This window comes from Chiloscyllium punctatum, chromosome 1, assembly GCF_047496795.1.
Source record: "Chiloscyllium punctatum isolate Juve2018m chromosome 1, sChiPun1.3, whole genome shotgun sequence".
Lineage (NCBI taxonomy): Eukaryota > Metazoa > Chordata > Chondrichthyes > Orectolobiformes > Hemiscylliidae > Chiloscyllium > Chiloscyllium punctatum.
The window spans coordinates 33,039,267-33,327,624 of NC_092739.1; the positions used below are offsets into that span (position 1 = coordinate 33,039,267).

Below are 288,358 nucleotides of genomic sequence, written 5' to 3' on the forward strand. Positions count from 1 at the left end.
ATACCATCAACTACTACCCTCTGTCTCCTTCCAGCCAGCCAATTCCTAATCCAAACCTCTAATGCACCCTCAATGCCATACCTCCGTAGTTTTTGCATTAGCCTGCCATGGGGTACCTTATCGAATGCCTTGCTAAAATCCATATACACCACATCTACTGCTTTACCCTCGTCCACTTCCTTGGTCACCTTTTCAAAGAATTCAATAAGGTTTGTAAGGCACGACCTGCCCTTCACAAAACCATGCTGACTATCCTTGATCACATTATTCCTATCCAGATGTTCATAAATCCTATCCCTTACAATTCTCTCTAAGACTTTGCCCACAACAGAAGTGAGACTCACTGGCCTATAGTTACTCGGGCTATCCCTGCTCCCCTTCTTGAACAAGGGGACCACATTTGCTATCCTCCAATCTTCTGGCACTATTCCCGTAGACAACGACGACATAAAAATCAAGGCCAATGGCTCCGCTATCTCCTCCCTAGCTTCCCAGAGGATCCTAGGATAAATGCCATCAGGCCCAGGGGACTTATCTATTTTCATCCTTTCCAGTATTCCCCAGACCTCTTCCCTACGTACCTCAAGGCCATCCATTCTAATCACTTGTGACTCAATATTCACATCAGCAACAGTATTCCTAAGTGAATACTGACGAAAAGTATTGATTTAGTGTCTCACCAATCTCCTCCGCCTCCACACACAACTTCCCACTACTATCCTTGACTGGACCGATACCTACCCTAGTTATCCTTTTATTCCTGACATACCTATAGAAAGCCTTTGGGTTTTCCCTAATCCTACCAACTAAGGACTTTTCATGTCCCCTTCTCGCTGCTCTTAGCTCTCTCTTTAGATCCTTCCTGGCTACCTTATAACTCTCAATCGCCCCAACTGAACCTTCACGCCTCATCTTTACATAGGCCGCCCTCTTCCCTTTCACAAGGGATTCCAATTCCTTATTAAACCACAGCTCCCTCACAAGACCCTTTACTCCCTGCCTGACTGGTACATACTTATCAAGGACACCCATTAGCTGTTCCTTGAACAATCTCCACATATCATTTGTGTTCTTCCCTTGAAGCCTATTTTTCCAATCCACGCATCCTAAGTCATGCCTCACCGCATCATAATTTCCCTGCCCCCAGCTATAACTGTTGCCCTGCAGTGCACACTTATCCCTCTCCATCACTAGAGTAAAAGTCACCGAGTTGTGGTCACTGCCCCCGAAGTGCTCACCTACCTCCAAGTCTAACACCTGGCCTGGTTCATTACCTAGAACCAAATCCAGTATAGCCTCACCTCTTGTTGGCCTGTCTACATATTGTGTCAGGAAACCCTCCTGCACACATTGGACAAACACCGACCCATCTAACGAACTCGAGCTATAGCTTTCCCAGTCAATATCTGGGAAGTTAAAGTCCCCCGTAACAACCACCCTGCTACTTTCACTCTTCTCCTGAATCATCCTCGCAATACTTTCTTCTACTTCTCTTGGACTATTAGGAGGCCTGTAGAAAACTCCTAACAGGGTGACCTCACCTTTCCTATTTCTAACCACCGCCCACACTACCTCAGATGGCAAGTCTTCCTCCATCACCCTTTCTACTGCTGTAATACTATCCATGACAAGCAATGCCACACCTCCCCCTCTTTTACCCCCATCTCTGACCCTACTAAAACATTTAAACCCTGGAATCTGCAACAGCCATTCCTGTCCCTGTTCTACCCACGTCTCTGTAATGGCCACAACATCAAAGTCCCAGGTACCAACCCATGCTGCAAGCTCACCGACCTTATTTCTTATACTTCTGGCATTGAAGTATACACACTTCAAGCCACCTTCCTGTTTACAGGCACCCTCCTTCGAGATCGATGCCATGTTCCTAACCTCCCTACATTCAAGTTACTGTACCCTAAAGCTACAGTCCAGGTTCCCATGCCCCTGCAGAGTTAGTTTAAACCCTCCCAAAGAGCACTAGCAAACCTCCCCCCAAGGATACTGGTGCCCCTCAGGTTCAGGTGTAGACCATCCTGTTTATAGAGGTCCCACCTTCCCCAGAAAGAACCCCAGTTGTCCAGAAACCGGAATCCCTCCCTCCTGCACCATCCCTGTAGCCACACATTTAACTCTTCTCTCTCCCTATTCCTCGACTTTCTATCACGTGGCACGGGTAACAAACCAGAGACAACGACTCTGTTCGTTCTAGCTCTGAGCTTCCAACCTAGCTCCCTGAAAGCCTGTCTAACATCCTCACCCCTCTTCCTACCTATGTCGTTGGTGCCTACGTGGACCACGATCTGGGGCTGCTCCCCTTCCCCCTTGAGGACCCGGAAAACACGATCAGAGACATCACATACCCTTGCACCTGGGAGGCAACATACCAATCGTGAGTCTCTGTCGCCCCCGCAAAACTGCCTATCTGTGCCCCTCACTATTGAGTCCCCAATAACTATCGCTCTACCTTTCTCCACCCTTCCCTTCTGAGCAATGGGGACAGGCTCCGTGCCAGAGGCCTGAACCTCGTTGCTTACCCCTGGTAAGTCATCCCCCCCACAAGTATCCAAAACGGTATACTTGTTCTTGAGGGGAATGACCACAGGGGGTCCCTGCACTGGCTGCTTCCTCCCAGTCCCCCTCACTGTCACCCATCTCTCTATAACTTTCGGAGTAACTACTTCCCTAAAGCTCTGATCTATGACCACCTCTGCCTCCCGAATGCTCCGCAGTTCATCCAACTCTAGCTCCAGTTCCCTAACACGGTCTTGGAGGAGCTGGAGATGGGTGCACTTCTTGCAAGTGTAATCAGGAGGGACGCTAATGGCTTCCCTCACCTCATACATGTTGCAAGAGGAACATTGCACTGCCTTCGCTGCCATCCCTCTAAAAGGTAAACTTTAAAAACTAGATCTAAAGAAACAAACAAGCAAAATGCAGCACTTACCAGCTTATCACAACGGGTCGTATTATTAGGTTAGAGGAGGAGGGCGGGTGGGAGGCTCTACCCCTGTAGTGCCTCGGGTTCCTCGCCTGCGCGCTTTTATAAGAAAAAAAACCTTCCCAGGTAAGCTTGCGCGACACCAGCTTCCGGGTCCGCTGGGCGCTTAAAAAAACTTTAAATTTTAGCCGTTAAAAAAACAATAACTGGGCTATAGCGCGACTTAAAAAAACACCACCACACAGCCGTTACCTATTCCACCGAGAGAGTGAGCCCGCACAATCTGTGTCAATGCATTCTTCTGTAACCCTACTCAGTTCAGATCTTTCCTCCTTTCAAATTCTTGTTGCTCTCCCATGTGGCCCTGTTCTTTGTTCTGTCTCAATAGCCAATAGTGGTGAAATTTCTGTTCCTTTTAATGTATCTGAATCCAATCACCTTTCTCCTTCTTTGCACAGCAATGCCCATGGTTTATGTTCCATGCTCCCAATTTATTGAACAGTGGGGGGGAAAAAAACATTTACCCATAAGACCTGCTGGTATTTGGGTATGATGTCATAGCTCTTCCCTCAAAAACACATCACAAACATATTGCCAACAGCAGCATGTGCAAGTATCAAATAGGAAAGAGGCAACTAGGGAGGACATTGCAGAGTCTACCCACGAGATTATGTTCAATTTTCTTTTGCTACTGGGATGGGATTTGGAGTGGGAAAGAACAAGAAATCCAGCCCAACATTAGATTTGGACTCATTTTCTGTGCATGATCTTTCAACTCTACATGTGCAAATAGCAAAAAGGATCCCAGAACATAAGAACATAGAGTCATAGAGTCAAACATCCTGGGCAAAAATGTTCTAATACAGCTACCTTTTAGACTCAACACAATTTCCTATTTTACACCTGTTAGGCAAAGCTTTACATTGTAGCCTTCCTATTCCAAACTGGCTTGAAAATATTAGAAGTCAATCCATTTAAGACTCCTGCACTTAACAAGGAAAAAAATCTTCACTTAATCAGGTGACTCACAGTGATTTCTGGCTCCAGAAACAAAACACACTGCACTTCCAAGCATTAGTTTAGTTATAGAATTGGTCAGATTTTCTTGAAAGATAAAAGCTCAGACATTTCTATTCTCTGCACCGATTTGTGTGAATTTCTACAGCACGTAAACTGCAGCTGCTCCATCTAAAATACATTGTAACCATCTAGTGATATCTTAAGTAGGAAAACTTCAAGAAGGGGAAATGCAGGAAATGTAGGCTGGAGGCCCATGTGGACACTCTTATGTCTGGTGGGCTTTATCTGGTAAAATAAGGATTGCCAAGTGAAATAAATTGTTGCTGGTGACCTGACAAGTTGCAATGATTTATTGTCTATTGAGCAGAGCAATGGAATTGTCACTCTATCTGATTTTCCAGCTGTTTTCCATCAGGACAGGGTAGACAATGCTCTTGTGATAGAAACAGTCTTTTACCTTTATGCAAAATGGGAGCTGGAACCATTAGTTGCCAAAAATCCAAAGCAAAATGTATTCAATCTAAAATTAGAAATATTGCATCTTACATTCAGTTCCATCTTAGAATGGAGCCAATGTTTCTCTTACCCCATTCTATCACTGGAATTTCATTTAATGTCTGTCGCACCTAAAGTAAAGGATCAGTGCTGGCAGATGTCTGTTCCCTACCTAAAGGTTTACCAGTGGTAAGCCATCACTATCTGGTCACTGCAATTGTGAAAAATCCTCTTTACAGGCATGTTCTAAAAATCATGTGATGTGGATGACAAATTAAGCATTAGAGAACTGTCAACATCTGAAACAGGATGTTGGGATGTGCAATAAATCAGGATTAAGCTACAAAGAGGAGCTGCATGGCATCCTGAGTGTGGCCAATATCTATAGAAGACAGACGGGCATTGGGAGTTATCCCTCTTTGTCACTGCCATCTTCTTCAACTTAGGTGGTTGCTTTTGGGGTTCAATAATTTTGCAGAGACTTTTTCTAAAATTGGCCCAAGGCTATTAATTTGTTTTCTGTTCATTCTCCTGAAAGATAGTACCCCTAGTGGAAATGAGGGCCATGTACCAATGTTGCACCAGTTTGAAGGACCAACCGTATTTTCCCTGAGCGTCATTTGTTATGTTTGTACATTAAACGTCAAGTGGTATGCAAAAAAATTAGGCATGTTATGCCAGTTATAAGCCAGACAATTGGCACAATGTTGACAAATTTGGCAGTGTGCCAAACTGTATGGAAGGACTGATTTTGAATTAATCATGTGCTGTTTTTGGTATCTCTGAGGACTGCAAACTAATTCGCCTGACATCAGTGATTGGCAAAAGGGATCTATTGTGCAAGAAATAGAAACAGGACAGTCAGAAAATCATAATTTGATTAAACAGAAACAACATGGATTCACAAAAAAGAAATTCTGTTTGACAAAGTTGAAGATATAGCTAACAGGATGGATAAAGAGAGATGTAATGTAATTGGATACTCAAAAGGGCATGTGATAAGGAACCCTACAAGAATTTATTATGCAAAATTGATACTTGCAAGATGAAGGGTAGCCACAAGTATAATTTGAGGATTGGTTAATGGACAGAAAGCAGGAAGCAGGAATAAATGGATAATTTTCAAGTTGGAAAACTGCGACCAGCAAGGTGCAACATGGATCAGTATTTGGACCTCAGCTATTTACAATCCACTTTTCTGACTTAGATGATGGGGCTGAATGTAACTTAGTTAAGTTTGCTGAAAATACAGAGTTAAATGGGAAAGTAGAATGTGAGAAGGGTGCAAAGAATGTGAGAAAGATGCAGACAGGTTGGGTAAGTTGACAGGAACATAGTGGATGAAACACAACGTTGTGAAGTGTGAAGTTATCCAGTTTGGCAGAACAAAATAAAAAATTCAACTTGACTTATAGAAACAGAATAATTTTTGGACGGTGAGAGATTGGCAGGGTGTTGAGGAGTATTTGGACAAGATTCACAGAAAAGCATGCAGATACAGCAAGCAATTAGGTAGCAAATGAAGCCAAATTTAGCAAATGATGTTCAGTTTACCTAAGGAAGAATACAGTTGCCCAAGAGGTTGCTGCATAAAGTTTCATGTTTCCGGAAATGCGATGAGTGTCCTCTGAAGAGAGATTGAATAGTCTAAACCTAAATTCCCAGAAGCTGAATAGAATGGTAAGTGATCAAAGTGAGGCATTTTGGCCAGAACCTAAAGGACTTGGAATATGTTCAGACATCAGGCACATTTCACAATCACACCATGCATTCCATTGCTTTGTCCACTGGCACAATCTTAAAAGAGCTGAAAATTAATCCCTTTTGTGGCTGTCTCCAGTTGGGCTAAGCAAGCAGGTTCTGGAATTCGGAGTTCAGGGAATCCCAGCCCACAACAAGGGAGGCCAGCAGCTCCCACTGCGTGACCAGTCAGTGTACAGCTGTTGTTCAAGCTGTAAGAGAAACAGAAAAGCAGTTCAGATACCATTAGGCCAATGCTTATCAGAAAGGTCTACCTCCAAAATTTCCATATTCAGTTGCAAAACTGTGAAATGGGGGAGCAGCATTTCAACCTTCAGCTGGAAACATTTAGATATCCTTCATCTGACACACAGCCTTCACCTTCCATTGTCCATACAGCTACTTTGTCTTTACAGGATGTAATCATGATGTGTGGATGCCAATCTTGGACTGTACTGGAGAAAGTCAGAAGTCACATGACACCAGGTTATAATCCAACAGGTTTATTTGAAATTACATGTTGCTCCTTCTGACTTCGCCTGATGAATCATGTTTCTGCTGTCTTTGTCCTTCAAGATGGAATTAGTTGTAGGTTTAAAAGTGCTGTCTAAGAGCCTTTAGCAAATTTCTGAAATCCATCTTATGCATACTACTGCTTCTGAGTACCTGTGGTGAAGGTATTGGAGGTTTGTGGACACGATGCCAATTAATTAGGTTGTTTTGTCCTCAATAATACCAAGACTCTTGAGTGTTGTTGGATCTGCACACATCCAGGAAAGTGGGAAGTATTCCATCACACTCTGGACTTGTATCTTGCAAATGATGGACAGACTTTGGGTAATCAGGAGGTGAGTTACACGATACAGGATTCCTGACCTGTTCTTGTAGCCACAGCATTTTGATGGCTAGTCCAGTTCAGTTTCTGGTCAATGGTAACACCCCAGGATGTCGAAAGTGGAGGTTTCTGTAATGGTAATGCTATTGAATGTTAAAAGACAGTGGTTAGATTCTTTTTTATTGCATACAGTCATTGCCAGTGGCATGAATGTTACTTGTCACTTGTCAGCCCAAGCTGGATATTGTGCAGGACTTGCTACATTTGGACATAGACTGCTTCATTATCTGAGAATGGTGAATGATGCTGAATATTGCACAATCATTAGTAAATATCAACACTTCTGAATTTTTAATGGACGGAAGGTCATTTATGAAGCAGCTGAAGATAGTTAGGACCACCTGAGGAACTCCAGCAGAGATGTTCTGGAACTGAGAGGACTGGCTTCCAATAATCACAACCATCTTATAAAAGCAAAATACTTTGGATGGTGGCAATATGAAATAAAACATAGAATGTTGGGAAACTCAGCAGGTCTGAAAGCATCTGTGGAGAGAGAAACAGATTTGACTTATCGTCAGAATTGAAAGGGGCTAGAATTTTTTAAATGCTGTTGATGGAGAGGGAGGAAGACCAAGTGGAGCAGATGATGAGGTTGCCCATAGCAAAAGCTAGAGGGGGTTCTATTGGTAGTAAAGGGCAGGTAAAGGTGTAATATAGTTGTTAATGATAGATGGGAAAAGGGTGAAATGCATCCACTCTGCTGAAAAAGATATAAGCTGTAGCTGGTTGTGATGGTGTGTGGTTGTAGTAGCCATCATACTCAGAAGTGGTTGACATCAATTTTGAGTCCTAGAGGATTCATGTGCCTTTGTGAAAAATTAGGTATGTTCTTTCAGCTTGTGCTGAGCTTCTTTGAGACAGTAGCAGATTCAGTATAGAAATGTTAGCTTGGGGAACAAGATTGTTTAATAAAATGGCAGCTACAACTTTCATCCTTTGAGTAACATATGAATCCATCCAGCAAAGAGTTTTCCCCATTATTCCTATTGATTCTAATTTGTTAGGGCTCCTTGATGTCACATTCAATCAAATGTTGCCTTGCTGTCAAAGGCAGTCACTCTTACCTCACCATGAGGTTTTGTGTGTATGTAATGTGGTTATCGCTATTGCTGTTTAATTTATATGTACGTCAGATGTTAATCTTCATGCTGTCCCAGTATTGGACCAAGAATGATCCCTTGGATTAATTACTGTGGTGGATAGAAGAATATGTTCATTCATGGCATTACAGATAGTGCTGGTGATGATAGCCTGTACAGCAACGGTCACCCTTACCAATATCTGAGTTTAGTAAATCAGTAAAGGAAGGTCAATTAGACTTCCATGCATTCTTTCTCTCACCAACTGCCATAGGGCCTCACTGGCAGTTATGTCCTTCAGAGCTTAGGCAATGGTGATTGCTAGCAATGCATTGTTAATCTTGAAGTCCCCCATCTGGACTACATGCTGTGCTCTGTCCATCTGCAGTGTTTGGTGTTCGACATGGAAGAATATTGATTCATGAGCTGAGGGAAGGGGCTAATGGAAGGGGATAGATGGTAATCAATATTTGCCCATTTTTAACATGCATGATGCATGAAAAATCATGGAGTACAGAATTAATGTTCACAGTGCCACTTCCTCTCATTTGTATATGATCACATCTTCTCCAATGTTTGGTTTTCTGTAAAATGAGACATGAAAAGGTTGGTTTATGAGTCTGCTGATCATCCTTCCCATTTTGGGTCCATTTTGATAGTGATAAGGATTTGACAGGGTCAGGAATATTATTTGACATTTCTACAACCGACGCATACATTGATGCCAGGCAATCCACTCAGCTTTATTTTTTCTGAAGTTGACATAGCTGTGTTGTACAACTGAATGGCTTCCTAGACCATTTCAAAGAGCATCAACCTTGTAGCTGAGTATTGAGCCACATGTATCCCCAATGAAGTAAGGAAGGGAGATTTGTTTTGCTGAATAATATTGGTGAATTGAATTATGGCAATCTAGTAATTTGATGATCACAAGAATCAATATTAAATTTTTATCCCTGAATGGAGTGAGGGCAGGGTGCCCTTTGGAGAGTGGGTGCAGACTTGATGGGCAAAGTGGCCTCTTTCTACACTGTCAGGATTCTATGACTTAATTAATTCCATTTAAATTCCCCAACTGCTGTAATTGGGTTTGGAGACTTAGCACAAACATCTGGGTTACTAAATCCAGTAACATAATCACTATCCTTATGTTCCCTGAGCAATGTTTTGAGAACCCGGCTGTGAACAGTTAACATGTTGGAGAATTTAGTTCCATCGCATCAAATTGAAACTTTACGAGTAGCATTTGTCTGTTGGCAATATCTGGATTGATTGCAGGTTTATTTCATCTGTGAAATAATTTAAAAGTGACAAGGACTTAAATGAAATAGCCAGGCAATTACATCAACTAATGTGATCTAGCCCGAGGGCAGCACATGACATCTGTGAGCAGACTGTATTTATCAGTGCTGTAATGTTAAGATGTACTTTTTATGAATTGTAGCCTCCTACTAACTAATTATTAGTCTAAGGCAACCATACAAAAAGAAGGGTAACATTCATAGAAGTGAAAAAGTAATTATTTTGTTGTTTACAGAAAAAGGAGCTACAGCACCATGAACCAGGTAATAGTAAAGCTGCATGAACTTGCATTTACAAACCATCCTTAATGTATTTAAATATGTCAAGGTGTTCATGTATTATCAACAAAATTTGATACCAAGCTATTGAATAGATATTAAGGGAGGCTACCAAAAGCCTGGTCAAAGACATTTATTTTAAATTGTGTTCTAAAAGAGAAAAATAAGATTTTGAGGAGAGATGGATCAATTATTCGGGGAACTACTCCCACAGCTTAAAGCCTAGACAACCGACTACAATGGGGAAAATGTTTCCAAATTTGGTGATCAAGTCCCAATGTTAATGATCAGCAAGACTCTAGGAAAACCTGATATATCGAGTTTTCTGAACAAAAAATGAAACTCTGTCCTCCAGTATACTACTCAATCCCACCTTTCTTGGAGAGGAACATCAATATCTGCACGTTTCCCTCCCTCAAGCTCACTTGCAAGTACATTGCCATTCCTTCAGTGTAGCTGGATCACAATCCTGGAACTCTCTCCTTAACAATATTGTGGGTTTACCTACAGCACATGGACTGCAGCAGTTCAAGGCAGCTCAGCACCACCTTCTCAACAGCAACAAGGGAGGTGCAATAAATGCTGACCCAGTCAGCGACACCAGCTCCTTTTGCGTGATTTTTTAAAAAAATGTTGTTGTGCTATAAATATAATGTTGTTACAGGACCTAGATCTCATATTAAATGACAAATTTCATTTTAAAAATGTGTCATCAGTGATAGGACATACGTTAAATGAAAGGTGCAAGGTCTCTATTTTTAATTCACCAATCACTGGGGCATAGGGTGAAGAGCCATGGTCTTTTTTTTTCCCAGGTTAAGGGATTTCAAAACTAGAGGGCGTAAGTTTAAGGTGAGAGGGGCAAAATTTAAAATGGACCTAAGGGGCAACCTTTTCAGAGAGTGACGAGTGAATGGAATGAGCTGCCAGAGGATGTGGCAAAGGCTGGTACAATTACAACATTTAAAAGGCATCTGGATGGGTATATGAGTAGCAAGAGTTTAGAGGGATATGCACCAAATGCTGGCAAATGGGACTAGATTAATTTGGGATATTTGGTCAGCATGGACAAGTTGTGCTGAAGAGTCTGTTTCTGTGCTACCCAACTCTATGACTCTCTGACTGTAAGACTCTATTTGAAATAGCATCTAAATAAAATATGTTACTTATCAATCAGGGTCTTATTACATTTGTGTTGAAGGTCCTACTTAGTCTAATTTCATCTCCTATCTCCCTGTGCAATTGTTGACTTGCAGCAGAGAACATACGAACAAGCATGCAGAGAATAGTGCAAGTATGGATTGAGCTGCAAGAGGAAGTGGAGGAAGCTGGTACAATTACAACATTTAAAAGGCATCTTCTATATGACCAATACTTAGCTCTGGACTCACCATTAAACAGCAACTTAGTGACATTTAAACTGCACCTTATCTGTCTATCCCACATTCCACAACACCATGAAATGATAGCAAGTATTGTTTGCATCACTTAGGGGTTAGGGGTAGTGTACTGTGGTGCAATGGGTACTGTCCCTATCTCTACTTTTGGAGGTCTGGATTCAAGTGCTTACCAGCTTCAAAGGTGTGTGATAGCATCTCTGAATGTATTGATTAGAAAATATCTTTTGTGTTTGGGGTGGAAATGAATCTCTATCCTTCTATAAAACTTCATTCAACACAGCATCAAAATATGTCAAATCTACTTGAAAATAGATAATCTTAGCAGAGAGTCAATGTCAATTTTAGAATCTATTCAGTTCATTTGATGATAAATATGTTTTTGTTAACATTTTGTTTTCATATTAATGTTAAGTACTTATTAAAGATACTACCTCATCTCCTAATCATAAAATTGCACAATAGCCATGCATTAATTATGAGGATGCACTATGGCTGTTGATGAATAGCTATTGAAAATATTCAAAAGATACATATTGGTGTATAAATGTGAAAATCAGCATGTTTATGTAACAGCATTGATTTGCTGTAATCATCCAACATATTGCCCATCAGCCATGATTGAATGGCGGAGTGGACTCGATGGGCGGAATGGCCTTACTTCTACTCCTATGTCTTATGGTCTTATATTGAAAGCACAATGGTACAAAGATTAAGTATTAGTTTTAAATGGTTAACCAGTGCACTTTATAGATTGCCCACCTTGTCTTCAGAATATAAATTGCTGTGCTCCATTCCTTTGAACTGTCTCTGTTCTGAAATTTAGAAGATAGGTTCCCTTTAATGATCCCTGGTCTTGCTCAAATTAGTTACAGTCAATCACGATTATCACTACTTTAACATGATAGATTTTAACAGGATAAGCTGCACACAGAACTGTGCTGGTGGGATCTTTAATTCCCCAAAATTATACAGAGTGGGTCAGGTGGGAACTAAAGAAGTCTGAAACTTAATTGTACCAATTCCTCACACACACACACACACACTTACATTTTTAATGGAGACAACATAGTGAGGGAAGTGACCAACTCACTCCAGGAGCGGAGTTTGTGCTTTCAGCATTACAATGAGGATGTGTGCCTCAGTTGTATTGATTCAATGAAGTTAAACTATGGCCACTTGGGATTCCCAAACTCACCAGCTTAACCGTCAGGTGAGGGAGTATTGGAACAGGAAGTAAGTACGTTGCAACCTTCCTACTGTATCCAATCATTGCACCCCTCACCAGGTCTTCTATTTTCTTTTCTCTCGCCTCAAATCAAAGCAGATCCTTTCCTTGCAAGTCAGAGCAGAGGTCCTGCAGTCTCCTCCAGACTGTTCCCTGACTGACTTCAAGCTGCAATTAGGCTTGGCTTCTGGACCAGGAAACAGTCAGTGGTATTATGTACATTGTGAGTCATTCTATGGATTGTCGTGGAGGGGCTTGAGTGTTCCATTGATTCCAAGAGTGACGCTGTTAGCAGTTCTCTACTCCGGGCAGGGCTACCCATGATAGGTGGTCAGAGGGGAGGAACAAACAACAAGAGAACAAAGAAAATTTACGCCCAGGAGCAGGCTCTTCAGCCCTCCAAGCCTATGCTAATCCAAATCCACTGTCTAAACCTATCACCGAATTCCTAAGGATCTGTATCCCTCTGCTCCCCACCTACTCATGCATCTGTCCAGACGCACTTTAAATGAATCTACCATACGTGTCTCTACCACCTCTGCTGGCAACACATTCCGGGCACCTACCACCTTCTGTGTAAAGTACTTTATACATGTAGCCCCCTTAAATGTTTGGCCTCTCACCTTGAATGCGTGACATCTCATTATTGAATCCCTCACCTTGGGAAAAAACTTATCTCATTCAACCCTGTCTACACCCTTCATGATTTTGCAGAGCTCAGTCAGGCCTTCCCTCTTTTTATCTCATGGAAATAATCCTAACCTACTCGACCTCTGTTCATAGCTAGCACCTTCCATACCAGGCATCATCCTTTTGGTAATGTGGCAACCAGAACTGTACACAGTACCCTAAATGCAGCCAAACCAATGTCTTGTACAATTTTAACATGGCCTGCCAGCTCTTATACTCAATACCCCATCCGATGAAGGCAAGCATACCATATGCCTTCTTGATCACTCTATCCACCGGTGCAGCCACCTTTAGGGTAAAATGGACCTGAAATCCCAGATCTCTCTGCCCATCAACTTTTCCCAAGACGCTTCCATTTGCAGTATAGTTCGCTCTAGAATTAGGCCTTCCAAAATGCATCACCTCACATTTGCCTGGATTGAACTCCATCTGCCACTTCTCCACCCAACTCTCCACTCTATCTATATTCTCCTGTATTCTCTGACAGTCCTCAATGCTTTCTGCTACTCCACCAATCTTCATGTCATCTGCAAACTTACTGATCAGACCACCAAGGCCCTCTTTCAGATCACTTATGTATATCACAAACAACAGTGGCCCCAGCACAGATCCATGTGGAACACCACTGGTCACCTTTCTCCATTTCGAAAAACTCCCTTCAATTACTACTTTCTATCTCCTGTTGCTCAACCAGTTTTTTTATCCACTTGGTTAGACCACCCTGCATACCATGTGACTTTACTTTCTCCATTAGTTTACCATGGGGAACCTTATCAAACGCTTTACTAAAGTCCATGTATATGACAACTACAGCCCTTCTTTCATCTATCAACTTGGTCACTTCCTCAAAGAACTCTTAAGTTGGTAAGGCACAATCACCCCCGCACAAAACCATGTTGCCTATCACTGATAAGCCCAATCTTTTCCAAATTTAAATAGATCTTATCCCTCAGTACCTTCTCCAGCATCTTTCCCACCACTGACATCAGGCCCACTGATCTGTAGTAACCTGGAGTATCCCTACTACCCTTCTTGAACAGGGGTCAACATTAGCAACTCTCTAGCCCTCTGACACCTCAGCTTTGTTTAAGGATGTCACAAAGATATCTGCCAGGGCCCCAGCTATTGCCTCTCTCGCCTCCCTCAGCAATTTGGGATAGATCCCATCCGGTCATGGGGATTTGTCCACCTTAATATCCTTTAGCCTCCCCAACACATCCTCCCTCCATATGTCAATGTGATCCAGAGCAAACAATCTTCAATCTCTAATCTCAACATTTATCATGTCCCTCTCCTCAGTGAACACTGATGTAAAGTAATCATTGAGAAATCAACCCATTTTCTCAGGTTCGACACACAAACTTTCTTCTTTATCCTTTAGTGGACCAGTCCTTTCTCTAGTTACCCTCTTGCTTCTTATATATGAATAAAAGGCCTTGGGATTCTCCTTAATTCTGCTCACTAAAGTAACTTCATGACCCCTTTTAGCACGCTTAATTCCTCATTTAAGATTGGTCCTACTCCCCTGATATTCCTCCAAATCCTGTTCCGTTCTTGGCTGCCTAGATCTTATGTATGCTTCCCTTTTCGTCTTGGCTAGTCGCACAACTTCTCCTGTCATCCATAGTTCATGAATCTTGCCTTTCCTATCCCTTGTTTCCAAAGGGACATGCCTATTCTGCACTATCTTCAACCTACCTTAGAAAGCCTCCCACATATCACATGTGGTCTTCCCTTCACATAGCTGCCTCCAATACACATTTCCTGAATTTTGATATAATTGGCCTTGGCCCAGTAATAAGAAGGGTGCAGTTACATTGTTGGGGCTATGCTACAGGCCTCCCAACATTGAATGTGAGGTAGAAGAATAAATAGGGTAAACAGATCATGGAAAGATGTGGAGGTAACAGGGTGGTGGTGATGGGAGATTTTAATTTACCCAACATTGACTGGGATACTCTTAGTGTCAGAGGTCTGGATTGGGCAGAATTTGTAAGCAGCATCCAGGAAAGGTTTCTAGAGCAGTATGTCAATAGACCAACTAGGGAAGGGGCCATATTGGACTTGGTGTTGGGGAATAAGCCAGGCCTGGTGGTAGAAGTTGCAGTAGGGGATTTCTTTGAGAATAGTGACCACAATTCTGTAAGTTTTAGAATACTTATAGACAAAGATGAGAGTGGTCCTAAGGGAAGAGTACTAAACTGTGCCAAGACCAATTGTATCAGTGGTTTTACTCTGAGAACAGGAGAATATTTTGAGAACAGGTTTCTTCATGATTGAGAAGCCCTCTTCAGGATCCACTCTGCTCACCACACATGAGCAAAGAATGAGAAAAAGTGCCCTAAAATATATTGTTCCATGACCAATTCGGCTGGAAAACTGCATGCAGTGGGCTTATCTACCTGCGGTCTGAAAACCAAAGTCAGATGCAATCTCGGAACCTAGAATGCACAATTCCTTATTGGCAATGAGCAAAACAATTGTCTGGGATGAAGAATTGCCTTGTTGCTGCTGTTGACCTTCAACATTGATAGTCTAGATTAGAGTGCTGCTGGAAAAGCACAGCAGATCAGGCAGCATCCGAGGAGCAGGAAAATCGATGTTTTGGGCAAAAGCCCTTCATCAGGAATAGAGGAACTCTCATTTGTTTGGCTGAACTGGTCCTCACCCTTAACAATTTCTCCTTCGAATACTCCCACTTCCTCCAGACCAAAGGGGTAGCCATGGGCACCCATATGGGCTCCAGCTATGCCTGTCTCTTTGTTGAGTACGTAGAACAGTCCATCTTCTGCAGTTACATGGGCACCACACCACACCTCTTCCTCTGCTACATTGATGACTGCTTTGGCACCACCACGTGCTCCCGTGAGGAGGTTGAGCAATTCATCAACTTCGCCAACACATTCCACCCTGACCTTAAATTCACCTGGACCATTTCTGACACCTCCCTCCCCTTCCTCGATCTCTCCATCTCCATTAATGACGACCGACTTGACACTGACATTTTTTCCAAGCCCACTGACTCGCACAGCTACCTGGATTACACTTTTTCCCATCCCACCTCCTGCAAAAATGTTATCCCATATTCCCAATTCCTCCGCCTCCACCTCCACCGTATCTGCTCCCAGGAGGACCAGTTCCACCATAGAACACACCAGATGGCTTCCTTCTTTAGAGATCGCAATTTCCCTTCCCACATGGTTAAAGATGCCCTCCGACACATCTCGTCCACATCCCACACCTCCGCCCTCAAACCCCACCCCTCTAACCGTAACAAGGACAGAACGCCCCTGGTCCTCACCTTCCACCCTACCAACCTTCACATAAACCAAATCATCCGCCAACATTTCCACCACCTCCAAACGAACCCCACCACCAGGGATGTATTTCCCTCCTCACCCCTTTCCACTTTCCCCAAAGACCGTTCCCTCCGTGACTACCTGGTCAGATCCACACCCCTCAACAATACACCTTCCCTTCCTGGCACCCTCCCCTGCCACAGCAGGAATTGCAAAACCTGCGACCACACCTCCTCCCTCACCTCCATCCAAGTCCCCAAAGGAGCCTTCCACATCCATCAAAGTTTTACCCTCTATTCCTGATGAAGGGCTTTTGCCCGAAACATAGATTTTCCTGCTCCTCGGATGCTGCCTGACCTGCTATGCTTTTCCAGCACCACTCTAATCTAGACTCTGCTTTCCAGTATTCCTTGTTTTTACCTAGTTGATTTCAACATTGATATCATTGCCCTGCAGGAGAATCAAAGAGCAGGCCAAAGGCAACTGAGGGAGGCAGGTTGTGGTTATGCCTTCTTCTGGAGAGGAAAACCTAAGGGGCAACCCAGGACACATGGAGTTGGATTTGCTATTAAGAATAAATTTGTCAACTGACTCTTGGATCTCCCTGTTAGCATCAACGATCACCTCATGATTCTCCAACTACAACATGCCATGAACCAGCAGGCAATGGTAGTGAGAGCTTGTGCTCCAACCCTTCATGCCACAAATGAGTTCAAAGGTGGTTTCTACTCCACCCTGGATACCATACCTACCAACAGCTCTAAGGAAAACTACATTATTGCGAGTAGTGACTCCAAAAGAATTCCCTGCACACCAAATGTGCACAACACCAGCTGGTCATCTCCAACACACTATTCCCCCAAGTTCAAAATATTGGCTCATGATCAATTATGTCACTGTTCAACCCCGAGACCTAAAGGATGTCCTCATTACCAAAGCAATGACCAGTGCAGACGACTGCTGGGTAGATCACCGGCTCATCTGTTCCTCAATGTCTATCAAAGACTACCAGAAGCAACTGAAGTTGAAGAAATTGTAAAAAGGTCAATATTGAGCAACTTGAAGAGGCAAGCAGTCTGGTAAACTTCCAACAATGTCTTCACCAAACTTTCCAAAGAGTTGATTTTAATGTAGTGGAGGAAATCTGGAAAGAGCAAAGAACAGCTATCATTTCATGCCCTGAAGAAACCATTGGTTACAAGACCAGAAAATACCCAGAATAGTTCAACAAGAATAATCACATCATCAAAGACCTCATTGACAAAGCTCTCTGTTCCTGGCAAAACAACGTCACTAGTGAGGCAAAGAGGGGAACTAATCAAATAGCAAAGGCTGCCACCTTTTACAAAGTTGAACTTGGGAAATCAAAAGTAGACTGAGCAAGCGAAGACACTACAACTTCTTGCTGACAAATACTACACCCTTCAGTGCCGTTAGGGAATGTAATACCCTTGACTTCAAATCGTTGTGGAGCAAGGGTTCCCACCCTGTTGGGAGACAATGAATACATCAACCTCTGATGGACACAGCATTTCAAAGAGCATGGTACAATCTTCAGCACAGATGTATTTGAGGAAATCCCTCAACTCCCCGTCAAAATTGATTTTAGATTCCCACTTGATGTGGCAGAATCTGAAACCTTCATTATGTGCAGAATGAAGACAAAAGCTGCAAAAGATGGGATTCCAATTGAGACTTTCAAACATGGAGAGGCAGAGCTTACCCAGCATCTCCATAAACTGTTCCTGAAAAACTGGGACAAAGAAAAAAATACCTGCCAATCACAGGGATGCTGCCATCACTATCCTCTTCAAGAAAATAGACAAAGTGGACTGTAGAAACTACTGAGGAATCTCCCTACTCCTACCATGTGGAAGAACATTGCCTGAATTCTCACTAGGTGCCTTCTCTCAGTCTCAGAAGAAGTCCTGACAGTTTGGCTCCTGACCTAACTGTGGAACTACAGTCATAACTTTCATTGCTTCGCAACTCCAACAGAAATGCTAGGAACAACCTCAGCCACTCTCTGTGGCCTTTATCGACCTGACCAAAGCTTTTGACTCAGTCATTCAGGAAGTGCTCTGGAAGATCCAGTCAGGTATAGGGGGAGCAGCATTCACAGCATTGTGCCCAATTCCCAGTTTTACACTTATCTTGCAAATGCCTTTTACATCCTCCGCCCTGACCCCTGAGTTAAAATTCAGCCCCATGCAGTCTCCTTGTTGAGAAACACAGCTTCATTTATTCATTATTCTTCTCATCCAAATGCTGCGTGCTTCTTCCTGTGGCAAGACCATATTGGTTCCACAACAATGTCTCCTCCCCGCCACTATTGTACAAGATAATAGACATGAAAGGGTTAATCTGAGATCAACTGAAACTCCACCCATTCTGATATATAATACAGTCATTGGATGGATCATAGGGTAACTGTAGTTGAAGATAGTCATGTCTTCCACTTCCCATGTTTCAATCAGTGCCACGTAACCTCTTATATAGTTAATAAGATGTAAAAAACCTTACTTTTGTTGTGGAGGGTAAGTGCCTCTTCTATCTGGATTTACACTTGGTCCACTTTGCAACAAAGATTACCAGAGAGCCCTTACACAGCACTGAAATTAGGAACAGTGGCAGCATTCCACCAAAGGAATCCAGGCCTCACATCTCATTGTGACATCCTCCATTCTGGCCAAGACTGATCTCTTAAAGAACATCACCAAAAACAGATGATCTGCTCACCAATATATTGCTGGCCATGTCTCCTACATTACAAAAGACTAGATTTCAAGTGTTTCATTGCCCAATTAGCAGTTTTGAGTGTTCTTTTTCTACTTTTTCATTTAAAGTCAATGTAGTTTTTTAATAGCTTTTTATTCCAAATGGAGATCAGACTAAAAATAAATATGTGCTCTTATTTAGCCAATAGCATAAAAGGCATGGTGGTGATTCAGTAGCTCACTTTATAAGTTTCCAAATTTGTTTTCACTGAAGTGAAATTGTCAACCTCTTGTTTTAATAACAAAGCTTCTAAATTGCAATACTGTGCAATAATAAAATTATTTTAAAAACTTTTTAAATTTGGTTTTTATGACAATGTATGACATTGAAATATATGCCTGTGGAGCACAAACATTGGTAGAAGATGCTTTCACAAGGTTGAAATTAGGCCCTAAAGTTGTAGCCAGCAGCAAGGCTCTAATTAAATAAGGGATAAGCGTTGACTACTTTGGATTGGGCAAAGGGAATAGAGCACAAATCATATTAAAAGTGTTCTGACTTTGAAATGTCACATCATATGGATTTTGATGGTGCACCTATGCAGAATTTTCAAGAAATCTGCAGAACAAAACCGATTGAATTTTATATGCTTCAGGGGAAAAAATTAAATTGCTTGAAAAGTGCAGGCCTTATTTTCCTGCTTCAATTGTTCTTTCACTCAGTAGTTAGTAGTACTGAGGAATGAACGATTAACACATTACACCACTTGTTGTCACAGGACACGTAGGTTCATCAAGCACGCAAACCCATTATTTTTGTGTTCGAGCTTTTGTACAACAACTAGCATTGTGCTGCAATGAGAGTGAGGGAATCATCTGCCAAAATTTTTCCACATTCTTCTAACTTTTTGCCATAACTTTTGCGGAAATAGTCAATAGAAACCTTGCCTGAATTGGGGTGAAAATGGTTGGTTTTACCATTTCCCTTGTGTTTTTGCTGAGCTTCCACTGCAATTAAAAATGGAGATTGGAAGAATCTAGGGGAAATTCTCCTGCATCAAACTGCTGACAAAAACTCATGGGGAGTTTGTCCATTTAAGATCATATTTCACAACTCCAGATGCAAAGACATGGGGTGACAGTGCCAAGGATAAGGGATCCCCAAGTGTGTTATTATAGCTTAGTCAGCTAAAATCAGGCAAATTAACCCTACAGAGTGCAAGCTAACTTCCTGCTGCTTGTCCAACCTGGACTGCCCTATGTATTAAAAGGTATTGACTTGCATGGTAATATTCAAGTGGGAAGCATGCTAACCTGTGCAAGCAGTCTCCAACCCCAGATTCTGGTCATGATCCAGTCTGATTAGTCAATAATCAACAGATCACCCTGAAGACTGTGAATATGTCTGAGTCACACACTGTGCCACAGAAACTGGGGTTCTTCTACTATGAGAGGTGTCAGTTTGCAGCTACCTCCCCCCACCCAACCCCCAAAGTGCAAGCCTACCTATCTCATCCCAACAAGACAGTAATCTCCAGGATATGTTAATAGACAATGACATGTTTGAGACTTGCTCAGTTAACCGCTCCTCAAAAGCATTGCAATAGGCAACACAGCTCAAAACGAAATATGAACAGTCATAGTTTCCATCGCCCTGACCATGTCAGACCTTATCAAGCTACAGTGTCATCACCTGGAATTGTAGAGGCTCAGCAGTATCAGTTTGCCTTTTGACAACCCAATTTTAGTTGTCAGCAAATTCTGAATGCATTTCTACACCAAGGGAGCAATTGTGAAACTGGATCTCAATGAGTGGACCAGGAACAGGGCCTCCTCTCAAGTTTCTTCTAATGGTTGTTATGGATCGCATTAGTGACAACCATCAAAGGGCAGGGTTACACATACCAAACAAGTGGTTGAAATGAACAGTATAGAGGTATCTAAGCACTGTTAGATAAGTGCAGAAAAGGACAAATGGTTATGGAGATAAGGTCTGACGAATAAAGGGGTGAGGAGGCTCATTGTCCAACTGGACAATAGAGTGTTACAAATAATTTGTAATCTATCCTATAGGTCCAGGAGGACGAGTAGTGCAGTCCCCATCTAAACGTCCATTGTCAAATCAGTTGGATTTTCATAGCCATCCAACAGTTATCATTGCTGTTTTTATAATCTTATGTATTTATTTAATTGATTTTCACTACCAGTGATAGTATGATACAAACCCAAAATTGTGGGGCTAGTATCTTAAGCTTTATGCTGCCTTACTTAGGCTGCACTGACTGGTTACACAAGACTTGTCATTCTTGAATTCTTTTAGCAGTTTGGCAACACAAAATTTGGATTAACTCATTAAGACAATTGTGTTTGTTTTCTGAAGGCATGTGGCCTTATCTTGTTCACAGCAAAGTTAGCTCCACTACAGTTGAACAAACATCTTTATTTGTAGCTTGCATATGATCGCAAAGTAATATCTTATTTTTCATGCCTAGTAGTTCACAGAAAGGTTTAAACAACTTTTCAAGTAATCAACAGAATCTCAGGGCAAGCAACAATTTGACTGAGATTTCTTGTTCATGCTGGTTTCCAGCTATTTGTTGCTCCTGAAACTTGTATCTTTTTTGTTAAAATGAGTTTTAAAAATCCCATATTACAAAGTAGTGCAATTCTTTCAATTACTTCAGATATAAATACTGTCAACATTAATTGGAGTATTGGCACAAATTTCACTGGTTCATTTATTAACCTAAAAGAATAAGTCTTTCTAACAAGCCAAAGGTCCCATGTTTATTCATTGTCCTGCTCCATGTAGTGCAATGGTGAATGGAGGCAAGGCAGTTTTCTCTTTATTGCACAGAATATAGTCACCCTGATGTACTTTTGAAGCTAACCCGGACATTATACTGAACTTAACACAAAATCCCTCAGACAGTCTGGAATATTATAGCTCCTCTCTGTATTGGGGCATCACTGAGTGACAAAGAATACAAAAAGACTATAAATAAATAAGCACCATGGTTTTGACAATGCATTCCCAGTTCAGGAAAATGCAGAAAACCAGAACAGAAGGAAAACAAAAATAACTATACATTGTACAATACATTTAAACAAAGTAAAAGTCGTCGGTGCAGAGTTCTCCCAAACATGTCTGTCAGCCCTTTGAAGGATAGTTCTTTTGTTGCTTAATTTATATTTGTAGAAGCCCTGTTTTTTTTTGTTTTGCATTTGTCTTTCAGTTATGGAAGTGCTCTTGGCATTGCAATAAAGTAGTTGCAGACAGAATTTGGATGACTCCATTAAGTGCTGAGTCAGCAGTCAGCACAAATCTCCTGGCATGTTCTTGGATTCGAGTTGCTTACAGTTTAGTCACACGTTTAATCCAAGGTATAAAGGTAGAGACTTTTGTGTAGACACCTGGGGTATCCTTTACACCACAGCCATGTCCCCAGGATGTCACACCAAATACAACCCAGTGTCCTCTTGCTTTTTCACACACCAATGGTCCACCACTATCTCCTTGACAACTGTCTACTCGTTTGTGGTCCAGTAAGTTTCCTGCACAGATCATCCTCCCAGTGAACCTCTGCTTGTAGCGCTCCTCACAATGCCTTCTTGGAAGCAACGGGATGGCAGCTTGCTGCAGGGTCTTTGAATAAGCTCTTCCTATAGTAGAGACAGAAAATGATAATTGCTTTTCAGTTGGGTTTTGTATACATCATATCTGCACCAAGCATTTTTTTTTTAAATGGATATTCCAGACTGAGGTAGGCCACAGACTGAGCAAGTCAGAGTACTCCGGAGGATTAAATAGCATTTATTTCAATGCAAGGGTTCTCACAGGTAAGGCTGACAAATGGAACATGGGGCTATAACTATGACAGAAACTTGGCTAAGGGAAGGACAAGAGAAAGTGAGGAGTGCAGACCAGAGTCAAAAAGTATGGTGCTGGAAAAGCACAGCCGGTCAGGCAGCATCCAAGGAGCAGGAGAGTCGACATTTCGAGCATTAGCTCTTCATTAGGGACGTGTGTGTGTGTATAGGAACGTGTGTGTGTGTGTGTGTTTACGCGGGGGCAGCAGACAGGACTGGCCTAACAGGTTTTAGATGCTATAGGAAGGTTAAAAAGGGAGACAAGAGAGGAGGGGGAGTTGTGATTTTGATTAAGGAGAACGTTACAAATGTAATTAGAGAGGATATTTCTGAGGGATCATCCAGTGAAAATTAGAAATTAGAAAATTAGGTTGAAATTAGAAATAAGAGGGGTGTGAACATCTTGATGGGATTGTACTATAACCTCCCCACTTACCCCACCAATAGTCAGAGAGAAATTGGGGGGCAAATATGTAGAGGGGAATTAATATTTCACATTAGTTTTACTGTGGTGAAAAAAATGGAGGCTACAGAAATCAGAGAAATAAATATCAATGTTTTGAAAACAGTCCACATTACAGAAGAGGAAGTGCCAGAGGTCTTTGAAAATATAAAGATGGATAATTCCCCGAGACCTGATCAAGTGTATCCTAAAACATTGTGGGAAGTTAGGTAGAAAATTGCAAGCCTCTAGCAGAGATATTTGTATCATTTCTAACCATGGGTGAGGTGCCAGAGGGCTGGAGGATGGATAACGTTGAGCCTTTATTTAAGAAAAGCTGTAAGGAGAAGCCTGGGAACTAAAGACCTGTGAGTCTGAGATCAGTAGTGGGTAAGTTGTTGGAGGTGTTATGAAAGCATTTAGCATGCTTGCCTTCATTGTTCAGACCTTTGAATATAGAAGTTAGGATGTCATGTTGAGGTTGTACAGGATGTTGGTGAGGCCTCTTCTGGAGCACTGTGTGCAGTTCTGGTTGCCCTGGTATAGGAAGGATATGATTAAACTGGAGACGGTTCAGAAAAGATTTACCTGGATGTTGCTGGGAATGGAGGATTTGAGTTATAAAAATAGACTGCATAGGCTGGGACCTTTTTCACTGGAGCATAGGGGATTGAGGCATGGGCTTATAGAGGTTTATAATATCATAAGGGGCATAGATAAGGTGAATAGCAAAGATCCTTTCCTTCAGGGGGGAGGGATTTCAAAACTAAGGGGCATATTGGGAGGTGAGGAGAGAAAGATTTAAAAAGCATGTAAGGGGCAACATTTTTACCAGAGAGTGTGTGGAATGAACTGCCAGAGGCAGTAATGGATGCAGGTACAATTACAATGCTTAAAAAACATTTGAAAAAGTACATGATTAGAGTCATAGAGATGTACAGCAAAGAAATAGACCCTTCGGTCCAACTCGTCCATGCCGACCAGATATCCTATCTTAATCTTGTCCCATTTGCCAGCACTTAGCCCGTATCCCTCTAAACCCTTCCTATTCATATACCCATCCAGATGCCTTTTAAAGGTGTAATTGTACCAGCCTCCATCACTTCCTTTGGCAGCTCATTCCACTCTCTGCATGAAAAAGTTGCCCCTTGGGTCCCTTTCAAAATTTTTTCCCCTCTCACCTTAAACCTATGCCCTTTAGTTCTGGACTCCACCACCCTCGAGAAAAGACCTTGTCTACTTACCCTATCCATGCATCTCATGATTTTATACACCTCTTGAAGGTCACTCCTCAGCCTCCAACATTAGGGAAAACAGCCCCAGCCTTTTCAGCCTTTTCCTATAGCTCAAACTCTCCAACCCTGGCAACATCCTTGTAAATCTTTTCTGAACCCTTTCAGGTTTCACAAGATCCTTCTAACAGACTAGAATTGCATGCAACATTCCAACAGTAGCCTAATCAATGTCCTGTACAGCCATAGCATGACCTCCCAACTTCTGTACTCAATACTTTGACCAATAAAGGAAAGCATACCAAACATTGCCTTCACTATCCTATCTACCTGCGACTCCATTTTCAAGGAACAATGAACCTGTACGCCAAGGTCTCTTTGTTCAGCAAAACCTCCCAGGACTTTACCATTAAGCGTATAAGTCCTGCTCTGATTTGCCATTCCAAAATACAGAACCTCACATTTATCTAAATTAATCTTCATCTGCCACTCCTCAGCCAATCTGCCCATTTGATCAAGATTCTGTTGTACTCTGAGGTAACCTTCTTCATTATCCACTGCATCTCCAATTTTCATGTCATCTGCAAACTTACTAACTATACCTCCTATGATCACATACAAATCATTTATATAAATGATGAAAAGTAGTGGACCCAGCATCGATCCTTGTGGCACTCCACTGGTCACAGGCCTCCAGTCTGAAAGGCAACTGTCCACCACCATTCTCTGTCTTCTACCTTTGAGCCAGTTCTGTATCCAAATGGCTAATTTTCCCTATATTCCATAAGATCTAACCTTGTTAACCAGGAAATGTTTGGAGGAATATGGGCCAAGTGCATGCAGATGGGACTATCTAGTTTGGGAACATGGTCAGTGTAGACTAGTTGGATTGAAAGGCCTGTTTCCATGCTATATGACTTAATGACTCTATGACAAAAAAAACTCCTTTGCAGCAAAATCTAATGCATAAAATGTTGAGTATTACACACAGACAATATATTTTCAATCCTGGATGGTCTCCTATCAGGGTTGTTGTCTTAGAATTAAACAAATACTGTAAAACTTGCAAATGAGACATACTGCCCTAATTCATCTTGCATATATCAAATTGGAGGACTTGTACTATATTTTCAAGTATTCCTGTTTTGTTACTGCTTTAGGTAGTGGCAAAAGAAAGTTGGTTATCTCAGTTGGCTTGAACTGTAAAGTGATATTAACAGCAAGGGTTCAATTCCCCCACCAGCTGAAGTTGTCATAAAGCATTCTCCTTCTCCACTTTTCCACTCACCTGACCCTCAGATTAAAATCACCATCAGTCATCACTCTCTAATAAGAGAGCAGCTGGTAAGACTAAGGTGAGTTTACAGAAGAGACTTTGGATAACTCCATGACAATCAGGGCAAATTAGACTTTTCAGATATCTACATCATTTCCATGGAAGTTTAATAAGTTTTCCACCATAGTTACAATGGGAGAATTGTAGAGCGTAAAAAACTTCAGTCAATGCTTGTTCACCACTGTTTTGCTGAAAACAAACAGCCACATGAACTGGTGAGAGATTAGGGCACAAAATTTCCATTTTCAAACATAAAACTTCAAATCTGAGAAGTGGAACACCTGTGGTTAATATGGAATGTGAGTGCACCTTTTCAGATTGGGTTAGAAAATAGTTTGGTGTAAATTCAATGATCCTGAATTGAAAGGGATTGCCCGATCTCCTGCCATAACAAAGGGAATTGACAGAATCTTTGGAGGAATAGCATAAACAGCTGCTTTCAAATCATGCACAGTACTTTTCCCAGTGCTTCCACTGATCTCCCTTCAGGGAACCTCTGATGCGGCAAGTGTATTTATGTAAGTTCTGAAGAAAACATAGATATGATTTCGCTCGGGATTGTGGAGGGACAATATCGTCTTGGGCACGTCCACAATGTTGTTTCATTCAGCTGCTAAAGAATTCTAATACTCTTGTCAGGTCAGAGTGGACAAAACTGGGCTCTGATTTGAAGCTGTAGTCTCCCTGACATGGAACTGGTTAATTCTGACACTGGGCAATAAAAACTGGGAAACTACTTCTCTTCCGCAGCATGTTTATCCTCAAAGAAACAACTTTCACTGAGATATGATGTGTTCTCAAATTAGATACTGAACATTTCTCATGGAGTTTGACTGGTTGAGCCTCACCCTGCCATCAGTGTTCTCCCCATGATAACTCTGCCGGAGCATCAGTTGGAAATCCTGAAGAAGTGGCACTGGATTCTTGCCAATTTTCTACTAGGGGTATGGCAGATAATTGGCAGAACACTTTAGGGCGTAATACATTTGAACCATAAATTATTGCTACTAATTTACAAAGTTTAGAAACTAAGGACTGATTTCTGTCTGAAAATAGCTAAGAGTCAATTTTGACAAGTTTGATGGAGGGATTCTCTTCACAAGACCTAACAGGTTTTCTCCAGCTACCATCCCAAACTCGCTATATTACCTCAGTGTCAAGCCTCGAAAGCATCCTACTCATCGTATTCTCCCACCTGCCATTGGCCAAAATATTGGCCACTGCCAAGACCTCTTGGGATTCCTGGCACTGCGCTATCTTTAAAGCCCAACTGTGCATCAGGCAGTGAAGCAGCATGCCCTGCATGCGTCTTCAAATTGCCACCCCCATCTTGCCAATGGATACTTGTGTGGTCCTGGTGGAAAGGGATGCACGCGGTCACCTTGGAACACGCCTCAATGTTGGCAACTTGGAGTGCAGGTTCATAGCTGCTTGAAAGTAGAGTCACAGGTAGATAGGATAGTGAAAAAGGCATTTGGTATGCTTTCTTTTATTGGTCAGAGCAATGAGTATAGGAGTTGGGAGGTCATGTTGCCGCTGTACAGGACGTTGGTTAGGCCACTTTATAGGAATATTGCGTGCAATTCTGGTCTCCTTCCTAGGATGTTGTGAAACTTGAAAGGGTTCAGAAAAGATTTACAAGGATGTTGCCAAGGTTGGAGGATTTAATCTACAGGGAGTGGCTGAATAGGCTGGGGCTATTTTTCCTGGAGCGTTGAAGGTTGAGGGGTGACCTTATAAAGGTTTATAAAATCATGAGGGACATGGACAGGATAAATAGACAAAGTCTTTTCCCTGGGGTTGGGGAGTCCAGAACTAGAGGGCATAGGTTTAGCGTGAGAGGGGAAAGATATTAAAGAGATTTAAGGGACACCATTTTCACGCAGAGGGTGGTGCATGTATGGAATGAGCTGGCAGAGGAAGTGGAGGAGGCTGGTACAATTGCAACATTTAAAAGGCATTTGGATGGGTACATGATTAGGAAGGGTTTAGAGGTATATGGGCCAAGTGCTGGAAAATGGGACTAAGTTAGGTTGGCATCTGGTCGGCATGGACGAGTTGGACCGAAGAGTCTGTTTCCATGATGTACATCTCTATGACTCTATGACCAGGTATCTAATATGGACGGCCAGAGGAGCAAACTGGAGTTGCTAGATTACTGGTCTCGCTTTCACCTTGGGAATTCTTGTCATCTCATTTCCATCCAGCGGGTGGGAGAATGGGAAATGGCATACCAGTGAGGTGAGATCACATAATAATGATAATAATGCATGTCACTCACGAGTGAGATGTCACCAAAAAGACATTTTCTCAAAAAGGGTATTTATCTAAATATGAGCCTAGAGAAGTAATAATGCTTCCCTTCTCTCCACTGCTCGTCCCGAAATCAGTTTGGTTCTCTTTTGATTGGCTCTCATTTTCTTCAATTGTCTCCCCCTCCCTCCCCTACATTCTTCCCTGCCAGTTGCCTCCTACCTCCTACAAGGATTTAGATGAGGGCTGCTGTCTGTGACGCAGAAGTCCAATATTTAAATCCAATTCCTGAGGCAGCTACGTATGGACAAATATGAGTCATTCACATCTTTCTAGTTCAGTATAAAATGTGGACCAGTCCTAAACTATTGCTGCACAGGTGTTGTTGCCTCTATCCAGTCTGCAACAGGATTTAATTTCATTCCCAAAACATTATAAAGTGTAGTTTATACAATAAAGCAATTGAACATCAACACATCTAGAAAGAAATAAAACAATTAGATCAATCCTTGATCCATCTCACCTCAACTTTCTAACTTTCTCCATTTATTCCTATCAGTTCCTTTACAGAAATATGTCTGCTTGCTTTTAAATCTATTTACATTAACTGTTCAGTACTGGTTTTCAACTAATCCCTTGCTGACTGTGGTTGATAAACATTCCAATTATAAATGGAATTGAACCTATTGTCCCATACTCATTGAAAAGTTAAACTATTGTGATTCATAGAGTTTACATTGTATGGAGTCTAAACAAGAGCTGGTTAGAAAGATGTCTTCATTTCAAAGAATCTTTGTACATTGCAGTGTAAACCTGCATTAATACAAGAGCTGGTGTACATTTCACTGCCAGAATGATAAGAAGCTCTGGTATATACAAAAGCACAAATCACCAAGTGACAAGAAGCCTCCCAGCTTACTTCATAAATAACATACGCATATACATGTGTCTTTAAGGCCCAATCATTTTGTCCCAAGGTTGTCAGAGATGCGATGTAAGTTTGAAGCTGTGCATCAGGAACTTGTGAAAATCCTAATGTGCAGACATGCTGAAACTGTACAAGAGGTTTACATTTCCAATGAATTGATCCCCGCTCTCTGGGACACTCTTAAAAAGTCTAAAGCCCCACGCTGAGATATGCAAGCTATTCCCCCAACCAACGCCCTCTAATACCCCTTGATTTTTGTCTGTAAGATACTTCATTTTGCCCTGGACCCATGGATCTCATTGTAGGAAATGTTAAATGTGAAAATTGAATTTATATGTTTAAAATTTCCTGATATAAAAGGCATATGATTTTGAACTAGGATGATATACACTATTGAGGTAAAAACAATAACTGCAGATGCTGGAAACCAGATTCTGGATTAGTGGTGCTGGAAGAGCACAGCAGTTCAGGCAGCATCCAAGGAGCAGCGAAATCGACGTTTCGGGCAAAAGCCCTTCATCAGGAATAAAGGCAGTAAGCCTGAAGCATGGAGAGATAAGCTAGAGGAGGGTGGGGGTGTGGAGAGAGTAGCATAGAGTACAATGGGTGAGTGGGGGAGGAGATGTGGTACTAAGTTTGTTTCACGACATGGTTGAAGAGAAGCTTATCTCTCCATGCTTCAGGCTCACTGCCTTTATTCCTGATGAAGGGCTTTTGCCCGAAACGCCGATTTCGCTGCTCCTTGGATGCTGCCTGAACTGCTGTGCTCTTCCAGCATCACTAATCCAGAATCTGGTTTCCAGCATCTGCAGTTATTGTTTTTACCTCATTGATTTTAACCCTACTGCGAATCCTCTTGCTAAGGATGCCTGCCTTGAAGAAGTTTTCTTCCTCTCTCTACAAGAATCTCAGGAAGTCCCTCTCCCACTGCAACTCCCAGGTCATTTCCTCTCCTCTGAAGCTCTTCAACCATGTTGTGAAACAAACCCGGTACCACATCTCCTCCCCCACTCACCCATTGTACTCTATGCTACTCTCTCCCCACCCCCACCCTCCTCTAGCTTATCTCTCCATGCTTCAGGCTCACTGCCTTTATTCCTGATGAAGGGCTTTTGCCCGAAACGTCAATCTCGCTGCTCCTTGGATGCTGCCTGAACTGATATACACTATTATTTAAATCTTTGTTCATGAATATCAGAAAGTTCTTTAATTCTGGAAAAAGGCATAAACCTTTGGAAATCACATGACAGTGTTTACGGTTCCATCTCTGTATTTATTTAAGATGGCCTTTCAGATCCTAGTATGTACATTCAGCTTTTATTGTCTAAAAGATGTCAAACTCTTGAATAGGGAAATTTACAGATTGTGATATCTTACCAAATTGTAAAGCTCAGATGGCAATGATTCTTGCGAAATAATTTATAAAATAATTTATTTACCTTTTATTAGTCTATTTGGCAGCAACCTCCAGCAACTTCTTCCAAGACTGCAGGAGTGTAGGCTGTTCTGTGCCTAACAAAACCAAGCAATTTTTGAAATGGGCCTTGAAATAGAAAGTCAGCCCCTTATCTGTATGGTGATTGCTTCATGTGTGTTTCAAGCATGTTCTTTGGACAACTGCAATGTCGCGAATACCATGGAATAATGCTGTATTGGATGCTGTCAATGCCCTTTTTTTACTTTAATAAATACAACACGATCAAATTGCCAGGTGAAGTTGTCGAACTCTAGTTTTAACATTTGTCTGCTTTACTGGGGTATGGTACAGTGTTTTTTTTCATTCATTCATGGGGTGTGGACGTCAATGGCTGAGCTAGCTCATTCCTATAAAAATTGATTGGCACCCTTACTATGTACTTAGGAAGAGAACCACCAGCTCCACAGTACTTAAAGAAATAGCTGGAAATTTTTGCCAAGGATAAAATAGACAAATAAAAATAAAATAAAATCCTGAAGACTCATTGTGAACAAGAATCATACCAGACTCTGTTTCTCTCTCTACAGATGCTTCCAGACCTGTGTATCTCCAGCATTCTCTGTGTTTCATGTTTCATCATCTGCTTTTATTGCACATTCCTAACTGTCCTTGAGAGGGTGCTGTTGAGCTGCCTTCTGGAACGACTGCAGTCCTTGTGATGTAGGGAGTCCCACAGAACTGTTAAGAAATGATTTTGACTCAGCAATAGTGAAGGACTGTTGATATAGTTTCAAGTCAGGATGCCTTGGAGAGGAACCTACACGTGTTGATGTTCTCCTGCATCTTCTGCCCTTTTCCTTCTAGTTGAGAGAGGTTACAGGTTTTCTATCAAAGGAGACTCGATGAATTACTGCAGTGCATCCTGTGGATGTCACACACTGCTGCCAATGTGCATTGGTGGTAAAGAGAGTGAATGTAGAAGCTAGCGGATAGAGTGGCAGTCAAGTGGGCTGGTTTATCCTGGATGGTGTCAAGTTTCTTTGGGCAGCACAATGACTCAGTGGCTAGCACTGCTGCCTCCAGTGCCAGTGATCTGGGTTTGATTTCCAGCCTTGGGTGACTGTCTGTGTGGAGTTGCATGTCCTTCCCATGTCTGCTGAGTGCTCCGGTTTCCTCCAACAGTCCAAACATGTGCAGGTTAGATGGATTGGCCATACTAAATTACCCATAGTGTACAGTGCTGTGTAGGTTAGGTGGGTTGGTTATGGCAGCTACAGGGAGGGGCTGAGTGGGATACTTTTCAGAGGTGTCTGTGCAGACACCAGGATATTGATGGTGTGGAGTTAGGAATGGTCGTGTTGTTTACTATCAAGGGCCGATGGTTAGATTCACTATCTTATGTGGATTGGACATTGCCCGGCACTTATGTAATGTGAATGCCATTTCTGTTAGTGGAAACATTGAGGCCAGATTGCAGATATTCTGATGCAGCGTTTCCATCATTTGCTGACTGATAGATAGAAAATGATGGACAACCTTCAGATATCTACTCATGGCATTCAATGTTCCAGAACAGCTGTGAGAATGATTCTTTCTATCTCCAGTTTAATTTGATGGTATTCTATCGACTATCGAGTACCTGCTTAATTACAAACACATAAAAATACTCAGTAAATAAAACTGATATGTTTTTGAATTTTTGAATCCTATTTGGCCAGTAACAGTTAAGCAAGGTTTTAAAGTACCCAAGTTCAATGCTTATACTTTGAGTTATGCTTCTCAGCTGTGGATAATATATAGATGCACAATGTTCATTTGATACCTGTGTCACCCCATCCAGTGATGTAGCAGTTTGAACCTCTTTTTTGTATCTGCTCTCTCCTGTGTGGTAGACATACTGGCAGAACATGGGCACTGAATTTGGCGCAATGTTCCTGATGTCCTTCAAGCTTGACCAATGCAATGTCATAATCATTAGCATCAGGCCTGTAGCCCTTATGGATGATAATCCTCTTCACTTCAAAACGTTCCTCATATTCTTCAGGTACTAATGTATGGTAATCACCAACACGCACAATGTAATTTTTTGTGCTGTTGCCATACCTGTCAAAGAGAAAGTACAAATTTAAGAAGAAAGTTTCACTTGATAGAATGCCCATCAATGGATGCATTCCAGCTTAATGAACTGCAATTCGATAAGCTAAAACAGTAATATTGTTGAACGATAGGCAAATAAAATATTGTGTTTGCGGAGAGGATCAGATTGGAAAACCTCACTGAATCATAACAGGAGAAATAAAAACCCTGTGGCAAGGAAAGGTCAGTTGGCTGTAATAAATTGATATTATTACTCAGTCAAGACGGTTTTCTCTTTGGTGTTTTGTAGGTCACAGGAGACTGAAGTTCATGCAGCAATTCCAAACTTTCACATTGCTGTAACCAAATCCTTAAAATTATAGCCTCATTTATTTTGTTATCAAGATGGGAGCACTTATGACATGTGAAGCATTGAGGGAAACCAGGATGTCCATCCATTCAACTGCAGCAACAGAATGACAAAGTGTCTTTCCATCTAATTATCTGCATTGGACCTCTGAACTCCATTTGAACTTCCCTGAACAACAGGAGAATTAAGGAGGTAGATCCCACTCCTGTAAAGAATCAATGTAAGGTTAAAAAAAAGGGCGAATTTTGAGCAAGGACTGGATTTCAGATACACTTCAAAAAAAAAGTTTCCCAGCCTCTACTTGACAATTTATTACACCTTTGCAGGAGTCTATTTGAGAACCCATTTTTCTTTCACATTTGTAATCACACTGAATATTTTGCTCAATCCCTCAATTTACAAAGAGGAATAGGTTGTGAATCAGAACCCAGTGGACTTTAAATTAGACAAAGTAGACACTATATAACAGTGAGCAGAGAGGACAGCACATGAAATATCACAGTTTGAAAATTGTATTTTTTTTCAAAATGTTCTAATTTGATTCTAATTCAATGCTGGCTGGAGCTAGAATAAATTTAAAAGGCTGTCAGTGTACAACTTAAATTGGACTAAATCCAACACAATGGAATTATCAAAAATTTATTCTACTTCAATTTCAAAAGAAGGACTCTTGTCTTAAGTTATGTTTCAATATGAAATTATTGCCAAAAAAAGGCTAGCAATGTTTTCACTGAGGAAAAATAACAAGTATCTTAAAATATCAGTATACTCATCAATAACCTTTTTATAGCTATAATTTGAATAATGAGGGAAAGCATCATCTGCAAGTATAAAAATAAATGTGTTTAGTTATCTGAATTACGCTAGCAAAAGGGCAATGTAACAGATGGTCAGAATCTAAAGTATAGCTGATAATAATACAAAGAAGACATTAAATACTTTTGAGACAATGCCTCTAGATGAAACATTTAGGACTGAAAACTGGAAATAGAATTAGCATCTGTCTTGTATCTAGTGTATGTAAGAGTTTTATTAGTAAAATCCCTAATAATTATTCGTTTCTTACAAAATACAAAGTTTCCAAGTAACTGGGGTATTTCATCAGAAAGCGTAAATGATTTTGAGAGTGGACAGCCAGTTTAAAGGGTTGGTAAAGTCACCATACTCCCAATGGACCATAGGGCTACTCTGTCATTAGCAGTAGCTAAAGGCAGTGGTTTAACCTGACAGTCACTTCCCCTTGGGGCAAGGGGAGAAATTGAAAAAGAGAGTTATTTACAGTTACCTCGACCAGGCAGGAACTAAACCACAAAAAAACCAAAAGAACTTGGGTGCTGGAAATCGCAAACAAAAACAGAAATTGCTGGAGAAACTCATCAGCTCTGGCAGCAACCGTGGAGAGAAAGCAAAATTAATGTTTCAGGTCCAGCAGGCTTCCTCAGAACAGAGTTAGGTCTTGAACTAATAACTATTAGCATCACTCTGCATAACAAATCAACTATCCAGTTAACTGAGCTATTGATGGGAATCAGCAAAGGCCTATTGAATTCCTCTCTAGTTTGAGGGAAGCTGCTCTGGGAGAAGTAGGTTGGCAGTTATCATGAGTTAAAAAGTTCAATTGCAGTTTTTTTTTATTGTGGATTTCAAGTGTAACTACTTGTATATGGTTTTCCATGGTTTTGTGGAACTTGCCAGGGAAACTAAGGCAAGAGAACAACGGGATTTAAGGGTTGAACAACTGACAGGCAAAATCAAAACCTTTAAGTGCTATGATCTCACTCCTAACATTTTTACTTAGTTCTGACAGTGTGTTTTCAATGTTTTAGAGATAATTTGCACCACTATAGGTGGAGGCCATTTCTCATGGCGTTCTTATTATTTAATCTATAATTTCTGTAAAAGCACCAGCAGCCTTCTCATCGCCGACCTGCTATTCCACAGCAGACTGTGGGTACACAGGTATAAGTCACAGTGTTCCCAAGGTGGCCTTTATAGGCAGAAGGTAAGCTTCCTGGACATGACCATGCAGCAACACCTCAAGAAGCTTATGGTGTTGCATCAGGCGATCACTAACATCTGCAGAATCCCGGAAGAAGACACATAGGTGCTCTTTACCAGGGACTGTAAAAGTTATCACCATCCTTAGTTGCTTCACTACTGACTCCACATTTTTTTTTATTCATTCTCCAAATTCTTTGTTTGAGATATTAGTTATTCTGATTGTTCCCTTGTTTCCAGTTTCAAATAATCACATAACACAGAGTGATAATATTCTGTCCATTGTGGCTGTGTTATCTCTTTGAAAGAACTGTCTGATTATTTAGTACAACTCTCTTGTTCTTTCCTTATATTCCTGTAAATGTTTCCTTATGAAGTATATATTCAATTCCCTTTGAGAGTTGTTATTGGGCCCACTTCCACCATTCTTTCGAGGAGTGCATTTTCAATCACAACTCTATGCATAAGAGAATTCTCTCCTTTCCTCTGATTCCTTTGCTAATTAACTCAAATGCGTATCCTTTGTTTACGGAGTCACTTTTTAATGAAAACAATGCTTCCTTACTTATGCAACAATGTGCCTCCTATTTCATTAGCATTGAGTTAAGTCTTCCTTTCATCTTCAATGCACTGAACAGAACACTTGCAGTTTCTCTGATCTCTTTACATAATTCATGGGCAAGTTCATGTTTCAAGATCTATATTTTATAGATTCCCTACAGTGTGGAAACAGGCCATTTGGCCCAACAAGTACACACTGACCCTTCAAAGAGTAACCCACCCAGACCCGTTTCCCCCTGACTAATGCACCGAACCCTATGGGCAATTTAGCAAGGCCAATGCACTTGGCCCACACATCTTTGGATTGTGGCAGGAAACCCACGCAGACACAGGGAGAATGTGCAAAGTCCACACAGACAGTTGCCTGAGGTTGGAATCAAACCCAGTCCCTGGCACTGTGAGGCAGCAGTGCCAACCACTGAGCCATCATGCCACTTGACAGATCACAAATCTGAGACTAGCCATGTTGCACAGAATGTGAGTTTCTATTTGCTTTTGATATTGATTATAACTTCCATTGTCTCAGTCTGTGACTTGAGACTCAAATAAAATATGGTGTAATTTATGTATTCTGCTTCACAGTGATCATACAACTCTTTTTTATATACAATAAATATCCAAATGATATATATTTGTACATCAGGAGAGAAAAAAAGAGAAAAATTACTTGATTATAAAGTTCAGAGCCAAGACTCTTATCCAACCACAATCATACTTTGGCAGATGAGTATGTTCTTGTACTAAGTATGATGACCACATTGGAATTTTTGGGCTTAGGTTATTTAAACAAAGGAGTTGAGTTGGACGTGAAAGTAAATTGCCTCACTCCACAATGGGGGGTAGAGTCACACTGCGCAGCCAGCAACTGAGAGTCAGCGCTGGTAGGTTCAGTTGAAGTCATAACAATTCTACATTCTGAAGCTGGAATCATTAATGCTGCTATTCAAGCCAAAAGCCCTCAATGGGTGCTTGCTAAGCTCTGGTGTATCATTGTGGTGTTCCATCACTGAAAAGTGCTGGAGTGGGCATCCTCTGCATGCTCTAGAAGCAAGTGAACTCATTCTAGCCTGACATCACATAGCCAGCTAATTTGGTGCGTATTTTGCACCACACACGTACAGCTGACAAGTTTCACATCACTCACAAAAGAACAGAAACATTCAGCTGCATATTGGGCTCGGACTGCTATCACTTTATAGGTCTGACACCCAAGTTGGGGGCAAGGTTTGATGAACCTGTGCCAAAGCAAAATCTCTGGAAGTACTTTGTGGTCTGTTTCTACATTTGGAAAGGAGTGTTGCTACAACTTATAAGATTGGCAGATCTCTCCAGATTAAGACTGCAACAGTTTGGGACAGCAATGGCAGTGCCTAGAGGTAAAAACAATGACTGCAGATGCTGGAAAGCAAATACCGGATTAGTGGTGCTGGAAGAGCACAGCAGTTCAGGCAGCATCCAACGAGCAGCGAAATCGACGTTTCGGGCAAAAGCCCTTCATCAGGAATAAAGGCAGTGAGCCTGAAGCATGGAGAGATAAGCAAGAGGACGGTGGGGGTGGGGAGAGAGTAGCATAGAGTACAATGGGTGAGTGGGGGAGGAGATGAAGGTGATAGGTCAAGGAGGAGAGGGTGGAGTTGATAGGTGGAAAAGGAGATAGGCAGGTTCAACAAGTCCGGACCAGTCAAGGAGACAGTGCTGAGCTGGAAGTTTGAAACTAGGATGAGGTGGGGGAAGGGGAAATGAGGAAGTTGTTGAAGTCCACATTGATGCCCTGGGGTTGAAGTGTTCCGAGGTGGAAGATGAGGCGTTCTTCCTCCAGGCGTCTGGTGGTGAGGGAGCGGCGGTGAAGGAGGCCCAGGACCTCCATGTCCTCGGCAGAGTGGGAGGGGGAGTTGAAATGTTGGGCCACGGGGCGGTTTGGTTGATTGGTGCGGGTGTCTCGGAGATGTTCCCTAAAGCGCTCTGCTAAGAGGCGCCCAGTCTCCCCAATGTAGAGGAGACCACATCGGGAGCAACGGATACAATAAATGATATTAGTGGATGTGCAGGTAAAACTTTGATGGATGTGGAAGGCTCCTTTAGGGCCTTGGATAGAGGTGAGGGAGGAGGTGTGGGCACAGGTTTTACAGTTCCTGCGGTGGCAGGGGAAAGTGCCAGAATGGGAGGGTGGGTCGTAGGGGGGTGTGGACCTGACCAGGTAGTCACGGAGGGAACGGTCTTTGCGGAAGGCGGAAAGGGGTGGGGAGGGAAATATATTCCTGGTGGTGGGGTCTTTTTGGAGGTGACGGAAATGTCGCCGGATGATTTGGTTTATGCGAAGGTTTGTAGGGTGGAAGGTGAGCACCAGGGGTGTTCTGTCCTTGTTACGGTTGGAGGGGTGGGGTTTGAGGGCAGATGTGCGGGATGTGGACGAGATGCGTTGGAGGGCATCTTTAACCACGTGGGAAGGGAAATTGCGGGCTCTAAAGAAGGAGGCCATCTGGTGTGTTCTATTGTGGAACTGGTCCTCCTGGGAGCAGATACGGCGGAGGTGGAGAAATTGGGAATACGGGATGGCATTTTTGCAAGAGATAGGGTGGGAAGAGGTGTAATCCAGGTAGCTGTGGGAGTCGGTGGGTTTGTAAAAAATGTCAGTGTCAAGTCGGTCATCACTAATGGAGATGGAGAGGTCCAGGAAGGGGAGCGAGGTGTCAGAGATGGTCCAGGTAAATTTAAGGTCAGGGTGGAATGTGTTGGTGAAGTTGATGAATTGCTCAACCTCCTCGTGGGAGCACGAGGTGGCGCCAATGCAGTCATCAATGTAGCGGAGGAAGAGGTGGGGAGTGGTGCCGGTGTAATTACGGAAGATCAACTGTTCTACATAGCCAACAAAGAGACAGGCATAGCTGGGGCCCATACATGTGCCCATGGCTACGCCTTTGGTTTGGAGGAAGTGAGAGGATTCAAAGGTGAAATTGTTAAGGGTGAGGACCAGTTCGGCCAAATGAATGAGCGTGTCAGTGGAAGGGTACTGTTGGGGACGTCTGGAGAGGAAAAAACGGAGGGCTTGTAGGCCCTGGTCATGGCGGATGGAGGTGTAGAGGGATTGGATATCCATGGTGAAGATGAGGCGTTGGGGCCGGGGAAACGGAAGTCTTGGAGGAGGTGGAGGACGTGGGTGGTGTTTCGAACGTATGTGGGGTGTTTCTGGACTAGGGGGGATAGGACAGTGTCGAGGTAGGTAGAGATGAGTTCAGTGGGGCAGGAGCATGCTGAGACAATGGGTCGGCCAGGGTGGTCAGGCTTGTGGATCTTGGGAAGGAGGTAGAACCGGGCAGTGCGGGGTTCCCGGACTATGAGGTTGGAAGCTGTGGGTGGGAGATCTCCTGAGGTGATGAGGTTCTGTCTGGTCTGGGAGATGATGGTTTGGTGATGGGGGGGTGGGGTCATTGTCGAGGGGGCAGTAGGAAGAGGTGTCCTCGAGTTGGCGTTTGGCTTCAGTGGTGTAGAGGTCAGTGCGCCAGACTACCACTGCGCCCCCTTTATCCGCTGGCTTAAAGGTGAGGTTGGGATTGGAGTAGAGGGATTGGAGGGCTGCGCGTTGTGAGGGTGAGAGGTTGGAGTGGGGGAGGGGGGTCGACAGGTTGAGGTGGTTAATGTCCCGGCGGCAGTTGGAAATGAAGAGGTCGAGGGCAGGTAATTGGCCAGCGCGGGGTGTCCAGGTGGATGCAGTGTGTTGGAGGTGGGCGAAGGGGTCCTTGGAAGGTGGGCGGGAGTCATGATTGTGAAAGTAAGCTCGGAGGCGGAGGCGACGGAAGAATTGTTCGATGTCACGGTGTGTATTAAATTCATTGATGCGTGAATGGAGGGGGATGAAGGTGAGTCCTTTGCTGAGGACTGATCGTTCATCCTCAGTGAGTGGGAGGTCTGGAGGGATGGTGAAAACTCGGCAGGGCCGGGAGCTGGGATCTGGTGTGGGTGTAGAGCTGGGAGTGGGGGCGAAACCTGTAACTGGAGTGGGTGTGATGGTGGGGGAAATGGGGGTGGAGGCATGAGCAGGGGTAATGTTCCCCTCGGGGTTCTGGGGGGTGGGGATAGTGACAGTGGGGTCTGTGGGGGGCATGTCAGCAGAATGCAGGTGAGTGGCGCTGGTGGGGGTGGAAGTGGTGGTGATCATGGCAGTAGGGGTGGCGGAAGTCACTGAGCGCGTGACATCAGTGATGATGTGAGGGGCGGAACTGGCTGTGGGAGTGGCCATGATGGGGCGGAAGTGACATCATCACTCAGCATGGGGGTGGTAGCTGCGTCAGCCGCATGGCTAATGCCATTTCCGAGGCCAGGGGAATCTTCTGGAATGTTTGAGGAGCGCTGGTTATGGAGGTGGATGGATAAAAGTTTGTTGTACTTACAGGTTTTGATGTTTGAGATGGAATTGAAATACAGTTTGTTGAGAGTATGAATACTCCTGAGGATGTAGCACAGAGTGGGTCCTTTGCAATTCTGAGAGAGTGTGGCCCTCAGCTGAGGCAGGGCTGACTGGAGAGAGGTTAGGTGCCAGCGCATGGCTGCAAGCGTGGAGCGGAGGATCTTGAAGGAGAACTGTTGTTGGTGTTTTTGAATCTGTAGTCTGTACTGTTTGTCCTGTTCGGGTCCGAACTCTGCTGGTTTAAAGGTGGTCCGGAGTCCGTGTGGGATGAGTTGGTTATGGAGGCAGGCACTGAGGAAGCGAATGTGGCTGTGGTAGCGAGTTTGTTTCACGACATGGTTGAAGAACTTCAGGGCAGAGGAAATGACCTGGGAGTTGCAGTGGGAGAGGGACTCCCTGAGATTCTTGTAGAGAGAGGAGGAAAACTTCTTCAAGGCAGGCATCCTTGCAAGAGGATTCGCAGTAGGGTTAAAATCAATTAGGTAAAAACAATGACTGCAGATGCTGGAAAGCAAATACTGGATTAGTGGCGCTGGAAGAGCACAGCAGTTCAGGCAGCATCCAACGAGCAGCAAAATCGACGTTTCGGGCAAAAGCCCTTCATCAGAAATAAAGGCAGTGAGCCTGAAGCATGGAGAGATAAGCTAGAGGAGGGTGGGGGTGGGGAGAGAGTAGCATAGAGTACAATAGATGAGTGGGGGAGGAGATGAAGGTGATAGGTCAAGGAGGAGAGGGTGGAGTTGATAGGTGGAAAAGGAGATAGGCAGGTTCGACAAGTCCGGACCAGTCAAGGAGACAGTGCTGAGCTGGAAGTTTGAAACTAGGATGAGGTGGGGGAAGGGGAAATGAGGAAGCTGTTGAAGTCCACATTGATGCCCTGGGGTTGAAGTGTTCCGAGGTGGAAGATGAGGCGTTCTTCCTCCAGGCGTCTGGTGGTGAGGGAGCGGCGGTGAAGGAGGCCCAGGACCTCCATGTCCTTGGCAGAGTGGGAGGGAGAGTTGAAATGTTGGGCCACGGGGCGGTTTGGTTGATTGGTGCGGGTGTCTCGGAGATGTTCCCTAAAGCGCTCTGCTAAGAGGCGCCCAGTCTCCCCAATGTAGAGGAGACCAATCGGGAGCAACGGATACAATAAATGATATTAGTGGATGTGCAGGTAAAACTTTGATGGATGTGGAAGGCTCCTTTAGGGCCTTGGATAGAGGTGAGGGAGGAGGTGTGGGCACAGGTTTTACAGTTCCTGCGGTGGTAGGGGAAAGTGCCAGAATGGGAGGGTGGGTCGTAGGGGGGTGTGGACCTGACCAGGTAGTCGTGGAGGGAACGGTCTTTGCAGAAGGTGGAAAGGGGTGGGGAGGGAAATATATCCCTGGTGGTGGGGTCTTTTTGGAGGTGGCGCCAATGCAGTCATCAATGTAGCGGAGGAAGAGGTGGGGAGTGGTGCCGGTGTAATTACGGAAGATCAACAGTTCTACATAGCCAACAAAGAGACAGGCATAGCTGGGGCCCATACGTGTGCCCATGGCTATGCCTTTGGTTTGGAGGAAGTGGGAGGATTCAAAGGTGAAATTGTTAAGGGTGAGAACCAGTTCGGCCAAACGAATGAGAGTGTCAGTGGAAGGGTACTGTTGGGGACGTCTGGAGAGGAAAAAACGGAGGGCTTGGAGTGCCTTCTGAGTCTGCAGCACAACAGAGTGATATAGAAGAGGCAAACACATGGCAGATGCAGTACAATGTGGTTAAATGTGAAGTTATACACTACAGTGTGAAAAACAGAAAGGAAGAGCATTATTTAAATAGTGATATACTGGGAAGTGTTAATGTACAAAGAGATCTGGGTGTCCTTGGACACCGCTCAATAAAAGTCGACAGTGAGGTGCAGCAATTAATTAGGAGAGCAAATGGTAGATTGACTTCCATTGCAAAAGAATTTCAGTTCAGAAGTAGGGATGTCTTAATGCAGACTTATAGTGCCTTGGTGAGATCACAGCGGGAGTGTTGCATTCAGTTTTGGTCATACTTTCCACAGAGGAAGTGCAGTGGCGGTTCACTGGGGCGCAATTGGCTGGACTGTCCTACAAGGCTGAGAATGGTTCAACTGATTCAACTATTCAAAAGATGCATCCACAAATAGCAGGAGACCTGTTGAGTTTCTGCAGCATTCGCTGTGATTTATCGATATTCAGTAGAGCTAAGAAAGATGAGATGGGTTCTGAATGAAATGGATAAAATTCAATAGGGTTGGACTGACCAGAAGCAGGAAGGAATCTTCCATGGTTGTAGTGTCCAGAACCAGGGAACACAGTTTATACCAGTGAACACTTTGGACTGAAGCCACTGAATATATTCAAGAAAGAGATAGCTTTTTTTTTAATTTGGAGAAAGCATGAATATGGCTTTGAACTAGAGAATCAGCTATAATCATATGAAATGCTAAAGCAGACTCGTGGAACCAAATGGTCTACTCCGGTTCTTTGTTTCCATATCTATATTTCTGTGAATGAATAAAAAAAGTTATAGAGTAGTTATCCAAATCTATTCTGGGATAGTAGTAGCGTTAATAGCTGACGGACAAAAATCTTGTAAAGCAGTATGTTTCCCGAAAGAAGGTGACACTTCTGGTTCTCAGTCTTGGAAATTTTGTGGACTAAGTATCAATTGGGGGATTTTTAGGGGCAATGATCATTGTATCTAAAGGTTTAGTTTGGCTACAGAAAGACACAAAGAATGTTTCAGAGTAAGAATAATTCATTTTTTATTTATTCATTCACGGGATATGGGCATCGCTGGCCAAGCCAGCATTTATTACCCATCTCCAATTGCCCAGAGGGTAGTTCAGAAGCAATCGCTTTGCTGTGGGTCTGGAGTCACATGTAGGCCAAACCCGGGTTCAAATTCTGGGAAGACAATTTCAAGTATAGCTGTCCCAGGTAAAATGGAATCAGGGTTTAGGAGGTTAAACTGTAACTGAACCTTTAAAGCTTCCTTGAAAGGAAAGTTAACTCAAGATACATTCCCATGATTTGAAAGAGTAGGACAAATGCATCAAGTGTTGTCTGGCTGACTGACTAAATTGAAATGAAGGTGAAGCAGGAGAAATGTGCTTTTAACAGACACAAGTGGATAATGCAATTGAGAACAAAGCTGACAATAGAAGGCTTTGGGGAATTGACAAAGGAAATAAGAGAAGTAAAGGGAGAAGATGAGAAGAGACTGGCAGCTTAGAGATAGAATGCAGGGAAGATTCACAAGGATGGCTTTATGGATGAGGACCTTTCGTACTGTAAAAGGTTTGAGAAATTGGCACTACTTTCCTTGGAGAAGAGAAGGTTGAGAAGATATCTGATGGAGATAGAGGCAGTCCACGGATCGTATATGGTTTCCATTCTGGAGTTCATTCACAAATTGAATTGTGTGCAAGTCAGAACACAATGCAGAACAATGCAAGGCAGTTCTTCATAAGTACAGGAAATGTTTGTATGGTCAGGTTTTTAAAAGTACAACCATGTATGGGATCATGTTTGTAAGAACAGACATTCACAACTCAGACATTCATAAATAGAGAACCAACTGTATTCAAAATCATAAAGGGTCTTGATAAAGTGGATAGGGTAAAACTGTTCCCACTGGTGAAAGAATCAAAAACCAGAGACAGATTTGAGGCAATTGACCCAAAAAAAGCAATAGTGACATGAAGCAATTTTTTTTTCACAATGTGAATGGTTAGGATCTGGAGTGCTCCATGGAGTCAGGTTCATTTGGTGTATTCAAGATAATTATACATTATTATCTGAAAAGAAATAATTACCGGGCTACAGGGAAAAGGATGGGAGTAGCTCAAGGTGAATTGCTCTTCCAGAGAGCCAACATAGTTACACTGGGCTACAGTGGTTCCTGTGCGGTGGTTATTCTGTGATTTTATAGTTCTAATGAGAGTTCAAAGAAGTGAGAGAGAATGTTCCAGTCATGCCTCATTATAAGTAAAGTCTTCCTCTAAATGTTAAAGCACAATGCGATCTGAACACCGAGGCTTTGTAAATAAATGAAAGCAGTCCCAGTTACTTGAAAATGCTTGTTATTTCCTTTATGCTCTCTCACATGGCATAAAATTGCAAGGTTGGAGCCAACATGTGGAGGAGCTGAGTAATGACTTATGAATTATGATTAAACAGAGATTGCTGTTTTATGTTCATATATTTATGTTTACAAATTATAACATACTTCCTTCAACTCTGGCAACAGAAAAGGGTCTGTTTTGAAATCCTTTCCATTAGGCAGATTGATGGCACAGCATGAGGAAGTATTCACACAGTTGGATACAGAGCGAACTACGCATATTCAACCTTCATTTTCTCACACAAGTTCCTGATCTCAGCCAGCTAACATGGAGGCCAGGATAGAGCAACAGCTTTCAAGAGTGGGTTCCAAAATGAGAAAAACAAAGATCAAACGTTAGATCAACTGAGCATCATACTTGGGGTGCAATTCATCCTATTACTAATTTTAAACTAAGGATTGTGAGAATTTATGCCAGCCATTTTACTAACATTATTGGCTGGAAGAAATGCACCTTCATTGTTATGGAGAAAGATTTATAAAGGCTGGAGGAGGACGATTTGATGGATAAAGTAAGAAAGAAATGAGACAAAGAAAAGATCCATGTTAAAGTAACAGGGAGTAGATCTGGAGTCATTGCCTCATGTCAACGTTACTGTGCGCCTGGAGTCATGTGTAGGCCAGCAATTTCCTTCCCTAAATGACAGTAGTGAACCCAATGGGTTTTTCCCACAACAATTGACTAGGAATGCTTGTTTGGATGAAACAGGCTTTCAAAGATAATGCAAATGTAAGGGATGCTCATCTTTTGGTGGATATTCAAGTGAGTGATGAGTTGTTCCAGGAACAACATTAGATCAAAAAGCAGTAGAATCGAGTGAGAGCGATGCCACATAGGTGTGGGATAGTTTGGTAAGATTGAGCCAAAGATTTCATAAGGCCGTATGGAGAGAATCCCTCCAAAAAGCTCAACGCAACTCACACGTAGACAATTCAACCCCCTGAATATGGGTTCGCAAAGTAAATACTTACCCATTCCAAGTTTGGATCAGAGATTTGTATGCATTTCCTCAGTCCCAGTGTTCTCCACAGCTCAGGCTCTGAGCTAGGACAGTGGAATTGTAAAATTCTCACATTGGGCTGGACTTCACTGAGATCTCAGGGAACCCAGTGACAATTCTGGGTTGGGAATCTAGATAACTGTGGAAGGGAATGTCGATTACAATATGCCTGGGAAGCAACTCATTAAAACACTACCATAGAATCATAGAAATGATACAGAGAAGGGGAACATTCAGCCCATCTTGTCTGTGCCAACCCAATGTCATGTCCCTGATTAGAATAGTGAGTGACAAAAGGAGGGCCCACAGCCATGTCCAGCAGTTAGTCCCACCAGCAGAGGAGGGGATTCTGAGGGCATACTAAAATGGAGACATTCTCTGAAGAACTTTGAGAGTGCCCAACAAATTATGTTCCAGTTTCCAGGCTATCAAGACTGATCCTATCTCCAGGATTGTTGAAACAGCAGCTGTTGCTTGCTGGCACTCATGTCTCCATGGGGAAAGGGTCCAGAGAGAAATTAAAGGAGGCGTCACTAACTCCTGGGCCTGTTATTGGCATGCTGCATATAAACCATCGCTGGCTTTGGCCTGAGCAGGAGACCCCATTGTTTAATACCGTCACAAATGAGTTCCCAATGGGGACTTAATTAATCTTATTTAACTGCACATATGTAGACAGTTAGAATTAATCAGACCTTAATCTGACAAAATCATGCCAAAGAGGGATTGTATTGAGGCCTACCCTGACACAATGATACTCTGAATTTGCTCTCAGTCCCACCTCCAGTACAATCTCTGCTGGATTATGAACATTGAGGCCACTGTCCTTTCTGATAATCATTGGCCAGCTTGCAAAGCCGTGTTGCCATTTTTTTTTAACAAAAGCCGTTCGAATGAAGAACTCTCCCACTGTTTCGCCATATGCGTGCTATACACATAATTATCATTTTACATTGCAGTTTATAAAGTGAAGTCTGAACTCTGCTACTGCATTCCAGACCCCATAATACATAAAGCATATGTTGCTTAATACGAGGGTATGCATTTGCACATCATGATTTATTTTGCACTTTATCTCTATTGCATTAGCCGAAATATCCAAATATTTCCAAAGAAATCTGTACAGAACTGGAGAAAAATGGGAGTACACTCATCACAGGTATTTTAGTCTGTATTGAAGGAGATAATTAGAAGACAGAACATTCAGTGACCCGGGCTAGGTTTAAGGTGAGGGGGGAGGATATAAAAGGGACCTAAGAGGTAACCTTTTCATGCAGCGGGTGGTGTATGTATGGATGGAGCTGCCAGAGGAATTGGTGAGGCTGGTACAATTACAACATTTAAAAGGCATCTGGATGAAAGGCGTTTGAATAGGAAGAATTTAAAGGGATATGGGCTGAATGTTGGCAAATGGGACTAGATTAATTTAAGATATCTGGTAAGCATAGATGAGTTGGACCGAATGTTTCCGTGCTACATCTCTGACTCTATCGTATTGAATTGTGGAGCAGGCTTGAAGGGCTGAATGGCCTACTCCTGTTCCAATTTAGTGTGTTTCTATGTTCAACCATTCGCTCAACATGTTCTATCACATTTATTGATATAATATGTAAAGAATTAGGCATGAACTAGGCACTAATTGTTGTGAAAATTAAAATCCAGGATGCCACAATTACCACTAGGCTGCAGTCAGTCACTGAACAGCAATTCAGTCTTCCTACCACAAAGTGAATTGAATGAATTAAACTCAACAAAGTTCCAGTATTTCATGCCTATGATGATTTCAAGTTTATGGGAAGTAGAAGTCAAAACAGGGTGGCAGCAAGTGTCTAACTTTAAGATTTAAGCACTTTAAACTGATTTTAACATTGAATTAGATTGAGAAAAATCCAGTTATGTGAGAGAAAAAGAAGTTGTGAATTGTTCAAAACTAAAACAGCTACCCTGCAGAATAAACACATTGCTTGAGTCTCTAATTCATTGGGAGGCTATTGAAATCACGAAAGTCTTTCAGAAGTGCAGGCTGACTCTCTAAAAGCCTTCAGAGGGCGATGTAGATGCCATTGGTAATGTCAGCAATCTAATAATGCAAAATAACCACAATAAGGCACATGAATTCAAATCCCATTATGCATACCAATGGAATTTAAATTCAATTAATGAAGAAAAGTGACACTAAAAACTAGTCACAGTCATCATGATGATGAAATTACATCATCGAAAGAAAAAAACAGTAATACTTGAAATTTACTGCACTGGTTCTTTGTTTTGGAGCGTACAAAATGAGTTGGACGAGTGTGTCATTTTTGGCATTTTCATTGGGTTTTTTTTCCCACAGGGTGATTATCCATCATGTTCACAACTGTTCTAAAGGGAATAAAATCCACCAGCTTTACCTGGTCCAGCCGAAATCTGGCTCCAGATACACAGCAAATGGCTGACTTTTTACTATCCTCTGAAATGCCCCATAATGCATTCAAGTTCAAAGGTCATTAGAGATGGGCAAAAGGTGCTGAGCTTAATTGTGACATCCACATCCCGTGCAAAAAAATAAGAAAACACAAGTAAGGAGAAAAGGGTCAGCTACATCCTGGTGTGGGCAGAAGAGAAGGGTTAAATGCTTTTAATAGCTGGGAGATGAGCGGTGTTGATGGTCAAAACCCAGACAAAAGTTTTGAGAAATTTAGCACTCATCTCCAGCCAAGGTCTGATCATTGACCTACCATTCAAAGTTTTGTAGCCTGAGGCAGGAACCAAGAGTGAACCTGGTGATAATCCCTTACCAAGAATCAAAAATAAAGCCAGTAAGATGTAAATGTTTAATTTAAATTTAAATATATTTTTTAAATACAAGAGTTTTGAACGGCCATGTCAGTTCACAGACAGAAATAAAACGTCTTGCACATGAATCAAACTGCAAGGCAAAAGAAGAAAAGTAAATAAGTTATAAGAGAAGGAATACTACTGTAGCTACAGTCAGTCATGCATTTAATACACCAGCTCACATGGCAAACTGTAAGGAGTATATTCAATGGAATTCTAACATTGTAAGTCTAACGTCTCGAGGAGGTGAAATATTCAGTTCACCAGCTGTGGGTTGATACATGAGTGCTGATTTGGCAGTGTTCGAGGACAAACAGAGTTGTTCGTAGGTAATCGAAGAGTTTGAGAGTAACCTGCAAATCTTTCTACAGCTGCAAAGCTGTAGAACATGACACTGCACTATATTCACTCACAAATTGTAGGCTATATAATGTGTATGATTGTCAGCTTTGATCTGGCACAGAAGCAACTGAAGTACAAGAGTTTTCGATCTACAGGGTATTCAATGCTCACACCTGATAGGTAGAAGTTGATCTTTGATGAGATGAATGACAACTGTCAGCTATTTTGTGAATAGCTTGGGGGCTGCCAGACAGCCTAATTTTGAAAGCTTCTGTTTCAGATCTCCTCCTCCCAACAGTTGCAATTATGCCATCATGAAACAATTGCAGAATTGTAAAGACATTTCTTGGACAAGCAAAATGTTGAAGCATGATCCACAGTAACCTGTGATTCTGATGGCATTTCAGCAGAGGTCTTCAAAGATGGTCAACTACTGCTTACATCAAGACTCCACGCACTTACACTTGAGGTTTAGGAGGAAAAACAATTCCCCTGAGACTTTGTGAATGTGATAACTCTTCAAGATAAATAAATTACAGTTTAGAGTACTAAACTGGGCCAAGGCCAATTATATCAAAATTAGGCAGGAGCTGGGAAATGTGGATTGGACACAGCTGTTTGAAGGGAATTCCACATTTGATATGTGGGAGGCTTTCAAAGATAGGTTAAAGATAGTGCAGGATAGGCATGTCCCATTGAAGGCAAGGGGTAGGTAAGGCAAGAATTGTGAACCGTGGATGACAGGAGAAATTGTACGACTAGCCAAGAGGAAAAGGGAAGCATACATTAGGTCCAGGCAGCTAAGAACAGAATGGGCACTGGAGGAATATCAGAAGACTAGGGCCAGTCTTAAACGAGGAATCAAGCGGGCTAAAAGGGGTCATGAAATAGCTTTAGTGAGCAGAATTAGGGAGAATCCCAAAGCATTTTATTCTTATATAAGAAGCAAGTGGGTAACTAGAGGAAGGATTGGTCCACTAAAGAATATTGAAGGAAGGCTGTCTGCCGAACCTGAGAGAACGAGTGAGGTTCTGAATGATTACTTTGCATCAGTGTTCACTGAGGTGAGGAACATGATGAATGTTGAGATTAGAGATAGAAGTTTGATTAGTCTGGATCAGGTTGACATAAGGTGGGAAGATATTTTGGATAGGCTAGAGGTTGTTAAGGTGGACAAATCCCCAGGACTGGATGGGATCTATCCCAGGTTGCTTAGGGAGGCGAGAGTGGAAATAGCTGGGACCCTGACAGATATTTTTGTGGCATCCTTAAACACAGGTGAGCTGTCGGAGGACTGGAAGGTTGCTCATGTTGTCCCCCTGTACAAGAAGGGTAGTAAAGATATTCCGGGTAACTGCAGACCAGGGAGCCTGACGTCAGTGGTGGGAAAGTTGCTGGAGATGGTACTGAGGGATAGGATCTATTTATATTTAGAAAAGAATGGGTTTATCAGTGATAGGCAACATAGTTTTGTGCAGGGGAGATCATGTCTTACCAACTTAATGGAGTTCCTTAAGGAAGTGACCAAGTTGAGAGATGAAGGAAGGGCTGTTGATATCATATACATGGACTTTAGCAAGGCATTTGAAAAGGTTCTCCATGGTAAACTAATGAAGAAAGTGAAGTCACATGTTGCACAGGGTGTTCCAGCTAGGTGGATAAAGAACTGGTTGAGCAACAGGAGACAGAGAGTAGTAAATGAAGGGAGTTTCTCAAAACAGAGAACTGTGACCAGTGGTGTTCCACATGGATTAGTGTTAGGGCCACAGTTGTTTGTGATATACATAAATGACCTGGAAGAGAGCACTGTTGGTATGATCAGCAAGTTTGCAGATGACACAAAGATTGGTGGAGCAGCAGAAAGCATAAGGGACTGTCAGAGAATACAGGAGGATATAGATAGACTGGAGAGTTGGGCGGAAAAGTGGCAGATGGTTTTCAATCCAGACAAATGTGAGGTGATGCATTTAGGCAAGTCTAATTCTAGAGTGAATTATACAATGAACAGAAGAGCCTTGGGAAAAGTTGATGAGCAGCGAGATCTGGGATTGCAGATCCATTGTACCCTGAAGGTTGCTGCACAGGTGGATAGAGTGGTCAAGAAAGCATATGGTATACTTGCCTTCATCGGACAGGGTATTGAGTATAAGAGCTGGCAGGTTATGACAAGATTGTACGAGACATTGATTCGGCCGCATTTAGAATACTGTGCACAGTTCTGGTCATCACATTACCAAAAGGATGTGGGTGCTTTGGAGAGGGTGCAGAGAAGGTTTACGAGGATGTTGCCTGGTATGGAAGGTGACAGCTATGAAGAGACCATAAGGGACTGTCAAAGAATACAGGAGAATATAGATAGACTGGAGAGTTGGGCAGAAGAGTGGCAGATGGTTTTCAATCCAGACAAATGTGAGGTGATGCATTTAGGCAAGTCTAATTCTAGAGTGAATTATACAATGAACAGAAGAGCCTTGGGAAAAGTTGATGAGCAGCGAGATCTGGGAGTGAAGGTCCATTGTACCCTGAAGGTTGCTGCACAGGTGGATAGAGTGGTCAAGAAAGCATATGGTATACTTGCCTTCATCGGACAGGGTATTGAGTATAAGAGCTGGCAGGTCATGTCAAATTGTACAAGACATTGGTTCGGCCGCATTTAGAATACTGTGTACAGTTCTGGTTGTCACAATACCAAAAAGATGTAGGCGCTTTGGAGAGGGTGCAAGAGAAGGTTTACAAGGATATTGCCTGGTATGGAAGGTGCTAGCTATGAAGAGAGGTTGAGTAGGTTAGGTTTATTTTCATTAGAAAAAAGAAGATTGAGGGGAGACCGGATTGAGGTTTACAAAATTATGAAGGGTATAGACATGGTGGATAGAGATAAGCTTTTTCCCAGGGTGAATGATTCAATAACAAGAGGTCACGCTTTCAAGGTGAGAGGTGGAAGGTTTAAGGGGGATACATGCGGCAAGTACTTTACACAGAGGGTGGTGGGTGTCTCTAGCATGTGTTGCCAGCAGAGGTGGTAGAGGCAGGCATGGTAGATTCATTTAAGGTGTATCTGGACAGATATATGAGTAGATGGGGATCAGAGGGATACAGATGCTTAGGAATTGGGTGACAGGTTTAGACAGTAGATTTGGATCGACTCAGGCTTGGAGGGCCAAAGGGCCTGTTCCTGGGCTGTAAATTGTCTTTGTCTTTGTTCTTTGTATTTTTTCATTGTCTATGGTCAGGAAACTCCTGACACACATTCTCTCGAATTGCCTACTTACTGACAAAAAGCTTCTAATAAGACACCAATTAAATCTCTTTCCCTCAATTCATTTTGCTCCCAACTGTTCTTTGCATCTATTTCAGCCATGCAGTTAGACTTTATTGTTTCAGGTGCAGTTGCACTGCAGCTTTCAGTCTGACACCAATATCATTATAGTGCTATGTTCAGCCTGGCTTAACTTGCCAGCTGGCTCTACATGGAGTTTAGCTACATGGTAATTCTGTGCTTGCACTCCAAAAGTGGTCAGTAGCCTTCTTTTTCTGACAAGCGCTTTCCCCATTTTTATCCAAAGCAAGCATATGCAACTTATCTCCAACTTTTTAGAATCCCTTTGAACACATTTAAGTCCATAAAGTTGTGATGTGCACCATAAAATTACACGACTCCAGTCACGGACTCCGAGTAACATGAATATATCTATTGGATGCGTTCAGCACCCTTTCATTTGGGAATCAGATTAAGCCCTCAGTCCCGATTCATCCAACTCCATGCAGTTCACACAGGTCATCCTCATTGTAGCTGTTTTCAGTTGAGCGAGAAGGCATATCCACTATTAGCCAGTTATATTACAAATTATCTAAAAAAGTCTCAAGCAATATCTTTCTGAGAAGACTCAAAACAAAACCAAAGTCTTCACTCTGTCACTACTAAAAACTCCATTAACTCTGAATAATGTGACAGATTTGTAGAGTTCCACCTGCAAAATGTAATCACATAAGTGTGACCTGCATCGAGCCATTAGAAACCAATTGTAGTAAAACTGCACTAGATTATGATACAATCCTCCAGGGGAAAAAAAGATAATGATCCTTTTTTAATTGTGTTAATTAAATTATTCCAATTAAAAAGACTGACCTTTTAAAGCAGTGAGCCGCAGTGAGGACCCAACAGCTGTCAATGAGAGTGGCACCGCACAGTAATCTCCCATCTCCATGGGATGTTCTTAGACGGATGGCGGCCTGCCAAGGCCACCCGCCCCTGTGTAAGGCAGGAAGCCAAACATTAAAAAGACATTATTCAGCGCATATAAGCAGAGGTCTAACAAATACAATTAAGGAGCTTGCACATGGGTCGCGATATACACACCAGCAGAAAATCGTGACCTGACAGATGTCTTTTAAGAACTTGCCTGTTGCTGTTTTGGCAGCAAAAAGCCAAATGTTTACTCTGTTTCAAATATACTTTCATTATTGACTCAACTCAGGAGCGACATACAATAATGTTTATTACACGGCATATTACTTTTCAACTCTCAAGCCATTCACATTGCAGCAACAATTCACAATTTGCTTTCAGCACTCTAAAACTTAGGTGGATTCCAAGAATTAAAGAAAAAGAACTTGAACTCCAAAGCACCTTTTCGAGTCACAAGGTATCCCAAAGCACTTTACAATCAATGAAGTATTTTTGTCATCTCTGTAATATTGGAGGACAGTCAATTTGTACACACAAACAGTAACAAGGTAATGACCAGGTAATCCAATATTTTGTTAATGCTGATTGGATGATAAGTATGTGCCCAGGAAAATCTCACATGCTTTTCTTCTGAAATGATTTCATGGGATCTGTTAGGTTCACCTTAGACAGCAGATGAGAGCTTGGTTTAATACCTGATCCAAAAGGTGATACCTCTGACTGTGCATCATTCTGCCAGTACTGTCTGTTTAGATAATGTGCACAATTCCCTGGAGTGGGGCTTAAGCATTTTTGACAAATTCAAAACAACTTATTTAAATGTGATGCATGCCACTTTACTTTGCTGGCGCAAGGACCTCCTCAATATTGGGATCATATCCAAAAGGATCAACAGTGTTTAAACAACCATATTACCCTACATGGCTTCAATGAAGAACAAAACTATTCCATGGGATAGTGTTCTGTGTACTGTGTACATGGTTATTCATCCATGAAGGACATCAGAACTATGTTTGCTCTTCTTTACACTTTATCAAAGCAGACATAAACAGAGTTATCACAGCATAGGATTCATTAATACTCCCTTTTATTTTTACATAACTGCCATGAAAATATCATTGACAGTATCATTAAAATCACCCTTAATATCAGCTACAGCTTCAATAATGTAAAAGGGAATTAAATTTGAGATGAATATTTCTAATAATAGTTACGTGAACATATTCATTAAGTAATTAAAACTGTTTCCCTTAATACTCATACAGTACTGGTAACTTTTTCAATGTCAGATCAAATTATACCAACAAGTTTTAGATGAGATCTTTCCATTGAACATCAATTGTCTCAGGTATTGGGATGAACCTGTACAACAACTTGTACAATTTGGCTAGGTGAACTGAGACACCAATTTATGCACATAGTCAAACACCCTTAGTTAATGCACTCTGACAGCAATGACACTTTACATTAAAGTTACCCAGTTAATGATTTCCAAGGAAAAATATGCTTTTGGCAATAATATACTTACTGACCGTAAAGAATTTTTCCCACCAATGATCCGTTTCTGCCGTTGGTTCAGTAATCGTAAGCCACAGAGAGTAGATGTGGGCCCTAAAGAAATTAAAAGCAATAGCACTCGAAGTTATTTACTTTGTTTACCAAAGACTTGAACAAAGGTAAAAATCCTGAAAATAACTTTCAGAATAGAATAGAATTGAATGGAATAGAATAGTAATTTATTATCCCTTATATTTCTGAATATGCAGTGAGGTGTGCATAAGTCGCCACAATTTGGTGTGATTTTAATTACAGAAATTATAAAAATAAATAATTGAGACAAAGTTAGGACAAAGGTCATCTTTTTGTTTCCTCCATGTCTCCTGGGTTTCTGAAGTGGCTACAGAATGCCACCACCAAAGCCGACCCTAAGGACGCCAAAGCAAGGATTTCTGGTCCAGACCCACTATGCTGCCACCACCGAAGCTGATACTGAATCCACTGCATTGATGCCATAGCAAGGAGGGACAGACCAGACCCGACTAGTCACCAACACTGAAACCATCACTCAAGCCGATCACCACTTCTGTCACAGTCCAAAGCCCCCACCTTGCCGCTACAGCCATGAGGAACAAACTGGAGCCACCATGTAGCCATTGCTGCAGCCACCACTGAAACTGCCGCACCACCACCAGGGGGATTGGACCAGACCCACAGACAATGGAACCTTCAATAAAGCTGCGGTCACAATGGCCATAAAAAATGGACAACCAGATCCGCCAAGGCCTTGTAATTGTCTTCCTCAACCACATCCACAGAAAAGAAGAAAAAATGAACTTTGATACAAGAGAAATGAAGAAACAAAACAAAGCAAAAAAGAGTAAAGAAGAATGTGAGCGGGTGAGTGGAAACAGAAGCATGCGGACGCAAAGCCCGGATACTTCCTACACTGCCGCCACCACCTTGAAGGGAGTTCAAAACTCCAGTACTGCTGGAAAAAGACATGCTGTTGCTGTGTTTTGGATTGCACTCATCAGGACAGAGTTGCAAGAATACCAAATCTAACAGGAGCAATAATCTATATTTCATAATCAGAGGGTGTTGATTGGTTGGCTATTGAACTTTGATTGGTAGAGGTATTGCTATGAATTGAATTGAATTGAATTGAATTTATTGTCACGTGTACCGAGGCACAGTGTAAAGCTTTGTCTCGCGAACAATACAGGCAGATCACAGAGTTAGGTAGCATAGGTTCGAGATCACTAAGTTTAGTAATCAGTCTCGAGGGGATAATAGTGTTGAAGGCTGAACAATGGTCAATGAGTAGGATTCTTACGCAGCTGTTTTTTGTGTCAAGATGTTCTACGGAGGAGTGAAGGGCAAGTGATATGGCATCTGACATGGATCTGTTGGTCCGATAGGCAAATTGGAGTGGGTCAAGAGTAGTGGGGAGGCTGGAGTTGATTAATGCCATGACCCGCCTTTCAAAGCACTCATGACCACTAAGTTAGAGACACTGGGCGGTAGTCATTAGGACATGGACAATATACCAGAGAACAGTTAACTGCCAAGTTTTTATTAAAACTCAAATCAGACAACTTCAATCGCAGTAACTTAACTGCTGTTCCAGCTAAGACCCTCTGCCTCAGCACAAATTGGAAATCAAATCTGCAAGCTTATTATTCATAAACATTGTAATTTAATACATGGCTTTGACTGTAACAATGTACCGTTTTTACATTAGATTATAAAAAGGACATTAGGACCAATGAAAGCACATGGAATTATAGCTATAATTACATGGTGTGATTTAAGATATTAGAAATGCTTTTATTACTACAGGATTAATGTAAAATTGCTAACTACCAAGTATAGCCAATGAATAATGCCAATAGGTTTTGCTTTACTGACTCATAACAAGGCCTCATACAACTATAAAGCTTATAATTGCTTCTCGTGTACTTACAGTAAAGCAAATGTTGAAGCTTTAATTTTTAATTGATGGCCTGGTACTCTCAATGTGGAATAGTCCATGTAATAAGTTGGGAGGGATAGTGGCTGTAATAGCAGCTCACCACTGGAGACAGGGGCCAAGGTTTTGTTTTGGTGCTTGGACCCTGACATCAGGATCAAACAAACATCTCAATCCCATGATCTATGGGAAATAGTCACCCCACCTAATTTTCCAAGGAATGGCCAACTAACTCCAACACTGAAAAAATTGTGGACGAATAATGAAGGTAATGGCAAGAGAGAATGCCTCTTTCAGGATTTTTTAAAGTTTTGAAAATAATAATGACCACAACCTCCAGATCACCATTTTGGAAGCACTTTACAGATTGGCCTATGGCCACAGTCACAGAGGTTAGATCATTTAGGATTATATCCACTGGTGTTTAGAAGAATGAAGAGAGGAGATCTCATAGAAACCTATTAAATTCTAACAGACTAGACAAAGTAAATGCAAGAAGGGTGATCTCAATGAGAATGGGAGTGTGGCATTGGAGACTCAAACTGAGGATCACAGTCCAAGAATATGAGAAACTGCTTCACCCAGAGAGTGGTGCACCTGGGAATTCTCTGCCATAGAACGTGGTTGAGGCCAAAGCAGTAAATGTTTTCAAGAAAGAATTAAATGTATTTCTTGGAGTTAAAGGGATCGAAGGATGTGGGGACAAGGCAGGAGTAAAGTACTGAGTTAGTGGATCAGCCATTAGCTGAGCCCAGTCTGTTATTTTTGTCAAAAAAGGAACAAAGCTGGGAGACAGGAGACTATTAGAACAGAGCTGAAATTCTAATACTTCTTTCCTGATGAAAACGATTAATTGAAAATCTTAATGCTTTGTGGGTCTACAATTTAAGGTACCTAAGAAAAAGCCAGAAAAGAACTCTGTTTTAAAATCAATACATTTGGGTCTGGTACTTACAACAAGGCCAGGAAGTATTGGCGTGTTTTATGTGCTGCAATGCCGATCACTATTGAATTATTAGAACACTTTTAAGGACAACATGGTGATTCAGTGGTTAGCATTGCTGCCTCACAGCGCCAGGGAACCAGGTTTGATTCCAGCCTTGGGCGACTGCCTGTGTGGAGCTTGTACGTTCTCCCCATGTCTGCATGGGTTTCCTCCAAGTGCTCCAGTTTCCTTCCACAATCCAAACATGTGCAGGTTAGGTGAATTCGCCATGCTAAATTTTCAATTTTTTTCAGGGATGTTTTGGTTAGGTGCATTAGCCATGGGTAAATGTAGAGTAATAATGCAGGAGAATGGGTCTGTGTGGGCTAATCTTCAGAGGGTCAGTGTGAACTTGTTGGGCTGAAGGGCCTGTTTCCACACTGTAGGGATTCTATGGTTTCATTCTACTTTGGCATTACCATCCTTTTTCCTTGACTCGTCCCAAAGGCTTAGTTGGTTTACCACGGTCAAGGAAAATCGCCAATGAGTCTGAATGAGAAAAGATTTATCTTATGTAAGATAAATTTATTTCATGATAGCAATCTGGTACAAATGACATTATAGACGTTGTTACTAAAATTATTGGGAGGCCTGTAGATATATGTCTTCACCCAACAAAATCCTAAGATGTTCTGATTTTCCACACTCAAGTGCTTATGACACCATTATATTGGGTACAGCTTAATGCAATCTCCCATATTAACATTCTCAGAACCATTTCCTTATGTAACATCACCCGACAAGCATTTTCCTAAAGTTAACATTTATACTTTAAATCTATGTATTTTTGGTTTTTATGTATTTTGATTGTGCACTTGAAAAGAGAATAGAATGGTTTTAAAAACAAAGATTGCTGAAGGCTTACTGCAATTGTTAAAAGCAAGTTACTTGACTCTCATTGGAAGTGCCATTTACACATCTCCCTGTTCAAGCAATAGTTGAAGTGTGGCTGAACCTGAGCCGCCATGTACAAATGGAGAGCTGATTGCTCTGTGGGACCAATGACCAGCCATCAATGACAAAGGCCCTGTGGCTGCCAACAACTGTGTGATTGGCTCTCATGTAGAACCTGATGCAATCAGACCTTCCCCAGCTTAGGAACTCTCTCTGTTCTCTACACTAAAATCTACTTTAAGCCTGAAGAAAACCAATTTATTTTTCCTGCAGCATTATTATAAGCTGTGACTTTTACTTTATAAATCAGAGGCCTTTGATAAGCGTGAACCAGCCACCCTGTACCTCTGAACACTGGTGAAAGCATCTATAAAAGGAAGTCTATAGCATTCTGACCAGCTCAAGAACTGTCCAAGTCGATCTTGCAAATGGAGAACACAGAGGTTGATTTCCCAGGTTTCCCTCCATCACATTTTTTTTTCTCTGTGCAGATGTGCGTGTGTGTCTATGACTGTGCATGAGTGTGTGTGTGTGTGTGTGTGTGTAAGGGGGTGTTCATAAGATTAGAGTTTTAACTTGTGGAGTTTATAGGCTCATGGTTCATCTGTTCTACCTGTAGCTAGAGTTTATTTACTTGTAATAAATATTAATTTTTGTAAAGTACAGAAACCAGGTCTGTGCATTCTGTCAACCTTGACATGAAAATCAGGTAAATTGAGGAATTTCACACATTTTTAAAGTGATGACTGCAGACATTTCATTTTCAGTGCGCTACTCCAGTGAGGTGTAATAATACATTAACATATACAACTACATTTATCCTTGTTTCATCTCTATGTGAGTCTCTGACTTCAAAACTTCAGGTAGTTTGGAGGTTTCACAGTTCTTCCTGAATGCATTCATGATGGACTTGGAAGATTAGTAAGCCTTTGGCCTGAAAACTTTGACCAAGATTATTTTCTTGTTTTTGCACAGTTATAAATTAGAGTTACCTTTTATTTCTTGGATGTCTTACATGGAGGCCATTGTTCCTGAACCTTAATCTCCTGACTTTCTTTTGAAGAGGAATGTTTCCCAGCTGAATCAGGTAGTTTCCTCAAGACATTACCTGGGGAATCTTTATCTCATGAATGCCATTTATGGAAGATAACTGTTCTGTTGAAACAGACAATTTCTGGACCAGGTCAGTTCTTCTTGACCATATTCTAAATCTGTGAGCTTGGTCATTAGACCTCAGTGTTGGCTTCCATGACATTGTATGCAACCCAACTGTAATCTGTGTAAACAAATCTTTTGATACACTGATGTTAACGTATGGAAACTCTTGTCTTCAAATTATCGATTAAGTGAGCATTTGTATGTGGTTCTCTGTGGTTGTCATTCTGGTTATAGATTCCAAAGTTGTAGTGCTGTATCACAGAGGATAATGAAAGCCATAATGAGTCCAATTGAACTCAGTGCCACTACATGGAAAGCAACGTAATGATCAAGACTCCAAAGACCTGGCTCATGACAAAATGAAGAAGCAGAAGAAGCCACTGGTTATGGAGAATACATCTTACCAGGTAGGGCAGGCTGCAGGGCAATCTTTCAGCCAACAATGAGTAGGAGCCCAATGAGTAGCTCAACCGTGTCACGATCTCAAAAAGAAACTAAATGTCTTATTCATGATGTCTCTTCACAGATTGAAACTTCCATGTCAGATACTTAACCAACTTAACCCAGGAGCTGTAGTCGCTTTGTTGTGCCTAAAGAGGAGGAGGAGAAGGAGAAGCTGAATCAGAGACACAAAGCTGAGGGGCCTACATCTGTGAATGAATAAGCGGGGCCTGAAGAGTGAAACCAGGTTCTTCAGCATCATTGGGAAATGTATTGCTAAATGATGAACCAAAGACACAGGCAGATGATTAAAAGGCCGGGCTGGTGATGTCTGCACATGACTAGATATGCTGTCACCTACATCTGTCAGATCTTGCCGGAAGCTCTGCAGCTGCGTGGTACGAACAGAAGCATTGCACTGGTGACACTGAAGGTCACAACTGCACTGGATGTCCTCATCACTAGCTCATTTCCAACTACATCCGGGGACACGTACAGCATCTCCAAATCAGCAACCCACTGATGACCTTTACAAGTAAACAGCACAGGTTGTTCAATTCACCAAACTGTTGGGTTTGCAGCCATCACTGAGTTCCCTTATTCAAGGGGCCATCAACTGCATTGAGGTGGCACTCAGAGCTCTTTGGCATCATCAATACAAGATTCTTAAACAAAGAGGGTTTACTCCATAATGTTCAGCTCATTCATTACAATAGATAATTCCTGCAGGCATGCATCTGCTATCCAGGGAGAAGTCACAAAGCTTACATTTTGCACAGCATTCTGTAAATGTTCATTCCTCGACATCACTTCCAGGGCTGTCCTATGGGTGACAAGTAGCTCTTTCAGAAGGGTATTGCCTATGAGCCAAGTGCCAAACAGCACTACAATGCTGCCCACATTATAACTCAAGAGGAGCTCTCCAGTACTTATCAGAGAGAGGAGAAAGTGAGGACTCCAGATACTGGAGAGTCAGAGTCAGAAAGTGTGGTGCTGGAAAAGCACAGCAAGTCAGGCAGCATCTGAGGAGCAGGTTCTCATGATTGGAGGGCAGCAAATATTATTCCCTTGTTCAAGAAATGGAATAGGGATAACCCTAAGAATTGCAGACCAGTCAGTCTTATAACGGTGGTGGGCAAATTATTGGAGCCGAGTCTGACAGACAGGATTTATGATTACTTGAAAAAACATAGTTTGATTAGAGACAGCCAGCATGGCTTTGTGAGGGGCAGGTCATGCCTCACAAGTCTTACTGAATTCTTTGAGGATGTGACAAAACACATTGATGAAGGTAGCGCAGTAGATGTGGTGTATACGGATTTTAGCAAGGCATTTGATAAGGCTCTCCACGGTAGGCCCATTCAGAGAGTAAGGAGGCATGGGATACAGGGACATCTGGCTGTCTGGATACAGAATTGCCTGTCCCATAGAAGACAGAGGGTGGTAGTAGATGGAAAGTATTTAGTGAGGGATCTCTGTTCTGGGACTTCTGATTTTTATAAATAACTTGGATGAGGAAGTGGAATACTTGGTTAGTAAGTTTGCCAATGACATGAATGTTGGTGGAGTTGTGGATAGTGCGGAGGGCTGTTGTAGGTTGCAATGGGATATTGTCAAGATGCAGAGCTGGGCTGCGAAATGGCAGATGGAGCTCAACCTGGAAAAGTAAAAAATGATTCATTTTGGAAGGTCAAGTTTGAATGCAGATTACTGGGTTAAAGGCAGGATTCTTGGCAGTGTGGAGGAACAGAGGGATCTTTGGGTCCACGTTCATAGATCTCTCCAGGTTGCCACTCAAGTTGATAGGGTTGTTAAGAAGGCGTATGGTGTGTTGGCTTTCATTAGCAGGGGGATTGAGTTTAAGAGCCATGAGGTTATGCTGCAACTCTGTAGAGCTCTGGTTAGACCACACTTCGAATATTGTGTTTAGTTCTGGTCACCTCATTATAGGAAGGATGTGGAAGCTTCCTGAGCTTCCTGAAGGTGCAGAGGAGATTTATCAGTATGCTGCCTGGGCTGGAGGGCATGTCCTATGAAGAAAGATTGAGGGAGCTAGTGCTTTTCTCACTGAAGTGAGGAAGGATGAGAGGTGACCTGATAGAGGTGTAGAAGCTGACAACAATGAATACACAGAGACTTTTTCCCAGGACAGAAATTGCTATCACAAGGGGGCATAATTTTAATGTGATTGGAGGGAAGTTTAGGAGACATAATAGAGCTATGTTCTTTACACAGAGTAGTGAGTGCATGGAATGCACTGTTAGCAGTTGTAGTAGAGTCAGATAGATTAGGGACAGTTAAGCGACTCTTAGATAGGCACATGGATGATAGTAAAATGAAGGGTATGCACGTTAGTTTGTTCTTAAGAGTAGGCTAACAGGTCAGCACAACATTCAAGGTCAAAGGGCCTGTACTGTGCTGTATTGTTCTATGTTCTATGTTTTATCAGACAAAGGCTCCAGCATAATACATGTCACACATAGTGCAACCTAGCTCTATGGTGGATGAGAACTTAGAAGAGCGGAAAATGGAACAGCCACCCATCTCCTCAGATGAGGAAGGGATATCTGAAGGAGATGCTGAGACAACCACATTCTGATGTTGAAGGTGTTGCAGAAGCTAGGGCTTTACAGTGAAATGAGGATGCAAGCTAAGTAGAAGCTAAAAACATTGATACTGAAGGGTGTATAATTTTATATATGGACACTCAGGACTATGAGGACAATTATAGCACAAAGGCATTTCTGCCCTAAAGGAAATGTTTGATTTTTCATAATATTTTATGCAAATTTGTTAAACATTAACTGTAAGTTCGTTAGTTCTCTGTACATCAGTGACCTTCTGTTCAGTTTCCAGATCAGAGCATCAGCTCAGTATTACACAGCAAGACAAGGGGAATGCCATAAAATGACTGAAATCTCATTGTGCAAGGTGGATCCAATTATTACAGAGATTTGCAGAGGGTAAACAATGATGATTGACTCCTGAGTACCAAACATCAATCTTAAGCTCATGATTTTCAGGGGTAACGTTTCTGCTAGCCAGTATACTAGAATTAATGCTAAGCCTGAGGATAGTGAGCAATTTAGGATTCAGCAAAAGGGCATCCAGAAACTGAAAAGGAAAATGAAAAGAGATATGAATACAAGCTAGTGAAGAACATAAAAAAGGACTGTGAAAGGTTTTATTGATACCTGGAAGGAAAAGGATCTGCAAGGATAAATGTAGGCTCATTTCATGTGGAAACAGTCATATTTATAATGGAGAACTGGGAAATAGTACAAATCCTAAACGTTCATTTTGTGTCTGCCTTCACAGGGGAAGGCACAGAAGGATTTGACAATCAAGGCACTTAGATATGTGAAGTGCTAAAAATATGACTACTAAAAAGGTAGTACTTAGCGTTAATACTTAACCAGAGTTAAGGTTGATAAATCTCCTGAACCAAACGATCTTCATCCCAAGGTGTTGATGGAAGTAGCAACAGAAACAGTCAGTGCATTGGTGATTATATTTCATTGTTTTGGCGAGTCACATACAAGATTACAGCCACTTTCAATGTCCTATTCAATACTCTGATTCTCTCCTTAATACCCTACTTTTGAAAACTATGATAAGGTGCTACTAGTCAATCTCCAACATAATTTGTGACAACTTCCCTCATGAAGTGAAGGCACCAAGACAGGTCTGCTCTGATATGCTCACAGAGGACTGTCTAAGCCAGCATATGTCACAACAAAGTATGGGGATAACTGCATATACAATACCCTAAAAAGTAATGCAGAGATTTTTGTTGAGGACTACCCCAAACAGCTCTGTTACATTGAACTCAGTGCTCTGTGGGTTGTGTCCAGTAAGCACACACATCAACTATTGCTGGAGGACCTTTAACTCGGTGAATGACACTGTCTTGGTGTACCCACAATTTGCTGGTCTTACAGGACAAAGTGCTGTCAACAATGTACATGATGATTTTCCCGCAGCCATTGATGTTGAAAGTGCATTGTCTAGTCAGCAATGCACAAATCTGAAGAACAAATAATTTTAAAAAGCAGTGTTGTTATATTTCCAAAGTTTTGGGAATGAGAGGATTATTAAGAAGATGCTTGAAGATATAACTGTTGTAAAGCATAAAATTATGGCAAAACAAAAGGGAAATCTTGCAAAACATTGCAGACAAAGCAATAGAACAAGCAAAGAACTACTTTATGGCCAAACTTGAACAAGTGATTCACACTTTTAAAGGTATTCATAGAATCCCTACAGTGTGGAAGCAGGCAATTTGGCCCAGCAAGTTCACATTGACTCCGCAAAAAGCATCCCACCTGATTTATCCCCTACCCTGTCCCTGCATTTCTCCTGGCTAATCCATCTACCCTGCACACTTTAGCATGGCCAATCCATCTAACCTGTATATCTTTGGATTGCGAGAAGAAACTGGAGAACCCAGAGGAAACCCAGGCAGAAATGAGAAGAATGTGCAGACTCCACACAGACAGTCGTCTGAGGCTGGAATTGAACCTAGGTCCCCTGTGCTGTGAGATAGCAGTGCTAACCACTGAGCCTCGATGCTGCCAGAAATTGCCACACATATTTCTGTTTCCATTTTACACAAACAAGCAGAACTGCGTAGTGCAGGTGAACAGAAAGCTGCAAGACTCAGTGAAGAATTTATTTGAGCATTTCTTGGTGGGTCAGGTAGTTCACTTGGCTTGAGAGAGTGATACAAAGAGCATGAGTTCAATTCTTGCACTAGATGGGTTACCATGAAGGACTTTCCTTCTCAACCTTCTCCCTCAGCTGAGGTGTGGTGACCTTCAGATTAATATACCAATAGTTATCTCCCTATAATGACAATTCACATAGGACTATGGCACCTTTAATAGAGTCTCCATGTGCCATCAACACAACCGCAGACATTTCAGAGTTTGTACAAAATGCAGCCTTCTGCAAATTATGCTTAGGCAATTCCTCAGCCCTAGTTTTCATAGTTAGGTTTCAGCTTGGCAATGGCAGGAAGGCTTCATAAAATTCAGGTAAACGCAATTTTCCTGCCAGTTGTGCAGGTCAGATATAGTCTAGGTCAGATATTAGGAAAAGGTGGCCTCCAAGGTCAATGACAACTCATTTATAAAGAGGCATTTACAATTTTACAAACCTTATGGCTCAGAGGAAACCTTCCTCCATAATAAGTATTTGGACAGCTATTCTAGTGAATAGAAGGCAAAAACATTCACCTATGTTTCCTAGATTTCCAGGTTTTTTGCCCTGATAGTCACAAATCACACTTGCATCCTCACTGTGTCGACAGTTGTGTGTTCCAATGTCTTGCTTGATGCAATCTGACAAGCTTTCCTCAGAACCAGTACATTTCACATTATCCAAGTGTATTGGACCCACTCCATCTCCAAAATAGGCCAGTGATCTTGCTTTAGCTGGGCCCCTTTAAGAAAACACAGGTGTATCTCAGAAAACATCAAACCTTACAACTTCTTTGATTGTGAACATATTTCTAACAGAATTCTTTACAAGGTAAGTATCACAATTTGAAATCATATTTGAAACTTTAAGTATTTTGAGCCATTCTTCACTGATTGACCATTTTAATGTTCTTATAGCAACCCATAAAATATGACAGATTGCAAAATGTTAGGTAATTTATTGGAACCTCAGTATTATTCTCAATGAGTAAGAGGACATGGAACCCCAGGTAGTGTGGTCAAGATTTAATCTATGGCAAAAGCTGACAATCTCTGAATAGGTGATGCGTCTCCATCATAGGAAGGTAGATAAATGCTACTGATGTTAGGCTGTCCTTGCTAGTGATTTGACATGAGAAGCATTGTTGAACTGCAGTAGGAAGTTTCTTGGTTTCACCTTTTGAAGAGATGGTGCAGGGAGACATAAGCAAGGGAGGAAGTATTTAATCGTCAATTGTTGAAGTTTTTACCACAGATCGCACTCTGTTTCTTTGCAGACAAATAAAAACACATTCAAACAATCTAATGTTGAAATATCCAAGGTATTATCAATCAGGCCATTAGCTATCTAGGTTAGTTAATGGCTTGTTTGTGAATGTAGAGTAATACTAATAGCAGTGGATTCCATTCCTGCTGTTAGCTGACATTACCATGAAAGTCCCTCCTTCTCAAACTCTCCCCTTGCCTGAAGCATCGTGACCCTCAGGTTAAACCACCACCATTGCTAAATCTAGAGGCAGACTTCTAATCATTTTTTGTCAGTAGTTCAAAATGAGCATAACACATTGGGCAATACGCTCAAAATGTCCTTATATGCACAACAGATAGGCAAAGATTCTGATAAACTATACACCTTAACAATATTGACCATGTAAAGTTAGCCAAGATTAAACACTTGGCTGTGCTTGGACACGACCATAAGGAAGATTAGAGTGGTGCTAGAAAAGCACACTCAGTTCAGGCATAATCTGAGGAGCAGGAAAATCAATGTTTCATGCAAAAGCCCTTCTGCTGAAGGGCTTTTGCTAAAATGTCGATTTTCCTGCTCCCCGGATGCTGCCTGACCTGCTGCGCTTTTCCAGCACCACTCTAATCTTGACTGATCTCCAGCATCTGCAGTACCCACTTTTGACGACCATAAGGAAACCAAGTCAACCATTGCATAAATTGAGGCACTTTAGTAGTCAAAAAGATAGTACCACATTTTTGATCTGAGGACAAAATACGCCTCAAATTCTGAGCATTGATGATAAACTTGACTACCTGGTAAACTAATGCTTCTATAAACTAAACAGAAATTCAAAAAGTTTGCTTTCTGTAACATATGATTTCTGAATACTGTTCAATGGAACCTTTACAAAGTAAAAACAGTATAGTGTGAATTGAATACTATGAAACCCAAAGGTTTTCTTTTGATGCATTTTCTTCAGGAGAGAGACTATCACAATTGTTGCAACAATCTCTTTTGTGCTTGACCTTCACTTCAAGCTCTACAACAAAATAGCTCAAGGCTGTGGTTATCACATCATCCAATTTTCACACACCCCCCATCCTTCAAATCTCCAGAGATATTCGCTGCATCAGGCAACCATCCCATCCACACCTCACAGTAATTCCATGGCATGTATGAACAGGAACAGTTTCCATTCCATTCATGTGTAAATTGGTACATTGCAAGCAAATTCACTGGTGCCTTTACTTTTCATCAATCAGCAGTTGCATTAAGCACAAAATGTGTTTGAAAGTTTACTAATTTTAATTAGTTTGCAGAAATTTCATCAGACTCACTAACAGAAACATGTCCAATGATCATTACTGTTTCACACACTGTTGCATTGTTTTGGAACTTTGGAGAAAAAAAGTCAAAACAATGGCATTTTTAAAAAGGAGAAGGACAGACAAAAGGCACCACACGATCCGTGAAGGAGAGAGAGAAAGAAACATACCCTGCTAACTGACACCGCAGTGAATCTGCGCAGTTACTGCCTTTGCTGTTTGAATTCATGCATCTCTGGACACCGGAGTGTGTCTAGAAAAACTGAACAAACAGTGAAATTCACACGGATAGACTAGATTAGATTACATTACAGTGTGGAAACAGGCCCTCCGGCCCAACAAGTCCACACTGACCCGCCGAAGCGTAACCCACCCATACCCCTACATTTAACCCTAACCTAACTACAGGCAATTTAGCATGGCCAATTCACCTGACCTGCACATCTTTGGACTGTGGGAGGAAACCGGAGGAAACCCACGCAGACACGGGGAGAACATGCAAACTCCACACAGTCAGTCACCTGAGGCGGGAATTGAACCCGGGTCTCTGGCACTGTGAGGCAGCAGTGCTACCCACTGTGCCACCGTGCCGCCCACTTGGAAGAAACTGTGTGAGAGACCTGACAGCATAGGAACTGATAAGTGCATACTTTTTAATGTATAACCTTGCTGTAAGTCTGTCGTAGTGAGTAGAGTGGGTTCTTTCTTGATTATATGTTTTATTGAAATCTGTGTCTTGATTAAATTTTTAAAATATAAACCATAAGTAGTAAGTTAATCTGGAGCACTTTTTTTAAGAGCAAAATGACAGTGCACTTTCTGGGTCTGTAGATTCTGAAGGAGCAAAGATGGCCTTTCATAGAGTGATATGCTCTTCGTGTTGGATGTGGCAGTTTAGGGAGAGATTACATGTTACTGAGGATTATGTCTGAAGGAAGTGTCTTTGATTGCGAATCCTATCAGATCAAATGGATCTGTTGGAGTGACAGTTAGAGACAATGAGGAATTTACAAAAGCCAGGGGTGTGATGGATGGCAGTTATAGGAAGGGAGAAAGCCACAAATACAGTCAGGTAGATGGGTTAACTCCAGGAAAGATAGGAGAGTTATAAAGATAGTGCAGGAATCTTCTGTGGATATCCCCATTTCAAACAAGTATGCTGTTTTGGGAAATGCAGGGGGTGATGGACTGTCAGGGAAATGTAGCATGAACCATTTTTCTGGTATCGACACAGGCTTTAATGTAATGAGGGGTACGTCGAGTTCCAAGTGATCAATTGAGATAGGGGACTCTCTAGTCAAAGGCACAGACAGACATTTCTGTGATCAGCAGCGAAAAATCAGAATGGTGTGTTGCCTCCCTCGTTCCAGGATCAAGGATGTCTCAAAGAGGGTGCAGAATGTTCTCAAGGGGTAGAGGAACCAGCTGGAGGTCATTGTACACAATGACATAAGAAGGGAAAAGGATGAGATTCTGAAGGGAGAATATAGAAAGTTAGGCAAGTATTTAAAAAGGAGGTCTTCGAGGGTAGTAATATCTGGATTACTCCTAGTGTTATGAGTTAGTAAGGGTAGGAAGAGGAGAATAGAGCAGATGATTGTGTGGCTGAGGAGTTGGTTCATGGGTAAAGGGTTTAAATTTTTGATTCATTGGAATCTTTTCGGGCGTAGAAGTGACCTGTATAAGAAGGACGGATTGCACCTGAATTGGAAGGGAACAAATATACTGGCAGGGAGCTTTGCGAGAGCTGCACAGGAGGAGTTAAACTAGTCAGGTGGAGGGGTTGGGACCCAGGGAGATAGTGAGGAAACAGATGAGGCTGAGACTGGATACGGTTAAGGAAAGGAATGAGTCAAACAGTCAGGGCATGCAGGGACAAAACAGAGAACAAGGTAGGACTGATAAATTAAACTACATTTACTTCAAAGCAATAGGCCTAACAGGGAAGGCAGATGAATGCAGGGCATGGTTAGGAACATGGGACTGTGATATCATAGCAATTACAGAAACATGGCTCAGGGATGGACAGGACTGGCAGCTTAATGTTCCAGGATACAACTATGATAGGAAGTATAGAAAGAGGGGCAAGAGAGGAGAGGGGAGTGGTGTTTTTGATAAGGGATAGCATTACTGCTGTACTGAAGGAGGATATTCCTGAGAATACATTGAGGGAAGTTATTTGGGTGGAACTGAGAAATAAGAAAGGGATGATCACTTTATTGGGATTGTATTATAGACTCCGTAATAGTCAGAGGGAAATTGAGAAACAAATTTGTCGAGACATTTCAGTTATCTGTAAAAATAATAGGGTGATTATGTTTGGGGATTTTAATTTTCCAAACATAGACTGGGACTGCCATAGTGTTCAGGGTTTAGATGAAGTGGAATTTGTTAAGTACATATAAGAAAGTTTTCTGATTGAGTATGTGGAACTACCTACTAGAGAAGGTGCAAAACTTGACCTACTCTTGGGAAATAAGGCAGGGCAGGTGACTGAGGTGTCAGTGGGGGAGCACTTTGGGGCCAGCAACCTTAATTCTATTAATTTTAAAATAGCGATGGGAAAGGATAGATCAACCAAGGAGTTGAAGTTCTAAATTGGAGGAAGGCTAGTTTCGATGATATTAGGCAAGAACTTTCAAACGCTGATTGGGGGCAGATGTTCGCAGGTAAGAGGACATTCTGGAAAATGGGAATCCTTCAGAAATGAGATAACAAATGTCCAGAGACAGTATATTCCTTTTAGAGTGAAAGGAAAGGCTGGTAGGTGTAGGGAATGCTGGATGCCCAAAGAAATGGAGGGTTTATTTTAGAAAAAGAAGAAGGCATTCATCAGGTATAGACAGGAGAAATTGAGAGAATCATTAGAAGAGTACAAAGGCAGTAGGAGTATACTTAAGAGGGAAATCAGGAGGGCAAAAAGGGGACATGAGATAGCTTTGGCAAAGAGGATTAAGGAGAATCCAAAGGATTTTTATAAATACACTAAGGACAAAAGGGTAACTAGGGAGAGAATAGGGCCCCCTCAAAGATCTGCAAGACGATCTTTGTGTGGAACCGCAGGAGATGAGGGAGATACTAAATGAGTATTTTGTATCAGTGTTTACTGTAGAAAAGGACTTGGAAGGTATATAATGTGGGGAAATAGATGGTGACATATTGAAAAATATCCATATTACAGAGGAGGAAGTGCTGGATGTCTTGAAATGCATAAACGTCAATAAATCCCCAGGACCTGATCAGGTGTACCCTAGAACTCTGTGGGAACCTAGAGAAGTGATTGCTGGGCCTCTTACTGAGATATTTGTATCATCGATAGTCACAGGTGAGGTGCCGGAAGACTGGAGGTTGGCTAATGCTATACCACTATTTAAAAAAGATGATAAGGAAAAGTTAGGGAACTATAGACTGGTGAGCCTGACGTCAGTAGTGGGCAAGCTGTTGGAGGGAATCCTGAGGGACAAGATTTATCATTTATTTGGAAAGGTAAGGACTGATTAGGCATAGTCAGCATGGCTTTGTGCGTGGGAAATCATGTCTCACAAACTTGATTGAGTTTTTTGAAGAAGTAACAAAGAGGATTGGTGAGGGCAGGGTGGTAGATGTGATCTATGTGGACTTCAGTAAGGCGTTCGACAAAGTTCCCCATGAGAGACTGGTTTGCAAGGTTAGATCTCATGTAATACAGGGAGAACTAGATATTTGGATACAGAACTGGCTCGAAGGTAGAAGACAGAGGGTGATGGTAGATGGTTTCTTTTCAGACTGGAGGCCTGTGACCAGTGGAGTACCATAAGGATTGGTGCTGGGTCCACTACTTTTTGTCTTTTACACAAATGATTTGGATGTGAACATAGGAAGTGTAATTAGTAAGTTTGCAGATGATACCAAAATTGGAATTGTAGTGGACAGCGAAGAAGATTACCTTAAAGTACAATGGGATCTTGATCAAATGGTCCAATGGGCTGAGGAGTGGCAGATGGAGTTTAATTTAGATAAATGTGAGGTGCTGCACTTTGGAAACACAAATCTTAATCGGAAGTATACACTTAATGGTAAAGTCCTAGGGAGTATTGCTGAACAAAGAGACCTTGGAGTGCAGGTTCATGGCTCCTTGAAAGTGGAGTCGCAGGTAGATAGGATAGTGAAGAAGGCATTTGGTGTTTGGTTTCATTTATTGGTCAATGTATTGAGTACAGGAGTTGGGAAGTCATGTACAGGACATTGGTTAGGCCATTTTTGGAATATTGCATGCAATTCTGGTCTCCTTGCTATCGGAAAGATGTTGTGAAACTTGAAAGGGCTCAGAAAAGATTTACAAGGATGTTGCCAGGGTTGGAGAATTTGAGCTATCGGGAGAGGCTGAATAGGCTGGGGCTTTTTTTCCCTGGAGCGTCGGAGGCTGAGGGGTGACCTTGTAGGGGTTTATAAGGTCATGAGGAGTATGGATAGGATAAATAGACAAAGACCTTTCCCTGGGGTTGGGGAGTCCAGAACTAAATGGCATAGGTTTAACATGAGAGGGGAAAGATATAAAAGAGACAAAAGATGCAACTTTTTCATGCAGAGGGTGGTGCGTGCATGAAATGAGCTGCCAGAGGAAGTGGTGGCGGCTGGTACAATTGCAGCATTTAAAAGGCATCTGGATGAATAGGAAAGGTTTAGAAGGATATAGGCCATGTGCTAGGAAATGGGACTAGATTAGGTTAGGATATCCAGTTGGTATGGACGAGTTGAAGTCAAGGGTGTGTTTCTGTGCTGTAAATCTCTATGACTCTATGATTGGGTTTCTAGCTGGAATTGAACTGATATGCACACACACACACAACACACACACACACACAACACACAGACACACACACAGACACACACACACACACAACACACAGTGCCTGCGCACGTGAAGATTAAATATCATTTTTGATGTCACAGATCAGAAGGGGGAAGGAGTGAAGACATGTTTTAAATTTGTGTAGATTTGAACAAATAATACTTTTCTTTTGGCATTGTTATATGAGGATTGGCAGTCTTTCTTGCTGACTTTGGATATTCAGCTTTCAAGTACTGACATCCTTAACCTTCATGTGGAAAAATATCATATTGTGCTATGCTTGTGAAAGAACCTATGAGATTCACAACAGCAGTGGCCACCCGGAGCAGAGTATGATGCCAGATAGTACACTGGGGTTTTTGTGAAGAGGCCACCCAGATTTATGCTAAACGGCATTTAGTAAATGATGAAATAATTAGGCATCTTTCGGCTCATTTCTGGAGCAGGCTGTGATTGCCCAACATTAACTTAATTCTTAAGAGGAATTTCCTCTGTGCGCTGATTCAAAACGTTTTAGCTAATATTTTTCAAACAAAAGGGAAATCCTGGGCAGGAAAACACCTCTCCAGTATTGCGAATGTTGTACCTGGCCTTTTATATACTGATGTGTGATAAACTAATCTGTGAAGCCACTCTTTGTGAGTGACTACAAAATGACTGGCATTTTCAGGCTTCCAAAACATTTGGTGACAAGCTCTGAGGAATCCCAGTCAAATTTCCTGATTGTGGGCAAGGTACTGTTGACAATACAAAGGTAACCTATAAATTTGGGTGCATTAGGACTTTCTTCAATCTTTTTACTTTTCTTTTGCTTTGGTAAAGAAACTATTCTTGCCACTCTCAGATACCTATGGATGTATTGTTCCATCATGCAAGAATTCAATTATCTGTTGCACTGACTTAACCACTTCATTTTTAAGTTAATCTTTTTTCTTTAAACAGGAAGACTGTCACAGCATCATCTATTAATTGATTGTAACTGTTATTTTAGGTTTTGAACCAAGGTTCTGCATTCCTCCTTGGAACATGCTGCAAGATTTACATGACTGCATGTATTTTCCTTTTCCTCAATTGCATGTTTAAGCTTGATTTGGGCTCTCCGCGCTCTGCCTGTACTCTGATCACGCTATGGAGGTGCCGTTATTGAACTGGGGTGGACAAGGTCAGAAGTCACACAACATCAGGTCACTTCACCTGATGAAGGAGCAGTGCTCCGAAAGCTTGTGACTTAGAACATAGAACATTACAGCGCAGTACAGGCTCTTCGGCCCTTGATGTTGCACTGACCTGTCATACCAATCTGAAGCCCATCTAACCTACACTATTCCATGTACATCCATATGCTTGTCCAGTGATGACTTAAATGCACTTAAAGTTGGCGAAACTACTACCGTTGCAGGCAAAGCATTCCATACCCTTACTACTCTGAGTAAAGGAACTACCTCTGACATCTGTCCTATATCTATCACCCCTCAATTTAAAGCTATGCCCCCTCATGCTCACCGTCACCATACTTGGAAAAAGGCTCTCCCTGTCCACCCTATCTAACCCTCTGATTATCTTATATGTCTCTATTAAGTCACCTCTCAACCTTCTTCTCTCCAAGGAAAACAGCCTTTCCTCGTAAGACCTTCCCTCCATACCAGGCAACATCCTAGTAAATCTCCTCTGCACCCTTTCCAAAGCTTCCACATCCTTCTTATAACGCGGTGACCAGAACTGTACACAATACTCCAAGTGCGGCCGCAGCAGAGTTTTGTACAGCTGCAGCATAACCTCATGGTTCCAGAACATAATCACTCTATTAATAAAACCTAAAACACTGTCTGCCTTCTTAACAACCCTGTCAACTTGGGTGGCAACTTTCAAGGATCTGTGTACCTGGACACCGAGATCTCTCTGCTCATCTACACTACCAAGAATCTTACCATTAGCCCAGTACTTTGCATTCCGGTTACTCTGACCAAAGTGAATCACCTCACACTTGTCTGCATTAAACTCCATTTGCCACCTCTCAGCCCAGCTCTGCAGCTTATCTATGTCTCTCTGTAATCTGCAACATCCTTTGTCACTATCCACAACTCCACCGACCTTAGTGTCGTCTGCAAATTTACTAACCCACCCTTCTATGCCCTCATCCAGGTCGTTTACAAAAATGATGAACAGCAGTAGACCCAACACCGACCCTTGCGGTACACCACTGGTAACTGGACTCCAAGATGAACATTTCCCATCAACCACTACCCTCTGTCTTCTTTCAGCAAGCCAATTACTGATCCAGACTGCTACATCTCCCACAATCCCATTCCTCTGCATTTTGTACAATAGCCTACTGTGGGGAACCTTATCGAACGCCTTGCTGAAATCCATATACACCACATCAGCTGGTTTACCCTCATCTACCTGTTTGGTCACATTCTCAAAGAACTAAATAAACTATGACCTGGTGTTGTGTGACCTCTGATCTTATACTGTGATTACATCTGCCTGCTGGATATCAGGTGGATTTTTAGCAGTCACTAACTTTTCATTTATTTCCTGCATTTCCTTCTCCTGAAGCTCTTCTTCCAGTTGCTGAGGTTACACTATTGAGCTGGCCTCCATTTGTTTTTTTGTTTCTCATCATTCATGCTATGTAATTGTGTCAGGGCTAATACTGAGGAGAGCATTCTCCTGACTTGTTGAGAGAATGGCTTAGGATCATAAGGGGATAAGTCAACCCATCCACTCCCTCCTTGTAGTCTCTGAAACATAGTCTATCATATCACTGCAATACTTATTTAAGTACTTGCATGAAACAAACTACACATTATGTAAGCCAAGAGACCCTTCTCATTCAACTAGCAAGTGGTTTTCCTTTGCCACACCAGATCAAGCAGGTCCTGCAGATCCCTACACTTAAAGAAGACAGTGCAGCAAATGACTCCCATGGGGTATAGAGTAGTAGCGCTGACAGATTCATACAACTTGGTGGTCAATGGTGAGGATTGCTCAAACAACTAAAAATAAAGAATTGCAGATTCTGGAAATTTGAAAGGAAAAACAGAAATATCTGGAAAATCCACAGGTCTGGCAGCATCTGAAAGCAGAGCCAACATTTTAGGTCTAGTAACTGAACTGGAGAAGGGTCACTGGGTCCAAACGTTTACTCTGTTTTCTTTCCAAAGGTAAGTGTCAGACCTGCTGAGTTTCTTCTGCAATTTCTATTTTTGCTGCTCAGACAACACTTGGGTTTCTGGTGGACTTGACATGCACCTTACAAAGTGTTCATTTGGAGCTTTATGTGAGCTGCATTATTAAAGTAATGAGGCGGCTTTCACAAGGGAGCAACAGCTTCACCTCTGGCCACTTTGCCAGGAAGGCCACTCAGACATGCAGTTCTGACTCAGCCATATCTGATTCCCAAAACAGGGCAGTGCAATTTTCTGCACATGAACAGCATGGTTTATTCAGATTTGGAACAGATGTATTTATGGAAACAAAAGTGAAGACTGCAGGGAGTTTTCATACCAATGCAGACCTTCCACACCACCGAAGGAAACATTCATCAAATCAGGCCAAATCCTTAGGCTTGATACTCATTATTTTTAGAAGGACTAACAACTTCTGATGTTTTCTGTGGAAAGAAGCCATTACAATATTCAGCTTTCCTGGATAGTAAGCTTTGCAAAGTTCCACATGATACTCACTGTCATGAGAGCACCCCATGTCAACTTTCTAGATTTCTTGAAGATAAAGGATTTTTCATGATGATTATGGTTATCATCGAGGAAGAAATCATATGGGAGAAATTCACCATTGTTTGGCCAAATGACAAATTTTGCAGCACAAAAGACAAATTTGTGAGTGCATTTATGTAACTACTGTGTCAAAGTCTTTCAAGGAGTATACGAAAAAGGGACATCACACTAGTCCAGAGAACCACTGCAGCAACTCAATAGTGCAGACTAGAATAGGTGTTACATCCATGGTGCTCTAGTTTTCAGATGTATGCCATTGTCTTACCAACCAGCCACCACCAAATAAACTTTCTTTTCATCACCTCCCACAAGTCAACTCTGACCTCTCATTTTACCTATCCATACTTCATATCACAGGGTGGCTGCTACTCAGGCAAAAGAGGCCTAATTGCCACTGGCTATACATGTAACAGACACTCCAATTATTACATTGAGATCCAAGGGCCAATTTCTGCTTATGCTTCCCAGGTTCAAGTTTGCTTTGCATGTATGAGTCACAATGAATTTACTCTCCTTACAATTCCTTCAATTTGTATCTGAAGGGTTACATTATCTATAAACAAATCAAACTGCAATTTATTTTTACCTCTTGCTCCAGCTAAATGACATTGATGATGTCATAGCTTTTGTCATACATTAGCCTCTCAGTCTACACCTTTCTATCTCAGTTTCACATATCAACCATAATCTCTTACTTACTTCCAAAACTCACGACTCAAACTCTCAAGATCCTGTTCACCTCTGAAGTCTTGATCAGCAGCATGAGAACATTGACCACCTCCTACATACTTTACCATTGATATCTGACTGCAAACTTCCAACTGTACTGCCCTCACTGTTCACCCAGATTTGAAAACAAACTTCTTTTATCTCCTTTACAAATTCAGTCCTAACATTTTACTTTTCACTTTTTGGACGCAACAGCATGGTCACTGCTGACTTGAATAATGTCTCCTGTTCCTAAGAATACATTTCAAATCAATCATTGCATAGTATTGATTATAGTTAACACCCATTGGATGGTGAGCCAGCAAGAGCCCTGCAATGGCTCGTTGGTGGGGACAGATCTGTCACATTATTCACAGTTGGGCACTGAACTGGGCAGTGATCTACTTTCTTTGGGTTCAAGGACCCCAAATTCATAAGACTTGCCTGCTGAGAGCTGTTAGTTGAGAGGAGATGGTTTCTGTCAGTGTTATATCCACCAAGGCCTAGAATAACCATAGACCGAAACATAGAGATAAGTGATGGCAAGAGGGGGCATGACATGTTGGATGCTTTGGGGAGAGCTTTTTATGGGAAACCACCATGACTTTGGTCAATTTCTAACATCATATTCCTGACTAGAAGTCTTTCCTCACCCAAAGTGATTTTGGAAATTTAGTACATTACTGATAACTGATTGCACATCCAGCACCTAGATTCTTGATAAGTGTTCCAGGGAGATATCTCAATTGGGAGTGTAAATGTGAAACATTATCAAAATAGTTGTTTGATTAGGTTAGGGTTAGGTTTAGTCAGAACCACATAAATAAAACCTAAATTGGCCATCAGCATAATTCCTCGTCCTTCATGATTATCCAGCAAATGTTGTCCAGTTGCAAAATCACTTATAGTATGAAATACTGTGTTATGAGTTTTGCAAGTGTGGACTTGTTCGCCAGAATAACAATGTGATGCACTTGTGTGTACTGAGAGTTACATATATTAATCCACAGGGCCCTGTTCTTTGTAGACAAAAAGAACATGTACATGCACTGCCCCGTTTCAACTAAATAAATGTCATTTTATAGATTATTTCTTAACAATTCAGAGCCAACCTTTATGGTTTAAAATGTAAACAAGGCCTTGTTGTTAAATCAATCAGCATTAATGGGTGCACTCTTCATGGCAATGCTCTACTAGCCAGAACCTACCTGTCAACCAATTAGCACTCTCCTCTCATACAGTATAAATGTTGGTTTTCTCCTAAATTTGCATTCTTAGGAAATGTCCTGATGAGTACAAGATTCAGACAGGCAAAACTGTAAAGCTTAAATCTTCCATAGATGTATTTTTTTTTCAGCAATACTGAAGCATTATTGATCAAACTGTGTTAACATCACACTTGACAAGAACAAAGTGTTTTACTGAAATATAACGCACTCTCCTTCACTAAATCGCAAAACCACAGAAAATGTTCTAAGCAGTTTATACTAAGTACTATTGCTAGATACTACAGAGAGCGTTTTTGTTGTTGACTAGATAACTAGAGAAGCTGATTAAATGACCATAAAGGTGTTTTGTCTAGCATGTTAGTTGACCTTCCACTGAGGAAATGTTATACAATTGGGAGCACTTTAATGGAAAATCCAAGTGAATAATCTTTAGTCTCTGTTTCCTTATGTTTTATATTTAATAAAATGTAAAGTTAAAAGTATGCTATTGCATTATTTCAGCATTTACCAATATTGTGCTATACCTTCGTGAACTGTCTAAACACACACTAGTTTTTGTTCAATATTAGCTGAAAATGTGTTGCTGGAAAAGCGCAGCAGGTCAGGCAGCATCCCAGGAACAGGAGAATCGACATTTCGGGCATGGGCCTGAAGAAGGGCTCATGCGCGAAATGTCGATTCTCCTGCTCCTTGGATGCTGCCTGACCTGCTGCGCTTTTCCAGCAACACATTTTCAGCTCTGATCTCCAGCATCTGCAGTCCTCACTTTCTCCTTTGTTCAATATTAGCCTATTTTCCATTAAGTATAGCAATTTGAATACCCCACCTGGAATCCCAAGAGGAGAAAATGTAATGTCTGAAAAAAGAATCTGGCAGTCATTAATTTAAGTGACTGAACATTGTGCTTGAACTTATTATTTAAACAGCTAGATAGGGGAATAAATGTTTTTAATGATACAGTAAGCTACACCACACCTGCACCTGATCTAACATTCACTTACTCATATCCCAGCTGATGGCAGACAACAGTGGCATCCTCATCAGTCCATCCATCATCACAAATAGTTCCCCACTGGCCATTGATAAAAATTTCAACACGTCCCTCTTTCTTATTTTCTCCATCCATCAATCTGATAGGGGGACCTGGTGGGTGGAAAAATAATACATAATCTTTTCTTTTAATGCTCTATTGGTCCAAAATTCCAACTGAACCAGGGAAAATGCCCAGTGGAATTTCCCAATGGGTACCAGAGTAGGGTGGAACACTGTTTTACTTTAGTTTTGTTCCAGCTTGACTGAGTGCAAATCCTTACATTTACAGTTGTGAGGCCTCAATGGAACTCTTATCGTCTGAAAGACACAACCAGTCCTGCACGTCTTGACCATCACTTACCGAAAAGGATTCCTTGGATGTCATTCGCAGCATTGTGTGTACAAATGACAGTCACATCCTCGTGGTGGCTACAATCGTGCTTTCCCCATTCGCTTCTTGGGCAAAAAGACAGTGATGATTCCTGACCTGAACAGCGGACATCATCCAAGTAAATCGGCCCAGAGCCTCCTTCAAACCGTCTTTCTGGGGGATTCTGTGCATATCTGTCAGAGGGGGAGAAAAGCACAACAGTCGAAGCAACAAATACCTGCTAAAATTTTAGAATTAAAGTAATTATGAACTCACTGACTAACAGGGACCTCATCAATTAGCTGCAAATATTGAAAACCCTAGAAAGCAGTTTCTTGTAAGTTTTGCATGAATGATGTTTTCCACTAGTAGCCTGAAGTCAACAAGTAAACTCTATAGGAATCAGAGTAGGCCAGTTAGCGCTTGGGCCCGGCTTGTCATTTTCTATGATTCTAGCTGATGCTAATACTTGACAAGCCAGATTCCAGAGTGGCACTTGACTTGATAGACCAAAAAGTGTTTTTCATTTTGCTTACTGGGAAGGTCAATCACTAACACTACTCACAAGAGGCTGCCGATGTAATTTTAAAAACAAACAGAAGAGAAGATGATACTAAAGAAGAGTATGAAACAAAGTATAAAGTTGAGTATAAACATTTGAATTTCATTCAATAAAGAGCATAGGAGTGATGAAGAATACCTAAAAATGAGTTGTCAAGCTGGTGAAGCTACAAAGCAGGACCATTTCCATGGCAAGAGTATGAAAGAAGAGTATAGTATGCAAGAAGAATGATCTCTTGAAAATATCATAAATAAAGATTCAACCCTTTTGTATCCCCAGCAAAAACCTCTTAGACATTCAAACCTCATTAAAGGATCAGGCCAACTTCATGCTAAAGCTTCTTGCTCAGCTGGCATGGCTGGAACTAGTCTTCATTGGATTGTATCTCACAGACAATGTACCAGACAACACCTTCACGTTCCCTGATGAGGTAACACCACAGTGATATACAGTCAGGAGAGAGCTGTTTGGGAGTTCTTGGCATTTGCTCCAGACACTATGAAGTCTCAAGTCATTGAGTCAAACATGGGTAAGGAAACCTCATGCTGGTCACCATGTACTGCCACCCACCCTTCTGCTACTGATGCCAGTACTAGCCCATGTTGAGTAAGAAACACTGAGCATAATAAGACAGCAGAGTGTACAATGGGTAGGGGACTTCAATGTGGGCCACAAAAGTGGCTTGGCAGCACCTCTACTAATGGAATTGATTGCATCCTAAAAGGAGGGAAACTAATATTCAATCTCATTCTCACTAATCTGCCTGGCACAAGTGTATCTATCTATGATAATATCTATACGAGTGACTATCACAATCTTTACGGAGAAAGAACTTACCCTCACATTGACCTAGCCTCCACTGTGCTCTATGAAACTATCGTCGTGCTAAAACAGATGGATTTTGAACAGATCACGCAACTTGAAATTGGGCATTATTGATTGGAAGCAAAATTGTGCTCCAATACAATCTGTAACCTTATAGCCCAGCATATCCTCCCTCTACTACTAACATCAATCCAGGAGGTTAAATTTCATTCAATGAAGAGCATAGGAGTGATGAAGAATACCTAAAAATGAGTCATCAACCTGGTGAAGCTACAAAGCAGGACCATTTCCATGTCAAACAGCATAAACGGCAAATGGAAAACAGGGCTAATTGATTCTGCAAGCAAAGGATCAGATCTAAGCACTGCAGTCTGTTCAATTCAGTTGTAAATAGTGGTGGACAATTCAACAGCTGACTGGAGGAAGCTCCACAAGTATCCTCAACTTCAATGATGGAGGAGTCAACACACAGGACAACAATCTTCAGCCAGAAGTGCCAAGTGGTTGGTCCATCTCAGCAGCCTCTAGAGGTCTTTGGCATCTTTGGACAGCTTGATTAACTCAGCTCACATTTTTCTACATTTAATACTACCTTTCGCTTTTTTCCCATCACTGCTGCCCTCCTCTCCCATTTACATTACTTTGTAGTCTCTTTATATCTGCAAGGCTTAATTTTCTGCTAAGCTTTGTGTCATGAGCAATTTAGAATTCATTATCCTTCATGTCCTCATCTAAGTTGTTCATATGGTTTGGAAATAACCGAGGCTCAGATATTGATCTTAGATATGCCCGAGTACTTGGAACCTGCCAATCTCGCAGTGGCCCATTCCTTTCTGTTTTCTGCCTTTTAACCAATCCTACATCCATGACTAATATATCATCCCCAATCCATGATGTTTAATATTGCGCAATTATCTTCTGTGCAGCATCTTTCCAAATGCCTTTTGAAAATTCAAGGTTGTTTACTTTACTTTTGGAATCCTGAGTGGCATTTTATGCACCATAAAATGGTACTAAAATCACGCTTTAGTCACATTTATATCCACACACACAATTCACATCTCTCATCAAGATAAAACACAAGATCACCACACAAGTCACATTCCCAGTCATTAAAAAGCCCCAAAAGATGTGACTTTTGCACAGCATTTCCCCCAATATTTGACCTAACCCTGCTATAAAAATGATTGTGTCAATTATCATTAATTCAGTAACCTTAGCTATTGCAGTTAACTTATTTTAATCAACATTTCTTTCAAATCTAACATTCCTGTTAAGTGATTCTCCCCATGTTGCCTTATCCAATATTCCATGCAGTAAAGCAAATGGTGATTTCACACTGAATTAGTTTTTTAGAAGACGTCATAGCTTCAACTGGCTTTAATTTTATCTCTTAATTTCTCACTCTCATGTTTCTTTGATTTGACAAACAAGCTGAAGATAAAAAGCTCCTTAGGTACCTGAATCCCAGTTGCCTGCAAACAACTTGAGCATTCTGCTCTGTCCAACCATCGTCACAGACAGTTCCCCACTCGCCACCGTAGTACACCTCAAGTCGTCCTTCATGGCTACCCTTCCCTCCAACCAGGCGCACAGCACCATCTGAACAATACAAAGGGCTCGAGTGAGGATATCTGATAACACTATAATAAAGATCAAAGCATCCAGTTGTTTTTAAGTGTAACTTAATTAAATAGAAAACTAGAATTCTTTTTAAAACTTATGCTAATAATTATTAGTTTAAGACAGCTGTGATACAGACTAAATATTAAAATACTACAAGTAAATTCATGCAATGCTGTCAGTTATAAAACTGTAATTTTCTCCTCTGTGAAACAAGAATTGTTGCAATTTATGCATTTCATTACTTCAGTCTGAGAGGTCTCCAAATGACCATTGGAAACAGATGTTGCAAGCACATAGGGCCTATCTATTACATTTGAGAACTTTTATTACTTAGTGCCTGGAAAATTGATGCCCTGCATATTTGCGATTAATAAGCTCAAGTACATCTATTCCCCGTCCATCGACTGCACAAGAACAAAACTAAGAGTAGCTGCACCTTTGCAAAGCATTTCACACAGGAGAAGTTATAAATAATTGAACATTGTGTTCTGAGAATCAGAATTCACCGAATATTAACTCATTCTGAAAGCTGCTGTAGAACCCTTTACAATCACAAGAAACTAATCAGTTTCTTCTTTTGAAAGTGCAAAATCCAGGAATAAAACCAAGTTTGCAAAACGTCAGTCAGAAATCCTCCAACCATTTTCTCAGTCCTTCTGCGCAGAAACCAAGGAAATACATTAAGGATGCGGAGGCACAATTTTCCATCATTATCATTAAAACTTTGTTATTGCACCATAGTTATTGATTTTGTTCTTTAATCTATGCCAAATTATTACAATTTACTAACTGAAATGAAGCTTTAGACTGCTATACAATATCATACCCATTCACTTCAATATGCACTTCATAGAATTACTTATGATAAAAAATTGTTTGATTTTGTGTACTTACTCCTGAGAGGGTTGCAGGAAACACCTGCATCTTCCTTGTGCCCACAGTTGTGGTCACCCCATAAGCTCTTGGGACACTGGTCTATAGAGAGTTCATTCCCTGTGCACTGCACATCATCCAGTAATATGGGGCCAGAACCTTCTCCAAAATAGGCCAGCGGCTGTGCCTTTGCTGGACTACTGTGGGGTGGAAGAAAATGGCAAATAAATATTTAAAACCCATGCCATGTTTCACTGTTAGCTTTATCTGCGGCCATTTACCCTGACGACTACGGGACATTATAGTGACAGATCAACTTTTGCTGGTCTCCATTCTAATCATACAGCTATCAATACAAACCTAGAAACTGCAATCTATTTTGGATGTAGAATTAGCATAAACTGCAACAGTGAGGAAGAACTGGGCACAGTAGGGAGTTCCTCCAAAAAACATGCATCTGGTGTTAGAAGACTGTGGTTGAATGCTAGCTTTTGAAATTTTGTCGTGTACTATATTATAGAATAGTTCCAAAGTGCTGCGCTGTATTTGAACTCCTGATTGGAAACTTTCAATCTCAAACATGCTGTGAAAATGTCACTGTCTATATTAATAAAAGATTAACAGGCTAGACATTCACATTGGTCTTCCCTTTGTACTCACTTACAGAGCATCATCAACAAAAACCTATCACTAGGTTATCGCCCATATCCCCAGAGAGCTATCTGCTTCCCCTCTCAGTCAGAATGGCTTCTGTGCCATTGAGGGGCTTATGGATTTTTGCCATTACTCCAGTGTCTCCCACTATTAGTCCCTGAGAGCCTCCAGACCAGCAGCAGTGGGAGTGCGATTTATGTTATTTTGGTGGGGACATCCCTGTATTTATTGTAGGAATCTGTGAGAACACCTGGGAATTTCAGAGAATTTTAGTGTAAGAAATTCAAGAAAATGCATTAAAAGTTGGAAATATCATCTCATAAAACATTATGGTACCTGCAAAAAAAAAATCCATAGGCTTAGGTCTGATAGGTCTACAAATGAAACAAACTATTGTGTAGATTCACTGCTGTCATCATGTGGCATTCTTGAAATCAGTGATGGGTGTTATAAGATTTTATGATCACCCATGTCCAACACCGTGTTAGGAATTGAAGTTAAATCATTCACTGATTCTGCTCTATAAACATTCATTCATGATGTTTTCCATCATGAAACTACCTGTCTAAATAAAAGGACCTTCGTTGGAAACAAATGTTTATTCATCCACCAGGCAACATCAGATTTATGCAGCATAAGACATTGGAATATTCTTAGACAGTAATACATCAGAGAAATTCAGACAGCATTATAAAATCAAAATAACAAATGTTTGAGTGGTTCTGACAGCAGCTATGGACAGAGAACAAAAATTAACATTTCAGCTCTGGGATCAGCATTCTGCTGAAAGATCATGGATCTGACAAAAGCAACTCTGTTCCTTCCTCTACAGAGGCTATCAGATCTGCCGAGTATTTGTTTCTTGTGTGTTTCTCAACATTTGAAGTATTTTACTTTTGAAACACTTGAGTAGTTTGACTTTGATTGTTTTACGATTCCAGGGAAACATTTCAGGTCAGACAAGTGATAGAAAGAAGATTGGAGACTCTACCATCACCATTCAAAGCTACAACATTTAAAAGTCTACATTACCCCAACCACTTGGACCCCTTGGTTTGGGAGGCAGGGGGGAATGTGTGCAGTCGACTAAATCGCTGACATGACCATCTTGAATATCCACCTTAAACCTTGCTTTGCTGTGCAATAAATACATCTTTCTTGAGCATCAACTCCCAAAGTGGGCCTTGAATTGGCCACTTCTGGTTCAGAGACATGGACATTACCACTGTGCCACAAGACCTCTTATTACTCTTAATAACTTCAATAACTCCCACTCACTCTAAGCCTATAATTCTATATAACGCAGATTCGAAGACACCATCCTTAAAAGGCTGTCAATCACCATCAACTGGCAACTTGCCGCTGGCCAGCAAGAATCCTGTACCACTCCTTCAGGGAAGCAGTGACATAGTCGTATTGTCACTGGACCAGTAATCCAGAGATTTTATTGCTCTGGGACATTGGTTCAAATCTCACCATGGTGGATGGTGACATATGAATCAATGAAAATTAGAAATTAAAAGCTGGCCCAACGGTGACCTTATAACTATTATTGATTGTTGCAAAACACATCTGGTTCACTAATGTCCTAAAGGGAAGGAAATCTACCATCCTTACCTGGTCTGTCCTATATGTAACACCAGGTATAAAAGCAGGCCCTAGCAAGCTAGTCAGTTCAAGTTGCAAAGAATGCTGGCCTCGCCAGCAACATTCACATCCCATGAATCGAGGGCAGGTTTGCAATGCAGAGTGACACCAACAGTGTGCATTCAATCCCTGTATTGGCTAAGACTCCTATGAAGGACTGTCCTTCTCAGCCTCTCCCCTCACTGCAAATTGTTTCTCTCTAATGAGAGTGCAGCCCCATAGTCTAGGAGGATCCCAGCAATGTTACCTTTCCCTTTAAGAATTTAATAAATTCTTCTTCTTCTAAACACTAGAGAAGACGGTCTCCTCAACATCTCCTCCTAGGACAGACTCACCATTCCAGGAAGCAGTCTGGTGAACCTCCGCTGCACTTCCTCTTTGGCAGGCGTATCCTTCCTTAGGCAAGGGGACAAGAACTGCACACACTTCTCCAGGTGCCACCTCCATGTGATTGAAATAAAATTTCTTGGCGACAGCACTCAAATCCTTTTCTAATGAAAGTTAATATATCATTTGCCTTCTGAACAGATGCATTGGTGTCTAAAGTTCTGCCCATTTTTTGTTGGAGGGGGGGGCGATTTGTTTCATGTGTAAAACAGGCTTTTGGCAGGATTCCTACCAGTAATGGGAAATCAACCACTGCCAGGATAGAAAAGATGAAAATAAGGATTGGATCCTTCAGCAGCCAAATCTCAATAATAAGACTACTTTCTCCAAACATTTTCTCAGTGTAGTAATTACCGCGAGTCCATGGTGCACCATGAGCCATTTTCTGTCTGTAAATAGTGTTAACTATGATAGTGGAGACTGGAAATGAGAAAGGTTCCTGTTATATGGATATCTGTGACTTACACCTCAGTAGTTGGACAGGGAGGGGATTTATTTTTCACCAGATTTGTATTCATTCCCCATGTTTATATCTCTTGGTGTGGGACCCAGAATACTGGAGGGAAGTGAGCAAGAGATTGCAGAGGCATTTACTATCACTTTCCAAAATAAATTGTTTCCAAAATGGGAAAACCAATAAGTTGGGACATTATCAACCCGACAAGTAAAATTTGGATAAGATTCATTATCACACTTTATACACTATCACAGCGTTAAAATCTGTCCCACAGAATCTACAGTTAAAAAGTATATGTGAATTCTCAAAAGGAATTTGATAAGATGCCATATTACAGACTTAAGGCTGGAATTTCCTGTGGAACCTGATATTTTTATAATGTTAAATTTAAAGAAAAGACCCTCGTTGGGGATTACTCAGATGTATAGCTACTTTTTCCTATAATGAAATATTTTTCCAAGAATCATTAACTTCCATTCTGAACAGATGGAAAAGTTGAAAGATAAAACCCATATTTTCCTGAATGTAATTCACTGCCATTGCCTGTTCTGTTAAAGTACTCAGCTGACACAAGGGAATCAGAATTATACCATTACTTCAGTGATGTGTGTGTGTGTATGTGTTTAAAAACCTTGTACAAAGCATTTTTCTATCCATTCACATTGTTAAACACTAGTGCTATATGTGAGCCTGGTTATTTTGTTCATTAGGAATTAATCAAACTGTGAACTATGCTTTCCACCATATACAACAATCTTGAATCTTAGGGGCAAGTGGTTGAAAAGACAGCTCTGTATCTGACTCTATTGCACAGATGCCCTCCTATTGCTAAAGCTGAACAGTATGATTCACATGCACCATTCATGATCCACTTGATTATTCGCATGATGTGGTTCAGTAAGGCAAACCTCTGAGAATATCCTTCAACATCCCCCATCCTGTCCCCAAAGACAGAACGAACTACTGCACCAGTGTGCAGCGTTCCAGTTAACAGGTCAGCTGAGAACTGCTAAAACTCACCACAGAAACAAGGTCAGTTTCAAATTAGTCACAGCCGGGAGCTGAATTCACAAATCTCTGTGTTAATAATTCAAAACGGTCTGCTCCTGCAATCATTGTTTGAACAAACTCCCCAAGACAATTCATACATTGTTCTGAGGAATAGCAAACATGGGAACAAGGGCCATCAGTAGGCAGTTGATGCACAGACAGCACAAAAAGTTCCTGTATTACACCTTCTGGTTGCTGGGGACACACCAGTACTGGGGGCAATAGTCACTCTTAAAAGAAACAGTAAATGCAGGAAAACTGTGCAGGGCTGGCAGCGTCTGTGCAGAGAAAGCAGAGTTAACATCCTATAATTTCTGAAGAAAAGTCACTGCACTAAAAACAGTAATTCTGTTTTCTCTCTTCAGCTGCTGCCAGACTTACTGAACTTCTCCAGTAATTCCTGTTTCTGTTTGAGAGCTTCAATATCCACAGTTCATTTTTTTTCCTTAAGAAATAATATAAAGGGTGTTTAAACTGTGAGATCTGGGAGGCGGTGACAGAATGAGGATGCTTAGAAAAGCGGATCCTGTGGTTTTACACTGATTGCCACTGGTTTTACCATCTTTACCAGCATGTGGGACTGGATAAGGGGTTTTGAGGCAGTTCACTGCCACCAATGCTTGTTTGTCTTTGCATAGACTTGGGCCATTCCAGCAATCTGTGGGAGAGGATGCATCACCATAGAATATCTGCTGTTCTCAGATGACAAGAAAGGTAATTACATGATTGTAATACATACAACTATCTTTACACAGGCTAAACAGCTAGGACCTTAGGTCATACATAAATGTTTCCTTCAAAACCTAGAGTAGAATTCCTCATCTGCATACATAGACTGTGTAACATCAGTAGAAAGGGGAGAGCCAATGTATTAACCCTTTCAAAACAATTACCTTTTCCAGCATGTTCTACCACATTGACAGAAAGAGCTCGGATGTATATCATCCTAACAGCCCCACTTAACCATTTATTTTCTTCCTTATTAACAATAGACCAGTGAAAGGGAAAAATATGCATAGACAGTAACAGGTTAAGTATATGCCTCCTCTCAGCTCCATGCACACACAATATTCCACTCCTTATACATACAGTTATAACTTCTCTGATGAGCCTCCTCTCCCTCCCCCTCTCACTACACACAGTAATTAAACTCTGTCCCCTCCAATCTCATACCCTCACATCTCCTTCACCCACCCCACTTCCAAGACACATTAAAATCAGCCTCCTCTCCTCCTCCCATGCAGTAATGAGCCCTTTCACAGCCCTATACACAACAGCAAGCGGAGTCCACATCTCTGTTGCAGCAATCACGTATGTCCTCTGACTGGATGTGAAGTTCTTGCAAGGTATATTTTCCCACTGACAGTTTTCAGTACGAGGATCCAATTCCTTTCCATGACGTGGCTGACCAGCAATCTTTCCCATAATTGCCACTGTCATATTTTGGAAGAATTGATAAGGTTTGATATGGTTCCACACGGTAGGCTATTGCACAAAGTACGGAATTTCGGGATTGAAGGAGATTTAGCAGTTTAGATCAGAAATTGGCTAGCTGAAGAAGACAGAGGATGGTGGTTGATGGGAAATTTTCATCATGGAGCTCAGTTACCAGTAGTGTGCTGCAAAGATCTGTTTTGGGGCCACTGCTGTTTGACATTTTTATAAATGATCTGGATATGGGCATAGAAGGATGAGTTAGTAAATTTGCGGATGTCATTAAGGTGAGGCAGAGTTGTGGATAGTGCCGAGGGATTTTGTGGGTTACAGAGGGATATCGATAAGATGCAGAGCTGGGCCAAGAAGTGGCAAATGGAGTTTAATGCGGAAAAGTGTGAGGGAAGTTCACTTCGGAAGAAGTAACAGGAATGCAGAGTACTGGACTAATGGCAAATTCTTGGCAGTATAGATGAACAGAGAGATCTCGTTGTCCAGGTGCATAAATCCCTGAAGTTGCCACCCAAGTTGATAGGGTTGTTAAGAAGGCATGTGGTGTATTGGAGTTTATTGGTAGGGGATTGCGTTTTAGAACCATGAGGTAATGCTTCAGCTGTACAAGACACTGGTAAGACTGCATCTGGAGTATTGCATGCAGTTCTGGTCACCGCATTATAGGAAGGATGTGGAAGCTTTGGAAAGGATTCAGAGGAGATTTATTAGGATGTTGCTTGGTATGGAAGGAAGGTCTTATGAGGAAACGTTGAGGGAAGTGAGGCTGTTTTTGCCAGAGAGAAGAAGGTTGAGAGATTACTTAATTGAGGCACATAAGATAATCAGAGTATTAGATGGAGTGGACAGAGAGAGCCTTTTTCCTTGGATGGTGAAGGCTAACATGAGGGGACATAGCTTTAAATTGAGGAGTGATAGATTTAGGACAGGTATCGGGGTAGTTTCTTTACTCAAAGTGTAGTAGGGGCTTGGAGCAACCTACCTGCAACTGTAGTAGACATGCTGACATTAAGGGCATTTAAATGGGCATTCAACATACATATGGATAAGAATGGAACAATGTAGGTTAGATGGGCATCAGATTAATTTCACAGCTCGGCGCAACATCAAGGGCTGAAGGGCCTGCACTGCGCTGTAACGTTTTATGTTCTATGTTAACTTACAAGTTGATACTCAGACTACATAATGAATATACCTTAAACCTTGCTTGAATGACACTGTACAAGAAGAGGCACCACTCTGATTTAGAAGCAGGAATGCTTTACACTGTACCAAGATCTCCTATATTCAGCTGTCTTTCCCCTGAAAGCTTTTATACTAGTCTCCTCCCATTCCACTTGTGAAAGTTCTACTTAACAGTATTCAGGTAAAAAAAAATTCACTTGAATTCCTTACTGAACTAATTGAAGACTATTATGATTAGATTAGATTCCCTACAGTGTGGAAACAGGCCCTTCAGCCCAACCAGTCCACACTGACTCTCCGAAGAGTAATCTACCCCATCCCACTTCCCTCTGACTAATGCACCGAACACTAATGCACTCTAGCATGGCCAATTCACCTGACCAGCACATCTTTGGACTGTGGGAGGAAACCAGAGCATCCGGAGGAAACCCACACAGACACAGGGAGAAAGTGCAAATTCCACACAGACAGTCGCCTGAGGCTGGAACCGAACCTGGGACCCTGGTGCTGTGAGGCAACAGTGCTAACCACTGAGCCATCGTGCTGCCCTTGTGATCTAATTTATTTTATTATTGCATTTTGCATATTGCGTCGCTATTTTCTAAAGAACAAATCCCTAATCTCTTCAATCTTTCCTGCTGGGTACCACCTTGCACTTCTTGTATTATCCCTGTGAAGCATTTTTTTGCAGTTTCTCTGAATTCTCTATAATAATGTGGAGAACGTACCTGTGTACAACATTCTAAATGTTATCTAACCAAGACAGGATGTGAGTTTAACATCAATTCCCTGGTTTTTAATTCTGTCCTTCTTGGTGTGCATTATTTATTGTCCTGTTAATCTGCATAGCTGTTTTTAGTGTTTTGTGCATCTGTAACCTAAAATCCATTTGCATGTTGACAATACTCAGATCCTTTCCATAGAATATTTATCTAGAAATGTCCTTGTAGCTGATCCCACTCTATTATCATAACACTGGGAGAAGTGTAGCGTGTTTACTTATGTAAAAAAGGTTTCCACTGCACTTTAAGTGAATGCTTGGCCGGCTCTAATGGGCTTACAGTTATGCAGGAAATGAAAGTTCATTTTTATTCATTTATTATTCAACTGGTGCAGTTTCATCACAAATGCATCATTTGCTTTTATTGTATCCACCTGTACACTTTTAATACAGACACCAACTTCTTTACTTATATTCAAGTTAAAAAGAAAAACTTACTGAGGAATTTACCAGAAGCCGTCGATGTACAGTAAGTGTAAGGGGGCTGCTGCCCTGTGTTTGCTTCCTTACCCAGACAGACAGAGAGCAAATAGACCTGCATGGAGCTACAGAGAGTAAATGTTCAGGCAATCTAGAGAAGTTTCACTCATCTGGTCCCAGGTCTAGAGGGACTGGGTTATGAGGAGATGTTTAAACAGGTTGGTCTGTATTCATTGGAGTTTTGAAGTATGAGAGGAAACCTTAAGGAAACATGCAAGATCCTAAGGGGACTTAGGGTAAATGTGGAAAGGTTGTCATCCCTTGTGGAAGAGCCTAGAACAAAGGGCAAGTTTCAGAATAAAGGGCCATTACCCTTTTAAGACAGAGATGTAGAGGATTTTCTTTTCTCTGAAAGAGTAGTAAATTTGTGAAATTCTTTGCCACGAAGGTCTGTCGAGGCTGGGCTGTTAAGATTATTCAAGGCTGCAATAGACAGATTTTTTAAACAGTAAGGAAAGTAAAGGTTACAAGTAAAAGGCAGGAAAGTGAAGTTAAAATTATCAGATCAGCCATGAAGTTATTGAATGGTGGAGCAGACTCAATGGGCTAAGTGGCCTACTTCTGCTGCTACAAACAAAGACTTCAGCTATCAGAGCAGATCATCTCCACCACAAACAAAAACAGAAAGTGCTGAAAAACCTCAGCAGGTCTGGCAGCATCTGTGGAGAGAAATCAGAGATAATGTTTTGAGTCGAGCGACCCTTTCTCAGAACTGATGGTAGCTAGGAAAATGTTGTTTTTTTATGCAGAAGGGGGAAGGTGGGGGGAGGGGGTAAGGAGTAAACGACAGGTGGGGGATGGAGCCCAAAGAGAGAGAGTTGGACAGACAAAGGAGTAGATAGTGATCTGACTAGGAGGGTGAACAGCTACTAATGGAGAGCAAATCATCTGTCCATTGTGTAATTCACCCATATTTCATCCCATTAATTTGAAATGAGTAAATTCTACAACAACGGCAAAAGCAACTTGCAATTACATACTTTATTTACATACAGCTTTTAATGTAGAAACATTTTCCAAGGTGTGGATCTCAGAATAAAACCGGACATTGATCAGTTGGGCTGATGGGCCAGGGGGAAGTAAATGGAGTTTAATTTAGATAAATGTGAGGTGCTGCATTTTGAAAAGGCAAATCAGGGCAGGACTTCTACACTTAATGGTAAGGTCCTGGGGAGTATTGCTGACCAAAGAGACCTTGGAATGCAGGTTCATAGTTCCTTGAAGGAGGAGTCGCAGATAAACAGGGTAGTGAAGAAGGTGTTTGGAATGCTTGCCTTTATTGGTCAGTGCATTTAGTATAGGAGTTGGGATGTCAAGTTGAGGCTGTACAGGACATCGGTTAGACCACTTTTGGAATGCCGCATTCAATTCTGGTCTCCCCGCTATAGGAAAGATGTTGTTAAACTCTGAAAGGGTGCAGAAAAGATTGACAAAGATGTTGCCAGGATTGGAGGGTGTGAACCATAGGGAGAGGCTGAATAGACTGAGGCTATTTTCCCTGGAGCATTGGAGGCTAAGGGGTGACCTTATCAAGGTTTATAAAAACATGAGGGGCATGACTAGGGTGAACAGCCAAGGTCTTTTTCCCAGGGTAGGGGAGTCCAAAACTAGAGGGCATAGGTTTAAGGTGAGATGGGGAAGATTTAAAAGGAACTTAAGGGACAAGTGTTTCACGCAGAAGGTAGTGCGTCAATGAGCTGCCAGAGGCAGTGGTGGAGACTATTACAATTACAGCAGTTAAAAGGCATCTGAACAGATACATGAAGAGAAAGGGTTTAGAAAGACATGGGCTAAATACTGGAAAATGGGACTAGATTTATTTAGGATATCTTGTCAGCATGGGCGAGATGGATCAAAGAGTCTATTTCTGTGCTGTACACCTCTGTGACTCTATGACTGCAGGAGTGTTATCAAGCAAATTTGACACTGAGCTAAGGTGATATTAAAACAAAGAATAGGTAGGAATGTTTCTTTTAAGAAAGGATAAGTGGGTGGAGAGAGTTTTAGGGAGGGAATTCCAGCGTTTAGGGTTTACTGCCAAATTACTGGTCATGTGATGACGATGTTGATTAAAAAAAATTAGCCCAATATTTTTTGAGTGGGTGTTGTCTTTCACTGAACAACATTTAATAACTGTTGTAACATGAAAAGTTAATAGATTCCTTGTCAAATGAATAAAAGTATGAAGAAAATAACATCATTTTCCTCCTAGAAATAAAACTGATCATACTCTTTAATTTTAGAAAAATGTTTTTACATAGTGCATTTGTCATAATGAAAATGCCTCAAGTTAACTTACTGGGAGCAAACAGAATCTGATATTGAGCCTTGTGAAGAAAATCATAGGACAACAGCCAAAAGCTTGGTAAAAGGGACTGGTCTTTGGAGTAACTTTCAAGTGGTTGAGAGGTGCAGAGAATTGTTGAGAAAATCTACAAAGTTGGCAGTTGACCAACCAAAATTGGCTATATTTCTTAAATATGAGTACAAAATGTCACCATAAAAAGACTGTTATCAGGCAGAGGTTAATGTAGCACCAAACAAAGGATCAGATTGGGCCAAATTACTGAGGCTCCACTGAGCCCATAACTTCAGCGCTATGTGTGCCCTTTTGGGTTTATTCAGTTGCATTCAAGGTGATGCCATATTGGTGACGGTGTTGAGGAGTTGCCAAAAACTTTACAGATTTGGCAGATCATGATGTCAACCAGTGTATAATACATACTTAATTCCTTAATGCTAACTTTGACCTGAATGTTTCAGCCAAATCTTCTATTCATCTCACGTAGCTGTACATACTTTCAATGGCATGAAGAAGCCTTCAGCTTCATCCTATTTAAAGGTATTATCAATAACTTTTAGATAAGTTGCTGATTGATTTCTCCTGGTTGTTACAGGATCAGTAGAAGTGTTTGGTGATTTAGACTGCTACTCTACAGGGAGTGATGTGCATGATGAACAACTTTGTTTTCACTTCAAGGCTACTGTTCAGAACACTTGTTTCCAGTTATGGGTGTTGTAGAGCCATCTGGTCTATCTGCAAACTCAACAGTGAGGTTGAGCACAGCCAACGCAGGAGAATGCGCTGCTCAAAGAGAGGAGGGGAGAACGAGCAGAATGGCTCTCAGTTGGAGGCCATATCCAACCAAGATCTTTGGGAAACAATGCTATTGCCTCATAATAATGTGAAATGTCACAGTTTTATGAAAGATGATTTGACTGAGCACTGCTACTTTTTGCAGATAGACCTGCAGCCTCAGAGCAGGATGAGGAGAGTGTTGTGAAGTAGATGTAAAGGTGACTGTGACCAGCAAGCTGTTTGTGTCACAATCCTTTCAGCTGGAGGTGGTGAAGTCCTTAACATCTCAACTGCTGCAGTAGTGACCTCACTGATGTAACAGAAGAGGGGTATATATTAGATGATTACTTTCATAGAGAAACAGGAGGAATATGCTTGTGGTTTTACCAAGATAGCAGGTTTCATCACAGTGCAGGATGTCACTGATTGCACATGTTTGTGAAATGCAGATATGGATTGCAACTGCAAACAATTCCACTCGCTGGATGTGCGGTTGTTGTGTGACCATTATGCAAGTGAATGGGAACAATTGCATAAAGCCAGAGAGTGGATCCACTTACCTGTAAAATAAGTTAGGGTTTAGGCTACCTTCTTAATATATTTTGAGGAAGTTTGGTCTGGTCCACAACACTGCATCCTGGTCCTCAGGATTATATTTCTGGTATTAACCTCCCATTGTCTTGTCTGAGTTTGGTGGTTGGTCCTCCTAGTCCCCAGTGGGTAATGGACCTCTCCCCTTTTATTCACTACCAGCATCAAGGTTTCCAATGCTATGTTAGAGAACATTGAAATCTGCTTTCTGCCAAGCTGTGAAATTCCTCTGTTTATTCCAAGTCAAAGTCACTTGGGCAATGCATTTTGCTACGTTCTTCATCTAAAATGCACTTCCCTTCAAAAGGCTGCCCATTTAAAAAGCATGAGTTTGAGTTGATGACAGTGTTTTGCTACTCTGCACTTTCTACTCAGATATACAGACACTCAATAGAGTCTTAGTACTGCACACATGCTGTGATTGTCCAGATAAGCAAGAAGCACAAAATTTGCTTGTTCCATCTTTCAAAAGAAACAAGCAAGGCTTGAACAGTACCTGTGCCCAGCTGAATTCAATTTGTTTCCCTAAATATTAAAATTCTGAGTAAATTAAGACATTTTCATACAATTATTGTTTTAGCAAAGATTCAAGTCCAGGAGTTGAAACCTGCATTCATTTTACACCTTAAATACAGCAAACAATATCCCCAGTGCGTCACTGGGTCGATGCTGAATTAAGAATGATGAAACCTAGGCAATAAGGTATGTTTCAAAATAAAGGGGAAGTGGCAGAGAAAAAGAATGTAAGGGGGATATTTTGAAGAGTGCGATCTCTAGACTGAAGAAATGACCAGCAATGATTTGAAAAATGGATTATTTGAAGGGGTCCTGAACTGCTTAGGATGTTGAAAAGCAGAGGAATAGGGCCATGTCAGGATTTAAACATGAAGATAACTTTGAGACTTTGGAGTAGTGTGCCAGATTAGGGTAGGAGATAACTTTAGAGAGATGAATAAAAGCCAGTCTCTATGACAAAGTGGATCTAGGGTTGGAAGCTCATTGTTAAGGCTGGAGTATTGTGTGAAACTTATAAAATACTGCAATAGAAACAGTATTAAAGGCATGAAAAAGTTAAAAATGGACTTATTGAAATTGACCCAGTGCTGATAGTGTATGGTTATGTTGAAAAATTTGAAAATCAAGGGTTATCTGCACTGGAGCAGAGAAGATTAGTGGGAATTGAATAGGAACATGAAAATATTTGAGAGAATAAATAATGAAAGATTATATCCACTGACCATGAAGAGGTTTCACAGGGATCTAAACTCACATTATTACCAGAAAGCTGAAAGTGGGAAGTTTGACCCTGAAACAGTTTAGCAGAATACAAAATGTCTAACCACAAGTGGCTATTGAAACTGAATCATTTATCACAGTTAAGAGGAAGTTTCTTAAGCACTTAAAGGTGAAAGATATTAAAGGATATAGCTCTAATGCAAGAAAATTAGGCCGGACCCACTACAGAGCTATTATCATTGCAACGGTAAACTGAAATGTTTTCATTGTTTACAATCTATAATCTTACACATGCTTCTTCATCAGAATGAAACTGCTTGGATAGTACTTTTACCAATATTAGAGAGCACGAGTAATGAGAACTGCAGTTTTAGTAGAATCCCCACTCTGCTATATCTTTAAAGAGGGCCATTCAGGGCGAAATGAAGTATGTAGTGGGCAGAGATAACTTCTGCCATTTCATTTTCAACAGATAACTCCCAGCAGAAAAAAAAAGAAGTTGCTCGGGAAACTCAGCAAGTCCGGCAGCATCTGTGGAGAGAGAAACAGAGTTAGTTTTCCAGGTCCAATATGCTTTTTCTTCTATCTTCACAGATGCTGCCAGATCAGTTGAGTTTCTCCAGCACTCTTTTTTAAATTTTGGCCAAAAGCTCCTATTGGTTTCCAAACTTTAATCCAAAGGCTATTGAAATTCATGGACCCCTCATAATTATTTTCCTTTAAATGACATGTTAAATAAGTTTTTCTGAAGAAGGGCTCATGCCCGAAATGTTGATTCTCCTGCTCCTTGGATGCACTTTTCCAGCAATACATTTTCAGCTCTGATCTCCAGCATCTGCAGTCCTCACTTTCTCCTGTTAAATAAGTTTAACTTGCACTGGATGTAATTCTTTGGTTCCATTCACCAGCATAATGAGCACCTCCCTCACAGCTAATGCCTGACAAATGAACTGAGCTGTACCATTCTGGCTACATTTTCACCAGTTATTTAATCAGGACTGGGTATGAACATCATTCGCTTTCAGTCGGCACTTCAGGCTCTGTTCAAAAATCAAAAGTTGATAAGGCCTTTTCAGGAAAGGGCTCTGAAGTTGCAATGCACAATAATCCTACAACTGGTGGAAGGAGTGCTGATACTGGAGTCAGAAGCTGATCTGTAGTCCCCAGCAATAGAAGTACGCAGCCATTCATCAACCATGCTGCAATCACTGGGATAGCACTGACTGGGAGTACTAGAACACATCAAGGCACATACCGTACAGGTATAAGGAGAATGCATAAGATTTTGAATGTGGGGTTTAGATTAGAGTGGTGCTGGAAAAGCACAGCAGGTCAGGCAGCATCCCAGGAGCAGGAAGATTGATGTTTCGGGCAAAAGCCCTTCGTCAGGAATGGAGGCAGGGAGCCTCAAGGTGCAGTGCCCCCCCTTCCCCCCCCACATATCTCTCCACCCTGGAGGCTCCATGCCTCCAATCCTGATGAAGGTCTTTTGCCTGAAAAAATCGTCGATTTTCCTGTTCCTCAGATGCTGCCTGACCTGCTGTGCACAATACCACTCAAATCTAAACTCTGGTTTTCAGCATCTGCAGTCTTCACTTTTGCCCATAAGATTTTGAATGGCTTGTGGTAACAGAAGCATTGTGGGATAAAGGTGGCATGAAATCCTGTTTTGTGCTGTCTTTTATTTCATGAATTGGGACAAGGGGACATTGTGATTGCCTGTACCGAATGGATGGAAAGGTCAAGAAGTGGGATTACGGTGATCTAAGGACTTGCTCATGGAAACCAGAATCCAATGATTTGTACATGAACACCTGGACCAGATGTTTGAATCCTGAATGTCGGATCCCTTCCTCGTCTTCCCACTCCTCATCTTCCTCCTCCTTAATGTGGTGGACAAGGACCTGGTAGAGTGGGCTTCATGATTATCAGGCTTTAAGGGATGGCTCAGAAACCATGAACTGTGAGACATGCTCGACTGAGGATTAAAGGATTCCACTCTAGTGGTCCAGATAATGAAAATATTGTCTGAGGATGCTGATGGCCTGTTCTCCTAGATACAGCTTACTATGAGAGCATTGTCCATTTCTGGGCAGTTTGTGGAAGGAAGTGATTAGGAACTTTGAGCAGCTATATCCTATTGGCTTGCAAATTGCTGGAACAGCTGACAAAGATATAATGAATACCATACAGGCAAAGCAGACATTTTTGAGCACAATAGTTTGTGCATAGTTGCACACCTCTTGCGGGATTAACAAACGATATTCTTTGCTGTTGAGTTGCTGTCTCCACAGAGGCATAATATGTAGGTTAATGGCTTCCAGCTACATGGAGAGTCCTATTAAGCTAACAAGACCATGTGCCTGCACCTCCTGTTTCACTTTTCTTACAGACTGAGGAACATTGTTCTTTTTCCTTGTTATGATGTGGAGGTGCCCGTGTTAGACCGGGGTGGACAAGGTCAGAAGTCACATGACACCAGGTTATAGTCCAACGGGGTTATTTGAAATCACAAGTTTTTGGAGCACTGCTTCAACAAAGGAGCAGCACTATGAAAGCTTGTGATTTCAAAGAAATCTGTTGGACTATAACCTGGTGTCATGCGCCTTCTGACCTATTTCCTTATGTACAAGGCCTCACTGATCCCCATGATGTAGTGGTGATATCACTGGCTCCAGACTGGAAGATCTTTGTACCTTGAAACTGAGGGATGAAATGAGATAGATGTCAGTGCCAATGCCATCGCTACCCTGCTCTGAAGCTTCCAATCTACTTCAAAGATGTGGGACCTTTCAGCGTCTAACTGCTTGATGAAGCATACTACCTGGCTGAGATTAAGGTAAGAGAAGTGCTCTCTAAAGATATCTGATTTTTGTTAAGGGTTCTCCCTGCTTTCTTTCTCTCCTTGCTTCTCCTTACTATTGCTTCTGTTCAGCCACAATCTCAAGAGGCACTGCCATGTTGCTTCCAAAGTTATGATCCCTTGCAACTGTAAATCCACAGCACTTCCTCCAGGAGTCCAGCACCACTAACTTCAGGCTGAACGCCTCCACACAGTACTATCACCAACTGCAAAATGTCAAACATACCTCACCTGAAAGTTACTTGGTGATCTGTCTAGCCAGTGCTTTTGAAGGTGTGGTTTGGTTGGCAAAATATACGTTGTACAAAGTGGATGTTTACGCAGCACGTCAACATTAAACACTGGCTGCTGTTAAAAACTGCCCATTCTGCACACATTTGGCATACACCCAGGATACAGCTGTTATTGCCCTTTCTAGATGGCAGTGGATGCACACTGTTATACAAGTCATTGGAAGCTGATCCAATACTATTTTTCATGTAACCTCCATGTTCTCAAAGCATAATGATACACTGGGGACAAATTTTGAGTGCATTATCTCCGGTAATGTGGCTCAACCCTAGTCAAGATTTCCTTGCCCAGTAAAAATCAGATACACAGAATGTATCTTACTACCCATGATCAATATGGTTTGGAATTAAAACAGATGTGTTTTCTTATGCTTTGATTGTGGGACCCAATTAAATAGTTCCAATTACAAATTTTTATAAGTTTAAAATAAAGAAGGTTATTTATTCACACACACTTACTCTGAAATTAGCGCAATGTTATCTATTCAATCTTACACACACTTGCACACAGAAAAATAGGTTTCAGTGAAAGTACTACGGTGTGAACTCAGTCAGCTTAGCTTCTAGTTTATAATCTCCAATCTCCAATGGGCAAACCTGACTTCTGGGCTGGTTTCAATGACTTACTGTTGAAATTAGGTCAGGTAAAAGGAAGGATTCTGATCAGGCTGTAATGTTCCTTGTAGTCTAGTTTTTAAGAGAGAGGTTCTCAGGTGAATTTTAAACTGGAAGAGGTTACATAATTTGCTACCAGACATCACAAAGCTTGGTCAAAGTCTGTTGAAATTGCTGGTTTTGATAGCTTCAGTGTTTCTAACAGGAAAGCAGCTGTTAGATTTTTTTGAAAGGCAGACACCATAGTTTCTTGTTCTTTTCTACAAATTCAAGCTCCTTTCCAAAGTATGAAAAGTGGGTTTGTGTTGCAACAACCTATGCTATGGTTTATCCCCTGTGAGATTCTCCCTGTTCTGGTTTGGATGGGGAAACCCATAAGGAGACAATAGAAGGTTGATGGTATCTATTCACTTTATCTCTGCAAGTTGAGTTTTGACTTTCCCTTCTGTCCAACATGAGAGAGATAAATAAGCAATCTGAAAATTCTATTGCCATTTTGTGTTGGGCTATTGTAAAAGAAAGATGTATGAATTATTTTAATAGCTTTTGAATGTCCATTTTTTAACTCAGTCCAGCCTTTAACTTGAGACTTGGTGCTGTCAAATAAATAAAGTCATATGAGTTTCAGCTGCCATTTATTAGCTGATTTGAATCTAGTTTTTAAAAAGTATTGATAAAAGTTCATAATATGATATTTCTGTATTGACTATGACCTAAGTAACAAGGTGATATGGAAAAGGTAAAGTATCATTAATTTGCGCATAAGATAATACTTTAAAGAAGAAATGTATTATTATGGATAAATTACAAATTCCTTTGTTACTAATTGATGCATTATGTCTGAGTAATCAAAATTGAAATTATGCATTAATTGTCCATTAATACTGAAGGGGTTAAGAAATGGTCTTCTTTAAATTGCAGCTCCAATAAATCTGTGTTATTGTAATTGGAGATGTCTTCCCGTGGAAGTGGACACCGGAAAAGCTTCAGTGGCATGTAAGTTAGTCCAGTTTGTTTTACATTAGTGTCTGCCAGTCTGCAACATGTGCTAAATATGGAAAACAGGGCCTGTTTTATCTAATGGAGCAAAATAACTAGGAGATTCAGCAGGTTGAGGAAATGAGCACCTCGAAGAATGAGAAGATCCAAAATTTGTGATAGTATTATGGGAATGGAGTAAATCAGTCAGACCTTCAAACTTGTTATACCATTCAGTTTGATCTAGATTGATTTGTACCTCAACTCTGACAACCTATCATTCATTATATTCTTATCTAATTGAAGTTTGTTATTCTTGGTCTTAAAAATGTCAAATAACACAGCATCAGCATCCTTTTGGGATAGAGATTTCCAGGCCTTTAAACTATCCTTTGTGTGATAACCTGATTCTTGATTTCATTACTGAATAACTTAGTTCTAATTTTAAGATAGTGCTCCCTGTTCTGGATTCTGAGGAGGAAATTGATGCTTATTGTCTAAAACTGCGATATTTTTTTAGGAATTATAAATACTTCAGTTAGACGGCACCTCAACTTTCTAAACCCAAGGAAATAAAAATTAAATTAATGCAATTCAACCTCGTAATTAATTCAGTTCCTGGTCTGAGCTAAATAGGTAATGCAAAAACATCCAACACATTGCCTGTGTGCCAAATCTGTCCCACATGCTCCTTTAATCTGAACTCCAAAATCTCTGTTGGCTCTTCCCAGATGTACAAACTAATGGAGGTCTGCAAAGCTGAATTTAGTGTCAGCCCTTTCTTGGGTATGTTACCATGTTATTGTTATAACAGATGTGCTGTTTGCTAAATAGAAAAATATAGGTAGTGACATGAGTAAACAGCTGAGTCTATGAGCTGGTGGAGAACATCAACTCATCTTATTGAGGTTCTATTTCTTTTTCTTAACTTCCCAGTCATGGTTTAGAAACAGGCCCTTTGGCCCAACCAGTGCACACTGACCCTCTGAAGAGTAACCCACCCAGACCCATTTCCCTCTGACTAATGCACCTAACACTATAGGCAATTTATCATGGCCAATTCACCTAACCTGCACATTTTTGGACTGTGGGAGGAAACCGGAGCACCCGGAGGAAACAGGGAAAATGTGCAAACTCCACACAGACAGTCATCCGAGGCTGGAATCAAACCTGGGACCCTAGCGCTGTGAGGCAGCAGTGCTAACCATTGTGCCACCCCTTACAAGACCACTGTCTCTAACCACTGAACAATGGTGATCAAGTTATTAGTTAAAGCAAACATATTATGCTTTAAAAATTAAGCTTTTGTAAAGTGCGATTTGCCATGGTATCATACACATCACTTGCACTTTCAAAGCCATTGATAGGAATTGTTGTTCAGATTCAGATGCCTTTAACAGAGTAGCTTTCAAATATCTTCTGAATCAGGTTGCTCAGAAATGTTATTACAGCTCTGGAGGAGATAAGACTTGAACCTGAAGCCTCCTATCCCAGAGGTAGGGATACTGCCAATGCATTAGCAGAGCCCCCAACTTTCTTTTATTCATTCACAGGATGTGAGCAGGATGTTGGCTGCCCATATTTATTGCCCAATCTATAATTGCCCAGAGGGTAGTTAAGAGTCAATCACATTGTTGTGGTCTGGATGAAGGGCTTATGCCTGAAACATCAATTGTCCTGCTCCTCGGTTGCTGCCTGACCTGCTGTGCTTTCCCAGTAACACACTCTCAACTCTGATCTCCAGCATCTGCAGTCCTCACCTTCTCCCTGTTGTGGTCTGGAGTCATATGGAGGCCAAACTGGTTAAAGATGGATGTTTCCTTCCCTAAAGAACATTATTCAAGCAGATGACAATCGACAATGGATTTATAGTCATCATTAGACTCTTAATTCCAGAATTTTATTGAATTCAAATTCCATCACCGGCTATGACCAGCTTTTAAGTTGGTGGGAATGTAAAATATCTGTTAATTAGTTTCATGGTGGAAAAGACCCCTCTTATTTCTGGAAGACTTTTCTTCCATCTAAGAATTAAGACCCACAAGACAGCAAGTCTCTTTCACCAATAACTCAAGCAGCCTTAAAGCTTTCAAAAGCTAAAGTTTCCAGCTTCACACCCCTGGAAGAGTAAGAATTATAGGGTGGGAGGATGGAGATAAAAGGGTTGAAGGACTTAATTGGTTTTGTCTATAGGGATCTCACTTTTATGACATATGGTTTTATTTTGCGTTCTCTATGCAAGAGGATTTTGTGTTATTGTGAAGGACAATCCTGCAAATATTTGTGTTTTAGAGTTTGAACTTTCTGTACTGGAGTTCATTTCAGGGTTTGTATGTTTGTGCACTCACAACATACATGCCATTCATTTTAAAAGCTGCATCTAAAGAAAATGTTTGACATCTCTGCAACAAGAGAACTGGAATTAGCCTCAACACCATCATTGTTGCCCTTGGTCAGATTCACCTTGTGGCCTGAAATGGTCCTACAGAGCTAAGCAGTTATGAGCAAGCATTAGCACCAGTTTTCTCTTTGATTATGTCTAGTCATCAAATACTATTTCATTTGCCCTTCTTCTGACTGGAGTCACCCAAACTTCCATGTAAACCATTGATCTTTGCTGCAAGTAAGCGTGTGGGCATCAATGGTGATAGAATTGTCACTTCCTCAGTACCTTCAACAGTTAAGAGTCTGCTGTTCCACACCATCTAGGTTTATACCAGTGGAATGGCTACTTTAGCAAAGGTACCAGAGATTACCCTGCATCACTGGAATTGTATTAATGCAAAGGGTCAAAGCATTGACTTTGCAAAAGGAAAACAAATAGAAGACTGAAAACTGTGAGAAAAAGAATGGAAAATGTGTTTTAATGTCATTTGTAATCAATCATTCTTAACAAGGGTTAATTGCAATCCGAAGGATGGTTTTCAAAAGCTTTTCTTTCTGCTAAAATTCCAGATACTACCTTTTGCACTGGGTCAGTGAAAACTTCCAATCCAATGTTAATATTTGTGAGTTGAGAAAAATAGAAATAAACCACTTCTGAAATTCAGTGGTACATCTCTTATTTCAGTTCTCTTTTAACGTGATTAATTTGCAATCTGAAATGAATTATCATTCAAAAATACGACAGTATGACTTTGAATAAATGAATTGCCATATTCCCTGCCTTTGTTACTGTGGCAATCCATTACCTCTGCTCCAAGTCCGACACCATGGATTGGGAGGCAGAGGGATATATTTTCTCAATGGGTGAAACAAAATCATGGATTTGGCAAGAAATGTTTTTCTTCTCCATGGTTACGTCGCCCCTTGTGGAATTATTCTGCAAGTTAGTACCAGAAACCAGACTCCTGTCAGAAGCAGGGCAACTGAAATAGTTTTTGATGACCACAGATAATCAAAAAGAAAACTGATACTAATGCTTGCTCGCAACTGCTTAGCTCTGTAGGACCATTTCAGTCTAGAAGGTGAATCTGACTAAGGGCAACAATGCATTGTAGTGGGTAACTGAAATTGTGTACAGTCAAATCATGGAGATGGCTATTGAGTAAGGTAATGGTTCTGAAACAGTCAATGTTGAAGTTGCATTATCTCCACCCAACTGATGCTATCACACAGTCTTTGGATGGAGAAGCAGTTAGTCTTACACAGAGTGCTGATGGAAATAAACATGACATACCTGGCTCCTGATATCTTTTTATGCCTGACTAGTTGAAGGTAATTATAACTATTGTTACCATGCAATAAATTATATCTTGTCATGTATGACTAATGCCTGTTAAAACACTGCTGTGATCTATTCTCACCACTGATAACAGATCCTAGGCTTAGCATAGAAAGAAAGATTGCTGAGAGGAAACGACTCAGGTTACAAACCACCATGGTTAGTAATCAGAAGATTCAATGCACCAGCACTGATGGTATCTGAGAATACAACAAAGATGATCTCAGCTTTAGGATAGACCAAAAAATTTTATTTTCATCTGAAATTAGGAGAGTCACTTTCCAACCATTTGAATTACACCATACATCTCTGATATTTCTCAATTAGTAATGATCTTGGTGAACAGTATGCAAAGGCATTCACTAAATGATCTCCTTCTTTGGCTATTTTATGATTTTTGTACCCATTGCACATTTTTTGCCTTTCCTAAGTGGTCTCCACAAATTGCTTTCAGGGAGGCGGGTTTGCTCACCTATTGCTCTTGGTTTGTGGGCAACAGATGGCAACAATGTGCTTTGGTTTAAAAATACTGTTAGAGTTCTATCTATATAAAAAGGATTCTGATTAACATTCAATCAGTGGAATGTAGACCAAATATTACAGCGCACACTAAAAGATGGTAGTGGCTGGACCCAGCAACCATGCAGTGACGAGTCCTTTCTAGAGATTTTAAACTTGCTGTCACCCCATTATATCAGAAAAAGAAGCAATATAACAGCCAAAGTCGCCTCACAAAGTCCGTGATGCTCTTTTACACCACTCTACACATGTTAATGATGTCAAACTGATCGAGTCTTTGTGCCTTTACTATTTATTTGATCTCACTGACTGAAAAATAAACCAGATAGTCTGTGTTGCATTTAGGTTCATGAAAATAAATGAACCAGTAATCTACACCCACCTGCAAACTCATATACACGGGGCTGATTCAAAAATATTTCCACAAATGAAAGCGGCATAAAGGAACAAAAGTATTTAGTAATGAATGAGTTAAGGTAGTTCAGATGGGAGTGACAGTTCAGTTAGCAGACCTCAGACATGAGGCTACAGTGCATAGACAGCATAGATATGATAATATATCATCTTCTAAATGTCTGTGCTTTGAATAATTACCAGACGTGCTGTGTGCTGGAGGAACAAATGTTCTGTCCTAACACAAAGGGCACCCAGTCACCAAACCATTATTCACTTCTGGAGAGTAAAATAAGCCGATTGTACTTGTAAAGTTAATGGGTTGAATGTTTGAAATTCTTCTGGCCTGATGTGAACCCCATACTACAGATTTTCTGGTAATTTGGAATGAAGACTGAAGTATGTCTTAACTGTGACTGGTCAGTCCAGTCTGTAACAGGTCGATATAGTGATACAGTTCTAAGATACCTGAAGATTCCTGAAGAAGGGCTTATGCCCGAAACGTCGATTCTCCTGTTCCTTGGATGCTGCCTGACCTGCTGCGCTTTTCCAGCAACACGTTTTCAGCTCAGTTCTAAGATACGTTAACTGGAGCTGTGACATCCAGTGCAAGTTTTGCAGAATCAGTTTCAAGAACATCATCAGAATCGGTGCCTAAAATATAAAATGATGAGCCAATTCATCACGCTAAGGGGTAAACTCTCGCTGTTCTCCTGCACTTATGTTCTTACTTTCCTTTCAAACAATTTTCTCATGGCTGACATCCAGGTTGTTTGGATTGTGTAAAATGGCATGCTTGAAAGCAACATGACATTTTTAATCTAAGTTATCACTGAGGATTTCAACAAAGTCAGCACAAATAAATTGTGCAATAACAAAAAACACTGACTTTCTTTCAAAACTTCTTGAGCAGATGACTCAGTGGTTAGCACTGCTGCCTCACAGCGTCAGGGACTTGGGTTTGATTCCAGCCTCAGGTGACTGCTTGTATGGAGGTTGCACATTCTCCCTTTGTCTGCGTGGGTTTCCTCTGGGTGTTTTGGTTTTCTCCCACAATCCTAGGATGTGCAGGTTAGATGGATTAGCCATGCAAAATTGCCTGTAGTGTCCAGTGATATGTAGGTTGGGTGGAAATGCAGGGATGGGGTGGGTATGGATGAGATGCTGTTCAGTGGGTCTGTGTAAACCAGATGGGCCAAGTGGCCTGCTTCCACTCTGGAGGGATTCTATGCTTCTAAAGCCAGAAGAAGGAATTATCGCTGATGAGATGCTGAGACTGATTTTGACAAAAAAGGAAGAATGATAGAAATTATACCTGAAGTGTACAGTCATCTGTTGAATCAATTAACACAAGTATTAAAGGCATAAAAAGGAATTACAATGGAATTATTTTCAGGCAGAAGAGAAGATCACATGTGTGTCAAGGTTTTGACCCTGCTGAGCTCTTTTTGCCAGCACTTGACCCATATCTCTCTAAACCTTTCAAATTCATGTGCCCATCCAGATGCCTTTTAAATGTTGTTATTGTACCAAACTCCACCATGTCCTCTAGAAGCTCATTCCATACACGCACCACCCTCTGTGCAAAAAAAGTTGCCTATTGAGTCACTTTTAAATCTTTCCCCCTCACCTTAAACCTATGCCCTCTAGTTTTGTACCCTCCCACCCAGGGAAAAGACCTTTGTTTAGTTACCCTATCCATGCCCCTCATGATTTTAAAGATCACCCCTCAGCCTCCTATGCTCCAGGGAAAATAGCCCCAATCTATTCAGTCTCTCCCCATAGCTCAAACCCTCCAACCCTGGCAACATTCTTGTAAATCTTTTCTGAACCCTTTCAAATTTCATAGCACCTTTGGTATAGCAGGGAGACCAGGACTGAATGCAGTATACCAACAGTGGCCTAACCAATATCCTGTACAACTGCAACATGATCTCCCAACTCCACTATTCAATGCTCTGACCAATAAAGGTGTATAGGATGGGCTGAAGGGGTAACCTTGTTGATGATATTTGACAGCTGCACAACCTTGAATGTGTCTTATAAACATTCCTATAGGTGCCACAGATAGCACAATCAAAACCTGTTTCCTGTACATGCAAACAGCTTGTTTTCTGTATCTGCTTATCTGCGCTGGCTGTTTGTTAAGCTGTATAAGAGAAATGGTTTCATTCCAAGTGGTCAGACTTTACCCCGAACTGAGATCGCAGAGGGTGCCAGGAACAAACAGAAGCTTCCAGACCAGCCATCGAGCAAGGCATCACCGACGGGCAGGAGGGCACGAGCCTCATTGCTTTCTTTTCTTACTTTTTAATCTTTTTTATTCCTTAATAGGTGTTCATTTTTCTTTACCTCTTTCTTATCCATTTTTTCATTATTACTTAATAAATGTTCATATCTAAGTAAATTTATGTTGTTGAGACTTCTCTTATCTACATTTAACCAAATACAAAAGAACCGTTTGTGTTCCACGACAAAAGGCAAGCATACCAAACACCTTCTTCACTATCCTATCCACCTGTGACACCTCTTTCAAGGAACTATGAACCTGCACTCCAAGGTCTCTTTGTTCAGCAACACTCCCCAGGAGCTTACCATTATGTGTATAACTCCTGCCCTGATTTGCCTTTCCAAAATGCAGCACCTCACATTTATCTAAATTTTAACTTTAATTGGGCCATAAATAGTCATAGCAGATGAAATAATTATCCTTAGTAGGTTGGTGCAGAGGCCAGTTCTGAATATATTGAAATTTACAGTAATTAAATGTTGAAATATTAAGACATTGGGCAGAATCTTGTGCCCTCACCATGTAGTGAGTTTTGTGGCAGACAGGCTTTAAACTGGTGATGGATGAGGAGTGAGGACACCATTTTCTTCCCATCCCTACCCCAATTGGGTCTGTTGCGGAATATCCTGTGGATAGCTTTACCACCCTGCCACCAATTGAGGCCTTTGTTCATAATCAATTCCCAAGTAAGGGTCTCATCATACTGCTGCTGGTATTCAACCAGCAGCATGTAGAACAGGCACCAAATACTAAACTCCTTGTCAGTGCTCTAGAGTAAACAGGCCTCACAGACAAAGACCTTGCCCAACTATTACAAGTGAGTGTTTTATCCCTGCCATGCACTAGGTTCCTTTCAGAAAATGTGATTCTGGGGATAGAACACAGTCAGAGAAAGCTAAGAAATCAAAGTTACCCTGACAAAGACGTTAATGATGTGGAATAGTCTATAACATGCAAGAAATCTAAATATTCCTCAGGGAAAAATGTGATCCAGATAATACGTTAGTAAGCTGATACTTACATCAAAGGTCATCTTGTGGATTTCAAGTTGGACAATGGGGCGAGTGACAAGTAGTGAGCTATGATTAAAAAAATACTGAGTATAGTCAACAAGAGCACAACTATATAGTCTAGGAAGCATAATGTATTTCTGAGCAACTCTCCCATATAGAAGATTCCAGACAGTAGAAAGCCTATAAGTACATCTCAATCAAGGATTATTGCTCTTGATTAAAAACATGTACGTTGCCGACAATTTTGTTCAAATTGCAGAAGGTTTTAAACTAGTTAATGTCAAGGAACAATGAGTCAAGAAACAACTAGTCAAAGATTCATAGCAGGACCCAAATAGAAAGCAGAATCCATTAAAAAGAGCTGTATTTGCTTAAGAGATTAATTTTATGCTGTCAGAGATGGGAACCAATGACTAAACTGGTTTAGCAGAAATGTTTTTAACTACTATTAAACTGAAGACAGTTTAGAATACTAGAATCATTCTTGTCTTCATCAGAATACAAGATTTGCAAGAAATCACAAGCAGTGAGGTAGCCAAGGAGTAGTATCTCAACTTGAACTAATGTACAAATACATAATTCATGCATTTCGGAATGTGACACAATGTTGCGAACAAAGAGTTATAACACATTCAAATCTGATGTTTGATACTGAGGTGACTCAATAGAGACAAGTTGAACAGAAATATTTTTTATCTTTACCAGAAGAATCCTCAGAAACTGTGACAGAATTCATGCCAAGTAAAAAGCAAATCTCAAGTAATGGAATTAAGGAAGAGAAAAATGGACAAATGAAATAGCTGATGGAGAATGAGAATTTCCAAACCAAGTAGTAAGTTGTAGTAAAGAATCTATATTGTTCAGCACACATCTACAGGCAGATTCAATTTAAAAGTCTGTTGACATAAATTCATGATCTAGTGTATATAATTCCATGGAAGCCACCACTGAGAAGGGATGAGTAATGTCTGTCCCACCCATGTAATGCTCTCTACAACCTCTTCCATCAGGCAGAAGATATAAAAGCTTGAACACAAGTACCAACAGGTTCAAGAACAGCTTCTTCCCGGCTGTTATTAGACTGATGAATGGACTCCCTAACTTCAAATAATGTTGATTTTACTTTGCACACCTCTTGTGCAGTGTAACCTTATTTGCCTCACTCTGTCTAAGCACCCTATGATCTGTATGTCCTTGTTTGCTATGATCTGCCTGTACTGCTCGCCAGACAATGCTTTTCACTGTACTTAGGTACAAGAGACTACAGTAAATTGAATCAAATCAAATCAAATTAAATTAGCCTTCCACTCAGAAAACTGCCAGTCTTCCTACTCCAAAGAGGATGTATTTGAGGAGAGAAGTGAAACCTCCAGTTGGCCTAAATTGTAAACTCATTGACTTGAGGGACATGACTCAAGATATGCATAAATGGGAGAGAGGGTGGGGCTGGGGGGAAGGTAGCTGGGAATGCAATAGGCGGGTGAAGGTGGTAGTGAATGTGATAGGTTGAAGAGGAGGGTGGAGCTGATAGGTAGAAAGGAAGATGGACAGGTAGGACAGTTTAAGAGAGAGGTGCTGATTTGGAAGGTTGGGTCTGGGATAAGGTGAGGGGAGGGGAAATGAGGAAACTGGTGAAATCCACATTGATCCCATGTAGCTGGATCACCAATGCATTCAGAAATTAGATGCTAACATACAATAAACTATTCTTTGTCCAATATATGAATCTCTTCTAGTTAAACCAATAGCTGGGAGATAGAAAGCAGATAGCTATAGGCTAATCAACCTAACATCTTCTTTGGAAATTACATTATTAAAGAATAGCAGGACATTTAGAAAGCCATAATGTAATTAGACAAACTCAATGTGGTTTTGTAAAGGAAAACATGCTTGAATGATTTATTAGAGTTCTTTGAGTAAGTCATAAGGAGAGTGGCTCATGGGGAACAGTAGAGGTGATATAGTTGGATATCCACAAGACATTTGGTAAGGTATTGCATAGAAGGCTACTGTACTATGTAAGAGCTCATGATGCTGGAGTAATATATTAGCATGGGTAGCAGATTATTTACTTAATGAGAAGCAGAGAGTCAGGACAAATGACTTAGTTTCAGATTGACAAAGTGCAACTAGTAGAGTGTTACAGGAATCAGTGTGGGAGCTTCAACAGACAACATTTCAATGGTGGCTCAATGGTTAGCACTCCTGTCTCACAGCGCCAGGGACCCAGGTTCAATTACAGCGGTAGGCAACTGTCTGTGTGGAGTTTGCACATTCTCCCCAGCTTTGCATGGATTTCTTCCAGATGCTCCAGGGGAAGACGTGTACATTGGGTGGATTGGCCATGCTAAATTGCCCACAGTGTCCATGGATGTGCAGGCTAGGTGGATTAGCCATGGGAAATGCAGGGTTACCGGGATTGGGTGGGTCTAGAGAGGGTGCTCTTCAGAGCATTGGTGTGGACCTGATGGGATAAATAGCCTGCTTTCACACTGCAGGGATTCTATGATTATTTGAAACTGGAACTGGACATTCAAAATGATGGAATGTTATGTCATGACCTCATGTCAGGGTCAAATATGAAACCAAGTTTGTGAGCAGTCTAATTCAAGAGAGCGATGGAATTAATAGCAAAGGAGCAAAGTTGTTGTCAGAGAGACAACAGAAAATTTATTGAATCTTCTTCAGGCAATAAAGGCCTTGACTGTGTGCTGGAGAATTCAAAAGATCTATTCTTTCAGCCAAAGTAAAATGACGCACAGTTTACCACATCATACTTAATCTGCTAATTGTTTGACCGCTCACTTAACATTTCTTCCAAGTCTTTAGCACAGATTGTAAACAGCTCGTATCATTGAATCTCTACAGTGTGGAAACAGGCCATTTGGCCCATCTGATCCACACCAACCCTCCAAAGATCATCCCACCCAGACCTACCCTATCCCTTAGCCCTGCATTTCGCAAGGCCAATCCACCTGGTATACACATCCCTGGATACTATGGGCAATTTAGCATGACCAATCCACTTAACCTGGACATCTTTGGAGTGTGGGAGGAAACTGGAGCACCCAGAGGAAACCCACTCAGACACAGGGAAGAATATGTAAACAGTCTACCCACAAACAGTTGCGGGCCCTGGCACTGCGAGAGGGCAATGCTAACTACTGAGCCACTGTGCCACCCAAGATTACATCTACCTTAACTGACTTGTTGTTGAACCCTCTCCTATGCATTTGTTAACTCCAGACTTGACTATTTCTAAGCACTAGTGGTTGATATCTGCATTAACTTTAGGTCATCCAAAATTCTGCTGCCCACATTCTAACTCACACCAAGGTCAATTCTACCATCAACTCTGCTCTCACTGACCTACACTGGCTTGTGGATTAGTTTCCCAAATGTTTGATTTTGAAATCATCTGGTTTTCAATTTCTCTCCCAAACTTGGCAATCTCTTCCTGCTGTATATCCCCTGAGGAATCTCTGGTCTTCAAATTTTGCCCTTGGAGATTCCTGATTTTAGTCACTCCATCATTTTTGTTTACAAGGCCCTAAGCTCAGGAATCCCTTCTGTATATATCCCTACCTCTCTACCTCACTTGCCATCATTAAGATTCTCTTCCTGCTTTAATATCTCTTTATATTTTCATATTTTTTCACATTTTGTTTTATAATGCTCTTGTGAATCGCCTGGAGCTATTTTATTTTGTTAGAAGGTGTTATATCAATACAAAATGTTGCTATGTTGAGGCGAGTAGATTTGCTTACTATATGCTGTAAACTAGCAAAGATTGTCCTTACATTGTGAATATTTTGCAGGTAAAAGGTGCAGTCTGTGAGAGAAGGGAAAGGTAGTTCAGAGACTGCACACCTTGCTCGACTCCAGCTGAATGTGTTCCCCTTAGCTTGTTTGACAATTAGGCTTTACTGGATAGGAAATCTCAGCAGAGTCCACATTAATAACCTTGAAGATTTTGCTAAGCTGAATTGTTGGATGCTTTTTGATCTTACTCGGCAGCTAAACTATGGTTCAGGATACCTGTCACATGTTCAGCCATAACACTGGTGTCAGTGTGAACCTTTTGAAAGTATCCCCTTTTACTCATTCCGATTATCTCAGAAATTTCATAAGCCAAACCTCCAAAGAATAAACCTGTCCCATGACCTAACATTGCACTTTAATGTTAGGTTAAAAATTCCAGCCACCAGAAAATTGAAGTGATAGAATTGCTGTCTGAAAGGCAGCAATGATACTATTCTAATGATCACAGATCACCTATGGATTCATTGAGTGGAACCTCTTGCAATTTATAAAGGCAAGGAAATGCAGAACACTAACCAATAAAGTCACCGATAAAATGTTACCTGGATTTTATGGAATCCTGCTATGTGAGAAAAAATGGTCTCACATTTTGCTGAAAGTTGTTCATATTGGAAACTCTTAGTGTAGACATGGTCCCAAGCTTCAGATAGCACTGATAGAAAGGGCAGGGAATTAAATTATAAATGTTGCCCTCCTACTGTGTTTTTCCAGATGCTCATTCCCTTGTGAGTGCTCAGTCAATGATCCTGGAGGAAAATAAACCAAAAGGCCAGGAATGGCTCTCCTAACTCACCTGCATATTTCACCTTCCCTTGTGGAATTGTGTGAAACAGACAGTTGCATGATGGGAAAACTGGCCAACCCCTGGTTGTAACACAACACAAGGTAAATCTATAAACAAAGGTCAAAGCATTGCTAACCTCAGCAGGACTTGAAATAGGCTAAAGCTACATAAATTCTTTAACCTTGGTAGACCTCAGCGGAGCTTGATTCGCTGGCTCCACATAAATCCTGGGATACCAACTAACCCCAAGTAAAGACGTCCCACAAAATTTTCTGAGCCCCCAACAAGGACGAGATTATGAGATGACGTATGTGGCACAAGGTTTTGGGAAGTCAATATGATAAACCTGTAAACATAGAACATAGAACATAGAACATAGAACAATACAGCACAGAACAGGCTCTTCGGCCCACGATGTTGTGCCGAACTTCTAACCTAGATTAAGCACCCATCCATGTACCTATCCAAATGCCGCTTAAAGGTCGCCAATGATTCTGACTCTACCACTCCCACGGGCAGCGCATTCCATGCCCCCACCACTCTCTGGGTAAAGAACCCACCCCTGACATCTCCCCTATACCTTCCACCCTTCACCTTAAATTTTGTCCCCTTGTAACACTCTGTTGTACCCGGGGAAAAAGTTTCTGATTGTCTACTCTATCTATTCCTCTGATCATCTTATAAACCTCTATCAAGTCACCCCTCATCCTTCGCCGTTCCAATGAGAAAAAGCCGAGAACTCTCAACCTATCCTCGTACGACCTACTCTCCATTCCAGGCAACATCCTGGTAAATCTTCTCTGCACCCTCTCCAAAGCTTCCACATCTTTCCTAAAGTGAGGCGACCAGAACTGCACACAGTACTCCAACTGTGGCCTAACCAAAGTCCTGTACAGCTGCAACATCACTTCACCACTCTTGAATTCAATCCCTCTGCTAATGAACGATAATACTCCATAGGCCTTCTTACAAACTCTATCCACCTGAGTGGCAACCTTCAAAGATCTATGTACATAGAGCCCAAGATCCCTCTGTTCCTCCACCTGACTAAGAACCCTACCATTAACCCTGTATTCCGCATTCTTATTTGTTCTTCCAAAATGGACAACCTCACACTTGGCAGGGTTGAACTCCATCTGCCACTCCTCAGCCCAGCTCTGCATCATATCTAAGTCCCTCTGCAGCCGACAACAGCCCTCCTCACTGTCCACAACTCCACCTATCTTCGTATCATCTGCAAATTTACTGACCCACCCTTCGACTCCCTCATCTAAGTCATTAATAAAAATTACAAACAGATCAGTAAAGTAATAACACAGATCATAATTCAATGTACCGATCTAATGGATGACTAACCCCTAGTAATAGTTACTGGTAGCTTTCATAAGTTTTAATTATGAAGGTTCCTGCTTTTCTCTCTGTAAGCACAAGCTTGTGACAGAGACTCAGGGTTGTCATCAACTCTCTTTCTTTTCCAAGTTCAGCTACTCTACATGCAGTTTCCTTGTTAATGCAGACCAATTGTTTTGTCAGAACGCATTTTGTTGAACTTTTGTTGAGCTTGTTTAGCTTTCACAGTTCTGTAGCTATTTTTAATCCATTTCTACACCCTCATCTCCAGGGAAGTATGGAAATCCAAGGGCAATATGAAAAGGACCGTAGCCTGGTAAAACAATTCTCTTTTACTCAGCTCTTTTATAGCCAGCAAAATTGCTATCTTCAGGGATCAAGGATCAAGAAAATTTATCCTTCAAGTTTACAGAAATAAAATACAGCAGATGCTGAAAATCTGAAATCAGATTGAAGAGTTATATTGGACTCAAAACTTTAACTTTCATTCTCTCTCCGCAGATGCTGTCAGACCCGCTGAGTTTCGCCAGTACTTTCTACCTTCAAGATGTTTGATCAATAAAGTTTCAATTTGTGCTGTTTTCTGATGCGTTCCAAAGTGAATAATGAAAAGTGAAGTTTAACATTTGGTGGCAATAAGAAAGCTATGGACGCAGATCAAATAAACATTAAGCACCTCACTGAATGGAAGAACAATCCAGGAGGGATGTATTATAGGCAACAGATCTACACCAGCAAATTTTTCCACCACTCTCTGGCATTATTCCATGTGCTTACTTTGGAATTGCTTACAATACTGAATAGTAAGAAAAATGGAGAAGAAAATACTACAGGAAAATTTGTACAATACCTATTGTAATGCAAATTAATTGCTTTCTACTTTTGAATTATTTAAAATGCTGAACAGAAGAAAAATGGAAAAGATAACATTACAGGGGAAATTGTACAACACATGCAATGTGGAAGCAATATATTACATTCCACTGTATGAATTGTCAATTTACCACGTCCATTCTGTGTGCAAAACATTTATAAATTATGAGTGTTTAAGTACATAGTGTGTACCTGGTACTTGCAGAATAGAAACTGTAAATATTAGTTTGAATAGATGTATTCATTGATTTTTCTCCAGAACCATCCTTGCATTTCTCATTATAATAAAATAGCAGCAGCATCATACTGACCTTATTCCTAGTTGCCTGCAGACAACTTCAGCATCAGCTTCATCCCAGTGGTCATCACACACCGTTCCCCACTGACCTGAACGATAGACTTCCACACGGCCTTCATATTCAGAACTCCCTCCAACCAATCGAATTGGAACAAATACAGGTGCTAAAATTAAACAGAGACATGCATTGATGAATAGCTTCTGTGGCATTGTCCTTTACATCCAAACTTAACAATATATATCTATGCACACACATACACTCAGTAAAACATGCATTTCTTTATGCAAGGATTGTCAGTATCTATAGTATTTTTGAATCACTTATTCCACAATTAAGTCCATAATGAAGTTGCATAAAAACTTACTTGTCCAAAGATTTCCTAGATTTTACTGATGATCCTAATTAATTCATCTTACAATTGAAAGTAAGCAGTAACCAAACATGGAAAGCAGCAAGCATAATGTTTAGTTCGAGGAAAGGTCAATTAAATCTAAATTCTAACGTGTGTGTGCTAACTGTTCTCATATTGTTCAAGGGAAAAATGCTTGAAGGCATCACTGGGTGTACATGGAAAAATGTTTCTAATTCCCAAAACAATCATTACTCAGTATAATCAGCACATGGACAGAACAAAGTATTAGATCCAGTTGTTCTTTGACTCATTGGAACATTACAGCACAATGGAGTATTTTTCCTAGAATTTATTGTGACAAATCACTAAAAGAGTTGACAACTTATTTCATTACCTTTGGGGGGATAGCACGTAACTGATGCTGCCCGTTTATAAAAACAATCCCCACGCTGTCTAGTCTCCTTCACACACTCAAATAAATTGTATTCATCACCTCGGCACTGAACGTTACTCCAATGAATTAGTACCAATCCAGAAACAAGTACTTGTCCAGCATTTCCACTTTCACTGAATAAAATGAAAAGTTATAGAGTTACAAATACATGCAAAATGATAGAAAGACATTCTAATAATATTCTAACAGATGACCTGTGCCTCTCAATGTATCTTACCTGGAATTCTTTAAGTTTATGCCTGAATTTTAGTGTCTCTTAACTTTGAAGTAATATTTCAAAAGGGGTTTTGAAATTCCTTGACTCTCTCATTATACATATGCCAGAGAGCTAATAAGTGTACTCCTCTTAGATATGCCAGAAGATCCCAAAGACCTTATTACACAGATCCCTGTCAGAGGCAGTCTGATGTACCAGGTTGCTGAATAACAGAAATAGCCTCCAAGCCTGAGTAAACGGTTAGAAGAAAAAGTGTCCAGGGATATGCATGCTAGGTGGATTAGTCATGGGAAATGCAGTGTGATAGGGTAGGGGAATGGGTCTTAGTGGATGCTCTTCAGAGAGTCTGTGTGGACTCGATGGGCTGAATGGCCAACTTCCACACTGTAGGGATTGTGATATGTATTTAATTCCATTGCACTATGGAAACTGTCCATCCACACCCAATCTATCCCACCCCCCACCATGATACAGCTGTTTCCTTTTCAGAGTGTCATATCCTGAACTGTCACAGACAACTTCATAAATACTCAATTTGGGGACCCTTCCCTTGGCCCTCCAAACATTGATTAGGTCAGGAACTGAGGACACCAGCAGGCAGATTCCAGTATTCATATTTCTATCAAATACCAGCAAGTTTTAGATCCTAATTAAAATCCTTAAAACTTCCCAGCCTCTCTTTTTGAATGTTAAATTTGTTTTATAGGAAAAGCTTGGAAATCTTAATTTGTTCATTGCTTTTCTCAATCTAATGACAACATTGTATTGAGCGTGGTTTAGTATAGCAGCTAAAGACAACAGAATATTAACTTACAAGATTGAACAATTTGACAAAGCAACTATAGCTTAATGCACAAATGACTGTAGAAATTATCAGAGTTTATTAAATTGCTGAAAAAAGGCATACATGATAACATAACAAATGAAAATGATCAAAGATTTCTCTTTATAACTGCCACTTCACCTACTGCACATTTGCAGCAATTTCTATTGATACAGAATTCACATTGGGAAGGAAACTATTATTCAACAAATTGTAAAGCCACATCTGGGATGCAGGCTGCTTATTCTACTGGTGACAGTGTGGTGGTAGTATTTGTATCAAGACCATAACACACAAAGCGCAGTATGACTGAGTTATAATAATCATTTTTATGAGTTGGAAAATGACTAAAATGCTTCACCCTCCAGTTAACACAGTCTAGTAAATCCACAGGTTTTGAACTTTAAATTGTTCTGAAATGCTGCAGGAAACAAATTAATTACTAAATGGTAGCTACCACTTAAAAAAAGATTAAATTTAGCCTCAACAGACATTGAACAGTTAGGAATAATGTCCCAATGTTTAACATTAAGTAATTTAAATGTATTATTTACAAGTGTGTGGCAATCTCATTGCTACCTGCAGGGACAGTGATATTTCTTCTCCTAGGTTCTTCTCATGGTCCAAGGACACCCCTGGCAGTGTTGCGAGCTGGTTGTATGGAGAGGAGAATTAGGAGCAGCTTTCGTATTGTCAGGTTGGTTGCAATGTTTTGCCAACCAAAGACTGCCAAACAGAATGTCCCAATTAAACGTAAACAAGAGAGAGAGAGATCAGTCAACTTGTAACTTTTGGGCAGCATAATGGATAAGCAGTTAGCACTGCTGCCTCACAATCCCAGGGACCTGGGTTCGATTCCACCTTCAGGTGACTGTCCGTGTGGAGTTTGCACATTCTCCCCGTGTTTGAATGGGTTTCCTTCCAGATGCCCTTGTTTCGTCCCACAGTCAAAAGATGTGCAGGCTAGATGGATTGGCCATGCTAAATTGCCTGCAGTGTCCAGGGATGTGTAGTTTAGATGAGATAGCCATAGGAAATACAGGGTTACTGCAATAGGGGAAGGGGCAAGGGACTGGCATAGAAGCTTTTTAGAGCGTTGGTGTGAACTCAATGGGCTGAATGGCCTGCTTTTATGATTCTCTCTATGACTTTTGGCAATCTCCAGAGATTCCTGTGGGCCCCATATCAAAAGTGCCTTCAGCCAGACCATAGTATCAGAATGTTTGGGCACCTCCATGATATCTCTGAGCAATTCATTATTCAATCTCTTCCCCCCTCATTAACATATTAAAATTGTTCCATTGGGCCTGCGCCTATTATAGGTACAGGTCATTCTGTTACAGCTATCAAGAAAGCTGTTGTAATTCAGGTGCAATATGGAAGAGTGTAACTCAGGATTAGCAGCTAAAAAACTGTTCTTCACAATAATCCACAAGTTTTTGAAAAATTGTCACAGCTTCACTAACAAGTACTGAACAAGTAGTTGCCAGAATAAATCATTTTTACAAGGCTGCTGTATTTCAAATGTCTTAAGGAATACAAGAGAAATGCTGAAGTAATAAAGTGATTTTTTTTCTTAGTTGGTTTACTTCTACCTCAGGATGTGAAACACCCTGTATACTGTAAGATTGACAGGATTCCTAATTCATTCCTTGCCAGCAGTAGCTTTAAGAGTGATGAAATGTAAATTGAAAGGTCAGCACATTCTGCAAATGAGTGTTTTATGTCCTCAATTTAAAAATGTCCAGAAATAGGAGTAAAACAGGATTTTAGAAAGTTCTGCACCTATGTTCTATGTAAGGAATTAAGGAAAAAGTAAAGCGTCAATAAGTTCTTAGCTTCAGTGATACTAGCCATCACTCCCATGAGCAGAAGTGGCTTGTTAATTCAATGGGAAATTGATTCAATTGTCTTGTATCTGGAAATTGTACATTAAATTCATCAGCACACCACCAATTGCAAGCTTCCGTCTAAGCCACATATCATCCTGGCATGGAACTATATCATCATTCCTTCAATGTCACTGGATCAAAATCTTGGAACTGTCTTTCTAACATTATTCCTATATCAAATAGACTTTAACAGTTCGACAAGATAGCTCAGTTGTGCAATTAGAGACGAATACAAAAAGGTGATCTTGCCAGAGATATTCTCAAAAATACATGAAATCTATTTAACTGTATGCAGATGATAGACATTAACTGTGGATTAATTTGCTCTTCCTATACATAGATTCAGACTGTAATTGCAGTGGTTGAGTTAAGAGACACATGCATATAAAATGCAGCTCTGTAAGTAAATATAAAAACATGTAAAAATTGGCTCCAGTTGTATTCTTTAACAACTGACTTTCTGGAATAGAACAATTTCTGCTTGTAGAAAGGGTTGTAACAGTACAATTGAACTCATTGTTCAAGTATCCTTTTTCAATTTTTTCAAGGTGAACTGAGATGAAATGAGTCTTAATAAGAGTTAGTAAGATGCTTTATTGACAAAGCACAAATTTTGTGTCTTGCTGGGTTTTAAGTTTACATAGATTAAGGTTTCACAATCAGTGAAACTTCTTCTTAAACAGTGATGGTTTTATGCCTTCCTACACCAAAAGATTAATTTGTTTGATTTCCAACATAAAATTATGCACTCTAACTGCATTGCGATTTTTCACAGATTTTCTAGACCTACAGCTTCACAGGTTTTACATTCAAAATTCTTTCCTTAGCTGTTAGTTCATCTGTGTGTTTTTGTCATGTTCACATTGTTATGGACCAGAACAAACCCCCTTCAAATATATTAAGGAGACTGTCTGGACCCTAACTTGTACCTTATTTCAAGGCAAGAGTAAGTGACTGTGTTCCACATGTAATTTGATTGGTTACACTGCTCAGTTTTAAGCAAACCAGACTTCATTATTAACCTACAATTAAAATACAAACAAAAGGAGTGGCATGGTGGCTCACAGCACCAGGGTCCCAGGTTCAATTCCAGCCTCAGGCGACTGTCTGTATGGAGTTTGCACATTCTCCCTGTGTCTGTGTGGGTTTCCTCTGGGTGCTCCAGTTTCCTCCCACAATCCAACGATGTGCAAGGCATGTGAATTGGCCATGCTAAATTGCCCATGGTGTTAGGTGCATTAGTCAGTGGGATATGGGTCTGGGTGGGTTAATCTTCAGAGGGTTGGTGTGGACTTATTGGGCAAAGGGCATGTTTCCACACTGTAGGGAGTCTGATCAGTCAAAAAAGAAAGAAGCATTGGTATAACTTTAACTGTATTGGAAAATTTAAAAGATTATCTAACTACTAAACAGCAACTGTTCCAATATAGTCACATCCCATAAACACGTCCTTGGCATAGGCAAATTTAGAAAAACAGATTGTCTCACATGCAATTCTGGCAGTAGAGAGAGAGACAACTCTAGCTTTTTGCTCTGGCTGAGAGTGATGTGTAGTTGCTTCTACAACCAACTTCAAATCTCCAACAAGAGCTGAAAGCTAAATTAAAATCCTGGCTCTGTGGGACCCTGATTCTACCCACTCATACTGCTCCTTTTGTTCCAACTTTTATAAAGAATCCCAAGGCCTCACAAACTGTTGCTTTATTGACTTTGAATAGATAGTGCTCACCTCTGTCTTAAAATCTCTCTTCAAGAAGTACCAAGACAAAATACACTTCTTAAAACCATTGTATCATCACAATAGCCATTGAGGGAATATTTCTGACCATGTGCTCAACAACTCAACACATTGATAGTGAGGTGTCTATTGGTTTCTTAGATAAGCAAATAAATTGCTTTTAGTTACTGTCTATAAGAAAATAAAATCAGAGCTATTAGAGGCAATTGTAATATTGACTAAATTTACTGGACTAATGATCCAGAGGCCAGGAATAATGCTTCACTGAAAAGAATTCAAATCCCACCACTGCAGCAAGAAGAATTTAAATTCAATTAATAATTAAATCTGGAATAAGAAAGTTAATCTAACAGTGACCTACCACTTAGTTCACCAATATCCTGACTTAGGCTGACCTATATTGTTTCTCATCCAATGAAATAGTCAAGCAAGCTATTATATTAATGCTATAGGAAAGTCAAATAAAAATAAAACTTGATGAAATCCACAGCATCAACCTAGATACTGCAAGTGGCAAAGGCAGACTTTGTCCAGTTGATGCTGCAAAGCCCTCTGCACTAATACCTGGAGGTGTCACACCTGACATAGTCATACTCACCAAACCATACCTTCCAACCAGTGTTCAGACTCCTCCATTACCATCTGTGTGTTTGTCCTGTCCTACAATAAGACACGTATTTAACACGCATTGTGATGTCGAACACTTCTTCCTCCATCTCCCAGCTTACTTATAACAATCAGGACTCCCACCCACCTTCTGAGGACCCCTTCACTCACCTCCAACACACTCCATCCACCTGGACACCCCACTCTGGCCTATTACCCGCCCTCGACTTCTTCATTTTCAATTGCCGCCGGGACATTAATCACCTCAAACTGTCTACCCCCTCTCCCACACTCCAACCTCTCACCCTCACAACGTGCAGCCCTCAACTCCCCCTGCTCTAATCCCAACCTCACCATCAAGCCAGTGGATAAAGGGAGCGCAGTGGTAGTCTGGCGCACTGACGTCTACACTGCTGAAGCCAGATGCCAACTCGAAGGCACCTCTCCTACTGCCCCCTCAACCATGACCCCACCCCCCATCACCAAACCATCATCTCCCAGACCATACAGAACCTCATCACCTCAGGAGATCTCACACCCACAGCTTCCAACCTCATAGTTCGGGAACCCTGTACTGCCCTGTTCTACCTCCTTCCCAAGATCAACAAGCCTGACCACCCCAGCCGACCCATCATCTCAGCAAGCTCCTGCCCACTGAACTCATTTCCACCTATCTTGATACAATCCTACCCCCCTCTAGTCCAGGAACTCCCCACATACATTTGAGACACCACCCACACCCTCCATCTCCTCCAAGACTTCCGTTTACCCAGCCCCCAACGCCTCATCTTCACCATGGATATCCAATCCCTCCACACCTCCCTCCGCCATGACCAGGACCTCCAAGCCCTCTGTTTCTTCCTCTCCCCATGTCCCCAACAGTACCCTTCCACTGACACTCTCATTCGTTTGGCTGAATTGGTCCTCACCCTCAACAACTTCTCCTTCGAATTCTCCCACTTCCTCCAGACCAAAGGCGTAGCCATGGGCCCCCGTATGGGCCCCAGCTATGCCTGTCACTTTGTCGGCTATGTAGAACAGTCCATCTTCCGTAATTACACTGGCATCACTCCCCACCTCTTTCTCCGTTACATTGATGGCTGCATCGGTGCCACCTCGTGCTCCAGCCAGGAGATTGAGCTGTCCATCAACTTCACCAACACATTCCAGCCCGACCTTAAATTCACCTGGACCATCTCTGACACCTCTCTCCCCTTCCTGGACCTCTCTATCTCCATTAATGATGACCGACTTGACACTGACATTTTTTACAAACCCACCGACTCCCAAAGCTACCTGGATTACACCTCTTCCCACTACACATCCTACAAAAATGCCATCCCGTATTCCCAAGTCCTCTACCTCCACCGTATCTGCTCCCAGGAGGACCAATTCCACCACAGAACACACCAGATGGCCTCCTTCTTTAGAGATAGCAATTTCCCTTCCCAAGTGGTTGAAGATGCCCTCCTACGGATCTCATCCACATCCCATACCTCCGCCCTGAAACCCCACCCCTCCAACCGTAACAACGACAGAACGCCCCTGGTGCTCACCTTCCACCCTACCAACCTTTGCATTAACCATATCATCCACCGACATTTCCGCCACCTCCAAACGGACCCCACCACCAGGGATATATTTCCCTCCCCACCCCTTTCCACTTTCCGCAAAGATCGTTCCTTCCGTGACTACCTGATTAGGTCCACATCCCCCAACAAGTCAACCTCCCTTCCTGGCACCCTCCCCTGCCACTGCAGGAATTGCAAAACCTGTGCCCACACCTCCTCCCTCACCATCGCCCAAGGCCCCAAAGGAGCCTTCCACATCCATCAAAGTTTTACCTGCACATCCACCAATATCATTTATTGTATCTGATGCTCCCGATGCGGTCTCCTCTACATTGGGGAGACTGGACGCTTCTCGCTTCAGGAAACATCTCTGGGATACCCACACCAATCAACCCCACCGCCCCATGACCTACCATTTCAACTCCCCCTCCCACTCTGCCGAGGACATGCAGGTAAAAACAATGACTGCAGATGCTGGAAAGCAACTACTGGATTAGTGGTGCTGGAAGAGCACAGCAGTTCAGGCAGCATCCAACGAGCAGCCCAAAACGTCGATTTCGCTGCTCGTTGGATGCTGCCTGAACTGCTGTGCTCTTCCAGCACCACTAATCGAAGACATGCAGGTCCTGAGCCTCCTTCACCGCCACTCCCTCACCACCCAACGCTTGGAGGAAGAACACCTCATCTTCCGCCTCGGAACACTTCAACCCCAGGGCATCAATGTGGACTTCACCTGTTTCCTCATTTCCCCTCCCCCCACCTTAGCCCAGTTCCAACCTTCCAGCTCAGTACTGTCCCCATGACCTGTCCTACTTGCCAATCTCTCTTCCCAGCTATCCACTCCACCCTCCCCTCTGACCTATCACCTCCATCCCCACCCCCATTCACCTACCGCACTCTTTGCTGCCTTCTCCCTAGCCTACACGCATCCTCCCTGCCACCGCATTTATCTATCCACCCTGGAGGCTTCCTGCCTCTATTCCTGCTGAAGGGCTTTTGCCCGAAACATTGATTTTCCTGCTCCTCAGATGCTGCCTGACCTGTTGTTCTTTTCCAGCACCACTCTGATCTAAACCCCACCAATAGGACAGGCATAGCAAATGTCCAGACGGACAGACTGACTTTAGGAGCCTTCAGCATTAATTCCGGTCCCTCTGCATCAAACATTAGTAAGGCAACCTCCTGCTGATTACCATCTTCCCTTAACTAATGCATCAGTCCATCTCCTTGTTGCATATCACTTGGAAGAAATACTGAGGACAGCAAGAGTATAAGATATAAACTGTGCTGGGGACCTAAATGTCCCTTAGCAAGCATTACTTAATAACACAACTACTGACTGAGTTCTAGAGGACATGTCAAGTGTGATCTGCAGCAAATCTTCGGCATAAGGAACTAAACTAATTGACTACATCTTCACCAATCTATCTATTGTAGAATTGACCTGATGCACATATCTGTTGCTCCTGATGCGGTCTCCTCTACATTGGGGAGACTGGGCGCCTCCTAGCAGAGCACTTTAGGGAACATCTCCGGGACACCCGCACCAACCAACCACACCGCCCCGTGGCCCAACATTTCAACTCCCCCTCCCACTCTGCCAAGGACATGGAGGTCCTGGGCCTCCTTCACTGCCGCTCCCTCACCACCAGATGCCTGGAGGAAGAATGCCTCATCTTCTGCCTCGGAACACTTCAACCCCAGGGCATCAATGTGGACTTCAACAGTTTCCTCATTTTCCCTTCCCCCACCTCATCCTAGTTCTAAACTTCCAGCTCAGTAACTGTCCCCTTGACTTGTCCAGACTTGTCCTACCTGCCTATCTTCTTTTCCACCTATCCACTCCACCCTCTCCTCCTTGACCTATCACCTTCATCCCCTCCCCCACTCACCCATTGTACTCTATGCTACTTTCTCCTCACCCCCACCCTCCTCTAGCTTATCTCTCCACGCTTCAGGCTCACTGCCTTTATTCCTGATGAAGGGCTTTTGCCCGAAACGTCGATTTCGAAGCTACTTGGATGCTGCCTGAACTGCTGTGCTCTTCCAGCACCACTAATCCAGAACCTGATGCAAAGCCTACTAATGCTGACAATGACATGGCCTTGAGTTTGTACTAGGAGGGAAAGGAATGGTACCTACCATTCACTATGTTAGCAGCTGCCTACAGCACGTTTTGTAAGGTTCTGAGCAGAGTCTTTCTGTCAGCAGAAATCTGATCGAGCACAGTTCCCTTCCACATGAGTTCTGTAACACATTTGAGCTGGACAGGAAATGGCATGGATGTTTTTCTTGTTACTTATACTCCTGCCCCTTTATTTTTAGATCGCCAAAACTATTGGATTCTGAGGAAATTAGATTCCACATGTATTAACTGAAATTCTTAAATCCAGGGAAACCTGACAGTAGGGCATTGCGATATTACAGTTGGTGCAATAGTAAAGTGACTGTTATATTAATATCAGGTCAACAGTCAGGTGAGTGAGCATTGAGTGAGCAATAAACGAGAGACAAAACAGAAAATGATGGAAAAGTTCAGCAGATCTGGCAGCATCTGTGGAGAGAAATCAGAGTTATCACTCCTCACAACACCTGATGCTGCCACACCAGCTGAGTTTTTCCATAAATTTCTGTTTTGTTTCTGATTTCCAGCATCTGTAATTCTTTCAGTTGTGAGCCTTGCTGAGACCCTATATACTCAGAGTTCCATCTTTACACACATGGTCAGCAGTTCCTGCCATATTTAACCCTGTAGGGTTTTGCTAAGAAATATTAGGAAGTATATGTCAGGTATAGACTGGAGAGATCGAGTGAATCCTTAGAAGAGTATAAAGGCAGTAGGAGTATCCTCAAGAGGGAAATCAGGAGGGCAAAAAGGGGACACGAGATAGCTTTGGCAAATAGGGTTAAGGAGAATCCAAAGGGTTTTTACAAATACATTAAGGGCAAAAGGATAACTAGGGAGTAAATAGGGTCCCTCAAAGATCAGCAAGGCAGCCTTTGTGTGGAGCTGCATGAGATGGGGGAGATGTTAAACAATTATTTGGCATCAATGTTTACTGTGGAGAAGCACATAGAAGATATGGTGACATTTGAAAAATGTCCATAATACAGAGGAGGAAATGCTGAATATCTTGAAATGCATAGAGGTGGATAAATCCCCAGGACCTGATCAGGTGTGTGCTAGAACTCTGTGGGAAGCTATGGAAGTGATTGCTGGACCCCTTGCTGAGATATTTGTATCATCGATAGTCACAGGTGAAGTGCCGGAAGACTGGAGGTTCGCTAACATGGTATCATTATTTGAGCAAGGTGGTAAGGACAAGCCAGGGAACTATAAACGGGTGAGCCTGAAGTCAGCAGTGGGCAAGTTATTGGAGGGAATCCTGAGGGACAGGATTTACATGTATTAGGAAAGGCAAGGACCGATAAGGGATAGTCAACATGGCTTTGTGTGCAGGAAATCATGTCTCATGAACTTGATTGAGTTTTTTGAAGTGGTAACAAAGAGGATCGATGATGGCAGAGTGCTGATCGTGGTCGACGTGGACTTCAGTAAGGCATTCGACAAGGTTCCTCGTGGGAGACTGGTTAGCAAGGTTAGATCACATAGAATATAGGGAGAACCAGCCATTTAGATACAGAACTGGCTCAAAGCTCGAAGACAGAGGGTGGTGGTGAAGGGTTGTTTTTCAGACTGGAGGCCTGTGACCAGTGGAGTGCCACAAGATTGGTGCTGGGTCCTCTACTTTTTGAACATTTATATAAATGGTTTAGATATGAATATAGGAAGTATACTTAGTTAAGTTTGCAGATGACACCAAAATTTAAGTTGTATTGAATAGCAAAGAAGGTTTCCTCAAAGTACAATGGGATCTTGATCAAATAGGCCAATGGGCTGAGAAGTGGCAGATGGAGTGTAATTTAGATAAATGCGAGGTGCCGCATTTTGGGAAAGCAAATCTCAGCAGGACTTACACACTTAATGGTAAGGTCCTAGGGAGTGTTGCTGAACAAAGACACCTTGGAGTGCAGGTTCATAGCTCCTTGAAAGTAGAGTCGCAGGTAAATAAGATAGTGAAGAAGGTGTTTGGTATGCTTTCCTGTATTGGTCAGAGTATTGAGTACAGGAGTTGAGAGGTCATGTTGCAGCTGTACAGGACATTGGTTAGGCCACTTTTTGGAAAATTGCATGCAATTCTGGTCTCCTTCCTATCAGAAAGATGTTGTGAAACCTGAAAGGATTCAGAAAAGATTTACAAGGATGTTGCCAGTTGGAGGATTTGAGTTATAGGGAGAGGCTGAATAAGCTGGTGCTGTTTGTCCTGGAGCATCAAAGGCTGAGACCTGACCTTATAGAGGTTTATAAAATCATCAGGGGCATGGATAAGATAAATAAACAAGACCTTTTCCTTGGGGTGGGGGAGTCCAGAACTAAAGTGCATAGGTTTAGGGTGAGAGGGGAAAGATATAAAAGGGACCTAAGGGGCAACATTTTCATGAAGAGGGCAGTGCATATATGGAATGAGCTGCCAGAGGAAGTGGTGGATGCTGGTACAATTGCAACATTTAAAAGGCATCTGGATGGGTACATAAATAGGAAGGGTTTGGAGGGATATGGGCCAAGTGCTGGCAAATGGGACTAGATTAGTTTAGGATATTTGATCAGCATGGGCAAGTTAGACCGAAGGGTCGTTTCCATACTGTACCTCTTTATGATTCTATGACTCTACTCTACAACGGAGACCCCTACTTTAATATTTCCATAGAAGGTGCATTCCAATGCCCTCCACTGCAATACTGAATGTTGTGATGTGGAAGAGCTGGTGTTGACCTGGCTGGACAAAGTAAAAAATCACACAACACCCAGTTATAGTCGAACAGGTTTATTTGGAAGCACTAGCTTTCAGAGTGCTGTTTCTTCATCAGGTGGTTGTGCAGTAGGAAGGACCATAAGAAACAGAATTTTGTCAGAAGCTTTCAAGGTTTCAAATCACAAGCTTTGAAAGCGATGCTCTTTTGTCAGGTGAAGCAACATCACCTGACGAAGGGGTAGTGTTTCTAAAGTTTGTGATTTTGTTGGACTATAATTTGTGGTCTTGTGATTTCTGACCTTGGTATTTGAGTGTTAGGTGTCATAACTATGGGCGGCACGGTGGCACAGTGGTTAGCACTGCTGCCTCACAGCGCCAGAGACCCGGGTTCAATTCCCGCCTCAGGCGACTGACTGTGTGGAGTTTGCACATTCTCCCCGTGTCTGCATGGGTTTCCGCCGGGTGCTCCGGTTTCCTCCCACACTCCAAAGATGTGCAGGTCAGGTGAATTGGCCATGCTAAATTGCCCGTAGTGGTAGGTAAGGGGTCGATGTAGGGGTATGGGTGGGTTATGCTTCGGCGGGGCGGTGTGGACTTGTTGGGCCGAAGGGCCTGTTTCCACACTGTAAGTAATCTAATCTAATCATAACTCTAAATGGGTTATGTATAATAACCTTAAAGTATTTGATCAGAACTATTTTGCAGATTCATTTGGGAATGATCAATACGATTACTATTCTTGAAATAAGTGTTACCACTTCTTTGATAGACGCCTAGTTAAAATGAATGAAAGACATATCACTTTGGAGAGCCCTTAAGTGTCGTTGCTCTCTGATGAACATTTTCTTGAAGTTAAAAACAGAAAGTATTGAAGAAACTGAACAAGACTGGCAACATCTGTGGAGAGAGAAACAGAGTTAACGTTTTGAGTCCTTGGGACTTTCTCTTCACAATTGCTGCCAGACCTGTTGAGTTTCTCCAGCACTTTCTGTTTTTATTTCACATCTCCAGCATCCACCATATTTTGTGTTTATTTGCTTGAAATTGTTTTCTGATTTGTATTCCTTACCTTGCATTGCATTGAGTTTGAAAAGTTTCTTGAAGGGATGCAAGCATTGCAATTTTTAGAGGAGGATGTGCATTGATTCTTCTTTAAAAATTGCTTTTCTCATTTCTTTGTGTCAAACTTTCCAACGTAAAGGTAAAGTTACCATAGTCCAACCAGATGACTGCTGTCCTATTAGCAGGAGATGACTGGTGGTGGTTTAACCTGAGGGTCACTAAATCTCAGACAAAGGAAAAGGTTGGGGAGGAGAATCTGTAAAGGACTTAGTTGGTGTGGGAAACCAGCTGTCTAACCAACTGAGTTTATCAACCTCCTTTTTAGTGTAGAATGAGTTCTAGCTTGGCAAATTTTCTACAAACTGAAGACAGAAAGGAGGTGATTCGTCACACATAATCTTGAACAACAGCATTAAACATGTAATTTGCTGTTACCACCGACCAGTTGGGTCGAGAATCGGCCTGTTCAGTCATATCAGGAGCCATGGCAGAGATTACCAACCCTGAGTAGACATCATCCTTTAATCAAGACACAGCCAGCAACATGTGAACAAAAATCCATGAGGAATCTTTAGTATGTGGAATCAGCAAACAATACACCATTACGTTTATTCCTCTATCCTTTTTAAAAGATGTGTTTAGAAGGTGTGTAATTTTTTTAAAATGTTTATATTACATATGTTGGATCATATCCCCAAGGAAGTCTGCTGAACAAGGCCCAATTACTGCAATCTGACAGGCATACACTTATTCATTTAAATCTTTGGCAGACTGGAGATTTTATTGCAAGGCTGCATAGATTAACATGTGCCCCACTGGAATTGAACAGTTTTTACAATCCCAGATTACTTTTCAAGGTTAGCATCTGTCTTGAAAACTGTTTTTCCTCAATGAATTATTCTGTTGTTATGCACACTTTCTACTCTTAAAAATACTTTTGTTGCCATGCTGTCCCCAATGCTCATGCTCATACAACAAAGCTAGATGTAGGGGTATGGGTGGGTTACGCTTCGGCGGGGCGGTGTGGACTTGTTGGGCCGAAGGGCCTGTTTCCACACTGTAAGTAATCTAATCTAATCTAATCTAATCTAAAGCTATGCATTCTTAAATGTTTACAATAATGTAAATACTGACAGAATATAAGGAGGAGTATTAACCAATTGCTGCTCCAGTGTTAAATGTTTCACATCTATAACTCTTCATTTAACAGCTTTCTGCTGTAACGTGAAAACTACAGTTTATTTGCTTTAAATATTCTTATTAAATGAGAGGAACATACTTCACATGGCAAATAAGTATCCAAGAATTAGTAATCTGACAGATTGTGTGAAATGGATATAATTGAATCATGCCATCAATGTAATAGTTGGTCATTCATTAAAATAGAGCCTTGGTGACTGGAAATTAGTGAACATTAGAAGGGTCATCTTGCTTAAATGAGTCATGCAATAGTTTGTTGTTTCACACATTGCCAAAATGAGAATTTTGTTGCCAGATAATCATTTTCTTAATCTTTTTTTTAAGCAACTAGAAAGAAAAGTGTATTTTAAAATAGCACATCCCAAACCCAGACAGATGTGCTAGAATAGCAATAATGACTATTTACACATATATATATTATATATATAGTCTTTACTGTAATAAAATTAGATTAGATTATTTACAGTGTGGAAACAGGCCCTTCGGCCCAACATGTCCACACCGCCCCGCCGAAGTGCAACCCACCCAGACCCCTACATCTACCCCTTACCTAACATTACAGGCAATTTAGCATGGCCAATTCACCTGACCTGCACATCTTTGGACTGTGGGAGGAATCCGGAGCACCAGGAGGAAACCCATGCAGACACGGGGAGAACGTGCAAACTCCACACAGTCAGTCGCCTGAGGCAGGAATTGAACCCGGGTCTCTGGCGCTGTGAGGCAGCAGTGCTAACCAATGTGCCACCGTGCCGCCCATGGAAGAAAGCGCTTCATATGAACATTATAAACAACATTTATCACTGAGACAAATAAGGAAATGTTATGTCGGATGACCAAAATCTTGATCACAGAGTTAGGTTTTAAGCAGTGCCTTAAAGGAGGAAAGTGAGGTTGAGAGGTTTAGGGAGGGGATTTCCAGAGTTTAGGTATTGATTAACTAAGCTATAGCCACCAATGATGGAGCAGTTGGAATCGGGCGTGCTTAAGTGGTCAGAATAAGGTGATCACAGATATCTTCAAGGAGAAAGTGAGGACTGCAGATGCTGGAGTATCAGAGCTGAAAATGTGTTGCTGGAAAAGCGCAGCAGGTCAGGCAGCATCCAAGGAGCAGGAGAATCGACGTTTCAGGCATAAGCTCTTCTTCAGGAAGGGCTGATGCCCGAAACTTCGATTCTCCTGTTCCTTGGATGCTGCCTGACCTGCTGCGCTTTTCCATCAACACATTTTCAGATCACAGGTATCTGACAGGGTTGTGGGGATGAATGAGATTGCAGAAACAGGGAGTGGCGAGTCAATCAAGGGATTTGAAAACAAGGATGAGAATTTTAAAATCTAGACCTTGTTTGTCCCAGAGCCAATGCAGGTTGGCAACCCACAGGAGTGATAAGTGAGGGGGACTTGATGGAGATTATGGCATAGGCAGCATAGTTTTGAATGACCCATGTATATAGATAGAAAAATGTCAAATATTAGCCAGGAATGCTTTGGAATAGGGAAGCTTAGAGGTAATAAAGACAACTTGCTGGATAATAGTTGCATACAGAAATCTGAGCTGATTATTGTTTTCTCCTAGCCTCAATGTAAGCGAAAAGAGTAGGCTGAATATTGAAGGTCCTGCATAATCAGTGGGGTTTGCACTCAGTGGACAGCTTGTTATAAAAATTGCATGTTAGTTGCATTTCTCAATCTTAGTCAGTACATCATTGACTGTGAAGTATTTTGGGGATATTCTAAAGACAGGAACTGCGCAATATTAATGCAAGTTTTTTTATCTTCATAGCTTGAAATATTTTGGCCACTAATACTGGCAACTTTTTTGACTCAACATCAATTTCAAATCACAAACATTGCTGCCACATTTTCAGCTGGCAGTATGTGGGAATGATTCAGTTATTCATTTAATCACTCCTACTTTTGACCACATCAAGGTCTTCCTTTTCAAGGAAAACTCAATTGATTTCCAATGAAGTTACCCACTCCATGTGATTACCCCCCCACCACGACCACGCGTGTATACACACACACACACACACACACACACACACACACACACACACACACACACACACACACACACACACACACACACACACACACACACACACACACACACACTCCTGGTGCCATAGCGAGACAGGGATTTCTGCCCAATTTGTTTTCATATAAGTGTAGTCATGTCCATTATTCTGACATACTCTTTGTCCCTTTCTTTGCACCTATCTTAATGTCCATAACTAAGCACAGAGGCATAAGGTTCAATCCTAGATCACCACCAACATCCCTAATCATTGACAAAAGCAGGAGGATTTAAAGATCTACTCAGCATTCATTTTTGCAGGAAACTACACAGACTCTGTTCAGCATCTCCCAATTTGACAAATTCAAGATCAGAATCTGAAGGAAGTAAGCCTCCCATCTGGGACTACTCTTCATCTGTGACATCAAACATTAGCTCAGTGCCATCACATTAATTGTGTTAATAATTCAAACATACAAAAAACACAAGACTGCTTTATAATGTATGATCCCTCATCGCTATTATCAAAAAGACAGAGATGATATAATTGATTATTAAACTATTTGCAAAAAGCATATCTACTCTCCAGCCTGATTTACAGCTGTCATGGCCTGTGTGCTCAAAGACAGCACTTGCCTATTTAACATTGCTCACATTCATGTATACAGCAGACGTTTGAACAATGACACACTGCGCTTGTGCAAGCTGTTTTATATGTTTGCGCCAATCTAAAAATAAAAGCAGAGGCAGCATTGCATTTTTGAGAACACAGCACAAAAGTTTGTTTCGCTGTGATAACCAAATGAATATAATTTAATATATAGAAATTCTAAGTAGTGGCATTCACATTGCCCTCCACCCTTCCACTAGCTCAGCTTGGGATGACTGACAACCTATTTTAATATTCTTGGCAGGAGATAGATTAATCCATCAGCTACAACATAGAGTAATTGGAAACATAACGCCTCTACAAGTACATAAAAACACTGCATGCCTGCACTGAATTACAAACAAAAACCAACTTAAGTTTTGGGTGCTATCATAAATGCTGAAATTCAATTACTGTCCATAATTTAATAAGAACTACACAGTATTAATTTCAAAATCTAGAAGAAGATGTACTTTTAACTTCTACCACAAATGTTTTTAATAATCTGTTGTGAGGTGCAAGATGTAGCCTTAAGAAATCAGAGCACATGGCTTTCATTATAGTAGACTACTGAGTCACTTTGATTACACAAAAACTTATCATAGATTTATGTGCCTTGGGATATTTTACCACATTAAAGGGGCTTTGTAAATGTTAAAATTATTGCCCCTGCTTCATTGTTGTTAAATTGTTGCTAAACTGCTTTTAGAACATCTAGTACTGCAAGAATGGAATCTTCTCCCACTTAAATACTGGGAAATCTGAAACCATGATCTTCAATCAATACTTCAATCTCTATTCCTTACCTACGACTCCTTTCCTTTCCCTGTCTGAGGGTGAACCAGACTGTTTGTAATCTTTGTGTCTTATCTGACCTCAAGATGAGCTGCTGAACACAAAACTGCTCCATTACTAAGGTATTGCCAGTTGCATAACATCATCCAACATTTCCCCTATCTCAACTCAACTGATGCTGCTGAACTCTCATTCATGCCTTTATTACCTTTATTGACTTCAATGCACTCCTGGCTGGTTTTGCACAGTCTGGATTCTAAGTTCCATAACTTTTCTATTTCACTCTTGGGTAGCAATCAAGCTTAAGTAAGTTGGAACCCATCAAAGTCATCAACTTCAATGGATTTTGCCAGACAATTCCAGACAAAATGGACTTAACCAATGACAAATTTGATATCCTGGACAATTCCCTTGGAGTCAGCTGCATTGGTAATTCCATATGGTCCCAATATGTAACACAGTCTATACTGCTCCAATTGGCCATCTGAATATCTGGGCCAAGATCTCATGGTGTGACTTACTGTCATATTTTTGTTTTCTAATGCCCTGTAAGGAAGACTGGCACATGTGTTTAGTCCAGGCATCAGATAATGAACTTGCAACTCAAGATTCATGACAGGATCCCAATGTGCTGACCTCTGTGGGAATATCCTGGGATGTCTGAACTTCTGACAGGCAAATCCTCTCATCACTTGGAGCTTCTGAACAAGAGAGACTTCAGACAGTTCTGTAGAACTGAACTGGATTACCCAGGAACTAATAGTCTGATTAAAATACTGTCTAACTCTTGGGTAACTAGAGAACTGTCACACCAACCATTCACACTGACACTCCCAACTAACTCAATAACTTAACTTTCCCTGAGCCTCAACTGCCTCCCGAGCTCAACTCAATTAACTGGCTTAATCTCCCTGAGCCCCAAACTAATGTCCTAGAACTGTCTTAGACCTCTACAGTCCCAACCCTCTACCTCCAACTAACCCCAAACCCAACCTGACTAAGCTAACCACAACCACCCAACTACCTTCCCAACTAGACCCGGCTAGACTCCACCACTCTACTAAAGACCCCCTAACCAGTTCCATTTTGACTAAGCTCCAGACCCACCTACTGCACAACCACCACACTCACCAACTTTGCCCCTCCACTTCTGTCCACATTCATCTCCATCCCATCCACCTGCCACTTCACCCACCTGCTACCTGACCCTCAGCCTACCAACCCATTTATCCACTCACCTATTCACTAACATTCACAATGGAGAAGTAAATATGATATACAAGGCAGCTATTGTCATAAATAGTGAGTCTTTCTTGTCTTCCCCTGACTCTAAAGTGATCCAATGGAGCTTTATCATGTACACTGCATTCTGTCTTTCTCTGCCCAGGTTTGACTGACCCAGCAAGATATGCAGAGTTGCGCCAACTTGGAGAAACATCTGAGTGAAGTGGCCATCCAACAATGATTGCTGCTCCTTGGAAGATCCTGGCTAACTTGTTAAAGATACTGTGTAAATATAAGTAGTTGTTGGTAGTGATGCTGTTACACAGATCCACTATCATGTAGCTAATATTTACATAAATTTGTAAACTGTGGTACTGCACTAGTTATATCAATGGATTCATCACGCAGGATTAGTACAAGCAAAGAAGTAACCGCTATTTAGATTAGACTAGGGCCCATATGCCCTTGTTTACCAGAAGCAAATGGGTTGAAATTAGCTATGTAATGTGCATACCTTGTGCAAATTGATTTAATTATCTAATTAACAATATCAAATATTAGTTCTAACCATCAGCTGTCCAAAAGCATTCTTGAATGTGGATTGATCTAAACCAACCCTTGATTAAGCTTTTAACCCTTCATCACAGTTATATAAGCAGAAAATTGCTTCAGCGATGTTTTACATTAAATAAATTACAACTATGTATTATTCAACTTATATAATGTATTATCAAATAAATGACAACAGATGATTCACACACATATTTTTTCACTAATCTTCTATGGAAAGACTGAACATGTGAGAAATTGAGCTATCAGACTCATTACAGACTGCAGTTATATTACATTCATTGAAATAGAAGCAAACTCAAGCGTTTCCAAAAGATTCTGATTGGGACAAAGGTAAATGCATTGCTAACACTCACTGATTATTAAAAAACATCCATAGCCCAGAATTGGCTCATCCTGTGGGCTGACTTACAATTTTCAGACAGCTGCCATCATTGGCACTTTGGTCTTTTGATGAGTATCCTGTTTGGACTAAAAGATCCAGGCATGTAATCTGAGCTCAACTATTTCATTTATGTGAGTTGACAAAGTGGACATGTGAACAACTCTGTGAATATACACATGCTGCCCTTTAGTTGTAATTGTACAGTTATATACAACAGAAAGTGTGGTAATACCTTACCTTCACTACATGGGTGGCAATATGAAGGAGCGAGCGCCCTCTACAAATGGAAGCCATCTCATTTTTTCTTCCATTAATGGATTAATATTTCGACACCTTTTATGGTCGATGGAAGGTGAAGACACATGGCTACCTCACTGGATGCAAATACAATTTGCATGGTACGCTGGTTAATAAGGTTAGAGCACATGGGATACAGGGAGAGCTAGCCAATTGGATACAAAATTAGCTTGATGGTAGAAGACAGAGGGTGATTATAGAGAGTTGCTTTTCAGACTGGAGGCCTGTGACTTGCAATGTACTGCAAAGATTGTGCAGGGTCCACTATTGCTCATCATATATGTAAATGATTTGGATGAGAAAATAGGAGTCTTGATTAGTAGGTTTGCTGATGACACCAAAATTGATGCTATAGGAGGTAGTGAAGAAGGTTACCTAAGAAAATAACAGGATCTTGATCAACTGGGTCAGTGGGCTGAGGAATGATAGATGGATCTTCATGCAGATAAATGTGAGGTATTTTGGTAAGATCAACCAGGACAGAGCTTACACAGTTAATGGTAGGGCCCAAAGAGTATTGTTGAACAGAGAGATCTGGTATAGAGGTACATAGTTCCTTGAAAGTGGTATCACAGGTAGACAGGGTGATGAAGAAGGCATTTGGCCCACCTGCCTTTTATCAATCATAAGCAGTACATACAGAAGTTGGGATGTCATGCTATGGCTGTACAAGATATTGGTAAGTCCACATTGGGAGCACTGCATATAATTCTGGTCACCCTGCTTTAGGAAGATGCTATTAAACTGGAAAGAGTGCAAAAAGGATTTACAAAGATGTTACCAAGACTGGAAAGTTTGAATTATAAGGAAAGGCTGAGAGGTTTATCCCTGGAGCATAGGACACCAAGAGTGAATTTATAGAGGTTTATAAAATCATGAGTGGCATAGATAAAGTGAATAGTCAATGTTTTTTCTCCTAAGATAAGGGAGTCCAAACTAGGGGGCATAGATTTAAGGTGAGAGGGGAAAGATTTAAAAGGGACCTGAAGGGCAACTTTTTCATACAGAAGCGGGTGCATGTACGGAATGAGCTGCGAGAGGGAAGTGGTGGAGGCTGGTACAATTACAACATTTAAAGGCATCTGAACAGGCACATGAATAAGAAAGGGGTATGGGCCAAATGCAGGAAAATGGGTCTAGCTAGGTTTAGGAAATCTGGTTGGCATGGATGAGTTGGGTCTGTATAGCACTACAACTCTCGTTGGTAATTTGCAAAGAGAATGGGTATTTTATAAAAGAAACTTTTAAAGCAGCATTTACCATGATAAAATCAGGGCCTAGGTAATAATAGTCCACAGCAGTGGCACAAAAGGTTTAAACATAACAGTTATAAGTAGGTCGGAAAGACAAGGAAGTTCAAATTTTGAAAAATTCATTGAGTAGTATCAGCTGATGGTGCATCTGACTTATCACTGGGATAATGTCTAGGCTAGAAATTCAGTGATGTCAATTTTCGAGTCCCTCACCCACAGAGGGACAGTTTGCAATCAAACTGGATTTCTGAGCGACCCAGGGAATTTAGGTCTTGTGCCTCATTATATGCCTCATTATTGTGCCTCATTATCAATACTCAGATAAGAAATGGGTAAGATCACAGGTGGCTCAAGAAGTCTGCACCTTAGAGAGGTAGGGGTTAGGAGGTCAGTGAAGAACATAACAAGGAATATTGTTGGGCAGTCTCAGAATGTAATCAGGGTGAGGGTTGGGCCTAATGCAGGGCAGCAATCACAAGCTACATGTTGGTCTTGACCTGGGGTCCCACAGTGCCACCCCCAACCCTAACATAGGGGCAACGCACAGGCCTTGACCTCAGTTATTGTACCTTAATGAACACCACTCAGTCCTGCGGCCTTGGCTGCTGCACTAATGGACCAGGGCAAGGACATGTGGCAATCAGACGGGCCCAGAGATTAGAGTCACAACTGAGATTGGAGAAATCAGGGCTTGCAGCAGTGGGAAGTGAAGTATTAACCTTTTCTTCCTTCTATGCAATGTTATGCACATTGATCTCAGATGCAAACCAAAGTTGCAAAAAGGATCACAAACAGATGTTAGACCTTTTACTTGGTTATATTAATGTTCGAATGCATGATTCTGACCAACATAAATAAAGGATGTCTCTTTGCAAGGATTAAAGAATTCTTCTGGCTTTTATCAAAAATGGTATTCAGCACAGCCACATCAAAACTGTGAGCATGAAACGTGGACATCATTTTGAGTATTAAACAGCATTCTGGAAAACTCCTGACTCTATGGAGCTCAATTTCTAGTTCTTATGCTAAGAAATAAACTGTTTCAGACAATTTGAAAAATATACAGTTCAAGATGATCTATCCGGTTGTTATCATATGGTATGGTTAAATGAAACCTTATCTGACTTTCATACCAGGGTTTCTAAAATGACAAGAGTCACCATTAGTGATTGAGTCATTGAGGGTGGAGAGGGAAAGTGGACTGGAGGGAGAGTCTGACTGCTTTGAAGATTGATTAAGAAACAGCACTAATCCCACTCTTTGAGCTGGAGGCAATCTGAGCTCTTACTTGCCCAGCTGACAAAGTACAGATGCTCTCCCGATGGTTTACTGGGCAAATGCCCAACCAGCAGAGTACTGAGCTATGTAAATAACAGCCATCTGAAAATTGAGTCCAAATCTCAGTTGGCACTGCAATGCTGATTTCTGTTTTCATGAGGTATGGGTAGGAAAAATCTGCCACTTAAATTGCTCCTGGATTCAATCCAGTGCACCACGCTGAACAATACGGGCATGTGGACACTGTTGATGCTTTCCATGTTTAAGCAGACAATCAAGAGTTCACTATCTGGATTCACAGATAAAGGATAATTAACTGAATGTGGTAGGAGAGGTCTGAATATTACCATATGATCCAGCATCTTCAATAAAGGACAGAAGAACAGGCAAGAGCATTAAGCAAAAAAAAAAGCTGAACAAAGCAGTATGTGTGTAGGACAGAAAGGAAATAGCTTATAAAGACAAGCATGAATTCTCTATGTTGCACACATTTTAATTATCAGCTGACTTTGTTTCAATATACACAGTGTTGAAAGTGACTTTAGTCTATTCTGTGATACTTAACCGACAAGCACTTTTGTCACTTGAGCTAGCAAGGATATTTGACGCCTCTGCGAACCCAAAAAAAACTCCTAATTCAAAAAACTCTAAGTTTCCAAGACCTACCTGTATCCAAGCTGTCGGCAAACAACTGATGCATCCCGATTGTCCCAGTTCTTGTTGCATATCAGTCCCCATTTTCCATTCACATAAACTTCAACTCGACCTTCATGTGGATGTACATCTCCTTGCAATCTGACTAAACCTGATGAAACAAAATATTCATCAATACTTGGATACATAATACCAAAATCCAACATTGATGGTGCAAATATATATTTGACAAAGTCAAGATTGGGAAAGGGACATTTTAATACCATTTGATAAAATCTTGGCAAATCTACAAGACCATAGGTCATTCATAAATACTTACCATCAGAATTGGTATTTCTTCAGTAAAAAGTGTGTAAGTAGCACCCAAACACCACATACTTCCATAAATGATCTTTTGTTTTCACTTTTCTGAAAGCAACTCATAAACCACTTAACAAAAAAACTGTGGATACTGAAAATCAGAAACAAAAAAGGAAATTGCTAGAATGACGCAGCAGGTCTGGGGGTGTTGGGCAGGTATCAGAGTTAACATTTTGGATGCAGTGGATCTTCTTCAGACCTTTCTTCATGAAACATTTAACCTTTTCAACTTTTGTAGGGAGAGAAAGATGCTAGAACTTTGTCCTGTACAACAGGAGCGACATGGCTCTGCAGCTGCTGGTAAATACAGCATGGAGTGTAGCGATATCAAAACATTTTTGGGGTATAGATTCCCATTCTCTCCACCATCCTTAAGAAAGCAGAAAATACAGCTATACACAAAATCAATCATCTTTCATGACTTGGAGGGCTTGCTGTGAGGTTCACTAGCAGGACTGGAACTTAAATTTAAGAAGCAAACTGTAAGAATTTTAATTGAAAGGAAAACAACAAAATATAGTCCCTTTTAACAACTCATCAGGCAATCTTAAAATGCTTCACCAAACATTATGTTTGGACTATGACTATTGCTGCTATGTAGTCAAAGAGGAAAATGGTAATTATGAACAATATACAATGAAACCTTTCCTGCACTGGATAACCCAACACAGGAAATACCAGAAAATTTGATAAATTGGAGTGCACAGCTGTGAAGGAGCTGCCGAATCCTTTAGTACACACAGCACTCAACAGGTGCTGGGCCACAGGCACAGCAACATTTCCTCAAATACAAATGCAAATAAAAGGTTCTGCTATAATTTAATAAGTATTTGCAAGGAAATTAAAAATTAGTAGTTGAATATACAAATTACAATACACATGCCATCATTGAAAAATTAATGCGGAGCAAGAAAGAGTTTTCCTGAGCCAAATCCCTTGTCTCAATTCATTCTGCTTTTACAGGGAAAGTTTACATATAATAACAAAGGATAGACCCATGGAATTGAAGGCATTGCGCATAGTTGGAGTCATAGAATCATGCAGCACGGAAAGAGACCTTTTGGTCCCACTAGTCCATAACAAACATAATTGATTGATTCCAAAAGAGAAAATGCTGGAAAATCTCAGCAGGTGTGGCAGGATCTGTAAGGAGAGAAAAGAGCTGACGTTTCGAGTTTAACTGACCCTTTTATATTAATTGACTAGTTCTCAGGGATAAATTATTAATTTGCTTTTATAATTGATTGATTGATTGACTAGATTTATTGTCACTGTATCTAAGTACACTGAAAACCTTTGTTTTTGAGCATTACAGGCTGGTCCTAGTAAGCAAGGACATACGGATCATAGGGTGAAAAGAACTTTGACAGAGTGAGACAAACAGGTTACACCACGCAGAAGGTGTGTAAGGCAAGAACAACATTATATTATTTGATGTTAGAGAGGCTATTCGTCAGCTAATAACCTCAAACTAAACTAGTCCCACCTGCCTGCTCCTGGCCCATATACCTCCAAACCTTTCCAAATCATGTACTTTTCTAAGTCTTTTAACCATTGTAATTATGCTCGCATCTGCCACTACCTCATAGAAAAATAGGAGCAGGAGAAGGCCACTCGGCCTTCAGTATGATCATGGCTGATCACCCAATTCAGCAACATATTCCCGCTTCCTCCCCATAGGCAGTGAAGCTTTTATCCCTGAGGACGAGTCAAAACACACTTGGTTTATTCACCAGTGCCTATATCCCAAAGTCCTCTTTGCCTATAGCTCATCTGTCTAGTATAGAGTCTCAACCAAAACAAAATCCTTAGTTTAAATTCCTTCAAGGCCTTGCCACAGTCAGAAAGTCATGCATCTATTTCCCTATTGACACTTGCAACTGATGCTAGCTGACAGGTAGGCACCAGGGTTTATGGCAAGATCAAACTTCAGTTACCCAAGGGGACATTTTGTCCAGGCAAGTGGAGATCAGTTTGCGGGCATGCAGGGAGATAGAGTCCAAAAGGTAATGTGTAAGGATCCTGATACATCTCAGCCCACACTGGGTTTCACTAGAGCAAGACTGAACGAGAGTAGGAAATCCCTTAAGCTCTATCAGGTAAATAATTCAGGCAATTAAAATCAACAGCTGATTTAACCTTTTATTTTGGACGTAACATCTGGAGCATCTATTGCACTACCTATCAGCAACTCACCAGGATCTGTGTGGGCAAAACTTCTTCAGTAAAAACAATTGGTTGAGAAACCAATGATCAATGAAACTGAAGACCTGCAACCATGGCCAGGAGAGATGTACTGGTCAAAGTCTTGCTTCTCCTATAGACAGCTTTCACTATTTGATAGACATGGGCAACATTTCACTTGACCAGCATTTCACCTTTCTTCACCCGAGGTTCCCTGGTGCCAGCTTTCAACGTAGACTAGCAGCAGCTGATGGTATGCCACCATCAGCCCTCACTGAAGAGCAAGAGCCACCCGCCAAATGGTCACCAAGAGCCATAGCAACAACAGGAGCGATACAAGTCGCAGCAGCAGCTGTTTTCTCCTGGGCTGTGTGCCCAACCTCAGGGCAGAGGGAATGGTAGCCAAAAACAAGCTACAAGGCAGCAAGACTCAAAGCCCTACCCACCTCAGCACAGCTTTGAAAAGAGAGGACCAACTTCCTTGGTATGCTTGTGTACCAGGGCATCAGAAGGCTCAGACTCTTCCAGTAGATTGCTGCCTGGGACAAGACCTCCCTCCCAGTGGATCAGGTGATCCACAAAGTGGCTATCATTGGAGGACTAACAGCTGCCTGCTTCTCTCCCTCGCCCCCATGTTGTGTGCCCTCTCATCCTGCAAGGGAGGAGAGTAGAAAGTCAGTCATCATGTCAACAATTTAGCAAAGATGAGGGAATAACAGACACTTGAGACTGTGAATCAACAGGTGTGGGATGACAAAAGGCTGCAAGGTGCATGTGAATTTTCCGATGGCGAGATGAGGTACTTGCAGAAAGAGGAGTGAATGGAACTGCAAGGTCCGTCTTTCTGAGGAGAACCGGCGTGTAGAAGAGAATGCTGGAAGTTAGGATCTGGGTTTGGACATCTGAACGTGTCCTGACCTGCCTTCTGAATCTCGGATCCTTGCAGGATGTTGGCTCCAGATTGAGGTGGACACATTATGACCATCCAGCTCCCTTAGAGAAGTTGTCCCTTCCTCCTAATTTGGGAGAGTTCATCTCACTGCAGATACACCAGATCCTGCAGTTGGCACAGCAGTTATGAATAGGAGACCTGGAGGAACAGCCTTCCCACATAAGTCCATTTTTCTGTAGTTCTTACAGCTTCCAAAACCTAAGTGCTGATAATCTAATCCATAGACTCAGATAGATGTACAGCATGGAAACAGACCCTTCGGTCCAACTCGTCCATGCTGACCAGATATCCCAACCCAATCTAGTCCCACCTGCTAGCACCCAGCCATATACCTCCAAACCCTTCCTATTCATATACCCATCCAAATGCCTTTTAAATATTGCAATTGTACTAACCTCCACCACTTCCTCTGGCAGCTCATTCCATACATGTACCATCCTCAGTGTGAAGAATTTGCCCCTTAGGTCTCTTTTATATCTTTCTCCTCTCACCCTAAACCTATGCTGTCTAGTTCTGGACTCCCCTAATCCAGGGAAAAACTTTGTCTATTTATCCTATCAATGCCCGTTACGATTTTATAAACCTCTGTAAGGTCACACCTGAGCCTTCAACACTCCAGGGAAAACAGTCCCAGCCAATTCAGCCTCTCCCTATAGCTCAAATCCTCCAACCTCCTTGTAAATCGCTTCTGAACCCTTTTAAGTTTCACAACATCCTTCCCATAGGAAGGAGACCAGAATTGCATGCAATATTCCAAAGTGGCCTAACCAATGTCCTATACAGTCACAACATGACCTCCCAACTCCTGTACTTAGTACTCTGACCAATACAGGAAAGCATACCAAACACCTTCTTCACTATCCTATCTACCTGAAACTCCACTTTCAAGGAGCTATGAACCTGCACTCCAAAGTCTCTTTGTTCAGCAACACTCCCTATAACCTTAACGTTAAGTGTATAAGTCCTGCTAAAATTTGCTTACCCAAAATGCAGCACCTCGCATTTATCTGAATTAAACCCCATCTGCCACTTCTCGGCCCATTGGCCCATCTGATCAAGATCCTGTTGTAAACTGAGGTAACCTTCTTCGCTGTCCACTACGCCTCCAGTTTTGGTGTCATCTGCAAATGTACTAACTGTACCTCTTATGCTCACATCCATATCATTTATATAAATGTTGTGGCGCAATTAATTAGAAATCCTTCCTTTAACAGCAGGAACATGCTAGCCCACCTACACACCCTGAGTGTCCACTGAATACTGGGACTCAGTCACAGAGTGTAGGTAAAACCCATTCCTACTGCCATCTGATTCTCTTATATACAGTCTTGCTATTTGATCAGGAACAATTATGGGAAAATTCCACTCCTACGGTGGTTTCTATATTTACTATTTCTGGCATCCAGGTTATGGAAACACAATGCTTATGCATCAGCTCCCTGATAAAGACAGCACCTTATCTGAAGGCACAGCTATACACACGCAGTATCAGAGATACAGAAGTTAGTTTGAGCATTGTAAGCATAGTGACCAGATGCTGGTTTATCATTTTCTTATGATGTACCAAATGTGCCTTTTTAAATGAAGCAATACATGATAACGTTGCATATAAATTGAGGATTGTGGTAACCCTCATTGCCAAAGTAATTATGTCAGTGTGGAATTTGCAATAGGACAAACTATTAAGGCTGTAAGTGCTAATCATTAGTATGAAGTACATCAGGCAGCAACATCTGGCATCCTTGCATGGACAGATAAACACAAATAAATATAAGTTGCATAAAGGACATAAAGCCACAGCATATTTTAAAAATTCCTGTACACCACTTCAATCTCTGCAAGCCAGGAACATCACTCAACCTCTGTTAGGCAGCTATACCCACGCCTGGAGATGCCTGACTTCAGACAGAAAGTGGCTCCATGTTTCAATATTGCTTCCCTAGATCTTCTCCTGCAGGCCGTCTGGGAGTGAAGGCAAGTGATGGGCTGAATTTTACCAAACATTGGCACACCTTTATGACGCCATGTTGTCTTGCTGTCACTAACAGCAGAACCACTCGCCATTGCTGGGACTTTCCAAGATTTCTACCGTTCTGTCATATTTAAAGCACTGCTGGGTACTAGGTCAATAGCTGCCAGACACGAATATCTCTTTGCAGTACAATCAGAGGAAGGAGAAAAAAAAGGAGCTACCACATTATTACTGAGGCCTCTGACACAAAGTACTATTGGAGATGATGAGCCTCTGCACCAAGCTATGAATGAGCTGTCACAGAAGCATAGGTACAAGAACATCTAGCAGAGCTGTCAGAGATCATGCATAGACTACTGAAATTATGCTCTCCAGTCCTAGACTCTCCCATAAAGGGATACAACCTCTCTGCATTTGAAAATGGGTCTCCCGCCCAATTCAATGTCGCTTATCCACCCTTCAAAAAGCACCAAACTGTCTTGAGGTTTCCTCCCATAGACCAGCATGGTTCAGTGAGGGTTCTTTAATTTGATTGGATGAAGACATATAGGAAGTCCTTAAGTTATGGCATTAATTAAGGCATTCTCAGGAAACACAGTGTTATGGAAGCAATGATATTCCTCAGCAATTTAACTTCGTGTGTAAGAAAGGAATCACCTACATTATTATAAGCATAGCAAACATTCCAACTTACAACAACTTCATGAAACTCAGCATTTCTTTCTACCTCACAAACTACCTGCGGTGAGCATTAACTAATTCTATGTTTAAACTTTCACTTTAGTCTTTTTTGATCACTTTACAACCATGGATTCTTCAATGCCTCCTACCAGCACAGTGTTGGCAGTATTAGATACATGCCTCCTCACTTGCAACTCAGTTCTCACAACCTCATGGGAGTTACACAAGAACATTGTGATGTACAGTGACATTAACACAAATCAGTGGCCATGCAACTCAAGTCTGGGTAGCAATTTAAGAATGACATTAATGTGACACTGAGTGGCTGCTCTGTACATTGTTGCATGCTAAACTCATGAACACCGTAAATCCCTTGTAAAAGCTACTGTCTTCTTACTTCTGTGCTTTTTAAAATTTAGAACAGAAGTGAGAAAGAATTGCTTTGAAAAACAAATTATTACTGAATGGCTTGAAAGCAGTTAATTTAACAATCTTTGTGAAAGATATCTGTATAGTTGTGGGTTGCAAAAGTGCTTGCAGACAGACAGGAACTGAAGGGTTGTGTACAGATGCAGCTTTGGTTAGCAACAAGAAATTGCTTGTTCTATGGACTAGTGACCAGTTATCGATTAGAAAACCTTCTGCCTACTAACAATTGGGTGATTGGTTCTCAGGGAATTAACAGCTTGGGGCTGGAAAGAAGACACAATGAAAAACCATTGGGTCTTCATCCAGTCAGGATACCTCTCTCCATTCTTTGCTATAAACCTTTGTAGAAAGGTTATTTTTCCTTCAGCAGTTGCTGTAAGCTGTGACTTTTATAGAGTCATAGAGATGCACAGCATGGAAACAGACCCTTCGGTCCTACCCATCCATGCCAACCAGATATCCCAACCCAATCTAGTCCCACCTGCCAGCACCCGGCCCATATCCCTCCAAACCCTTCCTATTCATATACCCATCCAAATGCCTCTTAAATGTTGCAATTGTATCAGCCACCACCACTCCCTCTGGCATCTCATGCCATATCCATACCACCCTCTGTGTGAAAAAGTTGTCCCGTAAGTCTCTTTTATATCTTTCCCCTCTCACCCTAATCCTATGCCCTCTAGTTCTGAACTATCTGACCCCAGGGAAAAGACTTTGTCTATTTACCCTATCCATGCCCCTCATATTTTTGTAAACCTCGGTAAGGTCACCCCTCAGCCTCCGATGCTCCAGGGAAAACAGCCCCAGCCTGTTCAGCCTCTCCCTATAGCTCAAATCCTCCAACCCTGGCAACATCCTTGTAAATCTTTTCTGAACCCTTTCAAGTTTCACAACGTCTTTCCATTAAGAAGGAGACCAGAATTGTACGCAGTATTCCAAATGTGGCCTAACCAATGTCCTGTACAGCCAAAACATGACCTCCCAACTGCTGTACTCAATACTCTGACCAATAAAAGAAAGCATACAATCATGGCTGAAAATATAGGGAGACCAGAAGTCAATTCATGACAGTTTTATTTATATAGTGTCTTTAATGTAGGAAAATGCCCCACATTCCTTCACATGAACATTACAAAGCAAAATTTGACATTGAGCCATATAGTGAGATAAAATAGCAGATGAAAAACAATTGGTTAAAGAAATGTTAAGGAGTGTTTTAAAAGAGTGAAGAGAAGGAGAGGGTAGAAGAGATTCATAGAAAGGTTCCAGAGCACAGCACCTTTGGCATCTGAAGGCACAGCTGGCAATTGTGGAGTGATTAAAATCAAAGATATTTAAGAGGCCAGATGTGGAATGCAGATATCTCTTGACAGTTTTGGCTGGGAGACATTACAAACAGCAACCAATGATATGGTTTGAGCTTTCCCCTGGGCTGTGCTGCAATTTTCAACATAGTTCACCCAAAATTGATGAAAGCAGTGCAAATATTGGAGGAATTTTAATGATGGAATCATTGAATAGCTCAGATGGTCTAACATTTCAAACACATTATTCATGCTATTCTTGTAATATTATATCCAAAGAAGCATTTTAAAAACGTAGGGCAATCTGTGATGGGATTGTGTGCAATGTGGACATGGCATGATTTGAAGCAAAATCAGGCAATAAGTGCAGCACGGCCCATCTCGATGTCCAGCTCCTCTCACTCCATGTTGTATGCTTTTCACAAAAATGTGGTGGGATTCTGGCTAGGCAGTGGCAAGCTGTCAATTGACAGGATTAACCCTTGTTAATATCACAACTTGCCTCATTCGTTTTCAAACTCTCATCTAACCAAACTCACCAAAGAAGTTAGATGTTAGGAAAAGGAAACTCGAGTATAAATGCATGGTGAATGTAGATCGCTACTTGCTCTGAATGAGCTCCGTGTTGGACACTGGGCAACAACATAGGAACACCATATGGGCAGCAGCCACACCAACCCCACATCCACAGACAGTGGCATCCAGCATCTGCTAAGGCATCATGACACTTCCACTATCCACTGGCAGTGTATTCTGGAAGCATGGTCTTCAGGATAAAGGGGTGCTGAAGACTCTGGGCAGTTGTGAAAGGGCCAGCAGGATTTGCAATGTTATGGTAAAGCAGAGGGTGGGAGATCCAAGTCAGAAGCACAAGGTAGGTGGGAAGGGGTTGCTGCAGGAAGCCAATGAATGACTGTCTCCTGGCAAAGTCACCCCAAATGCAAGGGGCTGGGTACAGAAGGTATTGCCTTATGGAGATGGATTGGATGTGGACTTGGGGAAGCGTGAAGCTTTTGAGGTTAACTAGGAAGGGGATTTGGATGTTTGGGGCTCACTGGCCAGTACAGGCTGTGTCAGGAAGCCACTGTCAGAGAAACACTTTGTCAACTTCCATCATGCTGGAAATTGAAAGGGCACAATAAGGAAGAAAATAGCTGTGCCCACACTCAGAGAGTGGATAAGCAACTTGACTTGTGAGGGAGGAGGATGCAATAAACACTGACAAAAGGGAATGGGAAAGAACATTGGTCATGGAGCCATACAATGTGCAGCACACTGGCTGGCTACTCCCTGGCTATCCTGCAGCATTGACCCTCCCTGTGTGATGTACCTCTCCACCACAGTCACTCTTTAACATTTACACCTTGATCCACAGAGGGAGCCAAATATTAGGGATGTTCAGCAAAGCGGGACAATGATGTCACAGTGATCCAATGTATGTGTAAATATTGTTCCCCCTGGTTTCCAGATGATGCAATAGGCTGTCAGCACAGACCTCCATCCATGGAGCCTCATCTGTGGTCAAGTATTTACCGCCTACAAAGAGAGACTCACAACCACAAGGCAGTTAACACCAAGAACATTTATGCAAAAACCATTAGTGATATACAAGCCTTTTCACTAAAATGCCCTCAATAGGTCTTCTTCTTTCTTTACCTCCCATTACCTCTCAGTGTACTCCCTGGTTCTGCAGCTGGGCTGCAGGGAGCCTACTCGAAAGTGGAGCCCATGGCCCTGGAGGTTTGATGAAGCAATCCCAGAGGCATTTGTGGCTGGACAGGCCAGACGCTCTAAAGGTATCACCTTGAGTCTCCTCGGGTTGATATTACATTGGTTGGAAGGGGGGACAGGAAGGGAGGAAGCGAAGCACATGGTCACCTCTGTGGTTTCCCTGAGTTGGGAGGGGCCTGCGTGTGGGTCCCACCCTGGTTCCTTGTGAGGAGGGAGTACCTGGAATGGTGTTGCCAGATTCCCTGTCTGCCTATCACCATGCCCTCAGTGCTTCAGGCTATGGAGTGCAAGTGTTTGCCCATCTCCAGCAAATCCTGAGGGTGCTGAACCTGGCTCTCCATGACAGACCCCAATTCATTCATGGAAGCAACCAAAGAATCACAGGATTCACTGCAGTCTCTCGCCTGTGGCTGACCCTGTGCCTAGTCTGCGGCAGAGTCATGGCCTTTCAGTCCATCGATGAGAAACTACTTTAAATTCACATCAGTCCCATTTTCTAGCAGATAGCCTATTGCCTAGACTTTCAGGATATTTAAGCACACATTCCAGTATTTTTAAAAGGCTGTGAGGTTTCCCATCTTAACTATCCTCCCAGGAAGTGAATTCCAGACCCCACCAAGCTCAGAGTGAAAAGACCTCCTAGTGCCAGCAGCCTGTAGTGTTTCTTCCACGATCAGTTGCAGAGCTGCCATTGTAAAGTGCTCACCAGATTGTGTACCCATACTCCATGTCTTCGCTTCCCATGGGACTATCAGTATCTGGGCTGGTGGGAAGGTACAGGAGGCAGCCTTGCCAGTGCTTCCTCTGAGATTTCGGAACTCTCGTCCTTGGACGTTGAGGATGGTGGGGCTTCTGGTGAGGCTGGCCATTTCTCTGCAGAGACCATGAGAATGTTAGTGGAACCTGCAGGAAAAAAAAAATTGTGGCCAGTGGTTAGATGTGTTAGATTGAGAGCGACAGAGCGTATACTGTGAGAGATGTAGCGGAATGAAGAGTGGTACTTACTCAGTTTTACCGGACATGGATGTGCATTCCCATTTATACAGTCCCAGTCTTTTCCTGCAAGGGCCTGGATTCTTTCCATCTGGGCCATGGATGAGGGGTATTCATCATCCCTTCTCTGCCCTCTAAGAGCTGTCTGCTCATGTAACAAGCAATATAGGTCCATTAGGTGAGAATACCATGGCACAGCAGTTGGCACTGGTCTATGTGGCATAACAGTGGTGAGGTGACTTGAAGGCCTGAGGACGCAGCACAGAGGGAATGCAAAGTTATTGTTGCAGAGGTTTGGAGAGGAGGAAGGCAAGAGCGGGTGAAAGCAAGTGTGGCATACAGTTGTGAGAGTGGCAGAACAGGAGGCTTGGTGAGAGGTGGAAGAGAGTAGAGTGTAACATTTACCCTAGCAGAATGAAGAAGGTAATTGACCTGCTTCTTGCATTTCTGGGCATTCCTGGAGATGGCAATAACCAGGTTGGCATTGTCTGCTGGCACAGTCTCTTCTAGTCCACTGGGAAGAAACACTTCTCTGCCACATCCATCTTCCCCTTTTCCACCATGTTCTGATTCTGCCCATCAACTAGCAGGGCAACGTTTGAATGCCAGTCCTCATCTGGGTGTACAATGGGCTTTTAAAAATGGCATGCATGCAAGGAATGCTGGCATTTGGGCAGATATCTGCTGCGTCATGTGGCAATCGTATGTGAGAGGTGCAATGGGAGCAGGGTAGATAATACAGTGATTTTTTGTGAGATAGGATGAGCGAATGTGCCAGGCTTTGTTGTGAACATTCCTCCAAAAAACTCAACACAACTTGGACTTCATCAAAAACAGAGAAGAATCAGCCTGTTATCGTTTTTGCAATGTTGGATATGCAGCAGCCAATTCGTGCACAGTGAGTTTTCACACCCGGCAACGTGATAATGACATTTTGTTATTTATTTTTGATGATTTGCTTTTGTGATATTAAAATTAGGTTTATTGTCATGTGTACTCAAGTACAAAATGAGTACAGTGAAAAGTGTACAATGTTGCCACACACGGCACCATTTGTACCCAGGTACAAATCTTAGGTACTTAAATAGACTGGGTGCAAAACTGGAAAAATAAATTAAAAAGCCAAAAGTTGTACTTTACAGCATTTCATAGTATAAATTAGGTAAATAAAGAAATATAGCTAAACATTACAGTCCTTCTATAGCCTACATGCTGGGGGCTTTCTACACGTGATATCACTCTCCCCTGCGCTGGGACAACCCCAACCAGGCTCACAAGCTGCTGACTGCTGTCTGTTAAATAGGCCAAGGGATAAATTTTGGCCTGCTCTTCTTCAAAATAGGATCTTTCATATCGTTCTGAGAGTACAGCTAGGGCTTTGGTTTAATATCTCATTTTAAGCAGAGTATGCCCTCAGTATGCCGTCCCCCTAGGTTGGTGTGCCCATGTTCTGGTGTGGAACTTTAACCAGCCTCTTGAGTGAGAGGTAACAGTTCTACCAACTGAGCTAAGACTACCATTGGCAATGAGGCACTACAGAACAAGGCCATTCAACCCCGTTGAGTCCATGCTGATTCCTTTTCCAGAGCCATCCAGATTATCCCACTCCCCCATTCTTTCCCCATTACTCTTTCTCCATTTGGGCAGATATCTGCTGCGTCATGTTGTTGCGTGGTAATATCGTGGTAATATCACAAAAGCAATTGTCACTCTGTCAGCTTTAAATCCAATTTCCTACTTCCACCATCCAATAATGCCGGACACATTGCAAATCCTAACTGATAGTTTCACAAAAAAGTTTAGCACAGATTGCATCCAACACAAAAGGATCTTTTGCATTAGTTTAAAATTCAGTGTGTCAAAAGATAGCCCTGCCCAAAAGCCTAGCCATAGTTCACTACCCTGTTTGAACTAATCACCTCGACTAGTTGATGCCAAATGCATGCATTTTCAGGCTTTTGAAAAGATTCTTAAAATTAAGCTGCCTCTTTATACACAAGTGCACTTATATTTTTTTAAGGAAACAAAATGACTATTTTGCACCAAAAAAACTAATAACAAGTTATTTTAGTTTAAAAGATCTAAATTCCACTTATTTAAATAGGCTTACTCACAGGTAGTGAATTAAACAAGGATTACAAAAGCATAATTTTGTGGTTAAGTCCATCTACAGGTGAACAAGTAAAACTGTGTGAAATTATCATGCTTGAGCATATCAAAAATATTTTAAGGAACATTTCTTATCTATATCACATTTTGAAACACCAGTTCATGGAATGTCCAAATTTCGTACTATGTGAACAAGTTTGAGCAAAAGTGGAGCAGTAAAACCTCGGAAAACCAATACAAGTTCTGCCCAGTTTGTAACCAGAGCAGAAGTTCTTATCCTGTGTGTATAAATCCAGCAGTGAAGCTTGAATCTTCAGACTTAAAAGGCTAGTATAGAATCAAATGTCACAAGGACCAACTACTGAGCACTAACGCTTCAAACTTTCCTCTAACGTGTGAAAGTCTTGTGTTGCATTGGGTGGCATCCCTGAATCTGTTCCATTGGTTCTAGGTTCAAATCCCACTCCAGGACTTGATGGCACTAGTGGTGTATTCATAATGTGGTCAAATAGTTTACTTGTCTTTCAAATACAGTGGTAAGAGTGGGAGCCACGGTCAGCCATGTATGTTGTACAAACTATCCCCTCAAGCAATATCTTCTGGTAGCTTGTTCTGGTTTAAAAAGCAAGCCAGCCATGGAAACAGCACATGTGCTTTGTATACCACACAGCACAGTCCTGGAGTGGCCATTATAATAAGTTAGTCTCTACTGCTTTCCGAGATTCACAAATAGTAATCTACAGACAAAACATGGAGCTGGAAAGGCACAACATGTCAGGGAGCATCGGAGCAGCAGGAAAGTCAACATTTCAGGTCAGGACCTTTCATCAGGATTGGGCCTTACCTGCTGTGCCTTTCCAGACCCACATTTTATCGATTCTGACTCCCAACATCTGCAGTCTTACAGGCAATAATGCCCCATGATCGATCCCAAATAATGAACAATGGTTTTTGACCATGAACATTGTACCAGCCCTTTCTTTTATTCATTCAAAGGATGTGGGCAACCCATCAATGCCTATCTGCAATTACCCACAGGGCAGTTAAAAGCCAAGAAATCATAAGTAGAGCAGATCAAGAAAGAATGGCAGATTTCCTTTCCTAGATGGTATTAGTGAACCAGAGGAGTTCCTATAGCAATCAACAGTGATTACATTGTGACAATTGGGCTATACCTTTTTAAAGTTAAATTGAGTTCAATTAAAATCTAACAGGTGTGATTTTATTCTATGTCCCCATATACTATCCTGGAGATCTGCTTTACTAATCTAGTAATATTCCCACTACATCACCACCTCCTTACTGTACTTATGGAGGTAGTAATAGTCCCACTTATCCCTGAAGGTAAATACTGGATTCATGACCAGAGGGATATAACTGACAATTTGAAACTGACTCCATCACATGACAAAAATTCTTCTGGTCTTCGAGAGGTTTTAGTTATGCATTTCTGAAGATCTGCCTCAGTCTGCTTTGTACCATCCAACTGAGTTTAGTCAATGCGAGCATTAATAGAAAGCAGAACTCCAAGCTACAAAGCCTGCTTTAAGTTTAAGTTTCCTAGAAACATGTTACTTCCGCAGAAGGCTGGCATCACTTGAAGAGTGAACCAAGTCTCTGTATGCCAACTTCAGATTGCTGCACCCTTGTAACTTTAAAAGGATGTCTGTTATTCCTGCCTTGGCTCAAACCTAGCCAAATCTGAGCTCCTACAGGAACCTTCACTGGATAATAACTCACTGAGACTAACACTCTTGTGAATTATTATCCATAGTTTTGCTTTTTAAGTAATTTCTCCAATGTAGACTCTTTATTTTACGCTTGTGTATGTGCATGTACTGTGACAATCATCCCTGGGTTTGAGTGCATGAATAAGCCATACTTCTTATTTAAACTTACAGAGACTTTGCTTCAGATTACTTTAAAAATTAAATTTAAAGCAGAGGGTTTGTGGAAAACAGACCACAACTTATTCCAACAGAGAAAAGAAAACCTTTGCTTATGACAAAACATGAAAAAATGTTCAATTTATCTGCTTTCCTGTTCATAACAAATATATAGCCACTTTCCCCACCAAAATACATCCTGATATATTAGTATGACATCTAATTTCTCCATGGCAATTGTAGCTAAAAATTATCAATTCCATGTCAATTGTACTGAAGTATGGATAACATTGTTGCATAAACAAGGATCCACTGGGACTAAATGGAGACTGCTAATAGTCAGTTCACTAATTATCCTTACAGCCAGTAATCAGGGAAGGTTTGCAGCGTATTGATTTAGACTCGAATCAAGTTCAGGTCTCTTCACACAAAAAGCAACATTTGAACCTGTTGTCTCATCTGGTCTCTCTAGTTCCAAATGCATTTATACAAAAACATTTAAAATGCCTTTCACTTTAAAAGTTGGATAGTACAAATTTTCAAGAATATCTTTTATGAGTTTCAAAACTACAAAGAAAATTTTGATGTCAACATCACCAGAGTATTAGTGAAGTTTGCCAAGTTATTTTAAGCAGGAATAGTTAATATTTCAGTGTCACTAACAATGATACACCAAACATTCTTTAAGTCATTTTTATTTTACATAAAAGTAACATTGAAACGTAACAACAGGGAAAGCAATTTTCTTATTTGCTTATTGAACTCATTTTGGAACTGTGTCTTGTTTCAGAATATTCATACTAAACCACTAGACTTGAGAAGCACTTGCAATTGTTTTACTCTTATGTCTATCCCAGTTTAAAGCTCAATGTTCTCTTTTTCAATATACCAGAAGAAAATACGTACATTATCACACTACAATGGCTCCAAACCCCTACTCACCCTTTTTCTTTTAAATTGTCATATAAAACATTTCATGCCTTGCCATTACTGAAGTGAAGTATCATATTCACTTACAGATGCATGTTCTAAACATGTGTCTCATTTTTCAATTTCACATTAAAAGGTAACTTGCTTTCTTATTTGAATCTTTCTATGCTATTGGAAACCACACATAGTATGGCTTTACCATAGTTGCAAATAATATATGTACACAATATTAACATGAAGTGTTTTTATCAAAGTGTTATGAAGAGAATTAACATTTTATTACATAAATAGACACATAATATGTTGAAGCAACAAACTTTTCAATCTGAGATTTTAGTTCAAATTTATTCCAGACGATGTCAAACTGAAACAGTCCCAACATAAATTTGAAACAATTCCAACATAAATCTCAATGGGCATAAAACCTTTGAAATCTTCACAGCTGGTACAAATGTTGTGACTTACAAAGTTGGTTGGAGGAATGTTTCATGTGAATCACGCTATGCCGACACATAATGGGGGTTGGTCTGAGTCTTGCTCTGTCTGTTTCTAGAAGGGATTGGTATGAATTATGATCTATCAATCTGTAGAAAGAATTGGATTGTATCTAAACATTGAAGAGGTTTCATTATTCAGTATCAAGCACAAACCGTTAAAGAAATCATTGAATTGGCATCTCTTGTAAATGTATTTGGAAAATATATACAGTACAATTTGTTTTTCCTCCAGTGTTAATACAAGACTTATTAAATAACTTATTTTGAAGTGTGGTTTGCATTCAACGCAACACAATTTTTATATTCAAAATGAAGTTAGAAGCATCCAATGACATGTTTGTAACTTGTCCTTATTCAAAAAAGGAGGGAGGCAACATGTGGGAAATTACAGACCAGTCAGTTTAACATTTGTTGTTGGGAAAGTGCTAGAATCAATTAAAAAGGAAGCAATTTCAGGTAATTTGGAAAGGCAAAACACTATCCATCGGAGTCAGCATGATTTTATGAAAGGCAAATCATGATTGACAATTTGCTAGAGTTCTTTGAAGATGTAACAAGCAAAGTGGATAATAAAGATCCTGTAGAATTAATATATCTGGACAACCGGGAGGCATTTGATAAGATGCCACTCAAAAGGTTAATTCACAAGGTCGGATCACATGGAATTAGAGGTAATTTATTTGCTTGGATAGATGACTGGATGATGGACAGAAGACAGAGAGTCGGGATAAATGGATTTCTTTTTCTGGATGGCAAGTTGTAACTAGTGGAACATGCCACGTGGTTCGGTCCTTGGACCCCAGCTGTTTACAATCCACATCAATGACTAGGATACAGGGATAGAAGGCTCTACAGCCAAATTTACAGATGACATGAAAATAGGCAAGACAATAAATTGCAATGAGGAAATAACAACCTTACAATGGACAGAGGTAGGTTAGGAGACTAGGCCAAAATGTGGCAGATGGAATTTAGTGTGGATAAATGTGAGATCATGTACATTGGTCAAAAAAATTGGAAAGGTGACCTTTTATCTAAATGGGGAGAGATTTCGGGGCGCTCTGGTGCAGAGGGATCTGGGCGTCCTTGTTCATGAGTCACAAAAAATTAGCATGAGGGTACAGCAGGTAATAAAGAAAAAGAATGGAATGTTGGCTTTTATAGCTAAAGAAATAGAATATAACAGTAAAGAAATATTGTTGCAACTATACAAGACATTGGTGAGACTGCACGTGGAGTAGCAATCTGCACAGTTTTGGTCCCCTTATTTCAGGAAAGATGTAGTAGCATTGGAGGCAGTTCAGAGGAGCTTCATTAGATTGATCCCAGAGATGAGGAATCTGTCATATGAAGAGAGACTGAACAGTTTAGGCCTATACTCTCTGGAATTTAGAAGAATCAGGGCAGATCAAATTGTGGTATTCAAGATAATAAAAAGCATGGATAAAATACGCGTGGAGCAGTTTCTTCCTCTTGAGGGGCATTCTAGGTCATAGTCTAACTATAAGGGGTCACAAATTTAAAACAGAGTTGAGGAGAAACTACTTTTCCAAAAGGGTTGTGACTCTGTGGATTTCACTACCCCAAAGTGCAGTAGACCCGGGACAGTGGGTAAATTTCAGGAGGAGTTAGACAGATTTGAAGGGTTATGGGAAGAAGGCAGGGAAATAGGGGTGAGGAGCATATCAGCCATGATCAAATAACAAAGCAGACCCGATGGGCCGAATGGCCTTTTGTAATATCTTATGTATTTTTGAACTGACTGTTTTTGGCATATGCAAACTATAGTTAAGGATGCAATGCAATCTCTTCTTTGCATTGTTAGCATTTGTGTGCTCCACGGATCTCTCATTGTCCTCCTCCTATTTCTGATTACCTGTTACCCCTCAATGAGATATCCAAATGTTGCAGCTTATCTGTTTTTGAAACCGTCAATTGTGTCCTCATTATCCCTGGACTTAACTATTCCAATCCACTCCTGTCTAGTCTTCCATCTTTCATCGTTTCTAAATTCAATGTCATCCAAAACTCAACTGTTTCAATTTGCATCAAGTCCTGTGCTTACTAACCTATCTTGGCTCCTGGTTAATAGCTCTCTTAATTTTAAAATTCTCAATCCTGTTTTGAAATTCTTAGTGCTCATTTAATTCTGGCTGTATGAACATGCCAATTTTATTAACTCCACCATTGGTGACCACACTTTCAGTTGCCTCAGCCATTAGTTCTGGAATTCCCTCCCTCTATCCAACTGCCTGATGACCTCACATTTCTTCTTTGAGATAGTAGGTAACACCTTTGTAATCATTAAAAACACAGAAATAGGAAACACACACTGGATCATCAACACCACAATCACAGGAAACGGATTCACTAGAGAGGAAGAAAAGGACAACCAACTCCCATTCCTAGACGTGATGGTACAGAGAACACCGAACGGAGAATTCACCACAAAGGTATACAGGAAAACCACACACACAGACCAAGTCCTGAACTATGAAAGCAACCACCCCAACACATACAAAAGAAGTTGCATCAAGACACTATTCAAAAGGGCCACAACACACTGCACTACACCAGAACTGCAAAAAGAGGAAGAAGAACACCTCTACAATGTATTCGCCAAAAACGGATACCCCTGCAATTTCATCAACAGATGCCTAAGGGAAAGACAACAGAATGACCCATAACCCAATGACATGCCATAACCCAAAGGACTAGCCACGTTACCATACATCAAGAACATTTCTGAACTGACAGCCAGACTACTGCGACCACTAGGACTCATAACAGCACACAAACCAACAGCCACTCTCAGACAACAACTCACCAGGACAAAGGACCTGATACCCAGCATGAGCAAAACCAACATAGTGTACAAAATCCCATTCAAGGACTGCACAAAACACTACATAGGACAAACAGGAAGACAGCTAACGATCCGCATCCATGAACACCAACTAGCCACGAAACGACACGACCATCTATCCTTAGTAGCCACACACGCAGATGACAAGCAACATGAATTCGACTGGGACAACACTACTATTATAGGACAAGCCAAACACAGAACAGCCAGGGAATTCCTAGAGGCATGGCACTCATCCACAGATTCTAGCAACAAACACATCAACCTGGACCCAATACACTGACCACTGCAGCGGAGAGCTGGAACTGACAACCGGAAGCAGCAGAGACAAACCACTATAAATGCCGGAGGAAGCATCACAGAAACGCTTCATAGGAGGCTCCCAAGCACTGAGGATGTCACCCAGACAGGGGACAAAACGTCTGGAACACAAATTCCCAGCTCGGCGAACAGAACCACAACAATGAGCACCCGAGCTACAAATCTTCTCACAAACTTTGAATAGTAGGTAAAACGTACCTCTTTCATTAAGTTTTCCAGGTATTTATATTGTGACTCTAGGGTCAGTAGAAGACAGTTAGCTCAGTTGGCTGATTTGTAGAGTAGTACCAACAGCATGGGTTCAATTCTCATAGTAGCTGAGGTCACCCTGAACATCCTGCCATCTAACCCTTGCCCCCACCCCACCACCAACATCTGAGGCATATTGACTTTCAGGTTAAACTCACCACCAGTCACCTTTCTCCAATGAGAAATCAATCCTCTGTGGTGAATGTATCCTTTTACGTGACCCAGCCATTGACCTTGAACTTTGCATTCCTACCAATTCATCTTTCAATCTTCATATTTTTCATCCTTTATGAGTTAATGATCATTCTGTAAGCAATCCCCATTTCCTTCATTTTACTGGCATGTGTAGATTAGATTAGAATACTTACAGTGTGGAAACAGGCCCTTCGGCCCAACAAGTCCACACCGACCCGCTGAAGCGCAACCCACCCAGACCCATTCCCTTACATTTACCCCTTCACCTAACACTACGGGCAATTTAGCATGGCCAATTCACCTAACCTGCACATCTTTGGATTGTGGGAGGAAACCGGAGCACCTGGAGGAAACCCACGCAGACACGAGGAAAGCGTGCAAACTCCACACTGTCAGTCACCTGAGGCGGGAACTGAACCCGGATCTCTGGCGCTGTGAGGCAGCAGTGCTAACCACTGTGCCACCGTGCAGCCCATTGCCACCATGCCGCCCAGGTCTTCTGCTGTGCTAGCTACTAACCACTGGTTGCCTGTAAATTTCACTAACTCATTCTCCTCCCAATGTGACATCTTTCTGTATTTCATCTAGTGTATCTTATATCATGGTTTCTTCATAAATATTAAAGAGCAATAGTGATAGTCAACAACCTTGTCTCACCCTGTGTCCAATTCTACAAGGTTCAGGTTCACCGACATAAAACACAGACTGCGGATGCTGGAGATCTGGAGTCAACAAAAACAGTAAGTGCTGGAGAAACTCAGCAGGTTTGGCAGCATCTGCAGAAAGAAAAACAGAGTTTAACATTTTGAGTCCATGACTCTTGCAGTTCTGACGACCTGTCTTTGCTTATTTCAGGTTCACCAAATATTGTTCTGATTGTAGCAGTCTCATGTATAGATCTACAATTATTTTTTAATCTCTCCAGTCAATTTTAATCCCCTCTAGCACTGTTCACCAAAAAGGAAACCTTTTCAAACTCCACAAAGTGGGTGTACACTTGTTGGTGTGCAGTGCTTCTTTCTTTCACTGAACACATTCATTATTTCCACGGCCTCTTTATTTCTGTTACCCTTCCTAAATCTGATTGAGTGCAGCCTATTTTGTGATTCAGGGGTCAATTAGTTTGGATAGCTGATTTGTGATGCAGCGTGGTACTGACGGTATGGGTTCATTTCCTGAACCAACTGAGGTTATCATGAAGGACTGTCCTTCTCAACCTCTCTCCTTGCCTGAGGTGTGGTAATCTCAGATTAAATGACCACCAGTTGTCTCTCTGTAATGAGGGAGCAGCCCAATGCATTACTAAGACTATTGAGAAGTTAATTGCCTTGTATTCTCTTTCAACCTATCTGCCAGGATCTTTAACATTATTTTGAATACATATATAATCAACACAATGGTGTATTGCACTTCCCTTCTTGTGGTACCAGTCTCAATTATGTAATTAGTCTTAATCACTTTTGAACAACCTTTCTGAATGAGACAATTCAATTATGTATTGTGACCCCTTATTGCTGCAGAATTTATTAAGTTTTGAACATTTAATAAAGATTTTTTTAAAAATTTACCCATCTGCCTTTTATTTCTCTCAATACAATTTTTCTTTCCCTATCTTTGTTTCACATTCTGTGTATAATTTAAAGCAAATTTATACTTTCTAGTGTGTATTTCCTCATTTAGAAAAATAGGATTGAATTTTAAAGTACAAAAGCATGTGGATTTGTGAATGATTGGAGGAGCCTTAAATCCGGATATTGACATTGCGGCAAAACGTTTGCCTGACCCACCGACTTGCACATTTAAGCCCCAACTGAAAGCAAGCAACAATCCAAGAAATTGGTTTGTCAATTTCAATATGTTAATTGCCCGGTTACAATAATATTGACATGCCTTTGTGATTTAACTGTGAATGTACAGATTTGCTTCGCTTCCTAGAACTTTAATTGTAAACAAAATGGGAAAACATATGAATTATAGAAGATAAATGGATGGCAAGAAAGAAGATTTGGCTAAGCCCACTGATGTCTTCACAGTCTTCTATGGTGAGAGGAGCATGTGGTATTTGTGCCTTTTTATTCCTAGAGGATGGCAGTGCCAGGGAATTTTAGAATTCACATAGAAGAACAATGTGATAAAGAAAGACAGAATGGAATATGACTAATAAAATCAAAAATATCATAAAAATACATGGTAAAATCCTCTGCAGATTCATAAACAGGAAAGATTAGCAAAGACAAGTGTGGGTCCATTACAGAGACAGGAGAATTTATCATGCTAAATAAAGAAATGGCAGAGAAGCTTCTCTGCCTGTCTTCACAGAGAAAGACACAATAAATCTCCCTGAAATAATTAAGACCCAAGGGTCTAGCAAGAGTATGAAACTGAAAGAAATTAGCACTTATATAACTAAAATTATATTGAATAATTTAATAGGATTGAAAGTTGACAAAATCCCTGGGACCCCAATGACCTTTATCCTGGAGTGTTGAATGAGATGGTTACAGTCATAGTGAATGCATTGGTGATAATCTTTCAAAATTCTATCAATTATGAAAATTATAAGTTTGAAGGTTGTAAATATATCTTCACTGCTTAAGAAAGGAAGTAAAGAGAAAACAGAGAACTACAGACCTGTTAGCTTGACCTCAACAGTAGGGAAACTACTGAAACCTATTATAATTGATTATTCAATCTGAAGAAATTATCTGACTGTACAGAATCATCGTGGATTTATGAAAGGGAAATCATGTTTGACAAACCTGAGGGGTGTTACTGACAGAGTCGGTAAGAGGAAGTGATGGACCTGCTGTACTTAGGTTTACAGAAAACCTTTTCTGAAATGTTTTCAAACAGGAGGTTAGTGAACAAAGCTAAAGTGCATGGGATTGGGGGTAATATACTAGCATCAATTGAGGATTGATTAACGGACAGAAAATAGAGAGTAGGAATAAACAAATCAGATTGGCAGGTTGTGACTAGTGTAGTATTCTTGGGCCCCATTTGTTCACTGTCTATGTCAACGATTTTGATGTGGGGTTCAATTATAAATGAAAGAGAACCTTCACGAGCATAATATTGTGTACCACACCAGATAAAAATGCTGTTACAAATAACAATTTTTCCTCTTTATAGCACTTATTTCTCTTCAACCGCATTCCCTCCTCTGCCACTCTCTACGTAGCATTAACATTGTCCAAGAATTGTCCATCATGGCTGAAACAATGATATGATTATGTGGCAAAGTAAGGAAGCACCCCATTACCTGTATGGGGATTAAGCCTGGTTGGTGCTATTCTATACCTCATTCTAGCAACCTAACCAACTGAGCTAAACAAACTGTATAGCATTTGTACATGGCGCAGCACCTTTGTCTTTAGTATATTATGTTTTCTTGCTCAGGCTATTGAGATGCTCTTAATCAACATCCTCTGGTTTTTTTGCAGCCTGTGAGGACCCTACCAAAATCTGTTCTACCTGTGGAGGTGTGGACTCAACCAGGAGAATGTGAGAGACCACATGGAGTATAATGTGAAGGGGAGGCCAAAGATGAAAAGTGGAAGCACACTGAGCCACCTCTATGTCTCCTTCCATGACTGTTTCTGTTATGGCCCACTCAACACTTCACTGCTACAATGAGCAACATTGCCAACATGGGCTAAAAATATACAGCAAAAATAGGTGGATGCCGTCTCCTTAAAAGCTTCAACTTTTAACACTTTCTCTTCCAACAGCTGATTCACCATCTGATTGTCTGACCCATGTCCCATTTATATCAGAAACAGGGTGATTCCATCAGAGCTGATGCTCAAACCATCGACTCTCCTGCTTCTCAATTGCTGCTTGACCAGCTGTGCTTTTCCAGCACCACATTTTTCAACTGACCTCCAACATCTGCAGTCCTCACTCTCTCTAAGTTGATTCCAGGAGAGTACATTCCAGGAATACATTTTTAACCCTTTAACATCCCACTGACTTCAACTTCAGAAGTATTGGGTTGGGGCGGGGGGTGGCAGGTGGTTTGTGGGGGAATTTAAAATTACCCTCTTCAGACCTTAAATACGTCCAACCTGGATGCAACACAGTCTGGTAGGACAACTGCTCTTTCCAAGGCCATAAGAAGCTACAGAGAGTCATGAGCTCAGCTCAGCCCATTACACAAACCAATCTTCCATCCATTGACTCCATCTATACTTCCCACTGCTTCAGGAAATCAACCAACATGATAAAAGACCCGATTACACTCTCTTCCATGCTCTTCCATTGGGCAGAAGATATAAAAGTTTGAATACACATATGAACAGATCCAAGAACAGGTTCTTCTCTGCTGTTATCAGACTTTTGAACTGACCACTCAATTCTGATCTTCCTCTCTGCACCTCCTCTGTGGCTGTAACACTGCATTCTGCACTCTGTTCTGCTACCCTGATGCACTTTGTATGATACAATCTGCCTGTATAACAAGCAAAACACCAATTTTCACTGCATCTCAGAACATGAGACAATAATAAATCAATGAATGAATTCTTAAATGGGGTGGAAGAGCAAAGGGATCTAAGGGCACAGATACATAAGTCACTAGAAATAAAATTTAAGATGAAAAAATGTAAAAACGCAAACAAACTGAGGGAGGGACAGAATCAAAAAGCAGAGATGCTGTGTTAATTTATATAGAAGCTTAGCTAATCCACATTGGGAGCACTGAGCATAGATCTTCTCAATATTGCAAAAAGGGTAAAGAAAACTGAAAAATTTTTAAACAAACTTCACAAGGATACAAGAGCTCTGAGGAAATAAATATCAGGAATGTTTCTACAAAAAAAGATAACACTGTTTAAGAAGGATTGATAGGGTGGGTGTGAAGAAGATGTGTCCATTCCAGTACCTCAAGAGAGTCAGGGTGCAGAGGTGAGTATAGTGGCCGTCATGAGGGTGAAGTTGCTGGGGAAGCTGAAAAGTCTGAAGGTTGTTAAATCATTCCGACCAGATGGGCTACTCCTCAGAATGTTTAAGGAGATTGTAGAGACATTGGTGTGATTTTTCAGAAATCACTATAGTCTGGGGCGGATTCTAGAGGACTAGCAAATGGCTAATGTAACGCCCCTGTTTAAGAAAGGGAGGTGGCAAAATGCAGCAAAGTATAGGCCAGTTAGCCTGACCTCGGTCATTTGAAAGATTTTAGAATCCATTATTAAGGATGAAATCGCATGGTAAAATTGTGCTGAGTCAGCACAGCCAAAGGCAATAAAAATAAGACAGGCACAAACAAGTCCAATTGGGAATTTGCGATCGTGTATTTTGCCTAGTGTGCGTGAGTGTGGAACTTGCTCTCACATGGAGTTGTTGAAGTGAATAACATACAGTAGATACATTTAAAGGGAAGCTGGAAAAGCACTGGTAAATGAATCAAAGGTCATTTTGAAAGGATGAATGGGCACGTGAAGAGGTTTATGCGGAGTGTAAAGACAGGCATGGGCCAACTTTCAGAGATTTAGTCTGTGCTGGGCATTCTGTGTAAAGTTTATGGAACAGTACAGCTGACGGAAGAATCTCCTGCCACCTTGCTTTATAGCATAATGGGCAATTACTCTTTATATGTCTGTGGGTTTGATTACAAAGACAGATCGTGAGCAACATACTGTGGGGGAAATAAACCTAAGAAAACGAAGGGGTTTTTTTTTAGAAAGTGCTTTCAAACGTAAGACAATTATTTTAAGCTAATTGTGTATTTGCTAACATCTAATGTTCAAGCGTTTGCGACAATATAAATGGCTAAATAGACCAAAGAATAGATTTCTATGCGAAGAAATGATAGCAAGTCACTAATACTAGGTTATAGAGCCAAAGATCTGGTCAGAAATACTATACATCTCCAAATAACATTTACAAACGGTACAAATGAGGTCCTGCCAAAGACGCATTCCATTTGAACAACCTAATATTACTTTTTAAAAAGTAAGTCACGATTAGAGATTCTATAAAGGGAGCCTTGGTTTCTTTCATAAATGTTTTGCATATTATATAATCCATTCAAGATGCTAATAGCTTTTGAAGTGCAATCATTTCATTTTCTGGGATTACTGTTCACATTAAACAGGAATTTGCTCAATCCGCAATTTTTTTCAGGGAGAATGAAATATTTTGTGATAGACATTACTCGGAAATGTCAAGGCTGAGGAACGCTTATTTGAGAAGTAACTTTGCAATCGCAACCATCAATGAAAAGCCCAAAATCAGTCCGTGCGACAAGTCATTTGAAAAGGTTATAGTTTAGCGCGCAGCTGTCTTGCTTAGTAAACCGAGAATAGGCGCTTAACTTTGTTTTAAGTATTTTTATGGGTACAGCTGGACAGTCATAATGCTATTCTGCTCCCTCCCTGGGTGTCAGTGACTGCTCGCAGGTGTTAGCTTTATAACCCACCTGAACGGGTTATGGATTATCGATATCCACTACTGGTGCCAGGTACTCCAAATTACACAAGAAGCATTAATAATATGAACGTGCACATCTCTGCCCATTGGGAATAATCTAATTCGGAAGAGCCTTGCAGTGTCAGTGCACATTTCAGTGGCTCACACTGTCCCAGGAAGCAGCATTTTTTTTTGTAAAGGGAGCTTCTCACCTTGTCTCAAGCGGCAGTGCCAGTACCCACCGTGTCTGCAGTTGCAATAAGCCCAGTCGATCCGTCCGCGCTGGTTTCGGATAAAGCACCAGGGTTTCCGGCGTCCGTCCGGATTGCGGCAGAAGGCGTGATCGCCCAGCCCTTTGTTCGGGAACCTCTCGGCGATCTTCGGGATCCGGCTCCAGTCGAGGCACCTGTGGCCGGACTCGGTGACACCGTGAGGCCGCTTCGAGTCAGCCAAGGTGCCCGAGCCCAGCAGACAACCGCCGGGGGCGCTGGGCGAGCGAGCCGGGCTAGCCCAGTGCCAGAGCCCGCTGCTGGCCAGGAGGGCAACTACTGCCAGCACTCTGGCCGTGGTCCTCCTCATGGCCAGCTCCATCCGGCAACAGCATCCATCCCTCGGCATGGGAGAAGAGGGTCGACACAGAGAAGGCGGACTTTCTGAGGAATGAGTGATGAAACACCGTTATAAGTATATGTGTGTGTGTGAGAGAGAGAGAGAGGTGCTGAGGAACGGGAGAGGAAATAACCCGACTCGAGAGAAGCCAAATACTGCCAGACCTGTCAACACTGGCTCAACAATGTGTGTTCCCTCGCCTGAAGTGACACTGAACAAGGGCAGAGAGGGAGCTTGTGTGAGTGTGTGTGAGAGAGAGAGAGAGAGAAAGGATGAGTCAAATGGCACGGATATTGTGTTTTGCTTTCACAAAATCAGTGCGGTTTTCAGGTTCCTGTCAAAAGGGTCGAGTTTTGTGTTTGGGGAAGGGGGAGCAATCATAAAGAAAGAGGGGTGTTCCTGCCGTTTGTGGCGCCGCCTTCAGCCTTTCAACTTCTGAGAGATGTTTAAACTCAAACGGGCTGCACTGCTGCAGAGCAGCGAGCAAAAACCTGCCCCAAGAAATTTCACTGGACATTAGCACCATGAAAAGTGGCAGAAATTCGCCCGAGCTGGGGAAATGTTTTTTGCTGTGATGGGTAGAGCTCCTGGTAATACGGACGCCTTGATCTCTGGGTGTTAACTTGCTATGAGTGGATATCTACGTAAATATCCTGTGCAAAAGCGAACTGCCCTATTATCATTTCACAAAGTAAAACAACGCACTCCAGCCTTACTTCCAACTGCACCATCTTAAAAGCATTTTATAAGTCTCGTAAAACAATGCCATGTACAAAGGGACAAAAGTGCCGGCCTTTTCCTTTCAAGCTTTCTTTGTTCAAAGCGGTCTCTTTCTTCTCCGAGTTCTTCAAAACTGAATCCAATGCACTCACGTTACTCAGCAAAGCTCACTGCTCTCTATTGCGGGACTGCTCCCTGAGCGCAGTTCGGGTCGTCTTTGCCACAATATTACAGTAACCGGAGGGGCAACATTCGGCAAAAGTACATTCTGGTAACGTCCATTGTTTAGAATAAACAAATAAAGTCACCAACAGTGTAGTTTAGATTATAGATTTGCTTCGCATGCCAAATGATTGCTCTTTTTTTTGTAAGATAATACTTATTCTTCCAACGCACTTAATTGTTTCGGGCAATTCAGTTGTAGCATTTATAACCGAGTAAACAGGAGGGGTTTTTTGTCTCAAGAGGCGGCAAAGAATGGACCTGTAAGTGTGCACATTCTGCCCTTGCAATCAGAAAGGATTGACTTCAGCTTTTGAATACACAGTCAGGAATAAATAGGTCTGGGGGTGCTAATGACTGACAAATTTCGATAATATCAGGAATTGCTCTATTACAGTGTGTGTAAACTGTTAATATTTGTCTCAGGCAATTCATTACTGGGTGATTTTTTTGTGTGTGTAGGAACATAGGTGCAAATGGGCCTTTCAGACTCGCAAACCAATTTCACGATTCAATTTGATGACAACGCAATTTACCCACCCTAATTCCATAACCCCCTAATAATCTTAACTAACAAACCAAAAAAAGTATCAATCTCATGCTTGAAATTTTTAATTGATCGTGCATCAGCAATGTTTTGGAGCAGGGTTCCAGACTTTTATTTGTCAAGGGCCCCAATGAGAATAGTTGTGCACAGTAGGAGATAGGTTTGGCTGTAATCAGCTTGTGTGAAGAATCCAAAGAGAAAGCAACCAGTAGCAGTTTGTCTTGTAGGTGTCAATGTTATTTCCGTAGTTCTTTAGTCTGAAGGCAACGTTCACATCTTGGCCTGAAGTCAGGCATAATTTACAATCAAGGTATCAGACTTTGTTCAGCCCCCACACCCCCACCTCCCAACCCCCACAGAAAAACTAGTCAAGTTTGCTTCACATTACTCCCAAACTAAAAACACAGACACATGAGCTGGTATCACAATCGGTGATTAGAAACTGAGATCTGTATTTAAAAACACTTGCCCTCCTTTCAATGAGATCATAGATGGATCTGCTCAGGCCTCAACTCCCATTTTTGTTTGCGCCAGTTCTGACGTTGGAAATAAAGATGATAAATGATTTAAAAAGGAAAGGTGAATTTACCACGTGGAGGAAATAAATATACAAGACTACAGAAACACAGAACCATTTTACAGGGAAAAGGCAAGGGATTGGTACAAAATCAAACCCCATTCAGACAGCCAGTGTAGATGTAATGGGCCTAATGACCTCGGCCTGCGTCATGACAGTTCTGTGATTCTCTCCTTTGCGGCAATGTCTGTGTAAACGAATATAACTAGGCAGAGGTGGGTACTGCAGATGCTGGAGATTAGAGTCAAGATTAGAGCGGTGCTGGAAAAGCACAGCAGATCAGGCAGCATCTGAGGAGCAGGAAAATCGACGTTTCGGATTCCTGATAAAGAGCTTACGCCCCAAACGTCAGCTCTCCTGCTCCTCGGATGCTGCCTGACCTGCTGTGCTTTTTCAGCACCACTCTAATCTTGAAACAAATAGACCTAGTCTCGCTATGGTTTTATTGTAAAACCAATCAGTGTTACTTTGTCACAGTTGGAAAGTTGGGAATGGTGAAGCCTTCATCATTCTGAAGGCTCCAATCCCATTAATCTTTCATCTCCAAACGTCAGCAACAGACTGACTGAGGAATTCAAAATTCTGGTCCTTTGTTTTCAAAGCACTTTCTGACTTCACCCCATTCTACCTTAAATAATCATCCTGCCTTACTTGCCCCTGCACATACCCAAGACACTAACGTTGTGCTTCTCCCCTCCACTCTACCATTGTGGCCATTCTGTTTTGCCACTGCATTCCATCTCTGAATTCAAGAACCACTGCCTTCTATTCTGTAACCCTCTTCTCTGATTTCAAAAATCTGTTGTTAAATCCTCCACTTGCATATTATCTTCAGAAGCAATCCCAGCATCCCTATTCCCAAATTGGGTGCTTACCTATTCAATTTCTCCTCCTGCGAAGTACTCCAAGCTCTCTTCCTGCTTACATAGAATTAAGCTTTTGGCTCAGAGCTTCATGTTTGAGCTAAATCGTGAGAACAGGACATATGGAAAGAATTTGAGCATGAAGTTCAGGCTGACACTTGCATGAGTATTGAGTGAACATTGCATTGTTCAAGGTGGTTTAATAACAGTAGAATTCTTACTGTTTGAATATGTCCAAGCTGTAACTGATTTCAATGATCAAACATTTTACAAGTAAATCAACCCTACAGTATTTGATTATAGTGAAGTATGGGTATGTGTTACTGCCCCACTCTCTTGGCTCCTTTCACATGACACCAGATGTAACAATGTTCTGAGGTCTCCACATAGCTGGACCAACCGCAGTGGATAACCAATACAAGGCTGTATCCCGTTTTCCACCTTTTTCTACAATAGGATTGCTATCATGGCTTCTGCAACCACAAACTACGTCAGCCAGAATGAGGGGCTTGAACTGATGCAGTTGATATCAATCTAAATCATACCCTTCACTCACTGTCTCTATTATCAGAGATGGTATCAGATATTAAATGGAGGCTAATTTCATCATTTCAAATGGATATGTAAGATTTTAGAACAGTACTTCTAAAAGATGGGAAGTTGTCCCCAGTAACCTGGTTAATATTTATCCTTCAGCTGAAAGACTTAACTGGCCAGTTAGCTCATTACTGTTTTTAGGATCTCACTGTGTACAAATTGGCTGCAGCCTCTCTTTCATTGCCACAGTGACAACACTTCAGTGGGAAGAAGCTCCTTTAACAGCACCTTCCAAATTTGCAGCCACTACCACCTAGAAAGACAGATGGTAACAATGCGTAGAAACACCACCACCTGCAAGTTCCCCTCCAAGTCACAAATCATCCTGACTCTTCAAAGTCCTGGAAGACCCTTCCTAACAATACTCTGTGTACTTACAGCACATGGAGTCTGGTTCAGAAAGATAACTCACCACCACCATCTCCAAGATAATTCAGGTGACAATAAATCAATAATTCCATATCCCAAGAAGTTCTGATAAGGTTTCTGAGATTAACCCTAGAATGTCTGGGTTGCCCAGTCAGGAAAGTTTGGATAGGCCAGGCTTGCTTCCACCACAGTTTAGAAGAGTAGGTGATGACTTGATCAAAACACACAAACCCCTGAGGGTTTACAAAGTTAAAAATCACACAACACCAGGTTATAGTCCAACAGGTTTAATTGGAAGCACACTAGCTTTCGGAGCGATGCTCCTTCATCAGGTGATATCAGGTGATAAACCTGTTGGACTATAACCTGGTGTTGTGTGATTTTTAACTTTGCACACCCCAGTCCAACACCGGCACCTCCAAACCCTGAGGGTTTGTCAGCGTGTATGTGGAAAGAATGTTTCACCTTGTGGAGAATCGAGAACTGAGGGTTAAAAAATCAGGGTTTGCTAACAGAGAAGGGTTTGTTTTCTCATGGATCACTCTCATAAAAGACAATGGAAGCAGAGCCTTTCAATATTTCCAAGGCAGAACTAGAAGCATTCTTGATAAGAGAGGGGTGAAAGGTTATCAGTGTTTAGCAGGAATGTGGAATAATCAGATCAGCAATGATTTTATTGATTGGGCAGAGCAGAAATGGGGAGCTCCTGCTCCTGGCATGATCTGATCTATGTAGAAAAGAATTTAAAAAAGTGTTTCCTTGGTTCTGAAGCATTATGGGAGGTCCTGAGGTGTTGAAATTCTTTTTATATCTCCGTAAGGAGTACTAAATAATAAAATAAGGTGCTGCTCTTGTGTTCTGTACAGTCAATTATTAAGATGACAGTTTTATTATTTTACAAACAAGAATTTACAGCTTTGCTCCAGGCGGTAAACACTAACTGTGACCTTTCAGTGCTCATTATAAGAGACATGTTGCCAAGGCATAACATTGCATAGACACGTATTCAACCCACTCAAACTACAGGCATAATCTATGCCCAACCCAAGTCATTTTGCCAAAAGGAATGCATTCTATGCTACACCCAAACCTGAAAACAATCTATGTAGTTAACAAATTTTGTGAAGTGGTGAGGTGTTGCTCATCCCAAGCAATATATTGCTACCTCATATATAAAACTGAGTGCTACAATAAGGAGCAAAACAAAATCAGCATAAAGTACACACTGGTGGCTATAAAATACATGTTTTTAGTCACTTGTATGTATGTGCATAGGTGCGATAAACAGATATGCTGCATAACATGGGTAAATCAGGTTGCTTGGACTGATCCCTGAATTCTGTAGTGAATCATTTCAGCAGAAGCTACAAATTTTTGTACCTTACTTGCACCAGGAATTGACTTTCTAATCAAAACTGCAAATGCATGCTCTGTCTAACGAATGTGCTCGGTGTCAGAAGCAGATAGCCTACAACCTTACTTGGACAGCACTGGAAACAACTTCCATCTAAACTGGACCAATTGTGAAAGCATCCAACAGTGAGAAGTATCAGAGTCAGAAGAATTTATTCCAACAATCTTTTAATGTGTCCTGTGTTTCCTTTCATTAGATTGTGAACTATTTCTCATGCAATAGAATTATTTTTGTGAACTAACACCAGTTAACAACAACTGAGTAAAGGTTGATATCTTTAAAATGATGCGTTTATTGGACAGATGCAGTGATCCTGGAACATAAAATGTGCTCTAAATCATTTGTGATATTTTATCTACTATACTTATATACGAATTAAACAATTTGTAGAGCACTTAAAACAACATGCAAATCGTCATGTTTAAGTTTCCTTTCACCAATTTTCATTGCATCACAAAGGATGGCATGATGGCTCAATGGTTAGCACTGCTGCCTCACAGCACCAAGGGCCTGGGTTTAATCTCACCAGCAGGCAGACTGTCTGTGTGGTGTTTGCACATTCTCCCTTTGCCTGGTTTCCTCCCACAGTTCAAAAATATGCAGATTAGGTGGATGTGCCATACTAAACTTCCCATAGTGTCTAGTGATGTGTGGATTAGCAATGGGAATGTTAGCTGAGATGTTTTTTGAAAGATCAGTGTGGACTCGAATGGCCCCTGATTCCACACTGTAGAGATTCTATGATTCGGTTAACATTTGGTTGATTACATCAGTTCCTGTTGTTCTCTTACAGAACCTGACCACATTAGCTATCAATTATGTGTGAGATTTAACTTTGAATTTCAGTGAGTCATTTGACTCTGGAGGACATTATAGCCAAACATTAGTTTGGTGACAGTGAAACTGTGAGGCTGTGTTGCAGAAAAACCTTTCAGCAGAATCTTCCCAGTCCCTGAACAACATGGACTATGGTTAGAACATTGAGAAAATCAAGAGAGATGGCCAATGAGGAGCTTCTTGACATCAAAAGCAAGATATTCCATTTTCCAAACAAATATTGGCTGGCAAGGCAGGATTCTCACTGATGGGTGATGAGAGGTGTATTTGCATCAATTAAATTAGAAACAAGATGGTGACAATCCTGAACATGGAAGTCAAAGCAGTTACTTGGTGACTCCAGCTCACTGCTTGCTCCTTCATAATTGGCACCTGGTGCCCACATCTCAGAATACACTTCATGGGCAGAACCATGTCTGCAGACTAACTGACTCATACCAGCCTCACATCATCATCATCATGATACATCTCTGATTCACTTCAGGTACAATTCTGCACATTCATGCTGCACTTTGGAGAGTACCAGCACATTTCAGTTCAGTGATGCTGCATGGACAGTTTGCTCACAGGAACAGGCACCCATTCCATGGACTGGAACAGGCTATATCTCAGGACTGCTTACTCGCTCTGTTAGCACTCACTCACTTTGCGCATACATAGATGCTCATAGATTCCATGCCTTGCATTGCCTTGCCTTTGGCACACTGCCCTTCAGCTGCTCTTTAAATGCTCACTGTACTTCTGTCTTGCTGCACTACTTAGTACAGACACAAAGCCAGACAACTCATCATGATTATCTGCTGTCCTCTGTCACAGGGTTGACCATGTCACTGTATGGCTCCAGGTTATGTCAATGCCACACTTAACAGTTGATGCCAACAACCTACATGGCAAATGCACAGCAAGTGCTTCAACTAAATAGTCATATCTTAAAGCAAAGGGGAGTAGGCCTCAGTCAAGTCAAATAAGGTTGTTGTCTTTCAGGGGTCTCGGTACAGTTGGACAAAGGTATTGTACAATCATAGTTCCTGGGCTTTGGCACAGTTAGACATCCACTTGGAGCAATCAGGATCAGAGATCCTTCTCACAACTATTTGGGAAGTGGGCCACTGTTAGTCTTGCAGATCCAGTGCAAACAGTTGGGAAGGTGTTTGTGGAATGTATTCAGAAAGCCAAAGATCTTCTCAGTCACTGTCAAGGCTGTCTATCAAAGTCAGTCAGTGGGATGGGCCATGGTCAGACCTGGGCCTGAATGAAGGTTAGGGGACATTGCTGTGGATAGGAAGAGATACAATTCAATGCTGGGGTTTGAAGGCAAGGTCAGAAGTGATGTTTGCACAATGTGCAGCACTATTTGTGACTCCTCAGCAACTGAAAGAGTCCGTGTGCAAATGCAACAAGATCTGGACTAAGCAGGTAACATTCACACCACATAAATGCTAGGCTATGACCATAACCAATAAAAGACAATTTGTTACCATCATTGAATCCCCTGCTTTCAATGTCCTGGGAGTTATCATTGATCAGATATTTAACTGGACTCACCATATAAATGCAGTGGTGACAATAGCAGGTCAGAGTCTAGGAATACTGTGGCGAGGGGTCCTGACCCCTCAAAGCCTGTCCACCATCTACAAGACAGATGTCAAGATTGTGATGGAACATTCCCCAGTATCCTGAATGCTCGCAGTTCCAACAACACTCAAGAAACTTGACAGCATTTGGTACAAAGCAGCCCACTTGATTTGAATCACATCCACTCCCTCCACCACTGACGGTCAGTAACAACAGTATACTCCCGATTCACTGCAGAAATTCACCAAAGATCCTCAGACAGTGCCTTTTAAACTCACAGCTACTTTTATCTAGAAGGACAAGGACAGCAGATAAATGGGAATACCACCACCTTCAAGTTCCAGTCCAAGTAACTCACCATCCTGACTTGGAAATATATTGCTGTTCCTTCACTGTCACTGAGTCAAAATCCTGGAATTCCTTCCCTAATGGCATTGTGGGTCAACACACAGAAGGTGGACTGCAGCAGTTCAAGAAGGCAGCTCACCACCACCTTCTCAAGGGCAGCTAGGTTTGGGCAATAAATGCTGGCCAACATCACACAAAATGAATAAATATAAATAAAACCAGGGATACAGAGGGGACATGTATAGCGAAGGTGAGAAATTCAACATTTAAATGCAGGAGATGATAAAGTATGGCAGGGCATGGAATTCTATGAGAGGAGGAGTTATTGGCAGTCACCTCCATGACCCTAGCTCTAGATGGTAGAATCATAGGGAGTCATAGTGTCATACAGAATGGAAACAGACCCTTTAGCCCAACTCATTCATGCCGACCAGGTTTTCTAAACTGAACTAGTCTCATTTGGCCCATATCCCTCTCAACCTTTCCTATCTATGTACCTGTCCAAATGTCTTTTAAATGTTGTAACTGTACCTGCATCAATCACTTCCTCTGGCAGCTCGTTCCATACACGCATCACCCTCTGTGAGGAAATGTTGCCCCTCAGGTCCCTTTTAAATCTTTCCCTACTCACTTTTAACCTATGCTCCCCACCCCAGGGAAAAGACCTTGCCTATTAATCTTATCGAGGCTCCTCGTGATTTTACAAACCTCTGTTAAGGTTATCCCTCAGCCTCCTACTCTTGACGGATAAACATAGGTTCATAGCTCCTTGAAGGTGGAGTCGCAGGTAGAAAGGATAGTGACGAAGGCGTTTGGTATACTTTCCTTTATTGGTCAGTGTATTGAGTACAGGCATTGGGAGGTTATGTTGCAGCTGTAGAAGACATTGGTTAGGCCACTGTTGGAATATTACATGCAATTCTGGTCTCCTTCCTATCGGAAAGATGTTGTGAAACTTGAAAGGGTTCAGAAAAGATTTACAAGGATGTTGCTAGGGTTGGAGGAATTTGAGCTATAGAGAGAGGCTGAACAGGCTGGGACTGTTTTCCCTGGAGCGTCGGAGGCTGAGGGGTGACCCTATAGAGGTTTATAAAGTCATGAGGGGCATGGATAGGGTAAATAGGCAAAGTCTTTTCCCTGGGGTCGGGGAATCCAGAACTAGAGGGCATAGGTTTAGGGTGAGAGGGGAAAGATATAAAAGAGATCTAAGGGGCAACCTTTTCACGCAGAGGGTGGTACGTGTATGGAATGAGTTGCCAGGGGAAATGGTGGAGGCTGGTATAATTGCAACATTTAAAAGGCATCTGGATGGGTTTATGAATGGGAATGGTCTGGAGGGATATGGGCCAGGTGCTGGCAGATGGGACTAGATTGGGTTGGGATATCTGGTCAGCATGGACATGTTGGACCGAAGGGTCTGTTTCTGTGCTGTACATCTCTATGACTCTATGACTGTATATGGGGGAATCAGTAGCATGGGCTATCCAGGGAGTGATATGAAGAATCAGTAGCATGGGCTATCCAGGGAGTGATATGAATGCACATTCAGGGGGATTATTGATTACCAGGCTAAACCTTGAACTCACTGTGCCACTCATGTTCTGCATTTCCTACCATATTCTCTCAGCTTCTAAATGCAAGCTGAAAATGGAAAATAGCTGTGACCACACATGGAGTGGGAAGATTCATTGTTTTTTCTTCAGTTCCAATATGTGAGACCCACAGGTCAGCAATGGGAGTCCTTTGTGGCCTTTAATGATGCACTTGTAGCATGCAGATTGAAGTTATTTGCAATCATTGCGATGTTAATGTGAAATTCATGTAGTGCCCATATCTAGTCATAATTTTGAGTATGCCATTTCTTATTCCAGATTGAAGATAAGCACCTCCATGAAATAGAAGTAATGACAGGTAATCTTAAAATGGCACTAGCCAACCACAAAGCACAAAGCTAATGCAAGATGAGAAGGAATTTCTTCAGTCAGAGGGTGAAGAACCTGAGGGACTCAATTCCACAAAAGGCTGTGGAGGCGTAGTCATTGAGTGTATTTAACATTGAACTAGGTAGGTTCTTGTTCAGGAAGAAGATCAAACTTTGGAGTTGTGAAGGCAGAAGAATGGGTTGGAAGACACTCCAGGCATGATAGAATGATGGAGCAGACTCAATGGACTGAATGACCTAATTTTTCTTCTATATTTTATGGTCTTATGGTCCAAGAGCACATCGAGCACAAGGGCATGGAAATTAGTCCTCTCACCTTCAACTGTAAGTATTTGCCAACAGGCTTTTCTGTGCCTTTCTTGGGTGATGTGAGGCTAGGAGCACAAGGTCTCAGTACTCATGCAGCAGTTACATTCTCCTACTGTCTCCTTGTGACATGATTGGTGCTGCGTTCATTGGTATAGCAATTTTTACATTAATTAGTTGCAACAAAAGACATCCATTCTGATTTTTAAACTTAACGAAAGCTAATGGATTATTGTCAATCTAAATGAGCATATCCTTGTTCTCATGTCAGATATAGGCTTCAAAGCGCTGAAAGGCTAACAGCAATTCCAAAATCTCCTTTCCCATAGTAAGATGCTTCTTCTGATACTAGTTTAGTTTCTTAGAGAAGTGACTTCTACTGGCCTCTCTATTCCCACCTCATCATTCTGTAACAAGACAGCACCTATCCTCAGATCACTATTTCAATTGCTATTTTGAACAGTCTGGAAAAATCAGAAGTGGCCAGCACCATTTATTAAGATTGCCTTCAGCTTCTCCAATACTACTTAGTATTCTGCTTAAAATACTGCACTTGCTTGTTTATTTATCAATTTGTTAAAAGTGCAGCTATCACAGTGAAATTACGCACAGAATTCCAGCAAAATCCACACATTCCTAAAAACCTCATGATTTCACAAGTAGTTTTTTTCTAAGGTGTTCACTTTTTCACTATGAGCAACTGAAAACATTATTTTGATTTTCCAAATATAAGTTCTGCTTATTTTTATTGGAGCTATCGTACACACTGAGCTAGAAACCATTGTTTATGAAAGACTCCTGCATTTAACCTCCTATAAGACAACCAGGGTTGATGTTAGAGCATTATAGTTAGATTTATAGTTATAGTTGGTGTTTGAGCAACTCTTTGTAATTTCAGTCAGGTATATTAGATAAATGGTACATCTCTATATAAATAATAGATTTCAACTTTACAAATATAATATTATAAGTACCTGGCATCTGATCCCAAATTTGTTTTTAACTACACTTCATGCCTCTCTATGTTGCAAAGTTCAAATGGAATGCAGCGAGCAGTCAGCTCCTTCCGAGATTCCAGACTGTGGCTTGGCCAGTGTTCCTGCGTAGAGATAAGACTCATATAAGATCTTATTATGTAGATAGTCTTCATTCCTTTTCGCTTTATTTCCTTTATTTCTGCTTTTTTTTATTCCAGTTTTGTAATGACATGTGTAACCAAGATGGTGCCAGAGAATAGCGACTTTGTAGGCTTTTCACTTTACTTCCTTATCATAGAATTCCTGCAGTGTGGAGACAGATCATTTGGCCCAACAAGTCCACACTGACCCTCTGAACAGTAACCCACTCAGACCCAATTTGCTACCCTATTACTCTACATTTGTCCCTGACTAATGTACCTAACCTACACATCCCTGAACACTATTGGCAATTTAGCAAGGTCAATCCACCTAACCTACATGGCTTTGGATTGTGGGAGGAAACTAGATCACCAAGAGGAAACCCACGCAGAAACAGGGAGAATGTGCAAACTCCACACAGACAGTCACCCGAGGCTGGAATACAATGAGGGTCCATGGCACTGTGAGCCACTGTGCCATTGCATTCCTATCCTTGAGCACACGTGACAATAAAAGTCTAATTCTAATTCACTGTTGTTGGCAACACATGTCCTTGTCTAACAGCATGTCCCAAGTAAGTCCCCCTTGATTTCTTAAATTCACTTCTGGCTAAATTTATCCCTAAACCCACCAACTATAATTGTTTAAACAGTTCTTTAATTGCCTTCCACAATCTTCCTAAATGCTATATAGTATACAACATCATCCAAATATACCGAATAGTTATCAATTTTAGTTATGACCTGATTCATAAACCTCTGGAAAGTAGCCAGGACATCTTCAGCTTAAATGGCACCCTAATATTGGCATAATGCATTCCATGTTCCAAAAGTGGCATTATTTTAGCTCTTGATGTTAATGGCGTCTTCCAGGACCCTTTCAACAACTCGGTCTTTGAAAGGAATGTTGCACTGTCAATCCTATCAATGCAGTTTTTAGACCAACCCGTTTTCACGGCTGCATTCACCTTTCTGTAATCTGTACAAAGGAAAAAGTGAGGACTTCAGATCCTGGAGAGTCAGGTTCAAAAAAAGGCTTATGCCTGAAATGTTGACTCTCCTGATCCTTGAATGCTGCCTGACCTGCTGTGCTTTCTTCAGTGCCACAATTTTCGACTCTACAATTTATACAATGTCTGGTCGATCTGTTTGGTTTAGGAACCAACATTATTGGTGAACTGTAGCTGCTTTGACTACGTACAATTAACTGGTTCTCTAGCATTCTCTGGACTGAGCTTCCACTTGAGCTAGTTTATCTGGACTCAACTGTTAGGATTACACAAAAAACTGCGGGTGCTGGAGGTCTGAAACAAAAACAGAACTGCTGATGAAACCCAGCAGTCTGGCAGCACCTGTGGGGAGAACTTAAACTCTGCCTTCTCCACAGCATCTGCTGTTGTTTGCCTTACTTTCATGTTGACTGCCACAGCTCTGCCAGGTATGTCCACCTTGAAATTGAGCTCCTCTCTCCAATAAGATTTCCTTTCTAACTTTTCTTCTTGTTCACTACCATTACTTTTGTTTTCCCTCCTAGTATTCGACAAAGAGTTTGTCAGAACTCATTTCTGGAACCACATCTCATTTCTTAGTGACTGCCTCTGACTCAGACTTACCCCTTGTGAATTCTGACTGAAGTTTCATCCTTGGAGTTTGGAAACTACCCAGGAACACAGGTATCTTTGTCATGTACAACACTGCTCCGACAGCTGCTCTTGCCGCATTCTGAAATCCACACTCAGTACCACATGTCACCATATGCACACTATCGATCTATCTCTCTCCATCAGCATCACGGTGGCTCAGAGCTGCCCTATCCCTGCTCCTCCTCCCCCCTTCATTTCAACATCATTCTTCACTCATTCGAATTCTAACAATAAACATTTTCTCTTCCTTTTAAGCATTAAGTAACACAAGCTGCAACAACTCAGAGATACCCAGACCCCTCTTGAGCACCCCCCTCCCCGTTCTTCCCTCTAACCACATCCTTTCTCCAGAACCCACCTCTGCTCATGTACTTAATAGCTCTCTTGCCCTTCTGCTCTCTGATGCTGAGTGGTCTGTACATAGGAAAGGTCTTAGTTTTTTTCCTCTGCACTCCCACCTCCATGAACTTTGGGTATGACATGACATTGAACTCCTTCTGTCACCTTTGCCCCCGTTGCTTTGCACTAGAGTCCTGTCTTTCCTACCTGGACTCAATCTTTTTCTCTCCTTATCCATTTCCTCTCCACTAACATCCATAATTCTTCCGACGGTTCATGTCAGTTTCAGCATTTCCAGTTCGCAGACTCTTGCTGCCTTCTCTTCACCAAGGATGTGCAACATTTACATGTTCATCCCACATCAGGATAATCTCAGGGTTCTCTGCTTCTTCCTGGAAGAAAGACCTGAACTATCCCCACCACCACCACCTTCCTCCCACCTGCCGAGCTCATCCTCACTTTGAACAATGTCTCCTTTAACTCTCTTCACTTTCTTCAGGTCAGAGAGTTGGACTTACATACCCACATGGGCCCCAGTTATGACTGTCTCTTTGTGGGGTACGTGGAACACTCATTGTTCAAGTCATCTTTGGGCCACACCTATAACTCTTTCTCTGTACACCAGTAACATAATTGATGCTGCTTCCCTCTCTCATTTGGAATTGGAAAAATTGATCAATTCCACTTCCAATTTCCACTCTGCTCTTATCTTCACCTGGTCCATTTCTCCTTGTTGCAATCTGAAGTCCTCACCTGCTTCAAGAAGGCCACTGTCATCCCAGTACCAAAGAAAACACATGCAATGTGCATCAATGAGTACTGCCCGGTGGCTCTCCATAGCCATGAAATGCTTGGAGTTGTTAGTCATGGCTCACATCAACTCTAATCTTCTTGCCTGCCTTGTTCTTTTGCAAATTGCCTACTTGCTAAACAGGTCCACAGCAGATGCCATTTCCCTAGCCCTACAGTCCTCCCTGGAACATCTGGATAATAAGGATATCTATGTCAGGCTCCTACTTATTGACAGCAGCTCTGCTTTCAACACTATCACCCCAACCAAACTAATCTCAAAACTCCAAGGCCCAGGTCTTGGCTCCACCCTTTGCAATTGGATCCTCAGTTTCCTGACCCACAGACTGCAATCAGTGAAGATGGACAACAGCACTTCCTCCACAATAATCCTCAAAACTGGAGCCCCACAAGGGTGTGCACTCAGCCCTTTACTATCCTGTACATCCATGACGGTGTGGCCAAGTTTCGTGCAAACACTACTTACAAGCTTGCTGATGACACCACTGTTGTAGGCCAGATCTCAAACAATGATGAGTCCAAATACAGGAAGGAGACAGAATGCTTATTGTTGTGGTGCAATGATAACAATCTCTCCCTCAGAGTCATCAATATCAAAGAACTGTTCATTGACTTCATGGAGAAAGAAGGCAGACACATCCCAATCTACATCAATGGAGTGGAGATGGAGAGGGTCGAGAGTGTCAAGTTCTTAGGAGTGATGATCACCAACAATCTGTCCTGGACCTCCCATGTAGATGTGATGTTCAAGAAGATACAATGCCTCTCCTTCCTCAGGAGGCTTAGGAAATTCAGCATGTCCATAAGGGCCCTCATCAACTTTTACAGATGCACCATAAAAAAAAAACATTCTATCTAGGTGCATAGTGGCTTAGTATGGCAACTGCTCTGCGCATGACCTTAAGAAACTGCAGAAAGTTGTGTACACAGCCCAGGTCATCACACAAGCCAACCTTGCATCCATGGAGTCTACTTACACTGCTCCTTGCTGCAGAAAGGCTGCCAACATCATTAAACACCTCTCCCAATCTGGTTATACCTTCTTCCAACTCCTTCCATCAGGCAGAAGATATAGTAACATAAACACACGTACCAACAGTTCAAGAACAGCTTCTTCCCTGCTGTCATTAGGCTGCTGAATGGACCTTTGTAAAGATAAATTTAATGTTGCTCTTGCTTTATGCACTTCCTATGCAGCTGTGTGCCTCATCCTGTTTAAGCACGCTATAACCTGTACGCTCTTTTTTTTAGATTAGATTCCCTACAGTGTGAAAATTGGCCCTTCAGCCCAACAAGTCCGCACCGACCCTCCGAAGAGTAACCCACCCAAGACCCATTTCCCTCTGACTAATTCACCTAACCCTTAGGCAATTTAGCATGGCCAATTCACCTGATCTGCACAGCTTTGGACTGTGGGAGGAAACCGGAGCACCCAGAGGAAACCCACACAGACACGAGGTTTGACACGGGGCATGCCTTCTGGGAAAAGCAATGATTTACCTGCACTTCATTCAACCTAATCTTTGTTGTTCATGGTGTGGTCTCCTGTACAGTGGGGAGATGAAACGCAATCTGGGAGACCATTTTGCGGAACGCCTATGTATTATCCATAAAAATGCCCCTGAGCTTCCAGTTACCTGCCACTTCAACATGCCATTGTACTCACATGGCCAATATTTCTGTCTCAGGCATGATGCAGTGCTCCAACAAGCCTCAGCTCAAGCTTACTTTCCACCTGGGGACCCTGCAGCTTCTCGGACTCAATATTGAGTCCAATAACTTTAGTCCTTGATTCAGTCCTTCCTTTTTTTTATCCACCCCGGACCCTGGTTTTGTTATGACATGGGTTGCTTTCATCATAGCCTATCCATTCTCTCCTCCTTTCAGCACTCATTACCACTTACCCAGCTCCTCTTCTGTCCTAGCTTACAATTAATAATCCCCTTATCTGCCTATCCCTTTTATATCTCTGTCTCTGGGCTCCATCTTCACCTATCAGCTCACACCTAACCCCCCCACCCCACCCCTAGTCCAGCTCAACATTGTTTTCAGAATAAATATTACTTTGTCCTAGCTCTATCAGTTCTGACAATGAGTCGCCAGACTCGACAAGTTAACTCTGCTTTCTCCTGACAGATGCTGCCAGACCTATTGAGTTTTGCCAGCAATTTCTGTTGTCGTTTCAGCTGATAAGTATGCTGTTTTATCAGTGTTGACTCAGTACTGAATTCCACATCATGTCCAGCTAATGTAGTGCATCCAGGCGTATCTCTACAGATAACCTCTTACATTCTCAGCAATCTGACAAGATCCTCCCATTGTCCTTTCTCTAAATATGAGGAGACAGTGAATAACTACCTCCATTATTTCTGTGTTAACTTGTAGGAAGTTAACATTAAGAACTGTCTATCTTTCCATCAACCTCACTCTCATTATCTCTGTCATTTTCCACTCCTTTTACCATTTGACACAGTTGATCTTCTTTATCCTCTTTCTTCCAATGACATCTTTTCAGCATATTTGTGTGACATAATTGATTATTTTTCCAAGGATCAGGCATTTATGTCACTTTACTAACCCTTTCAACAGCTTGATATGGACATCTGAATTTCTTCGTCTGCTTGAAACATTCCATTTATAGAGTCATAGCTATACAGATGTACAGCATGGAAACATACCTTTTGGTTCAACATCTTCATGCCGACCAGATATCCTACATTAATGTAGTCCCATTTCCCAGCATTTGGCCCATATCCCTCTAAACCTTTCCTGTTCATATACCCATCCAGATGTCTTTTAAATGTTGCAATTGTACCAGCCTCCACCACTTCTTCTGGCAGCTCACTCCATTCATGGACCACACTTGTGTGAAAAAATTGCCCCTCTCAGCTTAAACCCATGCTCTCTAATTTTGGACTCCCCTACCCCAGAGAAAAGACCTTGACTATTCACCCTATCCATGCCCCTCATGATTTTATAAACCTCTATAAGGTTACCTCTCAGTCTCCAATGCTTCAGGGGAAATAACCTCAGCCTATTCAGCCTCTCCCTATAGCTCAAACCTTCCAACCCTGGCAACATCCTTGTAAATCTTTTCTGCACCCTTTCTAGTTTCACAACATCCTTCCGATAGCAGGGAGACCAGAACTGAATGCAGTATTCCAAAAGTGGCCTAACTAATGCCCTTGTTGAGTGCTTATCTTCCCAGTCTTTCATTTTTGCCTGTAGAACTTCTAAATGTTCCTGTGCTGCTCTACATGTTCTTGTGAGGCCTTTATCCTAGTCTTGTTAATATTTGGGACCTGAATCATATGGTTTTGAAAGTCTGACAGTATATCTACAAAACCCCATGTGTTTGTGAATGACATGTATATGACTTCCATTCTTTCGTACTCAAACTGCTATTAATTTCTGGAAAAAAGCATTAGACATAATTTTCAAACTCTGATCTGACTGTATCTCAATTGGTATTCCTTCACAAATGAAAAAGCTGCAATTACGTTTTCACAACTACCCTCGGTGTAATTGTCCTTAAAGGGATAGTTTTTGGGAATTAGCTTGTCATATCCATAACTGTGAGGATATACTGATCTCCTGCTTTCACTTTCAGTAATGATCCTACCCTATCCATGAGCACTTAGTTAAACAGTTCTTAGATAACTGGCATAGATATCAGAAGTGCTTATCTGATTATATGTTGAGGTTTTCCTATTACCTGACATGTAGGACATGCTTTACAGTAGTGTACGGTATCTTTATGAAACTCCAGCCAAGTTTATTGATGCCTGCATTTTCTGTGTTCCTATATGCCCTGCCATAGGAATCACATATGCTATTTGCAATATCTCCTTATAATATCTGGACAGTACCATTATTTGAAGAACAACTAACCATTCTTCACCTCAAGTCTTTGAGGAGGCCTCCACTTCTTCATCAAAACTCCATTTTAACATAATAGCTCTCTGGAGCTCCTTCAGCGTCAGCTTCAGTGTAAGCTGTCAGTGCTAACTTACTTAACTCTGCATCTGCTTCCTGACCCTTAATTTTTTTGTACCTTCTGGGATGTGGATGTCATTGACTGGGCCAGCATTTGTTATCTGTCCCCCAGTTGTTAAGAGTCAACCACAATACGCTGTGTCTAGAATCACATGTAGGCCAGACTAGGTAAGGATGGTAATTTCCTTCCTTGAGGAACATTAGTTAACCAGAAATTCTACAGTTTTTTGTATTACAAGGGAAACACTTTGGCTTCTGATTTTCACCTCTAGCTCCAGAACATTCCTTCCTGATCTGAGGAGGAGAGTTTGGGACATTCCCATCTATCCATCTTTTATACTTTTACAACTCTCCCATTTTCTATTCCTTTCGAATTTATGAAGGTGTTGGAAAATAAGTTGTGGATTAACTGATAATCATCAGCCAAATCACTGCCTGTCTAGCACTTCAGTCCCCAACATGAGTTTATATTGTGCAAGGTAATGCGGTTTTATATTCCTCTGGGAAAATAATCTCTCTCAGAGCTTCATTTATGGGTTCACCATCAAATGGTTTTATCAATCTGTCAAAATTGCTTTGCTTAACCCATTGATAAAATGGTAACAATTCTGAATTATCACTAAGACATGTGGAGAGCTGTCAGAATTTTATACTATATTAATAAATTTTGAAGTACCAAATGCTTTGCAGCAGGCTGCATTTCCAGGCAAAGTCAGAAGTCACATGACATCAGGTTATAGTCCAACAGGTTTAACTGAAACCACAAGCTTTTGAAGCGCTGGTCCTGCATCAGGTAGAGTGATTTCCAAAAGCTTGTGATGTCAATAGACCTGTTGGACTATAACCTGGTGTTGCATGACCTCTGACTTTGTCCACTCCAGTCCAAGATAAGCACCTCCACATCATGGCTTTCCAGATAAAAACCAATGCAGTTTGTTTGAGGAAAATTAAACAAGAGGGAAGTAAACATGGAAGCAGTGGAAGAAAGAGGGTCATTCATAAGCGTCAGATTAATTTTTGATTGCTTTAGTGATGAGCTAGCACAATGGCCTCCAGCTTTGCTGTAAAGATCTAACACAGAATCACACACAATTTCAGTGGAGGTGAATGGGCAACAGGAATGAGGTCCTCATCTGATTTCTCTGACTCAAAGGTTTTGCAAAAACTGTAGCAATCTAACCTTCTCTTAAGGTGCTGAGATCAAGTAGTGATAGATTAACTGGAGGCAAAACCTGAGAACCTCCTGCTCTACATGGCTCACCTACTCACTGGATGCATTCACCGGGCCAGTGAATGATTGGGACAGTATTACACTCATCATCAATCCAAAAGACACGTTATCAGCAGACTGAGCTGCTAAAACGCCAGAATCGAATATGATCTTGCCCTCGAGCTACAGCTCTTATAGAGATGACATTATCTCTCCTATTAGATAGGTCTTCATGCTCCCAGAGAAGGCTAGTATTTCATTTATATCACAATATTAGTGCTGAAATTGGAACTGCCAGCAATCACAAGACTATCAACTAAACTGAGTATTTGTCAGGCACAAGAAATAGATATGAAATGAAAATGAGAGGAAAGTATTGTATGTAATTTTTGGTGATAGGTGGTCAGGCCTGTCAAAACTTTGGTTATTTGAGGTGACATTTAATCAATTCAGTTCAAAATGCAACCTAATTGATATGTTTTATTGTGAAAAATCACCACAACTCTACGTTTAAAAGAGTTTGTAATTAATTCACTCAAAAATCTTGTAATGTTTCTTGATATGGACAGCTTGTGCCATACGGAAAATGACTTTGTTGTATTCATTATAGACCATGAGATATCGGAGCTGAATTAGGTTATTCGGTCCACCCAATCTGCTCCACTATTTGATTATGCCTAATGTGTTTCTCAATCCCATTTTCCAGCCTTCTCCCTGAAACCTTTGATCACTTTACTAATTGAGAACCTATCAATCTCTGTCTTAAAAACACTCAATGACTTGGCCTCCACAACCTTCTGCAGCAATGAGTTCCAAAGACTCACCACTTAGATTCACCGCCTATCTCAGTTTTGAAGGGTCGTCCCTTCACTCTGAGGCTATGTCCTTTGTTCGTTATCTTTCCTACTAGTGGATATATCTCCTCCACATTCGCTCTATCTGTGTCTCTCAATATTCTGTAAGTTTAAATCAGATAAGCCTCTCAACCTTCTAAACTCCATCGAGTACAGACCCAGAGTCTTCAACCACTTCTTGTATGACAAGCCCTTCACCCCCAGGATCATTCCTGTAAACATCCTGTGGATCCCCTCCAACACCAGTACACCCTTCCTCAGATACAGAGCCCAAAACTACTGACAAGTTTCCAAATGTGGTCTGACCGTGGAAAGAACGCTTTGCTTCTAATGGTCATTTGTTGCCCTTGAGGTAATATAATTAAACATAAGAAGTTAAACAGCTTCATAATCATTCTCATGGATTATTCCTCATACTCCTATATTAAGTTGTTTGAGCAAATAGACTATACCTTGGATTGTTTCTGATATGATTGTATGTGGTAGACAAAGTTGTGTCCACAGAGGGTATTTGCATGGCATAATTTCTGCAGAAACTATGAAATGAAAAGTTATTGCATGATACACTTTGTGAGTGATTGAAAGTTGCAATAAATTTGCATTATCCTTACTATAAGTAAACAAACTATTTTTGAGGAGCAAACCTAAAGCCTGTAACCCTCAATCTGGTCCAGTCACTTAGACGCCTTTTAATTTACAGTTAATCTTATGATATAAGGAATCAGGCAGTTCTTTGACAGTAATGCCATGAATTGCTGTTCAATTCCAGACAGCATGGCATTAAACAATGTAAATATAGCAAGGAGCTTGATTGAAATCTGAGCAAGGCAAATAACTGAGCAGCAACACAACTTGGATTTGTAGTTTTAAAATTCAACAGAGCATTTCAATAGATTAACTTTTAATGCATACATTTCTTTTGGAAAAAAATCTATTATTAAAGTACCTTAAAATGGTTGTTGTTGCCTAATACCAATTAACTTGCAATCGTGTTGTATATTACAATATTATCTCTTGCAGGTTATTTTCTATTTTGATTGATGGAAACCATTCTTCTCAAAAGATAACTTTGAAAGGGTCATATTATTGCAACATCATGAATGGGCGAAGTCTTGCTTTTAAACAAAAGTCTTTTTTGCCAGTAGTGCAGGCAAATGAGAGGGCAATATGATAAAGCACACAAATAACCTTCGAAGCCTCTTATGCTATTTTTTTGTCTCTTCTTTTCAGTTTTTCACTTTTTGATGTAATATAGTGTCAACGTTTTCAATTTTCTTGCATTGTCCAGACATGGCAACCTAATGGGTTTGAAGCATTTGCAATTCTTCCATACAAAATATCCTTTGAAATATACCTATCTTCCAACCAGTGTGGATAACTAAGCCACAGGAAACGTTGTGCTTGATAAAAGCTGTCAGACATTGTCATTTAGCTTCCTTGAGCACTTTTGTGCCTATTCACTTATTTAGTTAGAATGTTTGGAAACAGCAGGAAAGGATACTATTTAATTTCATTTATTACTTTAACACAGTCATTATTTAAAAATAATCAAATATATAATGCATGTAAATACATAGGATTTTAATCAAAATATATTTTCTCTTTTCAATTTATGAACAAATGAAATTGTTGAAATATGTCTTTTGAGACACTATTCTGCTGAAACTGCAGATAAGATTCCTAAATGTGTTCTGATCTACAGAGGATATCCCAAATCTTTAAGCTCCTGGATGAGGAAAGATGAACTGCCTACTCCTCTTTATTCGTCCATCCCCTTGGTTGTCACAACAAAGTTAATTTAAAAATGGTTCCCTTCACATGGATATCTTTCTCCCAGTCCCAAATGAAGTTATGTTTTAAAATCAGCCAATTTATCAATTTTTTTAATTAACAAAGACCAAGTTTACTAATGACTAAATGCAAAAAAAAAGTAGCACACAGATTAGCAATAAGAGATATGCTATCTTAACAGAAATGGAAGTGTAAAACAAGTAAAAACATGGATCAGTCTCTGAATTGTTTGCAAAAGATGTATTGTTGATCATTATGGCTGTTGCATTGGAGGTTGCTGTTGTGATGAAACTGGTCCTTCCTCAAAGTTACTGTGCTCTTGAGTTTTTTCAGAGCGGGGGGTAATTGGCCAGGCTCCAACTAGGCTGGGTTTGATTTGTTGATTGGGGCCATTTTTATTTACCCCTAACAAGTAATGCCTCCAGCCAAAGGCTTTCATGTCTTAAAAAAAACTGGTACAGTCAAAGGGGATGGGCCAGCTAGCTATGTAGCTAGCCTTCATTTAGATTAGAGTTAGTTGCAGCAGGAGATGTGTGGAAAAGGCTGCTGAATGCTTTCCTCTGACTTCGTAACCTGTTGGCTTTTTGTGTCATTTTTGCTCTTTGTGCAAAGAGGTTTGTTTATTGGGACTGTTGCGAGTATTTTGGAACAGCGTCATTAAATCGGGATGGCCTGTTGGGTTCCGATAGGATAAGTTATTTGGATATTCTATTTTCGGTTTGTTGTGTTTGTTTAAAGCTCAGCAGTCTGACCAGCTAATTCCCTCCGGGAATATCCACTATAGACTTACCAGAAACAAATAACAAAGTTACGCTCAGGGCTACCTGCTTAAAACTGTTTTGAGGGGTCGGACCTGGGTCCATAATACTGTTCGCATTGACTTTGCTGGTTGAACAATCTACTTTAGGATTCCTGGTTTTACAGTTTGGTTGAGATTCTGTTGCTCTGATTCCTTCTGACCAGGGATGAATTCCTGCAGTCAGGTTGAGACAAATGCCTTTTGTGGTCCTGTTTCTTTTTGGTTGGCTTGCTTGCTGCTTATTTCTAACACTCAAAGTGAGAGAATCCATTTACCCACAGCACAGGGGTGACGAGGGTATGATTCTTCAACTATGACTTTTTCAGCATGTTAACACTCGAATCCAAGCCAGTACACAATGATACCTTAGCCCATTGGCACACACAAGAACCTCTGTGAACATCAGTTACACAAGCACGCTACAGTATTGTGGAAACTGACTTTTAACTCCAGTAGTTGTGTCTTTGTGAAAAAGGAAAAATACAATTTGGGACATATTACGTAGAAGGTGACTTGTTGTTGAGCAGGGGTCATCAGTCCCTTGTTATCTTTGTAGTGAAGAGTTTATAATCCAGCTGTTTCCATGCTGTACATCTCTATGACTCTATGATTACTTGCTGGCTCTCATCAGAATGCCTAATCATTCTGTGTTGTCCAGTCGTCTCCAGGACCAGTATGAAAGTCCCACTAATGTTTCAGGGATGTTTCATCTTGTGTGTTTGGTATTGTGGATGTTTTTTTTCTTTTGCACTGCATTAAACAAAGAGTGTATTTTGATTCTCCAAAGAGATGGGTTTTCATGAAAAGAAAGTTTTCTTTTAATACTTTCATTCACAGATGAGTGCATCACTGGTCAGCATTTATTGCCCATCCCTAATTTTCCAGAGGGCAGCTAAGAGTCAACCATAATGTTGTGGGTGCAGAGTACCAGGTAAGGATGGCAGTTTCTTTCTCTAAAGGACATTAGTGAGCCAGATGTTTTTTTTGACAATCAGCAATAGGTTCATGATCATTATTCGACTTAATTCCAGATTTTCTTTTAAAATAATGAATGCGGCGGGATTCCAACCTTGATCCCCAGAACATTCCTGGGTTTCTGGATTATAACACTCCAGCAATAATGTCATTAGGCCATCATTGCACCTTGATTAATTTGATTAATATTGGTGCAGAGTGAAGAAGAAGGATTGGATCCTATGCTACAATCTGTCTTATAGTAACTGTATCCATCAGATAAATAAGTAAGATCCACAACAGGATTTTGCAGGGCAGGTTGGGGGAGGGTGGTGTTGGATAAGGAGTTCCTAAATTGGTTCAGTTCCACTGATTTGAGTTTAGATTTCACCAAAGGCCAGATGGATTAATTGATCTGAACTGACTGTTTCTATGTGGTATATCCCAGGTAGTCAAAAAGTGTGGCACTGGAAAAGCACAGCAGGTCAGGCAGCAACCAAGCAGGAGAATTGACATTTCGGGCATAAGCCCTTCATCTATATATTAAAGGTAAACTGATGTGCAGAGTAAACCAAGCCTTTGTGTGATAACAGCTAAAGGAAAAACTGGAAAAGCTCAACAGGTCAAGGAGCATCGGAACTGAAAGGCATCGACATAAAAAATTAATTCTGTTTCTCTTTACAGATGCTGCTGAGCTACTGCATGTACTTTGCTTTAGTATTAATCTTCTTGTGGTACTTTCAGAATCCTGGTGGTTGTGGAGGCAGGACAGACACCTGGCTCATGCACTAAGCCATTGACAGAGTTGCAACTTAAAATTAAAATTTATCAATATATAGCACAGTTAGCAAGACAATGGATCCGATTGCTGAAGTATTTATAGACTTTTGTTTATACTTTTAATTCCAAGGTGAGTTCTTTTAAGAAGAGGACTGCTGGAAAGGAAAATAAGGTGTATATAATTTCAGTGACTGTCAAATTCCTGTGTGAAGACCATGGAATGTCACAAGTGTCAGGGAAACTTCAAACAGGGAGAGACTTATCAAGAAGAAATAATGAAGGATATTTGTATGAAAGATCCTGGGAATTAAGGGCTTATATGAGCAGGGGTTAAGGATTCTGGATCTGTACTTGATGGAATTTAGAAAGATAAGGGAAGATCTCATTGAAACTCATTGAGAGGCCTGAATAGAGTGGATGTGAGAAGATGTTTCCATTAGTAGCAGAGACCAGGACACTAGGGCACAGTCTCAGAGTGGAGGGAACTGTGATGAGGAGGAATTTCTTCAGTCAAGAGTAGGGAATCTTTGGAACTCATTGCCACAGAAGGCTGTGAAGGTCAAATTGTTGAGTGAATTGAAGACAGAGATAAATAGGTTATTGATTAGCAAGGGGATCAAAGGTTACAGGAAGAAAACAGGAAAATGGGATTGAGAAACATATCAGCCATGATCAAATGGTGAAGCAGACTAGAGGGGCCAATCAACCTAATTCTGCTCCTATATAGAGTCATAGAGATGTACAGCACGGAAACAGACCCTTCGGTCCAACCTGTCCATACCGACCAGATATCACAACCCAATCTAGTCCCATCTGCCAGCACCTGGCCCATATCCCTCCAAACCCTTCCTATTCATATACCCATCCAAATGCCTCTTAAATGTTGCAATTGTACCAGCCTCCACCACATCCTCTGGCAACTCATTCCATACACGTACCACCCTCTGCGTGAAAAAGTTGCCCCTTAGGTCTCTTTTATCTTATGGTCTTAATACCCCTGCACTTAGCAAGAAGTCACTTCTTGCACACATGTTTGTTTTTCCCTCTTGGAATGTGTACGGTAAAGAGCTAAGCACCATTTGCAGTTGTTTGTCTGTGTGTTATTGGTCAAAGGTCTGAGAAGGCCACAGCATTAGAAACAGCCATACTGAACACCTCTGCACTGCAGGTTGAACAAGGAAGATCACACTTTAAATGTAAATCCATCACTGTCAAAAGGATTCTGAACAACAGAATTTCGGCCAACCTGCAATACTAAGGTTCTTGGAACCAACATCAAGACTACCTGTACCAGCAGTAACAACTGTGGCATTGGCTTAACCGGTATTCATGATCAATTCAGAGATTTGTCGATATACTTTTTGTACTTTTATCTTTTTGAACCAACCTCTAATTTCTACTCTGTGTGTATGTATGATTTGTTACTATTTCTTCCCATATTCCTCCAAATCATGATTCTCATATTTATAATTCAAGTGCTCAGTTTTCTTATTATTTGAAGAAAGCCTAGCTAAATTGGCTCATTTCAAAACAAAAATTCATTTGGCTTTGGGAAAAGATATCCACAAGAAAAGGGATCATTTCTAAATTCATCTTGTTGTGACCAACCAAGGAGTAGGTGAATAACAAAGGGGAACAGATACATCTGCCCTCACCCCAGAGCATTTCTATAATGCCTGCTAGTCTATCTTTGAAATAGGCCCTTAGAGTAATGTTAAAAATGATAAATAATTTGTTAGTGCTTTTGTGCTGGCATCTGAATATTCTTAGTCTTGTCTATATTGTTGCTAATACTAGCTAAGACCAGAAGCTTAGCTTTTGAGAAACTCTTTTTGTGGGTGAGATGAGAGGAATGCACTACCTTATTCTTGCTCCACTACTCCAAGAGCCAGAACATAAACTTAATTATTTTACCCAAATCCCAATATAGCTTTCTTTGTATTAGATCTACAATAAAAAAAAATTAACCAGACTTCTTTAGTAAGCAAAAATACAACTAGTTTATGATAAAACAAATAATAACACAAATAAACATATCATAGAAACATACAGTGTGGAAGCAAATCATTCAGCCCGTCAAGTCGGCACCGAAATGCATCTTACCCAAACTCCATAACCCTGCATTTCCCATGTCTAATCCACCAAATATATACATCCCTGGACACTACGGACAATTTAACATGGCCAATCCACCTAACATCCACATTTGGAAACCGGAGCACTCAGAGGAAACCCACTCAAACACAGGGAGAACATGCAAACCTCACACAGTCATCCAAGACTGAAATCAAACCTGAATTCTTGATGCTGTGAGGCAACAGCACTAACCACTGAGCCATTGTGCTGTCCTAACTAAATCTTTTTAACACACAGAGGTTGTATAAGAAAGGATAAATATTTATCCATTTAGGTATCCCAAAGCATACTCATAAACACACAAGTGTGCATAATGGAAAGGGAAACAAAATCAAATTTATCTCTGCACAATTAATCAACAACAATAAAAACTTTTTGCTGATAAGTCTTAGAGAAGGCAAAAAGGATCAGGTTTGACACATTCAGATGGCTGTTGGTTTAATGATCTGAAACCCATAGACAAGCACCGCTGAAAACATTTGTCACTGAGGTCTCTACAAATGCAATTTTTCAGGAAATATCAACAAACAAGAGCCTTCTCATACAGCTGGATCAGTGACTACACTAAAGCTAAAGCAAGTGTTCTATTTCAGAAACGATTTGGAGATGCTGGTGTTGGACTGGGGTGTACAAAATTAAAAATCGCAACACCAGGTTATAGTCCAAAGTTAAAAATCACACAACACCAGATTATAGTCCAATAGGCTTAATTGGAAGCAGCACTCCAAAAGCTCGTGTTCCCAATTAAACCTGTTGGACTATAACCTGGTGTTGTGTGATTTTTAACTTTGTGCACCCCAGTCCAACACCAGCATCTCCAAAACAGGTTATAGTCCAACAGGTTTATTTGGAAGCACTAGCTTTTTGAGAGCTGCTCCTTCATCAGGTGGCTGTGAAGAGGCAGCGCTCTGAAAGCTAGTGCTTCCATAAAAACCTGTTGGACAATAGCCTGTTGCTGTGTGATTTTTAACTATTTCAGAAACAAGTTTGGAGTTCAGAAACTTCCCTCTTTCAGTCGCCTTCCCCCTCAGCTGAAAATTCAAACAGTCTCCAAGCAGAGCCAGCTCTCTCTCCCAGTCATATAACCAGCCATATGTTTTGCCTGAGGTGAGTTCAAGCAGACAAGATCTACAGTTACCTGGAACCATGTGGTATACACTCCAAAGAATTTGAAATAAATCTATTCATCTGCAATCCTTCAAAGCTCAAGTCCTCAAAAATTTAAATGTGAAGCCTTCATGGAAATGTAGACAACAGAGCAGGAATGTCCCATTCAATACATTCAACGTTGTCAGGCTGGTCTTCTATCTCGATACCATATTCCCATGCGCTCCTCATGTTCCTTGAAAGCTTCAGGCTTGAGATAGCTACCCAATTCTTTCTGAAATGATATTCGGTAACTTGGCCTCCATAGCTTCTGTTCTGGGGAATTCCACAAGCTCACCATCCTCTGAGTGAAGAAATTTCTCCTCATCTCAGTCCAAAATGGCCTAGTTACAACCTGAGACCATGAGCCCTACAGAAAAAAGTGGAAGAATATGATGTCAAATGGGAAAGTTAACAATGGCGTACAATTATATAGCTCTCGTAGAAGGAAAGAAATGTTCTGACAAACCCCACAGAAGCGTATTTAGAGAATATGCAATGTCAAGTAAAAGGATGTATTAGTGCTGTTAAATGTCATGGACTTTCAGAAATATCTTAAAGGAAGAAAATGAAATGAGAGTTTTATGTAGCAGTTGCAATATATAAGGTATTGACAGCTGTGTGTAGGACTACCTATGGTAGGATAAAGAAACAGAAGAATACACCAGAGGCATCCATTTAAAGATTGGAAATTTATAAGATTTGAGGACTGTTGATGATTTCAGAGATAGGGAGAGGAGAAGCCATGAAAGAATTTAAGTATATGGGTATGAATTTTTGATTTGCAGTGATGAAGACTGGGGTCAATGTAAGTTGGCAAGTACAGTGGTAATGGGAAACAAGGATAATCTGATAGGATATTTGCAACAGACTATTGATTGAGCTGTAGTATATAGATTGGAAGATGAGAGGCTAGTTTGGAGAATATTTGATTATTCATATGACGATCTGAGGTATTAAATGAGGATTAAGCAACAGACTGGCAGAGCAGGATTACAGAGGTGGAAAGCAATCTATGTGATGTGTAGGGTCTGGAATTGGAGACACATCTTAGAGTGGAATGTTCAGTCAAACCAGAGCAGTGTCTGAGAGAGGGATGGAGTTTGTAAGTTCAGCGTTTGTAATTGGAATCAAATTCAATGGCTTTGGTGCTTCCGGTATTTAACTCACGTAAAACTCTGCCCCCACAATAACTGGATGTCAACTGAGAAGGGTGAAAGGTGGTGGAGAGAATCACATTTATGAAGCAGAAGGCTACATTCAGAAGCCTACATTGTTTTTCAAGTTCATCATTATTTTTATGTTTTCTAATTTTCCAAGTTTGTTTTATTGCACAAAAAGAATTGATTAAAACTAATTTAAATGCAACATTTTAGTGTCATATTATATTATCAACAGATACTGCATGAATATATTGTGAGTCCTATAAAATAAATTGAAATGAGACCTTGAAATATTCCCACTTGAAACAGAAGCTGCAGAAAAACTGAAATCAGTTGTTCAGGATTGTTATGATTGTCTGAGTGTTTCAGGTCTTTCTGTTTCTTTATCAGATTGTCAACATCGCAATATTTTGCCTTTTAATTTGTATTGCAATGATATTTTTTCTTACTTCAGCTTAAAACCATTCATAAATCCTGTTAGAAATCATTGGAATATGAGTTAGTCATTGAATGGCAAGGCAAGCATTCTTTGTGGGATTATTTGGCATTTTTAATGTTTGTGCTTTGATTTGTGCCCATTGCTCAACATAGCATTGGCAAGGGGTGGAAAAGAAATGTGTTTCAATAAACATCATTGTGTTGTAATAATTTCAAAGGATAGTCAAACATGGGCACAAATCATGGGACAGGAATTTTCAGATGGTACTTCCAGCCCTGTGACCCACAGGGTTTGCAGGGAACACATCCAGGAGGATTAACATCCAGAAATTGGATTTACAGCCTTCACTGGACAGAAGTCCTGCCTTAGATTGCTGCTAATTAGATGTTTGCTGACCTCCTCAAATTTGTAGATTTTCCCTCCATGACCTTTTGGCTCCCAAAACCCACACAGCCCATATCTATTACTACCCAAGGTTTTGAAACAGGACTGCCAAGGCAGTCTGATCATTTCATCCTGCTCTTGCCCTATGAAACTGAATTCTTTCTATATTTTCTCCCCTTCCCGAAACAGTTTTGAAGCTACATTCAAGACTATTCTGTCAGCCTCCAACTCTTTGACAGCTTTCAGTTTCCTGAGTCTAATCGCCTCCTTTATTGGGGCCTTCTTGTGGTTCAGTGGTAGCATTTCTACTCTTGGACCAGGAAGCCCAGTTACTTTCAAGCATCTGCAGTCCTCACTACATCCCAGTTTCAAGTTCAACTTGCTCCGGAGGTGTGCTATAACATCACAGTGCAAAAAGGTGGCTTGGAGGATCTGTTACTTCAGGGTGACCTTAATACGTTCATAGTGAGAAAAGATCTTAACTGTGAAGATCAGAAAAAAAAATAATTAGAAGCCACTTAAAGGTGTGGTTAATTCATCCCTTAACAATAACTACATGGTAGGACAGTACATACAGAAAGAAATAATGGGAATTTATGAGAAAGGTATGGTGATATTATGGGCAATTTTAAATTATATGTAGACTGGATGAATCAAGGCAACAAAAATAGCCTGGAAAATGAGATCATAAGAGTATATTCAGGGCAATTTCTTAGGGCAGCACATTCTAGAGCCTACCAGAGTTCAATCTGTTCCAGACACAGTAATGTGCAATGGGCCATGTCTTCACATAACAGATAGAATAGAATATCCTTTATTGTCATGTATGCTCAAGTGCAGGAATACAATGAAAACTTTACAATGTCACCTGTCATGATACAAAGTACCTAGGTACAAATCTTAGATACAAAAAGAGGAATAAAAGAGAAAAGAATTCTCATGACCTTACAGTGACTCATAGTATAAGTTAGAAATAAAACAGAGTTAAAAGGATAAACATTACAGTCAGATATACCAGCTATAGATAAACATTACTTGCAGTAGCTCAGTGCAGGGGCTTCCACATGTGGTCTGATCGGCGTCACAAGCCATTGACTGCCAGTGCCAGACTCCAGTCCAACAACTGCTCCCATTCAACCTGCTCCAGTCCAGCTCCCAGCTGCTCTAGGCTACTGCACTCCAGCTCTCAGCCACTCCACACTGCTCCAAGTCTCCAGCATGCTTCACTTCAACTCTCAGCTGCTGCAAGGGAAGCTTTCAATCAGAAAAAGAGCCCACTTTAAACTCTTAGAAGACTAAAAAGAGAAAAAAAGGGAGGAAAGAAAGTGGACATGTTGACAAGCCCTGAGCTGAGGAACTGGAATGCTGCCTACTCCATTTCCGCCATCTTGTAGTAAAGAAGTCTGCATTTTGAAGTTACCATAATATGATTGAATTTATAGACTCAGTGTGAGGATGTGTTAGATTGAAGTGTGGATCTAATGCTGATAGGTTAAATAAAAAATTAACCCAGTTGTAAGGGTATGAAGACTCTGTGAGTTAAAGTGATGTGGAAAATAAATATAAAAGTAGGACAGTACAAATACAGCACCAAAAATCTAAAGAGATATTTCACAACTTTCAGCAAAGGCATATTCCATTGAGGATAAAAGACACTACAAGAAGGATACATTATCGATGGTTATCTAAGCCAGTTAAGGCTAGTAATAAATTCAAATACAGTTCCATAAAATTTAACAGTAGATAAGAAGATTGGAGAGATCTTATCACAAAAAAATTGAATGGTAAAAAAATTAAGGAAGAAATTGGAAAATGAAAGCTACAAATACAAAACAGAAGGTGAGAGTTTCTACAATTGCATAATAAGGTACAGGTAAAGTGGATGGGTGGCCCTCTAAAGAATGAATGTAGGAATTTAATAAGGAGAAATAAAGGAGAAATAAAGAAATGGAGTATGAGTAGAGCAAATATTTTGTGTCTGGCTTTACTGTAGAGGACACAAGCAAAATCCCAGAAGTACTAGTAAACTGAAAAAAATGAAACAAGGACAGTCACTTTTAACAACTATAATCACCAGGGAAAGGGTATTGAGAAAATTATGAGATCTAAAAACTCTACAGGACTTGAGGCCTGCATCTTCGGCTCTTAAGAGAAGGAGCTGTAAAGATAGTAGACGCATTGTGATTTTCACAAAAGGACATAATCTCCTCTATTCAGATAAGAAGGGGGAAAACAAAACAGGAAATAATAGGCAAATTAACCTAACATCTATTACAGGGTAAATGTACAAGTCTATAGAATCTATAGATACCATTTAGAAAGTCATTAAATGATCATACAATGTGAACTTTGGTTTTGTGATAAGAATATCATGTTTAATTAATTGATTAGAGTTTTTTGTGGAAGTAACAAGCAATATAGATAAAACGGAACCTAAAAATGAGGAGTCCTTAGTTTTCCAAACGGCATTTGATGAGGTACATCATCAAAGATTATTATGTAAACAAGTGGGTAAAATATTCGGATGGATAGAGGATTGGTTAGTTACCAGGAAACTGAGAGTAGGGATAAATGGACCACTATTGGTTATAAAGTTGTAACTAATGGAATGTCACAGGAATCAGTGCTGGATCATCAACTATTTATAAGTAATATCAATGACATGAATGAAAGGACCGCATGTTTAGCTGCTAAATTTACTGCTAATACAAAGACAAAAAGGAGAAAAAAGTTGTGAAGAAGATATCAGAAGTTTGCAAAGGATGTCTTGTCTTTACCACCCTTCTTAAACAGTGGCACCACGTTTGCCAACCTCCAGTCTTCCGGCACCTCACCTGTGACTATCGATGATACAAATATCTTAGCAAGAGGCCCAGCAATCACTTCTCTAGCTTCCCACAGAGTTCTCGGATATACCTGATCAGATCCTGGGGATTTATCCACCTTTACCTGTTTCAAGACATCCAGCACTTCCTCCTCTGTAATATGGATATATTGTAAGATGTCACCATCTATTTCCCTACAGGAAAATCAGGCAAAAGTCCTTCATCAGGGATTTTGCCTGAAACGTCGATTTTCCTGCTCCTCAGATGCTGCCTGACCTGCTGTGCTTTTCCAGCACCATTCTAATCTAGACTCTGGTTTCCAGCATCTGCAGTCCTTGTTTTTACCTAGCTGATCTTTGAGGGCCCTATTTTCTCCCTAGTTACCCTTTTGTCCTTAATGTATTTGTAAAAATCCTTTGGATTCTCCTTAATTCTATTTGCCATAGCTATCTCATGTCCCCTTTTTGCCCTCCTGATTTCCCTCTTAAGTATACTCCTACTTCCTTTATACTCTTCTAAGGATGCACTCGATCTATCCTGTCTATACCTTACATATGCTTCCTTCTTTTTCTTAACCAAACCCTCAATTTCTTTAGTCATCCAGCATTCCCTATACCTACCAGCCTTTCCTTTCACCCTAACAGGAATATACTTTCTCTGGATTCTTGTTATCTCATTTCTGAAGGCATCCCATTTTCCAGCCGTCCCTTTACCTTCGAACATCTGCCCCCAATCAGCTTTCGAAAGTTCTTGCCTAATACCGTCAGTCACCTGCCCTGCCTTATTTCCCAAGAGTAGGTCAAGTTTTGCACCTTCTCTAGTAGGTGCATCCACATACTGAATCAGAAAATTTTCTTGTACACACTTAAGAAATTCCTCTCCATCTAAACCTTTAACACTATGGCAGTCCCAGTCTATGTTTGGAAAGTTAAAATCCCCTACCATAACCACCCTATTATTCTTACAGATAGCTGAGATCTCCTTACAAGTTTGTTTCTCAATTTCCCTCTGACTATTAGGAGGTCTATAATACAATCCCAATAAGGTTATCATCATTTTCTTATTTCTCAGTTCCACCCAAATAACTTTCCTGGATGTATTTCCGGGAATATCCTGTAATGCTATCTCTTATCAAAAATGTCACTTCCCCTTCTCTCTTGCCTCCCTTTCAATCCTTCCTGTAGCATTTGTATCCTGGAACATTAAGCTGCCAGTCCTGCCCATCCCTGAGCCATGTTTCTGTAATTTCTGTGATATCCCAGTCCCATGTTCCTAACTATGCTCTGAGTTCATCTGCCTTCCCTGTTAGGCCTCTTGCATTGAAATAAATACAGTTTAATTTATTAGCCCTACGTTGCCCCTACCTGCCCTGACTCCCTTCTGTTCTCAGCTGTACCCGTCTCAGATCGATCTCTTTCCTCACTATCTCCCTGGGTCCCACCCCCCCACCTTACTAGTTTAAATCCTCCCAAGCAGTTCTAGCAAATTTCCCTGCCAGTATATTAGTCCCCTTCCAATTTAGGTGCAATCCGTCCTTCTTGTACAGGTCACTTCTACCCCAAAAGAGATTCCAGTGATCCAAAAATGTGAATCCTTCTCCCAAACACCAGCTCCTCAGCCATGCATTCACCTGCTCCATCCTCCTATTTCTGCCCTCATTAGCTCATAGTACTGGGAATAATCCAGATATTACTACCCTTTAAGACCTCCTGTTTAAATTTCTGCCTAACTCTCTGTAATCTCCCTTCAGAATCTCAACATTTTCCCTTCCTATATCGTTGGTTCCAATGTGGACAATGACGTCTTGCTGGCCCCTCTCCCCCATGAGAACATTCTGCACCCTCTCTGTGACATCCTTGATCCTGGCACCAGGGAAGCAACACACCATTCTGCTTTTTCGCTGCTGGCCACAGAAACATCTGTCTATACTCAGACTAGAGAATCCCCTAACACAATTGATCTCTTGGAAGTAAACATACCCTTCGTTGCATTAGAGCAAGTCTCAATACCAAACATTTGGCTGTTTGTGCTACGTTCCCCTGAGAATCCATCACCCCCCTACATTTTCCAAAACAGCAAACCTGTTTGAAATGGGTATATCCACAAAAGACTCCTGCCCTAGCTGCCTACCTCGCTTCCCTTCCTGGAGTTAACCTATCTATGTGACTGTATCTGAGACTTTCCCCCCTTTCTATAACTGCCATCCATCACATATTGTTGCTGTTGCAAATTCCTCATCGCTCCTAACTGTCTCTCCAACCGATCCATTCGATCTGATAAGATTCGCATCCAACAGCATTTATGGCAGATATAATCCGCAGTAACCCTTAAACACTCTTTAAACTCCCACATCCGACAAGAAGCACATATCACTATACTAAAGCCCATTTTTGCTCCTTCACAATCTACAGACCCAGAAAATAACACCGTCTTATTCCTCTACAAAACACTGCCCCAGGTTAAATTAATAGTTATGGCTTATATTTTAAGTTTAAGCAAGAGACTTATCTCCAAAAACATATAATCAAGAAAGAACCCACTCCACTCACTACTGCAGCCTTTCTATTGGACAGATTTAAAATAACGATTAACTTACCTACTTCTGTGTTGTGAACTTTGCCCAAACAAGTTCCTCCAAGATTGGTTGTGAAATTTATAGTTTGTTAACTTTCCCAGACGCACTCCGATGTCCAGCTATACGTAAATTCAAAACAGCAAAGGCAGTAACTGTGCAGGTTCTCTCTCTCCTGCACTGTCCCCACCATGTGATTCCTTTGTCTGTTTTCTCCCTTTTAAAACTGCTGTTGTTTTGACTATTTTTTTCCAAAGTTCCAAAACAATGCAACAGCATATAAAACAGTAATTGCTGCTCCTGGAGTTCGAGGAAATCACCTCCAGCAACTAAAATACCTCAAAAAAAGGAGCGGCTGTTACAGCCAGAAATTTTTCCCATCCTCCATCTTGGATTACCCAGAATCCTTTGATTTCTTGGAGGGAATCCTGAGAGACAGGATGTGCACGCATTTGGGAAGGCAAGTACTGATTTGGGATAGTCAACATGGTTTTGTGCGTGCAAAATCATGTCTCACAAACTTGATTGAGTTTTTTGAAGAAGTAATAAAGAGGATTGATGAGGGTAGAGCAGTAAATGTGATCTATATGGACTTCAGTAAGGCGTTCGACAAGGTTCCCTGTGGGAGACTGGTTAGCAAGGTTAGATCTCACGGAATACAGGGAGAACTCACCATTTGGATACAGAACTGGCTGAAAGGTAGAAGACAGAAGGTGATGGTGGAGGGTTGTTTTTCAGACTGGAGGCCTGTGACCAGTGGAGTGCCACAAGGATCGGTGCTGGGTCCACTACTTTTCATCATTTATATAAATAATTTGGATAAGAGGTATAGTTAGTAAGTTTGCAGATGACACCAAAATTGGAGGTGTAGTAGACAGAGAAGAAGATTACCTCAGATTACAATGGGATCTTGATCAGATGGGCCAATGGGCTGAGAAGTGGCAGATGGAGTTTAATTCAGATAAATGCGAGGTGCTGCATTTTGGGAAAGCAAATCTTAGCAAGACTTATACACTTAATGGTAAGGCCCTAGGGAGTGTTGCAGAACAAAGAGACCTTGGAGTGCAGATTCATAGCTCCTTGAAAGTGGAATTGCAGGTAGATAGGATAGTGAAGAAAGCATTTGGTATGCTTTCCTTTATTGGTCAGAGTATTGAGTACAGGAGTTGGGAGGTCATGTTGCGGCTGTACAGGACATTGGTTAGGCCACTGTTGGAATATTGCGTGCAATTCTGGTCTCCTTCCTCTCGGAAAGATGTTGTGAAACTTGAAAGGGTTCAGAAAAGATTTACAAGGATGTTGCCAGGGTTGGAGGATTTGAGCTATAAAGAGAGGCTGAACAGGTTGGGGCTGTTTTCCCTGGACCGTCGGAGGCTGAGGGATGACTTTATAGAGGTTTACAAAATTATGAGGGGCATGGATAGGATAAATAGACAGTCTTTTCCCTGGGGTCGGGGAGTCCAGAACTAGAGGGCATATATTTAGGTTGAAAGGGGAAAGATATAAAAGAGACCTAAGGGGTAACCTTTTCACACAGAAGGTGGTACGTGTATGAAATGAGCTGCCCAGAGGAAGTCGTGGAGGCTGGTACAATTGCAACATTTAAGAGGAATTTGGATGGGTATATGAATAGGAAGGGTTTGGAGGGACATGGGCCGGGTGCTGGCAAGTGGGACTACATTTGGATATCTGGTCGGGTTGGATGGGTTGGACTGAAGGGTCTGATTCCATGCTGTATATTTCTATGACTCTATGACAGTTTATGAGACCCACTGAAATATAGATTACTGGAGGGTGCATATTTTATGTTAGAATGCCAGCAATGGGCAAGGCAACAAAACTGCTGCTCATGTTATCTATTAACATAAAAATATTTATCCTATGGAGAAACCGATTGTATTGTTTGTACACAGTGATACTCTGACAGTGAAGAAGATGGAATCCAGGACTGTTTGCAGTATAAGGCTGCTACCTGAATTTAAAAACAATAATGTTTTTTCCAGGGTAACAATTTTGTCTATTGCAGCAGACAATACAGCAGTATTAGTTTCAATTAAATTTAAACAAATGCATAGCTCAAAGATTTACCAGCGTACATCATCTGTTTTCAATGGTCTCTGCTTAGAAACATGTTTCATGGAAACATTCTCGCCTATTCCTGCTCATATGATACACCAACATGTATGGGCAAAACAGATCCAGAAATAAAATTTCAAATAATGCTGACTTGTTTTCCCCTTCCAAGTTTCTATTAATTAGTTGATATTGAGGAGCTGTTCACACATAAATAGGATAAACTGTTTCAAAAATTGGACAATTGCAGAATTTCTCTAATTTGAGTTAGGATCCTAAATAATAAATCATTTAGGAAACTTACATTAAAAGTTAGAGGTGGTTATTAATCATCTAACTTTTTACTTCTGGCTTATGATAATTACTTCTGCAGCAGCTTGTACTCCCCATTGGCTGTATATATTAATGTCACTGCACAATGATTGGTATCACCGATATCATGTATATCATGACCCATCTGCTCTGCATAAGTTAAGTACACGTATATTATTTCCTTTACCTCATGGTATTTGAGTTTCATATTAGGAATGTGTCCCTGCGTGCCATGTATGCCATTCTGAAATCTGAAGCGTCTTTGCAGCACAAAAGAATGGGTGCTGCAGTGCCCATGTATGTTACCAAGAACTGTATAAATTAAGCTGAACACAGGCAATTCATGAATGGTCAGGAAATTCTCTGCCCTGATTGTAAAAATGGAGTATTGTCCACAATTTAGCAAAACTGCACATGAAGTAAATGTCTGATTTGAAATCTCTCTATTTAGAGAGAAAGATCAAAATCAAACACATGCATTTGTACTGTAGGTCTATACCTGTATCACTTAATTGTAAACCAATGATTATCCAGGATAAAATCAAGTTCTTGATACCTTTAAACCAAGCTGCAAGCATGTGTTTAACCAGGATGAGAATATGAGAATAAAGATAAAATTGGAAAATGCATTTTCTAAGTGTAAATATCATCTATCCATGCTTTCCTTAAAAAAAACTTTAGCAGCCAAGTTAATGAAACCACTGTTGAGGGCTTTTTGCCAGCTAGGGGACATTGGGAATAGACATGCTGCTATTTTTACAAGAGTGCATGATTCACAATGGAGCCCACATGTCTATTTGGCATTGATGTATCTCAGTTGTATTGGAAGTTGGGCCAAGCTCTGGTATCAAGTACAGGCCAAATTAGATCCTAACAGAATGTGAACTATTTAGTGTTTCAAGTTGCATAAACAACATCTTACAACAGAAAACTTTGATCACATGTTTATTCAATTCATAATGTAGTTAAAAAAATCACTTATAACTGCATAATTAACAACTGATATAGTTTTAGTTTTAATAAATCGATTCTAAGTTCAATATATACAGTGTTCAACATTTCACTGTTGCACTGGGGAAGGAAAGCCTACAGTGTCCCTGAAAATGGGCATAGTCTGTTACTAACGCATCCCCATTCATTGTGTTCTGGGGAGGGTATTAAATTGGTGCTTCTTTCTGTTTTATCTGATAGTTGTATCGAACCAACACAACCCAATAGACTCTTTGACTGCATACATTAGCAGGAAACTCAGTACTGCGAGTAGCTAACTTTGGTATTTTGCAGAATGCACAAGAATGGGTGAGAAAGTGTGCATTAGTTTTGTCAGAAAATAGACTGGAAACATTCCTTGTAGCAGTGGAAAAAGAGGCGGAGTGCTGGAGGCCCTCCAAGAGTCAATGAGAAAATTGTAGCTTTGTAAGCCAATGCCAAAATATTGATGGAAGAGATTTAGCGATTTGAAGTGAGGTGTCAAGGTGAGTGGGTTCATCTCAAATTCCAAGCTCTACTAGATCCTCCACATGCCTGTCCACTGGTGAATTCAGTACACCCTTATCATGCCAACATTCTTTATCAATCAGAACTCAATTCTCAATCATATGCTTTACTCACTCTCAAGCTCAGTTGTAAGTCTCAGATCCACAACTTACAGGTTGTATATACCCTGAGTTATTCAACGATAATAGCCACACCAACTAAACAGATTGCATGACACTAGCTGACTCGCTTTTTATAGAAGGAGGTTGTGTATGACAACAGGCAGCAGCAAAGAACTGGAGGAGGACAAGTCTGCCATATGTTATGGTGCTGATTCTGAAAGGCCTGCTTTTCGTTCTCACTCTCTACCTTTTACCAGCTTGTCCTACTCTACATTATCTCTTTTCATTTTGCCAACATCCTAAACTGCAAGATAAAGCCTTATTCATCATTAGAAGCCATTCTCAACAAAAGCCTTTAATTTAATTAAAATGTACTTCAGCATCAATCAGACCACTCACCAATTATTATTAAATCATTAGTCATAGAGAAGATGCAAAAATACATGCAACTGCATCATCCAGAGAAAGAAATAGTCCAGCAATTGGCCTGGAAGAAGCTCATAATTGCTTTAAGTTGCCTTGGTCATGAATTTCGTGTGCGAGTCAATATTTTGTTCAGCTGTCCAAGATTGTGTCGATGTATAAGCTGGATCCGATTGCCTGAAAATGATAGTATTAGAGATAAGTTGACATTGATTAACATTACAACCTGTTACTTTGCTTACTGTTGACAGTTGTTAATTGTATGTATGTGTACATATAGCTCATCTACCAAGATATTATCCATTACATAGGCATCTTGGGCCACATTCAAGTGATAATAGACCAGGAGAGCCTAAAAAAAACATCATATAGCCAACGTATACCTTAAATATCTCAGTTTTACTCTAAATATGCAGAAATAAACTGTTTCTTAGTATAAAGAGCATAAAACAATGTTCTAAGGCAGCCATTTGAACCTTCATGATTTGCCTTTTCTGACTTACAGTTTGGAAAATAATGGCGCATTTTGATCCATTAGAAATCCACCAACTCCAGTTACCTTGACTACACTTTCTCACACCTTGTTCCTGCAAGGACTCCAATCCTCTCTCTAATTGTTTTCTGTCGCTCTTGTATCTGTTATAATGATACCATCTTCTACCAGGAAGCCTTCAAGATGTCTTTCTTTTCTCTCAACCGAGGATTCCACCTAACACAGTTGACAGTGTCCTCTGTCATTTCTGATCCATTTCCCACACTGCTGCTCTGACCCCGTCTCCTCCCTCCCAGAATAACGCTAGAGTTCCCCTTATCCTCACCTTCTACACAACAGTTTCTGCATTCACTGAAGATGGAACAGTTTTTCCTCCTCTCTCCTCACTATCCAAGTCCCCAAACACACCTTCCAGAAGGAGCAGAATTTCACTTGCACTTCTTTCAACTGAATTTCCCTTATTTTCATAGAATCATAGAATGCCTACAATGTGAAAGGAGGCCATTTGGTCCATTGAGTCCATACTGTTCTTCTGAAGAACATCCCACCCAGATCCACCCTCTATTCTATCCCTGTAATCCTATATTTCCCATGGCTAATCCACCCAGCCTACACAACACTGGACACCATGGGCAATTTAGCTTGGTCAATCTACCTAATCTGCCCATCTTTGGACTGTAAGAGGAAACCAGAGCACCCAAAGGAAACCCACACAGACACTGGAAGAATGTGCAAACTCTACACAGATAGTTTCCCAAGGGTGGAATTCAACCCAGGTCCCTGGTGCTCTGAGGCAGCAGTGCTAACCATTGAGCCACCAGGTTGCCCCAATTTGGCGAGACCAAACAAGCATTGGCTGATAGTTTTGGTGAACACCTCTACTCCATCCATAAGAATGATCCCAACCTTACAGTTGCTTGTCACTTCAATGCACCATCTTGCACTCATGCTAAGATTTCCATCTTAGGTTTGCTGCAGTATTCCAGTGAAGATCAACGCAAGTTAGGGAACAACATCTCATTTTCCACTTCAGACCTTTACATCCTTACCAACTCACCATTGAATTCAACAACTTCAGGGTGTGGCAGCTGTCCCCATTTTGATTACACCGCTTGCCTGCAACCTCAGTGTCTTGTTGGTATGATTTGCCTGTCAACAGAGCTTACTTATTTTCCACCACTTACATATATCATTAATACCCATTTTGCTTCTCTATCACTCCTTTACTATCATTATCCCTTTCTTTATCTCTTGCTCTTGCACCTAAACATCTATTCCACTTGCTCCTCCTTCCCTTGTGTCATTGCATAAAAACCAACACCATTATCCCCATTCATTCCTAAGCAGCACCACACCGGATTTGAGACATTAATTTTGTTTCTCTCTCCATAAATGCCGGCACAGCTGCTGAATTTCTCCAGAATTTTCTGTTTTTATTTCAATATTTTTATTTATCCCTAAAGATTCATAAACAACAATGATTGGCTGAATTTCTGCATATCAAAAACTGATTGAGAAAGTTAAAGTTAGTATTCAAGTTCAGCATGTAATATGAAAGGCAAATGCAATTTTGGCCTTTATTTCAAAAGAAATGGAGTGTAAAAGTAGGGAGATTTTGCTGGAAAAAAACTATCCAAGGCACAAGTCAGACCACAGCTGAAAAATTGTGAACAGTTTTGAGCCCCTTATCTAAGGGTGGCTATGCCGACATTGAAGGCAGTCCTGAGAAATTTCACGTGGCTGATATCAGGTATGAAGTGACTAACCTATGAGGAGAGGCTGAAGAATTTGGGCCAATATTCAGAATTTAAAAGAATGAGAGGTGTCGTTATTGAAACATACAAAATTCCTAGGAGACTTGTTAGGGCAGATATGGAAAGGTTGTTTCTCTTGTGGGAGAGTCTAGGCCCAGAGGACATAATTTCAGAATCTCAGGCTTACAGATTTAAAGGGAGGAATTTCTCCTCTAACCAAGTGAATCTGTGGAATTCTTTCTCACAGAGGACAAATAATTAAGTCAGTAAGAGAATAAAGGGTTTTGGGGAAAAGGTAGGAGTTGAGAATTATCAGATATCCATGATCTCATTGAAAGGCAGGGCAGATTTGATGGGCTGAATGGCCAGTTTCTCCCTTTGCTTCTACATCTTTTGCTCTTGTAAAGACCAATCCTTAGAATGATTGGTTTGCAGGTTGCAAACTATCCACTGTGCCTGATAAGGTGCTGTGGTTGGGGTGTTCTCAGCACTGCCTTCAGCCAAAGAAGCATTCATCAAAGTTGCAAAAGGTTAGAAAATAAAATGTCACTCAAAGAATAACAGACATACAAATAGTGATCTATTTGTATTTTACCAGAATAGTGAGGTTAGAAGAGCAAGTGCCGTTGTACAGTTGCTTGACAAAATGGTTTACTGGTCTCAAGAAACAGGCTAAACAATGTTGTTATTATGTTACTTTGACACCGCCTGGTCTCCTGTGTGAGATAACAATAAACAAGTTACACCCTCAATGTTCTCTGTGTGATATAAGAAATCCTTTGGAGATAAGAGTTAAATCCATTGGGCCATGAACTTAAAAAAAAGTAACAACGGCAGTATTTTACAATGGGAGAATTTAACAAAGTACTCAGCAAAAAATATGAAATAGCTTTAAAAACAGAAATTTGGTTGATGGTCTAGGTAAATGATTAACTGTGGGAGTGTAAGTGTTTTATCATTCAAGACACAACATGAATGTTGATTTAACATTTTAAGCAATCTATTTTAGCTGATGTTTGTGATGCATGATGCACATGGAATGTAAAACTGTACAAGTTAGTCACTGGTTTGTTAAACAAGAAGCTTCATTTTTGAGTATATGTGAAAGTTTCCAAGTTTTCTTTGAACAAATTGTAATCTTTATCTTGGAATTTCCTTTTATATTTGGTATTGGTAAACAAAAGGGACTTGCATGGCTAAGAGCTCAATGTGATGACTGTGCAACAGCATATCCCTGATTTCACTGTTTTCGGGAGCAGTGCAGAATTCCATATGGAGTAAGGCTGTCAGCTACTGTGACAAACCAGACATGAGAGAGGTTGATAAGATGGGCAGGGATCCCTCAAAGATATAGGTGATATATCTAGACTCCAAATATATGACATTCTGCATTATGTAGGGTACGTGCTCATTGTTACAGGAGTGAAGCAAAGAAGTTGCACTGAGAACAAACTTATTACGGTTCAATTGTGGTAAGGCTAATAGCATACAGAGAAATAACAAAAGTTAAGGTGGAAGACAAAAAAGGCAGTGGCCAGAGTGAATCCAGGAAGAGCAATTGCAAATAAAACTTTTTTTTTGACACGGTTCTCACATCTAATTGGCTTGTGATAGCCATGTGGCTGCTAATACCACTTTGATCCATAGATCCATTCATTTGTAAAACAATGTACCTTTTGAGATCACATAGAATAATACAAAGACATTTTTATTCAGATTTGTGACTCTTGACTGACAGCCTGTGGATTCTACGCTTTACTCCTACTGACAGAATCTTTATGATGGTGGTTATTTACTTATAAAAAGAACAAAAGATAGCTTGAGTATATCCCACATCAGTGTGGTGCCGGAAAAGCACAGCAGGTCAGGCAGCATCCAAGGAGCAGGAAAATCAATGTTTTGGGCAAAAGCCCTTCATCAGGAATGAGGACTTTTGCCTGAATCATCGATTTTCCTGCTCTCGGATGCTGCCTGACCTGCTGTGCTTTTCCGGCGCCACACTCTTGACTCTAATCTCCAGCATCTGCAGTCCTCACTTTCACCTATATCCCACGTCATGTATGCTCCACATATCATAAGCCAAGCTCCTCATCTCACAACTATTCTTCTAACTTCTATGTTGCACCCAACTTTTTTTACATCATTTCCGCCACCTCCAAACAGACCCCACCACCAAGGATATATTTCCCTCCCCTCCCCTATCAGCGTTCCGGAAAGACCATTCCCTCCGCGACCCCTCGTCAGGTCCACACCCCCCACCAACCCAACCTCCCTCCCGGCACCTTCCCCTGCAACCGCAAGAAATGCAAAACTTGCGCCCACACCTTCCCCCTTACTTCCCTCCAAGGCCCCAGGGATCCTTCTATATCTGTCACAAATTCACCTGCACCTTCACACACATCATTTACTGCATCCGCTGCACCCGATGTGGCCTCCTCTACACTGGGGAGACAGGCCGCCTACTTGCGGAATGTTTCAGAGAACACCTCTGGGACACCCGGACCAACCAACCCAACTGCCCCGTGGCTGAACACTTTAACTCCCCCACCCACTCCACCAAGGAGATGCAGGTCCTTGGCCTCCTCCATCACCAGATCATGGCAACACAACGCCTGGAGGAAGAGCGCCTCATTTTCCGCCTAGGAACCCTCCAACCACAAGGGATGAATGCAGATTTCTCCAGCTTCCTCATTTCCCCTCCCCCCACCTTATTTCAGTCCCAACCCTCGGACTCAGCACCGCCTTCTTGACCTGCAATCTTCTTCCCAACCTCTCCGTTTCCCCCCCCCCCCCCCTCCCCAGCCTATTACCCTCACCTTAACCTCCTTCCACCTATCGCATTCCCAACGCCCCTCCCCCAAGTCCCTCCTCCCTACCTTTTATCTTAGCCCGCTTGGCACACCTTCCACATTCCTAAAGAAGGGCTTATGCCCAAAACGTCGATTCTCCTGCTCCTTGGATGCTGCCTGACCTGCTGTGCTTTTCCAGCAACACATTTTTCAGCTCTGATCTCCAGCATCTGCAGTCCTCACTTTCTCCTACCTAAGATAATTGTAAGGTAACGAAAAATGAAATGTGGTATGTATTAAAACATTAGACACTAAAACGTGCAAAAGAACCACAAGAAATTGCAGCACAGCAAGAGGTCATTCAACCTGTTGTATCCATGCTGGTTGTTGAAAGAGAGGTCCTCACTTTTTATTCATTACCCTGGAAGTTTCTCACCCTCAAGTGAATGCATATATAAAGTTTTTGAAAATTTCATTTGAATCCAGTTTGCATGAAATTTGCAGATGAACCTTTTCACATCTTTGCCACTATATGTGAAAATATTATCCTCTTTCTTTTAGCTCGTTTGGAAATTATACTAAGTTCACCACAGTCACCATGCTGGGAAGGTTTTATTTCTGTCAATTTTAAGAAGCCTCTCATCATCTTGAAAACCCCTTAGATTTTAAATCATCTCAATTCCAAGGTGAATAATCATAACTGTAACAAGCTCTTCTCAAAATCAAAGGCCTTCATCATTACTCACAACCTGAGAAACCTTCTGTGTACCCTTTTAAAGGCCTTTGCATCTTTCTTGAGGTGGGGTGTCCAGAATCATCCCCAATGTACCAGGTCAGGTCTAACCAGGATTTTATTAAGATCCACAATTATTTATTTGCTGTGGTATGTTACGCCTTTATTTACAAGGCCAAATAATTGTGCTTCCTAACCACTATAAAATCAAATGCTTCCAACTTAAATTGGGAAAATGATCACATACTTGCCCTTACAGCATCTATACCAGGTCACAGATTTGCCCCGCCCACATAAACATTGCCCTGCCAAACAGACGCAGCCCCGCCCACATAGTCTCATGGCCGCCCATGCAGACACGGCCCGCCCACATTTATGTAGCCACACCTACATTTACACAGTCCCGCCCACATATACTCAGCACTGCCCACAGCCTCAGTCCGCCCACAAATAAGGTTCAAAATCACACAACACCAGGTTATAGTCCAATAGGTTTATTTGGAAGTACTCGCTTTCGGAGCTTTGCGCCTTCATCAGGTTGAGGTTAAGATCATGCTCACAGAATTTATCGCCGAAGGAGTCCACTGTCATGGACATGTGAAACAGTAAACAATCTTAGATTAAAACTTTCATCTTTATAATGGAATATGATGGTTTCTGTTCTTTGATAGGTAAATCCCAGAACTTATTTTAAATTACATTCTCAAGTTATAATTTGGACGTGCTGGTGTTGGACTGGGGTGGACAAAGTTAAAAATCACACAACATCAGGTTATAGTCCAACAGCTTTATTTGGAAGCACTGGCTTTTGGAGTGTTACTCCTTCCTCAAGTTAGATCAGATTTTTAAACAATAGGTGTGAAGTCTGTCTATGTCCCAATTCTATGTCAGATTGACAAACCCTCTGTATAGTTTTACAGTCAGGTGAATTGGCCATGCTAAATTGCCCATAGTGTTAGATGCATCATTCAGGGGGAAATGGGTCTGGGTGGGTTACTCTTCGGAGGGTCGGTGTGGACTGGCTGGGCCGAAGGGCCTGTTTCCATTCTGTAGGGAATGTAATCTAAAAAATATCTACATGAATATTCATGCGGTTTTTGAGCAAAGTAAAATGTAATTCTTTAAAAACAAAATCACCCCATTAGCTTATATGTGTGTTTATGTAGAAGCGACAGGTTGAGTGTTCATGTGAGTGTGTGCGTGTGGTTGTGAGTGCATGTGATAGAGTGTGTGTATGTATGTGTGTGTAAGCTTGGTTAAGTGTGTGTGTGAGTGTGATGGGGCATGTGTGAGAGGGTCCGTGTGTTGGTGTGAGTGTGGATGGTGTATGTGTGTGCACATGAGAAAGAGTTTGTGTGTGGGGGAGGGCGCATGGGGATGTCAGTATGTAGAAGTGTGTGTGTGCTTGTGTGTGTCTGAGAGAGAGTGTATCATGCAGTGGGGTCACCTGTAATGTGACTTGAACCCAAGGTCCTGGTTGAACCATTCCCATGGGTACCGAACTTTGTTAGCAGCTTCTGCTCAGCCACTCTGCTTTGTTGCTTGTCCCGAACTCTGCCTTGGCGGATGGTCACCCAAAGTTCCAAGGTCGAATATCCTGGACTGCTGAAGTGTTCCCTGACTGGGAGGGAACACTCCTGCCTGGTGATTGTTGTGTGGTTTCCATTCATCCATAGCGTCTGCTCAGTCTCGCCAATGTACCATGCCTCAGGGCATCCTTACCTGCAGCATAAGAGATAGACCATGTTGGGCGAGTCACATAAGTACTTGCCACATACATGCACACACATACCCCGCACTCACACCAACACACGCACCCTCTCACACAAACCCTATCACACACACACACACACACACACACACATACATACACACACACTCTATCACATGCACTCACACCCACACGCACACACTCACATGCACATTCAATCTGTCACTCTGACATACACACACATCTAAACTTATGGGGTGAATTTGTTTTTGCAGAATTACACAATTACATACACCTTTGCTCAAAAACTGCACGAGTTCATGTAAAACTATGCACAGGGTTTGTTAATCTGACATAGCATTGGGACACAGACAGACTTCACACCTATTGTTTAAAAAGCTGATCTAACTTGAGGAAGGAATTACACTCTGAAAGCTAGTGCTTCCAAATAAACCTGTTGGACTATAACCTGGTATGATTTTTAACTGTCCACCTCAGACCAACACTGACATGGTGGTGCACTGGTTAGCACTGCTGCCTCACAGTGCCAGTGACCTGGGTTTGATCCCTGCCTTGGGTGACTGTGTGGACTTTGTCCATTCTCCCTGTGTCTGTGTGGGTTTCCTCTGGGTCCTCTGGTTTCCTCCCACAATCCAGAGATGTGCAGGTTAGGTGAATTGGCCATGATAAATTGCCCATACTGTTAAATGCATTAGTCAGGGGTAAATATAGGGGAATGAGTCTAGGTGGGTTACTCTTTGGAGGGTCAGTGTGGACTTGTTAGGCCGAAGGGCCTGTTTTCATACTGTCGGGAATCTAATCTAATCTATAAAAGCTTCCAAATTATAATTTGTGAATATAATTTGAAAGAAGATCTAGGATGTACGTATCAAAGAAAAAAACCCAGCATATCCCATTATAAAAGATGGAAGTTTTAATCTAAGATTGTTTATTGTATCACATCTCCATAACACTAGACTCCTTTGGCTATAAATTCTATGAGCATGATCTGAACCTCCACAAATACCTGAAGAAGTAGTGGCACACAGAAAGCTAGGGCTTCCAAAGAAGCCTGTTTTTTTTATATTTCAAAAATATACTTTATTCATAAAATAATTTGATGGTCTGTACATTTGGTCATGCCATACATATGTCAACATTTACATACACAGATCAGAATTTATCATTGTTATGTACAGGTCTGTATATTTCTCAATCATATGCCCATATATTTAGCTGAGGCATCAGCAGAGCCCAAACGACTGCGCAGGCCCCCTGTTCTTCTTTAGGCAGGCAGGTGTTACACGGTGGTCTTTCCCCCACGCCTTGGCGGCAGCTGCCCCAAGCTTCAGCGTGTCCCTCAACACGTAGTCCTGGACCTTGGAATGTGCCAGTCTGCAACACTCCGTCGGGGTCAACTCCTTCGGCTGGAAGATCAACAGGTTTCAGACCACCCAGAGAGTGTCCTTCACCGAGTTGATGATCCTCCAGGCGCAGTTGATGTTCGTCTCGGTGTGCGTCCCGGGGAACAGGCCGTAGAGCACGGAGTCCCGCGTCACGGCGCTGCTCGGGACGAACCTCGACAAACACCACTGCATTCCTCTCCAGACTTCCTCGGCATAGGCACATTCCAGAGGGAGGTGTGTGACAGTCTCGTCCCCCCCCGCAGCCGCTTCGAGGGCAGCGTGCGGTGCGGCTGAGAGTCCGGGCGTGCATAAAGGATCTCACAGGCAGAGCCCTTCTCACCACCAGCCAAGCCATGTCTTGGTGCTTGTTGGAAAGTTCTGGTGATGAGGCATTCTGCCAAATGGCTTTGACAGTCTGCTCAGGGAACCGCTTGACAGGATCCGCCCTCACCTTTTCCCGAAGGGTCTCAAGGACACTACGTGCTGACCACTTCTTGATAGACTTGTGGTCAAAGGTGTTTTTCTTCATAAATTTCTCCACGAAGGACAGGTGATACGGAACGGTCCAACTACTCGGAGCGTTCCGCGGCAGCGAGGCCAGGACCATCCTTCGCAACACCGGGGACAGATAGAACCTCAGTACGTAGTGACACTTGGTGTTTGCGTACCGGGGATCCACGCACAGCTTGATGCAGCCACACACAAAGGTGGCCATCAGGGTGAGGGTGGTATTGGGCGTGTTTATTCCCCCATTGCACCGGTCTTTGTACATTGTGCCTCTATGGACCCGGTCGATCTTTGATCTCCACATGAAGTGAAAGATGGCCCGGGTGACTGCGGCGGCACAGGTTCTGGGGATAGGCCAGACCTGTGGCACATATAATAGCAATGTCAGTGCTTCACACCTGATGACCAGGTTTTTTCCCACGATGGAGAGCGACCGTTGCTCCCATCTGCCCGGTTTCTGTCTCATCTTCCTGATCCGCTCCTCCCAGGTCTTGGCGCACGCCCCAGCCCCCCCGAAACAAATACCCAGCACCTTCAGGTGGTCAGTCCTGACGGTGAAGGGGATAGAGGATTGGTCGGCCCAGTTCCCAAAGAGCATGGCCTCGCTCTTGCCTCGTTTTACCTTGGCCCCCGAGGCCCGTTCGAACTGGTCACAGATGCACACGAGTCTGTGCACGGACAGCGGATCCGAGCAGAAAACGGTGACGTCATCCATGTACAGGGAGACCTTAACCTGCAGGCCCCCGCTGCCAGGAATAGTCACCCCTCTCAGGCTCGCATCCTTCCTGATGGATTCGGCAAATGGCTCTATGCAACACACAAACAAGGCGGGTGAGAGGGGGCAGCCCTGCCTGACTCCAGATCTTGCAGGGAAGCTATCTGATTCCCACCCATTGATTGAGACTGCACTGACAATGTTGGTGTAGAGCAGTCTGATCCAATTTCCGATTCCCTCCCCAAAGCCCATTTTGGAGAGGACATCCCTCATATACCTGTGCGATATCCTGTCAAAGGCTTTCTCCTGGTCCAGGCTGATCAGGCAGGTGTCCACCCCCCTGTCCTGCACGTAGGCAATCGTATCCCTGAGGAGTGCGAGACTCTCAGAGATCTTCCTGGCCGGTACAGCACAGGTTTGGTCAGGGTGGATCACCGATTCCAGGGCAGACCTGACCCAGTTGGCGATGACCTTTGACAAGATTTTGTAGTCTGCATTTAACAGTGAGATCGGTCTCCAATTTCTAATTTCCTCCCTCTCCCCCTTCTGCTTGTAGACGAGGGTGATGATGCCTTTCCTCATGGATTCACTCATGGTACCTGCCCGATGCACACTGACATACACGTCCAGCAGGTCCCGGCCAATCAAGTCCCAAAGAGCAGAATAGATCTCGACCGGTAAGCCGTTGCGTCCAGGAGTTTTATTCTTTTTGAAGGACTCGAGGGCCTTGGTCAGCTCGTCCAGAGATAGCGGCTGGTCCAGCCTCTCTCGTGTTCTGTCAGCTAGGACCTCCATGATAGAGGACAGGAACGACTGGGAGGCCGTGCTGTCGGTTGGCTTCAAGTCATACAGACTGGCATAGAAGGATTTGCTGATCCTCATGACGTCAGCCTGAGATGAAGTTACTGAGCCATCTTCTTCCTTCAGGCTGCTGAGCACGGAGCTCCCTTTGTGCACCTTCTGGAAGAAGAAACGTGAGCACGTCTCGTCCCGCTCCACAGAGCGGACTCTGGACCGGAAGATTATCTTGGAGGCCTCCGAGGCAAAGAGCGAGGCTTGCTGGCCCTTCACCTCCTTGAGGTCCTCCGTGCCATCGATCCCCATCGTCTGCAGCAGGAGCAGGTTCTGCATACTTTCCTGGAGCTGGGACAGTTTCCCCCGCCTCTCTCTCACCTCCTGAACACCTTTGAGGATGAGGAACCTCTTGATGTTCCCTTTTACTGTTTCCCACTAGTCCACTGGGGATTCAAAGAGGGGCTTCACGGTTCTCCAACCTGCGTAGTCCCTCTTGAGCTCCTCAATGTTTCCCGGGGTCAACAGCTTTGTGTTCAGCTTCCACGTTCCTTACCAGCCCGCTGCTCATCCTGTAGGTGACAGTCGGCCAGCAGGAGGCAGGGGTCAGAGAAGAACACCGGCTTGACGTCAGTGGATCTGACCGAGAGCGTTCGGGACACAAACAGGTCATCTATCCTTGAACAGATAGATCCGTCTGCCTGTGACCAGGTGTATCTACGCTGCGCTCCATCTGCAGGGGTGCTGAAGACGTCGTGCAGCTTGGCATCTTTTACCGTGTCCATCAGGGCTCTGGACGTAGCGTCCGGTTTACTGTCACCCCAGCCAGATCGTCCATCGGCACCAATGATACAGTTGAAGTCTCCAGCTAGAATGACCGGCCTGGACGTAGCCAGCAACAGTGGAAGCTGCTGCAGGACAGCCAACCGTTCACTCTTACCCACTGGGGTGTACACATTAATCAGTCTCAGGGAAGCATTCCTGTACATGACATCGGTGACGAGGAGGCGCCCGTCCACCACCTCCTTAACCTCGGAGATGGTGAAGTTGCCTCCTTGCAACAGGATACCCAGGCCAGAGGCTTGGCTATCGTTGCCCCCCGACCAAACTGACGGTCCATGGGCCCACAAGCTCGACCATCTCCTGTAACTGCTGAGGTGCGGTATCCCACACTCCTGCAGAAACAGGACGTCGGCTTTAACGTTGGCCAGGAAGGCCATCATAGAAACACATTGCGTAGCCGATTTGATGCTACGCACATTGATGCTGGCAATTTTCAACCCCATTTTAACAGTTTACAAGGTTAACACTGTCCAGTTGCTGCTGGTCTTGCCCCTCTGGGGTAGCTGTGTGCATCCCCGTGGTGACGGCAAACTGCTGGACCCTCCCAGGGCTGAGGTAGCTGTCCGGCTCCACGCTGGAGCCATTTCCCCGCTCTGGTGTCTTCGGGTCGGGCCCAGGGTCTGCACGATCCGGTTCTCCAGCTGACAGCGGGGCTGTCACAGGACCGCTGCTCCCAGTTACCTGGAGCTGTGGGCCGGTGGGTACCTCTTGGTTCTCACCAGGTCGGGGGAGGCCTTTACCCATCCCCTGAGAGAGATCGTCTTTTCCTGCATGGGCAGTGCCGCCCTCCTTTTTCCTCACGACGCTCTGTCTCTTCCTCTGGTGACGACCCTCCTTGCACCCCTCCTCAGAAGAACTGCCTGTATCCTTGTGTAGGTGTCGCTTCCCCTGTCGCTGGGTGGCTTTGGGAGGTTTCCTCTTCCTGCTTTTGACAGTAATCCAATCCTCTGCCTCCTTTGATCCCTCCTCTTCCATTTTCTCCGTCTGTCTTGAAGGAGCTTGGATCAGTTGCTGAATCTCCCCGCTGTCTGCCGTCTGCTCCGCTACAGCCCGCCCTTCCTTCTGGGTGCCTCCAGACACCGTTCCCGTGCTGTTTTGTGGTACCTTGCTGGTCTTAGTCGGTCCACGGCTCGTGTTGCCACCTCCGGCCATCTGTGCGTAGGTGGTGGCTCCTCGCCTTGGGCAGGCCTTGTACATGTGGCCCGCCTCTCTGCACAGATTACAGTTCTTGGCCTCCTTACATTCCTTGGTTGGGTGGCCTTCCCTCTTGCAGTTTCGGCAGACAGTCACCTTACAATCCGCCGCCATGTGGCCTGATCTCCCGCAGGTTCAGCACACTTTCGCCTGCCTTGCGTAACCACTTTCGTTAACCTCTGCTTCCTCCGATGGCAAAGCTGGAGGGTGGGTAGAGGATGTTCCCACTGGCATCAACCCTCAGGGTTACCCTGACCTATCGTTTGCTGGTCCAGATCCCGAAAGGATCAACAACATCGTTACTCTCTGCTTCGACCTGGACGTATCTTCTCAAGAAGGTCAGGAGATCTGCTGCTGGGACATGGGGGTTGTACAGCTGGATTGTTACCACCCGACTCCCCTGTGCAGGAAGCACACACAATGGGACCGCCGACAAGATGGAGAACAGAGGCTCCCCTTCCTTCTCCTTGAAGACCTTCAGTAGCTGCTCACAATTCTTCACACTTCTGAAGGTCACGTTAAAATAGCCCACCCCAGGGAAATCCTACAGGCAGTACACGTCCGCCGCTTCAAACCCACAGCACTCCAGCAAAATTTTCTTTTCAAACACCGTCCGATCCACCTGTGTGTGCTCCTCCACCTTCTTCACAGTCACCCTGACTGTGTTGCGAATGCCCTGGCCAGGGCTGCGAGCGGCTGCTCAGGCTAAAGCTCTGAGGTTGGCTGGTCCCTGAATTGGCGTTAGGCCGAAGCCAGCATAAAGATCCACCAAACACAACAAAACGATCCTCCAACGTCCAATCACGATCCAGCGATGATATCCACTAGCTCTGATGACTCGCAACTCGACTGTCCTGATAAGGACAGACACTTGATCTTAGCCAAAAGGCCGAGAAGCCTGTTGGACTATAACCTGGTGTTATGTGATTTTTAGCTTTGTCCACCCCAGCCCAACACAAACATCTACCTCCAAGGCAGGTCGCCCACATGTAAGTCAGCTCCGCCCACACAGTCATAGCCCCGCCCACATATATGCTAACCCCGCCTACATATGCATGCCCCGCCCGCACAGGCATAGTCCCGCCCACATAGGCATAGCCCCCGCCCACATATATGCTAACCCCGCCCACATATGCATGCCCCGCCCGCACAGGCATAGTCCCGCCCACACAGACATGGTCCCGCCCACAGACGCTGCTGGTCCCGGTGTAGTCCTGCCCCTTTGTTTTCGCGGCCACAGACGCACCGCTTCATGTGGTCACGTGACAGCCGCGCTCCGTGGGAAATGATGTAGTGACTTGGTCGCGCGGAGGGAAGGTCAGATCCGGTCGCGGGGTGGCGTGAACGGGAATACCGAAGATGGACAGCCGTTTGCAGGAGATCCGCGAACGGCAGAAAGTGCGGCGGCAGCTATTAGCCCAACAGGTGAGCGCCATTGCCTTCACACCCCCGGGAGGCAGTGTCCCCGGGCGGAGCTTAGGCCGAGCGCCTGGTTTAAAAGGAGCGGTCAGTGAGGCCCCGCAGCCTGGGCCGGTTTAGGAACATCTTGAGGCCAGTACAGGGAGGCCGTTCATTCCATCGTGTGTGTACTAGATCTCCAAAAGAGCAATTCAGTGGCCTCCTTTGTCCTCCCTGTAACCCTGCACATAACCGTCCTTCTCCCGTTTTGTAAGTTTCAGTTGAACGTGCCCTTAGGTACATGTGACAATATTAAACTTCAGTACAGTGAAAAGTTTTGTTATGTGTGCAGCACAGCAGATCATAACATGGAAAGGCACCATGATCATAGGGTGATTGCACAGAGCGAGGCGTACAAATTTATGGCTGTAAAGGAGGGTGTGCCAAAAGCAAGATCAATGTGAGATTTTACATTGGAGAGGTCCATTTTAATACCAGCAGGGACGATGCTTTACATGACGGTATGTGTGTTTAAGCTTTTGTATCATCTGCCTGATGGAAGAGGTTGGAGGAGAGTGTAACCAGGGTAGGAGGGGAGTTTGACGATGTTGGCTGCCTTTCTGCAGCATTGAGTGATGTAGATGGAGTTAATGGCTGGAAGTCGGGGTCAAGAGTGTGGTGCAGGAAAAGCACATCAGGACAGGCAGCATCCATGGAGCAGGAGAATCAATGTGCTGCTCAGATGCTGCCTGACCTGCTGTGCTTTTCCAGCATCACTCTTTCAACTTTGATCTCCAGCATTGGCTGTCCTCACTTTCTCCTCAATGGATGGGAAGTTGGCTTGCATGATGGTCTAGGCTGTGTTCATGACTCTCAGTAGTTTCTAATGGTTCCAGGCAGAGCAGCTGCTGTACCAAGCCATGATTCATCCAGATAGAATGCTTTCCATGGTGATGGTTAGGGTCCTTATGGACATGCTGAATTCGTTTAACCTCCTGAGGAAGAATAGGTGTTGTTTTGATGCCTTGAAAGTCACATGAAGTTGGTAGTCCAGTACAGTTTGTTGGTTATTGTTACTGTTAGGAACTCGATGTAGTTGACCAGCTCCATTGATATAGACAGGGATGTGTCCTCTACCTTGCTTCCTGAAATTAGAGTCATAGAGATGTACAGCATGGAAACAGATTCTTCGATCCAACTCATCCATGCTGACCAGATATCCCAACCCAATATTGTCCCACCTGCCAGCACCCGGCACATGTCCCTCCAAACTCTTCCTATTCATATAGGCAAAACTGAAGACTGCATTCCTGATGAAAGGCTTTTGCCCGAAACGTTGATTTTCCTGCTCCTCGGATGCTGCCTGACCTACTGTGCTTTTCCAGCACCACGCTGATCTAAACCCTTCCTATTCATGTACCCATCCAGGTCCCTTTTAAAAGTTGCAATTGTACCAGCATTCACTGCATCCTCTGGCAGCTCATTCCATACATGTACCACCCTCTGTGTAAAAATGTTGCCCCTTAGGTCTCTTTTATATCTTTCCCCTCTCACCCTAAACTTATGCCCTCTAGTTCTAGGATCACCCAACCCAGGGAAAAGATTTTGTCTATTTATCCTATCCATGCCCCTCATAAATTTGTAAACCTCTATAAGGTCCCCCCTCAGCCTCTGACACTCCAGGCAAAAGAGCCAAAGCCTATTCTACCTCTCCCTTTGGTTCAAATCATCCAACCCTGGCAATATCTTTGTAAATTTTTTCTGATCCCTTTCAAGGTTCACAGCATCTTTCTGATAGGAAGGAGACCAGAATTGCATGCAATATTCGAACAGTGGCCTAACCAATGTCCTATACAGCCGCGACATGACCTCCCAACTCCTGTATTCAGTACTCTGACCAATAAAGGAAAGCATTGATTAGCTCTTCAGTTTTACTGATGTTGAGGGAGAGATTGCTAGTTTTGTATCGTGTCACCAAGCACTTTATCTCCTTCCTGTATTTTTTCTCACCATCATTTGGTATAAGGCCTAGAATGGTGATGTTATCAGCGAATGTATGAATGGAGTTCAAGCAAAATTTGGCTACGCAGTTGAGTGTACAGTTGAGGATTGAGTGCACGTCGTTGAGGCACCGATGTGATCTTAAAGAGTTAATTTGCTCTGCTGACCTGCAAGAAATTTAATGCCCCCAGGGTAGGGTGGTGTGTCTTTGTCTTACAGGTGGAAAGTGGGAGATTCACATCCATTCCCTTACCATTCATGGATGATTTAAATGTTGTTGGAGAATTTAGTCCAGTTAAATCAGAGATCATACTCACACAGATCGGACTGAGAAATGTCAAGGATTCATTTAACAGAAGATAACACAGAAGAGACTTGACCCCACTGAAACAGTCACTGACAGGCTGTTCAGAAGGAACCACAGCTTCTTTCCTGAACAGAATACAGTGGAGATTTATACCCTTATAACAATGAAGTGTGAATTCGGAGACAGTGGTGTGAGTTGTACAACAAAGAGAAATAAATTTCATTCATTGAAAAGATTCAAGTGTCTGGCAATGAGATTCCGAGCCTTGGCTGGAGTAGATGTTAGTGGGTTTCATCCTGGTATCCGTGTGTTTGTATTGTTGAGGGGGTTAGCGAAATACCTTTGGTGCCTCCTTGTTTCTGTACCCTTTGTGAAGGTTGACTCCTAGTGGCAGCAACTGTGCCCTAAGGCTATTGTGGAGTGGGAGGCTCATTATCGGTTAATCTGAAGAAGTATATTCTCTTGGTCTGGGGCTGGCTGAGTTATGTCCTGAGGTCTGTGTGATGCTTGAGGTGGCTGGTTTGGCCAATTTGAGGCATTGTGGGTAGGCTCAGTGGCTAAGTGCAGACATTTTATGTTGTCTTGTTTTGTGGCCATGACATGGGGAGGCGGGGACTGTATTTTCTGCCACAAATGGTTTGAAACTTCCCAAATAAAACAGTTGGAATTACAATGGCTACTCTGGTAGAGATCAACATTCATTGAATTTGCAATCTGAAGGCGGCAAATGAAGTCTTAATAATAATTGACAGAACTTAAACAGCTCAGTCTCAAGTTCTAATATTCTCTAAAACCTTAACAAAACATCAGAATTAAAATGCACTCTTCTTTTTGTGAAAACTCTGCTTAAAAAACACAGATTTTAATTTGAATACAATATTTAACTGGCTAAAGTATGACCACTGACCCAGTTGCTTTTTTTAAACAGGTATTGTGGAATTTCAAACAACTCAGGGGCTCAAAGCCGTCAATCAATTTGCTTTAAGGTTACACGTTTGATAATTTTTAAAAGGACATACTGTTGTATAATATTAACGTAAAAACAAAATCTACCCTGTTATATAGCCCACAAAACACATTGAATTGAAATCCTAATTCAAATAAAGCAAAACAAAACTGTCACTTAAAAGGAATTTCTGAGCCAGTATTTTAACAAACCAAAATATTTAAATATCAAATACACTCAGCATGGCGCAATTTACATTGAAACTCCCTTTATCGACTTAAGTATTAGTAAACCTTAATTTCAGCATTTCTCTTTTTTGTTGCATCCTCTTGATGAAATTACACTTATAAAAAGAGAAAACCCTCGCAGCGGTCCACATGGCACTGCAGTCCAGGTCATCCCCTCCCCCAGAAAAAAGACTCGCCTGGTCATGGAGATGTACAGTATGGAAACGGACCCTTCGGTCCAACTCGTCCACACCGACCAGATATCCCAACCCAATCTAGTCCCACCTGCCAGCACCCGGCCCATATCCCTTGAAACCCTTCCTATTCATATACCCATCCAAATGCCTCTTAAATGTTGCAATTGTACCAGCCTCTAGCACTTCCCTTGGCAGCTCATTCTATACACGTACCACCCTCTGTGTGAAAAGGTTGCCCCATAGGTCTCTTTTATATCTTTCTCCTCTCACCCTAAACCTATGCCGTCTAGTTCTGGACTCCCTGACCCCAGGGAAAAAACTTTGTCTATTTACCCTATCCATGTCCCTCATAATTTTGTAAACCTCTATAACGTCCCCCCTCAGCCTCCGATGCTGTAGGGAAAAACAGCCCCAGCCTGTTCAGCCTCTCCCGATAGCTCAAATCCTCCAACCCTGGCAACATCCTTGTAAATCTTTTCAGAACTCTTTCAAGTTTCATAACATCTTTCCGATAGGAAGGAGACCAGAATTGCACGCAATATTCCAACAGTGGCCTAACCAATGTCCTGTACAGCCACAACATGACCTCCCAACTCCTGTGCTCAATACTCTGACCAATAAAAGAAAGCATACCAAATGCTTTCTTCACTATCCTATTTACCTGCGATTCCACTTTCAAGGAGCAATGAACCTGCACTCCAAGGTCTCTTTGTTCAGCAACACTTCCTCAGATGTTACCATTAAGTGTTTAAGTCCTGCTAATATTTGCTTTCCCAAAATGCAGCGCCTCACATTGATCTGAATTAAACTCCATCTGCCACTTCTCAGCCCATTGGCCCATCTGGTCAAGATCCTGTTGTAATCTGAGGTAACCTTCTTCACTGTCCACTACACCACCAATTTTGGTGTCATCTGCAAACTTACGAACTGTACCTCTTATGCTCGCATCCAAATCATTTATGTAAATGACAAAAAGTCGAGGACCCAGCACCGATCCTTGTGGCACTCCACTGGTCACAGGCCTCCAGTCTGAAAAACAACCCTCCTCCACCACCCTCTGTCTTCTACCTTTGAGCCAGTTCTGTATCCAAATGGCTAGTCCTCCCTGTATTCCATGAGATCTAACCTTGCTAACCAGTCTCCCATGGGGAACCTTGTTGAACACCTTACTGAAATCTATGTAGATCACATCTACGGCTCTGCCCTCATCAATCCTCTTTGTTACTTCTTGAAAAAACTCAGTCAAGTTTGTGAGACATGATTTCTTGTGTCCACAGCCCTGAAACTGAGACTCCCACAACAAAAACCTTCCCTGGCAGATAATACACTTTATTGTCAGGACCAAAGTGGACCAGCTCCATTTTCTCCGTCTTTTTCCGGTGATGCCATGCCGTCTCAAAAGTACTTATAATGGGAGGTGTGGGGTCAAAAGTGATAACTTTAAGAAGTTCCAAATTCAACTTTTTTTGCTCCGGAGCCTCAGATCTCATGTCTGTAGAGGACCTAAACCCCTTTTTCACTTCACTTTTCACAGGGACTCTAACCTCAATTGAAACCTTTAATCCATACAAAGAGACTCTTTGGTGTGCAAGTGTGCAAATGACCACAAAGACTCCATCACCACCAAGTCTCACGAGACGAGGGGTCGACTGAGTGTTAAGTTTAGAGAGAGAGAGAGAGAGATCAAGGTGAAGTTTACCTTCTGGGCCCATCCGTCCCTCACAGCCAACACTCAGATGATCACTTATTTAGTCCACCTGGAAACCCATGTATGTTGGAATCCCACCACTGCCACCATATGTTACGTTCTTTTCCCAAGGTTTTGCACAGAAGATGCTATTTGCACATTGCAATTTCTGAAAACAGTTAAAGTTTATTAAAGCTTGCTCAAGTTAGATGACGACCCCCCCCTGCCTTTTTACAGGTCAGTTGGTCATGCTCACAGATACTCTGGCCACTCTCCCACAGTCACATGCCACTCAAGACAACTTCCAGTCACTCCCTCACAATCACATGCCACTCCAGACAATCCCCAGTCACTCCCTTAAAGTCACATGCCACTCAAGACACAATGCAGTAACGACCTCACCTGCAAAAACAACGTAATGTAAATCATCCCTTATTGGCCAGATCAGGTGTGAATTTTTTTTTGTAACTATAGATCCGCAGTCAGAATTTCAATTGCAATGTTTTTATTGATTTTGAATAGGTGCTGACGACAATTCAAATCACCCCTGAATAGCAAGGCAATGGTCATGTAAACATCCCACTTTCCACCTGTAAGAGAAAGACATACCAACCTACCCCCAGGGCAATCAATTTCTTGCTGGTCAGCAAAGCAAATTAACTCTTTAATATCATACTGGTGTTGAGGATTGTCATGGAGGAGGTGCTATTGCCTGTCTTCTGTGAATACTGTCTGGGTCAGGAAATCAAGATCCCAGGCAGCATCCGAGGAGCAGTAAAATTGACGTTTTGGGCAAAAGCCCTTCATCAGGAATACAGGCAGAGAGTCTGAAGGGTGGAGAGATGAATGAGAGGAGGGTGGGGGTGGGGAGAAAGTAGCATAGAGTACAATAGGTGAGTGGGGGTGGGGACGAAGGTGATAGGTCGGGGGTGGGGGGAGGGTGGAGTGGATAGTTGGAAAAGAAGATAGGCAGGTAGGACAACTCATGGGGACAGTGCTGAGCTGCAAGTTTAGAACTGGGGTGAGGTGGGGGAAGGGGAAATGAGGAAACTGTTGAAGTCCACATTGATGCCCTGGGGTTGAAGTGTTCTGAGGCGGAAGATGAGGCGTTCTTCTTCCAGGCATCTGGTGGTGAGGGAGCGGTGGTGAAGGAGACCCAGGACCTCCATGTTCTCGGCAGAGTGGGACCAGGAGTTGAAATGTTAGGCCACAGGGTAAGGGCGGTGTGGTTGATTGGTGCGGGTGTCCCAGAGATGTTCCCTAAAGCGCTCTGCTAGGAGGCGTCCAGTCCCCCCAATGTAGAGGAGACCGCATCAGGAGCAATGGATACAATAAATGATACTGGTGGATGTGCAGGTAAAACTTTGATGGATGTGGAAGGCTCCTTTAGGGCCTTGGATGAAGGTGAGGGAGGAGGTGTGGGCGCAGGTTTTGCAATTCCTGCGGTGGTAGGCGAAGGTGCCAGGATGGGAGGGTGGGTTGTAGGGGGGCGTGGACCTGACCAGGTAGTCACGGAGGGAACGGTCTTTGCGGAAGGTGGGAAGGGGTGGGGAGGGAAATATATCTCTGGTTGTGGGGTCCGTTTGGAGGTGGCAGAAATGTCGGTGGATGATTTGGTTTACGCGAAGGTTGGTCGGGTGGAAGGTGAGCACCAGAGGCATTCTGTCCTTGTTACGGTTGGAGGGGTGGGGTCTGAGGGCTGAGGTGCGGGATGTAGACGAGATGCGTTGGAGGGCATCTTTAACCATGTGGGAAGGGAAATTGCAGTCTGTAAAGAAGGAGGCCATCTGGTGTGTTCTGTGGTGGAACTGGTCCTCCTGGGAGCAGATCCGGTGGAGGTGGAGGAATTGGGAATACGGGACAGCATTTTTGCAAGAGGTAGGGTGGGAAGAAGTGTAATCCAGGTAGCTGTGGGAGTCGGTGGGTTGTAAAAAAATGTCAATGTCAAGTCGGTCGTCATTAATGGAGATGGAGAGGTCCAGGAAGGGGAGGGAGGTGTCAGAGATGGTCCAGGTAAATTTAAGGTCAGGGTGGAATGTGTTGGTGAATCAAGGATCCAGGTGCAGAATGCAAAGCAGAGACCAGATCTCAAGAGTTTGGAGATTAGTTTTGTTGGAGGCAGAGCTCTGGTCAATAAATAGAAGCCTGACGTAAGTATCCTTATTATGCCACCTGAGTTTGGACACTTGGGAATATTGCAAGGAATTTAGGTAAACTTATTTCTAAGGATTGTTTTTAAGATCCTGCTCTTTTTTTAAATAACAATATGCAAATGTAGTGCAACAGCAATAGTTGTTTTGCCTGCTAATTTTCCATTACTTCTGATGTGTCCTTCTGTGTGTTGATCTACAGTATTTGAACAGGACTGTCCTCCTATTAAGTATTCGGGTGACCTGAGACCACTCTTTAACATCTGCTATGAACTCTGTTCTCCACCCATTTCCTCCATCTCTCCTGGCAACTGTATGGTGGAACCAGACTGTTACAACTGTGGTTTTGCTTGAAGTTGAGCTTCCAATTCCCTTTCATCACAAAATCTGCCTCCTTCCAGTTCTGTAATATTGTTGATCATCGATGGCTGTTTTATATCTCAATTTGATTTTGAAGTGCTCTTGAGCATTCTTCCACCTTATATCTCCAGACACGTTTGGTCGTCCAAAGCTCTGCTGCTCTATTCTGATCTCTTGCTCTGAAATTTGCTCCCTAAATTTCTGATTCTTTCTCTTCCCCTTCATTAATCAATAAACTTAACTCTGACCTCAGCAGTCCTAACCTGAAATTTATCCGCATTATACCACATCTGCCATGAATTTGCTTACTCACTCAGCCTGTCCAAATCTCAACGCAACATCTCTGTATCCACCTCATCCACTCATCCACCATCCTGCAAATTCTGAAATATTAAATTTAAAGTTTCACCTTCAATATACCTTTACAGTTTGATTTAAGTGGCCTTGGGCAACTGTCTGTGTGGAATTTGCACATTCTCCCCATGTCTGCATGGGTTTCCTCCGGGTGCTCCGGTTTCTTCCCATAGTCCAAAGATGTGCAGGTCAGGTGAATTGGCCATGTTGAATTGCCCATAGGTACATTAGTCAGAGGGGAATGGGTCTGGGTGGGTTACTCTTTGGAGGGTCAGTGTGGACTTGTTGGGCTGAAAGGCCTGTTTCCACACTGTAGGGAATCTAAAAAATTCCGTTGTCTAAATAAATGCAAAATAAAAATTTGGTTTCAGTAATTAGATTAGATTACATTACAGTGTGGAAACAGGCCCTTCGGCCCAACAAGTCCACACCGACCCACAACCCACCCATATCCCTACATTTACCCCTTACCTAACACTACGGGCAATTTAACATGGCCAGTCCACCTGACCTGCACATCTTTGGACTGTGGGAGGAAACCGGAGCACCCAGAGGAAACCCACGCAGACACGGGGAGAACATGCAAACTCCACACAGTCAGTCGCCTGAGGTGGGAATTGAACCCGGGTCTCTGGCGCTGTGAGGCAGTAATGAGGACCGTGAAACTACCAGATTGGTGCAAAAATCCATTTTGCTTACAGACGTCCTTTTAGGGAAAGAAACCTGTCCTGCAATCTTCTCTAGGTGTGACATCAGATCTACCACAATGTAATTGCTTCTTAACTGCATTCTTGAATGGCAAAACAACCAACTTGTGCTCTATCAACTTAGAATGCAAATCTAACTGGAATCAATCACCCAATGTAGAGTTAGGCATCAGATGTAGAACCACAAAAGGCACAACTAGTATTTACTATGAGAAGGATATGGGAGATAGAGTACTTTGAAATTAAATAGTGATATCTTGAAAAGTGTCTGTTACAGATGAGGTGCTAGAAACACAAAGGTGGATAAATCAGTGGGACCTGATCAGGTATATCCCAGACCTTTGTGGGAAGCTAGCGAAGTGATTGATGGGTTCCTATTTGTACCATCGATTAGCCACCCTCCAGTCTTCTGGTAATGTGGTGCCATTATTTCAGAAAGGTGGTAAGGAAAAACCAGTGAAGTATGAGCAAAGATCAGCAAGGCGGCCTTTGTGTGGAGCCGCAGAAAATGGGGGTGATACTAAACGAGTATTTTGCATCAGTATTTACTGTGGAAAAGGATATGGAAGATATAGACTGTAGGGAAATAGATGGTGACATCTTACAATATGTCCATATTACAGAGGAGGAAGTGCTGGATGTCTTGAAACGAGTAAAGGTGGATACATCCCCAGGACCTGATTGGGTGTACCCGAGAACGCTGTGGGAAGCTAGAGAAGTGATTGCTGGGCCTTTTGCTGAGCTATTTGTATCATCGATAGTCACAGGTGAGGTGTCAGAAGATTGGAGGTTGGTAAACATGGTGCCACTGTTTAAGAAGGGTGGTAAGGACAGGCCAGGGAACTATAGACCAGTGAGCCTGACGTCGGTGGTGTGCAAGTTGTTGGAGGGAAACCTGAGGGACAGGATGTACATGTATTTGGAAAGACACGGACTGATTAGGGATGGTCACCATGGCTTTGTGCATGGGAAGTCATGTCTCTCAAACTTGATTGAGTTTTTTGAGGAAGTAACAAAGAGGATTGATGAGGGCAGAGCTGTAGATGTGATATATATGGACTTCAGTAAGGCTTTCGACAAGGTTCCCCATGGGAGACTGATTAGCAAGGTTAGATCTCATGGAATACAGGGAGAACTAGCCATTTGGATACAGAACTGGCTCAAAGGTAGAAGACAGAGGGTGGTGATGGAGGGTTGTTTTTCACAGTGGAGCCCTGTGACCAGTGGAGTGCCACAAGGACCGGTGCTGGGTCCTCTACTTTTTGTCATTTACGTAAATAATTTGGATGCATGCATAAGAGGTACATTTGGTAAGTTTGCAGATGACACCAAAATTGGAGGTGTAGTGGACAGTGAAGAAGGTTACCTCAGATTACAAAAGGATCTTGACCAGATGGGCCAATGGGCTGAGAAGTGGCAGATGAAGTTTAATTCAGATAAATGCGAGGTGCTGCATTTGGGGAAAGCAAATCTTAGCAGGACGTATACACTTAATGGTAAGGTCCTAGGGCGTGTTGCTGAACAAAGAGACCTCAGAGTGTAGGTTCATAGCTCCTTGAAAGTGGAGTCGCAGGTCTGTAGGATAGTGAAGAAGGCGTTTGGTATGCTTTCCTTTATTGGTCAGAGTATTGAGTACAGGAGTTGGGAGGCCATGTTGTGGCTGTACAGGACATTGGTTAGGCCACTGTTGGAATATTTTGTGCAATTCTGGTCTCCTTCCTATCAGAAAGATGTTGTGAAATTTGAAAGGGTTCAGAAAAGATTTACAAGGATGTTGCCAGGATTGGAGGATTTGAGCTATAGGGAAAGGCTGAACAGGCTAGGGCTGTTTTCCCTGGAGCATCGGAGGCTGAGGGGTGACCTTATAGAGGTTTACAAAATTATGAGGGGCATGCATAGGGTAAGTAGGCAAAGTCTTTTCCCAAAGTCTATCCCAACCCAAACTAGTCCCACCTGCCAGCACCCGGCCCATATCCCTCCAAACCCTTCCTATTCATATACCCATCCAAATGCCTCTTAAATGTAGCAATTGTACCAGCCTCCACCACTTCCTCTGGCAGCTCATTCCATACCCGTACCACCGTCTGTGTGGAAAGTTGCCCCATAGGTCTCTCCTATTTCTTCCCCTCTCACCCTAAACCCCTGCCCTCTAGTTCTGGACTCCCCCACCCTTTTTCTACATGCCATGACATTGACTGTTTCAGCATCTGCCTCCTCTTCCTGTTAGGTTCTTTTCCTGAGGTTTCACACACAAGATACAATTTGCACACACCAACTTTTGCAAACAGTTAAAGTTCATTAAAGCCTGTACAAACTAGGTGACCCCCTTCGACATGCTTCGCAGGTGTGCGAAGTCAAGTCGAAACAGGCCCCAAACAAAGAAAACACAACCCCTTTACACAAGTTAGTCAGTAATGCTTACAGGTACTCCGGCCACACCTCCACCCCCTCCCAACCACCCCCCAACCGCCACCACCACCCAATGATCACATGTTACTCCAGGTACAATGGTAGGATGAGGTCATTATTGGAGATAATGTGAATGTAAATGCGTGGGTTTCTTCCCACAATCCAAACATGTGCCGGTCAGGTGAATTGGCCATGCTAAATTGTCCATTGTGTGAGTGCATTATTCAGAAGGATAGGGAAATGTGTCTTGTTGGTTTACTGTTCAGAGCGTCGTTGTGGACTTGTTGGGCTGAAGGGCCTGTTTCCATACAGTAGGGAATCTAATCTAGTCCTGAGGAATCGTTATGCAAATGATTTCCTGACTCTGTTATTCCCCAAGACAATGTAGGTGTGATATGTCCTAGCTTTGGGGTGGCCCTGCAAACAATTTCTGGCTCCACTACTTCCCCAGACAATGTAGGTGTGATATGCTTCAGTACTGAGGGATGATCATGCAAACGAATCTGATTGCCATTCCCTAGCCAATGAAGGCAGTTCTGATTGAAAGGAACTGAATGAGAGTTTAATTTGATAATAGCAGGAGAGTAGTATTAAATGGCTGCCCAAATGAAGTGGGAGTTATCCACATGCCTGCATGAATGTTGTCCCCACCCACTTCTAGAATGTTCAGCTTCTGGAGAAAGACAGTACAGTTTAACCCTTTAACATTACATTAATGTCCAGAGAGTACAATTTAATCTTTTCATATTACACTCCGCTTGCATCTGCAGCTCAAGCTGTCACATTTCTTTGTTAATTTCAGCACATCCCTTTTTCAGATGTTCCTTATAATATACCTCTGGCCAGGTTCTTTATGTAGTGCTGTATCATACTTTTGTTTATACAGTTCCCAATGAAGTATTCTGGGACATTTTAAAACAAAGATGCTTCATGTATACAACTTGTTGCTAAATTTCCCAGCTGCTGTGATGGGACTTCAAGACATCTTAAACCATTACCTGTGATGCCTAATCCAGTAGTCAAATCATAATGCTATTGTGCCAAAAACATATTGCATTTTAGTGATGTAAAAATTCCATGCAGTTTTGCAATACACTGCCTTTTTAAAATCTATGCTGCTGAAAGTAAGTTTGCTCACTAAGGTGGAAGGTTCATTTTCAGACGTTTCGTCACCATCCTAGATAATATCAGTGAGCTTCTGGTGAAGCACTGGTGTTAGTGACCAGCTTTCCATTTGTGTTTAGGTTTCCTTGGGTTGGTGATGTCATTTCCTGTTCTTTTTCTTAGCGTGGTAAATGGGGTTCAAGTCAATGTGTTTGTTGACAGATTCCAGTTGGAATGCCATGCTTCTAGCAATTCTCATGTGTCCCACTGTTTGACTTGTCCTAGGATGGATGTGTTGTCCCAGTCAAAGTTCTCATCTGTATGTAAGGATACTAGTGAGAGTGGGTCATGTCTTCTTATTGCTAGTTGATGTTGATGTATCCTGGTGGCTAGTTTTCTGCCTGTTTGTCCAATGTAGTGTTTGTTACAGTTCTTGCAAGATATTTTGTAAATGACATTAGTTTTGCTTGTTGTCTCTATGGGGTCTTTCAAGTTCATTAGCTGCTGTTTTTTAGTGTATTGGTTGGTTTGTGGGCTACCATGATGCCAAGAGGTCTGAGTAGTCTGGCATTCATTTCTGAGATGCCTTTAATATAGGGGAGTGTAACGAGGTTTCTGGATGTGTTTTGTCTGCTTGTTTGGGTTTGTTGTTGAGAAATCGGCGGACTATATTCATTGGTTACCTGTTCTTTTTGAATACGCTGAATAAATGATTTTCCTTTGCTCTTCTTAGTTCCTCTGTGCTGCAGTGTGCGGTGGCTGATTGATATAATGTTCACCAGAGGCTCACGGATGTTACCAAGTATGGTGATGAAATGTCTGAAAATGAACCTTCGAGCTCCGTGAGCAAACTTACATCCAGAACCTCAACCTGAGCTACAAATCTTCTCAAAACTTGCTTTGCTGCTGAATTTAGATTTTTCTTTGTGCAATCTAAAGTGAAATTTCACAAAGTTTTTTGTTTCTTAGCTAGGAGCTGAAAGCGCAGACAATATTGGAGCGGTTTTGAACAGCAAGGAAGAACAGAGGGAGATTGCTGAAACCAGGGAAACCTGCAGGTTAGTTTGAAAACAATTGTTATGTGAACCTTTTTAATTTATTTTGCATCAAATAAGGTAGTATAGGAGGTTGTGATAGTTTGTTAAAAACTGTGTAGGTACTGTAAAGCCATAGATTCACACTCCTCTGTATGCATAAAGCAGTGGAATATTCTAAAACTAATTCCAGAAAGAAACTGAATTTGTTATCTAGAAGCATCTTGGATAAAGACCATATTGTTTTTTAAGAGGGGATATACAGGTGTTTTTCATGACATCCCCTTATTCTTCAGCTTTGCTCCTCTCAGTTGTTTTTCTTCTCTTTCTGTGGGAAAGTCTCCAACTAAGAACAATGCAGCTAATAAGTGAAGGCTTGCAGGTTTAATCTACCTCCTACAGTATTTTCTTCTTATCTAGAATATAGTTGCTATAATTGAATTAACCTTGTTCTGCCAACTCTCAGAAACCAAGATTTTATTCTAAAATTCTTATTGTGTTGCTTAAATTGTCAGTTTTAAGTCTGGGCAAAGTGCTTTTGTGTGCACATTGGCACAAGACCCACTTTGTACCTCAAGTTAGGTAGGCTCTACCATACATATTTTAACTCTATTTTGGTGCACTCCTTATTTCCTCCATACTCAGCTGATCCATTGGGATTGTTGGGAACTCTTCTAATCAATTAAATATGTTCAGTTTTTGGAAGAATAAAGTAATTCTCCTACCGTCTCTCTGCCATTTTAAGAACAGTGGCATTGAGGCACAGTTGACCATATAACTCTTGTGGCTGGCTGAATTTCACGATCCACCATTATTGGTCCCAGATTTATAGTTTAAATGTGTTCTTTAAAAAGTACATTTTCAATTTGATATTTTAAAATTTGATATTGATCCCTAAAGTTTTTTGCAACATATGCTTGTGTATATCTTATGTAATTTTATTATAATAATGTTTCACATTTTGATTACTATTTCAATTCAAGCTCCAAATATTCTCTAATCCATACAAGTGCATGAAACCGACAGGATCTGCTCCATAGAAATAAACTTTATCTTCAGAAAAAAGTTAAACAATAACATATAAAGCAATCTAAGCTTGAGGCAAATTCATAATTTCTTTATTGATTTTAAAGCGGCAATGCCAGCTGAACAAGGCAACATGAGACTGTTACAGTTTTGAATATTCATCTCCTTTGTGGAAGAATTACAGGTTCTAACCTGTGGTATGAAGTAAAATTCAAAGCATTTTCTGGTGTTTGTGATAAAGCATATTCCAAAAGCTAGGTGTATGAGAGAAAAATTGTTATGACCATAATGCTCTTTTGCTAAATGCAGTGGGCTGTGGTATGTGCAATTTTGTAACTGAAGTGTGTTTTGATTTTTTTTTTGTTTGGTCTGCTGAGATAGAAAATCAATGTCACATTTTTAGTGGATTGCTTTTTACTGAATTATGTTTTTGTAGTGGAAGGCATACATTTTTAAAACTGATATTGTAATAAACTAGACTGTTCAAATCAACTTCTTTCTATAATTGCAAACACTTCTAAGTGAAGAAATGTAAAGAAATTGACAATTTCATCTCTGTAATTTAGTACTTATTTTCCTAATTTTGACAAATATAAAATATTTAGTTGTTAAAAAAATACTGAAGCTTTATGCTATTCCTTTTACATATTTGAATTTTCTTGATCTTCCTTTTTGATGATTGGGGCTTCCTCTACTGTGCCTTAAAATACAGCTAATGTACGAGGTTGATATTAACTTTCTACTAAACCAAACTTGTAGTCTTTGGGATCCCTGTTTGAGTGAATTTGCAGCTATGCTGGCACAAATCAAAATAAATTAATGGCATAGATTTTATAAATTGCATTCTGTTTTGACTGCAGAAGTTGTATTCAGTCCTATTTGGAAGGCAATCTGATTTTTGAACAACGTTATGTTGGCACCAGTATAACAAATGGAGTTGGTGCAATATTCTCCACTCTAATGCTACAAGATGATACACTGAGCCACTCTCCAGATATCACAGCAAATCCTGACGCATTGAGTTGTAAATTTGTATTGTTGATATGTGTGCAGCCAAGCTTCTCTTGGACAAAATGCTTTCTCTTACAATTCCAAATGCCACTGCACATGTGCAAGCACTTAATGCGAATGGCAATATTAATGAGTGCTTCTGGTTTTTACCATTTAATGGTATGGTGAAACTAGTATTAGTTAGGTTAACAATGTGAAATTAAATTGTGAGCTGTTTTGTACTATGACTCTCCTTTGCAAGACATGGATTTGAAACTGGCCCAGCCAAGTATTGCTTGGTGTCCTTAGGAAAAGGTTTTGAACAGTCATTTTTGAGACTGGGTTAGGCCTGGGTCTCCCTAGTGGCAGTTTTTAATTGCAATGGGGGCAATATTGGATGAAAGTTTATCTCTTGATATATTCTTAAAATATTATTTCCTCAGTAAATGGATTGATATATCTTGTTCCTATTCAACATGTATTGGAGTTGGCCTGAAAAGTGTTACTTATTTTCTTTGCATGGTCAAACCAATTGCTAACCTGACTTGAAAGTCAGTATTTTGTTCTTAAATTCTCACAAAAGTTTCATAATTTATACTCATTTGAAATAGTATAGATGAGTACTTTAATAACTGCAAACTATCTGTTTTTAGATGCATAGAGATTGAACAGAGTGAAGAAAAGGTATAGATCAAAATTATATTTATTATGAAGCTGGTAAGCACTGTTTGTTGAAAAGAGCTGATGGGGATAAGCTGCACTGAAGCAACAAATAGTTCAGCAGACCGATAATCTCAATTCCTGACAGTGCCGAAATAATTTTTGACAAATGTTCCTTTTCATTTAATTCTGCCAAATAACCTACTTCTGGAGGGATAAAAACTCATTTATCTATGCTAACTGAATTGTTCTTGCTCCTCACTCCATCCGCAAATTTTAGTTGTCATTGAACCTGACGTTAGATTTAGTAGCTATTTAATAACTCTCTTAGTAGCTATGAAATAATAGCACTGAGTCTGATCTAAGTTATTTGAATTAAATATATACTGGCAGCTTAATAATTAGTTCAGATTTGTGGAAAGCCATTTGAGGTCAAAGGGATTTATAACTACAATTGTGTATTATTGTAAATGTATTTTCTGGGCAAGGAACTGGCATCATTGTGTAGTTATCGTATTGCTGCTTCAGGTATTTATGTCTCAACATTAAATTGCAAATCTTTGTGGGGTCTCATTATTACTTTAACTTCAGTTAAGTAGCAGATAATCTATTACAATGTACTGAAATGTCAGAACTTTTTTTAATGGCAATCCACCTGATGTGTTTTGATATAAATGCAAGTTGTTGATCAATCTATTGTAAATCTCTCAGTTTTTGGCAAAAATGGTCCGTAATGACTTTTGTGCCAATATTCAAAGTGAATATAAATCTTTGGATAATGAAGGAGGTGTTAAATGTTTGGCACACCCAGTATTTTTTGACATTGCATGTTGATGAAACCTACTCATATGCAACTTTAATGTAGCAAAATAACATTGCTTTCTGGGATCTTCTCAACAATCAGACTTTTTTTTCGTACAAAAACAAAGCACTGGAGAAATTCGGCATCTGTGGAGAGAGAAACATGGTTAACATTGCTAGCCCAGTATAACTTCTTCAGACCAGGATTTGCTTTCGTTATTCTTCCAATTTTCATAATGTTTCTTACAGTTTTGAATGTTTGTTGTTTTCAGTGGGGTTGTAAGCAAGCTTTGTAAAGTTCATTTACATTGTCAGATTTGAATCAGAAGTTTATGCTTGCAGATAGACGAGGGGAAGCATTAGGATTGCTTTTGTCCTAAAGAGGGTAATAGCCTTAGCACAGCATTCTCATTTTGGTTGCCACCTGCTGATTCCTGATGACAAGATTGTATCGATAATATATGTGTTGAAATTAATTAAAGTTTGGATTTGCATGCATCTAAGATATTTGAGGGTGCAGTCTAAATGCCCCAGTCAGCAAACATCATTGGTCAGGGTTGAAATGCTGCTAGCGTGAACGACTGAACTAAAGCAAGAAGGAGCATTAAATAATATTTGAGAGAATAACTTTTTTTTTGTTCTTAATCATGTAAATCAGGACTCCACTATTTTATTACGGTTATCATTGAATTTTTAAAAAAGTTTTACGAAGAGGCTGGAAACCAAGCTGGATTATAATTGATCGTAAAGGAATGAAGGGAAATGTGTCTGTATCTGGTCTAGAATGATAGGAGTTGTGCTGTTTATATGGGTTTTATACAAGTTAAGGTTGAAATTGTCTCTAATGGTATAAAACCAGGACAATCCCATAATTTAGCTGTAATTTTGAGACACAACAATGTGTAGAAATTTGAAATGTTAGGTATGATGGTGGTAGCTTTTCTGAAGATAGGGTTGAGATGCTGGCTGTTGTGATCTATTAGTCATTGGTGGTTGTGTTCAAAACAAGATCAAAATATTTTGTTTTCTAACAATACAAGTTACTTTCACACATTAAAATAATACTTGCAGTTTTATCTGACATGGTGTGCTTATTTATGCCTCTTTCCACTTGAATAAAAAAGCATTCCCTAATAATTTTTATTAAATTTGGTCAATTTGGTTTTACAAAAGAAAAGTACTTCTGTTAACATGGATGAAGAAAATTTCAGTTCAGAGAGGAGAGGATCATATTTTTTCTGAGCATGATGCATTTTGTTTGGAGTAGTTTTTTTTCTACTACATTTAAATTTTGCTTAATGTTTGGCATTGGGTATTTCCTATTTACCTGTAGAACAAAGCAGTTCTCTTATAGGAACTGCAGTTAACATAACTAAATGTTTCCAGCAAGTTATCAAATTGATTGTGTTTGATACAATTCAGTACAGTTCTGTCACCATCAGCTTTTTGAATGTGTAAAAAGTGCTTAATCACTTAATTAAAGATTTGGGATTAAGCTTTTTTTCCTATTTCCCAATGTTACAATCATTATGCATCAAGAATAAGCACCAATGGATGGGCCAGCTTTGTGTGCAGTTACTTGTTTATGAATCTTCTGGATGAAAGTTGCGCTTTTTTAGTGAGAAGTCCAATTTAGTCAAAACACAATATTAGATTATGATGCATATTTGTTTCCTTTTTTTAAAGGAGCAGACTCTTTTGGTGAGTACTTCTAGAAAAATTTATTTCTCCAATGGATTGATGGAGACTGCAGCTTTAATATTGGGAAACTCCTCCTGTGGCGGGATTATCAGTTAAAATATCCATGATCAATTTAAGGTTCAGATTTTGGTTGAAAAAATTGCAAGTGCATTTTTGGATTGTGACAGAGTTCTGAAAATCAGACATTTATTAAATTTAATTTAATGGAGCATTGTTTAGAATCCTCTCTCCCCGCCCAATTTGATAAATATATATTGTATGCGAATGAATACTTTTGATCCCATATTAAAGCTCCATTTGTCCCCAATAGTTTAAACTCTAATTTTTTTGTAGCAAAATGATTTTACTCTTCATGCTTTAACTTATAGGATGTGATAACTATTTGATAGTGTAGCTCACTTGTGTAAATTAATTCATAAGGGAGGGATAATAAAGGTTGCAAAATTTAGACTCTTTGCAGAGCTGTTTGGGTCACTTGTACTGTATACTGTTTCTGTAGTATACTCTGCATGTGCATGGAAGTGGGATATTCTTAAATCTATAATTTATTTCAGTTGATTTTTTTAAAACAACAGCATCTTTTGTTTGATGCTTCTAGGGCAACATATGACACATCTGCACCAACCGCCAAGCGTAAATTTCAAGAAGAAGGGGAAGCTAGTGAAGAAGAATTCGAAGAATACAAAGTAATTACAGCACTGCAATGTCTTGTTTTCATTTCCATCTCCAGACTAAAATGGGCACAGATGATCCAATTTATTTTAACTGGCCTCTTCCATATTATAGCAGCATTGAATATAAGCTATAAAACATTTCCAACAAAACATCATTTATAACTTAGCATATGAAACTCCTCACGAAGTGTATATCTGATTAAAGACATCCACTGCAAATTTAAAATTCTGCCAGAACTGCGATAAGAATCAAGTTCACTATTTTTTTGTTTTTAAAAGTTGTATTTGTTTGGAATCAGTTGCCTAACCAGAATCAGTTTTTTAAACTATTGGTTCTCAGGAATTCAGTTTTTTCCATGCTATTCCAGTACCTGTTGCTCATGAGTTGAGAAGGTGTGCTGTTGTAGTCTGTGTTATAGGAAGTTTGAGAATTCTGATCTGTCAGTGATGATGACATGATAGGATTCATGTGTCCTTGGCAGCATGAATTAGCAGTTGGCTAAAAGGTAGGAAACAGAGGATAGGTATAAAATGGGCTAAGACTGGAGATGAGTTGAAAATGGTGTTCCACTCTAATTGGTGTTGGGACCCTGGCCTTTTCTGATTTATCTGTTTGCATGTTCTCCCAGTGCATTGGTTTCCACTGGGTTCTCCAGTTTCCACCCACAGTCCAACATTACACAGGTTAGATGGATTGGCCGTGCTAGATTTCCCCATAGTGTCCAGGGATTCACAGGCTAGGTGGGTTAACCATGGGAAATGCAGAGTTACCGGGATAGGGTAGGAGGTGTAACTGGGTAGGACGTTTTTCAGAGGGTCAGTGTTGATTCAGTGGGCTGAATGGCCTGCTTCCACATTGTAGGGATTCTACTCTGTTCTAGATTCTATTCATCCAAATGATTTGGAGATAGTGTTGAGGGCAAAATCTCTACATTTGTAGATGATACTGAGCTCGGGAGAATAGCGAATTGTGAGGATAACAGAGTTATTTTGGAGAGACATTGAAAAGTTGGCCAAATGGGCAGGCACCTGCCAATGAATTTCAGTGCAGACAAATGAGTTAATGCCTATTGGTAGAAGAAACGTGGAGAGACAGTGCAGACTCAATCGTATAACTTTGACAGGAGCTCAAAGGAGATATACTAGAATGATAGGAAAGTGGGATTTGAGGTATAAGGAAAGATTACAGAAATTGGGCTTACTTTCTTTGGGGCCGAGTAGATTAAGAAGTGACCTGTTTTGAGGTGTTAAAAATTATGAATAATTTTGACAGGGTCAAGAACGATCTTCTGTTCCCACGAGTTAGTGTATCACTAGCGGGGGATCGCAATTGTCAGCAAGAGAGCTAGGAGTGAGATGAAGAGAAACTTTACTCGGTTGTTAGGAATTTGAATGTGCTACCTGGGAGAATGGTGGAGGCAGATTCCAGAGGATGTTTCAAAAGAGATGTACATTTGAAAATGATTAATTTAGAGGCATACAGAGAAAGGGCTGGAGAATGGAATGAGATGGGTAGCTATAAACACAATGGGTAGAATGGTCTCCTTGTGTACTGTAAAATTCTATGATTCTAATTATATATTTCCTACTTGGGATGGTATTGAAGAGCAACTGGTGCATTGCTTATGTGCCTACCTTTCTTATGCTTCTAGGCAGAAAAGGGTGTAGATTTGGAAGGTTCTGTTGAAAGAGCCTTGTTGCAGTACATTGGTGATAAAGAGAGTAAATGTTTAAGGTGGTAGAAGACAGCTCACCTCCACCTTCTCGAGGACAACTAGGGATGGGCACTAAATGCTGGCGAGCCAGTGGTGCCCTCATCCCACAAGTGAATATAAAACAGTAGCTAATCAAGTAGGCTTCAAAAACACACTGTTACAGTGGGGTCCCATCTCCAAAGCCCTTTAATCTGTTTTTATCTCCCACATCATTCTTATCTTTTCTGGAGCTTCCATATTTCAATTCTTTCAACTGGATAAACATGTTAAAGGTGAACATTCCCTTCTTGTTCTCGTCAAATCACCTGCGGCCTTTAAAATAATTGAATACACTGTCCTTCCATAACACTTCCCCACTCCTGTCCAGCTGATTCGGATTCACCTGGTGCTATCCTTTATCTATTTAATTGTGGCCTGGGAATCACTTGTAATGGCTTCTTTCCCTGTTATTAGGATGTATTCTTGACCTCCATCCCTTCCTATTTAGAGTCATAAGCATGGATACAGGCCCTTCAACCCAACTCGCCATGCCATAGATTTCCTAAACCAAATTAGTCCCATTTGCCAGCATGTGGCCCATATCCCCCTAAATCTTTCCTATTCATATATCCGTTCACATGCCTGTTAGATGTGGTAATTGTACCAGGCTCCGCCACCTTCTCTGGCAGCTCATTGCATACACACACCACCTTCTGCATGAAGAAGTTGCCCCTTAGATCACTTGTAAATCTTTCCCCTGTCACCATAAATCTATGTCCTGTAGTTTTGGACTCCCCGCTACCTTGGGGAAAAAACCTTGTCTATTCACACTGTCCATTGCCTCATGATTTTATAAACCTTTAAATGGTCACTCCTCTGCCTCCAAAGCAGCAGGGAAATAAGTCCTAACCTAGCCAGCCTCTCCTTATAACTCAAATCTTCCAGCTTTGGTAATATCCTTGTAAATCTTTTTTGCACCTTTTCCAAGTTAATAACATTCTTTCTATAGCACAGTGATTAGAATTGTACACAGTACTTCAATGTGACCTTATCAATGTCTTGTACAGCTGTAATCTGACTTCCCAACTCCTGGAATCAGTGCTCTGAACAGTGAAAGCAAGAATGCCAAATGCTGCCATCATCACCCTAGATACCTGTGACGTCATTTTCAAGGATATGTACCTGCACCCCTAGGTGTTGTGTTCGACAGCATACCCCAGGGCTCTACCATTAATTTTGTAAATCCTGCCCTGGTTTGCCTTACCAATATGCAACACCTTACATTTATCTGAATTAAACTCCATCTGCCATTCCTTGGCCCCACTGTTCCAGTTGATCAAGAACTCTTAGCTAACCTTCAATATCCACCATACCACCAATTTCGGTGTCATCTACAAACTTACTAACTGTGCCTCCAATGTTGTAGTCCAAATCATTTATATAAATGATAGAACAACCGTGGACCCAGCACTGATCCTTGTGGCACGTTATTGGTCACAGGCCTCCAGTCTGAATAACAAACCCACTATCACCACTCTCTGTCTCCTACTGTAAGCCACTTTAGTATCTATTTGGCAAGTTCTCCCTGTAGATGTCTTCCACTCTGCCTTCATCTATCATTTTGGTCAAAAATTCAATAATTTGTGAGATGTGATTTCCCATGCACAAAGCCGTGCTGACTACCCCTAATCAGTTCTTGCCTTTCTAAATGCATGTAGAACCTGTCTCTCAGAATCCCCATCAGCAGCTTATCCACCACTGACATTAGGCTCACTGCAAGGAAAAGCCAGGAAATTGGAGATCAGCCTTTCTTAAATCATGGCAGAGCATTAGCCACCCTCCAGGCTTTCAACTGTCAATGATACAAATCTCTCCAGCGAGTTTTGAGAAGATTTGTAGCTCAGGTTGAGGTTTTGGATGTATGTTTGCTCGCTGAGCTGGAAGGTTCATTTCCAGACACTTCGTTACCTTCGTAGGTAACATCTTCAGTGGGCCTCAGGTGAAGCAATGCTGAAAATTCCTGCTTTCTATTTATATGTTTGGGGTTTTTTGGGTTGGTGATGTCATTTCCTATGGTGAAGTCACTTCCTGTTTCTTTTCCTCAGGGGGTAGTAAATGGAGTAGATGGTGTTTGTTGATAGAGTTCCGGTTGGAATGCCATGCTTCTAGGAATTCTCGTGCGTGTTTTTGTTTGGCTTGTCCTAAGATGGATGTGTTGTCCCAGTTGAAGTGGTGTCCTTCCTTCATCCATATGTGAGAGAGGGTCATGTCTTTTTGTGGCTAGTTGGTATTCATGTATCCTGGTGGCTAGTTTTCTGTCTGTGTGTCCAATGTAGTGTTTGTTACAGTCCTTGCATGGTTTTTGTAAATGACATTAGTTTTGCTTGTTGTCTGTATAGTGTCTTTCAAGTTCATTAGCTGCTGTTTTAGTGGGTTTGTGGGCTACCATGATGCCAAGGGGTGTGAGTAGTCTGGCAGTCATTTCCGAGATGCCTTAGATATAGGGGGGTTTCTGGACATGTTTTGTCTGCCTGTTTGGGTTTGTTGTTGAGAAATCGACCGACTGTGTTCATTGGGTATCCATTCTTTTTGAATACATGGTATAGGTAATTTTCCTCTGCTCTGCATGGTTCCTCTGTGCTACAGTGTGTGTTGGCTTGTTGAAATAATGTTCTGATGCAGCTTCGTTTGTGGGTGTTGGGATGATTGCTTCTGTAGTTCAATATTTGGTCTGTGTTGTTCTTCTGTAAGCACTGGTTTGAAGTTCCCCATTGGTTGTTCGCTCTACTATGACACCCTGGAATGGCAGTTTGTTGTTGTTTTCCTCCTCTAGTGAATTTTATGCCAGTAAGGGTATTATTGATGGTCTTGAAGGTTTCCTCTAATTTGTTTTGTTTAGTGATGACAAAGGTGTTATCCACGCAGTTGATCCAGAGTTTGGGTTAGATGGTTGGCAGAGCTGTTTGCTCAAGTCTCTGCATTACTGCCTCTGCTAAGAATCCTGATATCAGAGATCCCATGGGTGTTCCTTTGGTTTGTCTGTAGGTTTTGTTGTTGAAGGTGAAGTGGGTGGTAAAGCATAGGTCAACTAGCTTGATGATATTCTCCTTGTTGATGAAGTTAGTGGTGTATGTGTCTTTGGGTCAGAGGCCCACTGAAGTTGTTATCTAGTTGGGTGACGAAATGTCTGGAAATGAACCTTCCAGCTCAGTGAACAAACCTACATCCAGGTATATGAATAGGAAAGGTTTAGAGGGATATGGGCCAAATGCTGGCAAATGAGACTAGATTTATTTAGGATATTTGGTCGGCAAGACCAAAGTACCTGCTTCCATGCTGTACAGCTGTATGACTCTATGAATGTGTGCCCGTTTGGAATTAAAGAGGGTATATCCTAAGTTTGAAGATTAGTAATTAATTATCTGTTTACCACTGCTAAAAAGATGAACTTCTTAAGTTTAGTTTTCTTTGTTATTAATGGGACCTTGTGTGAATTTCTTTTGTTTTAGGTAGTGGTCAGAGTCAGGCAGGTTAGCCACCTTGGTGATTAAGTGGTCATTTGGGGCAGTAGGGTGGCTCAGTGCTGCCTCACAGTGCCAAGGACCTGGGTTCAATTCCTGCCGTGGGTGACTGTCTGTGTGGAGTTTGCACATTCTCCCCATGTCTGCGTGGGTTTCCTCTGGGTGCTCTGGTTTCCTCCCACAATTCAAAAGATGTGCAGGTCAGGTGAATTGGCTAGGCTAAATTGCCCATAGTGTTAGGTGCATTAGTCAGGTGTAAATATAGGGTAGAGGAATGGATCTGGGTGGGTTACTCTTCAGAGAGGCAGTGTGGACTTGTTATGCTGAAAGGCCTGTTTCATATTGTAGAGAATCTAATCTATACGTGTGTGATCGCTCATGGACTAGAGCAGATTAATTTCTCACACACAACCCATCAAGGTTGTGACATGAAAGGAGTACATTCTTGTATAATCGCACTTTGACAATAATTGAAACAGCTCGCCAAGGGCTTTGCTGAAAGATAAACTATTGAAATTTATTGTTGGGTTAAAATACTTCAACCGTTGTTAGTATTTGGTATTTACTTAGGGAAAAGGTAATTTATTTCCAGATTTTCTTTGTTTTCAGGTGCTCTTGGTTTTCAGATTTAGATAAAATGCATTTGAGAGTATTAAATTAATGTTTACTAGGTTAGTCATTAATATTTGCTGCTAATTGTCAACATGAAAGTAACTATTTCCATTCAATGAAATAAGTATTTAGGGATGTCGGCCATATGTTCTTCATATTTACATTTGAATGGCGCATGTGTGTTGTACGTGAACACCTGTTGCTTAACAAGAAGCAAATGCACAAAAGATCAATAACAGCTTATGCAAAAACATTATTAATGAGCACATAATTTTCTTGTTTACTAATTAATAATAGAAGTTAAGCAATTAAGCATATGTGAAACACCTTTCTGGGCTTGATGACTGTGTAATATATTTTCTACTGAGATTCGTATTTGTGGCCAAAATTGCATCACTTGATCACATCAATGGCGAGTCAGCAACTTGTTTCGGAAAGTGCAAACCTAAATCAACCATAAAACTGACCAGACTATAGAACAGCATCTGCTTGAAGGCTTTCATAAATCAAGAAGCTCCGGTGAATTCAAGTTTTCTTCAGGTTGAATTCAAGTTAGCTGACAAGTGTGTTTCCTCGGTTTAGCTAGTTGTTGTGGTTTACCATTAAATTAGAGCGCTCTGAATGCACATATCTGCGCTTCATCATCAGTGACATGACCATAGCTATGGAGTGACATGCGAAATGGCCCTTGCGGTTGTCATATGTAAAACAAATCCAAAGAATTTTTATTTTAAATTTGAAAGCAGAAATAATTAAATTATTAAATTAAGTTAATAATAATCAAATTATTATTAACAGTCTATCAAAGAAAGATATTGTATTCTAACCAGTTTCTAACTGTGCAGGAATGAATCCAATAAATCACTAAAGGAGAAGCTGTTTCTGGAACCTTCAATCTATTTTGATGTTCAGAAAAACATTTTGTTTTTGACAGGATGAAGTGGTGGAAGAAGAAGAAACAGAAATGCAATATAATGAGGAAATTTATAAGGATTCCAGCACATTCTTAAAGGTAAGTCTATTTCAGCTAAGTTAGTGCATAAAGCTAAAATGAAGTAAGCAATAAGCTATCAAAATGCTGAATACACTTGTGAATTTAATTAATACATTTACTCTTCTATTTTAACAAGAGTGTAATGGCTTATTGTAATGTTTTGAATATATATATACAGAAGGTGAGAGTACACAGGCAAGCCTACATTTATTATCCCAGCTGCTTTGAGAATTGTGATTATAAGCTGACATACAATCTTACGGTTGTTGTAATGATGCTTCTTGTCTGGTGATTTGATCATCAATTCCTACTAATTCTGAATGTAGTTTAAATAGCTTTTTTTAAAGTAAAAACAATATGAAATCAGTTCAGCTGCTTTAAAATCTCACTTTTAAATGTGTTGAACAAAAGTTGCAGCAGAGCTATTTATAAAAAAAACTTGATTTCTTTACTAGACAGAATGAAGTATAGTGTATCTTGTCTTCATTTTTCCCCCTCTGCTATCATAATATTGAAGCAATATACAGACATGAAATCTAAATAAATATGTACCTCAAAGAATCCTGAGACCTGTTCAAACATATATACACCAATTAGTGTTACAAGACTTTACATTCTTGCAGCACTTGTAACAGTAAGTTACAAAGGATATTTTAAAATAAATGACATTTGAGCCAAAAAAAAATGATAATTGGACAAACTACCAAATGACCTTGGTCTGATGTACATTTTAAGCAGTGCCTTGCATGGTGAGTTTAGGTTGTGGAATTTGAGTTTATGGTCCAAGCTGCTGACAGCACAGGGGCAAGAAAAGGAGGTTGAGATACAAATGAGGCTGGATTTGGAGGGATGCAGAGTTTTTGGGCTATGGGATTTGTGAGTTGTGATTAAGGTGTGTGATTTATTTAATTTTGTTATCATTTATTGTTGGTTTTTGAATTTTGGACTATCGGCTTGTGAGTTTTTTTCTGGGAGAGAAAATATTCACTGATTTCTTATCATGGTGTTCTTGGAGACCAATGGGAGTTTGTTAATGTTGGAGCAGTTTTATGAGCCCTGAGAAAAGAGCATAGTACATCAGGCTTCAGGTAGAAGGTTTTGCAATAGACTTTTTGAAGGAGGTGGGAGATGATGTGGAAATGCATGTAGCTTTAAGGAAGCCTTTATTTTAAAAGAAATTGCTGAACCTTCATGTGAAAAACAGTTGGTTCTAAAGAAGGAGTTCCAAAGTTTTAAGAAATAGTGTACAGGAGTTAATTTTGAAGTTCTACACTAACCTTTTGGTTAAAACCCTGAAAGGATTGTGTGAAAGTGTGGGACGGTAGGGAAGATCTCCTTATTGGGATTGTATTACAGACCTCCTAATAGTCAGAGGGAAATTGAGAAACAAATTTTTTAAGGAGATCTCAGCTATCTGTAAGAATAATAGGGTGATTATGGTATGGGATTTTAATTTTCCAAATATAGATTGGGACTACCATAGTGTTAAGGGTTTAGATGGAGAGGAATTTAAGTGTGTACAAGAAAATTTTCTGATTTAGTATGTGTCTGTACCTACTAGAGAAGGTACAAAACTTGACCTACTCTTGGGAAATAAGGCAGGGCAGGTGACTGATGTGTCAGTGGGGGAGCACTTTGGGGCCAGCGACCATAATTCTCTTAGATTTAAAATAGTGATGGAAAAGGATAGACCAAATCTAAAAGTTGAAGTTCTAAATTGGAGAAATGGCCAAATTTGACAGTATTAGACAAGAACTTTCGAAAGCTGATTGGGGGCAGATGTTCGCAGGTAAAGGGATGGCTGGAAAATGGGAAAAATGACTAAGGGGAATCTCAATGATGAGCAGATATTTAATAATACTCAGCAAAAATGTATTCCTTTCGAAACCAAGGACTTAGTGTGAAAGGTGAACCACCTAAGGTTTTCAAAAAGAAAAGATGGTCAAGGAGACTATCCAGTCAAAAGCTAAAGGATACAAACTGGCGAAGACTAGTGGTAGGCCAGAAGATTGGGAATTTTTTTAAGATCCAGCAGCAGAGCCTAAAAAGCTAATACAGGGAATCCCCAATTTACAAATGCTCGTACTTAGAAATGTGCTCCCATACAGGGATGTAATTTTCAAAGACAAATGCAAACATTTCCTGTGCTAATGAGCAGCTGCTTTATATTTTCCTGCATTGTATTCCAACTTGCATACAAGTAGACTGGCAAACAGACTCCAGAATTGAACCCATTTGTAACCTGGGCATGCTGCCTTTGGAAGGACAAAATTGATGATCAAAGCCAAGAGTTTCATTGGGTACGCAAAAAGAGAGTAGCTAAGGAAGTGTGGGAATCTTGGAGGATATGACTAGCGAATTGAGATTGGGTAACAAGGAAATGCCAGGTAATTTAAACCAGTATTTTGCATCGGGCTTAATAGTGGAAGTTACAGTCCCCAAATATAATAAATATGGTGGTAATGGGAGGATAGATCTTGTGACAGTATCACGAAGAACAAAGTATTTGATGAATTAATAGGACTAAAGGTGGATAAGTTGTCACAACCTTGGGGCCTGCAATCAATGGTTTTAAAGGAGGTGGCTGCAGAGATTGAGGCATTGGTTGAAATATTCCAGAACTCACTAGACTCTGGGAGGGTTCCAGTGGATTGGAAAACTGCTAATGTGATGCTCTGTTCAGTTAGCCTAACATTTGTTCAGAAAAGTCTTGAGTTCATTATTAAGGAGGAGATAGCAGAACTATGAAAAAAGCTTAACATAATCAGAATGCTTTTTTTTTAGGAAGGGAAATCATGTTTTGACAAATGTGCTAGTTTTTTTTGATATAACAGTTGGTAAAGGCAAACTGATAGATGGAGTGTATTTGGATTTTCAGAAGAGATTTCATTAGGTGCTGCATAAAAAAATTATTGCAGGAGATAGGAACTCACTGTATTGGGGGTAATTTCTTAGCATTGATTGAGAATTAGTTAGCACATCGACAGTCAAGATTGATAGATCTTTTTTCAGGTTGGGAAGACATAATGAGGAGAATGCCATGTGGATACATCCTCAGACCTCAAGTACTTGCTATCTTGTATTAATAATTTGGAGGAGGGTGCAGAATGTAATGTATCCAAATTTGCTGCTGACACAAAAATAGATGGAGGGCGTCATGTAATGAGGGCATAAAGAATCTGCAAGGGGATATAGATGGGTTCAGTGAGTGAACAAAAACTTGGCAAATTGAGTTATAAGTAGGAAGTATAAGGTTACTTTGGTAGGAAGAATAAAAAGGCAAAGTATTATTTAAATGGAGGAGAGACTCCAAAGTGCAGTGCATATAGATTTGGATGCATGAAACACATTTATCATGACTGTTGTTATGGTTCTGTTCGCCGAGCTGGGAATTTGTCTTGCAAACGTTTTGTCCCCTGTCTAGGTGACATCCTCAGTGCTTGGGAGCCTCCTGTGAAGTGCTTCTGTGCTGTTTTCTCCGATATTTATAGTGGCCTGTCTCTGCCGCTTCCGGTTGTCAGTTCAAGCTGTCCACTGTAGTGGCCGGTATATTGGGTCCAGGTCGATGTGTTTGTTGATAGAGTCTGTGGATGAGTGCCATGCCTCTAGGAATTCCCTGGCTGTTCTCTGTTTGGCTTGCCCTATAATGGTAGTGTTGTCCCAGTCGAATTCATGTTGCTTGTCGTCTGTGTGTGTGGAATGCTACAAAGACAAATGATAGGTCAGAAGGTTGGGAAAATTTTAGAAACTGAAGAATGATAATAAAAGGTGAAAATTAGGCGTATAAGAGAAAAATAGCAAAAAAAATTAAAAAGCAGATGGTAAAATCTTCCAGAAATATATAAACATGGTTGAGACTAAGAAATGAAGAATGGAAAGCAAGGAAACAATTATACTGTATCTATCTTCACAGTAGAATACACAAAATGCAATCCAAGAATAGTAAAAAAAACACGAAGTGCAAGAATGGAGGAAGAACTGTAAAGAAAAACTATCAATGAGGATTGGGTAACTAACAGTCATGATCAAAGTTTGGTAGAAGATTTGTAGCTCGGGTGCTCGTTGTTGTGGTTCTGTTCGCCGAGCTGGGAATTTGTCTTGCAAACGTTTTGTCCCCTGTCTAGGTGACATCCTCAGTGCTTGGGAGCCTCCTGTGAAGCGCTTCTGTGCTGTTTTCTCCGGTATTTATAGTGGCCTGTCTCTGCCGGTTCCGGTTGTCAGTTCAAGCTGTCCTCTGTAGTGGCCGGTATATTGGGTCCAGGTCGATGTGTTTGTTGATAGAGTCTGTGGATGAGTGCCATGCCTCTAGGAATTCCCTGGCTGTTCTCTGTTTGGCTTGCCCTATAATGGTAGTGTTGTCCCAGTCGAATTCATGTTGCTTGTCGTCTGTGTGTGTAGCCACACATTTTGTGTATTCTACTGTGAAGATAGATACAGTATAATTGTTTCCTTGCTTTCCATTCTTCATTTCTTAGTCTCAACCATGTTTATATATTTCTGGAAGATTTTACCATCTGCTTTTTAATTTTTTTTGCTATTTTTCTCTTATACGCCTAATTTTCACCTTTTATTATCATTCTTCAGTTTCTAAAATTTTCCCAACCTTCTGACCTATCATTTGTCTTTGTAGCATTCCACACACACAGACGACAAGCAACATGAATTCGACTGGGACAACACTACCATTATAGGGCAAGCCAAACAGAGAACAGCCAGGGAATTCCTAGAGGCATGGCACTCATCCACAGACTCTATCAACAAACACATCGACCTGGACCCAATATACCGGCCACTACAGAGGACAGCTTGAACTGACAACCGGAAGCGGCAGAGACAGGCCACTATAAATACCGGAGAAAACAGCACAGAAGCGCTTCACAGGAGGCTCCCAAGCACTGAGGATGTCACCTAGACAGGGGACAAAACGTTTGCAAGACAAATTCCCAGCTCGGCGAACAGAACCACAACAACGAGCACCCGAGCTACAAATCTTCTACCAAACTTTGATCACGACTGTTAGTTACCCAATCCTCATTGATAGTTTTTCTTTACGGTTCTTCCTCCATTCTTGCACTTCGTGTTTTTTTTACTATTCTTGGATTGCATTTTGTGTATTCTACTGTGAAGATAGATACAGTATAATTGTTTCCTTGCTTTCCATTCTTCATTTCTTAGTCTCAACCATGTTTATATATTTCTGGAAGATTTTACCATCTGCTTTTTAATTTTTTTTGCTATTTTTCTCTTATACCCCTAATTTTCACCTTTTATTATCATTCTTCAGTTTCTAAAATTTTCCCAACCTTCTGACCTATCATTTGTCTTTGTAGCATTTTAAGGCTTTCCTCTTAATTGATAGCATTCTTCATTTATTAGCCATGGCTGGTGTATACTTGTCAAATATTTTTTTCTTTGTCAATCAAATAAAGTTTAGTTGAGATTTCTGAATTATGTCCATAAATAGCTACCAAACTTCTTTACCGTCTTAACATAGTTTCCCATCCCACTTTAACTTGAACTGACTTTAGATAGTAGTAATTACGTTTATTGAAGCTTAAGGCTCAGTTTAGATCCCATATTTCAAGCTGAATGTGAAATTTTATCATGTTATGATCATCATGTTGAGGATCCTTTACAATGAGTTAATTTAGTAATCCTGTTCCAACACACATTACAGGTCTGATATGGCCTTCCCCCTGGTTGGTTTCAGTTGTGTTTGTCTTTAAAAAAGCTGTCCCAAATCCACATTATGAACTTAACCTCCAGGCTAATTTGCCAATTATTGCTGTGGTGGTGAAGGGTAGCTTTTCAGACTGGGGGCCACAAGGATCGATGCTGGGTGCACTACTTCTCATCATTTACTTAAATGACTTGGATGTGAACATGGGAGGCATAGTTAGTAAGTTTGCAGATGACAGAAAAATTGGAGATGTAGTGGATATCGAAGAAAGTTCCCTCAGAGTACTACGGTATCTTGATCAGATGGGTGAGGAGTGGCAGACGTAGTTTAATTTAGATAAATGTGAGGTGCTGCATTTTGGAAAAGCAAATCAGAGCAGGACTTGTACAGTTAATGGTAAGGTCTGGTGGGTGGCAGGGTGGCACAGTGGTTAGCACTGCTGCCTCACAGCGCCAGAGACCTGGGTTCAATTCCCGCCTCAGGCGACTGACTGTGTGGAGTTTGCACATTCTCCCCGTGTCTGCGTGAGTTTCCTCCGGGTGCTCCGGTTTCCTCCCACATTCCAAAAATGTGCAGGTCAGGTGAATTGGCCGTGCTAAATTGCCCATAGTGTTAGCTAAGGGGTAAATGTAGGGGTATGGGTGGGTTGCGCTTCGGTGGGTCAGTATGGACTTGTTGGGCCGAAGGGCCTGTTTCCACACTAAGTAATCTAATCTAATCTAATCCTGGGGAGTGTTGCTGAACAAAGAGACCTTGGAGTGTAGGATCATAATTCATTGAAATTAGAATAGCAGGTTGATAGAATAATGAAGAAGGCAATTGGTATGCTTTCTTTTATTGGTCAAAGTATTGAGTATAGGAATTGGGAGGTCATGTTGCGGGTGTACAGGACATTGGTTAGGTCACCTTTGGAATATCACATGCAATTCTGGCCTCCTTCCTATCAGATGGATGTTGTGAAACCTGAAAGGATTCAGAAAAGATTTACAAAGATGTCGCCAGGGTTGGAGGATTTGAGCTGTAGGGAGAGGCTGAATAGACTGAGGCTGTTTTCTGTGAAGCATCAGAGGCTGAGGGATGACCTTAGAGGTTTATAAAATCACAAGGTGCAAGGATAGGATAAATAGTCTTTTCCCTGGTGTGGGGGAGTCCAGAACTGGAGGCATAGGTTTAGGGTGAGAGGGGCAAGATATAAAATGGACCTAAGGGGTAACTTTTTCACGCAGAGAGTGGTGCGTGTATGGAATGAACTTCCAGAAGAAATGGTGGAGGCTGGTACAATCACAGCATTTAAAAGCATCTGGATGGGTAATTGAGTAAGAAGGGTTTAGAGGGATATGGACCAAGTGCTGGCAAATGGGACTAAATTGGGTTGGGATATCTGGTTGGCATGGATGAGTTGGATCGAAGGGTTTGTTTCTGTGGTGTACATCTCTATGACTTTATAACAGAATGTGTAGATGTAGTGTGTTCAGACTTTCAAAGGCATTTTATAAATTGTTACACAAGTTAATATATTGGCATGGTTCAAGGATTAGGTGACATATAGAATGCAAAGCCTGGAAATAAAAAGGAACTTTTAAGATATACTTTTGATTGAAAGGATAGAAAAGCAGGGTGTTTTTTTTAAAAAGGTATGAAATTGGAAAAGTTAGCATTCAAAGGAACTTGGGTCTGCTAATATATTGAATATAAAGTTTGTATTTGGCAAGCACATGGTATGTTGACCTTTTATCAAAGGGTTTGAATAAAAACATCTTTGAAATTGTGCAGAATTATATTTGATCACACTTGGAATATTGTATGTAGTTTTGGTCTCCATGATGGGCGGGCACTGTTTCGTTCAGATAATCGATTATTCTGTTAACCGATGTAATGCCTTTCCTCCGGGGCTCGGAGTTTTAAAAGTCTGCTCCCCCTTCAGGGGACTGCAGCAGCACACAACGCACAAGACCCCGGACCCAACACTGCACCCCCCCGCCCCCCAACCCCATCCAACACCACGTCCCACCCCCAACCCATCCAGCACCACCCACCCTTGTCCAGCCCCGCCCCCAACCCTATCCATTCTCACCCACCCACTCCCTCTCCATCCAACAGGGGAAGGGAGGTTTAGGATACACCCCTATATAGAACGCCAGGGAAAGTGTGGGGGGAAAGAGAGGGTGGGCAGACAGTCATTTGGAAACAGTGCCTGTTTAATCACTAAATAAAAGACGCGATCGCTGTTGGAAACACGTCTTTAATGTGATGTTTCCTCGAGATCTCCTTCGAATAATCCGATTTTTGGATAATTGGTATTCAGATGATCAAGGTTTCTCTGCACTTTCTTTAGAGGCAGTAAAGCAAACATTGACTAGATAGATCTTTGGGATTAGAGGGTGATTAAATTGGGTCAATATTTTGAGGTTGAGAAGAATGAAACATGATTTCATTAAAATATACAACATTCTGAAGGGATTGACAGGGTAGATACTGGTTATTTCCGCTGGTTGGAAAATCTGGAACAATGGCTGCAGTCTTGGTATTAGAAATCATTATCTTTGACTGCGGTGAGGGCACAATTCTTCACTTGGTGTTTTCAATCTCTGGAACTCTCAAAGATGGAGAGCTGTGAATCCATCCTCGTTGAATGTATTTACACCTGAGATTTTTGATGTTTTGGGAAATGAGACATGGGGAACAGGAAGGAAAGAAGAATCGGAAGAGGATCTATGATTGTACTGGACAATGGAGAGGCTTGATGGACTGCATGATCTACTCATGCTCTAATTTATGTTATTCTGAGAGCCAAAGGTAGGACAGTTGTAACTTGAAAAGTGTAAATTATAATTAAACTGGGACAGATTCTCTGGGTATCAAAATTTCTCCTCATCTCAGTCTTAATTGGCCTACCCAGTATCCTTAAACTGTGACCTCTGCTTCTGGACTCTCCAGTCCCTGGAATGTTCTTCCTGCATTTATCCTATCTAGTCCTGTTGGAATTGTATAGCTATCTGAGATTTTTCCTCATTCTTCCAAACTTTAAGACTTACTGATTGAGTCTCTATACATCAGCCCTGCCATCCCAGGAATCAGTTTGGTAAACCTTTGTTACACTCTGTCCGTAGACAGAACAATTTTACTCAGATAAGGGGACCAGAACTGTACACAATACTTCAGATCTGGTCTCACCAAGGCCCTGCACAGTGGTAGCAGAAACATTCTGCTCCTTGTACTTGAATCCTCTAGCTGTGAAGGCCCGCATATCATTTGCCTCTTTCACCACCATCTGCACCTGCATGCTTATTGTCAGCGACTGCTGTGTAACGATACTCTTGTTGCATTATATGAAGAATATACAGACATGAGAATAAAATTTTGATTTAGATCTGAAAGTGCTTTCCATACTGGTTTTATTTTGAAAAATGACTGCAGTATTTCCAAACTTAGCCCTGATATCTTAAATCTTTAATGTTGCTAAAAATTTATTATTTTACTGATAAACTTTTATCAAGGTAGCATAAATAAGGATAGTTACCCATGCTGTCCTGCTCTTAGCTTTACTCCAGCTTTTCTGTTTTGTATAAACTATTTATTTCATTCATTTTTCCATCAGGGTACGCAAAGTCTGAATCCACATAATGACTACTGCCAGCATTTTGTGGACACAGGTCATCGACCCCAAAACTTTATTCGTGATGTTGGTAAGTTAAAGCAATAGCCCTAGAATTTGTAGTGTTGTGAATTAAAGTTATGAGTTTAATTTTATAGGCTTTCCAATTCCGCAGTTGGAAAATAGTGAAGTGGAAGTCCCACTTCTGATTTCAATTGAGCCAGTTTTGGGAATGAGAAAAGGTGTAACTTGTGCAAGCACAGATGATAAGTTCATCACTGCCATTGAACTCATTGTTGACTGCACTCAGCCAGCCATAGTTTTCAAAATTCACTATGTAATGTCTACATTAAATATTATTCTGTGTTTGTTGCAGTACTTGTGGACAATCTCTAATTGCCAAGAATTAGACTAACAACCATTTTAATTATGGACCTCACAATTATGGCTGTCACTGAGGTGTGCTAGAAGCAGCATCTATATGCTGAAACCTGCCTTGTTTGGGCAAAAATAATTTTACCAGATATTGCATATTCTTCTAAAAAGTGTTTGGGGGAAATTACCTCCCTCAAATAATCTACATCTCAAAGCTTGACCAATCAAGAAGCAACTTACCAACGAAACAGTAACCTTTCCTCGTTCTTTATAACAGGTTGCTCCCTTTGAAATTTGGCATTTTTCGAGCTTGACGTTATGTCTGTTTTTGTCTCTAGTCATCAACTCTCTGTCTGACAAGTGAATATTTACATAGTCAGTAAATTTGGATTTACATAGATTTATACTTAGTTCTAGGTATCGACATGACCTAAAAAGATAGAAGGTACTGTTTTGAGGAGATAATAGTACTAACATGAGGTTCAGCATGAATATTCTTTAGAGTAGTGTCCTAGGCCCAACCATATTCAGCTTCTTCATCAGTGACCTCCCCTCCATTAAAAAGGTCAGCAGTGGGACATTTGCTGGTGAGTCCACAATTTTCAGCACCATTCACCACTCAAAAAGTGAAGAAGTCCATGCCCAAATGCAGCAAAACCTGGATCAGGTTTGGATTCACAAATGGCAGCATTTGTACAGTGGCAGCAGTATGCATCATCTACAAGATGCACGGCAGAAATTTATCAAGATCCCTTAGACATCACCTTCCAAATCCACAACTATTTCCATGAGAACAGATATTTTGGAACACCACCATGTGCAAATTCTTCTCCAAGCTATGCTCATCATCCTAACTTGTTGTTTTTCCTTCAGTGTTGCTGAGTCAAATTCCTAAAACTCCTCCCCTAATAGCGTTGTGGATCTACCTACATAAAATTGACTGTCTCAATTGAAGAAGGCTGCACACTATCATCTTCTCAAGGACACCTAAGGATGGGCAAAATATGTTGGCCCAGCCAGCCTATGTTCCATGAATGAATGGAAGAAATAACAGCTGAGACCTTGTGTCCTGAGCTGAACACTCCAAGATTTGCTATATATGATCTTTTCTGGATGTGATTTTTTTTGGGGATAACATCAATAGAAAACATGCACACTACCTGAAAGCTGAAAGAACGGCGGATACTGTGAATCTGAAACCAAAACAGAAATTGCTGGAAACACTAAGCAGGGCTAGCAGCAGAAGTTAATTTTTCAGGTCCAGTGACCCACCCTCCGAACTGATGGTAGCTCGAAAAATGTTTGTTTAAATGCAGAAGATAGGGTCGGGGGAGGGGATAAGGAGTAAAGGATAGGTAAGGATAGAGTCCAAAGAGAGAGAAGAACAGTTGAACAGACAAAGGAGTCGATAATGATCTGGCTGGGAGACTGTTAATAGCTGTTAATGGAGACTGTTAGTGGCTTATAATATGTAATGTGTAATGGCAGACTATGTGATAACAAGGTAAACAAACAGGAGACTGGAAGAACGTAGCAAGCCAAGCAGCATCAGGATTCCAGCATTGGAGTTTTTTTTGTTTCTAGCTAAATGATGACAAGGCCTGGTGTGTGATAAGGGGCTAGGACATGGAGTTCAGGCCATAAAATTATTGAACTCTATATTGAATCTGGAGGGCTGCAGGATTCCCAAGCAGAAAATGAGGTGGTGTTCTTCCAGCTTCTGCACTTCTCTGGAGCACTGCAGCAAACCTGAGACAAAGATGTTGGCCAGGGAACAGGGTGGTATGTTAAAGTGGCAGGCAACAGGAAGCTCAGGGTCTTTGTTTGCAGGCAGAACGTAGATGTTCTGCGAAGCAGTCACCTAGTCTACACTTCATTTCCCCACTGTAGAGGAGAGTACATTGTGAGTAGTGATTGCAGTAGACTAGATTGTGAGACGTGTGGTGAAGTGCTACTTCACCTGAAAGGTATGTTTGGGCCCTTGGATACTGAGAAGGTAAATGGACAGATATGGCACCTTCGATGGTTGCAGAGGAAGGTTCCATGGGGCTATCGGTGGGGTGTTGGGAGTGAAGAAAGAGTAGACCAGGGTGTCCTAGGGGAACAGTCTCTGTGGAAGGTAATCAGAGGAAGGGAATGGAATTGTCTTTACCTACCATCCCATCAGCATCTACATCTAGAAGATCACCAGTTGCCATTTCTGTTACCTAATGTGAGATACCACCACTAGACACCCATTCCCCTTCCCCTCCCTTGTCCACTTTCTGCAGGGACCGTTCCCTCTAGGACACCCTGGTCCATTCTTCCTTCACTCCCAAACCTCCCCCACTCCACAGAACCTTCCCATGCAACTGCTGAAGGTGTAACACCTACTCATTTGCCTCCTCCCTCTTCAGTGTCCAAGGACACAACCATACCTGCCAGGTGAAGTAGCAGTTTACCTGCACTTCTCATAATCAAGTCTACTGTATTTGCTGCTCACAATGTACTCTCCTCTACATTGGGGAAATGAAGTGTACACTGTGTGACCACTTCGCAGAATATCTATGTTCTGCCTGCAAAAAAAGACTCTTTGATCTTCCAATTGCCTGTCACTTTAACATGCCACTGTGTTCTCTGGCCAACATCTGTTTCAGAGTCGCTGTAGTGCTCCAACCAAGCTTAGCCTAAGATGGAAGAACAATGCCTCATTTTCCACTTGGGGCAGCCCTCCAGACTCAACATCGAGTTCAATAATTTGAGGGTCTGAACTACCCATGTCCTAGCCCAAATAGACCAGACTTGTTATCACATAGTCTGCCATTACACATTACTTATTGTTAGCCACTAGCAGTCTCCTATTCACTCTTCCAGACAGATTGTTATTGACTCCTTTGTCTATCCAACTGTTATTCTCTCTGGGCTTTATCTTTACCTATTGTTTACTCCTTGCCCCCTCCCAACCCCATCTTTTGCATATATACTGACATTTTCCTAGCTATCATCAATTCTGAGGAAGGCTCACCTGACCTGAAATGTTAACTCAGATTTCTCTTCTCAGATGTTGCTAGACCTGCTGAGATTTTCTGTTTTTGTTTATGATGTACATTACGTGAACACAGTAGGGAACAGCAATAAACTGAGAGGCCTACCAACACTCGGTTTGTGTCAACTGAACTGGAAATTCATACTTCAACCCACTTTCTCTGTTGTATGAAATATACTTCATATGATATTAATTTTCAGATGTGCATTTGATGAGTCTTTGGAACATCAGTAACCTTAATTCATTAGCACAACTTTCAAATGTAATTTTAATTTTAAAATAACACAACAGGCCTGGCGGACAGATTTGAGGAGTACCCTAAACTCCGTGAACTGATCAGGCTGAAGGACGACCTAATTTCCCAAACCAACACTCCCCCTATGTGAGTATTTCTCTGTGGAAATTTTATGACTGATCTCATGTAAAATACAGCTGAAGAAAAATAGTATGTGAAGTTGTTAGCATTTCAGGCTTAAATAAGGATCTTACTGTGAAGTAATGAGCTCTCTAGGCTGCAGAGCTATGCAATAATGTGGAATTCACAGCACAATCCACGCAAGTGTTGGCTGTGTCAAAGATGTTCTGAGCTGTAGGAAAAGAGAGTTTTAGGTCCTCTGCGATTAAAACACATCACCTGTGCAGTAGGTTTTGAAATGGAAATTCCTTTCCCTGTATTTCTCCTATTGTGCCCTCTAGGTTTAAATGTCGTCTGATAATACACACTTCTATTTTAGCCCCATGCCCAAGAAAAAAATGTACTGGAATTGGAGGCAAACAAGAGAAGGTTCACTAGACTGAGGAGGAATTATCTTATGAGGACAGGTTGAGTAGATTGGGCCCATACTTGTTGGAATACAAAAAAATGAGAGGCAACCTTACTGGCATGTAGAAGATTCTTAGAGGACTTGGCAGAGTGGATATGGAAAGGTTGTGTCCCCTGGTGGAAAGAGACTAGGATGAAGAGGCATAATCTCAGGATAAGGGATCAACCATTTAAAACAGATGAGGGATTTATTTTCTGAGCATAGTGGATCTGTAAAATTCTTTGCCACAGAGAGCTGCTGAGGCTGTGTTGTTAAATATGTTCAAGGTTGAGATAGACATATTGTAGGAAATGAAGATTATGGGGAAAGACAGGAAAGAAGTTCAGAATTCAGATAAGCCATGATCTCATTGAATAGTGGAACAGATTCAATAGCTGACCTACTTATGCTCCAATGTCTTGTGCTGTTACTAATGTTTTCAACTATATTTGTTACTTACACACTTTGGGTTGTTAAAAGAAAAAAGCTTTACATTGTGACAATGCTGTCATTTTAAAAAGGTTATTTTGTCCTTGGTTTTTTTTTCAAGAGAGGTTATAAAGGCAGAGGTGTGGGAATGTCTAGTTTAACAACGACAGGGAAGTGGTCAGTTCTCCCAGTTCAGGTTTTTTCTAGTTTGGCTGAGCTGTAGCATTCACAAGATGCTGCATTCCTAGAAGGTTCCAAACTTTAGCAGATGATTCCTGACTGAGTTTCTCTCTGAAATCTCTTTGGAAGCTGTTCACTCCTCCCCATAAAATTTACCTTTTTGCCAAGGGGTGTGTTTATGGGATTGCAACAGTTCCTTAGTTAAGTTGCTGAATCAGGTTGGGTAAATTTTCCACTAGTTACGTTATTCTAAATTCTGTTTTCTTTTATTCGTGTTTCAACTGTAGTGTTTAAATAAATTGTTTCGTTTAAAGGCGAGTGGTTTGACCAGCTGTATCACACCTGGAGTATCCACTTCACATCTGCCTTTAAAATAAGAAAAAGTTCTGGTCTAGATGACCTTTTTAAAATAGTTTGAGGGGGTCTGGGTTGCTTCATAACAACATTTACAAAGTATCTTTAACATTCTCATGTATCATAATCATGTGCTTTTCTAAAAGCTGCCCCCAACAAAATGCTACTAATGAAAAATCATTGAGCTGATTACATCTGTTGCTAATTTGACATCAAGGTTCTTGTGAAAAACATTACATCTGGTGGAATGGGGTATGACTGGATGTTTAAAGATATGCTATGCTGATTATTAGCTAAATGGCATCATGGGATCTGAGAGTATTTGTGGAATGTCAATTTTCTCCACTGTTAAATTCCACATGTTGGAGAAAATAGTTTGTGTAACTTGTAGATATTTGGACCTCTGCTTTAATTCCTTGAGTATGTTCTAATTTATTGTGCTACTTTAAAAATTTAGAAAGAAGAAATTCTATGCATGTTCATTTCTAGTTTGCTGTCTGTGGAATACATTAATGTGATTGGCTGGTGGCATATTTGATGACATCACTATTGCTGAAAGCCTGAAAATCTCCTTGACTTGTACCAGATTCACATTGACTTTGTTTCACAGTTGACTGCTAAATGCAAGTCCATGCTCTTTGTTTTAATTTAAATTATTCATTGCATGTGGTTTTATTATCCCATCAGCCTCTTTTTTGGTTCACTAGCCCATCTGAAGTATTGAGTCTAAAAGATAGTATTTTATTAGTACTGTATGGTGCGCGATGCACACAAGTTTGCAGAGAAATCTGGCATACCCATTCCAATTCTGACCAAGTTCCTGATGATGTTTATGCTAGGGAAACACTTGTATCACCAACAGATATTCATAAAATATAGTTATAATTAAGTTTACAATTCTTTTTATAAATAGGTATTTACCAGCTGACCTAGAAACATTTGATATTAGAGACCTGAAATGCAAGTTTGATGTTATTTTGGTGGAGCCACCTTTGGAAGAATATTACAGAGAAACTGGAGTAACAGCTGTTGAGAAGTGCTGGACATGGGATGATGTGAGTTGTGTAGATTTGCTGACAATGTTTTATTTTATTTATGATCATTATACAGTAGATTATCATTTGAAAATGTTTCTCATTTGTAAGACTGGTCCAGGGAGTGTCCTGTATTCTGAATTAACTAGCAGTCAATTACAAGGAGATTTTCAGGCTTTCAAAAGTAACAGCTGTGCCACCCATTTTGCCCTTTTTTAATACCTGATTACTTGGAGATAAAGCCATTTCAAACCATTAACACTTGTTCTTCAATAATGTTGTTAGCATTACTAAGAAGAGATTTAGTTGAAATAGCACTAAACATAATAAAATCTGATAGGCTGAAGAAATTAGTTGACTTATTTCAAAGCTTTATACATTATAAATCACAAGATGCATAAGCAAAAAAAGTTTAGTTTCTGTTTAAAAGAAAGCGTTTTTAAAAAGGAGCAGGAGTTTGAACTACCTTTGCCAGCATAAAGCTGTAGCTGATATGATCTTGACCTCAAACCCACTTTCCTGCTCCCCGATCTTTGAATCTCTAATAGTTCAAGAATCTGTTGTGGTTCTGTTCGCCGAGCTGGGAATTTGTCTTGCAACGTCTCGGCGAACAGAACCACAACAACGAGCACCCGAGCTACAAATCTTCTACCAAGTTCAAGAATCTCTCTGCTTTGAATATATGCAATGTCCCAGTCTCTGCAGCTGTCTAGGGTTCAAACTTCCCAACACTACACAATTCTTCCTGATCTCATCCTTTAAAAGGCAGCCCTTATCCTTAAACTAAGCCTCCAAGTTCTAAAATCTTTCACAATAGAGATTGTTGTGCATGCACTCTGCTCCAAGGTTGCCACTCAGGTTAAAGTACTTTCCTTTGTCTGGAGGCATGCCCAGCAAGAAAGGAAGATGATCAGTGACTTTCTCCATTCTGCTGGCATAAATGCCATCATCTTTCCCATAACACACACTCACTGTAGTTCTGCAACTGTGCCCACCAATGTTTTTACTGTACCCTTTCACTGTTGCCTGCAACATCACTTTCTCTTACTGCCTGCTGTCTGCTGTCTAATCACTCAATGCAGCATCACCTCAGTTGCAGCAAAAGTAAGAGCTGTGCCACCCATTTTTCCCTTTTTTAATACCTGCCTCTCCCTTATTCCTGGAGGAAAGCAGTCCCCATTAGAAATAGTGCAGAAAGAGTTAAGATGGGTGGTGGCTGCTTAGTTTCTCATCCCTTATGAGGAGAGAATCCCTAAGTTGAATGATTGATAGGCTGGTTTACTGTGCCCACACTCCTGGACTGGTCTCAGAGGCTACCCTTGGCCTGAAGAAGGTTAACTCTCTTTTCTCTCCAGAGATGCTAGTAGACCTGCTGAGATTTTGCAACAATTTTTCTTTTGATTTCTGTCCTTGACCTAGTATGCCAGAATCTCTGAGCAAAGGCTTACCCCTCTTGACTTGACTGCAACTTCTGACAACTGCAGCAAGGCAAGACAGGAGCAATATCTCTAGCTGAGACTGCAAAGTGCAAAAAGGCATACCAGGGATCTCCTGAGCATCAACATAGGCTCAGAGTGGGTGAGTGCTGTGATTGCAAGCAAAAAGCCTAGAGGTTTAGCCTGGTCCAATCCCTGAGCGTATAATATTCTTGCAGGAGCGTTGCAGTGACAGATGCTGGTGCAAATTATCCTGTAATGGATTGGAGATGTGCCATGATCATCACTTCCTTTTACTACTTTATTTAGGCTGGGCAGACTTCTAAGCGCTCTCTGCATTTGTTTTGAGAGTTCAGACTCACTGTCGCCACCACTTCCTTATTCATGTCAGGTGAAGCCTCTTCTGCTTCTCTACCTCTCTGCCCACCTTTTTTTATTCTCAAATTTCTCTGTTCATAGGCCGTGAGCTGCAAGATAGTAAAGTGTGCAGCCCTACGGCAGACTGAGTGAGTGTTGTTGAATGGCAGCTGCTTGCTGAGTCTCAAAACCAAGAAAAAAAGGACCAAAGGTGAGACAACATGAAAGAGGGTAATTTGGGTGATCAGTGACCGTTTTGAGAGATGAAGAAGCTGGGGTTGGAGAGTTTGATTGAGGAAAGAGCTGTAAAAGAGAAATTCCAGGAGGTTCTGGAGCTCTCTAATCACCTTGAGTCTTTGGGCTTTTGGAAAATTTCCCATGACAGCTTCAGGAGGGAGAGTCCTGTCGATTGTCTTGCTTCACCCTGGGTGAGGATTTCATTCGAGACTACAGATCACAGGATTCTTCAAGCAGTTCCACTGCAAGGTGCCAGATATGCATGGCTAATTAAAAAAAAAACCTGCATCCATATCAGACATTTCAACTGGGCAGCACCAATGAAAGCTTATGGCTCATGGCACAAATACCGAGCTCATTCATCAGCCTTCGTGCATTAACTAGTCCTGTATCTTGTCACTGGAATAGGAGCTGCCCCATTATCAGCAACATTATTTAAAGCTATCTACTGTATGACAATTTTTATTTCTCTCAATCTCTTCTCTGTTTGTGACTCCATTTGGGTTGTGCTGTTTGGTTTGGGACCAACATTTACATTGGCTACACTTTATTTATATACTTAAAAATGTACTTTCTTTATTTTTGTGTTTTTTTTTTCTCTTTTTTTGTTATACTGACTGTATTTGATTTCTCTCAAAATTCTGATCTACCATGAAGCTTCACAACATTGTATGCATTCTCTTTCAATTTAATACAATACTAAACACCTTTAGCCATGGGTGACTCATCCTTGTGTAGATTTTCTTTCTTCATCAAATATATATTTGTTGAGAATTATGAAATAGTACCTTTAAATGTCTGCCACTGCTTATTCAGCAGCTTTCTTTGAAATCTGTTTTCCCTGTTCACTGTAGCCAAGTTCAGCTTCATACTTTTTTTATTTATAATAGCCTTTAAATTTAGTCACTAGTTTCAGAACAAAAATTTTTGTTCTCAAGTTGAAGTGGAATTCACGATGTTATGTTCACTGTTCCTTAAAGAATTATTTGCTATTAGATCAGATAATCAATCCTGTTTCATTGGATATTACTAATTCTAAAGGAGCCTATTCCCTGGTTGGTTTCTCAACATATTGACTGTTTTTTAGAACAATATATTGCATGAACTTGTCTTCAAGGTTACCTCTATCAGTTTTATTTGTCAAATCAATATAAACAATTTAAGCCATCTAGGATTATTGCAACACCTTTGTTAAACCCCTCATTGTTTCTTGATTCGAGTTCTGCCTTAACATTTCATGCCAAATGGGAGTATGCTAACTATTATAATCAGTGATTTATTTCCCTGTGTTTTTTAAACTTGGCTCGCGAAGCTTGCAAGATTAGGGTCGTTCCCTCACCACCAGACGCTTGGAGGAAGAACGCCTCATCTTCCACCTCGGAACCCTTCAATCCCAGGGCATCATTGTGGACTTCAACAGTTTCCTCATTTCCCCTTCCCCCACCTCACCCCAGTTCCAAACTTCCAGCTCAGCACTGTCCCCATGATTTGTCCTACCTGCCTATCTTCTTTTCCACCTATCCACTCCACCCTACCCCCACCCCCAACCTATCACCTTCATCCCCTCCCCCACTCACCTATTGTACTCTATGCTACTCCCTCCCCACCCCCACCCTCCTCTCATTTATCTCTCCACCCTTCAGGCTCTCTGCCTGCATTCCTGATGAAGGGCTTTTGCCCGAAACGTCGATTTTACTGTTCCTCGGATGCCTGAACTGCTGTGCTTTTCCAGCACCATCTAATCTAGAATCTGGTTTCCTGCAACTGCAGTCCTTGTTTTTACCTGCCCATTGTCTATGCTGCATGCTCAGTGCCAAGGCTAAGGGCTTCTCAGGACTAGAGAAAGATTTGGTGTGGGAGGGGAAGGTCCAGTAAAAATGGTTCAACTAAATTCTAGGCTCTTAGTTGAATGCACATTGCTTTCAAAATGAGAAGAGTTGATTGCACAAATCTAAGTAAGTATGATCTAACAGCTATTACAGAAGCATGGTTACAAGGTGACCAAGGCACATTTAGAGATGCCTGTAATTTCAGGAGAACAGGCAGAAAGCAAAAAAAGTTGGAGTCTCTCTATTAGAAGGATGGCATCAGTAAGGTAGTGACAAATTATCATAGATTTTACACTAATGTTGGGCCACTATCATTGGTCCAATATCATTTATTGTATCCGTTGCTCCTGATGCGGCCTCCTCTACATTGGGGAGACTGGACATCTCCTAGCAGAGCACTTTAGGGAACATCTCTGGGACACCCGCACCAATCAGCCACACCGCCCTGTGGCCCAACATTTCAACTCCACCTCCCACTCAGCCGAAGACATGGAGGTCCTGGGCCTCCTTCACCGTCGCTCCCTCACCACCAGACGCCTGGAGGAAGAACGCCTCATCTTCCGCCTCGGAACACTTCAATCCCAGGGCACTGTCCCCATGACTTGTCCTACCTGCCTATCTTCTTTTCCACCTATCCACTCCACCCTCCCCTATCTCTTTCCCCCCCCTCCTTGACCTATCACCTTCATCCCCTCCCCCATTCACCTATTGTACTCTATGCTACTTTCTCCCCACCCCCACCCCCACCCTCCTCTCATTCATCTCTCCACCCTTCAGGCTCTCTGCCTGTATTCCTGATGAAGGGCTTTTGCCCGAAACGTCGATTTTACTGCTCCTCAGATGCTGCCTGAATTGCTGTGCTTTTCCAGCACCACTCTAATCATAGACAATGGGCAGACAATCTCTGCTTAAAGACAGCATTATTTACTTAAGTGCAGTGTTAAACATCACTGCATTCCTTTTTAGCCCTGCACTTGAATGGCTATCTGCACAATAATACTGCGATATGCTTGCTCAGCCTCCATGCATCCCACATAGTCTGCACAAACCTTGTATCCCTTGGGCAGGTTTTAGACTCCTCCAGTGCTGCTTTCTGGGTCCCCGTATCGGATTCACTCATAGTCACACCTACTTATCTTGACTGTATCTGATATATTTGACCTGAGGAGAGTGACTGCATCTTAGAATAAAATGTTCAGGTAATGGCCAACTTCTCCCTCTCTACTGCATTGCAGTGTCCAAAACTCAGACCCTAACCTATGAATTCTGAACCAAAATTCCTTGAATTGCATGACAGATGCAGTCATTGTGGACCGCACTAGTCTTCATCAAGTTCTACAGCTACAACATATTCAACTGCCTGTATTTCTATTATACTTAATTAGGATTTTGACTTTTGAAATCAGTTTGTGGTTTGCTTTTAATCAATCTTGTTTAATTTATTAAAATTAGTTTTTTAGGTTTATCCTGTTACTTCACCATCTTATTTTGACTTTTTTTAAATATTAAAGTATCCCCAGCTCTCTGAATGGCTGCATGCCTCAAATTCCCCTGCATTTTGAAAAAAATCTATACTGGTATGTAGTTCCATTGCCTCTATATATTCTTAATAATTCACTTGCTCTTCTACTTTCCTGATTGTTTTAAATCAAGGAAAGCAATTTTTTTTTTAAATCAATGTCCAAGTTTAAAAAGGAAATAAAACACAAATCTATCTGTAACTCTCTCTGGTAAGCTGAACCTGCTGGTGCATTTGGCAACTGCTTGACAAATTCCTATAGCTTTACCAAATGATTTATATTAATGGGGAATGGACAAAAGGAAAGTTACGACTTTGTATCTAGGCTTTAATTGACATTTGAATCAATGATTGTGAAACTTAGTTGTTTTTGAAAGATTGTACTAGCAGCACTTTAAAGAAAAGGTAAAAAAAATTATAAAATATAAGTTTGAAGCCGAAAGACACACGTCTGCATCATTCTTTATTATCTGCTTTTGATGGCAGTATCAGAGCAGCAATGTTCAATAGCACAAATCTTGTTAGTGTGCTAAAGCATAAGTGTCAAACACTTGTTGCGCAAAATCCTGTCTTGGTTAATTTATCATAGAATCCCTACAGTGTTAAACCAGGCTATTTGGCCCATCAAGTCTATGCCTCTGAAGAGCATCCCCCCTAACTCTATCCATATAAGCCTGTATTTCCCATGGCTAACTCACCGAACATTATGGGCAATTTAGCATGGCCAATCCACCTAACCTGCACGTTTCTGGATTATGGAAAGAAACTGGTGCACCTGAAGAAAACCCATGGGGAGAATGTGCAAACTCCATGCAGACAGTTGCTTGAGGGTGGAATTGAACCTGGGTCCCTGGTGCTGTGAAGCAGCAGTGCTAACCACTGAACCATCTTGCAGCCCTTACCACTGTGTGTACAACTATAGCTCTGGATAAATGCAGTTTTTAAAAGTTGAAAATTGAACAGTATGTAAAGAAATACAGGAGAAATCAGAGGCCTTTTGAAATATGGATGCAAAGATGTGTACAGAAGTTCCACATACAGCCCATAAGGCAAATGAGGAGGTGCTTAAATTTGCAAGAGCCAGAAGAATTATAAACAGCAATATTCAGAAAAACAAATAGCAGTATTTTGCCCATTCAGTTACATCTGAAATGGAAAATGAATATTCATCTCATGTGTTTAGGTGTCTACATTCACCTAATCTTCCAAACAAAACCCTTCACTTAACAATTGAAAATGAGGCTTTGCAGCTGCATATTAATTCATTCACATTGCATTCAAGAATAGGAAGCAAATCTACTTCAATCTTGTAATGCTAAAAAGTGAGTTTTATAGCACGTCTTTTTTTTGGGTAGCACACTGGAAATCAAATCCTGCTAGATCTGGAGTCATTTCAAAAGTTAAAGATTTTATTAAAGTACAAAAGTGCCTAGTTTACCTGTCCTTTTAAGACCCAGGTGATAGAAAATACTAATCAGGTTTCTGTAGCTGGATTTACTATTTATTACAAGTAAATGGATTCTGGGCACAGATCTATAACTGTGAACTGTCAGCATATAACAGTGCTGATTAAAACTGTAACCGTTCATAATTTTTTCTATTCCCCCCCGAAAAAATAAAAATGTGTGGATATATAGAAACATATACAGGAAAAACTGAGGTTAGTTCAGTGGTTCCTGGCTAGTTTGCTGAGATGATCCTTTGGCTTGCCAGGGCGTGCTGCTTCATGACTTCTCCTCCAGGTACTTTCACTTGACTGCGGGAAGCATAGAGTGACTGGCTCATAGTTTATAAAGTCTCTGACTTTCTGGTTAAAAGCAACAGCTTACAATAACTGTGAGGGAACTAAAATAGCTTTCTTCAGGCTTTAGGTACTTAGTTATTGCAGAGACAAGGACTCCTGCACCCCCTACCTTGCCATTTCTGGAGGTCCAAAGGCTCTGGGTTATGCCATGCAGACTCAAGCTGTTCATTTACCTGGGAGTCCTATTGTTGGATCGAAAGCATTTGTCATTGGTCTGTGGTGTTATGACTAGTTGCCAACTTGTTGCCAGTTGTAGTCTACTTTGTACACGCCACTGGCATCAGTTCATATGCAATTCATGTTCACCCACTGGTTGAATAAATATTTTCCATGAGTGCCGGAAGCTTGCTTTTAAAAAGTGCAGCATCTCTTCCACAATTTCTTTTTAAAAGTAACAGTTCTTTTCCCATTTTGGTCCCCAATCAAAGATACAGAAATATGAAAAAAAAGTAATCTTTATAATATGCAAAATTAGACAGCTACCTGCTGTAAGAAAGAAATATAGTGTTTTTTTAAGTATGATCAAGTTTTGTAAATATTCTTCACAGTGCTTAAGATAAATCATTTTGTCAACATGATAACTCACCACTCAAGTGCAGGCCCATGTGCTGTCTATGTGAGAACTATGAATTTTGTTCCATTGTAAATTGTGCACAATAGCTTTATCCTGTTTGAAGTTCTTCCTCCCTTAGAGTGTCCTCTTTCTCCAGAGTAAAAGCTACTTCTAAATAAAACTTGCAATATTAGTTTAAAATTTGACTCAAGTAATATCTTCTCCTGGACAAAATTTGTTATAAATTTTACAATATATACTCACTGGATCATCCATTACCTTACTCAAAATAAGTGCTACAGTTTGTATACTGGACCTCCAATTTAACGTGGTCAGATTTGCACAAGGACCAGATGGCTTCAAGTCGCTATTCAATTATATGAATTGAATCTGCAAACACCTAGAGTTGGGGAAAATCTTTATAGGAGAATCACAGGTTTCATTTAAGATGCAGGTACATAGTTATTTGAAAGTGGAGTTGCAGGTAGTTAAGATAGTGAAGAAGGTGTTTGGTATGCTTGCCTTCATTGGCCAGTGCATTGCACGTAGAGGTTGGGAGGTCATGTTGCGGATGTCTAGGATATTCGTTAGGCCCCTTTTGGAATATTCTGTTCAATTCTGGTCTCCATGCTATAGGAAGAATGTTGTGAAATTTGAAAGGATTTAGAAAAGATTTACAAGGATGTTGCCAGGATTAGAGGGTTTGAACTATAAGGAGAGGCTGAATAGACCGGGGCAATTTTCCTGGGAGTGGCAGAGGAAGTGGTGGAGGCTGGTAGAATTACAAAATATGTGAAAAGGTTTGTAGCTCGGGTGCTCGTTGTTGTGGTTCTGTTCGCCGAGCTGGGAATTTGTGTTGCAGACGTTTCGTCCCCTGTCTAGGTGACATCCTCAGTGCTTGGGAGCCTCCTGTGAAACACTTTTGTGATCTTTCCTTCGGCATTTGTAGCAGTTTGAATCTGCCGCTTCCGTAGCAATGAAAGCAACCACCCCAACACACACAAAAGAAGTTGCATCAAGACACTATTCAAAAGGGCCACAACACACTGCAGTATACCAGAACTGCAAAAAGAGGAAGAAGAACACCTATACAATGTATTCGCCAAAAACGGATACCTGCGCAATTTCATCAACAGATGACTAACTGAAAGACAACGGAATGAGGACATGCCACAACCCAAAGGACTAGCCACGTTACCATACATCAGGAGCATTTCCGAACTGACAGCCAGACTACTGCGACCATTAGGACTCATAACAGCACACAAACCAACAGCCACTCTCAGACAACAACTCACCAGAACGAAGGACCCGATACCCAGCTTGAGCAAAATCAATGTAGTGTACAAAATCCCATGCAAGGACTGCACAAAACACTACATAGGACAAACAGGAAGACAGCTAACGATCCGCATCCCATGAACACCAACTAGCCTCGAAACGACACGACCAGCTATCCTTCGTAGCCACACACGCAGATGACAAGCAACATGAATTCGACTGGGACAACACTACTATTATAGGACAAGCCAAACAGAGAACAGCCAGGGAATTCCTAGAGGCATGGCACTCATCCATAGATTCAATCAATAAGCACATCGACCGGCCACTACAGTGGACAGCTGGAACTGACAACCGGAAGCGGCAGATTCAAACCACTACAAATGCCAGAGGAAAGATCACAGAAGCGCTTCACAAGAGGCTCCCAAGCACTGAGGATGTCACCTACGAAACGTCTGCAACACAAATTCCCAGCTCGGCGAACAGAACCACAACAGAATTACAACATTTAAAAGTCACCTGGATGGTGAATAGGAATGATTTAGAAGGAGATGGGCCAAATGCTGACAAATGGGACTAGATTTATTTAGGAGGTCAGGTTGGCCTAGACGAGTTGGACTGAGGGGTTTGTTTCCGTGCTGCACATTTCTGGGACTCCATGACTCTAAAGTGGGTTCTGTATTCTTTTGCATGACTGAATTGGAAAAGGATGTCTCTACTGCAACTTGGCAGTTCTACTAGCTTCACTGCAACAATGTCAAAGAATTATTTGATGTGGCATAGTGCTATCCTTGGGGACAGAGTTGCAACGCTGTTTTTTTTTCTTTCTCTGGAATTATTCTGGTTCACAGTCTAATAAAGTTAGCGTTCTGCCAAAGCAAGAACGTCTGACCTTTTGAGATGTGGTTTCACTGAACTATAGGTTGGTCTTTGCTTGACTTAGTTTATCTACTAGAGTGGAATGGCAGTTAGGAGTTGGCAGGGTGGTCCAATATGTTTATTTTGCAGCACTCTTTTGTGGCAGTGCTGAAATTAAAACAAGGTAGACTTTGACCCTCAAGAGGCATAAAGACCATGATTTCCTTTTGTACCTCTGGTACGAAATGCTGCAAATGGTAAACATAAATGTGCCACGTTTCCTACTTCTGCACTGATTACAGACAGGTTTGGTTCCTGCCTCATCACATAGAGACCCTCTGTGCAATTTTCATATTATAGTATTTTTTCAATGTGGGGAGATTTTTGATTAGAAGTGGCTCTTTACAAATTATTATTTTTGAAGTGAAATATTTATGTGACCAGCAAGTATGTATTTGCTGTTATCACAGCTTTCGAGAGCAAATGATATATGCGTTATAAATATTGAGACACAACTGAAAGGAAGGAGGAGAGTTCTGATACTGTTTAGTGATGTCAGTGGGTCTTTTAGTTATTGTAAACTGTGAAAGGTTTGTAGCAATAAAATCAGCAAAATCATGCTGAGTAACTAGATTTACAAATCTTTCAAGACGTTACTGTAGCTTTTGGTCTATTTGTCTTAATCACATGATTGACACCTATTAAATTAAATGTTTATTTCTCTGCCCATTCTTATTTTGCTTTCGTATATTTGTAAATATCAGACCAGTATTGGATACCGTTTTGCAAAGGTACTTCTACCATCAACTTTAATGTATAAAAATAATTTATTACAAAAGAGATGATCCTGAGAGCAAATCATACCTCAAATGGAAAGAGGTTGTAGAAAAGTAACCCAATAGTCCACAAAAGGTGAGGAGATGAATTCAAGTCTGTACCCAGCAAAAATACTGACAATGTATTTATGAATAATGGAGAATTAGTTTATGGTGTCCAAGAAAAATTTTGCAAGTAGTTATTTTTAAATTGAGAAGAAAGCATCTTCATAGCAATCTGTTTTTCCTCCAATAGATCATGAAGTTGGAAATTGAAGAAATTGCAGCTCCAAGGTCATTTGTCTTCTTGTGGTGTGGCTCTGGGGATGGTCTCGACCTTGGAAGAGTGGTAAGTTGTAAATCAACAACAAAATCTCTTCATTTACTAAATGGTCTATTCAGATGATCAGTTTGTCTGGTTTACTGCTGACCAATTGTTTGCCATCAATGGATGGAGTATATTGAGCCTTGAGCTGATTACACAATTCACCCTGATCACTCTAGTGTGCTGTTCCTTGTTTAACATTTTGATCACAATTTTTTTAAACTGTGATAGCAAGAAGATATTTTTCTGCATTTTCAGTTAAATTATATATTGAAAACAATCCCCTGTCAATTTTTTTGATCAAGATAATTAATATCTAGTAAATTTTATTAAGAAATAGTAGCCATACATTGTCATCAATGGACAGAATTTCTTATCTGAAAATCTATTAATACTGCAGGGATTAACATTCCACTGTTCAAACATTTGTTAAAGTTTGCACACTTTAATTATTAACCCTAAGAAATCCTTCCTTTTGTAAACCCTGATTCATGTTTTGCCATTGTTAACATTTTTAACTGCTTTTAATAAGACTTTTTAGAATTAATATTCTTACATAGTTTAAAGCTTTTAAGCCAGTTTTTCCCCAGATCATTTTTATTACTCTGATTTTAATACTATGTGAGTAAGTGTGTACTGGTTGTGCTTTGAATATAATTGCATTTTGTTATTGTGATCAAATGATGCAATTGACTACATTTTATCAACTTTACAGCTAAATTATTGAAAGGTGTCACATTTTATTAAACTGGCAAGTTCCCGAGTTAAAACAAAATCAAAATGTACGAGGAGAAAATGAGGACTGCAGATGCTGGAGATCAGAGCTGAAAATGTGTTGCTGGAAAAGCGCAGCAGGTCAGGCAGGATCCAAGGAGCAGGAGAATCGACGTTTCGGGCATGAGCCCTTCTGAAGAAGGGCTCATGCCCGAAATGTCGATTCTGCTGCTCCTTGGATGCTGCCTGACCTACTGCGCTTTTCCAGCAACACATTTTAAAAATCAAAATGTACCCAAGTATGTGGTTTACAATTATCAGACCTCTCTTTAGAGATTTTGTTTTCATGCAAAAGTCATGTTTCATTGATTCTAGTGCCTTCGCAAGTGGGGCTTCAGGCGTTGTGAAGATATTTGCTGGATCAAAACCAATAAGAATAATCCTGGAAAAACGAAAACCCTGGATCCAAAGGCAGTCTTCCAACGAACAAAGGCAAGTGTCTTGTCTGACCTTGGGAGCAGCATTTTGTAGCGAGCCCAAACTGTTTCATTGAGTTTGCTCAGAATTCATGCAGCCATACAAAAAGAAACACCTGTTTTTCCTTCTATTGTCCAGTTGAACTGTATGGAGAATTGCAGTTCAGAATGGGTAATTAATTCCTCACCAATTCCTACAGCATTTGGTGTGAGATAATATGGAAGGCATTGATCGCTTGCGTAATTTGCTTTATGAAGCCCTTTTATAGCGTTGTGAATAGAGGTATTCACTTGTGCCATTGTGCTAACTGAAATGCAAAGTGGGAACGATGGAAAAAGGCCTTGAAAGTGACTATCCACTATTGAATGATGAGGTTCAGTAAAATTCAAACATGTTCCTCAACATTTGCCTGATGTTGTAGCTTAATAACACCCCATGCAATACCTCTGAACTCTAGTTTTAAAACACTTTCAGCTCAATTAAAATTCAACTCCTAGCTATAAAATTATCCTTTTTCTTTGAAATCTGACCCTGCATGAGTCCTACTACTAAGTGGAGGTGCATTACAAGAACTAGATTTAATTCCGTAAGAATTGTTTAGTTGTAAAATGTCTTTTCTGTTCTTCTTTTAAACAAAAAAAATCTCATGCAGGTTTCTAACTGAGAAGCAGTGCATGTCTATTAGTTTTGGAGTGCGAACTTATAATCGCAGTTCCCTTCATGAAAGGTTATTAATTTCAGCTGGGGCTTTGCTAGTGGAGAATACAAAAGTTTGCCATGGGGGTGGGGAGGAACATGCCACTGTTTATAACCATCACAACGACCATGTGAAAAAGACCCAGTATAATAAGAGTTGGTTGCCAGCTGTTTCTAATGTTGTTATATGCTCCCAGGAAACAGATTTTGGATAAAATCTAGCTTCAAACTGGTTATCAGGGCAAAACATTTTAGTACAGAAAAGAAATCGACCAGATCGTAGTATGGCAGTAAGTTATTCTGTTTAGGAAAATCACCAAAAAAAAACTTTACTTGCAAATAAGATATTTTTAATGTTCAGCATCAATTCACCAGATTTGAATAAAACCAAAAGAGCAACTAACTGAACACAAATGATACTCAGTTTGAAAGTGTTCACCGGGGTGTGCAGCGAAATCAAAAATCTATTTTAATCAAAGCAGTTCTTCTGCTTTTAGTACATGATATTTGAGTTGTTAACATTAACATCAGTTTATTTAGCATAATAAATGGATCCTCTATTGGTGGATTCATAGAATTCAAAATATAGTTTTAACTTTGATTCAGAATATATAATCTGATAAAAGCAGTTTTCTACTTTAGTTACATATTTGTGAAAAGTAGATATCATTGCAGAAACTGCTTTCTCTAGATTACTGCTAACTGTTAGTAAAATCAGTGCTTTAATTTATTTTAATGCGCGGCTTTCCACAGTCAGTACTTACAACACAGTGACTTGATTCTCCAGAAGGGCAACAGTGAATTACTGAGCATGAAGAATTGATGTGTGTCAGCATCCTGAGGAAGCCATAACTTGCGCACATGTAGTATTATTGCTGGAAGATTAAACTTCCAACTGTAGTACTTGTCCTACTTGGATTGCTGCTTTGTTTCTAGATAACTGATCCCACAATCACAGAAAATAGAGAAACCTGGACTTTTTACCATATGCTGACAGGATGTAACTGTTCAGTAATTTAGTTAGGATGTCAAAGCGCAGTGCTGATTGCAACAATGTTCAACTCCTCCACTGCTCTTGTACCTGAAAATGCAACCCACCCCCAACTAGCCTCCCCCTCCCAACACACACCCTTCCTACTCTCTTTCCCCCCCACCCCCCCACCCTACTTCCCCGCAACCTGTGGTCACTTAGGAAAGACTGTCCAGTATCGAAGGTGATGACCCAATTCAACCAATGTACACCAGTGAGCTGAAGACAGAACCTGAGGGAAGTGTTTTCAATTTGTGCAGGTGTGGCTTTGCTGCAGTTATGTTTGCTACTTTGCCTGTCAATTTGTTGCTTGAGGCAGGATCAGAGGTTTAAAGACTCCAAAATCAAATGATAAGTCAGCAGCAGGTGCACTTCCTCCAGTGTTGACCAGAAGGTCTGGGCCTATGTATTCCATAATTATTAAAGTCATAAAATTGCAGCACTCTGTTTCTACTTATACTGACATAGGTCAGAAGTTAATTTTGATTTTGTTTAGAAAGACGTCCCTTTGCTCTCTCAGGAAGAAATGATGTTTTATTCGTACAGAATTTTGCTCATGAGCATCTAACATAGAGCTTTGAAATATAGACATCACAATCCAGGAAGGATATATCGACTGAAGTTGTAGCACTGTTTCATTATATTGCTACTTGTACCTAAGATGGTATCATTTGTGGGGACATTATACACTTTTCACTGAACTTGTGTAGACATGACAATAACATTTAAATCAAATCAAACAGGCTGGGCTGAATATCTCCTTATGTACTTGTAATTTCTAAGATCCAATAAACATTGATCTTTACAAACTTTAATGGATCAGACATATGTCCATTATGAAATATTTTATTTACGGAGACAGACAACCATTTTGATGACAAAATGAAATGCACCCAAAACTCTCATGCAGCATTCTTTCAATATAAATTCCCTAATCTATTTAATTAGGAAATGTCTAATTTCCAATGTAGTGAAAATTTTATTTTTCAGGAACACTGCCTGATGGGTATCAGAGGAACAGTACGTAGAAGTACAGATGGTGATTTTATCCATGCAAATGTGGACATTGATCTGATAATTACAGAAGAGCCAGAGATTGGAAATCTCGAAAAACCAGTGGAAATATTTCATATTATTGAACATTTCTGTCTGGGACGAAGAAGGTTGCACATTTTTGGAAGGGATAGCACAATAAGACCAGGTGTGTAATTTAAAATTATTTGCGGGGGGGGGAGGGGGAGGGGGGAAGTATCTGTGCATTATTGAAAGCATTGTTCTGAAATATTGGGCGCATTCTGCTTCTTTATACAGCTTTTAAAATAGTTCATGAAAAAACTGTTGCATTCAAAGATCATTTTTCCTGGGCATTTGTGATAGCTGAATCAATAACTCAGTGAGCCAACAGACCAAAGGACTTTCACATTCTGGGTGTGGTGTGTTCTGTTTGGTTGATCTCCGTTGGGGTAGTAATTTTGATCTTGCTTTTTAACGAATCATTAGGTTAAGAATGAACTAACTTCTCAGTCATCCAGCAGCACCACTTTAAGTGCAAGTACTTTTATCCAGTTTGACCTTGGACTAAATTTATTGCCTATTCATGATTCTGGTAATGTGGCAGGATTGTTAAATGCTGCCCAAGAAGACTTGGGATAATTGTGGATTTTATAAGGTTTGTAGTTATTTCCTGTTAAATAGATGGTGGAGGGGTTAGAAATTAGAATGATAAAGAAGAGTGAATTTTATTTATATCTCACTTAACTGCTGAATACCTCAAAGCACTTATAACTAACTAAGTGCTTTTTCAAATGTTGCTGTTGCAGTGTAGGAAATGCAGCAGCCAATATGCATTCAGCAACCTCCCTCAAACAACAATGTAATAGAACTTATGTTTGTGATGTTAAGCGAGGGATAAGTATTAAACAGAAATGTACTTTCTTTAAAACACTTCCCATAAAATAATGCGTTTGTTCTGATTTCAATCTAGTTAACCTCCTCTGAACCATTTACAGTGCATTCACAATCTTCTTTTAAGTAGGCCAAAACTGCAAAATGATTGAGATTGGGCTCACTAATTCTCTCGATAACCAAAAGATAATATCCTTCCTTTTATGTTGAATTTCTCTTATAACAGAGATAACATCCCATTTGCCACCTTAATTACTTGCTGCACCTGTATATTAACTTTTTGAACTTGTGCACGAGAACATCAGATCAGTCTACATCTTGAAATTCCAGGCGTTCTCCATTTAAGCAGTACTCTGCTATTTTATTCTTTCTGCCAATGTGAACAACTTTACATTTTTTTCCACATAATCCTCCATCTGCAAGATTTCTGTCCACTTACTCAACCTGTCTATTATTCCAGTAATAGTATTGCTGACAGCACTCCAGTGCCTTTTAATGAAGCATATTTTAAGCTGAGAAATCAATATACCAGTTTAACCTGCCAAGCTAGCAGTAAGATAAATGTTCCCATTTCTTTTGAAATGTTGGCTTTATAAATTTAATGTAATTTTTAGTGTTGTTCTAGTGAATGTTACTTTAATGTATCTTTCCAAACATGGCAATTTTTTACCACTAGTTCTCAGAAATAGGTTGGGTACTCCTAACTCAGGGCTAACAAATCATTTGTCCAGACTTCATGCTGAAAATTCAATTCTTTTTGAATCATGTGTGCTATTTCAGTAGCAGTTGTTAGTTATACGTACCTTTGAAAAAAATCGGAAACAGAGGAGTTTAATGGTGTTAAATGTTGATGTTGCCTCAAAAACTCTGGATTGTAATCAATTTATTGCCTTGTCTTGAAGTTATGGCTGTACCTTTAAAGGTTAGTTAGCTACTTATTCTTTCATTCCTGGACATTTGAAAACAATATTTTTATTTGACTTTGGTGTTATAATTGATTCAAACTTAACTTTTTATGCAATTTTTAGATAATTTTGCATTTGCTTCAATCTTTCTTTTATCCCTTGTTTTTAGGTTGGCTCACTGTGGGTCCTAGTCTTACAAACAGTAACTTTAATGCAGAAGTCTATAGCTCATACTTCACTGGTACAAATGTGCACCTGACTGGTTGTACAGAGGAGATTGAGAGACTTCGTCCCAAGTCACCACCTCCAAAATCTAAATCAGATAGAGGAGGTGGAGCCTCTAGAGGTGGAGGAAGAGGTGGACCTTCAGCTGGACGTGGAGATAGAGGAAGAGAAAGAAATAGAGGAAACTTCAGAGGAGAAAGAGGGGGATTCAGAGGACGTGGAGGTGCCCATAGAGGCTTTGCTCGGTGATGACAGAACCCGAAAGAGAATTCATTTGAAATGACAATGGAAGCAGGATTTCAGAATCACAATCTGAATTCATTACTGCTCTAGTTTTTATTAAACTTTTTGATATATGCTACTTAACCAGGGAGTAATACTTCCATAAGAACAAAATGTACACAGGCAATGTGTACGTAAGCAATGGTTTGTGCACATTCGTCAATAAAAACATACTGTAATACTTAAAGTACAGTGCAGTTGCCATTAAATCTAATGCTGTAATTTCAGTTGTTTTTCAATTTAAAATTTATTGCAATGTCTTTTAAAGCTGTAAAATATCAAAAACCTTAAAATTTCAGAAGTTAAATACAATGGTTTGAGTTCATTGTTTCAAAGCTATTTGTATTTTCCCCTTGTGTATGTTTGGCTTAATCTTATTAGGTGACGTAGTGCAGGTTTCCCAGCTAGTTGGTGCAGCTCCTGTCAGACCTGTTCAAAATGATTTCTCTATGGTCAAGTAATAAACGCTGCCAACTTCAGTCTGATCATGTTGGAGCCAAGGCCATGTCCCAGTCTTCTCCATGCTATTCAAATATGTCAAAGTTAATGTAACCCTTTGCCTTTGACAATATGTAGGAGACATTATGATCCCATTATAAAAGCTGTAGTCAGCTCCTCTTTTTAACTCCCAAATTTTGAATACTTCCGTATAAGATTCAGATGAGGTGCATGATATTGATAAGTTTGTGTCTTGCATTGTAATGCTCCCACTTTCAGAACATAAACTTATAAACAACTTCAAGCATTGTTAATTTAAGTCTTTCATACACAGCCCATTAAAGAAAGAAACAAAGGCAGAATATTCTATTTGTTTCAAATGATAAACTTCTAAGTCTTTTGCATTATCCATTACAATTTGTTGTTAGCAGTTTCATGGTAATATCTTTCATTGAAAATTTTCCCAAGTACAATGTCTAGAAAGAAATTGAAGGATGAGTAAAGCTCTAATAGTGACAAATTAGAGCACAGCTGATCATTGTAGAGCAGATGACCAAAAAGCAAATTACTGAGTGAAAAATCTCTAAATGAGTAGCAAGGAGTATTGGGACCATATACATTATTGAGCAGATGGTTTCAAAAGCTATCCAATTCATTTAATTTTGCTTCCTAAGTAAATCGTCCTGACAGCCGCAGTAGTTCGTACAAATCTGTAAAAGCATTTTACTGTCGATTGAGCTTTTTATTTTAAATAGAGTTCTAGCTTTGATTTTTAACAAAGAAAAACTAAATGAATGAATATTTTCAAGAACTGTCAGGTTAAAAACCAAGCACTCTGGTGATAAAACCTATTTGATGTCTTCAAATTTTGTGGCGTGATGACACCAAGTTTGAATGAGTTTCTCCCTTATCCCATCTGATCAATCAGGCTATTTTGGCAGTCTCTGACCCTTTGGTTAAGAATAAAAGAAATTAAAATAAGTTTCATGTCCTTTATTTTCATTTGTTTTGTGGATTGTGGAACTGTTAGCTTTGTTAATTAAATTTGCTGGTTGAAAGTACTTGAAACATTGTATTTACTTTCAGTACAGCAATAACTTATGGCATATCTGTTTTAAATGCAGGTTGTAAATGTGCAGTTTGTGATGAATTTTATTCCATGTAATCTAACCAGATTAGTTGTTTACTATACTGATAGTTGCAGGTTTTGTTTTGAAAGTGTTCAAGTATTTGACTGCTTTGTTCAGCAGTCTTGCAAGTGACAAGTGCAAGCGTGTTTTTTTAAAAACAAATCTATTCAGTTTTTAAAGATTAATGTAGTTGCCTACAGATATTTATGGCTTTGTTCCAGATACCCATGTTTGAAGAAATTGAGTGTCAGCCAGTTAATTTTAACATGTTAATGCTTTTATTTGTATATCCCCTCAACAATTGGGATTATCTGCTAGTTAAATAAAAAAAAAACTGACTGAAACACATTATCCCTTAAATAATTTTGGCACCTTACTCTTAGTGACCCAACTCCATTAAGTTTAATATGGGCGCATTTTCCAATGATCATGAATTTCACCTTTTGAATATTGTATTGGAAAATGTAGATTGCACCAATAATTGTCTTTAATTTTCTATCTAGTCTCATTAATTGTGGGCATCTCTAATTTAAGCCCTTATAACAACTGTAGCTACATTGTCCAGTGGATGGCAGATGTTAAGACCTTAAGAACCAGAAGTGGTCTGGTTGATCTCTGGAGCTTGCTCTGCCATTCAGTCGGATCGTGTCCACTTTCCTGCCTTTTCTCATAACCTTTGATTCCGTACTGATCAAGAATCTATCTCCACCTTAAATATACACGGGATCTCTGCCTCCACAGCACTGTGGCAAGATGTTCCAATGACGACTTCCTTATCTTAGTCTTAAACTGACACCCTCTGGTCTTAGACTCCTCCCCTGAGGGGAAACATCCTTTCAGCATTTACCCTATCAAGCCACTTAAGAATCCCATATATTTCAATGAGATCACCTCTCATTCTTCTAAACTGCAGTGAGTGGAGTCTCAAGCTGTTTAATTTTATGTCATAAACCCAACCCTCCATACCACAGATCATCCTAGTGAATCTTCTGTGAACTGTCTCCAATGAAATTTAAAAAGGGACCAAACCTGCAGTCACTCCTCCAGATGTGATCTCACCAGCACCTTGTACAGTCTCTGGAAGACTTCCTGTACTCCAAGACCCTGGACATAAGGCCCAACATTCATTAGTCTTCCAGATTATGTGTACTTATGTGGTGTTCTCCTTTCCAAAATGAGCAGTTTCTCTTTCCCATTATACAGGAAGCAGAGCGTGAGCATAACTGGGGCATTTTCAAGTTGATATTGAATAGTGGAATGCAATCCAGATCATTGAGACCTTAGCTGCTTGATTCAGATGAAGTGAGAGAGCTGGTACCTAAGTTTGATGCAAAGAAAGATGGAAATGGGGACAGGATGCATAGAGGATCTATAGACCAACTGGCAACAAAATGGCAAATGGAGTATAACTTAATCCTCAATGTTTTCAGCAATACTTGATGCAAAGGGCACAGGAAACGAAGACTTGTCCATCTGTTCTGTTCCGCTCCTAAAGGTAGCAGGTGATCTCTTTCTGAAGAGAGACAGCAAATGTGCAATTATTGTGTAATACTGTGCTTGGGTAATGTGCCTGTAATCAGCGGAATAGATGGAGTTCTGTGGTAGCAGCGAGTAGTTGAGTGAGGCTGGTGTCAGTAGCTTCTGTGCGAGGTTGGAATTGACTATCAATGTTAAACCAGAGTGTTATGGACTGTAATGGCTGTGGTGCATTGAGTAGCTCGAGACTATTGTGGTTCAGTGCTTTCGAAATACTTCAAAGGTGTATTCACTAGCTTGACAATGCGTGAAGTTATTGAATTTTTGAGACATGGCTGCCAGGTTGTGTGCTGTACCTCTAGAATTTGCCTCCCTGGCCCCCTGCTGCTATTACTTCCAAAGAGCACTCCTTGAAGATCTTTTGGATTCCTGTCAATATTGCATTTCTTAGCTTCCTTTTAACTCCAAGACTAAAACCGCCTTCCAATCTGTGTTCAATCAATTTATTAGATTTTAAAGAAGCAACATGCTGTAATAGAGGAGTGCTAGAAGATGTGTTGTATCTGAATTTCTAGAAAGCACTTGATAAAATGCCAAACCAAAAGGTTATTTTATAAAATAAATGTTTGTGGTGTAGGGGAATATGCATTAGCATGGGTAAAAGATTGGCTGATTAGCAGAAAAACAGTCTGCGTAAATAAGTCTTTGTCTGATTAACGGGATGTGGTGAGTGGGATTGCACAGCAATCTATGTTGGGACCTCAACCTACGCTTTACATAAGTGACTTCAAGAGCAAAGGCATTATAGCTAAATTTGCAGCCGACACAAAGAAAGGTATTGTGAACATGATTTTGCAGTTGGCTATTGATAGGCAAGTTCTTGCTCCTTGGATGCTGCCTGACCTGCTGCGCTTTTCCAGCAACACATTTTCAGCTCTGATCTCCAGCATCTGCAGTCCTCACTTTCTCTCAAAAAAATCTGGCAAATGGAATACACTGCAGCAAAATATAAAGTTCATTTTTTAAAAAATTACATGTTAATAAAGAATGCAGAAATCCAAAGTGTAGAGAAATCTAATTATTCATTAAATGAAGCACAATATGATAGTATGCAGGTACAGCATGTAATCAATACTGCGAATGGGATGCTATCCTTTATATGAGGAATTAATCATAAAAATGATGATTTGGAGATGCCGGTGTTGGACTAGGCTGCACAAAGTTAAAAAAAATCACAACAGGTTTAATTGGAAGCACTAACTTTCAGAGTGCTGCTCCTTCATCAAGTGGTTGTGGAGTACACAACTGTAAGACTCAATTTATAGCAAAAGTTTACAGTGTGATGTAACTGAAATTATACATTGAAAAATACTTTTGATTGTTAATAACCTGGTGTGTTTTTTTTACTTCATAAAAGTGAGGTTATTATGCTTCTGTTAAATTGGGAATTGGTGAAGCCATTTCCTGAATGTTGTGTGCAATTTTGATCTCACTTAAAGAATGTTGGAGATGCTTTGGAAGTGGTTCAGATGAGGTTGTCTAGATTGGTACCTCGAATATTTGGTTGTTCTCATGAATATCGGTTGAACTTGTTTTACTGACATTGAGAGAGTGAGAGGGCGGTCTTGATTATTGTGTATAAGATCCTAAATGCCACTTGTGCAACTTTGGAACTCCACCTCAATGCAGTGGAAGAAAGATCATTAATTTTTTTTTTAATGACCGAGCTGGATTCTTGTTAGACAAGGTTATTGAGGATAGATACAAATGGGGAATTTGAAACACAAACAGATCAACAATGATCATAATCATAAAGTCATAGTTCATCAGATCTGCACCGACCAAAAAAAAAACACCCTATCTACACCAACCCCACTTTCCAGCACTTGGCAAATAGCCTTGAAAGTGAAGGCATTTCAAGTCCTCATCCATGTACTTTTTAAAGTGTGGCATTTCCTGTCACTGCTACCCTCCCAGGCAGTGCAGTCCAGAACCCCACCACACTTTGGGTGAAACATTTTCCTCAAATCCCCTCTAAACCTTCAAATTAAAGATTAATTAAAACTGTAAAATCTGCCTTCACCTTAAAATTCTGCTCCCTCATTGATTGACCTTTCCAACTAAAGGAACTTTTTTATCCACCTTTTCCATGCCCCTCAATCTTATTTGCCTCAATCAGGTCACCCCCTCGACTTCTGTTTCAAAGAAAACCAACCTAAGCTTATCCAGCCTCTCTGCGGCGCTAAAATGTGCTAACCCAGGTGACATTCTGGTGAATCTCCTTTGCACCCCCTCCAGTGCAATCATATCCTTCCTCTAGCACCAGAATTGCACAAAGTACTCCAGCTATGGTCTAACCAAAGCTACAACATAACCTCACTGCTCTTATAATTAAGCTACGACTGATAAAGGCAAGTATCTTACATGCTTTCTTAACTATTAACTTAAATAACTTAACTATTCTCCTCCCAATTAACACATTCTGCCACTTCAGTGATCTGTAGACAAGGACCCCAAGGTACCTGAGTTTCCTAATGTCCCACCATTCATTGATACTCCCTTGTTTTGTTACTTTGTCCAAAGTGCATAACCCCTTACTTCTCGGGATTAAATTTCATCAACCACTGATAGTCCATTCTTACCAATCTGATTATATCCTTTTGTATCTCAAATCCTCTTTCCTTACTATTACCCACTCAGTCAGCCTTTGAGTCATCTGCAAACTTACTTCTCATCTCCACTTTCCTCTCTACTACATTCTCATCTGTATTAATAAACAATGAGGAACTCAGCACTGATCCCTGTGGTGCACCTTTGGACACCAGACTCCAGTCACACAAACAGCTTTCTACTATCAGCTTTTGTCTCCTACTATAAAGCTAATTTTGGATCCATCTTTACCCTAGATCCCAGGAGTTTTTACCTGCTGTATCGTTTCCTCACATGGGACCTCATTAAAAGCTTTGCTGAAATCCATATAACTACTCAACTGCACTATCCTCATCTATAAACCAGAAGAATTAATTGACAAGAAGGGAATTAAAAATTTGGGTCAGAATTCCTTCCCTTCCCAGAGTAGCCTGGGATACAACTCATCCGGACTTTTCACTGTACCTCAATACGTGTAATAATAAATTCAATGCATCCAAATTCATTATTATAATTTGCCAAAGAATCTCACTGTTCCTCTCATTGAGTTCTATGTCCGTGTTCTCCTCCTGACTGAAGACACATGAAACATTCATTTAATACCCTACTGGTGTCCTCACTTCATGCACAGATTGCTCTCTTGGTTTCTACAGGACTCTGCTTTTTTCCTGGTTATCCTCATTCCCCTTAAAATTTAATATCATGGGATTGTCCCTAACTTTATTTGCCAGTGTTTTATCATACCCCTTCTTTAGTCTCCTAATTGCTTTCTTAAGATCCCTCCTGCACTTTCTATACTCCCCCAGGGCTTTTGTTGTACCTATAGCTTCCCTTTTCCTTCTTATCCTGTCCTGAATATTTGTAACCATCCAAAGCTCTCAGATTGTTGCTCCAACATTTCAACCGAGAGGGAAAATATTGGGCCTGTACTCTTCCCTTTTCCTTTTTGAATGCATCTCACTGTTCTGCTGTAGATTTCCCCACAAGAAACTGTTTCTGGTCTATTTTGGCCATATCCTGCCTGAGTTTAATAAAATCTGCCTTCCCCAATCTAAAATCCTTTTCTGAATGCCATCTCTTTCCTTTTCCATAACAACTTAGAATATATGGTGTTGTGTTTGCTATCACTAAAATGCTGCCGCAGTGTCAGTTCAATCACTTGTCCAATTTCATTCCCCTGAATTAGATGCAAGACTGCACCGTTCTTACTAGATATTCTGTGTCTTTGACATGAAATGTATTCATGAGAGATTTTAAGAAATCTGTCCCCTTTTATAACCATGATTACCCTAATTAGGGTTGGCGAAGTTGAAATCCTTTTATAAGGTGACCCTATTATTACACACCTACATGATTTGTCCATATATCTGCTGCTGTGTTTCCAGCTGAGTATTTAGGGGCCTATAACATACACTCAGCATCATTAATGACTTTTTTTCATTCCTCAACTCTACCCACAAGATTTATTGAACGATAGAGTAGATGTGAGGATTTGAATTGTCTACTTTGCATGCTGGAAAAGCACAGGTCAGGCAGCATCTGAGGAGCAGGGGAGTCACCGTTTCAGGCATAAACCCTCCTGAGGCCCATTCTTGATGAAGGACTTATGCCCAAAATATTGATTCTTTTGGTCCTTGGATGCTGCCTGACCTGCTGAGTTTTTCCAGCACCACACACTCCACTCTGATCTCCAGTCCTCACTTTCTCCTACTTTGTATGTTTGTGTGATCTCGCTTTTGGTGCCATCTTGAATAGTGATCCCTGAAGTCTGCTCTAAAATAAACTTAGTTCATTTCGTTTATTCATTTATGGAGTGTGGAATGTGGGCATCAGCTTGCATGTATTGCCCATCCCTCACTATCATTGACATGATAGCAATAGGCATCCTCCTTGATCTAAATGCTGTGAATACACTGACAGTGCTGTAAGGGAGAAAGTTCTAGGACTTTACCCTAGCGACAGTGATTCAAATCAGAATGATGTGTAGATTGGAGGGGATCTGTAGATGGTAGTGTACCTTTGTATCTGTTGGACTTGCTTCTTAGTTTGGAGAGGTTGTGGATTTGGAATGCACTATGGAATGACCTTTGTTGAATTGTTAACAGTATATCTTGTAGATAGACCATGTTACCACTGTGTAAAAAGAGTTGATTTTAACCCTACTGCGAATCCTCTTGCAAGGATGCCTGCCTTGGAGAAGTTTTCCTCCTCTCACCTATCTTCTTTTCCACCTATCCACTCCACCCTCTCCTCCCCTGACCTATCACCTTCATCCCCTCCCCCATTGTACTCTATGTTACTTTCTCCCCACCCCCACCCCCACCCTCCTCTAGCTTATCTCTCCACGCTTCAGGCTCACTGCCTTTATTCCTGATGAAGGGCTTTTGCCCGAAACGTCAATTTCGAAGCTACTTGGATGCTGCCTGAACTTCTGTGCTCTTCCAGCACCACTAATCCAGAATCTGGTTTCCAGCATCTGCAATCATTGTTTTTACCGATTGGAAGTGTTGATGCCAGTCAAATGGGTTGCTTTGTCATGGATGGCATTGAGCTTACTGAGTGCTTATTAGAGCTACAATCGTCCAAGCAAGTATAGAGAATTCCATCATACCCCTTGCTTGTGCCTTGTAAATGATAGACCAGATTAGAGTAGTCAAAAATGAGTTATTCACTGCTGTATTCCTAACCTCTGAGCTGCTCTTGTAGGCATGGTAATTAGATGGTCTGGGTGCTCCTGTGCCATTACCTGCCCGTTATCAGCTCAGGCCTGAATTTGTCCAAGTATTGCTGCATTTGGATACCAGCTCCTACCATTAGTTAATGCCAGTTCCTGATTTCAAAATTTATTCAAATACCACAAATATTCCCTAAGTATTCAACCAGATAACTGTTTATCTTCCATCACAAAATATAACAATTTATTTACGAAGTGTGAATCTGCACAAATCACTTGCTTTCAGTGCCCCAAACTGTCTGTCTTTAGTCTGGCAGTAATACACATACCAATTGACACCATGGTTATTTTAGCATTACTAGGTGTGAAGGAGCCAAACAGTTTGAATAAGTTGTCTTAAGTCATTAATTTGCAGAAATGAAAAATATTCTTGCCCCGTGTTTTTCTATAGAAAACAGTGAAGAGAAAAAGGAAGATAGAAAGGGGATGAAAGAGGACAAATCCCATGTAGTAATGTATAGTGTGTCATATTTAGAACTTGCCAGAAACAAGGAAGTTTAGGGAAGTGGTGACACACAACATAGTTGTTAAAATAAAGTCATCATCAAAACATTAGACACTCAAGTTGAGAAATCTTGATCTTGAATAGACTGAGTTTTTAAAAAGATTGTAATTTATTCTTCCATTCTCCCATTTCAATGTTCAATTATAGCCCTGGTTCACTATAAAAGTAAAAAAACCTATACCTGTTCAACCAGTATTAATACAGAAATCATTGTTCCCTGGACACTACACAATCTGTTCTTGTCCCAGTAACTTGTTTATCCAGCTAATAAGGTAAATTAGGACATAACGAAAATACCTGTAGCAATATTAGAATAACATTTTTCTCCACTGTGAAAAGTTTTTCAATGCTAAACTAAGCTTTTATTTTTATACAATCTTCTGAAAAATTTCATAAAATGTTAAAGATAAATATGGTTAATAAAGAAGTCAAATTACAGCTGTTATGGAGGCGTAGAGTCATATAGCACAGAAACAGACCATTTGATCCAACCAGTCCATATCGACTATAATCCCTAACTAAATTAGTCCCATCTGCCTTTGCTTGAAAAATATCCCCCCAAACTTTTCCTATTCATGTACTTATCCAAATGTCTTTTAAACATTGTAACTGCACCCACATCCACCAATTCCTCTGGAAGTTCATTGTACATACGAAGTACTGTGTTTTAAAAATAAAACTAGTTGCCTCATGTCGTTTTAAAACTTCCTTAAGGTGTGGTATGCCGCCTCAGTGCCAGGGACCTGGGTTTGATTCCAGCCT

General features: G+C 41.2%; 2 protein-coding genes across 11 annotated transcripts; one reads left to right on the forward strand and one right to left on the reverse strand.

Annotated features, from left to right (window-relative positions):
• Positions 1-21,501: 21,501 nt before the first annotated feature.
• On the reverse strand, positions 21,502-166,293 carry prss12 (serine protease 12). Of its 8 annotated transcripts, XM_072588929.1 has the most exons (15): positions 165,373-166,293; positions 159,400-159,528; positions 155,090-155,173; positions 139,106-139,244; positions 115,986-116,158; positions 115,252-115,402; positions 82,455-82,633; positions 81,395-81,536; positions 78,539-78,741; positions 78,147-78,288; positions 64,619-64,824; positions 53,967-54,045; positions 52,375-52,497; positions 32,382-32,662; positions 21,502-22,744 (listed from the first exon to the last, which is right to left on the reverse strand). In XM_072588929.1, the coding sequence occupies exons 1-15, from the start codon at positions 165,776-165,778 to the stop codon at positions 22,437-22,439; spliced, it is 2,745 nt and encodes a 914-aa protein (XP_072445030.1). In that variant the 5' UTR covers positions 165,779-166,293; the 3' UTR covers positions 21,502-22,436. The 8 variants fall into 8 exon arrangements, with proteins under 8 accessions (XP_072445030.1, XP_072445113.1, XP_072445121.1 ...); XM_072589012.1 differs by lacking the exon at positions 155,090-155,173 and having other exon boundaries at positions 165,373-166,289; XM_072589020.1 differs by lacking the exon at positions 159,400-159,528 and having other exon boundaries at positions 165,373-166,287.
• Positions 166,294-219,628: 53,335 nt separating this feature from the next.
• mettl14 (methyltransferase 14, N6-adenosine-methyltransferase non-catalytic subunit) lies at positions 219,629-280,083 on the forward strand. Of its 3 annotated transcripts, XM_072589086.1 has the most exons (12): positions 219,629-219,812; positions 233,204-233,292; positions 238,432-238,446; positions 239,045-239,132; positions 245,882-245,959; positions 255,220-255,307; positions 258,908-258,998; positions 261,296-261,437; positions 272,362-272,454; positions 273,520-273,636; positions 276,338-276,548; positions 278,327-280,083. In XM_072589086.1, the coding sequence occupies exons 1-12, from the start codon at positions 219,747-219,749 to the stop codon at positions 278,629-278,631; spliced, it is 1,383 nt and encodes a 460-aa protein (XP_072445187.1). In that variant the 5' UTR covers positions 219,629-219,746; the 3' UTR covers positions 278,632-280,083. The 3 variants fall into 3 exon arrangements, with proteins under 3 accessions (XP_072445187.1, XP_072445197.1, XP_072445207.1); XM_072589096.1 differs by lacking the exon at positions 238,432-238,446 and having other exon boundaries at positions 219,630-219,812; XM_072589106.1 differs by lacking the exons at positions 238,432-238,446; positions 239,045-239,132 and having other exon boundaries at positions 219,793-219,812.
• Positions 280,084-288,358: the final 8,275 nt, after the last annotated feature.

Bases quoted from the DNA above. Each gene is read 5' to 3' on its own strand.
- prss12 (XM_072588929.1), bottom strand. From the start codon at position 165,778: ATGCCGAGGGATGGATGCTGTTGCCGGATGGAGCTGGCCATGAGGAGG. The intron at 116,159-139,105 runs GTAGGTCTTGGA...CATTTTATTCAG, and splicing joins TGCCGACAGCTTGGATACAG to TGAAAGTGGAAATGCTGGAC. The intron at 22,745-32,381 runs GTATCAAATGAA...TCTCTACTATAG, and splicing joins CACTGGATGGGGTGACACAG to GAAGAGCTTATTCAAAGACC.
- mettl14 (XM_072589086.1), top strand. From the start codon at position 219,747: ATGGACAGCCGTTTGCAGGAGATCCGCGAACGGCAGAAAGTGCGGCGG. The intron at 245,960-255,219 runs GTAAGTCTATTT...TTTTTCCATCAG, and splicing joins ATTCCAGCACATTCTTAAAG to GGTACGCAAAGTCTGAATCC. The intron at 258,999-261,295 runs GTGAGTATTTCT...TTTTATAAATAG, and splicing joins CAAACCAACACTCCCCCTAT to GTATTTACCAGCTGACCTAG.